Below are 285687 nucleotides of genomic sequence, written 5' to 3' on the forward strand. Positions count from 1 at the left end.
ACTAAATGCGATGCTGGGAAGATGTGTGCCTAGTATTCCCCCCATACAAATGAGATAAAAATAAATAACCTCAAGAGCACATACAATAGTAAAATGTAGTAAAAATAATTAGGTAGTTACAGTTTTTAGTATCTAATACTGTCACCGGCCAAGCCCATTAACAATTCCCGGGAAACAAAAATAGAATCTGGGTAATATGACAAAGTTTAACCTTTTTATTTTTCTTTGTGCTTAGCCCAGTTTCACTTGCTCACAGGGTGTTGCATGCAGAGATCTTACACCAGGCCCTTCAGACCAGAGTTCCTAGTGTGAAAATGCTGGGCCTGGCACCTCAGCTCTGGGCCCCTGTCCAGAAGTGCTGCACAGGCCCCTGCAATCCAAAAGAACCCTATAAAGCAGCCCCAGCCAAATGCCTTTGGGGAACAGCACGTACTTGAGAGCTTGAACTCCCATCTCTTCATTCTTTGACTTCCTTTGCGTTCGAACTAAACTTGGTCTCCTACTGACTCCAAGATACCGGTCAGAAGGACACTTGCTGGAGACTGACTGGGGAGTGTCATTACAATACCTTCATTTTTTTAATATTACTTAATTGTAAGTTTATATAATTTAAATTTTAGTAATGGCAGTGTTTAAGGATTGGCTAGCCGAATACTTACAATTTTAATGAGACTGTTCAAGTCACCTTCAACACACCACTGGTCTGGGGGTACTTTCTTTCTAAGGTGAATACAAGGTAACTTCAAGTAACTTCTAACTTCGGTGACTCCTACTGAAAGAGAAGATCCTGGCAACAAGTAAAACTTGATATATTCTTTTTAATACAACAATGAAGAAACAAGGGCCCAGGTACAATTAAAGAGCGTACAAGGTGTTAGGTGGTGGAGTGGGACTTGGAGCTCAGATATGTCTCCAAAGCTAAGAGATGAATACATCCGTCAGGTGTTGCTACAATTTCTAGCTGAAAAAGCCAGACTCGAGGACTTTTAGCTCTGCCCGGAGCCTTAAGGGTGTGTGTGGAGGGGCGGCGCAAGAGGTGGAGAACGTAGCTTTCTAAGCGTATGTCCTCTGCACCCAGAAGTCTCTCTACAGATCAATCCCAACCACGGATTTGTCCATGGCCTCCAAGAAAATATTCTATTCCTACAATCCGCTGTGTGCGCTCCTACCCACCTGACGGCTTAAGTCTTCTGCGGGAGGTAGAACTACTACGGAACAGACAGCACAGAATTCGGTCGGCCGGCGCGAGTCGGGAAAAAAGCCAGCGAATCCTCATTAGTAGCGCGTGGCCGCCTGGGCTGAGGGGCTGAGGGCCGTGAGCTGTAGCCGCGGACCCGCCCTCCCAGACCTCCTGGTCCTCCCCAGGCCGCCGAGCCGCCGGCGCCGCGCGCGCCTCTCCAGCCGCCCTCTCGAGGCTTGACATTTGCTCCGGAAGTGGCTCCGGCGCCTGAGGCGGGCCTAGGATTTTACCGGACGAAAAGACCGACGCCCACGCTGCCTTCACGCCCCGCCCTCCGCTCCCCTAAATTAAAGAGGAAGAGCGGGCCGTTGGGTGGCTGGTTGGGTGAGTCGGCCTCTGTCGCGCCCGGGAGCCAGCCGCCGCACTTCCGGCGGCCGGAGCCCCGCGCACGCTCGAAGCCATGTTGAGGAGCTGCACCGCGGCACTGCGCACGCTCCGGGCCCTGCGCGGCAGGCGGGAAGGCGCGTCCCCCGCTGCGAGGGACCCGGTACTCGTGCGGGTAAGTCCCGGGCGCTGGGCGGCGGAAATGGGCAGAGGGTGGGACTTTCCGTCAGGAACAACCCTGTGATATGGATATGTTCAGCTGTTTATCCATTTCCTCAGCCAGCTGACCTCAGAGTAAAAGCTAACATCAGCTCCAAGAGGCATCAATGTTAACGGGGTCAGCGGATCTTTCAGTCCTGAGATTCAAGCCGTAAGAAACTGCACAGGAGGGTGACGCCGTTTGTTGTTGTTGTTTTTTTTAAGATCTTTATTGGAGTATAATTGCTTTACAATGGTGTGTTAGTTTCTGCTGTATAACAAAGTGAATCAACTATACGTATACATATATCCCCATATCTCCTCCTTCTTGAGCCTCCCCTCCCACCCCCCCTTCTAGGTGGGGTGACCCGTTTTGAATAAGTGTGCAGGATGCTTGAGTCATGTTAGCAGGTCAAGGAATGCAGCTGCTACTAATATTAATAAAGAAAGGTTGTGCCTTAAGCAAGGTCACATAGAAAACACGTGGTACAGTTGGAATCTGAACCGAAGCAGTCTGCCTCGTAACCATTACATTATACCCTCAGGAGAAGAGTACGTCACTAACAAGGGTTTAATCCTAGTTCTCTACTACTAGTTTATCTACTACTTTACTTATCTACTAGAAAAACTGTTAAGATATTCTGTCTTACCATTTTTCAGTCAGCAATCAATACAGATATTTGCTGCCTCTCACCAGCTATATGCAAGGAATATCTAAAGATAGTAGTTTATAGGGATATTGGCTTAATTCTAGATAATTAAATTAAGTGGTACTGCTTAAATTGTCCTCTCTGAAGGAGATCAGTTCAATGAAAATAATCATTTTGGACTCGTAAAGGACACACACAAGTGGATCCCATTTAATGATAGTTAAAACCATTTTAACATCTCTGAAAATGTTAAGTTCAAGAACTTTCTTTTTTTAATATTGATTTATTTTATTTTTGGCTGCATCAGGTCTTAGTTGCGGCACGCGGGATCTTTGTTACGGCTTAGTTGTGGCATGCAGGATCTTTCGTTGTTGTGCACGGGCTTAGTTGCCCTGCCGCATGAGGGAGCTTAGTTCCCCAAGACCAGGGATCCAACCCGTGTTCCCTGCATTGGAGAGCAGATTCTTAACCACTGGACCACCAGGGAAGTCCCAAGTTCAAGAATGTTAAAACAATTTCTATACAGTCCTTATTATTAAGCAGTCTGCTTGAATGAATAATGAAATAATGTTCACTTTGGGAGAGTCAAGGTAACTAATAATAATTTATAATGAAATCAGCTTCCTTGATTGTTTTAATATTAGAAATAAAAAAGATAACCAGCTTATATTAAAATAAGTAATAGTAAATGTTAAAAAATTTTAAGGTGAAGTTTTTAGCAAAAAGAAAGGAGAGGCTGGCACTTCTAATAGAAACATTTAATAAATATTGTAATGGGATTCTAATGGTGTTAGCTTTAGGGAATAACTAATAATTGATGGAATGAGGATTTTTTTTTTTTTTTTTATTGCGGTATGCGGGCCTCTCACTGTTGTGGCCTCTCCCGTTGCGGAGCACAGGCTCCGGACGCGCAGGCTCAGCGGCCATGGCTCACGGGCCCAGTCGCTCCGCGGCATGTGGGATCTTCCCGGACCGGGGCACGAACCCGCGTCCCCTGCATCGGCAGGTGGACTCTCAACCACTGCGCCACCAGGGAAGCCCCGAAATGAGGATGTTTTTATTGGCAGTTATTTAAATTTTTCCACTTGAAGTCTAAAGACTTGTGGTTGAATATAAAAAAGAGCATTAAGTATGGGCCATTTATAAGAACAAAGACATCAAAAGAGAATTCTAAAGTTACAGTCTCACTTCCAGGCTCGTGGGGAATATACTTCTCTTTTCAACTTTGGGTTAAAGTTGGGAGCCTCCAGATAGGGCTATGCGGTAGTCATGTTTCTTTCTTCTGGGCCTTGTGTCTTCTACCAGTTCTTCTCAATCCTTTGGAGACAGGAGATGATACCTCATTCCACTTATCAGCATTTTAAGGCATTCAGGATTGTCTTGAATAAGTGGTTCAGCTTCTACTGTCTTTTTTTTTTTCTTTTTTGCGTTACGCGGGCCTCTCACTGTTGGGGCCTCTCCCGTTGCAGAGCACAGGCTCCGGACGCGCAGGCTCAGCGGCCATGGCTCACGGGCCTAGCCGCTCTGCGGCATGTGGGATCTTCCCGGACCGGGGCACGAACCCGCGTCCCCTGCATCGGCAGGCGGACTCTCAACCACTGCGCCACCAGGGAAGCCCCTCTACTGTCTTAATTAAGAAATTCTTCGATATAAGAGGAAACCTGACTTTAGCAAGGATGTCAACCATAAATGGCTGGCAATTAGGTTCATCATATTTCAACCACCTGACTGCAGCGTCGTAAACCTGATCCTCTGCTCTCACAGTTAGAGTGTCCTGATTGAGGAGACGTGTAACTCACCTGGCATCAAGTTGTAGAAATTCATTAGTTTTATAAAATTCAGTAAAATGCTGATGAATAAAGTCATCTGCAGTTGCGTTCAATTTAGGACAGTGTAGACACTCTGCTAGCCCACTTATACCAAGACAATTGGAAGCATCAACTTGTTCTTTGAAAAAAATCAACACACATTTCTTCACAGGTTCAATCTAGTACTGGTTTGCTGCATCTAACAAAGGCTGAACATTGTTGCTATTCACAGAAATTCTAATGCTATAAGTGAATTCCACAAGTTATTTAATAATGTCAGGTTCAGCATCTTTGAGTTCTACTTCAAAGAACTTTGATTCAAGTATGTTATTTGTGAACATTAAGTTTAAAAAATAACTGGCTGCAGCAAGGACAACACAGTGAACAGCTGTCTTTCGTTCCTGGACCATAAGGATCACATCACACAGTGTTTTCTTTGGATTTATGTAGCTTGTCAACAAGGTTCTGCAGTCAGTGCCTCCCAGCGTGATTTCAAGTTGACCCTGGGTATAAATCCCTGGTCCCCACGCCACATCCTTGGTCCCAATATCCTAAATATCTCTTAAATCTTTTTCATTCCTCTCTACCTAGTTCACCTTCTGACCACATTTCTCCTGGACCTTTACACAGTCTTTTAACTGGTTTCCTTACCATTGCTTCTCACCTTACAATTCATCCTTTACATCAGAGGGAGCTTTCTAAAACCTAATTTCATGTTACTGCTTTGCTTAAAACTCCTTAAGCCTCCCCATAATGGAAAAAGTACTTTGCCACTCAAGTACCACCTTCTTGATTCTTTAAAGACTCCTTTCTTGGGCTTCCCTGGTGGCGCAGTGGTTGGGAGTCCGCCTGCCGATGCAGGGGACACGGGTTCATGCCCCGGTCCAGGAAGATCCCACATGCCGCGGAGTGGCTGGGCCCGTGAGCCATGGCCGCTGAGCCTGCGTGTCCGGAGCCTGTGCTCCGCAACGGGAGAGGCCACAACAGAGAGGCCCGCGTACCGCCCAAAAAAAAAAAAAAAAGTTCATTGCGGGACTTCCCTGGTAGCCCAGTGGTTAAGGCTCCAGACTTCCACTGCAGGGGGAGTGGGTTTGATCCCTGGTCAGGGAACTAAGATCCCACATGCCATGAAGTGCCAAAAAAGGGGGGGGAAAAAAAGATTGTTGCATTTAGCTGAATCCCCCAGACTTTAAAAGTTACAATCAGGTAGGAGAGCCCAGGGTCAAGGGGAGTCATTCTAATTCCTAAAAGCCTTTATTATCTGTGTTGCACTGGTCCATGAAAGGATGCTAGAACTGATCAAACCTAGAGTTCCCTATTTAAGATGAGACCTATGGATGCGGTAAGCCCAAATTTACAACTCCAAAGCTTACACATCCTATTCTACCTCTTAATTGACAGGTATTAGTCAATACATATTAATTTATGACTAATTGTGTGTGTTAGGTTACTTCTAGAATTTATGTACTTTAAAAACTACATGATTGGGGTGAGTAGGGAGGGTGGGAGGGAGGCACAAGAGGGAGGGGTTATGGGGATATATGTATACATATAACTAATTCCCTTTGTTATACAGCAGAAACTAACACAACATTGTAAAGCAATTATACTCCAATAAAGATGTTAAAAAAAAAAAGCCATCAGTGCATACTGGAATTTGATGGCAAGAATAGGCACATGAGTAATAGCTTTGAAAAATAAATTAAATAAAAAGAGAAAAAAAAACTATATGATTGGGACTGGATTCTAAGGAAATAAACAAAAGTAGAGAAAAGACTATATTCATAGTGTTCCAATGATCCTTCTCATTTAAAGCAGCAAAAGATTGGAAACAATTTACATGTACAATTTAAATGTTTAAGTAAATTATAGTATATCATTTTAAAGGACTATTTTTCTGCTGTTGAAAATGGTGGTAACTGAGACTAAGGGCATGAGAAAGTGAACACTAAAGAATTTTAAGTGATGAAGCAAAAGAAAAATTATATTTCTTACTGAGATTACAAGTATATTAAGAAAAGCTGTAGTTAAAAAAACTTGGAGGAGGGATTTCTGTGGTGGTCCAGTGGTTAAGACTCCAAGCTCTCAATGCTGGGGGCCCGAGTTCAATTCCTGGTCGGGGAACTAGATCCCACCTGCTGCAACTAAGATCCCACATGCCACAACTAAAAGATCCCTCATGCTGCAACCCCACATGCCTCAACTGAAGATCCTGCACGTGGCAACAAAGATCTCACATGCCGCAACTAAGACCCAGCACGGCCAAATAAATAAATAAATAAATATTAAAAAAAATAACTTGGAGGAAATATATCAAAATTTTACCATTAGTTATATTAAGATGGAGAGATAATGAGTGGGTTAAAAATTTTTGTTTTTCTTTTCTTTCCTTCCCAGATTTTCTGAGCTGAAAGGCTGAAGGGATAAGCCAATCCAAAACCATAGGAAAAAACAAAGGTACAAATACTGAGCTAGGGAGTGGAGTGGTCTCAACCCTACTCATGTTTCCCCTCAGGAATTCAAGACTTCCTTTTGTTAGCCGGGAAGTTTTTAGTTCCATAGAGTTCTTGGGACGGGCTCCCTAAATTCTTACCATCAGGCCAGGATCAGAGCCAGCCCAGAGGTCAGCAGAAGGCTGGTTGGCTGGTTCCTCCATCACAATAACAGCACCTCCCTGTACCCTGGGGTGTAGTCCCAGTGTTGTAGGTACATTGAATCTGAATGAATTGATAAGGGTGCCTGGAAGTAGAATGCCACAGAGTTGATAGCTTCTGTGATCTTAATGTTCCAGGATTTCTGCAGAAGTCAAAATAACTGATTTTCCTTTCTGGTGCCGATGGGCATTTGCTTTGTCCAGCTCTTTTGTAGGTGACACTTTGTCCCCCAAGTCCTCCAGGGCCCATGTACCTTTCCACCTGCTGTGTGGGCACTGGAGTGGTAGCAGTGCTGAGTGCTACAGAGAAATAGCACTGGTGGAAGCTGTGGTTATTATGACACCAAGAACTTTCCCCGTCCAACCCCCTCCTCCTCTTTCTTTGTATTCTCTTTCTTGGCATCTGGGTCTGTCACCTACTCCGTTGAACAGTTCAGAAACCTGAGATTGGCTCTTGTATTTTTCCTCTTCCCTCACTCTCCTTATCCAAATAGTCACCAAGTTCTGCTTCATGCATTCATAATTTTTCACCTGAGTTATTCCAGTAGCCTCTAGACAGGGCCCTCTGATTCCAATCTTGAAATCACTCCCACTATCTTTTGTATTATGGCCAAATCTGATCTTGTCACTCCCCTATTTAAAATCCCTCCGAGAGCACTGCAGATGCAATTCAAACCAGTTAACTTAGTGTAGAAGCTTCTCACAGTCAGGCACTTGCCTACGTCTCTACAGCCATCTGCTCTTCCCCTTGTACTGAAACAATGCCAAGCTTCCTTGAGGCCTTAGTTTCATCATCTGTAAAATGGGGATAATAATTTGTACCTACTTCATATGGTTGTTGTAAGGCCCCTCAAAACTGTTTCATGCCTCCTTGCCTTTGCACACAGTGTTCCTTTGCCTACAATACCCTTTCTATCTGGCTAATTTCTGCTTGTCTAATGAAGATTCAAGTCAAAGAACCCCTACCTGAATACCCAATCTCAGATGAATACCTCTCCCCTGTGCTCTGGCTTCCTGTGTGTTTCCCACTGGTAACACTTTTTACCTGGAGGAAAACTGTCTGTCCTTCATCTCTCTTTATCACCAGTTCCTGGCTGCTGACTTTAAAAAATGCACCACATGAGAGTTGCGAATTAAGTTTTATTTGAGGCAAAATCAGGACTATAGCCCGGGAGACAGCATCTCAGATAGCTCTGAGAAACTGTTCCAAAGAGGCAGGGGGGAAAGTCACTATATATGTGATTTTGGTGAAGGGGGAGTACATGCAATCAAGCTAGTCTCTAGTGAAGGTTACTGCTAGTCACAAGGAACAGATGTCACCATGAAGGATTTTAGTGCTTTTCTAAATATGAGGACATACAAGAATTGGGCTCATAAAATCAGCTCCTGAGGGGCTTCCCTGGTGGCGCAGTGGTTGAGAGTCTGCCTGCCGATGCAGGTGACGCGGATTCGTGCCCCGGTCCGGGAAGATCCCACATGCCACGGAGCAGCTGGGCCTGTGAGCCATGGCCGCTGAGCCTGCGCGTCCGGAGCCTGTGCTCCGCAACGGGAGAGGCCACAACAGTGAGAGACCCACGTACCGCCAAAAAAAAAAAAAAAAAAAAAAAAAAAAAATCAGCTCCTGAAAATACCTAACTATCTGAAGACCTGTTCTGCCAGTTTTTCTCAGAGCACAGGATGCCTCATTTCTGTCCTCCACCCTGAACTCCTTTCAGGGGGTGTTGAAAATCAGCAGGTGCAGCAGCACATGATTTAATCCTTGTAGAGGTGGATGTCAAGTGCCGGTTTGTAGTTGACATGGCTGACCTGTGTTTGATTAAGGTTTAAAAAAAAGAAGGGGATCTGCAGACCTGGGCTTAATACCAACTCTGCTAATGGCTAGTTGGGTGACATTGAGCAAATCATTTATCCTCTCTCAATCTCCCAATTCTCCCAAGGAGAGAGGACCAGGTGATCCTAGAAATTTGTTTCCACTTCAAAACAACAAGCTTGGGGCTTCCCTGGTGGCGCAGTGGTTGAGGGTCCGCCTGCTGATGCAGGGGACATGGGTTCGTGCCCCGGTCCGGGAAGATCCCACATGCCGCGGAGCGGCTGGGCCCGTGAGCCGTGGCCACTGAGCCTGCGTGTCCGGAGCCTGTGCTCCGCAACGGGAGAGGCCACAACAGTGAGAGGCCCACCTACCGCAAACAAAACAAAAGAAAACAAACAAACAAAAAAAAAGCTTTTGGGAAGAGGAAAAGCAGCAAGATAGTCTTAGAAAATAAGAGAATATGTTATGAAATAGGATGTACCTACCATTATTCTCCTTTTTTTCCTTTCTTTTAGAGGTGGTTTTCTACAGAGAAAGTCATTCCTAAGGACTATGCTCTCCCCAACCCCAGCTGGAGCAAGGACTTAAGACTCCTCTTTGACCAGTTCATGAAGAAATGTGAAGACGGCTCCTGGGAACGTTTACCTTCATATAAAAGTAAATATACTCAAAAGAGTGAAGATTTCAAAACCTATTTTCTTGGTAGGAATAGGTACACTCCCATAAAGAATATTTAAATATCAAATATAAAACTAAGATCAGATTGAAGTACTTGTTACCACTTGAAAAAGGAAGGAGGATAGTGCAGGGGGTTTGCTATATTCTCCAGTTTTATAGGCCAGAAATCTCAATAAAATTCACAGATTGTGGGAGAGCATGAAGTCTGTTGCCATTAATAAGAATGCCCCCACCGTGGCATCATCATCACCATTATCAGGAAGGGGCCCCCAGAAAGACTCCACCCTACCACATTCTCATCACCTCTCTGTCTTGAGGCTGTCATCACTAACCTCAATTTGCTGTTTATCCCAATATATGGCTCTGTCACCCTAAGCAGCTCAGAGTACTCAAGTCATCCCCTCATCTCCCAGACTCTAAACTCCCAAGGCAAACTACCCCACCTCCAACACATACACATTGCACTTCCTGTCCTTTGTGTGTGTGTGTGTATGTGTTTTAATTAATAGACTTCTTTTTTTTAGTAGTTTCAGGTCTATAGAAAAAAGAGTGGAAAGAACAGAGTTCCCATATACCCCTTAATTCCTTCTGCCAGCTTTCCATTTATTAACATCTTGCGATAGTAAAGTACATTTGTTGTAATGGTGAGACTGTATTAATATATTAACTAAAGTCCATAGTTTACATTAGGGTTCACTGTGTAATCCTTGATGAGTTTTGACAAATGTATAATGACATATAACATACGGAATAGTTCCACCGCCTTAAAAATTCACTGTGTCCCCCGTTCATCTGTCCCTCCTTCTCCCGAACCCTTGGCAACCACTGATCTTTTTACTCTCTCCATGGTTTTGCCTTTTCCAGAATACATACAGTATGTAGCCTTTTCAGATTGTTTTCTTTCACTTAATAATATACATTTATTAAGGTACATTTATTTTTTCCACAGCAGTTAACACCATCTGGCATGCCTTGTGTTTATTTAACAGTGTGTCTCTCACCACTAGAGTGTTTGCTTCTGTCGACTTAAGAAAAAATGCACAATGTGAGAGTTGCGAGTTAAGTTTTATTTGGGGCAAAATGAGGACTGCAGCTCGGGAGACAGCATTTCCGATAGCTCTGAGAAACTGCTCCAGAGAGGTAGGGGGGAAGGTCAGTATATATGTGATTTTGGGGAAGGGGGAACGCATGCAATCAAGCATATATTTTTTTGCAGAAGGTTTCTGCTAGTCACGAGGAGCAGACATCACCGTGAAGGATTTTAGTGCTTTTCTAGATATGAGGAGATACAAGAATTGGGCTCATAAAATCGGTCCTGAAAATATCTGTCTGAAGACCTATTCTGCCAGTTTTTCCCAGAGCACAGAGCGCCTCATTTCTGCTCTCCACCCTGAACTCCTTTCCGGGGGTGTTGAAAATCAGTAGCTGCAGCAGCACATGATTTAATCCTTGTAAAGGGAGTTGGTAAGTGCCAATGGCAAGTGCCAATTTGTAGTTGACAGCGCCTCCTCATGGTCATAAATTTGACCATGATTTGGGAGGCATTTCATGACCATTTTGTCCCATGGTGCTAGGAAGGCTCATTCCTAGGTCTGGTGAAGATTTTGCTGATAGGCCACTCAGTGTGCTATTACTGGACTAGGTCTTTTAACAGTAACTAAAGACTCTGGACCACCTGTCTTACTAATCTGTTATGGTCCAGGAAAATTCCCTCTTGTCGTATCTTCCCATATCTAGAGTTACAGTATTACAATCATTGATCTCATATAAAACTATATATTTTTGTTGGAGGCTCAGTCACACATTTGGTAATGCAAGAAACAACAATCTTGTAAAACAGGAAAAATGCAAATAACATAGCTAGCAATATTATTAAAGTCATAAGTGAGAATTCAGCCAAGAACTTCCATTAGGTACAGCCCAGTATATCTTCAGCTCACCTGACTTAGTCTGTTCTGTACCAATCGTTATCTTTCAGGGAAATGGTGTATTGTCACTGTCCATAAGGCTCCCAGCCCAATTTCCTAGTTACTACGCTGGTTATCCTTAGTATAATTTGATTGTTCCCAAGGTAAAAGGGTGCCTTAAAACTTAAATGACCATAGCCTGGTGTTAACCACCTAAATCCATCCCATAATTGCGGGAGCTTTTATTCCTTGGCTGAAATTTTGCTGTTGCTCTGATTGAGCTTGAGTAACTTTAGAGGAAAATTCATTTTTTTATGGCCAGGGTCAGAGCAGGTATTATTAATTGTCTAGGTGAGGGGATCCCATCTAGTAATATCACGAGTAGCCTGAACAGGACTGAACTTTCTTTCTTCTGAAATAAATTTCCTAAGGACCATCCAATTAGAGGCTTGGAGTAGAGCAATCCACCAAGGTAATCCAGAAGTACTAGACAAAGGTGATTGGCCACAAACCCAACAATTGGATTGATTTTTTAAACTAGCATAGGATCGTGCCCATGATAGAAAACATTTGATTTATATGCAAAGGTCTGAGAAGTCAAGAAAACTTTATAAATGATAATACGAATCAGGTCCAGCATCTTGGGTAAGCTGTCTGCTTCTGATGTTGTCTTCTTCTCATCCTGGTGTGAGTGTAGTTTCCTCTGTTTGAGCGGTGTTTTAAGGTGAGTTTGAGGTCAGCAGTCCTCTCTATAGACCAGTCCGGTGCAGCAGCCCTTTTTAAGTGGCAAATATGAATCCAAGAGTGGATCCCTTTAGTTTTGCTGCACATGAGCTAGTTAAGGGTACCTGGTGAGGGCCTTTCCATCTGGGTTGGAGTGAGTCCTTTAAATGATGTCTTTTCCAATATACATAGTCCCCTGGTTGCAGGTCATAGGGCAAATGATCTTCATCCAAAGATAGATTACTGAGATAAGCTTCAAAAACAAACTTAGAGTGTGCTTTTAATAATACAATTTAACTTTATATCAATATAACATAGCAACAAGGAACTATCCTGGAAGTGAGTCTTAGTAAATACAGACCTCCATTAACAAAACTGGGATTTAACATCCATTGAAACATCTTTTTCTCTCTAAAATTACCCTCATTTCTACCAAATATAACCAAATTAAGACTAATTTGTTTGCAAAATAAATCTGGTCTCAATACACTTGGCCTGATGATATATAACTATAATTGATCATATAGGCTTTTTGCTTGCTGAAACTTTTATAAGGAGTCTCAGGCTGGACTTTTAAAATACCTCTCAGGGCTAAGAAAGTCACCAACGGCTTATCACAGATTTTACCTAACAGATCTAGGTGAATTCCTCCCTTTTCAAGGTCCCAAAATACCTTGAGTTTTCTGTACCTGTTAGTGAGGTAGCCTTCCTAATTTATCTGATAAAGCTACTGGCAACCTGAGAGTTTCCAGTGTCTGGAGCGGACAGATAGCAAAGATAAATGTTTCAATCCTGCTTACAAAGGTATAATTTACCAAATTACTATAAGTCATAATTAGTTTGAGGGGAAGGTTTTCCTTACACCTGGAAAACACAGATTTAAACCAGTAATTTTTCAGATAGAAACCATAAAATTTACAACCATATTCACCAGTTCACTCAGTCCTATGTAACTAATCCTTTTTGTTAACAGCCTTATGAAGCCATCAGGTTTCCCATTAGAATTCTTCAATTTCTTACCCAGTTCAGCATTATGGTCTGAAAGTCAGAAACTTGTATTTATCCAAAAGTCCTTTCTATAAGTTTTCTTGAAGAAGAAGCATTTTTGCAAAGGCATTAGAGTGAAACTGTAAGTGTCTATAATGACAGAAAACTTAAGGCACGTTTAAAATCTGATTACAATGCAATTAACAAAGAAACTTGGTTACTACTGTGACATACAACACTTTAAGATAATAACTAGAATTATGACTGATAACATTTTACCAGGACATATCAGAATTTTAGGAACTCCATATAATTTCTAGGATATCTTTATTAGTAACATTTACCATACAATATAACCTAAGAAGATTTATTACTCATTTGACATTACTTCCCATGTAATTTAACATACCAAATGAATCTAATTAGTTTAACATCTCTCTTTGGGATGTATCAGGGGCCCTTTGAAGCATCCCACAGTTAGCTAGAGGTCAAAAGGATGTCATTAAAATTTGATTTAGGAAGTTCTGTCAAAAAATATCAAAAAGGATTTAGAACACTCAGTCAGATAGGATCACAAGTCACTGTGAAACAATAGTTATTCACTTAGCCCAAGTAACAATAAAAGATTCCAAAGGCAAATACAGAACAGATCACTTATAAGGTAAAGAAACTTGAAATCTGTTATCAAAGGCATTTCAACATTATCAGAAATCTTGCCCTCTTGAGAGAGAAAAACAAATTCAAGTTTTGCACCCGCTTACTTTTGAAATTCATTTACAGGACTTCCCTGGTGTGCAGTGGTTAAGAATCCGCCTGCCAATGCAGGGGACATGGGTTTGAGCCCTGGTCTGGGAAGATCCCACGTGCCTCGGAGCAACTAAGCCCATGCACCACAACTACTTAGCCTGCGCTCTAGAGCCCGCGAGCCACAACTACTGAGCCCACATGCCTAGAGCCCCCGTGCTCCACAACAAGAGAAGCCACCACAATGAGAAGCCTGCACACCACAACAAAGAGTAGCCCCACCCGCTGCAACTAGAGAAAGCCCATGTGCAGCAACAAAGACCCAACACGGCCAAAAATAAATGAACAAATAATAAAAAATAAATAAATAACATTCATTTACTCAATTAAATTTATTTTAACCTTAGTCAATCCAGACCATGCACAAAACTCTTTTCTCAGGGTCCCCTTTCCACAAACCTTTTTATGACTTTCTGTATCCATCACTTTATTTCCCATTCAGAAACAGCCAGCTATAAGTCAGACCTACTTCCTTTTCCCTTAAAAAAATGCGATTCCATTCCTCATGACTTCTTTACTAGAAACATACATCCTACTTTCCTACTGTATACTGAAATGTTTCCTTTATTATTTCTATTAACTTTAGTTACATGTTTAAATTAGAATCCTCAGCTCTTAAAACCTTAATTTCTTTTGAAAACTAAGTAAGCAATTATGAACTGTCCTTTACATTAGCATTCCGTAGATTGGTGAACCTAAATACCAGTGATATTTTCTAAAAACATTTGCTTTCTTTAGAGAATGTGGCACGAAACATATTCATTTATAATCCTAAATACCTTTTGTTTCTCTGTAAAAGGAAGCCAATGTTCAGTAATTAATGTTTCAGTATCTTATTTTATTTGGGAATGACCTAGCTATTCAATAAGCTTCCATCACTTAACTTAATTTAGCACAACTCTACAATTTCAAGTTACCAGAACCTGGAGAGACTATTTTAGATAGACAGTCGTAAAGCATAATTATTCTTAATAGAGTTTATCTAAAAGCACCTATCTCATTTACATTTTCTTTCCTTAAGAGTTTCTTCACATCAAGCTACTTTCCCTGCTGACATATTTGTAACAAATATAACAAGGTTTTATTTAGCTTATATTACACCTAGGTACAATAAAAGTATTACACTTAATGTTGATGACTCTAAAAACATGTCTATATTAATTAGATCAACAAACTTAAAACATTAATACCAGATATTAATTTAATACTGAATATTTCCCAGTTCACATGAACCTGAAATTCATTTAGCTTAATTTCTCTTGTATTTAGAATTGTTTGATTTGTGCTTACTTTTTTTAAATTTAATTTTATTTATTTTTTTATACATCAGGTTCTTATTAGTTATCCATTTTATACATATTAGGGTATATATGTCAATCCCAATCTCCCAGTTCATCCCACCACCACCTCCCCACCCCTGCCACTCTTCCACCTTGGTGTCCATACGTTTGTTCTCTACATCTGTGTCTCAATTTCTGTCCTGCAAACCAGTTCATCTGTACCATTTTTCTAGGTTCCACATATGTGTTAATATATGATATTTATTTTTCTCTTTATGACTTACTTCACTCTGTATGACAGTCCCTAGATCCATCCACATCTCTACAAATAACCCAATTTCATTCCTTTTTATGGCAGAGTAATATTCCATTGTATATATGTACCACATCTTTATCCACTTGTCTGTCAGTGGGCATTTAGGTTGCTTCCATGTCCTGGCTATTGTAAATACTGCTGCAATGAACATTGGGGTGCATGTGTCTTTTTGAATTACGGTTTTCTCTGGGTATATGCCCAGTAGTGGGATTGCTGTGTCATTTGGTAATTCTATTTTTAGTTTTTTAAGGAACCTCCATACTGTTCTCCATAGTGGCTGTATCAATTTACATTCCCACCAACCGTGCAAGAGAATTCCCTTGTCTCCACACCCTCTCCAGCATTTGCTGTTTCTAGATTTTCTGATGATGCCCATTCTAACTGGTGTGAGGTGATACCTCATTGTAGTTTGGATTTGCATTTCTCTAATAATTAGTGATGTTGAGGAGCTTTTCATGTGCTTCTTGGCCATCTGTATGTCTTCTTTGGAGAAATGTCTTTAGGTCTTCTGCCCATTTCTTGATTGGGTTGTTTTTTTAATTTTGAGCTGCATGAGCTGTTTATATATTTTAGATATTAATCCTTTGTCTGTTGATTCATTTGCAAATATTTCTCCCATTCCGAGGGTTGTCTTTTCGTCTTGTTTGTGGTTTCCTTTGCTGCGTAAAAACTTTTAAGTTTCATTAGATCCCATTTGTTTATCTTTGTTTTTATTTCCATTATTCTAGGAGGTGGATCAAAAAAGATCTTGCCGTGATTTATGTCATAGTGTTCTTCCTACGCTTTCCTCTAAGAGTTTTATAGTGTCCGGTCTTACATTTAAGTCTCTAATCCATTCTGAGTTTACTTCTGTGTATGGTGTTAGGGAGTGTTCTAATTTCATTCTTTTACATGTAGCTGTGCAGTTTTCCCAGCACCACTTATTAAACACACTGTCTTTTCTCCATTGTATATCCTTGCCTCATTTGTCACAGATTAGTTGACCATAGTTGCATGGGTTTATCTCTGGGCTTTCTATCCTGTTCCATTGATCTATATTTCTGTTTTTGTGCTAGTACCATGTTGTCTTGATTACTATAGCTTTGTAGTATAGTCTGAAGTCAGGGAGTCTGATTCCTCCAGCTCCATTTTTTTCCCTCAAGACTGCTTTGGCCATTTGGGGTCTTTTGTGTCTCCATACAAAATTTAAGATTTTTTGTTCTAGTTCTGTAAAAAATGCCATTGGTAGTTTGATAGGGATTGCATTGAATCTGCAGATTGCTTTGGGTAGTAGAGTCATTTTCACAATATTGATTCTTCCAATCAAAAGAAAATGGTATATCTCTCCGTCTGTTTGTATCATCTTTAATTTCTTTCATCAGTGTCTTTTCTGCATACAGGTCTTTTGTCTCCCTTGGTAGGTTTATTCCTAGGTATTTTATTGTTTTTGTTGCAGTGGTAAATGGGAGTGTTTCCTTAATTTCTCTTTCAGATTTTTCATCTTTAGTGTATAGGAATGCAAGACATTTCTGTGCATTAATTTTTTATTCTGCAACTTTACCAAATTCATTGATTAGCTCTAGTAGTTTTCTGGTGGCATCTTTAGGATTCTCTATGTTTAGTATCATGTCATCTGCAAACAGTGACAGTTTTACTTCTTCTTTTCCAGTTTGTATTCCTTTTATTTCTTTTTCTTCTCTGATTGCCGTGACTAGGACTTCCAAAACTATGTTGAATAATAGTGGTGAGAGTGGACATCCTTGTCTTGTTTCTGATCTTAGAGGAAATGCTTTCAGTTTTTCACCATTGAGAATGATGTTTGCTGTGGGTTTGTCATATATGGTCTTTATTATGTTGAGGTAGGTTCCCTCTATGCCCACTTTCTGGAGAGTTTTTTCATAAATGGGTGTTGAATTTTGTCAAAAGCTTTTTCTGCCTCTATTGAGATGATCATATGGTTTTTATTCTTCAGTTTGTTAATATGGTGTATCACATTTATTGATTTGCATATATTGAAGAATCCTTGCATCCCTGGGATAAATCCCACTTGATCATGGTGTATGATCCTTTTAATGTGTTGTTGGATTCTGTTTGCTACTATTTTGTTGAGGATTTTTCCATCTATATTCATCAGTGATACTGGTCTGTAATTTTCTTTCTTTGTAGTATCTTTGTCTGGTTCTGGTATCAGGGTGATGGTGGCCTCATAGAATGAGTTTAGGAGCGTTCCTTCCTCTGCAGTTTTTTGGAAGAGTTTGAGAAGGATTGTTAGCTCTTCTCTAAATGTTTGATAGATTTCACCTGTGAAGCCATCTGGTCCTGGACTTTTGTTTGTTGGAAGATTTTTAATCACAGTTTCATTACTTGTGATTGGTCTGTTCATATTTTCTGTTTCTTCCTGGTTTAGTCTTGGAAGGTTATACCTTTCTAAGAATTTGTCCATTTCTTCCACGTTGTCCACTTTATTGGCATAGAGTTGCTTGTAGTAGTCTCTTAGGATGCTTTGTATTTCTGCAGTGTCTGTTGTAACTTCTCCTTTTTCATTTCTAATTTTATTGATTTGAGTCCCCTCCCTCTTTTTCTTGATGAGTCTGGCTAATGGTTTATCAATTTTGTTTATCTTCTCAAAAGAACCAGCTTTTAGTTGTATTGATCTTTGCTATTGTTTTCTTTGTTTCTATTTCATTTATTTCTTCTCTGATCTTTATGATTTCTTTCCTTCTACTAACTTTGGGTATTGTTTGTTCTTCTTTCTATAGTTCTTTTTGGTGTAAGATTAGATTGTTTATTTGAGATGTTTGTTGTTTCTTGTGGTAGGATTGTATTGTTATAAACTTCCCTCTTAGAACTGCTTTTGCTGCATCCCATAGGTTTTGGATCATCGTGTTTTCATTGTAATTTGTCTCTAGGTATCTTTGATTTCCTCTTTGATTTCCTCACTGATCTCTTGGTTATTTAGTAATGTATTGTTTAGCCTCCATGTGTTTGTGTTTTTTACCTTTTTTTCCATGTAACTGATTTCTAATCTCATAGTGTTGTGGTCGGAAAAGATGCTTGATATGATTTCAGTTTTCTTAAATTTACTGAGGCTTGATTTGTGACCCAAGATGTGATCTCTCCTGGAGAATGTTCCGTGCACACTTGAGAAGAAAGTGTAATCTGTTTTTGGATGGAAGTCCTATAAATATCAATTAAATCTATGTGGTCTATTGTGTCATTTAGAGCTTGTGTTTCCTTATTAATTTTCTGTCTGGAAGATCTGTCCATTGATGTAAGTGAGGTGTTAAAGTCCCCCACTATTATTGTGTTACTGTCGATTTCCTCTTTTATAGCTGTTAGCAGTTGCCTTATGTATTGAGGTGCCCCTATGTTGGGTGCATATATAATTGTTATATCTTCTTCTTGGTTTGATCCCTTGATCATGATGTAGTGCCCTTCCTTGTCTCTTGTAACATTCTTTATTTTAAAGTCTATTTTATCTGATATGAGTATTGCTACTCCAGCTTTCTTTTGATTTCCATTTGCATGAAATATCTTTTTCCATCCCCTCACTTTCAGTCTGTATGTGTCCCGAAGTCTGAAGTGGGTCTCTTATAGACAGCATGTATATGGGTCTTGTTTTTGTATCCATTCAGCAAGCCTGTGTCTTTTGGTTGGAGCATTTAATCCATTCACATTTAAGGTAATTATCGATATGTATGTTCCTGTTACCATTTTCTTAATTGTTTTGGGTTTGTTTTTGTGGGTCCTTTTCTTGTCTTGTGTTTCCCACTTAAGAGAAGTTCCTTTAGCATTTGTTGTAGAGCTGGTTTGGTGGTGCTGAATTCTTTTAGCTTTTGTTTTGTCTGTAAAGCTTTTGATTTCTCCATCGAATCTGAATGAGATCCTTGCCGGGTAGAGTAATCTTGGTTGTCAGTTCTTCCCTTTCATCACTTTAAATATGTCATGCCACTCCCTTCTGGCTTGTAGAGTTTCTGCTGAGAAATCAGCTGTTAATCTTATGGGAGTTCCCTTGTATGTTATTTGTCGTTTTTCCCTTGCTGCTTTCAATAATTTTTCTTTGTTTTTAATTTTTGCCAATTTGATTACTATGTGTCTCGGCATGTTTCTCCTTGGGTTTATTCTGTATGGGACTCTCTGCACTTCCTGGACTTGTGTGGCTATTTCCTTTCCCATGTTAGGGAAGTTTTTGACTATAATCTGTTCAAATATTTTCTTGGGTCCTTTCTCTCTCTGTTCTCCTTCTGTGACCCCTATAATGCGAATGTTGTTGCGTTTAATGTTGTCCCAGAGGTCTCTTAGGCTGTCTTCATTTCTTTTCATTCTTTTTTCTTTATTCTGCAGCAGTGAATTCCACCATTCTGTCTTCCAGGTCACTTATCCATTCTTCTGCCTCAGTTATTCTGCTATTGATTCCTTCTAGTGTAGTTTTCATTTCACTTATTGTATTGTTTATCTTTGTTTGTTTGTTCTTTAATTCTTCTAGGTCTTTGTCAAACATTTCTTACATCTTCTTGATCTTTGCCTCCATTCTTTTTCCGAGGTCCTGGATCATCTTCACTATCATTATTCTGAATTCTTTTTCTGGAAGGTTGCCTATCTCCGCTTCATTTAGTTGTTTTTCTGGGGTTTTATCTTGTTCCTTCATCTGGTTCATAGCCCTCTGCCTTTTCATCTTGTCTATCTTTCTGTGAATGTCAGTGCTTACTTTTTCTTAAGCCAGTTAAGTAGAGGTCATTTACAAATTAACCTCAGCAGCATTATCCGAAGGGACACACATACTGAGACATACATATATCTAGAGAGACACAACGAGAGATCTATATAGCGTCATTTTCTAAACTTAGTCATGAATCAGATATCAAAATGTAAAACTCACTAGTTTATAATTAACAGTTGGAATAAGAAAGAATTTTAAAGGCTTTGTTCTCTGTATTTTCCTCAGACTCAGGACTTAGAGCTGGTCTATATAAGATAATTGTTCCTGAGAGCCCTAGTTTCAAGGCACAGGGAGAGAAAATCAAGTTCTCCTAGTAGGACTTGTTCCTCAGGGTCAGAATTCTGAAGAGATATGTTTCTGTTTTTTGAGGTTCCTTTTTTCCTTCAAGCTAGCTTTCTCTACTAGTTGGGAATTAAATGGGGGTTGGTTAACCTTCGACTGGCATTGTGTACTTAACTGGCACAATTGAAGGTTCATAATTTTCATAGATACCCCCTTTTCTTTCTTTTTAATGGTTTTAAAAAGTTGGTCTGATATAGTTTCAAGTAATTAATTGTTGGTTTCCTGAAAAGAAGTTACTCTATCATTTCCTCTTTTAGAAGCTTCTAGATACCAATCAAAGTAACCATTCCATTCAGTCTGTTTGATCTCATGGCTGGCTTTTTTCTAACTGTGTGTGCAAAAATACTAATTTTAAAATATCAAAAGAACCCCAATTTGGTCATTTTAGGTTGAGATCTCCTTTGGTATATTTCCCCAATTAAGTAGGTATTTGCAAATATGAGTTTTGTACATACATAAACCTGCCTGGAGTGTTAATCAGAGGCTGGCTTTCTGATGCCCCTTGTTTCTGTGTTTGAAACTGAATGTTCTATCTCCCATTTTAAGTTGAATTTGTCAGGGATAAAATTGACTAGTGAAATTGTGTGGTGGGCCAGTGTGCTGCTTGTGAGCTTAGCTCCTCTAGGCATCACCCCGGAGTTGTTTCAGCCCTCTTAACATGTCTCAGTTTCTCCCTTCAGTGGTCTAACGCCACCGCGGGTGCTCAGATCACTGAATGGCCAATTCTTATGCATGCCCCTGGATGAGGAAGCCTTTTAATTAATGAGTAGGTTTCCCTATGGGATCACTGCATGGCATGAGGACCCTGCCTCCACCACTCTCGTAAATTTCTCAGGCGACTGAGAAAGCCAGAACAGGCTGGGAGGATTCTTGTGCCCTTTCTTCGGAGCAAAGCTCTCATGTAATATCTTCACTTTTATCTTGACAAATTCTATTAAGGCAGCTGAACTGAGGAAAAGCATCAGATCGGCCTCTTACCTAACTACTCAGTGCAGACCACTCAGTCTCCTACAACTGAGCAAACCCTGGTATCTTTCAACCAGCTCCCCCTCCACAGTATCTTTCAGCTGGGTGAGTATTCCCTGGTATCTTTCAACCGAGCCTCCCCCAGTATCTTTCAACTGGGTGGATATTTCCCTGGTATCTTTTAACCAGGGCCCCCACCCCATATCTTTCAACTGGGAGGAGGCAGGTACTTGCTACTCTACCAAATAAAACTCAGGATCATCAACCAACACGGGAGATCTGAGAACGAGGAGAGACTTACCCAAATTCATCTGGACTCTCCAAGGAGGCAGATGGGTGCAAGGGGCCTCTCTGCTGGTACCAAGGCTCCGGTTCCTCGTACAGTTTAGGCGAAGGAGAGAAGTCCACTCTGGGTCCCTTCGTGGTTGCCATAAAACTGTCAACTTGAAAAAAAAATGCACAACGTGAGAGTTGCGAGTTAAGTTTTATTTTGGGCAAAATGAGGACTGCAACCCAGGAGACAGCATTTCAGATAGCTCTGAAAAACTGCTCCAAAGAGATAGGGGAGGAAGATAAGTATATATGTGATTTTGGTGGAGGGGGAATGCATGCAATCGAGCAAGTCTCTAGTGAAGGTTACTGCCAGTCACAAGGAGCAGACGTCACCGTGAAGGATTTTAGTGCTTTTCTAGATATGAGGAGATACAAGAATTGGGCTCATAAAATTGGCTCCTGAAAATATCTAACTATCTGAAGACCTTTTCTGCCAGTTTTTCCCAGAGCACAGGATGCCTCATTTCTGCTCTCCACGCTGAACTCCTTTCAGGGGGTGTCGAAAATCAGCAGCTGCAGCAGCACATGATTTAATCCTTGCAGAGGTAGATGGCAAGTGCCAATGGAAAATACCAATTCATAGTTGACATTTCATAAGGGCAGAGATTTTTGTATGTTTTATTCCCCACTATATCTCCAGTGCTTAGAACAGTACCTGATACATAGTAAGTGCCTTATACATATTTGAAGGACGAAGAAAGATAAGAAGGAAGGGAAGAAACACACACAAGGGAACCTGCTTAAGATGCTCTACTTGGTTTTTTTTTTTACCTAAAATCTCTTCCCTCCTGTAGTGAACACTCTAGTGATGAGAGACAAACCACTAAAAAAAAAAACAAAGTAGGTCAGATGGTGATACATGTTGTGAAAAAACTAAATGCACTTTAATAACAACAAAAAAAAGGAGATCCCTCATATAGGAACTGGGAGGAACAGTGGACTGCCTTCTTTTCTGCCCGTTGCTTTCTTTAAAAAAGAAAAAAGAAAAACCAGAAGTTTATTAGCGCATATACCTCATGTATACCTGGGAGATGCCCAGGGAAAAGTGAGTAACTCCCCGAGGTAGCCTAAGCCACCAGTTTATTTTTTGTTATTAATTAATTAGTTAATTAATTTACTTTTGGCTGCGTTGTGTCTTTGTTGCTCACGCAGCCTTTCTCTAGTTGCAGCAAGCAGGGGCTACACTTCGTTGCAGTGCACGGGCTTCTCATTGCGGTGACTTCTCTCATTGTGGAGCATGGCCTCTAGGAGCACAGGCTTCAGTAGTTGCGGCACGTGGGCTCAGTAGTTGTGGCTCACAGATTCTAGAGCACAGGCTCAGTAGTTGTGGCACACGAGTTTAGTTGCTCTGCAACATGTGGGATCTTCCCGGACCAGGGATCGAACCCGTGTTCCCTGCATTGGCAGGCGGATTCTCAACCACTGTGCCACCGGGGAAGCCCAATGTTTTTTTTTTTTAATGACCTCAAGTAGGCCCTTAACATTGCCTGACAATCATATTTCATTTTTCCCTCGTCTACTCACTCTCCTGCTCTCCTAGATGACTATTTCCTACCTTCTTTTTCTGAAGCCTCACTCTCAGCTGACCTTGCCTCCTGTTTCACAGAAAACAAAAGCAATCAGAAGAGAATTTCCAAGCAACCCCTATCTCATTTACCCTCTTCCCTGCGTCTGTGCCCGATGTTCTGCTTTTTCCTGTTATGAATGAACTGACCGTACTCTTATGAGAGGCCAAGCCTTCTATTGGTGCACTGTATTCTATCCCTTTGGCCTACTTAAGGATATCCCTCTCTGCTAGATCTTTCTCATCAGTGTACAGACATGCCACAACTGGGTTTCTCTCTCCCTGGTCTCTCTTAAACCTCTCCAAGCAGACTCTCACTCCCACCACTCCATCAAAACTACTGTCACCAGTGACCTTCATGTCCCTAACCAATGACCTTGCTCAGCTTTTGGCACAGCTGATAACTCCTTTCTCCTTGAACTTGGCTTCCAGGACATCACAGTCTTCTACTTCACTGGTTCTTCCTTTTTAGTTTCTTTCGCCAGTTCCTCCTTGTCCTCAAACAATGTTAGGGTGCCCCATGTCTCAATCCTTAGTACTCCTTGCTTCACTAAACTCTCTTGGTAATCTCGTTCAGTCACACGCCTTTAGAGGCCATCCAAAAGCTGACAACTTAACTAATTTCATGGTTGAAATATAGTGAGTGGGTTCAAATTCTGGTTCTACAACTTAAAGCTGTGTGACCTTGAGCAAGTTACTTTACCTTTTTTTGCCTCAGTTTCCTCATGGTATTTGCTGAATACTTCAATATTTGCTGAAGAAATGAATGAAACAGGGGCTTCCCTGGTGACGCAGTGGTTGGGAATCCGCCTGCTGGTGCAGGGGATGGGTTCAGTCCCTGGTCCAGGAAGATCCCACATGCCACAGAGCAACTAGGCCCTTGCGCCACAACTGCTGAAGCTCACATGCTCTAGGACCCTCAAACCACAACTACTGAGCCCAAGCACCACAACTACTGAGCCCATGTGCTGCAGCTACTGAAGCTCACGCACCTAGAGCCCATGCCCTGCAACAAGAGCAGCCACCGAAATGAGAAATCCACACACCTCAACAAAGAGTAGCCCCTGCTCACCGCAACTAGAGAAAGCCCGTGCAGCAATGAAGACCCAACACAGCCAAAGAAATGAATGAAACAAAAATAAAACTACCTTAACCAAGAAAAATGGTAGAGTTCATAAGTTTCTTTATAGAACCACCAATATAGAGAGAAATAAGAATTAACTCTGTTTTACAAATGAAGGGCGAAATTAGTAATTTGTGTTACTAATTCCATTCTAACTATTTATCATATCACAAAATTAATTGAATGTCCTTAACCCAGTGCAATCTGGCTTCTACTCTAATAGCTCTACTGAAATTTCTTCACTTAAGCCACTAGCGACCTAATTGCCATATTTTGTGAGCATTTTTCAGCCCTTACTGTGCTGGACCTAACTGTTAATCTCATTCTCCTTGAAATGTTTTGTCTCTTGGCTTTCACAAATCTCTGACCAATTTTCCCTTTCTCCTTCTACCCACTCCTTAAATGTCAGTAGTTTCCAGGGTTCAGTTCCCACGTTTCTGCTCATCCCTTCATCCAAACTAACTATCGTCTCTTGTCGGAAACTTGACCCTCTCAGAAGAGGGAGGAGTTTGAGGTCCTCCTTGCTACCCATACTTGCTTTCAAATTATTATTTCCCCTCCTTCTTAGAAAACCCCCATTCCTTTTGAGGTTTATACCATCTCACTTTTTCCGACTTTATCACCCTCAACTTCCCCTTCTTGTAGCTATCATCTACCAACATTTCCCTATATGCTGAGTATTTCAGCACCTGGTTAACTGTTTTCCTCTCTACCCAACTCTATTCACCATTCTCAGCAACCCACCGTCCACACCATGGCTCCTCAGTTTATTTACCTTCTCATCACCTATGACCTTTCTTTTGCACAGCCCCAGCAATGCACTCCTGCGGACATCTTGAGCCTTATCATCTTCAGAAAGTGCACAACCTCGAAATCCACACATTTAGACATCCTTTTTCTGACCACAACCTTTTTCCTTCCAGCTTACTTGTTCAAAGGCCCCACAGAAAAAATTCTTTGGCCTCATTAATACCTTCAGTTCATTGAGTCCTCTACTTTCTCATTGTCCCCATAGCCTTCTTTTATCTGAACTTCTGTAGCGTACTTATCTAGGAAAACCCCAGCCCTGGATGAATCTAAACATCTGCCATCTCTTATTTGCACAGGCCCTCACGTAGCTGAACATAACTGGAGAAAATCACCCCACAAGCAGAAAAGTTGGGTGATTGTGATTTTATAGTGTTTCAGTGATCTTCTCACTCACCTTTCTTATCCCTCTCCTTTCGTCCAGCTAGCAGAGTGATTCAAAATTCAGATCTGATCATGTTACTCCTCTGCTACCTTCAGTGTTATCACATGTCTTAAAAGATCAGTTCCTCTCAGATTTTAACATGGATTTGAAGCACCTGGTAATCTTGTTAAAATGTAGGTTCAGCTTCAGTAGGTCAGGGGTAGAGCCCAATATTCTGCATTTCTAACAGACTTCCCCCATCATCTTTATTTTTCCCATTTTTATGAGGTAACCTCAAGGTTTAGTAATCTAAACCAGAAATTTTGAACTCCTAGCTAAAAAATTAGAAGGGTTTGATGCCTATCTTATCCTGAAGTCCCAGAGTGTTAGAGTTGGAACAGATCTTATAGGTCATTTAGGTTTATCTCCTCACTGTATGGATAAAGTATGGAGAAGGGAGCAAATTCTAGGCCAAAGCTAAGTCATGAAAAATTTCCCACCTTCCAAAACAAGGTTCTTTTCTACTGTACCACAAGACTGATTCTCAATTTTAAGTTTCTTTGTCTGGCCTTCCAAATCATTCAGTTTCTCAACCACTGCTAGAGCACATATAGTATGTGCCTATCTGTCAGTTGTTGAGCACACAAAGTCCAAGAGACAGGGTGCCTGCCCCCAGATGCTCAAGGCCTAAATAATATCCTCCCTTGTCCTCCCCACTTCTCCCAGATCTTCTCATCTCATATCCTTTTCCAAGTTTGTAAATGTAAATTTGGTATCAATAAAAGAATCACCGTTATACATGGCAAATCATGATGAGCTGTGAAAGAAAGCTAAGAGTTTGGGGAATTAAATCTTAAAACGGGTATTAAAGGACAAACATGCCCTTCCCTCAGCAGTAGCTTTCAGTCTTTATTTTGAAGTTACCTACATTTTGACTCACTACCCAGAACACACAACTTGTGCACAGTTGTATAATTGAAAAAAACATATCTAAATAAGCACACTGGTACTTATCCAGGATATATGTGAAGCATTCATTTTCTTTTTAAAGTCTGCCTACAACCCACTAATTTGATTTCATGAGCCCTAATGGTTCTAACCCTGAGTTGGAGACTCAGGAGTCATAATCACATTGAATACTGGACTGACCTGCCTCTGTTTCTGATTCAGTATGATAACTATCTTCTGCTCAGGCTAAACTCACGTCTGCAAGGAAAACCTCTCTACTGTTACATTACTCACTTTCTTTAAATTTCATTTAAATCACACTTATTCTAAGAAGGATTTCTGTCTATACCTTACTATTTTATTCCATATACCCTTTGTATTTATGTACTATATTTCATGATTGCCATGTGTTAGTACTTTGTTTTGATTTCATTTATTTTTACTATGTTCCCAGTTAGACTAATTCCACTGGAGCAAAGATCCTGTATTCTGTTTCTTTGGGACCCTCCCAGCCCCTTCAGTTTTGCACCTGGTTGGCATTTTAATCAATCATCCATTGACCTGTGATTCTTGCAGGGTACAGATATTTGTCTCTGTCATGGTATTTTTCTCATACCTGTTTCTCATGTGCCCATCCACTTCATTTGCTTACAGACTCAAAGCTTGTGAAAGAACAACTGTCACAGGCCCAGCTCTTCACCAGAGGCTATGAGGATGGCCTGGGCTTTGAATATGTGATATTCTATAATGATGATGAGAAAAGGACAGTTTGCTTGTTTCAAGGAGGTCCTTATCTGCAAGGGGTACCTGGGTAAGAATGATAGCCTAGAAATGTGGATCTAAGAGGTTGTTATCTTATAGTATCGCCCTGTATCCATGGACTACAATGAAGACATTAAAGTGGTAATGTAGATTTATGTTTATTGATATGGATAGATGTTTACTGTAAATTATTAAATGACAGAAGTATAGGACATAGGGCAAAAGAGTATAATTTTAGAGAGTATCATTAACATGTTAATATTGGTTTGTCACTAGATAGCCTTATAATTTTTAATTTCTTTTTCTTCTGTTTATCTTCATTTCCTAAATTTTTAAACAATGATGTGTATAGTTAGTTTAATAAAAACATAATATAAATTTTCTAAATTGGATTTTAGCTTTTTGCTTGCTTGTGACCTGGTTATCATTAGGTCCTGGCTTTGTTACAAATACTACAGTGTTATGCTATGAACAAAATGAAGGTGAGAACATGGATATAATTTGACATTCAGTACATTGAACATGAATTAAGTGGAACTTTCAGAAGTAGATTATATGGGAGGCTTGGATAATTTTTCTCTCTTAAGGGGCTGTTTTCAGAACTTGTGAACACATTTCTCTTTTCCTCTTGTAACTAGATTCCTTCATGGAGGTGCCATTGCAACAATGATTGATGCTACTGTTGGTATGTGTGCAGCTATACCTGGGGGAATTGTCATGACTGCCAATCTCAACATCAATTTTAAAAGGTAAAGTCATGGGTATTCTTTGCTTCTTAGATGTCGTAAGTCAGGTTCCCCAGCAGCAGACACTGAGAAAAGGATTTCTATGCAAGAAAGGAAGTACTCCCAGAGGAAACTATCTAGGGTGTAGGAGAAGAAGGACAAGGAAGGGGAAGAAGCCACCCAAGGTTAGGCGCTCAGTCCTGCAAAGGGTAGCTTCAGCCTGATCATGTAAGGAACTCTGGAGTGAAATGTGTGCCTCAGTATTTTCCCTGCCTCAGGCAAGGGAGCTGGAGTCCTCATATTCTCTCACACGTTTGTCATAGGATAAGGGCTATCCTGGGGACTATAAATTCCCAGGTACTTCTTGCTCACTGTGTTTGAGCAAAGCAGGCTGTAAGAAAAATATCCAAAAAACAAAGGTGAAAAAAGGATTGAAGGGGATCTGAGTGAAGCACCAACATCCACTACATAACAAAACGTAAGTTTTACATAACTTCGCACAAAGAAGTAAATGGGCAGCAAGAAAAGTTTGGTATCCATCAAAAACAAAGCTCAGCATGAGCTTATTTAATTCTTCAATTATGCAGCTATATCTCTAAGTCAAATAGTATGACTGGCATAGGCACAGAGAAAGAGAGCAATAGGGCAGAACAGAGTTTCAGAACAGAGTTCAGTAGAGATCTCCAAACGAGGTTCTGTGGGTTATTATTTCACATAGTAGGAGGCATGTAGGAACATCTCCATTTTATACCCGAGAGTTGTATGGCTTATGTGGCAGTCATCAGGGAGCCATGCTTCATAGATTGTGGGTTTACTTATTGAATATTTTAAGTAATACTTAGCCAGGCATATCCTACTCAGGGCTACTATCCTACTCTATAGAAAAGGACTCTTCCCCCTAGCAAATATCATTAGTTTATTTCAGGGGTCATCACAGCTTTTTCTATAAATGTTTTATGCTTTGCAGGCCATACAGTTTCTGGCACAACTAGTCAACTCGCCACTGTAGCACAAAAGCAGCCACAGACAATATATAAATAAATGGGTATAGCTGTGTTCCAGTAAAATTTTATTTACAAAACAGGCAGCTGGCCAGTGAAACATAGTTTGCCAACTCCTGGTCTATTTACCTGCAGGCCCAGTGAGAAAAAATTAGACAGGGTCATTTGCCTCCTTTTTTTTCCCAGGAGTGTTTGTCTTTGCTCCCCACCACACACACACACACACACACACACACACACACACACACACACAGTGAATAAATTGGAGGCCAGCTGCTTTAACTTCCTCCTCCCCAACTGCCAATATTAGTAACTTCAAAATAAAAATGACTTAAGATAGAAATTTATCATGTGAAAGAAATCTAGTATGGCAGCTCCCTGGTTCCCAGAGATGCAGGCTCTTTGTAGCTCATCTTTTTACAGTCCAGAGTGGCAACAAGAGCCATCATCACGTGTCCTACACAGCAGGATTGAGGAAGGGGGGAAGAGCTGTCTTCTCTCTTTCAAAGAGACTTCCTGGAAGTACTACACAGCACACCCATTTAATCTCATTAGCATTAAGGGAGATTGGGAAAGTGGTCCCTTAACTGCTATCACTATCACCTCAAATAAATTCATTGTCAGCAACTAACACAACCACAGACGTATTAATAAATCCATGCTTATAAATAATACAACATAAATTATTTTAAATACTAAAGCATTAATTAAAAACGTAATCAGATTTAACTAATTCAGTAAAGAAAATAACAAGCCTAGTATGGTAGTTTTTTCTAAGCAAAATTATCTCAGTGATTACAAAACTTATTATTTCAGCTACACTTAGCCTATTAAATGTTTTTCATTCTGGGTTTGATTAATTTCTTCAGGCTGTCAATACCTATATTTTCCTGAGGTTAGAATAACTCATTCTTATAAACTCCCCAGGCTTATGGCAATTGTGTCAGACTGTAAAGAAACCAACTCATATCAGCGAAATTTGTAGGTTCTAATCCATCAACCTGGTGATTCTTGATATGACAGGATTTTGCCTTTGAAGATGATTGGAACATGAGCCTGAATTCATGAGGCTGAGCTCCTCTTGGAGTTGAGGATTCCTTGCTGTGTCAGGGGACTTTCCAAATCTACACCTGTCCTTACAACCTAGTACTTCCCCTTGTTTAGTATCTAAATCTACTTGTCTTAGTCATATTTATTCTGCCTTGGTTTACTGATTACCTACAATTAAATGCATCTCATTTAATTGGCAGAGGTAACATCTCTCAGGAGATAGGACAAGTGTCTATGTAGTTTTCTTTCAGGGATATTCAACTAGGCAAGACATTCACCTTCTTTCTAGCTGGTTCTTTTCTGTAATCAGTCCTTTCTGTTAGGGGAATAATTCTTGCATTTTGTTAAGGGAATAATTCTTGCATTTTCCAGAATTGTTTGGCTTCCTCACAGTTCTCTGCCTATTGGTGTGGAGGAGGGGATTATTGGGGGTTCTTATGGAGATTATGCAGGACTTTGAACACCCAAATGGCATACATCCATGGATGTAAATCCACTGAATGTGCATAAATATTCTTTTCACCTGTCAGCTCACCTGCACCTCACACACTTTGGGGGAACATAAGAGGTAACAGTCCTGATGCAGATGCTAAGGGCTGTACAAGTCTTTGCCTTGTTCATGCAGACTCTCAAGCCTTTTTGACAAACACGTGAAAGACTCCTTGATGAACATAGGTATCCTCTATATACCTCTACCCACACTTTACCGCTAAGAAAACTATTGGTTTGCTTATGCCATGGTGTGTGTAAGCATAATTCTTTGAATACAGCCTCCCCAAACCTTACCTGTACACCCCTTACTCTGTGTCTACCATTTCCTACTTCTACAGAGTAAAATACATATAAGACAGATACATACTTCATAGAAGAAACACTTACTTGTCAATACTCTTCTCTATGTGTAAACTGCTTAAAAAATTAAACTTATCCTATCATAGTTGTCCTTGAATTATAGCTATGGTTTTATACTCCTTGAGCTAGCTTTTCCTTTTTTTGAGAATCATTAGGAACTTTCCATAATGTAGTTAACTACAATTATCACCCTCTTTTCTATGCTTACGTTACATTTGGCCAATAGAAGTCTCTTTAGACTGACTCCTTGTGCTATCTGACTCCTTGTGCTAGCTTTTAAGTACTCTTGTCTCCTGAGAGACAGTATAATCACTAGTTAAGAGGACAGACATTGGAACAGGTTCAAATGCCCATTTTGCCACTTATTAGCTGTGTGACCTTCAACAAGTTACTTAACCTCTCTGTGCTTCAATGTCCTCATCTTTAAAAAGAGGATAATAATACCTTCCTCATAGGGTCATTGTGAGCAATAAATGAATTAACCCATGCAAAGTATCTAGGACAGAATCTGGCCTCATAACAAGTACTAAGTAAGTGTTAGCTGCTTGTTATTTTTATCATTAACATTGTTGTTATTATCATTACTTTTACTTCTAACAACAGTAAGGTTCATCTGTGCCAAGACATAGAATAGCTAGTCTACAAAGATCCCTGATTCCTTTTAATGGAGAATAGTGCTAAAGACCAGAAAAATATTAGATTGTTCCACATGTATTCTCATGGTGGGCAGGATGACCTTACTGCTAGGCTATTACAGTGTCAGAGCTGGAAAGTTATTAATGTTTAATAAGGTCATGAGTTCACTTTGATACTTTAGATTTAACATCTTTCATGCCTTATATTTTTAAAATATTTTTTAAATTTCTAGCTATAGTTAAAAAAAAGGCATAACATAAAATTTAGTGGCCTAACCTTTTTTAAATGTACAGTTCAGTAGTATTAAGTATATATACACTGTTGTGAAACAGATCTCCAGAACTTTTTCATCTTGCAAAACTGCAACTCTATACCCATTAAACAATAATTTCCCATATCCCCCTTCCCTCAGCCCCTGACAGCCATAATTCTACTTTCTGTTTCTGTGAATCTGACTACTGTTGTTACATCATATAAGTGGAATCATACAGTATTTGTCTTTTTATGACTGGCTTATTTCACTTAGCATAATGTCTTGAAGATTCATCCATGTTGTAGCATATAACAGGATATCCTTCCTTTGTAAGGCTGAATAATATTCCATTGTATGTATATACCACATTTTGTTTATTCTTTCATCTGTTGATGGATATTTGGGTTGCTACCACCTCTTGGCTATTGTGAATAATGCTATAATGAACATGGGTGTGCAGATCTCTGTGAGATCTTGCTTTCAGTTCTTTTGGATGTATACCCAGAGTGGGATTGCTAGATTACATGGTAATTCTACTTTTAATTTTTTGAGGAACTACTATACTGTTTTCCATAGCTGCTGCACCACTTTACAGTCCCACCAGCAATGCATAAGGGTTCCAGTTTCTCCACATCTTCACCATGACTTGTTATTTGGGTTTGGTTTTGTTTTTTAATAGTAGCCAACGTAATAGATGTGAGGTGATAGCTCACTGTGCTTTGATTTGCATTTTTTGAATGATTAGTGACATTGAGCATCCTTTCGTATGCTTGTTGGCCATTTGTATATCATCTTTGGAGAAATGTCTATTCAAGTCCTTCACTTGAAGAAGCATTTTTTAAATCAGATTTTTGTGAGTTTTTTTGTTGTTGAATTGTAGGAGTTCTTTATATATTCTGGATATTAACCCCTTATCAGGTATATGATTTGCAACCGATTTTTTAGGTTGCTGTTTTACTCTGTTGATTGTGTCCTTTGATGCACAGAAGTTTTTAAGTTTGATGTAGTCCCATTTGTCTATTTTTTTTATTTTGTTGTCTGTACCTTTGATGTCATATCCAAGAAATCATTGCCAAACCCAATGTCATGAAGCTTTTCCCCAATGGAGGCCTTCAGTCCATTTCACATTATTTTTTGTATATGGTTTAAGGTAAGGGTCCAACATCATTCTTCTACATGTGGATATCCAGTTTTCCCAGCACCACTTTTGAAGAGACTGTCCTTTCCCTATTGAGTGGTATTGGTCACTTGTAGAAATTCATTTGACCATATATGAGAGGGTTTATTTCTACGCTGTCTGTTCTATTCCATTAATCTATATGTCTGTCTTTATGCCAGTACCACACTGTCTTGATTATTGTAGTTTTGTAATATGTTTTGAAATCAAGATGTGTGGGACTTCCAACTTTTTTCTTCTTTTTCAAGATTGCTTTGGCTATTCAGGGTCCCTTGAGATTCATGTGAACTTTAGAAAATTATACTCTATAAACAGTTATTATATTATTTTGTATTTTTCCTTTCTCTTATTATTCAAGGAATTTTTCATTGTAAGGGATAGATCTTTTTTTTTTAATGTATCGGTAGTGGTGATAATGTTTTTAATATTTTTAAAAATTTATTTATTTATTTTTTGCGGTACACAGGCCTCTCACTGTTGTGGCCTCTCCCATTGCGGAGCACAGGCTCCGGACGCACAGGCTCAGCGACCATGGCTCACGGGCCCAGCCGCTCCACGGCATGTGGGATCTTCCCTGACCTGGGCACGAACCCATGTCCCCTGCATCGGCAGGCGGACTCTCAACCACTCTGCCACCAGGGGAGCCCTTTAATATTTATTTTATTTATTTATTTATTTTATTTTTGGCTGCATCAGGTCTTAGTTGCAGCACATGGGATCTTTGTTGCGGCATGTGGGATCTTTCATTGCAGCACGCAGGCTCTCTAGTTGAGGCACGCGGGCTCAGTAGTTGTGGCACGCAGACTTAGTTGCCCCACAGCATGTGGGATCTTAGTTCCCCAACCGGGGATCAAACCTGTGTCCCCTGCGTTGGAAGGCAGATTCTTAACCACTGGACCACCAGGGAGGTTCCAGAGATAGATCTCTTAATTCACAATAGCTTAAGGAAAAAAGGAACATATTGGCTTACATGGTTGAGAAGACAGTTATGGCTGGGTGCAGGTATTCAAGGATGCCATTAGGAATCTGTGCCTGTGTCTCAGCCACACTTTTCCTTTAGGTCTTCTTCATCCTCGGGTAGCCTTTCCCAATGTAGTGCTACAGCTACCAGGCAGGCTTGTATCTTGCAAGCCTAGCAACTCCAGCAGAAAAAGAACCCAGCCCCAAGGGCTGCAGCACAAGCTCCAGGATTGACAGTTTCAACCCATGCCCACCTGCACAACCAGTCACTGGGGGGGCGGGGGGGGGCGGGGGGCATGGGGGGTAAGAATCAGCTGTCAACTCTAGTTAACCTACATGGGCTGAAAATTGAGGTGATTCCCCAAAGAAAGGGGAAGGTAGGTGTGTGAATGAGAGAGTGTGGTGAGGGGTAGGACAGATGGATAAATGAAAGACGCAACGTTAGTAGGAAAGGGAGATGCTGAGCAGGCAAGAACACCTAATGTCCCCCGGGTCTTAGCAAATCCTGGATTGGCAAAGCTCAGTTGTTCCATCGAGAAGTTCAGGAAAATCTACTGGGAGCAAAAACTGGACAGAGGGGTAATCAGAGTGTTAATTTCCTTTCCACATGGAGTAGTTCCTTCACCCACATGATGGTACTATAGGAACATAAAACACATCTCCCTACTCTACATTATGTTTCTACCAACTAAAATTATACCTTTAAAGAGATACCTTTTTCATTATAGTACTATATCTCTAAGATTCCCAGAGGTGACTGTAACCACTAGATACATATAGCTATATAAATTTAAATTTGAATTAATAGAAATTAAATAAATGTAAAGATTCGGTTTCTCATTCACAATAACCACATTTTGAGTGCTCAGTAGCCATCTGTGGCTACCATATTGGACAGCTCAGCTGTGGAGCATTTCTGTCATCACAAAGTTCTGTTGGACAGCACTGAATTAGCACATTAAGCTGTTACCAGGAGTTTGTTATTCAGTGTCTTTCTAGTGACAGTTACTCTAAAGGGGATTGGGTGAGAAATTGACAGAGATTGACAGAGAAAATGAGAGAAGCTGACTGGGACCATCCCATGGTCCTATTTTCATTTCTTTAAAGGATTTCAGCTCCCTTCAGATGGGACAGCCTCTGCCATCGCAGAGCTGGAATCATCTGGTGATTTCTTTGAACCTAACCCACAACAGCAGTCTCTGGACTGGGTGCCCAGGAGCCACCTGAGAGCAATGGTGCTTGGGAGGAAGGGGGTGTGAGCAACTGGTGGTGTCAGCATTTTATCTAAAACAGCACCCACTGATACCAGGTATCATAAATTTCCACCCCTGTCATGCACCTGATCATCTCTCAATGCTACATAAATCTGATAAAAGCTGGATTTTTTCATTTTTTTTTTCTGCAGACCTATCCCCCTCTGTTCTGTTGTTGTGATAAATAGCCAACTTGATAAAATTGAGGGGAGGAAATTCTTTCTTTCTTGTACTGTTCGAAGTGTTGATGAGAAGATCCTGTACTCAGAGGCAACAGGTAAGGAGCTGTCACTTTCTATTTTAGGTTTGGTTTAATTTATTTTGGGTTTTTTTTGTTTTGGGGGGTTTTCATTTTGTTTTGGTTTGGTTTTATAACCCATACATGCCAAGAAATTCTTAATTCCCTGCATGCAAAGAACAAGTTAAAGGTATTCTTACTCATTGCTGGTAGAGAGCTGGTATATCTCTCAAAGTTATAGTCATGTACCTTTTGACCCATTTTCAGGATTTTATCCCATAGGTATACTAACATGTGTGCAACGTTACAATGTGTAAGGTTGCTGGTAGAGAGCTGGTATATCTCTCAAAATTATAGTCATGTACCTTTTGACCCATTTTCAGGATTTTATCCCATAGGTATACTAACGTGTGCAACATTACAATGTGTAAGGTTGCTGGTAGAGAGCTGGTATATCTCTCAAAATTATAGTCATGTACCTTTTGACCCATTTTCAGGATTTTATCCCATAGGTATACTAACGTGTGCAACATTACAATGTGTAAGGTTGCTGGTAGAGAGCTGGTATATCTCTCAAATTTATAGTCATGTACCTTTTGACCCATTTTCAGGATTTTATCCCATAGGTATACTAACATGTGTGCAACGTTACAATGTGTAAGGTTGCTCTAGGGTTCCAGTAGTTGTGCTACTCATGCAATGTTATTTGCACTAGCAAAAGATTGGCAAAACATAAATATCTATCAATAGGAGACCAGGTAAAGAGACTACAGTTCATCCATAAACTATATTGTGTGTGCCATAAAAACTATTGTGGAATATTGTGGTGCCATAAATAAGAATAAGGAAACTCCTTTTTGTATGATATGCAGCTATATGTCATTACTATGTATTGAGTGAAAAACAGGCTACAGGACAGTGAGTGTGTTTATGTTATCATCAGTGTAGAAAAGGTAGAGAGGTTCTTCCCATTCTCTTGCCTTTTTCTTCTTCCTTCCATTTCACCCCTTCCTTCCTTCCTTCCTAAATATTTCTAAAGCTATTAGATAGAGTCGGGCATGGTGGGCTGGGGGATAAGGGGGAAGCCACAGGGAGGGGTGGCTACAGCAGCCCATCGCTGTCTGGGAGCCTGAGTGGAGTGGAGGGTGTCTGCACAGGGGAGTGGCCCAGCACAGGATGTCAGAGCCCAACTATGGGAAGGAAGGAGTCCCCATGGGGAGCAGCGTGGGTGTCAGAGCCCACAGGGAGAGGGTGGCGTCTGCACAGGCTGGCAGCCGTGACGGGAGCTAGGTTTCTCACATCAGAGGAGTTCCAGATATGGAAAAAGAGTTAACAAGAATGAGCACTGTTGTGTTGGATTGGAGTTGGAGATACTAGACATGGATATTTTCTCAGTCTTTTGCTCTTTCAAATACTGTGGTAATGAGTAACTTTGTATATCGTCAGCTGTCACAGGGCCTTTGCAAGTGAGGGGTCCTGGAAGCCTCACCTTCGGTAGCTTCGGACTTAGACAAGTTAATTTAGATATCCAATGCTTTTTGTTTTGTTTTATTTATTTATTTATTTATTTAATCTGGCTGCTCCAGATCTTAGTTGTAGCACGTGGGATCTAGTTCCCTGACCAGGGATCAAACCGGGCCCCCTGCTTTGGGAGCATGGAGTCTTAACCACTGGACCACCAGGGAAGTCCCTTTTTGTTGTTTTTATTTTTTATTTTAATGGACCTCAGATGCACATGTTTGGGTTACTCAGAATCCTTGATTTAGGATACAGAGCCATTATTGGTACGTGAATGGTCATCTTTTACTTACTCATTCACTAATGTATTTATTTTTCTAATTTAATAATAAACATCCTGAAACCTACAATCAAACAAGAACCAGAATCTTAATAATATTATATCCCTACCTAACTACTTTTCCCCACCTCATCCTCCTATTTTTCCTTCAGAGGTAACTCTGATCTAGAATTTTGTGATTTTCATTCCTTTATACCTTATTGGTTTTTTTTTAAAGTTTGATTAAGAATATATTTGTAAAAAAAAAAAAGAATATATTTGTGCCTAAGTAATATATTGTTTAGTTGTTTGTTTTTGAACTTTGTAGAAAAGAGATTGTGCTATATGTGCTTTTCTGGGACTTGATTTTTTTTTTTGTACCCAGCTTCATGTTACTGAAGTTCACCCATGTTGTTGGCTATGAAGTTTGCTCATTTACTGCAGTATAATATTCCATTGTGTGACTATACCACAATGGATTTATCTCTTCCTCTAATGGTGGGTCCCTGACTATTATGAATGACGCTACTATTAACATTCTTATTCATGTCTCCTGCTGGTGTATATGGGCAAGAGCTTGGCATATACTTAGGAGTGGAATTTCTGGGTTGGAGGGTATAAGAGTGTTCAGCCTTACAGGGAAATGTCAGACTGTTTTCTAAAGCTGTACCAAGTTACATTCCCCCCAGCAATATATGACATTCTGTTGATCCCTATCTTTTCTAGCAATTGGTAAAGTCAAATTTCTTGATTTTTGCCAATCAAATGGTTATAAAATGGTATTTCAGTTTGATCTAAAGTTGCATTTCCCTGATTACCTATGGAGCTGAGCATCTCTTCATATATTTATTGACCATATTTGTTTCCTATTCTGTGAAATTCCTGTTTTCTCAGCCTCTTTTATTGGTTTTTTTCCTCTTTTTTTTTTAACTGATTTATAGGAATTCTTTATCTATTTTTTATAAAACGAATCTTTTTGTTGGCTATATAAGTTGCACATATCTCCTTCTAGTATATAAGTTGTCTTTTATTTGCTTTAAGTTATCTTTTTTATGAACAGAAGTTTTTAATGTAAATATAGTCACATTTATTAAATTTTTTCCTTTATGGTTAATGCTTCTTGTATCTTGTTTAAGAAATTTATTTTTCCCTTAAGTGTCAGCTGTTTGCTGGAATGATAGATAAAAGAAGCAGGAGGAAGATCATGAATAATTTGAATCCACAGTCAATGTAAAAATCCTATTCCAGGCTGTGGTTTATACTTTCTGTCTCACTAAACCTTTCAGTATCATAAAGGTAACAGATGGCTCAGTTGTAATTTTACTTCCTTTCACTTCCTTGACTATCTCTAATGGAAGTGGTAATGAACCATGAAATGACCAAGTGGCAGAGGACCTGGTTACCCAGGAGAGCTAATACAGTATTGTGAGAATCAAAAGTTGATTCTTTTTTTTTTAATAAATTTTCTTAAGGTTCTTTCCTTTTTTTAAATTCTATTATTTTTATTTTATTTGTTTTTGGCTGTGTTGGTTCTTGGTTGGGGCACACAGGATCTCCATTGCAGCTTGCAGGATCCTCCACTGTGCTGCGCAGGCTCCTCATTGTGGAGCGGGGCTTCTCTCTAGTTGTGTCACACAGGCTCCAGAGCACGTGGGCCGTGTAGTTGCTGTACGTGGGCTCTCTAGTTGTGGCCTGCGTGCTCAATAGTTGCGGCACATGGGCTTAGTTGCCCTGCGGCATGTGGGATCTTAGTTCCCCAACCAGGGATCAAACCCGCATCCCCTGCATTGGAAGGCGGATTCTTAACCACTGGACCACCAGGGAAGTCCCCAAAAGTTGATTCTTAATTTGGCTGAAAAATGAGAGTGGGCAGATAGCCTGAAGGTACCAATATGAATCAAAGTGCTTTTGTGTGTGTATATATGTATTTCTACTTAGAGAAGTCCCATCAGATAGATTGAAGTCAGTTGACTTATAATCATCTTCTGTTATTTTGTTGTTTAGGCTTATTTATAAAGCTGGATCCTGAAAAAAGTTTGATATAAAAGAGCTTCTGGTGAATTCCATACCAATCTGCGTAAGGCTGTCCCTCCTCCAGAAGAAGCAGTTGTCTTCAGTCCTATTCTACTCACCCACTGTTGAATCCCCCATCGGGTGAAGTCTGCTAACACGGACCTTCCTAAACAAGTCTTTTGAATACAATTCCAGGAGCTCCATTTCCACCTTCCAAACTTTTTTACACAGAGACACTCCCTGTGAGAGTATCAGCAGTTCTTTCTGTCTCCTTAGGATAAGTGTCTGGTTCTCCTAAAATTTGAATGGGCTCCTTAAGTTTGCATAGGTGTGATGTCTGATCCATTGCATTCTGGAGAAAAAAATCATATTGAAACTTTTACCACAAACTTGGAAATGCCAGAAAACCAAAGGAAGGAATAAATATGTGGGTGCACGAATATGTGTGTATGTGTGTGTGTTGTGTGTGTGTGCATTATAAATTACAAAACCAGCTTTGTTGTATCTAAACAAATCTTTTTGGCTACAGTAGGAAACACAACTAGTTCCTATAGGATTGGATACCTCACATCTGTTGTCTTGGATTCTAAGGATTAAACTACTGTGCCATTTTAACATAGGCTGTGTTATTGTATCTTACCAATAGCATAGTATTGGTAATAGCATCACTGGAAGGAGCCTGTATTCATTTCCTAAGTGTTTTAATCCATTTGGACTTCTGTAACAAAATACCACAGACCAGGTAGCTTATAAAAAACAGAAATTTATTGCTCACAGTTAAAATGGAAAGTCCAGGATCAAGATGCCAACATGGTCACCTTCTGGTGAGGGCCCACTTACTGGTTCATATCTGGTACCTTCTCACCTGTCCTTATTTGGTGGAAGGAGCTAGAGATCTCTCTGGATCCTTTTTGATAAGGACACTAATCCCATTCATGAGGGCTCCACCTTAAGCACTTCCCCAAAGCCCCACCTACTAATACTATCACACTGGGCATTAGGATTTCAACATATGAATTGGGGTGGTGGGGCAGGGTCTATATGTAGATAATCCCAAAGAATCTACAAAAAAAACTAAAGCTAATAAACGAATTCAGCAAAGTTGCAGCATACAAGACCTCATAAAAATTTTAAACTTTTGTGCATCAAAGGACATTATCAAGAAAGTAGAAAGGCAACCTATAGAATGGGAGAAAATATTTGCAAATCATATATCTGATAAGGGTTTAATATCCAGAATATATTAAAAATTCTTAAAGCTCAACCCAAAAAAAGCCCACAATTTGAAAATGAGCAAAGGACTTGATTAGACATTTCTCCAAAGAAGGTATACAGATTGCCAACAAGCACATGAAAATATGTTCAACATCATTGGTCATTAAGGAAATGCATATCAAAACCACACTTCATATTCACTGAGATGACTATAATTTTTTAATGGAAAATAACAAGTGTCAACGAGAATATGAAGAAATGGGAACACTCCTACATTGTTGGTCAGAATATAAAATGGTGCAGCTGCTATGGAAGACAGTTTGGTGGTTCCTCAAAAGGTTAAACATAGAATTACTATATGGCCCAGGAATTCTACTCCTAGGTATATGTCCAAGAAAAATGAAAACATATGTCCACACAGAAACTTGTACACAAAAGTTTATAGCAGCATTATTCATAATAACCAAAAGGTGGAAACAACCCAAGTGGAAAATAACAAGTGTTGGCATAACCCTCAGACAATGCTAGTGGGAATATAAAATGGTGTGACCACTGTGGAAGACAGTTCGGCAGTTCCTCGAAAAGCTAAACATAAAATTACCATATGACCCAGCCATTCCAAAGGAATTGAAAAGAGGGACTCAAACAGGTACTTATATGCCAGTGTTCATTGCAGTATTATTCACAATGGCTAAAAGGTAGAAGCAATCCAAGTGTCCATCAGCAGATGAATGGGTAAGTAAAATCCATAAAATAGAATATTATTCAGCCATTAAAAGGAAGGAAATTCTGACACATGCTACAACATGGATGAACCTTGAAAACATGCTAAGCAAAATATGCCAGACAAAAGAGGACCAATATTGTATGATTCTACTTGCGTGAAGTCTCTTGAGTAGGCAAATTCATAGAGACAGAAAATAGAATAGAGGTTAAAAGGGTGCTGGGGAGAGGGAGGAATAGGGAGTTATTGTTTAATAGGTACAGAACTTTTCGGGATGATGAAAAAGTTTTGGAAATAGAGGTGATAGTTACACAATATTGTGGATGTAATTAATGCCACTGAGTTGTACACTTGAAGGTGGTTAAACTGGCTAGTTCTATGTTATATTTTTTTACCACAACTTTTAAAATTTAATGTAATATACAGAAAGCATTGAATTATATACTTTAACATGTGAATTGTATGTTAAATTTTATCTCAACAAAGCTGTTGAAAAAGGTAATACTTAAAATGCAAGTACAGGGACTTCCCTGGTGGCGCAGTGGTTAAGACTGTGTGCTCCCAATGCAGGGGGCATGGGTTCGATCCCTGGTCAGGGAACTAGATCCCACATGCATACCTCAACTAAGAGTTTGCATGCTGCAACTAAGGAGCCCGCCTGCCACAACTAAGACCCGTTGCAACCAAATAAATAATTTTTTTAAGTAATTGAGAAAACTGCAAGTACATGTTTCCCCCATTATCCCAAAGTACAGTGTTCCTATGAAACCTTTCATAAACTGAAATAGTGTAAAGCAAAGAAGCAATTACCTAAGGACACATCTTGCAAGTAAATTGAGATAAAGCACAGATGCTCACAGACACACTTCAAAGCTGTGGCTGCTTGTTGCTGGGATGTTGAGTGTAGTTCCCTGGGAAGGAGTTGGCAGTGCCACTCTTGCTGCTGCTTAGGGTACCCACTGCATCTAAAAGACTTGCTGTAGGGACTTCCCTGGCGGTCCAGTGGTTAAGACTCCGTGCTTCCAATGGAAGGGGTCGTGGGTTCAATCCCTGGCCAGGGAGCTAAGATCCCATATGCCATGCAGCACGGCAGCCAAGAAAATTTTTTAAAATAAAAAAAATAAAAGGCTGGCTGTAAAATGCTGAATGCTACTTTTGCTTTTCAACTTTTTTCATAAAAGCGAAAATCCTCTTCAGGTACCTTTCAGTTAGTGAAAACAGGTACTAATATAGGTCTTTTGTAAAATCAAATTTGAGTAAAACAAACTTTTGAAGAGCAAACACAAGAAAACAGCAGAGCTGTCACTTACATTCCAGGAGTCCTTTGTCAGTCACATTACAAGCATAAAACTGACTGACGTATTCTGTTTCATTGATCTCATTTAAAATACTATTATGATAAGGTGTTTCTAGTAAAAGCAAAACTATGATTTTATTTATTTATTGGCTGTGTTGGGTCTTCGTTGCTGTGCTCAGGCTTTTTCTAGCTGCGTCGAGCAGCTTGGTTGCAGTGCGCGAGCCTCTCATTGCTGTGGCTTCTCTGGTTGCAGAGCATGGGTCTAGGCAGGTGGGCTTCAGTAGCTGTGGGACACAGGCTCAGTAGTTGTGGCTCGCGGGCTCTAGAGCGCAGGCTCAGTAGTTGTGGCGCACAGGGTTTGTTGCTCCGTGGCATGTGGGATCTTCCCAGACCAGGGCTCGAACCCGTGTCCCCTGCATCGGCAGGCAGATTCTTAACCACTGTGCCACAAGGAGGTTAAGACTCTGTGCTCCCAATGCAGGGGACCCAGGTTCGATCCCTGGTCAGAAAAGTAGATCCTGCACGCCACAACTAAGAGTTCACATGCCACAACTAAAGGTCCCGCACGTGGCAACGAAGATCTCGCGGGCTGCAACTAAAACCTGGCGCAGCCAAATAAATAAATAAATGTTAAATAAATAAATAAATAAAATGAATGTGACCTTACTTTGTACCCCACGCTTGGAAAACAGATGTGACTGTCCCATTGGTTTTGAAGGTACCACCTCTCAAGTGATTGGGTATGAGAAAGGGGGAATTTCAGGTGCAGGCCTGGCCAGGCCTATGAGCGCGCGCGCGCACACACACACACACACCACACACACACACACACACACACACACACACACACACACACACACACACACACACACACACACACACACACACACACACACACACACACACACACACACACACACACACACACACACACACACACACCACCCCCCCCCCCCCCTTCAGGATTTGTCACTTTCTGAGCTTAGAGATCCTGCCTCTCTCTGCCTCTTAGCATTTCACAAACAGGAAATCAGTTACAGCTGAGCAGTTGGGCGAGCTCTTACGTTTCTGGGAGGAGCTCAGGCTTCCCTCAGTTGGCCTAGTTCCCTGACCCTGTACTCTGCCGGGGGGCCCCCTCCTTCAGCCCAGTGACCACACCAGGCAGCAGCACTTGGAGCCAGCAGCTGCCCATCAGCTCCCCAGCTCCCCTGGGCATGGGGTCTTCTGCCATAGCCCTGCCTTCCCTGTGTTATTCTTCTCCCAGGTGAGCATCCCAGCAGCCCACCCAGAGCCCCTCTGGGCAGAGTACTTAGCAACAACTGCTTTTAACTCCACCCGGTGTCCCAGGTTCGGTGAAGACAGCTTTTTCTCCTGTCTTGACCAGCCTGAGGCCGAGCCTCCCATTAGCACTTCCCACCCACAGCAAAGACCAAGAACCTTAGAAACTGGATAAAGCAAAAACCCTGAAGCACCGTAGAGCCAAATGATTAATCTGTTCCAACATATTTTCCTTTCCAAAGGGCCCACTGTGGGTACCAGAGTATAAAATGAATCTCAGGAAAGTCCCTCCCAGAGGGAACCAGGAAAAGACAGCTGACCTAGGAGGACTCAGAGAGGACAGATCTGGGGCAGACAAGCAAGAAACTTCTGGAAGAGCGATGTGAGAAAGGCCCAAGAATGAGCTTAGAACCAGGGGACATGATCAGCTGCGTGCAAGACAAGATCCAATTACAGTCTGGCTCATGCAAAATTTTTATACATTAGTTGCAACATTTAAACGTTAGAAGTTTTCACATAAAAATCTGGATTTGTGCTGGCTTTTTTGGGAAAATGAGAAGAGCTGGCAACTGGGCCTGGATTCTATGGTGGCAACTCCTGAATGGAACATGGCCAGCACAGCCCCCTCTTGGGGCCCTCAAGTTTGCCCATCGCTCTCTGAGTGCACAGCGGCTCAGGTCCAGCCTGCCCCCTGACGCTTAGCTCATAAGAAGGTCAAGAAACCAAGTGTCCCTGAGGGCAGGACCAGCCTGGGCGGGAGTCTGGAGATCAGCCATGAACTGATAGGGAGATGGGCAGTCGGGGAGCCCTCCAGAAATTGCCCTGTGTGAGCCTATAGGGCCGAGTCTTCAGGAGGGATTTCAGTTCACAGTGCACTAAATAGCAATGGTGTCTAGGAAGGCTACCAGGGAAGTTCCTTCCTCATCCAGAAAGGCCAGATGGGTGTCATCCCAGACAGAACCCCTCCAAAGTGCTGGGAATCCCCCATCACAGCAGGGAGCCAGCCAGCCCTGCTGGCCATCAGGGGAGATCCACCACATGTCCAGAATGATCTGAGAAGACTTCCAGCTCCCCCCAAGATGAGGAGGACTTTATAAGATTTCTGGAAATGTTATAATTTTCCTCTTTAAATGTCTTGAAACAACACAAAAATCTTTAAACAAAAAAATGTCCTATGAACTTGTTTGGCGGGCAGCAAGGGAGGAGGGAAGGCTGGGGAGACTAAGTGCTATTGCATAGTCAGTCTTGTGAGGGAAGGGAACTTGAAAAGAGAGAAGAGGGCACGAGTTTACATTTGGGAGGACCCGGGACCAAGAAGTGACCTGCCAAACCTACCACGGCCTTGGTTACCCGTGTTGCTTCGCTCCAAGCCAAAGAATTTTCCAGTTCAGTGGTGTGCCGGAGCCAGTGCCTACCAGCTTGCAAGAGCTGGTTGAGCACACCTCTTCCCAGCCTCATGGTCAGGGTCAGTGGCATCATATCGGTAGCCTGAAATCAGCCACCATGGGAATATTTACACAACAAAAGCTGGCAAATGCTACCAATTAGAGTTCTCCGCCCCACCAGGAGCTGTTAATCCCTTACCACTTACCAGCACACCACCGCTGGTTCTTCTGGGCACCACCTGCCAGGTCAGGCCCAGGATGTGCTTCTGAGGATTTGTCATGTCTCAGCCAGAGAAGCCCCAAACTCAACATTCCCCCACAAGGTCCCAAACAGGAAATGCACCAGGCAGACAACAAGCTAAATGAGAATCCAACAGGAGTTCTGAATTACGCTGAACCTTCACTGACTTCCCTGTTTTCTAATTGCTTATCCAGGTCTGGGGAGAAGCTTTTTCTCTGAGCCGAGTGTTCTTTGTTCTCTCTGAGCTGAGTTCACACAGAAGGAGAAGGGCTGTGGCCAAAGACCATGTTCGAGACACTAGCCAAGCACCTTTCCACCTCCCTGGGTAGGTGAATTCCCAGCCCACGTGTCGGAAGAGCTCTGCGTTGCAGAAAGAATCCACAAGATGTGTGAAATGGTGGGAAAGGAGTCCAAAAGGGGGAAAAGAGCGCTTTCCTCACAATCCTAATCTTTCTCTTCCTAGATGGCCTTGGACAACCAACTTCCTCCATCTTATGCCAGCCACCAGAATTCAGCACCCCACATACGATTTTGCCATCACCATAGACGTTCTCCTCAGATATCTTTCTCTCTAATTACCTTCCATCTGTCATACCCTTGATCCCATTATTCCTGCTCTTAAATATCACAGACATCGCCAGATCTTCATTTCTTTTATTTTCACTCTTCCCTGCTCCCAGCTGGGAAATGGAGGCTGGTCATCTCAACCACTGTCCTTTAATTTCCCTGTATTCTCCTGGACCACAGCATCCAGTTGAACCTTAGATATTATCAATTCAAGGAAAATAAAAGTTATACAAGAAATAAAAACTAACTATAGCATATGGCAAGGCTGAGAACAAAATTTTTGTAATCATGATGATGTAAGGATTTGAAAGTTGACTTAACCAAAAATTGCAAAACAACTAGTAAAGTAGGAGGGTGCCTACAGGAAAAGCTTCCTGTGTTTCCCCTTTACTTTCACACACACCTCTGATGTCAGATGTGTGCGGTTTTCCTCCACACCAAGCAATTCTCTGCAACACCAGTTGGATGCCCTATAATTCAATTCTTACACTAACCAAAGTTAGTGCAGACCCCACTGGTTAAAGGCTCAGTCCCACGAGACTGTGCCCCACTTCAAATGCCAGTCACAAGTAATAGGTCACCAAGGTACCCACAACTTCTGTCTGACTTGGCTACAAATCAGAGGTTCCATGAGCCCTCCTCTCCTTGGATTTGATTGTTGGCTAGAACAGTTCACCAAACTCAGAGAAACACTTACTTACGCTTACCAGCTTACGATTTAATGAAGGGTATGATAAAAGATACACATGAACAGTCAGATGAAGAGATACATAGGGCAAGGTCTGGGAGGATCCTGAGTGCAGGAATTTCTGTCCCCATGGAGGTGGGGTGTGCCAACCCAGAATTTTTTTAAATTTTGGGATTTTTATGGAGGCTTCATCACGTTGGGATGATGGATCATTAAGTCAGTCTCCAACCCCCTCCCCTTCCTGAAGGATGGGAGGTGAGATTGAAAATCCCAAGCTTCTAATCATGGCTTGGTCTTTCTGGTGACCACCCCCACTCCTGAGGCTATCTGGAGTCCACTCAGAGTCACCTCATTGGAACAGAAGATACTCCTGTCACCCAGGAAACTTCAAGGGATTTAGGAGCTCTGTGTCAGGAAGCAGACAATGAACTCAGGCGATGAAACAAGGATTTCCTTTCCCAGGTTCAGCTACTGATTCTTCTTGGGATGACAGCCCCTGCCTCCTCCTGGGACAACCTTCCTGGGATCAGCTTCCAGCCTCCGGGGCCCCCTGTGGATCCCTCTCCTTCTCCCTACTCCCTCTTCCTCAGCCTCCCCTTCAGTCCGTCTACCCTTTCTAAGATTCCTCTTTTCACTCCTGTCTCCTCCTCGAGTCCCATCTCCCAAATCAAGTATCACACATAGAGGCTGGCAGAGGGAATGAAGGAATGCTCAGTATCAGGGGAGGGTGGGGCAAGCCAGAGGACACGGGGCATCCTCATCCTCTCCACGCTACTGCAAAGGAATGAAGATCCTGTTGCCAGATTTTTCCACTTATCTGGAGGCCCTTGGCCTTCTGCTTTGTATGAAACTCCCTGTTTTATTTTATTTTATTTTTGGCTGCTTTGGGTCTCAGTTGCGGCATGTGGGATCTTTTGTTGTGGCACACAGGCTCCTCTCTAGTTGTGGTGCAAGGGCTTCTCTCTAGTTGCAGTGCACGGGCTTAGTTGCCCCATGGCATGTGGGATCTTAGTTCCCCAACCAGGGATGGAACCCGCGTCTCCCTCATTGGAAGGTGGATTCTTAACCACTGGACCACTAGGGAAGTCCCAACTCCCTGTTTTTAAATGTTGACAACTAACTCAAATATTTATGATTAGACCCAGAGACTAAATCAACCAAAAAACTGGGTTCCCTCAGTCCTTGAAGAAGTTTCCTTCAAACCTTGACAAGAGATGAGGAAAATATTTATATCCTAGTCTTCTAGGACAGCTAACTACAGGAGGTGGGATAAAGTCTTTAAATTTCCATATTAAATCAGTAAGATCTTTCAGAACCTACCAAACTCATCATCATCATCGTCATCATCATCATCATTATAATTTCATCTTTGCATAGTTCTGACCTTTAGAACACACTTTATTCTAGTGCATTAAAATCTGGGACTTTTCGTTGAAAACTGGCAGTTTTAATTCAGTACAAGAAATACCACGCACCCTTGCAGATGCTCACTGAACACTCCTCCCCACTCCCCCACTCAAAGCTGGCTCTTTTCCAGGCTCGTCATCAGCAAAGCCTCCTCTGCCCCGCTCCCTGCCTCACTCCCAGCATTGTCTGCTGCCATCACCCGCTCCCTGGGGTTCCCAAAGCACAGAATGCCCTTGCTAAGCGGCTCCCTCCCTGAATGCTTTTCTGGCCTCCCCTTCCAAGGCCTCCCCCTACCCCACCCCACGCCTCCCCACCCTGTCCTCACCAGGGACCAGCAGGCGGAGGCTTGCCTGGGCTGCCCTCTGCATGAGATAGAAGAAGGGAGTGGCTGAGGGCTGCGAGTTGGTTTTCTGAGTCCCAGGATCATACCAGAGGTTTCAGAGTCTTGCTGCAGAGCACCTGCCACAAACACTCCACCAACACACACAGACACTCCACCAGTAGCCTCCAATCAAGGATTAGACCTCCCTTATCTTTCTGGGAATATTACTGAGTTCTCCCCAGAAAAACTCCGGGGCGACTCTCCAAAGCTTCACATACGCTATACTATTTCATTATGTACTTTTTTGCTCCTTTAATAAATATTTCTTTCTGAACTCAGGCCAATCCTGCTATGCATTCATGCCCAAGCAGCATCTGCCCCTCCCCAAGTGCTGGGGTTGGGGGGTGACGCTGGACCAGGTAAAGTCCCCAAGCATCTATGGGTGTTGTATCAAACCAGCCCAGCCTTGCCTAATCATCTGCGGTGGCAGCTTGCTAATGAAAGCCTTGTGACAAAGAGTGAGGCTTCTCTCAGAGGTGGCGGCCCCGACAGCCCCAAGGTGCAGCCGAAAAAGTGCACTCACTCGCCTCGCTGCTGCAGCCCCGCCGACCCGATCCCAGCGCTCAGCCATGATGAGAAGAGGCCTCCAGGTGGCAGCAAGACTTAGCCACCACGGAGCCCTTCCTGGCGGCCCCTACATCCTGCCCACGTTCAGCCCTGCCTCAGCATTCGGATCCTCCATGGACTCCATGGTGAGTGAGTGCTCCGCTCAGCCAGATGGGCAGCCCTTCTCCTGGGGGCCGCGGGTGTAGGGAGCACCCCAAATCTCCTCTTCCCAGATTGTGGCCGGGGCAGGTGAGCAGTTTGTTGGGAGCTATTTGATTTGGCAAAGGAAACCAAGTAGCCCAGATCCACAACTAAGACTACCAGGTTACTTTCAACCTGATCTGAATCTTGTGTGACCACCACTCACTTTCCTCCTATGGCACTCAGACTGTTGCAGCTGAGTTGCGACACCCCCAGACAAAGGACCCTGCGTGCGGCCGACTGCCCATGGGTGCGTTTGGTGCGTGAGCATCCGGCATCACAGAGGACCCCTCCTCATCCCACCGAAGGTACCGCACCCAAAACAGGTTTCAAAGGAGCCCCCCTTCCCCGGGCAGGCCCACGGCTATGGACAGAGCTGGAGTAGCCCCTGAAGTGAGGGGGTGATAACAGTGGTCCTCACCTGTGGTCACACCCCCAGGGTAGACAGTGTCTCAGGATGAGCTCTAGTCTGACCATCAGCTCGCACACTCACAAGTTTGGCAAGCTTAGCTGTGTTTCTTCAGTTTCCCCATCTGCAAGGTGGGGCTAATACTAGCCGTTCTCAGCCTCAAAGAACAGCTCACAGGCTTTAAAAGAGGACAATTTTAATGCGCCACCACAGAGCAGCATGCCTCTGTCAGCCCCCATGCCTTTCCTTCCCTTCCTTTGCACATTAGTGTCCCCTTCCCTGGTCACCCACAGGAGTCCCCAAGGGCCATTTCCTTCAAGTCAACACTGGCAGAAGGGATTGAAGAGCCCAGGAACCCAGGAGCACACTACCTACAGGTCCCGAAGCCCAAGCAGCAGCCCACCTCCCAGGAAGCTGTCTAGTCTCCCTGATTTTTCCTGCCCAGGTCTCAAGATTCTGTCAGGAGAAGACAGATTTGAAGAATTATGCCCTCCCCAATGCCAGCTGGTGTCCAGACATGCTGAACCTGTACCACAAATTTCTGGAGAAAACTAAGGCCGATGGCTGGATCAGACTGCCCTCCTTCAAGTCCAACAGAAACCACATCCAGGAGCTCAAGCTCCCATTAGTGTTAACAGTTTCCTCAGGTAAGGCCTGGGCGCAGAGGGCCCATTGGCACACATGCACCCCAGCCCACCAGGGTCAGATCAGCCAGCCCCCTTCCCTGTGGTCAGAGTCACTCAAAAAGGAAATTCACAAGCTCTGTGCCAGTTCTCCGCCAGAAGTTTTTTCTGCTAACTCCGCCCCTCCCGCTGCAGCCCCAGGCAGGTGGATGAGAAAAGCGTCCTCTCAGGCCCCTGGCTCCCCTCCTCCCAGGGGAAGAGAGCACACCCTAGCAGCTACCTGTGCTCCCAGCCCAGAGTGCACCCACTGGAGAACTGCTGACTCAGCTCCCTGCCCCACTGCCTTCTCACCAGGGCTGCTTCCCTTACTCTCAAGCCTTATCCCAAGTCCTCCTGCCCACCCCACAAAGGTCTGAGGACTCTCCCTTGACCACTGCAGACCTCCGCACACCATCCCTGCTCTGCTAGGCCCAGAGGCTCTCCTGAAACACCCACGGATCCGAGTGATAGAGTTTTCCACTTTGATCTCTCTGCGTGTGCGTGTGTGTGAGCATGCGTGTGTGTTAACTTGTCTCTCTCATTCACATATGGGTTCTTCCAGCCCAGTGATGAATGGGTGGTACATTGGGTTTAGGGAAAAAACAAAGCAGGTGCACCAAAATTTTTTGAAGACTTTGGATTCCATCCAAAAAGGATATAGTTCTTATAGTCGCCTTGAGAAAAATAATCAGAACTTTGGGGGACTCTTCTGCACTTATTTTTCTGTTCAGTATTGTTATTTTGAATTATATGTGAATTAAATGCCATACACTTTAATTTTCAATGTTTAAGGTCTCTTAAAGTCTGACCTGCCCCGACCCTACATCTATTCTCAGCCAGGGAACTTCATGGGTGTTTCTTCCTCAAGACCCAGGGCCCCCTGAGGACAGAGCTGTGTCCCCATAGACCCAGGGCTCCCTGAGGACAGGGCTGTGTCCCCACACACCCAGGGCTCCCTGAGGACAGAGCTGTGTCCCCATAGACCCAGGGCTCCCTGAGGACAGGGCTGTGTCCCCACAGACTCAGGGCTCCCTGAGGACAGGGCTGTGTCCCCACACACCCAGGGCTCCCTGAGGACAGAACTGTGTCCCCATAGACCCAGGGCTCCCTGAGGACAGGGCTGTGTCCCCATAGACCCAGGGCTCCCTGAGGACAGAGCTGTGTCCCCACACACCCAGGGCTCCCTGAGGACAGGGCTGTGTCCCCCTCAGACCGAGGGCCCTGAGGACAGGTCCGTACCTTGCTCTCCAATTGAAGGTTCCCTGAGAGCAGAGCCTGTATGTCCTCTGGTTCTCTCCTCAGCCCTATACCTGAGGCCGGGCTCCATCCATGCTGCTGAACGACTGGCCCTTCATCCTGACTGGGCCCCCTGCCCTCACACACTCCTTTCTTCAGCTGTCACTCCCCATCTCTCCCCAGACAAAAGTGACTGTCACATCTTCACCAGGTGTACTGAAACGGAAGGACAAAGCTACGAGTATGTCATCTTTTTCCACCCATCCAAGAAGAAGTCTGTCTGTCTTTTCCAACCAGGCCCCTACCTGGAGGGGCCCCCAGGGTAAGGCCACAGGCAGGCCCAGCGGGGGACACCTTTGGCTGCTTCCTGGGCTTGGCTCAGGAGATGGATTGGGTGCAACCAGGCTCTGGGGTCTGTACCTCTCTCTAAGGAGCTGGGTTGGGAGTGGGAAGCTCTGGGCTCCAGTCTCACAGACTTGGAAGGATATTCTGTCATCTGGTTCAGTCCCCACTGTGCAGATAAAAAAGAGCCTCCTTATTCAGGTCTGGGAATTTTCCAGTAAGAAGGGGTCTTAGAAGCCACTTTGAGAAGGATGTGTTGGACTTGGAAGAAGACAGGATCTGGAATTAGGAGCCAGGCTCCCAGTCCTGCTCTGTCAGGCTTGCTTGGAGATCCCGAGCAAGCAATTTAACCTCCAGCCTTCAGTCTCCTTACCTAAATCTCGGTGCAATAATATCTACCTTCCAGAATAGCTGATAGATATGCTATTATGGGCCTATAGGTATGTGCTCATAAACCATAAAGCACAATATAGCTATCAGGCCATCTATCCAAACTTCACCTTCTATCCATGGGCAAACTGAGGCACACAGAGGTAAGTCATCTTGCCCAAGGTAGCACAGTCCATCAAGGTCAGGACCAGTCTCTAATCCAGGAGCTGGGACTCCAAGTCCATTGCTTCTCCCACTGTACTCCATTGCCTCCAAACTGGCAATAGACCCAGGAAAGAACTCACACTGGACATAAATACATTCACGAGGGAAATCAGGCTGGCCCTGAGCTTCTTGCCCGAGAATACTGGGTCACCGTGTCCATGGGTGTCTGCCTTCTCCATCCTTGTTCCTGCTTTAGACACTCACTGAATGCTATTGTTGGTTTCAGAATTCCTGCAAGGGAGAAGAGGGAGGAGGGGGAAGGAGAAGCTTTAGGGTCCCAAGGCCTGAGAGAGACTCAGTTGCAGTTAAACAGAACTCAAAGAGCTTAATAGATGTCAGCACCTCTACAGGCCATGGATTCAGACTGCAGCCCTTTGTCACCTTGGCCATCCTTAAGGTATCTTCCATGGGGACACTGATTTCCACACTAGTGCAGGCAGACACTGGGGGACTAGGTCAGAGCTCTACCCAGGCCATGGGTCCCCTCCCTTCTGAAGAGGAACACCCCCAAGAAGGCAGGGATAGGATGGAGTGTGGCTGACTTTATTTAGGGCCTCATGGAGGTGGGGCCGTGGAGTCAGAAGAGGACCACCCAACACTGAAGCCAGAGGACTGAGGGGGTCCAGAGAAGAAATGAGCGCCAAATTAGAAAAACCCAGTTCAGTCTATCTCCTGGGTAAGGAAAAACCCAGTTCTTCCCTGCTACGTCTGTCTTTCCTGTGAGTCTCCTTTACTCTCATATAGAACACTTCCCTTCCGACACTTCTGGTCACCAAATGTTCGCAGATTTTTCCCCACAACAAGCAATGCCCTGTGACGCCAGCTGGGTGTCCTACAATTTAACTCCATTCTGACACTGTCTACCTAGAGGTAGTGCCAGATCCCACAGGTTAAAGTCTCAGTCCCACAAGACTTCTCCCACCCTTCTTCAGATGCCGATGGCAAGTGTAGGTCCCCAGGTTACCCACAACTTCTGTCTGATTTGGCTACAGTTGGTGGTTCCCAGAACCCTCTCCTGTGGTTGGATTAATTTACTAGAACCACTCACAGAACTCAGAGAAACACTTATAGTTACCAGTTTATTAAAGATATGATAAAGGATGAACATCCAGGTGGAAGAAACCCGTAAGGTAAGGTCTGGGAGAATACCAAGCGCAGGAGCTCCCGTCCCTGCGGTGTTGGGGTGCGCCACTCTTCTAGTGTGGATGTGTTCGCCAACCTGGAAGCTCTCTGAGACCCATACTAATTGGAATTATTATGGAGGCTTCAACACATAGGTATGATCAATCATGAACTCCATTTTCAGCCCTTCTCTCTTCTCAAGAGAATTGGGGGAGGGGCGGGGGGCAGGGCTGAAAATTCCAAGCTTCCAATCATGGCTTGGTCTTTCTGGTGACCAGCTCTCAACCAGCCGGGAGTTGCCTCATTAGAAAAGACACTCCTATCACCCAGGAAATAGAGAGTTTCAGGAGCTCTGTGCCAGGAATCAAGGACAGAGACCAATATATGTATTTTCTATTATCTTGACAAGTACCCACCCAGCCCCTAGGCAATGAGGCCGGGTAGGCTTCTGGCTGACCAAGAGCTACCCTGAAGCACCTACACACTTGCGGATGGGTCTCCTGCCTGGCCAGTGAGGACAACGAGGGAAGAGCAGGCTTAGGGTTCTTCGGCAACAACTCTTCCCCTCCTTCAAGCAATAGGAGAAGGGAGGTGACTAGAAGCGTACATGAGGTTTTGTAAACATTACCTCATTTGATCTGATGAGATAGAAATTATTTTTACTCACAATTCACAGTGAGAAAACTAAAGCTCAGAAAGGTTTAGCAACTTACACAAGATCAAACATGTAGTGAACGTGGAGGCAAGGAGTCAAACCAGGTGGGTGTGGTTGCATGGCCCCCAGCTGGGTGCCTTTCTATTGTCCCCAGCTTAACCAGCAATGGAGCTTTGGCATGAAGGTCAGCTTACACAAGTGAGAATGAGAGTTTTATGTGCTGTACATAAAGCAAGTGTTGGCATCATCCTGCTGAAGCCGGCTCTCGGCTTTCCACCAGCAGCACTGCTCGGGGGTCTATCTCGTCAGCACTTTATAGGTCCTAAGTTAAGCTCCACGTTTACCCACCTTGAAAATGTGGGCTCAACACTGGCCATAGTGACTAGTGAGGTGAGAGCTGGCCCAAGGTCATGGTTTAGAGACTAAAGCCCAAAAGTTCAGGGGCTTTATCATTCCCTGTAGGAGTGCACCTTTCCAAATTATGGTAGTGGCCGCCGGTAATTAGCTGATGAATCTGAAAAAGGTTTTTCCATTAACTCTAACAACAAAAAAAGCTTTTTCCCGGTGAAATAAAATCATGGTATCAGTGGTTGCTAACACATGCTGTAGCGACATGGAAGACAAATCAGCTGATTTTGACTGGTTTGATCAGACGGGATCCAGATCTGTTTCCTTTCCATTCCTGGGGAAAGACGGAGGTGGGGTTGTTCCAGCCCTGGCCTTGCCCCCTGCCCCCACCATTAGGTTTGCCCACGGAGGGTCACTGGCAGCCATGATAGACGAGACCGTCTCTAAAACTGCTTACCTGGCTGGAGAGGGGCTGTTCACCCTAAATCTCAACATCAGGTTCAAAAAGTAAGTACGGATCCTTGGGGTGTTGGCCGTTGAGGGGACAGCCATGCGTGGCAGTTGAGGTGTAGAAGTCCTGCCTGTCACTCTCCTTCCCCAGCCACACAGTCCTCTGGTTCCCGGCCGGAATGCAACCTCTGCTGTCAGACTCTGGTTGCTGGCAGATGGGCCCTGAGCCCAGAACCGCTTTAGTCCTTGAGGCAGGGCGGGATGAAGAGAAGGATGGGGGGACAGAGAGGTAAAGGGATGGAGGCCAGGGGTTCATGTGAGGGAGGGGCTAAGCCGCCTCCTCTCCCAGCTTGATCCGTATGGGCTCTCTGGCTGTGCTGAACGTTGGCGTGGAAAAGGTTGAGGACCAGAAGCTTTACATACCCTGCGTCGCCCAGAGCACGGACCAGCAGACCATTTACACCAAAGCTTCAGGTAGAGAGCGCCTCAGCCCCAGGCCCTGTCCTGCCACCCCGACACCCAGAACAAACAGAAAGGGAATGTTAAGGATCCAGTCCCAAGCAGGGGTCCAGCTTTTTAGAGTGGGGTTGGATACTTGCAGGAGACACAGACAAAGTGAGGGAAAACCCAACTAGGGTTTTTTTTTCTATGTATGAGTGGCCCAACCTGTACCACAGGAGAGGACCCAGGTACTGAGTAACTGGGTGCACATGCTCTGAGCACCCCATCAAGCTCCTACCATCCGTGCTCTGGCTCCTGCCACGTGGCTCCCCCTTCTCTGGCAGGTACTTTCCTCCAGCTGCAGCTGGAAGAGGATTCATCTCAATACTATACACTATGCCTTCAGGAGAGCCTACTGCCAACCGCCTTGCCTACCTGGGACACACTCCAGAGCAGCGGGGGGTGTCCGGGAAGTAACCGGTGAAGTGAGGGAGAAGCCACTTTCCTTTGCATAAATAAAGTCTCACAGCCCTGTTCGCAGTCCAAGACCCTTCTGCAGCTGGAAATGAAAATCCTTCCAGGGCCTTCCACATACCCACCTTCCCATCCAGCACCAATAGAAGCGATGTACTGAGACCTGCCAGGGACCAGGCACTGGGTGAGGCACCAAGCACACAGCGATGAAAGACAGGGCCCCTGGCCTCGAGATGCACAACTGTGGTCCGGGAGCAGAGTGCCCCATCAGCTCTTCCCACCTCACCGTGGCTCTGGTTATGGGTGCAGTGCAGACACAAAGGGGGGGGGCGGTCAATTTTACTCTAGGAAAGCGATCAAAGAAGGCTTTCTAGAGGAAGCTGTGCTTGAACGGAGTCTCAGAAGTTAAGTGGTATCCACCAGGCAGGCAGGGGACTATTCCAAACAGAGGGACTATTGTGAGCAAAGGCACAAAGGGATGAAAGAGCACAGCGACTTTGGAGAACAGCAAGGTGTTGAGTGGGGCAGGAGTTTAGGGAAAGAGAAGGGGTCAGGGCAGGTGCAGGCCATGTAAGGCTCCTTAAACCCTGCAATGGAACTTGAACTGTGTCTTGTAGGCAACAGGGAGCCTTTAAAGTGTTTGGGAGTGACATAAAGTTTTGTTTTTTCAAAAGATGACTCTGGTGGCAATAAGAGGTCAGCAAGACTGAAGGTGGGAGCACTGGTTAGGAGACCCTTGCAGGGCTCCAAACTAGAGATAGGAAGGACCTGACATGGTTCAAAGCCATGAAGATGAGAGATATGGAATATGTTGCAAACAAAAGAGTACAGAACTTTGCCACTAATTGTATGTAGTGGATCTGTGAAGGGGAGCCTTCAAGGATGACTCCAAGTTTCCAGCTTGGTGGTTCCAGGTGGCATCATTGGGAATACAGGGGAGCAGGTTTGAGGTGGGGGAAGATAATGAGCTCAGTTTCACACGCATGGAACCCCATGGAACCCCCATCGCATGGTGATCCCCAGCAGGAGCCTGGATATTGTAATTTGGAACTCAGAACTGATGACATACTGACTCGATTTGTAAGTCATCAGTATCAAAACTGACATCGAATCCCTGGGAGTGGATTATGCAGAATGAAAGTGAAGAGGAGAGTGACAGGATGGGAGAGAAAGGAAGGACAGGGAAAAGGGTCAAAGACAGAACCTTTGGTCACACTAAGGCTTAAAGCTGGGGCAGAGAATCAAACACCCACTAAGGGGGCTTCCCTGGTGGTGCAGTGGTTGAGAGTCCGCCTGCCGATGCAGGGGACGCGGGTTCGTGCCCCGATACAGGAAGATCCCACATGCCGCGGAGCGGCTGGGCCTGTGAGCCATGGCCGCTGAGCCTGTGAGTCCAGAGCCTGTGCTCCGCAATGGGAGAGGCCACGACAGTGAGAGGCCCACGTACAACAAAAAAAAAAAAAAAAAAAAAAAAAACCCACTAAGGAAGCTAAGAATAGGACAGGATGGATCATCCTTAAGAAGGCGAAGTCAACAGTATCAAATGCTAACTAGAAGGCAAGGCAGATGGGAACTAAAAAGAGGCCTTTGGACTTGGCAGAGAGGAAGGTGGTGGTCTTCTTTGCCAGGAGGTGGGAACAAAATCCAGATTATGGTGGATGAAAAACTGAATGGGAATGACAGAGTGAAGCTAGATGACTCTTTCTAGGAATTTTGTTGTTGTTGTTGCTGTTATGTTATTTAAAGAAAGAGACTTGAGTATATTTATAAATTGTTTTGGAAGGAGCCAGTGGAGAGAGGCTGAAACCCTAGGAGAGAGAGAGGTGTCCTCCAACAGAACAGCTCTATGGTCTTAGAGATAAATCAAGAGCACAGTGGAGACAGGAGTCACGGGACAGCAACAACATGACTCTGAGACCAAAAGGAAGAAGTGGGGCGTGCAGAGCAGGATGGAAAGTTGCCGGGATCTATCCCAGAGCACCTCGACTTCCTCAGTGAAATAGGAGGCAAGGCCATCAGTGGGGAAAGAGGCCCGGAGGAAGGGGTGCCCATTTCTAAGGAGGAAAGGTTTGATGTGAGGGGGAAGAACAATGGACTGGAGGAGGCAATGGCCACCCAGGAGAAGACTGTACCTCCTCTGGGCCTGCAGAGGACAGGGGTGGGAAACTGAGCAGCTTCCACAGGGATAGGCAGGATTCCATCAAGCCCAGTAGGTGGAGGGGATGTCCAGGGAGAGGTCAAAGATTAGAGGAGTTTTACCAAAGAATGAGAGCTCCAAGTGACATGTCATAAAGGATTTTATTATTAGGTATGGTAATGCCAAGTGCTGACACAGATAAACCTTTACATCTCCATAATCTAACCTGTATCTTAAATAGACTGTACTTTTCACTCACACAAAGTCCAATTTTTGGTGTCTAGCAGTCATTCAGGAACCTGACTGACAAGCATGATTCAACACATGATTTCCAAAGTCATCCTGGGTGTTGACATCCAGTTGCCAGAAGAGAGAATAACAAGGGAGGTTTAGGGGGCCAAACTTCAAAGTGTTTCCTCTGTCACAAGACCGCACCAAACTGCAAGGGAGGTTGGCCGGAAAATATGATGTAACTCTATGTTGTAGAAGAAAGAGAAATAGGTTTGGTAAGTAGCTAGCAGCCACTGCCTCAGTTTGAAAGGAGGATAGGCAGAGGAGGGATGGGTCTGTGTCCAAACCCTCATCCTGACAAGTGAAGAGTTCAAGTTCAGGCCTCAGCTAAGATTCCAGGACCTGAGACTAGGGCTGGGGATTCAGGGGATCAGAGAGAAGGAAGTTTTTGTGGCATGGAACAGGGTCAGAGAGTTGGACCCAAATTCAGCAGTGGTGGAGAGGTGGGTGGATCAGGTTCTCTTTCTAGTAACTAGACCACACACTTCCTAAGCCATCTGTCTTCAATAACGAGCAAAAGATGGGTTGACGTGGATTTGAAGGCACTTGATCCAGTGCCCTCCAAAAACGGGAGACTTACTAGAGGCCATAACAAGAAATCTTGTGGCAGCCAACTGTGCCCTCCCCCATATACTCACATAAAAACTCTTCCTCCTGTGCTTTCACAGTTGCCTTTGATAACCTATTAAGTCCAGAGTCTAAATCAGTGTATACCAAAAACATATTGTCCTTTATTCACGGTCAAAAAGGACCTAATCTTCATTTAAACACTCCCAAGAGAAGAAGGGAAATATATTCTATCCTTCCTATGCAGTCAAGTAAACGAAGGAAACCGAAACAGTGGTACTTGGAAACTCAAGTACAGCTTGCTTCTCTCTTCTCTCATCTGGAAACTGGATGTCAACACCCAGGATGACTTTGGAAGTCATGTGTTGAGGATGGCAGAGGTTGGATGCACACTGTCACTTCTCTACTGGGGCCAGCTTCTAACAGAAACAGGCAAAAGCTGGAAATCTACAGAGGTAGGAGGCTCTCAGGCAAGGCCCCACAGCCAGGCTGGGAGTGTCAGCCTTGACTGGAGAAGGCCAAGTGGGCAGGCAGGGATCTTGGTAAGGGGAATGAGGTCATCAGCTGCTGGAATACTTCTCTAGTGTCGAGGGCTTTGACAGATGCCTCTCTTCTCCCAGGAGGCCAAGTATTGCAGCTTTCTAGGCAGAAACAAGGGGAGTTTCTGCCTCCACACTTTAAAAACCAATTCCATGTGTAGTGCATTCATTGGAATTACAGCTACTACATAGGCAGATGGGGTGGAATCCAACAGGCCATCCAGGCAAATGTGGCAGGTTATTCTGCTCGAATCAGCTTATTCTGCTTGAAGGATATGTGTTCTCCAAATGTCTGAATCAAGTGCCAAGAGAAACCAAAGAGTGAATAAGGCAATTGTAAGACCAACCAGTTCCAGACGGCAAGGGACACCAATAGTTCATACCAGCTCTTTAAAAAGGGGCCCCTAAGGTCTTCCTGAAACTAAGACCACAGAGTTAGGTCATTTATCACGGGTCCTGGGTGAGGAGCCAGAGCTGCAAGACACAGTATATCACCAACCCTATCACCTGCTAGCACCTACAGTGAGCATTGGTGGCCAAGTCATGCTGCCTGAGGCCACCGCTCAAGGACACAGGACAATTTAGCCGAAAAGCCCAGGGAGTCTTGTAGCAGTTGTCTGCTGACCTGGAGGAAAGGTCTGTCCCCTCTGTGTCTCTTCATCTGGCTTGAACCCAGGAAAGCACTCTGTACTGCCCAGTCCTCTAAGTGTCCCTCTACAGTGGCACTGACGAGAAAAAGGAGGTCAAGGCCCTGGGTCATCTACATAGTTCTTTTTCCTTTTCTTTTTTTTTAAATAAATTTATTTTATTTATTTATTTTTGGCTGCATTGGGTCTTCGTTGCTGCATGCAGGCTTTCTCTAGTTGCAGCGAGTGGGCGCTACTCTTCGTTTCAGTGCACGGGCTTCTCACTGCGGTGGCTTCTCTTGTTTGAGAGCACGGGCTCTAGGCGCGTGGGCTTCAGTAGTCGTGGCACGCGGGCTCAGTAGTTGTGGCTTGCGGCTGTAGAGCGCAGGCTCAGTAGTTGTGACGCTCGGGCTTAGTTGCTCTGTGGCACGTGGGATCTTCCCAGACCAGGGCTCAAACCCATGTCCCCTGCATTGGCAGGCAGATTCTTAAACCACTGCGCCACCAGGGAAGCCCACCTACATAGTTCTTGAGTGGCAGCAATGGTGCTGGAAGAGGTGCGGAGGCCACACCCTGGGCCCTCATTCAAGGGAGAAGCTCTGCTCAATTATGAAGACCCCTGGGGTACAAGAAAGAACCATGCTCTTTAAGATAGAAGATCTGGGTTCTAGTCTCAACTCTGCTACTGTTCGGCCATCATTTCTCTTTGGGTCTGTTTCCTGCTCTATAAAAATGAAAGGGTAGATGAGGTGATCTCCAAGTTCCTGGTCTGATGTCTTATTGTTTGGCTACCCAGTGTGTCAGTCATTTGCTTGATGGCTGTCAGATCCCCACCCTTCCCCTACTCTGCCTTAGACTGCAGAGGGCTAGTGCCTGCAATATACATTTCCCAGTCTCCTTTGTCATCTGGCTTTGGAAGGCTGGTGGAAGACTGGAAGGTGGGAAGTAAGGAGATGTCAGGGTATTTCTCCCCTTCTCTGTTTTGGGAGGCAACTCAAGTAGTGGCTGTGTCTCCATGGTTACAGATCCTGCTAGACAGCCCTCATCTTCCTATTTGCCTTTTTTGTTCTTCCACCACCTTGGTAACAAATTCCCTGTGTCAAACTCCCTCTGTTGAACCATCTAACAACTGCTGTTTTCCTCACCAGACCCCAACTAACACAGCCAGGTTGTGGATTATCTGCGGTCAGTTTTCAATCCCACTGCTGTACACCCTTGTGTGCATCCTTAATTTAATATCCACCAAGAGAAGGAAATGGAAGGCAAGAGAAAGGAGGACAATGAACTGTCAAAGATTGAGCATAACCCTGGCTAAATCCAAATCTCTGCCCATTTTCCCCAGAGCACTGCACAGCTGAACACAGCTGGAGAAAACCCACACAACCTTGCTGTCCGGTCTCACTTTAAAGCCTAGATCGTTATCCTAAAGTGGGCCCGTAATACTGCCCTGCAGTCATCCTGCAGATCATCCTGCCCTGCAGATCATTCACTCTCCTGCTTTCCTAGGCGACTGTTTCTTTCCTGGTCCTCTCTACTCAAATGCCTAGCACCACCTCCTCCCCCATCATCACTCTCAGCTAAAGACCTTGCTTCCTGTTTCACTGAGAAATCAGAAGTGTTCAGAAAGAGCAAGCTCCCACTACCACACCTCTCCACCTACTACCTCTACCAATTTATTCTACTTCCCCTCCAGTAACTGTGGGTGAACTGTTCACACAGCAGGCAGGGGGCCACCCTTAGCTCTGTTTCTTGTGCATGACACCTATTTCTTCTAGTCTACTTGGCAATATTGCTCCAAATATTCTCCTTTTTCTCTTCTGCATTATCAGTTTTCCTTTTCTATTTGATTTTTCCCATCAGCAAACATACCATATTTCTGTCATTTAAATTTTTTTCTCTTGATGCTACTCCCTCTCTGGCCACTGCCCCACTTCTCCCTACTCTTTTAGCGAACTCTTCCAGAGAGTTGTCTTTGCTCTCTTCCTTCTATTCTTTCTCAAGCCCACTCCAATCAGGCTTTTGCCTTCACCACTCCATTGAAACTGGTCTTGGCAAAGTCACTAATGACTCTGCAGGGCTAAATCTAATGGTCAACTCTCAGTCCTTATTTTATCGGACCTTCCCACAGCATCTGGCACAGCTGGTTCCTCCTCCTCTCCCACTCTAACTGTTGGGCACTCAGGACTCGGTCTTTGGATCCTTTTTCTTTTCTACCTTCAGTTCATCAAATCTGGTGACTTTAAATTCCATCTACATTTCTCTTGGTGCCCACATTTATACTTGCAGTCTGGGCTTCTCCTCTGAGCTCCGGATTCATATATCCAACTGCTTGCTCAACATCTCCATCTAGATGTCTAACAGACATCTCCTCGTTTAATAGATCTAAAACTGAGCCCCTGATATTTCCCCCTCTCAGTAAATGGCAACTCCATTCTTCCAGTTGCTTAGGCCAAGAACCTTGGATAATTCTTTCTCTTAAATGGGGATGGATCCATCAGGGAATCCTACTGACTCTATCTACAGAATATATCCAGAAACTGACTACCGCAACACAGATCCATGCCCCAATCATCTTGTGCCAAGATTATTTCAATATTCTCCTATATGAGTTCCCTACTTACAGCCTTACCCCTTTTATTCTATTATCAATGCAGCCACCACAGCAACCCTTTTAATGCATAAGTCAAGTCATATCACTCCTCAGCTCACCACAAGAGGAAGCTAAAATTGTTACAAATGCTACAAGCCCCCGAAGAGTCTGGCCCCGCTCTCTCTGACCTCACTTCCCCATCACTCCTTCTGTTCCAGCTACACTGGCCTCTTCGCCTCCTTGAACACTCCGGGCATACTTCTGCCTCAGGGCCTTTGCATTTCCATTGCTTCTGCCTAGAATGCTTTTCCCTCAGATATCCTTCCTCCTTCCTTCATATCGCTATTGAAATGTTACATTCTCAAGGTGGCCATCTTTGACCACACTATGTAAAATTGCATGCTCTCCTGACACCCTCTATGATCCCCCCCTAATTTAATTTTTTCCCCAACAGTGATTTCCATCTAATAAACTGTAGTTTTTACTCAGTTATTTTTGTCTGTGGTCTTTCTTCCCCCACTAAAGTATCTAGCCAGAAGATTTCTCTGTTTTCTCACTGCTATATCCCCAGAGTGCAGTATACAGTGCCTGGCACATAGTAGGTAGTCAATAACTATGGATGAATGAATGAAGCCACAGAATCAAACTTCCTTAAATCCTACCCTTCCTCTGGACTGCTTATCACAGAAGACAAAAATGTCCTTATTGTCAAGTCAGATTGAAGTGGGGTTTCTCTTTTCATGTACTTTTAGCAGAAGTCAGCCTAACTGATGCGCATGTGTGAGCTTATTTAATCTTCATGCCAACTCTGAGAGTTAGGTATTTTCTCTCCATTTTTCAGATGGGAAAGGTGAACCCCAGAGAGATTAAGTTACAGGCCAGAGGTCACACAGCTAGTAAGTCCCAGAGCTCAGATCCCCGACCCACCTGACTGATGCCACAGCTGTGAGTTCTCGGCTGCAGCACTCCACACAGACCACCCTCCCCAGAAATGACACCAGGGCTGAGCTGAGTCAGCAGCCACAGGACTGGAGGGTCTGCGTGCCACCAGGGATCTCCACAAAAGAAACATTTGCTCCCCCCAAACCCTCAAGTGTCAGATGTCAGAATAATCATCTTGTTTCCTGAGTTTCACAATTTGTCTTGTTGCTGTCGTTATTGCCTGTCTGCTTCCCCATTCTGTGTCTCCCCAGCACCTAGCACCATGAAGGGGTAAATGAACTAATTCAGACACAATTCTGCTTAATATCATTCATCCATTCAACAATCCTGCTTGAGCACCTGGCTTGTTCTAAGCACTGTCTTTGTGATGCTTACAGTCTGCTAAGGGAGGAGGACATTAAATAATCACAGAAATAAATCACAGAAAAGAACAAAACAAAACTGTGAACAGTACCATAAAGGAAAAGTATGGGATGCTGTGAAAGTAGACAAGAGAACCCCCTAATTTCAACGGGAGCATGTCAATGAGGGCCTCCAGATCTGAAGGGTGAAGGGGAAGTGGTCCTAGAAGAGAAAGTAGCTTATGCAAACATCCTAAGGAGTGAATGAAGGATAGTGAGTGTGCCTGGAATACAGTTGATGGTCTCATCTTGTCAGTGGTGGCCTGTGTCTCCTAGGATCTGCCTTCAAGGAGGGGAAGGAAGGGGGAGACATCCTCCATGTTTACAGTTTAACACACTTCTGACAAGGTTGGGGGGGTGGGTGGACACAGCCTGACCTTGACTCACTGATGGAAACAGCTCTGTCCTCAGTGTCTCTATGTCCAGAAATTTCAAGCTTGGTCCCTTTTCCCTGGTCCAGTGTAATTGAGAGAACCAGTCACTACAAATCACTCTGTCTGGGAGCAACTGGGATGTCTCCAGAACTGAACAACGGGGGCCAAGGCAGGATTCCAGCAAGGAGGGCTTTGCAGAAGTTACCATTTGTGTCGCAGTGCCTGTGGCTTTCACCTAGGAGGGCTGGGTGGGGCCAGCGTAGCATTAAGGGATGGAGGCCACTGCCCACTAATGGCTGTCTCCCTTTTCACTGCAGCCCTCCCCAACTCCCAAGCAGCCAGGGCCCAGCAGAGAAGGCCCCAGGGCACAGGGCTGGCCTGCTGCTAGCAACCTGAAGGGAGGAGTTAAGAAGGCCGGGCTGACGGCCGCAAAGACAGAGCTGTGTTTATCCAGGAAAAGAGGTTGTACGTAGGCAACGGAGGCCCCTGCCAGCTCCTCCCGGGACTGGGCTGGGGTAGCAAGCTGGAGAGGAAGCTGCTCCCCCACCCCGGGGCTCTGAACGCCTCCTGGCCAGAGGCCAGGACCCAGAGGCGGCCCACCAGTGAGGCCTGCACTCTGGGCGCCTGACCGAGCCTGCTGCCGTGGGCTCAGACTCCCAGGCAGAAAGTCGGAACCTCGCGCTCCCTGAGGTGCGGTGAGGGGGTGCGGTAAGCGCGCGCTGGCGGCGGGGCCTCCCGGAGTCAGCTCAGGGGGTGGCAGAGGATCAATGCTGTCTTTGTGCTCACTGGTTTCCTAGGGAGAAAGGGAGTGGGGAGTGGGAGGGGCGGCCCAACGGCTGGGCCCTCGCGGCAGAACTCGGGATGCGGTAGGGCTGGGACGCAGGGAGCGGGACAGTCAGGGCTTTAGGAGGGGTGGGATTCTGTGCTCCCGAGAGGTGCGTCTCCTTGAACCGGCCCTAAGTGCTCGCTCGCAGGGCAGCAGCAGCCAAGTGTGCAGCGAGTCTGCTTCTGGCCTGGAACGGCTCGGGAAGGCGAAGGAGGCGCGAGAGGAGGCAGGTGTGGCTAGGGCCGAAGGATGGCTCAGCCTGGAGAAGCTTGCGGTGCCGCCCGGGAATGCAGCCTGCGGGGATGGGGTGCTGGGGAAAGGGGGGTAGTCCCAAGGGGCGCCAGATCAGACACTGGAGGAGAGCCTTAGTCTTCTGGATTGGGCATGAGAGAAGGGGGTGAACCCTCCAAGGGCCGCGGTGTCTCTTCAGGGGGAGAGTGTATAGGAGCGGGGGTTCCGAACCCGGGTCGGTGTCTGCGGCTACAGACCTTTTGTTAATGAGGGTGTTACTCTATTCTCCTAGTGGGTGTGTAAGGCCTTCTAACTCTGAAGTGGGTGTACATCTTCAGTACCAGCGGGAGCAATGGGAGAGCCTGTGTACTCGGATGTCCGAGGCCTGATCCGAAAATGTTACTGTCTAGCCCTGGGCTCCCTCTATTTCTCCCTGGACCCCCCGACTTTGCCGCCCTTTGTCCCTCCCCATCCTCCCCCCACCCCGCTCAAACAGGGGCTTGTGCACCCCGTGGGCCCGTAAAGAAGGGCACGGCGGCAGACCAGATGCTCGTTTGCAGCATCACCCACCTTGGGCTTTCCTTCTTTCCTTGTACAGGCCTCCACCTGAGACGCTGGGTTTGGACCCTCTCGGCCTCGTGGAACTCGGACTTTCAGCCCCCCCATCCCACCGCATGTGGCTCTTGGAGAAAGCTGGCTGCTGGGTGGGGGCCGCGGAGCCCAGGGCCCGGTGGGCGCCCTCCGGCCTGTTTCCTAAGCGCCGCACCCCGTGCCCGCTGGCTCGCGCCTGCCCCAACGTCCTCACCCCCGATCGCATTCCGCAGTTCTTCATCCCGCCTCGGCTCCCCGACCCAGGCGGCGCCGAGCCCCTCAGCGGGCGCAACGTGGACGGGCGCGGCCTCCCCGAGGCCTGTTCGCTGCCGCACTTGGCAGGCCGCGAAGGTTGGGCCTTCCTGCCCGGGAGCCCACACACGCGCCGGCGCGAGTCCCTGTTCCACTCGCCGCCGCCCGCCCTGGCCGGGGGGCTGCCCCCTGCGCAGTTCAGGCTGCACGTCTCCTCCCCGGACCTGCGCCTCTGCCGGGCCCCCGACAGCGACACGGCCTCGTCGCCCGACTCGTCGCCCTTTGGCTCGCCGCGGCCAGGCCCCGGCCGGCCCCGGCCGCCCAGGCCGCGCTCGCTGTCCCCAGAGGAGGCGAGCTCGGCCGACACCAGCCCGTACGCGCCGCGCCGAGCGGGGCCGCCCACGCCGCCGCTCTTCCACCTCGACTTCTTGTGCCGCCAGCTGCGGCCGGCCAAGGAGAGCGTGCTGCGCCTCGAGCCCCTGGGCGGGCAGCTGCGGCTATCCGCCGAGTACCAGGCCTGGCCCGGGCGGCTGCGGCTGCGCCTGGTGAGCGCCGAGGGCCTGCCCGGGTCGCGGGCCGGCCCCGGGAGCGGCGGCGGCGGCTGCTGCGTGGTGCTGAGGCTGCGGCCGCGCGCCCGGGCGCGGGGCCAGCGGAGCCGCGTGGTCAAATGCAGCGCCAACCCCATCTTCAATGAGGACTTTTTCTTCGACGGGCTCGGCCCGCCTGACCTGGCCGCCCACAGTCTGAGGGCCAAGGTGCTGGACAGGAGAGCAGGCTTCCGCAGGGACGTGCTGCTGGGGGAGTGTGAGACGCCCCTGATTGCCCTGCTGCCCACCCTGCGTGGTGGGCTAGGTCCCAGAGCCTCCCTGGCGCCTGCCCATCTCAGCCTGTAGCCTGAGAGACTGCCTCTTCCTCAGGAGGTCTCCAGCGGGTCTGCAGTCCTCATTCTTTCCATCTGCCCGGCATGTATTTATTTTTGCTAATAAAATATCTGTTTGTCTCTGGCGGTATCTCTCCCACTTGTTGGCACCCTACGCTCTCAGATCTGCAGCCTACCCTCCTCCCTCTGCCCTGGCCGTACACGGGATGGAGGAAGCTCATTCAGTTGTCTGATTTGGAGCAGACCTTAAGCAGTGGTTCTCAAACTTGAATGAGCATCACAATAACAAGACATCAGGAATCCTGGATGAGCTTGGTAAACATGCAGAAAGAATCCTGGGCTCCATTCCTGAGAGACCCTGACACTAGTTCAGTAGGTCTGGCCTGAGTAGGTTCTAGGTTCCCTGTTCAACCAGGTCCCTACCCCCTCAGGGGGCCCTCCAATCACTGAGTCACTCCAGAAAAAAACTCTGTGACTGAAACCAACAAAAGCCACCTTCCGCTGGGGGTTCCTTGGGGCTGCACAGGGGAAAGCAGCACTACCCCACCCATCTACCCACCCCCCCATCTGTTCTGAAGAGACATGAAATTTCCGTGTCTTGGGAGTGAGTCAGTGGATGTAAGACCAGCACACTATGCCTTTAGGTGTCCTCTCTCTTGCCTGTCCCTCCCACACCTGTGCCACCCTTGGGGGTAAAGCTGGAGCCAGGAGCTAGAACAGTGCTTGGTAATGAAAGACCAAGATAGAATGTCCCAGGGATTGAGGTCCTGGGGGAAGAGGGGGTCCCACTGGACTGTGAGAACTGTTCTCAGGGGTGCCCAGAAAACGCTACCCCAGTGAGTAGGGGCAGAATGTGGAAAATGGATAAATGTAGGTCACATTGTGTTTACCTCCTACCTGAATGTCCCTGACGTCAGCAGTGACCTTCTTCTCTCTCCCCCACCTTCCCTGGAGCTGGTTCCTCTTGGCTCAGGCCAGGCTTGGAGGAGGAAAGAAGGGAGGGGGAGAGGGAGGGAGGAAGGGAGGCGCTGTGCCAACCCAACTTCTTTCTCCCTCCCCGCTTTCTCATTTTGCCCGGTGGCCCTAACCAGGGCCAAGCCTGCCTGCTGGATCTAGATAAACCTCAGCATGTGTAATGCTAACATCACACACACACACACACACACACACACACACACACACACACACACACACTTGCATTCAGAGCACCCCTCGGTTCCTTCTCCCTCCCCTGATTAGGTCCCTCCCCACCCCACCCTCAACCCCCCAGACCAGGGAAATCTTGCTCCAGATGTCCACTAGATGGTAGCATTGATCAAATAATATTAGGTGCTAACAGCTGCGCCAAGATAATCGCCATGCAAGGAACCGTTCCAACAACTTGCCACCAACCCCATTGAGGGTTAAGTACTATTGCTAATATTTTTATCCAGTGTGACCTTGGGTTTTACTCATCCAGTGAGGGGTAGAACTAGGATTCAAACCCAGACAGTCTGGCCTTAGACTCTGGGTTCTTAATCACCTCACTATAATATCCCTAAGTGCCAGCTGCCACTTCCCAGTCAGGTCACTTCCTTCCCCAGGATGACAGCTCTCCGATCTTTTCAGCCTGTGAAGTCCACCCATAGATCCAGCTCCATCCCTAGTACTGTCCTACTTCAGTCCCAAATCCTCCCCTAACAACCTTTGGTGAGTAACTGGATTTGACGCCCATTTGAAAGTAGCTGGAAAGAGAAGTAGAGGCCATTTACCCTTCATTCATGCAGTCCTTCAACAAATACTTAGGGAAGGCCAGGAGGTTCTGGGCATTGGATACAGCAGTGATCAAAACAGACACGGGGGGCTTCCCTGGTGGCTCAGTGGTTGAGAGTCCGCCTGCCGATGCAGGGGACACGGGTTCGTGCCCCGGTCCGGGAAGATCCCACATGCCACGGAGCGGCTGGGCCCGTGAGCTATGGCCGCTAAGCCTGCGCATCCAGAGCCTGTGCTCCGCAACGGGAGAGGCCACAACAGTGAGAGGCCCGCGTACCGCAAAAAACAAAACAAAACAAAACAAAAAACAGACACGGGTATCAGACAATTTACAAAATGAATAAGTAAAATGTAGAAACGTCACCTGGTAATATGTTCTAGAGAAAAATAAAGCAGGAGAGAGATTAGGAAGGGAGTCAGACAAAGAGAAGAAAGGAAGATTGTAAGAATGGAAAGAGGGCGGGAGGGACCGAAACATTGCTTTTTAACCACAGTACTTTGTACCAGTAGGTTCTGTACTTTATTGTTATGCCAGTTAATCATTGCAACCACTCAGTAAGGCGGCTACTGTTACCATTTTACGGAGAAGATAGATCAGAGAGGTTAAGTAAACTTGCCTGAGGATCAGCCCTGACTGCAGGGAAGTTTTAGGACTGTGGCTCCATCCAGACCTCCTACCTCACCTGCCATTCAGAGGAGGCTCGCAAGGTGAGAATTCAAGTCCACTCCAGTCAGGAGCAGTTCGCTCAGTATCCACAGCTGTGACCCTCCCCCTCCCCACCCCCCCATGGGGACCACAATGTCCCTGGAGGAACTTCCAGGCTAAACTAAAGCCACAGAAGCATGCCCTGGGGCAAATAAGGTTGTAAGAACCCCTCCTGTGTGCAGACTGCTCTGGCCTCAAAGCATGTTCACAGACACAAGTCTGGACAGATATTACTGTCCCCTTTTTAACAATGTGGTAATTGAGGACTAATAGTAGGCTACATTCTTACCCGTCTTTCGGCTCCAAAAATCAGAGCTCCTGCTTTTCAACCCTCCTTGCAACGTCCAAGTCTAAATGACCACAGATGTTAATTGACAGATGAGTGCCACAGGCAGGGTCACACGGAGAGTTCAGGGCCAGGAGCTGAGGTCAAACTCCCACTGGTCCCTCCACCCACAGTGGCCTTTGTAACAGGAAAGGGGAGGGGTGGTGACTGTGAGATCTACAGATGTTTATAGAGCCGGAGATGTCCTTTTTTTTAATGGCTGAGGGGACTGTGCCCCCTCCCTGAGTCCCTCCGGTGGGTTGAGGTCTCCCCCAGGCATGGACCTCTTAGAAAGGACACATAGGAAGGTACTCTTAACCACTGGATCAGGCCTCCCAGAGCGGGTGGCCCTCGAAGGATGGAGCTGAGGTGGTATGTAGCATGCAGTCAGCCCAGGCCCCACAAACTTTCCACCTTTACACCCCAGGCCCTCCCAGGAGGGGCAGGCTTGCACGAGCTTTAAGTGGTTTCTGTGGTCTAGGGGGTGGAAAGGAAGGGAAGAAGAAGTTGGTGACTGCTCCCCAGTTCCAAGCCACCATCACCACCCTCCACACCCCCAGGCTGCTTGCCCCTGGCGTTCAGATTCCCCTGATAAGGGAACTTGGGCACGTGGTGGGTGAATTGATTCTCTGATCCCTATCAGCCTCTTCCTTGCATAAGAATGTGAGAATGTATTTGGGGAGGAAATAACCACTGCCCTGCTCTGAAAGGACTGATTCCTCCAGAAAAGAATCTGTGATTAGAGCAGGAGGGAGGAAGTGTAGGCATGAGGGGGGGACTTCCCAAAAGGATGATCAGGGTACCTACTTGCCCCAGGGAGAAAGAACACCAGCCATCCATGCTTAGGGTAAGGAAGGCATAGAGATACGCTGGGAAGCATGAGACTAGCTTAGGCCTAGAGCCAGGACCCTGTCTTCCCAACCACCAGTCACTTCCTCCCCACCTTACACAGTGGCACGAAGTGGCACGGCTGAGAGAGGCAGCCAGACCTACCGTATCTGGGGTGGGCAGGGCTGCCTGGCACGATGCCAGGGCCAAGTGCCCATCCCCAGGCACTCTGCACGGCCTCTATTCCATGCCCATGCTTGGTAGGTCAAGAAGGATCCTGAGGGACCCAGAGTCACAGAGGAAGAGAGGCTGAAAGAGGAGAAAACAGAAAGAGGGATGAGCTACCGAGGCACAGAAAACAGAAGAGCCATAGGCACGGAGGGGTTGGCAGGCAGAGACACAGAGAGAGGATACCGAGAGGAAGCAAAGCCAATCGTGGGCAGGGAAGGGGACAGCAGAGCAACACTCTGCCCCGGCAGCCCCTGCACCCTGCCCCTCTGCCTCTTGCTGGCTCTACTTCTCTGCTGGGCACTGGCCTGGGTGGTGCTTTAGAGAGCTTTACTTCTTACTCCAAGCTTGCCCAAGGGGCTGAGCCCCAAAACAGACCAACATCCTGTTCTGTGCAGAGAAGTATACACAGACGCGTGGGCCATGCATTTACCAAAAGGACACGGGGATAATCAGAGTCTCAGAGGAACAGACACACGCCCTCAGACTCTCGGTACAGGAAGGTCCCCAAAAGTTTCCACTCCACTCTTCCTCACTCCCTGCACCCTTGTCAACCATCCTGGGAGCTGGAAAGTCCTTTTCTACTTCTAACCTTTGTCCCGTAAGCTGCAGCCCTCCGGAGTCTCTGGGAGCTACCCAGGAACGGAGGTGTTGATGGTAGCGGAGCGTGCGGTTCCAGGGTGGGGCACGAGCGCAGGATGGTGAGGTGGGAGGGCAGGTGAGGGAAGGGACAGCTGCCTGCCCTCTCCACGCCAGATGCCACGTGCACCGGGGAGGAGTGGGCTGCAGTCACGAGGCTGAGGCGTGGCTGGCTCCTGCTCTGCTGTTTACCAGCTGGGAGTGAGAGCCGGAGGAGGTGCCAGGGAGCCTCCCCACTGCAGCCTGGCCTCTGGCCAGCCGGCCTGTTGGGTAAGCAGGAGAGCCAGGCCCAGCTAATCAAACTCTGGGCCGAGTCTGTGCAGGAGATTAGTGGCATCCGGGTCCCGCGGAAGCAGTATCCTGTAGCTCTCCACAGAGCCCTTCCTCAGCGTGGGTCTGCCCAATCTGGGGGGGGTCTCCTTCCCGCAACTAGTGCGGTGCAACGTGGCTCCCCTCCTGTCCCATGGCTCCTCTGCCTCAGCACACTCCTCCAGGCCTGCCCACAGCCCCAGCAGACCAGGAGGATGTGGAGGCACCAGGGAGCCAGGGAATTCTAGGGAAGGGCAGCAAAGGGCAGCAAAGGGCAGAGGCTAAGCAGAGGCCTCAAGGAACCCAAGAACCACGGAGATGAGTCTGACCTCATCCTGTAGAAGAGGCACCATCCCCCGAATAAGCCATCCCGTCTTCATCTCTCCCCTCCCCACTTCCCCTGTTCCCGTCACCTGTCTTGGTCAAGTAGAAAGCCCATGATTCTAAACTCACAAAGACCTGGGTTCAAATCACAGCTCAGCCACTTATTGTCCTTGTGCAAGTCCTTGGGCAACTCATGACTATCTTTGAGCATCACTTACCTTATAAGCATCACATAGTTATCTGGAGCGACTATGCCGGCCTCATGGTGGATGTTGGGAGGATTGGAGAAAATCACGGATTTACATAAAGTGACCGGCAAAGGGCCCAGCACACAGAAGGTGATCGATAAATGCTAGCCCCCTTCCCATCACCTATCCTGTTTCTCCTCAAGCCTCCAAACTCTGTTCCTCCCGTCTCTCCCCTTGTCCCCTCCTGATGCCAGGATGCTCTGCCAGCCACTCCTTTCCCCTGCCTGATGCTGGGCCAGGTGCTCCCTCCCTCCTCCCTCTTCCCTCCCCTGGGCCCTGCTCCCTGCCCTCCTGGGCAGCCAGGGCAGCAAGGACGGCACCAAGGGAGTTGCCCCATGGACAGGGCCCCACAGAGACACCACCGAGCCTCGCAGGGTAAGAGGCCCTAGGGCCCTGCAGGCAGGTGGAAGGGGCTGCCAGGAGGTTTAGAGGAGAGGGAGAGATGGCAAGAGACTGGTCGGGAAGTGAGGAGGGAGGAGGGGCAAGCAAAGAGAGAAGGAGAGAAAGATGAGTCGGCAGGGGAAGACAGGCTGGTGAGAAAGGACAGGTCTCCATAGAGACTGAAGGAGAAATGGGAGGAGGGGCTGGGGACCTGACAGAGGAGGAGAAATAGGAAGGGGGAGAGACAGGAAGCACAGAGAGGAGAAAGAAGGGGAGAGCTGAAGAAGGAAGAGATGGCTGGGACGGGGGAGGAGAGGGGAGCAGAGTCAGGGAAGCTGGAGGGAGGAAGGGTCCACGTCCCAAGTGTGAGCGCCCCCTGGGAGAAAAGGCAGACACTGCTCATCTGGCTGGGACCCCAGGCAGCAGTGGGAGGCTGACCACTCCACCTTTTTCTGTTCATTCAGCAACGGAGGAAGCCGTCCTGCCTTTAGGGATGACAAAGGGTCGGCGAGAAAGCAATAGAACCCTGTCCACCGCCCTTGCCCACCAGCCCAGCACATTCCTCCCCACTGCCCTGGGGGATGGGGTCTCATTTCTGCAGAAAATGTGGGGCACTCAGCCGGGGCAGCGGGGGACGGAGAGTCAGGCGGTCCTTGGGCCCGCAGATGGTCTAACTCAGAGTCTCTCTCTGCAGGATCCCAGGGCCATGTGCTAGGTCAGGGTGTGAGCGCTGAGGGGGAGAGGCTGCAGGGCCACCTGGTGTAGGAAGAACTCCACTGCCGGGGCAAGCACGGGGACCACCCCTACCCCAGGCCTGCTCTGAGGCGCAAGGCTGGAGGCCAAAGAGACGGTGCCACGTCAGGGAGGAAGCTGGGTGGAGCCAGGCAGGATGGGTGGGGAGGCGGGAGGGGCCGGATGGAGCCACTCCCTCTCTGGGCAGTCCTCCCCCCCACCCCACCCCCAGCAGAACCCAGGCCTTCAAGTCCACTCGCCCGCCCCCACCCAGCCCAGTAGAGGAAGCCTGCTTGTAAGAAGCATCTCCTGGGCAGAGGGACAGTGTGTGTGTGTGTGTGTGTGTGTGTGTGTGTGTGTGCGCGGGGGGTGGGGGTGGGGGGCGCGGGTGGGTTGAACCGAAGCCGGGGGGGGGGGGGGGGTGGTGTCAAGGACTGGACAAGTAGAAGGAAAAAAACGACAAGACAGCAGAGTCAGAGGTTAGGGAAACTATAAGAGGCATAAGGCAGACCTGCAGGGTTTTCTGAAATGAAAGACTGGCCCTGTGCTCTGTGAGAAGCCGCTGTGTGGATGTAAGAAATGCACCAAGGCCTGGCAGGGGAAGCTTCTTCTCAGGGGCTCCCTTGGTAGGTGTTTAATAAAAGCTGACCATATGAATGAATGAACGACGCGCTCCTCCCCACTCCAACAATGCTCCAGGCTTTCCCCTCAGCAGCTGCCCCTCTGGAGGTCTGTGCCTCCCTGCCCACCCCCATCAACCCGCCTGTGCTCCCTACTGCCTGCCCTCCCCCTGGACCAGGCACACACAGCAGCGGGGTGGGGGGGATCCCGTCCTCTGTAGGCTGGGGAGCCAATGGAGCCAGAGCCTGCAGGAGGCATAGCAGGGGTCTGTGCTTGCAGCTCTCCCTTCCTCTTCCCCCTAACATCCTCACTCCCCTACCCTCAACCACCACGCCTCTGGAATTCCCAGCTGCTCTCAGGCACAAATGAGCAACCAAGAGATTGACCTCCGGCTGGGCTGCGAGTATTTATTGTGCACCTCTAAGGGGCAGGCACAACAGAATCACAAGATGAGCAAGGCAGACATGGTCCCTGCCTCCATGGGGCTCACTGTCTAGCAGGAAAGCCCCGGTTCACAGATTTCACAGTTACAGCAGTGAGATGATGTGGTGAGAACCAGGAACTCAAATGCTCGTGCTGAGTGTGTAAGCACAAAGGCAGGAGGAGCTCTCTCCAAGGAAAAGACATAATCAGGAACCTGGGGGATGAAAAGTTATCTAGATTGAGGAGGGGCAAGGGAAGGGCATTCCAGGCAGAAGGAATAGTGTGGAGCGGTCCCAGAGTAGTCAGGAGCCCGGCACTTCCGAGGACCTGGAAGAGGCCTCGTGTGACTGTAGGGCAGAGAGTGAAGAGAAGGGTGCACTGGAGGGTGGTCCTACCTTCTCCTCAGATGGCAGGTTCTGCTGGGAAGGAATGGGGTGGGGATGAGGGCCTGGGAATTGGGGAGTGTCTCTCGGTCCTCCGTGGTCCTCAACCATTGGCCCTGACCCCCTCTCTTCTCTTCACAGAGCTGCTGGCTGCAAAGAAGACCCACACCTGTGAGTAGAGAATTGGGGTAGGAACTGGTGCTGGGGCGTGGAGAGATGGCAAAGCATTTAGCAAGGGTTCCAGGGAGGTCCGTGTAAAAGAAAGGCACGTGCCTTGTGCAGAGATGGAGGAGCTGGGCAGAGATGTCCGGGCCTGAAGGGAGGTGGAGCCTAGAAAAACGGGGGAGATGGGGAGATGGGGAAAGGAGGGGCAGAGGTGAAGAAACCTCAAGATTAGGGCAATCGGAAGAGGTAAGAAAGAAGCCTGAAGAGTGAGAGGGAACATCGCGAAGAAACAAGGAGAGAACAGTGAAAGCGGGCCATGGTAGAAGGAGAGGAAGCTGCTGGACAGAGGCACAGGAGACGCAAGGGGGTGGGGCAGATCGCTGGGCCAGCGGGGAGACGGGGAGGCAGGGTGGCCTCAGGGACTCCGAGAGCCTGCACCAGGCTTTGTGGAGGCAGAGCCAGGTTTGGTGTTCATCTCGGTGGTTAACACATCCCGAGGTGTGAACAAGCCTGGGGCCAGCCTGTGCAGGGCTAGAGAGCAGGAAAGCCTTCATCTCTGTAGGAAACACATAGATAGGAACACTCTGGGTCCTGGGGCCCTGAAAGACTGAGGCTACAGCATGTGAGAAAGGGGTTAGAGCTCAGGAAAGACTTCCCAATGGATTCTAGCAAGTAACATCCTCTCTAGGGAACTCTCAGCACATCAGATCTATCCTCCTAGTTCATGGGAGAGGCTAGTCCCCCAGAAAATGCACCCACTGCACCTTGGTCTCAAAGCTCATGTCCCATCCACATGCCCTTACCAGCCTGAGGGCACTCTGAGGAAGGCCTTCTAAGCATCCTTGAATTGATGAGGACAACTCTGGGGTAGGAGAGGCCACCTGCATTTCTCTATGGCCCTCTCTTGGATTGCCTACCAGTTCCCCCTGAGAGCTCACTGTGACTCCTCCTGCTGTCAAAACTGCTAGAGCTCCCTGTTCCAAGCAGAGAGATCTCAGAGGGCAAAAGCCTCACCCTCCTCCCTGAGCTGGTCACACAGGGGCTGGGGGGCCACCGGGAGGCTACATCCTTCTGGTGGGGGGGTTGCTTTGCTCAGCACAATCCTGATCGGTGCCTCGCCTGCCCCTAGCCACAGGGCCCCACGGAAATGCTGAGCAGGGCCCTGGGAGGAAAGCGGGTCAAGGAGTGACGTGGGGGAGGTGGGGGAGGTGAGGACCAGGGACCATATGTGGGTGGGGGGAGATGGGGGACTTTCAGAGCATCTGGAACTGGAAGAGGCTCAGCTCCATTCCTACCCTTAACCCCTTACCGCAGAAACCTCGGCCAGGACCACACCCCCTTACCCCTTCGCAACCCACTGGCCCCGTGCAGCCACCCCCTCACCCCACCCCCACCGATGAGTGTCCTCCCCCAACCCACTGCCCAGCTCCTGAGAGCCCGAGGAAGGCCAGCGGGGAAAGGCTTGTGCCAGGCTGAGGAGTCGTGGAGTCCCGGCAACGTCAGAGACCTCTTAGGAGTGTTGGCCCAGAGAATCCAGGAGAGATGAACACCTCCCCCAGGCCCAGAGGCTCTGAAAAATGGACTCCAGGATTGAGACAGCCCCCCAAAGGGGGTCCGAGACAACCCCAAGGAGGGAGGAACCCGAGACGGACCCCCCAGACCAAGAGGGGGCCTGATTCCTAAGGGATCCTGAAGAGGGAACCCCGAGGCTGAGGTACCCCACGGAGCAGCTATGAGGCTCACAGAGCCTCTGAAGTTGACTGGCCTCCCCAAGGCCAAGCAACTCTACAGAGAGATTTGCACACCAGGAGACCCTCGTAAGCAGACCTGAACCAGAGAAAACTTCCCATTCCTCAAGTGGAGTCTGGGGCCAAACTGCCTGATTTTGAATCCGGACGCCACCACTTTACTAGCTGTGTGACCTTGGGCAAGATACCTAACCCCTCTGTGTCTCCTTTTCCTCATCTTTGAAATAGGTATAACGGTACCTACCACATAAAGTAGTTTTTGAGGATTAGCTAATCCACATAAAACGTTAAGAACCATTGCTGGCATACGGCTAAGCATTACCATCATCATCGTCATCATCATTCCAATTTCAGCAGTTTTGCTCCTGAGGAAATTTCTGATGGACTAACCCTTCCTACAGATAGTGGCATTTGTCTGATGATTATTACTGCTACTATTATCATTTATTCCCTAGCCCAGGGCATGCACCGTGTCTGCAGGGAGGGCATGAGCATGGTAGGTGGTGGGGCAGCCTCCCAGACTGCATCTCACTGAGCTCGGCTCTTGGCAGTCCACAGGGTCGCAGGTGGCCCCAGGCAGACATTCTGTGACTTACCTCTGGAAATATCCCTGTCCCTGGAGTCACCTGGCAAAGAGGGTCAGGCTCTGGGATCCTCGGGGGGAGGGGGAGTAGGGACCTGGCCCCAGGCTCGTGTGAGCTCCATTCCGGCTCCCCAGCCAGAACTACCCTGGCGGGTGGAAACAGCTTTTACCGCGTGTGTCTTTCGCCTGTGGTTTTGGAATTTTCCAACACCCCCTGCGATTGGCTGCCCCGCCCCTCACACTCTGCCCCAGGCCCAGATTGGCCACATGGGGCGCCTGTCATCCTACCCACTACACCCCAGAGGGGTGGGGGGGTGGAGCTGGGGGGGGTTGTCACTCGGCCACCTGTGGGGTGCAGATCTTAAACCCCCTGCCCAGCAGCATTGGGGGAGAGCTAGGTGCAGAGCCACGGCCCGCAGCCCCACTGCCATCTGCGCCCCATCCCTGGAACACCCCTGCTGAGAAGGACAGGGAGCCCAGGCGGCAAAGCCCACGACTCAGTCATGAGAAGTAAGTGAATGGGCCACCCGGGAGAGGGGAAGCCTGGGGCCCTCTGGAAAGGACGGGCACCTTGGGAACAGTGTGAGCAGAGCTGAGTGCTCTTCCCTGGCAGGGGGTGTCCCGGTCAAGGCCAAGTCTGTTGGGAGATGGGTGGAATAGTCGGGGAGTCTGGCTCCCCGAGCAGTTCTCTTAGAGCAGCCCCAGTAAAGGGCCTATTGAGGAACTCCTGTGTCATGGGCTCTGAAAAGGATCTCCAAGAGTATCTGAGGTACCCTGCCCCTCGTTTTACAAAAAGAGACTGAGACCCAGAGAGGCCCAGTGCTTCACCCCAGATCACACAGCTGTAGTAGGTGGAGGTTGGTAATTATAAGCCAGCCTGAACTCACTCCCCTGGCTCCCATTGCAGTGTTTCCCTCCGTGCCTCCAAACGGCCTGAGAGTAGGGTGAGAAAAGAGTCCGAAGGAGTTGCTGTACCCTGAAGCGGTGGGACAGTGAGGGTAAAGCCAGATCAGCAGGCAGAGGCGGTCAGAACCCCAGCATCCAGGCCTCTCCATCACTCTCTGCCCAATGCAGGAACATGATGACCAAGTGGAATCCGGCCAGGGTGCTGTGTGTGTGTGTGTGTGTGTGTGTGTGTGTGTGTGTGAGAGAGAGAGAGAGAGAGAGAGAGAGAGAGAGAGAGAGACCCCACCCCAGGTTCAGATGCCTGTTTGATGAGTAGGATCACACAGTGGAGATGGGAGCAAAAAGCCCTCAGCTTCACCCGTTTCCTGGCCCAGAGCCATGGGCCAACAGCTGGTGGGCAGATGTCTGGGGTCCCTGTGCCATCTAGCAGAGCAGGGGTGGGCAACTCGCCCTTGTAAGGGAAGCCAGAGGACCTCTCAGAGCACAGGGCGAAGGAGGAAAAGGGAAGTCCTATGCCCCTGTGGCCTGAGGCCTGAGGTACCCCCAGCCTCAACCTGGGGTCTTCCCACAACCCACAAAAGAGAGACCATATTAGATCCTGGAAAGACCCGTGGGCTGAGTCTAAAGACCATGTTCTGGTGCCGCCTCTCACAGACTAGCCTTGTAGCCTTAGGCAAGTCATTGGGCGCTTGTCTCCTTAAAACAAGTAAGTTGAATTTTAAAACAGAACCAACTTTGGGAAGCTCCCAGTTCTGAGGGCCCAGGACCAAAGAGAGAGCGCTGGTCTCTGAGTTAAGCACCTCCAAGGGTAGTGGAGGAAACTCAGCTCTCCCAGAGGGTACACAAAGGCGACCAAGGAAAGGAAAGAACTTCATTTCCACGTTTGGGACGGAGACTCCAGTGCATGTGTATGAGCTGGGGCAGGTCAGGAGGGGTGAGGAGAAGAGCCAGAATCTTCCACAAGAAGAAGGGCCTCTTGGGGCTTCAGTTTCCCTTCTAGCTTCTTCCCATTAGCAGCAAAGCTTAGCAAACCGGTCTTCCCAGAAATGGTCTCAAATCAGCAAATCCACCCTGGGAAGCAATGATCAGATGTGCTTCAGAGCCTGGCAGGAGGGCAGGAGCTCCTGGGACTAGACGGGGGAGACACTTGGTCAGCTCTACATGATATCCCCCTGCGCAGTAGGCAAGAGAGGGGTCTCCTCCAATCTGGGGGTTGGTACCACTGGTCCTTCTCACTAGGACATCCTCGGGTATCTCATAGCCCCAGATTATCTGACTGCCCTGACCCCCTAGTGAGTACCAGCCATCACCATGTTCTCTGACCTTAGCTGGGGCGGGCAGAGCACTGGGGTCTTGGGACTGTGACACACCCAAAGACCCAAGGGCCAGACACACAAGGAGCAGAAATAGATCAAGAAATAAAGAGCGATGCAGAGGCCAAACTCAAATGACGAAAGATCTATGAAACACATGGGGAGAGAGTGATGTCCAGATAGAGATATAACTAGAGAAATGCCAGGAGAGTCAAAACATTGCGGTGTCTAGCCTGAGACAGAACTGGAGTGCAAAGATGGAAGGGCACACAGACGCAGGGAGAGACAGAGAGGAAAGAAAGCTGGCAGGAGAGTGGAGACACTGAGTATTGATCGGGTCTAGGAAGGCAGAAAGTGGGAGGCATGGGATTTCTAGAAGTTCTGAAGGAATGATACAGGCTCTCTGCCATGGCAACATGCTGGTCAGTAGAGAGGAAATGTCCATTAGCCAGAAAGACTCCCCAGCCAGCCAGAGGGAGGATGGCCCCATCAGCTCACTCTGGGGTGCGGCCGGTGTGGAGCCAAGAGACATGAGGCCCCGGCATTCGGCCTGGATGGGGAGGTGGGAGGACGAGGGGTACGAAGTTGCATGCCTGTCTTTGCTGTGCCCTGATCTATCTCCAGTCTGGTCATGATAATGAGGAGCCGTGGGCCAGAAAGAAGTCCAAGTTCCCGGGTGCCACAGACCTCAGCCTGAGAGCCCTTTACAAAGGGCCCCCTCCTTCCTCGCATCACTGTTGCACCTTCGCCTTTTCCCCTCTTCCCATGCCTAACGGGACTCCCAAACACCCCCAGCCCAAGGCCCTAGATGTTGGGAGCATCCCAGCCCGTCCCACCACAATGAAATGTGGGTGTTGGCGTGGCTGCCCCTCCCAGGGGCTCCCTCTCCCTCCCCTGCCCCCAGGCCACTGCCTCAAACAGGGAACGGGGACTTTCCCATGCTAAGAGCTCTCCAAGAAAGGCAGCCCTGGGGTCTCCTCCCCTCCTCCAGTGACTAGTCCTTTCTGAGATCTAATCTCCACTCCTTCTGCTGCTGCAATGCTGCCCCTCCCTGGGACTCTGGGCTCAGGAAGGATGGAGATGTCTATCTGGGAGGAGGGACGGCAACAGAGCAGGGCCTCGGGGCCAGAGCCAGGGTCCTCCTGGGTCCACTGGTGTCTGCACCAGCAGAGGCACTCTGGAGAGGAGATGCAGCCCGGAGGCCGGGAAGGCCAATGATTGTGGCGTCTGGGCTCCCACCCCTCACAGCTTCCTCCTGGTGATTCATGTCCTCCCCCCAGCCACTGGTTGTTTTCACTCGTTTTTTTTGTTTCCCCTCCTTTCTCCTGTCCCAGACTGCGGGGGTGGCAGGGCACCAAGGGGGGGATTTCAGGTGGCTGGCTGTCTTTCGTGGCTTTTCAAAACCCCAGACTCTCCCTCGCCCACCTGAGTTTTAGCTTCACTACTTTCTCAGCCTGGGATCTGGGTGTATCAGCAGAAAATTCTCACCATGGGCAGGGAGGAGCGTTCACCAGGTACAACTGCTTGTCTCCTGACCCCCAACCCAACCCTCCCCCTCCTGCTCTTTGTGGCGGAGCCCACCGCCGTGGTTTCCAGCTTTGCAGAAGCTGTGGGAACTGAGAGCTGAGAAAGGAGGGAAGCTGGTGACAGGCTGGGGTACACAGGGGTTCCCTGGCCGGAGCTGTGGTCTCCGTGGGAGGAGAGGGACTAGTTTGGGCTGTGGGGTGAGGGGGCCCTAAGCTAAGAAAAGAGATCCATTCCTCTTGCTCACTCACTCATTCGTTCCTGCAGAGAGACCTACCAAGATGTGTGAAAGCCAGTCCACACCCCAAGGGAGCTGTGGTCTCCCGAGGAGTCCCAAGTCAGGAGCTCTGGTGGGATGGGCGAGCCCTGCCTCCCTGGCCTTAGAAGCCAAGGGTAAAAGCAGGAGGGGGCTGGTACCACAGAAGGTGTGGGACAGAGGGAATAACGTCTCTCTGGATCTTTAGACTAGACGTGAATCTTGGCATGAATCTTCCATGGGTGTCCCCCCTGAATTCCGTTCCTAGCCCACCCCCTCACTTCACACTCTCCCCTGCAGCCGGTAACCTTGTCCCCCATCCCATTCCGCCCCATGCATTTGGGCGTCTCATCCTTGTAGAGTATATGGCTCAATGGTTGGGGACACTGGCTCTCAGGTTACAGAGACCTGGGTTCACATGCCAGATCTGCTACTTCTGCTACTTAGTCAAGCCGCTTACTCTCCCCTGGACTCAGTTTTCTCATTTGTAAAATGGGGGCAATACAAATAGTACCTACTGCACAGGATTGCTGTGATCATTAAATGAAAAATGTATGTAACGCCTGGCACAGAATAAGAATTCAGCCAGTGCTGATGTCTATCTTTATTACTCGTCCCCCTTAATCGATGTCCATTGGAGAAAAGGAGAGAGAAAGAGAAAAGAGGAAAAGCCTAGCTTTAGACTGCTGGGGCACCAGGAGAAGATGAGGACCCCAGCCAATCTGGGTCCTCTGGCTGCATCCTTTCTCTACCAGAGCTGGGGGGTGGTTCCGGGGTTTGAGGGGAGAGATCCCCCTGGGTTGCAGCCCCTCCTTTGCTCCCACCACTTCCTCTCTGTGGTGTAGGGCACCTGGACAGGGCCCAGGGCTGGCTTCCTAAGGTGGCACAGGGCCAAGCTCTGGATGCATTCAAAGGGCGCTATCAATGAATCTCGCAGCTGCGAGAACAGTGAGATTAGAGGAGGCTGGAGGGAGGGGGGACAGCCTACTTTGTCTCTACCATATTTCCCCACATAGGAGGTGCTCAGAGGAAGCTCCCTGGGGATCCTTCAATCCCCGAAGCAGTCCAGAAGAGATTCATTTTCTTTACCTAGTACTATGTCAGAATAAAGTTTTAGAGGTCACACTGGATGGCAGGGAAGATACAAGAATGAGCTGGGGAAGAGACCACCAACCCCACCCTTATGCCCCAGAGAGAGGCATAAACAGGAAGAGGGACTAAATTCTTGCTACTCAGAAAGGTAGGGTGAGGACCAGCAAGCTTGGGCACCGACCAAGAGCTTGTTCAAATGGGAGAGCCTGGACCCCCCTCAGACCTGCCATGTGGGGACCTGCATTTTAACAAGCTCGCTAGGTGATCTTGTTTAAGACTCAGAGGTCTAGAGTCACGCAGTCACTAGGTGGTTTCAGGAGGTATCGTGTGCACAGGGGCCTTTCTCCCTCCTTGGAACTGGAGGGTTTCCTTTGGTGGGCCCTGGGAGAGAGCTACCGTGTGAGCTACAAAGATCTTCCCGAAGCGGCAGGTGAGGCTGGGCAGAGTGAGGGCTGCTGCGGGAGCCGTGCTGCAGGGGCTGGCCTAGACGTTCCTGACCTCGGCTTGGTTCTAGTTCCTGGCACTGTCAGGCCCTTAGATGGTAAGTTCCTGGCAGGCCAGGCTCCCGGGAAACAGCTTGAGTAATCCTGTGATTACTCAGCTCCCCTCCCCAATTTGCGTTCCCACCACCTGCTGCTTCAGGGACAGGGCTCAAGGGGGAGGTTTTGAAGGTGAGGTATCCGAGGTGTTTTTCAGCTCCGGCTCACCCCACCTCCACCTCTGCCAGTCCTCTTCCCGTTCTCTCCCCTCCCCTCCTCCACAAGTCACACTCATGTGCACCGGTACTTTCTCTTTGAGGTTTTGGGTAGATGGCATTGCGGGGGGACAGGTGGCAGGGCCAGGAGGGAGGAGTAGGATAAGAGGGCCTGACAGTGCTGAGAGGGCCAGGGGCTGGGCATGGGCCCAGGGCACGAGTGTGGGTTTTTCTGTGTTTCTGCGGCTCTCTCTCTCTCTGGGTCTGTCTCTGTTGTCTCCGGGTCCCAAAACGCTTGGTCTTTCTAGCTCAGAGGCTAGAGGGTCTGACCCTCTAGCCTGAAACCCCTGATCCTATGTGCCTGTCTCATTCCCTGTGTGCCTGCCTCACTGTGTGCCTCTGTCTCTGACTATGGTTGGGGAGCATGGGGGAGTGGCTGGCCTGGTGGCTGGGGTCTAAACTCTGGTGTCCCCCAAGCATGGGTATTTGTGAAGGTGGTTTGTGGCTGGCCACATCATCCTATGAGAAGGGCGAGGTCTTGGTGACACTGTTGTGAGGTTCCTAGGGCCAGGACCAGCAGTGAGTCAGGCTGTGGGGCAGAGAGATGTGTCTGAGTTACCCGTGTGGTCAGCTCACACACGCACACGGATGTGGCTCTTGGAGAAGGGAAGAGGCAGGGAGGCCTGTGGTTGAGGACTGGGCTGGAGCCCGAGTTCCCACTGTGGCTTGGCCTAGTCTCCCTCCCGCTTACTTTTTTGGGTGACCCATGTTGGTTTCTGCCCTCTCTGGGCTTAAGGCCACCGAGGAGGGAGATCCCACGGTGTTGGAGAGGAAACGCGTTGGGGAGAGGCAAGAGCAGACTCCACAGGGCACAAGCACTTCTCTTGGGCCTCAAATGCCTTCTGGGTTCTGCGCCCACTGCCGTGCATGGTGGTAGCCCGCACACACAGTGCTCGCGGCCACGCAGCGCTTTCCACAGGTGATACCACATACCCACGGTGCTACCGCCCGTCACCCCCTGGACAGGCGGTGAAGGCTATGCTTACCTTTTACTGGCAAGGGAACTGAGACCCAGAGAATCCAGTGGCCAGATGTGCATGTGCCCCCACGTTCTCTGCCCCTTTTCCAGGCACCCAATCCCCCCCGCTTGTTCTCTCTTCCCTCCATTCATTCCAATCTGCTCTTAATTTACTGGAAAGAAGCTCAAAGCTCCCTTGCTGTCTGTCCTGGATGATCACAGCCTATTGTGTGGGTGCTGGCAGACTAGTGGGGCTGGGGATGAGGAGAAGCCTCGAGCTCTAACGGAGGGACTTTAGACACCTATGCACCCCGTCCCCCGTGAGAAGGCAGCTGCTTACTCTGACCCAGCTCAAGGCTAGCCTGAGGGGATGACGGTTTAAGGATGATGGAAACAAGATTTCAGGGAGTGCCACGGAGCCATGGTCACCCTCCCCACCTCACATCAGCAGGTCCTACACGCAACCAGGGTCCAGGCCTGGACCAGAGGAGAGTTCACAGGACTGTGGATTTGCCCTATAGGCAGGCTGCTGCTTCCTCTGACCCTTGGGATCAGAGATGAGAAGGGGCTACGGTCCTAGACGAATTTATGACGTGCTCCACCCCAGGCATGCCCCCTCGGAGAGGAGGCAGCAGGTCAGCAATGGCAGAGGAGAGACCCACATGCCCTTAGGAGTGATGAAAGGGACACCAGCTCTGCCCAGTGTCTTCAAAAATTGGCTGGGGGGAGGCCAATGCCTGGTCCCTGAAACTCAGCAGAGACCTGTGGGCATTGACAAGGATGGGGCAAACCTGGGGCCAGTAACCAACCACAGTGAAGGGAGCGGGGAGGTAGGTTATAGTGAGCTCAGTGGGAGAGAGGGGGGTCCTGGCAGCCAGTGAACAAACACTAACAAATACGCACGTGTGCACACTAGCTCAAGCAGACGTGCCTATTGGCTCACGAACCACGTGTACCTTTCATGTGTACACACACACACACACATATGAGCACCCCTTCAAACATGCAACATGCCCACTGATGTGTGTGCCCCAAAAGTCATATACACAGAACAGCCGAATGGAAAGCTATGGGGAACTGGGATATAGACCCAGCTCATGGGTAACCTAGCGGTATGAACCTGGGCCAACCACCTGATCTCATTTGGCCTATTCCTTCATCTGTGAAGGAAAAAAAGAGGTTGAATTTGATGGTCCGTAGTCCCAGCCAGTGTTAACCTTCATGATTTGTGCGCACACAGTTGGACGCAGAGGCCCTCGTACACACATTAGCATGCACACTCTCATACGTGGAGACACGCACAGCCACCCTCTGCTCTGGGGCCAGGAACCTAGGAGGACTGTTTGATCCGCTCCCTGGCTCTCAGACATCCAGCAGAGCTGGTTTTTCGACCCCACTTTCCTGGGCTCCATCTCGGCTTCTCCTTACCCTCTCTGGGGCCCACCCAGTGGACCCTGCCCCCTTCGGCCCCTGGTCTCTGCACAGCCCCTCCCTGAGCCTTCACTGCCCAGCCGAGGATGGCTGGCATCTCTACCTGTCCCCCAGGTGCCTCCTGCCTGGTGGACCACATCTTCCCACCATGCCCCACACTCTGCCCCTGTGGGCCGAGCCCCAGTGGGGGAGGGCGGCACAGAGGAAGCCCCCTGGGCGGGAAGCAGGTGTTGTGAAGCCGTGAGGACTCCTAGGTCCCCAGGCAAGAGGGAGGCAACTAGAGCTTTTCATCTTGAGGGGCTGAACAGGTGGCCTCTGCAGCTGTTTTCTCTGCCCCTGTAGAACTGATACAACCCCCGGCCAGCCCGGGAAACTAAAACAGCCTCCACAGACACTTTGCTGAATGGCATTTGGCATTCACTCCTTCATCCGTCTTGCAAGAGGGAAACAGCAAGCTGGAGCGGGGGAGGGAAGCAAGGGAAGCCCCATGTCCCTGTATCTGCCCCCCAGGTACAGGCGGTAGGATACACCAAAGGCTCCTGGGCTGACCTCTGCTCTTTCCCTCTTCTAGCACAAATTGAAGTGATCCCTTGCAAAATCTGTGGGGACAAATCATCTGGGATCCATTACGGGGTTATCACCTGTGAGGGGTGCAAGGTGAGTATACACACATACACAGTCTCTTCAGAGATGGGGAGAGGGGGCTCAGTGGCCTTTGTTCTGCCTGCGGGGCTGGTCTCCTGAGACAGCTAGGGAGCTGCCCGGGTGGCACCTTGCCTGGAGAGCCCTGCACAGGAGGGCCTTGTCTTCAACTAGGGAAGTGATTGCAGGACAGATTACAATGGAGGAGAGAAAACTGAGGCGTCGTGTAAGATCTGGAAAAGGTGGGGCTAGAGCTTGCGGGCTGCAGGCACTTGGGACTGAGCTGGGCCTGGCCCAGATCAGCAGTCCTGGTCTCCACCTGCCTTCCCCAGGGTTTCTTCCGCCGGAGCCAGCAGTGTAACGTGGCTTACTCCTGCACCCGTCAGCAGAACTGCCCCATTGACCGCACTAGCCGAAACCGATGCCAGCACTGCCGCCTGCAGAAATGCCTGGCCCTGGGCATGTCCCGAGACGGTGAGGCCAAGTGCGCAGCCCCCGGGGCTTCAGTCTCCAGAGGGGCAGCCTGACCTGCTGTGCCAGACAGGGGTTAGAACGCCCTTCGGGGGCTCCGTCCCTTCCTCTGGCAGGCCCTTGTCTCTTCCACTGTTCACCGAGGCAGTGGGCAGGCTACCCTCATCAGAGGTCTTCACAGTCCCCAGCTTCAGGCTCTGCTACAACAACCCTCCTTTCCCCAAGGTCCCAGACTCTTCATTGGCTCCTTCCTCCGGATGGAGTTTCCTCACCCGACTCCCCTGTGACCCAGATCCCATCCGCATTCCACATCTTTCCCTCCTGCCCCATGGCTCCAGTTCCAGCTCCGTCTCCCTCCGTAGTGCCCCATCCCCAGCCTGGGCCAGGGGGCGAGGGCTGCGAATGGGACCACAGTTGGCCTGAGAACAGCCCAGAAGGCTGAGGCTGGGGAGGCCGGCTGTTCCTGGCGGCTTTTCTCCACCTTCCTCAGCCACTGCCCCCTCGCAGCCCCCAAACCGCTCCCACGGCAACACCGCGGAAGGAGCCCAGGCCGGGGCCGGGGGAGACCTGAGGTGATGAGGAGCCAGAAGAAGCCTGTCAGCACTTTTCAGCGCCCAAAATAACAAAGTGAAAGGAAATACGCAGGCTTGCAGAGGGGCAGGCGGGGCGACCAGGGGCTGTGTCCCCACACCTGGGAGGGGTGGCAGGGCAAATGAAAAGGCAGGAAAGAGAGAGCAGAAGAGGATGTTCAGAAACAAGCCGCGGAGCCTGGGTTGGGCTGTGGTGAGTATCTAGGTCACCAGGGAGCCTGCAGGCCTGACCACAGGGAGACCTGTGTTCTCGGCTCTCCTCTTCCTCCGACCCTCCTAGACAGGCGCGGTGACCCCAATATAGCTCGAGGCCCCCCACTCAGCCACCCCCAGCCCCATATCAGGAGGCCAGGGCCCTCAGTCAGGACTCATTTCTCTGAATTCTGTAGAAGGTGGATTCGAGCCAGGAGCGTTTGCCCGGGAGACTGAAATGTCTGGGTTGCACTGAGCCCCGAAGCAAACCAGAGTGAGAGGTGGGAGGGGTCTTGAACAAAAGTGCCCTGAAGGGAGGCTCTCAGGCAGGACTGGAGAAGCTCTGCTTGGAGTCAGCTATTCAGGGAGCAGCAAGTTCACCCTGTGATGATGCAGATGCCTACTCACTCTGCCCTGTACCCTGTCCTCCCCCCTCAAAAACTCCTGATCCCCGAACCTCTTTCAGCTGTCAAGTTTGGCCGCATGTCCAAGAAGCAAAGGGACAGCCTGCATGCTGAGGTGCAGAAACAACTGCAACAGCGGCAACAGCAGCAAAGGGAACAAGCGGCCAAGACCCCTCCTGCAGGAGCCCAAGGAGCAGACCCCCTCGCCTGCACCTTGGGGCTCCCAGATGGGCAGCTGCCCCTGGGCTCCTCGCCTGACCTGCCGGAGGCCTCAGCCTGTCCCCCCAGTCTCCTGAGAGCCCCAGGCTGCGGGCCCTCCTACTCCAACAGCTTGGCCAAGGCCGGGCTCAACGGGGCCTCGTACCACCTGGAATACAGCCCTGAGCGGGGCAAGACCGACGGCAGAGAGAACTGCTATGGCTCAGGCAGCCAGCCGACCCCTGACAGGTGTGGACTCCACTTCGAGGACCCCAGGCACCCTGGGCTTGGGGAACCAGGACGGGGCCCGGACAGCTACTTCAGCCCCAGTTTCCGCAGCACCCTGGAGGCGCCTTATGCCTCCCTGACAGAGATTGGTGAGCCCCTGGGGAGGTAGCTGGAGAGAAGGGAGGGGGAGGAAGAGAAGGGAGGGGCTTCCAAGAAGGGGGCCCTAGTCAGCACCCCGTGTAAACCAGACGTGCACAGGGGCCTCGGGGGGAGGCAGAGCAGCGCTAGGCCAGGCAGTGGAGTGCCCCTTGTATGGGAAGGATAGGAGCTGGCTGAGATCGAGCCCCTGTTTTCCTCCTCCTTCTCCGGCCCCAGAGCATCTGGTGCAGAACGTTTGTAAGTCCTACCGAGAGACGTGTCAGCTGCGGCTGGAGGACCTGCTCGGACAGCGCTCCACCGTCTTCTCCCGAGAGGAGGTGGCCGGCTACCAGAGGAAGGTGAGGCCAGGAGACTGCGCAAGGAAGGGAGGACCTCCCACCACCACTGGGGGGTCCAGAGACAGCCACCTGCACACACAAGTGGGCTGGGGCGAGGCAGGGTATCCCAGAAAGACACAGTGGGTACTGCTGTTAAGTACGCACCCTAGTAGATGGATGAGAGCTTCTCCTCAGCTCCTGCCTATGGTCATTTTACGCGTCCTTCATCCTACCTCCCCCATCACCCCGACATTGGCGAACAGACCTCGGCCTAAGCTCCTTCCTCCTCTATCGACGACGACAAGAGTCAGAATCCTGAGCAGCATTTGTTAAGCGCTCCTTCTCTGCCAGGCACTGTGCTGAGCGCTTTACATAAATTATCCTTGACCCTAAGGACAACCAACCTATGAGGCTGGCATCTATCTCTGTTCTTAATGGACCGAGAAACTGAGCTCAGAGGAGTTTGTAGACTTACTCCTCGTCGCAAAGTAGTGGATCTGAAGGCAAATTCAGATCCATCTGGCTCCAAAGCTTGTTCTCTCCCTCCTGTCACTCTGACAACAGCTCCTGCGCTAAACGCACCTGTTTGGTACTGAACTTGGGTATGTCTTAGTCACCTCAACAAGATGCACACTCTTTGAGGGCAAAAGCTGTATCTCAGACGTTTGTTAAGTCCCCACAACAGCTAACTCTGCGCCAGTGGCTGGTGGGCGCTAAGCGCGTCCAAGTGACAGGAATTAACCTGGAGTGCACATTTGTGCTAAGAATAGGCTAAAAACACGGGTGCTGAGAATGTGGCGGTTCAGAATCTACCCCCTGCAGTTTATCTGTCTGGGTTCCCAGAGCCTTGGGGGGGGGGTCCCGGGGTCATAAAGAGGGCTACAGTGGGACCCCCTCCTTCCCTGCAGTCAATGTGGGAGATGTGGGAACGCTGTGCCCACCGCCTCACCGAGGCCATTCAGTACGTGGTGGAGTTCGCTAAGAGGCTCTCGGGCTTTATGGAGCTCTGCCAGAATGACCAGATCGTGCTACTCAAAGCAGGTGCCCAGGGAGAGGGGGCGGGCCTGGGGGCAGTGGGGACAGACGAGGAAACGGGCAGGGCTGAGTGGAGGGAGGTGCCTTAAGGGAACTGGGACACTGAGGGAGACAGAGACAGATTCCTGGCCATGTTTGATGGTGTACCTGCCTTTCTCCCCACTCCCCAGGAGCCATGGAAGTAGTGCTGGTCAGGATGTGCCGGGCCTACAATGCTGACAACCATACAGTCTTTTTTGAAGGCAAATACGGTGGCATGGAGCTCTTCCGAGCCTTGGGTGAGGGGCAGGGGGAAATGAGAGAGAGGAGTCGGATGCCAATCCCATCCTGGAGACCCAGGGCGCCCTCTTTTCAGGACAGATTGCCCGCTCTGCTCCAAACACCAAGGGGCGGGTGTCCTCGGGCACTGTGGCCTCACCCACCTTGCTCACTCTTTCGTTTCCACCCCACCAGGCTGCAGCGAGCTCATCAGCTCCATCTTTGACTTCTCCCACTCCCTGAGTGCCTTGCATTTTTCCGAGGACGAGATTGCCCTCTACACGGCCCTCGTCCTCATCAACGCCAGTGAGTGTCACTGGGCTTGGGTAAAGGACATTCAGGCAGTGGGAGGGCGCAACAGATACTGAAGAGTCTGGACCTTCGCTTGTGGTTAAATCTGGGAAGTCACTTTAAAGAGCAGAATGAGCCCCCCCCCACCGCCCCGAATATTGCTGTAAAAATATGAGTTAAAATAAAGATCCAGGGGAGCCTGACAGAGGGAAAAGAGCAGCGCAGGCAGGGTTGGAGAAGTGGGGAGACGTGAGGAAGAGCGGAAGTGAGCCATTTCCCTGGGAGAAATTAGTCTGCTTGTGAGTCCCTGTCAGTGACTCCATTGCGGCCGCACGTTGGAATCGCCTGGGGAGCTTTAAAAACGATTGCTGCGACTCTGAGGTCATTGATCTGGGGTGCTGCCGGAACACCAGAAGTTTTAACAGCCTCTCACAAGGGATTGTAATGTGCCACCAAGCTTGAGAATCACTGCTCTGTGTGAACTCATTTCAAGACTACACGCCATCGGGAACTCCCTGGCGGTCCAGTAGTTAGGATTCCACGCTTTGACTGCCGAGGGCATGGGTTCCATCCCTGGTTGGGGCACTAAGATCCCACAAGCCCCGCAGCGCAGCCAGAAACAGAAACGAAAACCAAACCAAAACAAAAGACAACATGCCATCATGGCAGGACTCTGGATGTCCGCTCCGCTGGAATGGAGTGGGGCTGGTGAGCCAGCTGAATGCTGAGGATTCAGAGAACCTGGGGAAGTGGCTTGAGCTGCTAACCTGAGTTTGCAGACCAAGATTATCAGTCTTCTGGCTCTGCCAATGAGTAGAGACCTAAACATTCCCCTTGAACTAGAAATAAAGACTTAAGAGATGACTTCTGGGTATTTTATGGAGTCAGGGCAAAAGGCGGTTTGTCTCTTGAAGTTGGCCACAGACTGCTGCAGAGGCCTTGTTGCTGACCTAGGTGGCTTTACAAAGTCCATCTCCTATCTGGAGCCGTCCCTGCCAGGTGGCGGGGAAGAAGAGAGAACTTTTTTTTCCTTCCCCACAGCAGAGTTTTAGTGCCTAGCTTTGAATTAGCTATGTGAAATATCAGGGTACCAGGGATAGAGCAGCTTGGAACTGGGAGATTGGAATGTCTCATCCCTTTCTTCTCTCTCCAGTTTTCCTTGTAGAAAGCTAGCCCAGCCCAAGGCCCCATAGCTTACCATTATCAAACCAAGACACACACATTCACACACACACACACACACACACACACACACACACACACACACTTACACTCTCTCTCACTCAGCTAGGAAGATCTATATTCAGCACAGATGTCCAGAATGACACACCCTTTTGGGGAAGTTAACGTCCATGTTCTTTCTTTTTCTTGCTATGGTCCCATCCCCTCCTTCAGACCGGCCAGGGCTCCAAGAGAAAAGGAAAGTAGAACAGCTGCAGTACAGTCTGGAGCTGGCCTTTCATCATCATCTCTGCAAGACTCATCGCCACAGCATCCTGGCAAAGGTAGGAGCAGTCCCTGGGACAGAGGAGGTCAGGCCCAGTGCCAGATCTGTGACATCAGGGCTTGCGAGGGCCATGGTCTGAGGGTCCAGAGGAGGAAGTGCTTGAGTGCTAAGTTGTGTGAGAGAGCTTGCAACAGCCTGGGGGCAAGGGGACTGATCAGTCACTTCCATGTGGGTAAAGATGGGAAGTTAGGGAGCCTGGAATTGGGAGGGACCTCCAGGGAACAATTCAGTTTAATAGAGCCACCACTTACCCAGCATCTGCTTGTACTGTGGAATGGAAAGATACAGAGATGCCGTCCTTACCCCCACCAAGAGCTTTTAATCTGCTGTGAAGAAGAGACTCGTGTACCAATGACCCTAAGAGGAGAATGTGTTATGGGATATAATAATAATGGGATTAACAAAGTGCTTTCACAGATATGCTCATCTTTATGACAACTCAGTAAGATAGGTGTTAAAATCTCCCTGTCGTGATAAGGAAACTTAAATGACTTGTCGAAGTTTATGCAATTATAAGTGATAAATGTAAGGTTTAATCCCAGGGCTTTTTCTACCGTATCCCTGTGCCCCTAATATAGTACTACAATAAGAGATATTGGGGAAATGTGAGAGCATGGAAGAGAGATTAAAAATAACTTGAGGGTAAAAGGAGTGGGTCATAAATGCTTCCCAGAGAAGATGGCATTTAAACTAGGCCATGAAATATGTAAGATTTTAACAGGCCTTCAGGGGGTGGGGCAGGCATTCCAGGCTTAGGGAACAATATGGAGAAAAATAAGGAGGCAAGATAATGCATATACAGAGAATAGTTCATGGAACATTTTGACTAAAGTGTAAGGTCAGGAGCTGGGATTGATTGATGGGGGCAAGGAAGTAGCAGAAGACAAGCTTGAAAATTAGGTCAAGGAGCAAATCAGAGAGGACTTTCAAGGCCATATTAAAGAGTTACGACTTTATTTCCAGGCAATGGAGAGCACCAAAGGCTAGACGAATGATATCATCAGAGCTATTATTTAGGCAATTTAATTTGGAACCAGTGTAAAGGAACCATTTATGTAACGGTTCAGGCAATGGGCACTTGCTATGTGCCAGGCAGAGTGCTAGGTGCCGAGAATACAGAAGTGACTTAAACGACAGGCTCTGACCTAAATAAACTTCAAGTCTGGTAGAATAGATTAGGGGGAGGAGAACCTGAGAGAGCAGTTGGAAAGCAAATCTCTGTTGGATCCACCTTCAGAATACATCACCTCCCACTGTTACCCCCTAGCTGTCAGTTCTCACTTGGGCCATTAAAGAGGCCTCCTTAACTGGACCCCTGCTCCATCCCTGTCTGTCCCACGGCAGCCACACAGTACTGTTCTCAGCGCTCCCAGAGCTGCCCATCATGCTGAAAATCAAATCTAGAGTCTGTGTCGTGGCCGACTGGCCTCATGATGTGTCTGGCCCCCCGACTTCTTTTCTCACCTCATCTCCTTCCACTGCCCTCTCAGTCACCCATTCCAGCAACACTGGCCTCCTTGCTATTCCTTGAACACATCAAGCCCGGTTGCTTCTCGGGACTTTGCTGTTCCAGCTGCCTGGAAGGTTCTTCCCCTAGTTTTCCAAATGGCCTGCTCCAGCCCTTCATTCTGGAGAGGTTTTCCCAGACCACCCCATACAAAAAGCCCTCTACCCATCACTCTGCTTTATTGTTTTTCTTTTGTTTTTTGGGGTTTTTTTTTGGTTTGTTTTTTTGTTTTTTGTTTTTTGCGGTATGCAGGCCTCTCACTGTTGTGGCCTCTCCCGTTGCGGAGCACAGGCTCCGGACGCGCAGGCTCAGCGGCCATGGCTCACGGGCCCAGCCGCTCCGCGGCATGTGGGATCTTCCCGGACCGGGGCACGAACCCGTGTCCCCTGCATCGGCAGGCGGACCCTCAACCACTGCGCCACCAGGGAAGCCCTGCTTTATTGTTTTTTAAAGACGTTTTCTAACATATGTTTATCTTCTGGCTCCCTCACTAGAATATACACTTAATAAAGGTAGAGATTTTATTTTCTTCACTGATGTATCACCACAGCCCATCACAGTTCCTAGCCAAAAGGGTCTCAACAAATATTTGAGAATGAATGAAAGAATGAATGAATGAAGCTATTGCAATAGCCCAGACAAATGCAAAATAAAGCAGGAGGAATGAAAAGAGGATGAATTCAAGAGATTTCAAGGGATCCCATGCTTCCTGCTCTTCCCTGACTGGCCCTTTCCTAGGCAACTAAGCTGGGGAAAAGGGGGTGGCTGGTGAGAGGTGTTTTTAAGGCTCACTTGCTTGTACAGGAAACTGCAGACGATAAATGGTTTTCTCAGCCTTTCTCCAGTGAGGTCTCCCTGCCTCTATCTCCTCATGGCTCTCTGGGCCTTTTTCATTCCCCTCCACCGGCTGAGTGCTGGCAGTGTTGGTTTACTGTTTGCAGTGTTGGGTACCTGCTTGGAAATTGCTTAGTCCAAACAAACAGTTACTGAGCATTTGCCATGTGCAAGCAGTTTGATAGGTACAGAGGATACAGAGAGAGGGAGGGAGGGAAGGGAGAGAGAGAGACCCTACCTAAGGAGTTTAAATCTAGGGTAGGGAGACGGACAAATTGGATCATTTTCCTAAAATGGGATTTCAGTGCTGCACAGAGGGAAGCCCAAAGGAAGGGCCCTTAACCCAGGGAAATAGTCCTAGAGGAGGTAACAGTGAAGGTGAGTAAGAATTAGCCAAGCACAGAAGAATTGGATAGACATCCCAGGGGAGGGGAACAGTATCAACAAAGGCAAAGAGGCACATAACATTACATAACAGAGAGTGACAGAATTTCACTATTATAAAAGCATAAAGTGTGAGTTAGAGAGTCTTTAACAGGGCTCATCTTAGGAGTAGCAGGAACACCATTTGGGGGTTTCAGCCAGAAAACATGTACCTGTCCCACAGCAGCTCTCGCTAGCCTCCAGTTGCCTGAACACAGACCTACCCCTACCAATGGGATCTGGCTGTTCCACAAGTGCCAAGTGTGCAGGGAGAAAGCAAGGAGGGTTATCCAAGCCCAGGAAGGATGGGGGTACTTCTCTGCTCTGGGGACAGAGCTGTAGTACTGACCTTCCTTCCCCATGAACCCATGTCCAGCTGCCACCCAAGGGGAAGCTTCGGAGCCTGTGTAGCCAGCATGTGGAAAAGCTGCAAACCTTCCAGCATCTCCACCCCATCGTGGTCCAAGCTGCTTTCCCTCCACTCTACAAGGAACTCTTCAGCACTGAAATCGAGTCACCTGAGGGGCTGTCCAAGTGACCTGGAGGAGGGACTCCGTTCCCTTCCCTAGAGCCTCGTGGCTCACCTTCCTCTTGGCCTTTTCCTTTCTTGTGCGCCCTGGAGGGTGGTCTCTGCCTGTTTTGGGGGGGGGTGAGCAAATGCGGAGACTGGCTTTCTGCCCACCAGCCTGCCTGGCGGCAGGCCAAGAGCTGGGGGAGCGGGGATGGAGGAACACCATCTCCAGCCTCAGCTTTGTCCTGGCTTCTCTCAGCTTCTGGGAGACCTGGGGTGGGATACAAGGACCTCTAGGAGGACCTAGGTGTCCTCAGGACAACAGGGGGATCCAGGACACCCTGGACAAACAGAACTCAACTCTGGGCTCAGAAGCTAAGAATAGGCCTTTGAAATACCTCATTGCATTTCCCTGGGGGCTTTGGCTGGGGAGACGCATCAAGCTCAGAGACTGGCATCTGGAGCCCAGGAGGACCTGTACATAACATGAACCTGGATTGTTAGATTGTCTGCCTTCCCCCTTCCTCCCAGCTCAGCAAGGAAACCGTTGGGTACCCTGGGGTCTAAAAGAGACTAGATATGTGGAGGGTAAGGATGGGATGGGGATAAGGGAGGGGCTGGGGATAATATTTTTATGGGATTTGGGTATAAGGATAGGGTATGATGAAGGCCAAGAGCGTCACAGATGGACAGACAGACAGAGTTAGAACTCAAACTTCTTATGTGCACTTTAAAAATAGACTTTAGTGGTTACACAAATGTGATCAGAGACACATGTCCACATACATGTGAAACACATAGTCACACACTTAACCTGTAGTCATGCAGCTCTATAGATGCATTTGATCTGACACAATCTCTGTCTTCCTTGAGGTCACAGATCAGAGGAACTTCGTGGCCTCAGGGAAGATCCCAATCCTGAGGGACCCCAGAACATTTTCACCTGGTGCCCCAGTTCACCAATCTTAGACGTGGGGTGGCCCAAACTCTATCCCAGCCCCAGCTGTCTTCTGTCAAAGGAAACCCTAAAAGAAGAGATGGCTGGACACAGTCAGAAGGCCAAGGGCAGACCCTCGGAGGACTGTCTGGGCCCCATCCTCCAGCCCTGCTCTCCTTATGGCGAAACGCAGCAGATGCGATTCCACCACTCTGTGCCTGGGTACCACCAAGTCTGGCAGGGTGAAGGAGACCTGTTTCTCCAGCCGTGATCTTGCCCGAGAACTTCTCTTGCCTTTATAAATAGCTGTGAGCCCTCCTCTGAGGGATAAACAGCAGGTGGTCAGGAGGGTTTTTTTTTTTTTTTTCCTCTCAGGGGAGGGTGAACATAAACCCTAACCTGTGCTATTCTTTATAAAACGACTTCAAAGGCAAGAGGTGTTGCTGCTCTGCAATCTCATTCCTGTGTGAGGACCCAGGTTCCCAGCCCTGCCAGCCGTCCGCACTGTGAGGATTCTACACCCACCCTGAGAGGTCCCCCACGGGGGCGTGGGGGCTGGTCCTTAGGAGCCCTCCACCGAAGCCATCTCAGACTAAGCTCCGCAGTGGGTGTTCTGGGCTGAGAACTTGCCCCACAAATGATACCCACAGGGAACATTTAGAATGAGAGGCTGCACAGAACTGCCCCGCATCTGGGAGACTGAAAGACAACCCTACGGAAAGTGCCTGACCCCAGAGCTCCGCAGGGGGGAATCAGGATGCCCGAGAGACCCTGCGGAGCTGCCCAGCAGCTTCCACCACCGAGCCCTCCACCCCTTGGGGCTCCGGAGCCTCCCTCTGCGCTCCCTCCCCTCCTCTGCCATCCTGAGGTGGCGCCTGCTGCAGCCCTCCCTGGTTGCTTTATTTATTTATTTTGCACCAACAGGGTTGCTGCAGACTCATTCTTGCCTGGTTTAAAAAGAGAGAGAGGAAAAAAAAAAAAAAAGGAGAAATGCTTTCTGGCTCTTCTCTCTACCTCGGTCTTGGCAGCAGCCGCTGCAGCAGCAACAGCAGCAGCGGCAGGCAGGGGGGCAGCGGGGAGAGAGGCGCAAGGGGAGGTGCGGGGCAGAGGTGCAGCTCGAGTGGGACGGGCCCCCAGCCCCGCACAGATGCAGTGCCCAACTTGATGCCACCCTCCAGCTTCTCTGGTAAGTGCACCTACCTCCTGTCCCAGAGCTGCAGCTGCCCTTCTCCATAACGTTCTCAGAGACAAGGCCAGACCCGTCAAGGCTAGAGGGTCTGTGCCCACCCCAGGCCCAGCCAACCATCGATCCTGGCCCCATAGGACTTTGATGGGAAAACTAAGATGGCCCAGGTTCTCCGGAGGGAAGGACTCCAAGCAGACCTCCCTCCATTTCCGGGGTGCTCTCTCTACCTCTGGGAAGGGTTTTCCTGCAATCCGTGTGGATATTCCAGAAATCTTACCTCCAAGAGAGAGCCCCCTCCCGGTGTAGGTCCCCATGCCTCACTCAGGTCTGCTTTAAAGAGGATATCCAGGATCAGATGTGTCTCTGGAGTGCCACATAGAGACAAGAGGAAAGCTCCCTGTTCCTTGAGGGTGATGCCCCAGACCCCAGCCCATACAAGGAGAGAAAGGAACTGTCCTGACACCTATCTCTTCCTGCAAAGTGGCCGGAAGCCAGTCCTGTAGCCGTGGAGATTGGCAAGGGAAGTTTATGATTACATTAGCGACCTTTAAAGAGAAGGGGCCAGATCTCCAGCCCCTGGCCCAGCGGGCTTCGGAGACTAAGAGGACATTCACAGGAGTGGCAAGGAGGGAAGCTAGGTTACACGCTTCACTGCACTTTTGCTGAATGCAGGAAAGAAGGATGAGCAGGAACTGCAGCAGTAGTGATAAAGAGCTAGCCGTCAGGTGGACTTACCAGGGGGATGAGGGTGGCTGGGACATTTCTCTGCCTGGAGAACTCTTAGCGTGCCATCCATACCTGTTAGGTTGGGATTGGGAACAGAGGAGTCTGCTCAGCAGCTTCTGCCATGCCATTCCTTCTCATGCCCAAGCCTCAGTACGGTGTCCTACGTCCCTCTGCTCTTTGGGCCTCTTTCTTCAGTTTCTGAACTACTACAGTCCTCTGAATTAGCTATAGGGTAGCCACCAGAACGATCCTTCTAGGAGAGGGTATAGAATGGGAAATAAAGGGGAAGAAATCACACCATCTCTTAAACTGCTTCTCCTAAGTTCCACCTGGGAGAAAACGGGCCGTGGGATAGAAAGCTGACCCTGTAGGGCCCAGAAAGCCTGAGGCCTGAAAGGTCAAAGGTGATTGGGATCTGCAGCTAGAAAGAAACCGTGGCCTCCTGCCTCAGTTGGCTCAGTTGGTCCTATCTCTGTAGCATCCCTTGCCCATTCCAATACCTCCCCTCCCTTGGGGTCCCGGTTGTCACTAAACAGGGTGAGTCTATGGGACCTCTTCTCCTCCAGCACCTCAGTCAGGCTCCAGTGGTCATCTGCCTGATTTTGCCCAGGCCCCTGGCACCCAGAAACCACTTTAAGTTGACAGGCTGTGCACACAGACTGTGCCCAGAGATCTGCTGTGCCCGCCAAGGGCTCCCTTGGTCCCCACCATAGCGTCTGGCCAGGCGCTGTCTCTCCTCACTTGTCTATGCCTACCTGGCTCTCAGTCTGTCTCTTGTGTTTTTCTCAGGCAGCAGAGGCCAAAGGGGACAAGAGATCTCCCTCAGACTCACACACTAGGCTTGAATCAAAACACCACGAAGGAGGGGTATGAGAGAAGCCTAAGTCTGAGGACCAAGCAACAAAACTGGGGCATCTCTTGGGTCCCTCACACCCTAATGTCATATATAGGGGAGGCGGGGTTGCCCTTGGGGTTCTTGTGAGGGATTCACGTACCCCCTGCATCCTGTGCTATATCTAATGTGCAGCTTGGCTGTCGTCCACAAGGTGTTCTGGGGAGATTGGATCTTGTTAGTCTGGGGCCTCAGGCCCTGGGCCAGGCTGGAGGAGGGCAGAGGGGCAGTAAGTGGAGCCTGGGGGGCAGAGCTGAGGCCCACATGTTTCCCAGCCTTGGATGACTTAGTCAAGGCGATGCCTGTCTCCAATCAGGATCCAGGGATATGATCCCCCTTAAGCCGTAGACAAAGCTGTGGGTAGATAACCTGGGAGAAGGGTGGGCAGAGAGGGACATAGCAGAGATTGGGAGAGCAGCTATCAGGGAGAAGGGACCTGAGGTATTTCTGGATCTCACAGATGTAGGGAAACTCAAAAGTTACTTCCCTGCTGCTTCCTGTCTCCCTCCCCTAAAACTTTCCCCACTTGACTCGGGTTCCATGAGCTAGTAAGCACTTGGCCTGTTACCCAGGTTGGGAGGGGGAGGAAAGTACAGAGTCCCCTTAGAGGAGCTCCAGAAGGCTCCAGGGAGGTGTGCACCAGAATTCCTCCCAGATCTGCACCCTAGTTGCTGGCCATGCTGAGATGGGTAGCTCAATATCTCTCTCTCCTCTAAGGAGGCCCAGGGAAGTCCAGGGTCCCCATCATCTGAAGCCACTTTCCAATAAGGGCCATGTCATCGTCTATTCCAGGATGGAAGAGGGGATGGCTGCGGCCACTACTCCAAAGCAAGCCTGGCCCCCCATCTTTTTCCTGCTCCTCCTGTCTGGGGGGAGTAGCGGCGGCTGCCCTGCTGTGTGTGACTGCACCTCCCAACCCCGGGCAGTGCTCTGTGCCCACCGGCGACTGGAGGCTGTACCAGGGGGACTCCCGCTGGACACCGAGCTCCTGGACCTGAGTGGGAACCGCCTATGGGGGCTTCAGCGGGGAATGCTCTCCCGCCTGGGCCTGCTCCGGGAACTGGACCTCAGCTACAACCAGCTGTCCACCCTCGAGCCAGGGGCCTTCCATGGTCTGCAGAGACTGCTCACCCTGAGGCTGCAGGGCAACCGTCTGCGAATCGTGGGCCCCAGGGTCTTCTCAGGCCTGTCTTCCCTCACGCTGCTGGACATTCGCCTCAACCAGATTGTCCTCTTCCTCGATGGAGCTTTTGGGGAGCTAGGCAGCCTCCAGCAGCTGGAGGTTGGGGACAACCACCTGGTGTTTGTGGCTCCGGGAGCCTTTGCGGGACTGGCCAAGCTGAGCACCTTCACCCTGGAGCGCTGCAACCTCAGCACCGTGCCTGGCCCGGCCCTGGCCCGCCTTCCAGCGCTAGGGGTCCTGAGGCTCCGGGAATTAGATATTGGGAGGCTGCCGGGAGGGGCGCTGCAAGGGCTGGGGCAGTTAAAGGAGCTGGAGATCCATCACTGGCCGCCTCTGGAGGCTCTGGAGCCTGGGAGCCTGACTGGGCTCAATCTCAGCAGTCTGGCCATCACCCGCTGCAATCTGAGCTCGGTGCCCTTCCAAGCGCTGCACCACCTGAGCTTCCTCAGGGTCCTGGATCTGTCTCAGAACCCCATCTCTGCCATCCCAGCCCGGAGGCTCAGCCCCCTGGTGCGGCTCCAGGAGCTCCGACTGTCAGGGGCGTGCCTCACCTCCATCGCTGCCCACGCCTTCCATGGTTTGACTGCCTTCCACCTCCTAGACGTGGCGGATAACGCCCTTCAGACACTGGAGGAAACAGCCTTCTCTTCTCCAGACAAACTGGTCACCCTGAGGCTGTCTGGTAACCCCCTGACCTGTGACTGCCGCCTCGTCTGGCTGCTCCGGCTCCGCCGCCGCCTGGACTTTGGCACGTCCCCCCCTGCCTGTGCCGGCCCCCAGAACGTCCAGGGGAAGAGCCTGAGGGAGTTTTCAGACATCCTACCTCCAGGGCACTTCACTTGCCAACCGGCCCTGATCCGAAAGTCCGGGCCACGATGGGTCATTGCAGAGGAGGGGGGGCATGCTGTTTTCTCCTGCTCTGGAGATGGAGACCCAGCCCCCATCGTCTCCTGGATGAGGCCTCAGGGGGCTTGGCTGGGAAGGGCCGGGAGAGTAAGGGTCCTGGAGGATGGGACGCTGGAGATCCGCTCTGTGCAGCTACGGGATAGAGGGGCCTATGTCTGTGTGGTCAGCAATGTAGCTGGGAATGACTCCCTGAGGACCTGGCTGGAAGTAATCCAAGTTGAACCTCCAAACAGCACTCTCTCTGACCCCAACATCACCATGCCAGGGATCCCAGGGCCTTTCTTCCTGGATAGCAGAGGCATAGCTATGGTGCTGGCAGTCGGCTTCCTCCCCTTCCTCACCTCGGTAACCCTGTGCTTTGGCCTCATTGCCCTCTGGAGCAAAGGCAAAGGCCGGGTCAAACATCACATGACCTTTGACTTTGTGGCACCCCGAGCCTCTGGGGATAAGAACTCTGGGGGTAACCGGGTCACTGCCAAGCTCTTCTGACCTTTTCTTCCACACTGGGGACCCATCCAAGTCAGCTTCAGATACCAAAGGGGAAGAGAACCAAGGCTGCTTGGACCAGAAGCTAGTCCCAAACAGCATAGATCTCCCACGCCTCCTGCCTGCACCATGCCAGCAGCTAATGCCGCCTCCTGATAGCCGGCCTCCTTGTGCTTTTGCAGTTTGAGGATAGCATTGTCATCTCTTCCCTGAGGGTCCCAGGAAGCTGAAGATATAGACCCTGTAGTCAGCCCAGTCCTTCCCCCACCACATACAAAGCAGGAAATATAACCCTCCAGTCTGCTAGTCTAAGCTCCAGGCTTCCTTCACACCCACCTACACATACCTTAATAACCAATACCAGTCGCCAACCACAGCCATAGATTACTTCAGAGATGGGGCTGGGAAGTGCCACTTGCTTCTTGGAGTCTCTGCTCCTCAACCAGGTGGTCTCTCTCTCTCTTTTCTGCTCTGTCCCCTCTCTAGGGGCAAACAACTAGGGCCAATGACCTCAAGCTAGGGAGAAGAGGATGTGACAGGGGGTGTGGGACGGGAAGGAGGACAGACTACACACTGGCACTGAGTGTGCATGAGCCCTGCCACCTGCCTCTGTCTGTCACAGCATTAAACCTGTTGCCAAAAGGCCATGACAGTAGCAGCCCCAACTAAATGTGATCTCTGGAGATTTCTTCAGTCTTTTCCACCCCTTATTTCTGTCAGATCTCCCCCTTCCTACGCTTTCTGCCTGCCCATTGAGCCTGTATCCTAATGGCCTTGCCTGAATCTAACGAGCCTGACAACCAGGGGTTTACGCAAAAGGTTGCCCACCATGCCTGGAGAGATCAGCACACCCAGCCCATTTCAGTGTCAACCCTTTCCCCTGTACTCTCCCTCTCCGGAGTTGGAGGAGAGATCCTCTGCCTTCCAAAGGATCCCTCTGCAAAAATTTCAACCCAGGGCACCCAGCTCCTTCCCTTCTTTCTCACTCTGGTTGGAATCTCCCTAACATTCCTGTATTGCAGATCCCTAGTGCCCTTGATGGAGAAAGCAAGAGCACTCCTAGAAAATGACTAACAAAAGCAAGAATCTGCAGCTGTCAAAGGAGAGAGACCCAGAACACAGCAGGACTAGGTTTGAAGGAACAAGGTGGGAGGGGCACTGCAAGCTGTAGTGAAAAGTGGAGGGAAGAAGCAGCAGCAGGAAGCACCTGCCTTTCCACCGTCCTTCAGCAGTTTCCCCTGGTTCCGTGTTCAGTGCAGCCCCGGTGGGAAGCTGTCTTTGGATAGAGGTCGCTGTCTTATGGAGACCCCAGATGCAGAGGCAGAGTGGGAGGAGGAGATGCTGACTGCCTCTGAGTGTACTCCAAAGAAAGGCCAAAGCAGAGCTAGAAAAAGTAGAGATGCTGAGAGCTCAAGGGACAGGGCAGCAGCGTCAGCATCACCGGAAGGGGAGGAGTGAAGGGAGAGGAAAGGAGCAGGGAGGAGGGGCCGAGAAGTGGAGAGTCACGAGGTCCCTAGGAGTCAGTCTCTCTCTCTCTCTCTCCATCTCCCTCTCCCTCTCCCTCTCTCCCCCTCTCCCCCTCTCCCCCTCTCCCCCTCTCCCCCTCTCCCCCTCTCCCCCTCTCCCCCTCTCCCCCTCTCCCCCTCTCCCCCTCTCCCCCTCTCCCCCTCTCCCCCTCTCCCTCTCTCTCTCTCTCTCTCTCTCTCTCTCTCTCTCTCTCTCCCCTCACCCAACAATATGCAAAGGGTCATCAGCTTCCTAGCCATTCCTGCTGCCCTTGTCCTTGCCCTGAGGAGACTCATTAGGAGATTCCCAGCCCAAACTGTCCCTGACAGGTGAGAGAAGCTGGCACCATATGGGGGCAGCCAGACTTCACCAGCAGGCAAGCTCTTCGGTGGGGCAGAGGTGGGAATCTGGGGGCAGGGGGCTGTGGGCAGAGGTGAATGTGAGAGAGAACCCGGCAGTTTGGAGAGCGAGGCTGGAGAATCACACAATCTTGAGCATCCGGAGCCTCCAACCTTGCTCCTGGCACCGTGCACACACAATTCCCTTAGCATTGCAGCAACCTCCCCTCTCCAGTTTATTAGACAGCCCAAAGGTTGTCTAATAACCTTGGGGCACAGCCCTCTCCCTCATTTCTAAAATCTTCCACCAGTAGCTTGTGAGATTGGGACTTGTGGGGGTCAGGTGCTAGAGGTTCTCATACTAGTTGCCCACACTGCAATTCAGAAAAGGGCAGAAGCAGCGTTGCTGTTCAGAGAAATCTACTCTGGGAAGCCCCCGGGGCAGTGGGGAATGGATGACATGTGTCTGGATTGGGAGATGCTGCTGCCTGAGTCCCACAGCCGCCAGAGCAGCCCAACAGAAACAGAATGTGAGTTGCTTATGTGATTTCAAGTTTTCTAGTATCACATTAAAAAAGCAAAAGAAACAGATACAATTAAGTTTAATACTCTATTTTATTTAACCCAGTGTACCCAAACTATGATCATTTCAACATGTTATCTATATAAAAATGAGTAATGAAATATTTTACATTATTTTTTCATATTAGGTCTTTGAAATCTAGTGTATATTTTACACTTACAACACATTCCAATTTGATAACTAAATTCTCACCAGAAATATCTGATCTGTAGTTAGGTTTCATAAAATTCACTGTTGAGAAAGTCAATTCACACATCCAAGTTGCTCCATATTAAAAGTTTTCCAATAACTAAATCAAGTATTGGTTTTAACATTTAAATTAATTGAAATTAAATAAATTTTAAATTCTACTCCTCAGTCACACTAGCCATCTTTCAAGTACTCAGTAGTCACATGTGGCCAGTGGCTACAATATTGGACAGCAGAGCTCCAGACACTGTAACTCTGGGTGTAGACTAGGGCCTCCTCAGCAGAGGTGGGCAAAGTGTCCCTCGAGAAGCACATTCAACGTAGAGGAAATGCCTGTGGGGTTCCCCTACTACCACCCCTTGCTCTCCTGACATGGCCTTTCCAGAACACCTTCAGAGAGGGACGCTAGTTACCGTAACAAGGTTACTGCAATGAGCACTTCCACAGCTTGTCCAATCATCAGAAAGCCAGCCCCTTACCCCATGTGCCCGGAAAGGCTGCCCTTAGCTCAAGGGTGTGTGTGTGTGTGTGTGTGTGTGTGTGTGTGTGTGTGTGTGTGTGTGTGTGTGTGTGTGTGTGTGTGTGTGTGTGTGTATGTGTGTGGACAAGTGTGTGACGGCAACCAGGGACGCAGGCGGGTGGTGTGTGCACATGTGCAGGGATGTTATGGTCCACATCAGAGGCAATCCAATGGCAGCTCTCCCCTGGAGGGACAGTCGTGGAGATAGAAGAAAAATAACATTTATTCTGTGTTAGTTGGTTACATGTATGTTTTCTTATTTAATCCTCACATCAACCCTATTAAGACAGGGAATCTTGGCTGATGGAACTAAAGGTCAAATAGATTAACTTGCTCGGGTACACAGAGCTAGTTAGTAAGGGAGCTGCTTCTGGACTCAGGGCTAACTCAAAATCCAAATGCTTTCCACCACACTGCCATACTGCTCAGTCACTGTCTGCTCTTATAACCCCCTTCCCCAGGGTCTCTCAGCTGCAGGAACTGACCTGTGAGAAAGGTAGAATCCAGGGGTCATCCCCAGCCCCACCCACTCTGAACAACTCTTTTAAGGGGAATAGGGTCAGTTGTTGGTCCTCACCTTCCTTCAGTAACTCTAATGCACCTGATTCAGGAAGCTGAGGATTGGTTGTTAGTTTTTAATCTTTCTTCTCAGTCTCCCCCAGCATCCGTCTCTCAGAGAGAGGCAGGAGACTCTGGGTAGGACTTTTGCTCTTAGCAGTGAGTGTGGTGATGATTCAGGCCGGCGAGCACGTGAGATCAGAGGACTCCTGCGTCCTCTTCCTCCAAACTGCTTTGTAAAGGGGAGTTAAGGAAGGAGACTTAGAGCTGGATGTTGGTGGCCAGAGAAGCTGAGGAGAATGTCTCTCTCCTAGGACACCCTGCCACAATTCATCAATCTGATCGAAAGACGAAAGAGTAGCACCAGTATAATTTCTGATACTAAGGCCCACATTCCCAGCTGCTGGTTTCTGGTGAAGAGACTTGAGTGACGGGGGAAGAAGGGGTGATTCCTACAATGGACAAAGGGAGTGTGCTGTTTTCCAAAACCTCAGATAGCTGAATATCATTTGAATAGTTTACACGTTATCCAGGAAGGGAACTCTGTAAGCAGCCAAGGCTCTAAACAAGGCTACTGCGTTTGAGAACCCCTCCCTGCCCAGCCCTTTAGCTAAAGTCTACTTTCCTGCTTTGGCTTACCGAGTGGAAACACCTGCCCACTGCACTCTCCGGACAACCCACACTCCATGTCAATTAGTTTCACCTACTGCCACCTGCACCTTGTTCAGAACACCCTTCAGGGAAACAGAACTGGACTCTTCAGAGCGGGAGATGAGAATAAAGAAATCACAATTCACCCAATCCTAGTCTCTCACAACTCAATCTTTGAATCCTGGTTTGGGCTCTTAGAGGGGGAATGAGATGACAAATCCCAAATACACAGTGACTTGAGAGTGATCATCTCACCTAAAGTTATCCTTTCTACTCCCCAGTCTCCCTACCCAACCAATTAAAAGTCCACCCTCCTTCAGAAAATTTCCAGGAAAAGTGATTACACCTGGCTTTTCACTGCTCTGATTAAGAAATTAATCCTGTGGTTTAATTTTTAATTTTAATCCCTCTTTTTGGACTTCCACTTCATTTCCTCTTCTTTGCTCACCAGCTCCCATTGGAGCTGGAAGATGATGAGCCCATAAAGTAGGCCTGTGCTTTTTATTTATTTATTTATTTTTGCGGTACGCGGGCCTCTCACTGTTGTGGCCTCTCCCGTTGCGGAGCACAGGCTCCGGACGCGCAGGCTCAGCGGCCATGGCTCACGGGCCCAGCTGCTCCACGGCATGTGGGATCTTCCTGGACCGGGGCACGAACCCTTGTCCCCTGACATCGGCAGGCGGACTCTCAACCACTGCGCCACCAGGGAAGCCCGGGCCTGTGCTTTTTATAGCAACAATGGACACTCTTCCTTAGGTCTGAACTACTCTTTACCTTTTTAAAAGTAAAAATAGCTATAGCAATCAAGGCACTCAAATACCTAGAAATAATCTTAGAAACTATATATGTAAATTTTACATGACAAAAACTTTAAAACGCTACTGATGGGACATTAATGACTTACACATGTTTATAGGAAGATTCTATATCATAAATATAAAAATTCTCCCTTATGTAATCTAAAAATATGTGATTCCACAAAATAACATTAACAGTATACTCAGAAAGGAAATTGTGGTATATTCCCAAAATATAATACTACACGGTGATGAGAATGAATGGACTAAAACTATACACAATAATATAGCTGAATGTCACAAAAATAATGTTGAACAAAAGAAACCAGACACAAAAGAGTACTTACTGTGTGATTCTCTTTGTATAAAAAACAAAACAAGCAAAACTAGTTTCTGCTACTAGGAGTCAGAAGCAAGTTTACCCTTGAGGAGAGTAGTGACTGGGAAGGGATAATGTTCTGCTTTTTTGATCTGGGTGTTGGTTACACAAATGTGTTCCATTTTTTAAAATTCATCAACATGTATGCTTTTCATCTGTGCACTTTTCTGTGTATATATTGTACATCAAATTTTTAAATTGTGGTAAAAATAACACATAATGTACATCAATTTTAAAAAACAGTATGGTACTAGAACATGAATAGAGAGATCAATGGAACATGAAAAACCCAGAAATAGACCCAAATACATGACAATTTGGATCTTAAGGGTTGGACAAGACAAAACTGGATCACTATTTCACACCTTAACACCAAAATAAATTCCAGGTGAATCAAATATTTACATATGCAAAAAGACACTATAAAAATATTTAAAGAAAACATAGGATAATTTCTTAATAATCTTAGGTCATAGGACGCTTTTCTAAATATGATATGAAACCCAGAAGTTATCAAAGAAAATGCTGACAAATTCAGCTACATAAAAATAAAAAATACTTGCATAACAAAAAAGTCACCATGAAAGTAAAAAGACATACGACAAACTGGGAAAGGGGAAAAATATTTTCAACTTACATATGAACAAAAGGCAAATATTAAAAGTCCTGACAACCAAATAGAAATATGAACAAAGTGTATGAACAATTTACAGAAAAATAGAAAGCAATTGTCACTTAAGCATATTAAAAGATGCTCAACCTTATAAGAGAAATGAAAATTTAAATTGCAGTGAGATGCCATTTACACTATCAGACTGTCAAAAATCAAAAGGTTTGATAACAGGCTGTATAAGCTTGCTGATGGGAGAGAAGATTGGTAAAACTTGCATGGAAGGCAATTTGGCAATACTAACCAAAATCCTTTTCAACCATTGTTGGTGGAATGAAAATGAGAAAAATCTTTGTGGGAGAAAGAGAATTTGTGAAATTGTATCTATCCAACTGAAGAAACAATACAAACACTTCTCAGTGTTTGCAGCCCTAAGTATTTATTGTACTGATATACAAGAGCCAAACAAAATATACTTGGGTATCAGTATAATGTTAAAGGGACTGATTGAATATATCTTAATACATCCCTCAGGCTTACTATGAAACTTAACTATTAGGCAGTTACCTACGTGCTGCTATGGACAGATATCTAGACCATATAAAAAGAAACTGCAAAATAGTAATGTATAACATGTTACCGACTGGGTAATATATATAAATATATTTAATGTATACATGTTTACTATAGAATATCCTGTGAAAAATCCACAAGAATCTGGTAAAACCGGTTGTTTCTTAGGGAAGACAGACCTTTTATTCCTTTGTAGAATGTGCATGTACTACTTACTCAAAACACATATATATTTTTCAAATTAACACAAAACGAGAAACTGAGGCCCACTGGCATGTCCTTAGCTGACCAGAGATATAATCTTGCATTCACTCAACAAACATTTACTGCGTGCGTATCATGCGCCAGGCATTGTGACAGAAGCTGGTGCGAAAGATCCCCGCATTACAAGGAGCGCTCAACCCCTGTCAAGGGTCAGCCCCTAGTGCGTAGCGGGGCCTGGAGGCCGGGAGGGGCCAAGGGCCAGCTCGCGAGGCTCCCGGCGGCTCGGAGTCCGTAGCAGGGTCCAACCGTCTCTAACGGTCCAAGGACCCAGACAGCGGCTGGAATGCACTCTTCCAAAGCAAACCGCCGTCTGCAGAAACCCTCCCCTTTTCTCGCCCCCACAGAAACGGCCCGGTGGCTTGTGCCTTCGCGCCTGTTGCCCCGACCCGTCTCCCTGTAATCCCCAGGAAAGGGGGGGCCCCTGATGACCGCCCTACCCACAGCTCCCTTACCACGGGGTGCTCCGAACTCGGGTCCCTCTCCTGCTGCAGTGTCGGTGCTCCTCGTCTGTTCATTCCTCGACAGAGAAGTAGAGTGAGCCCCTCACTCTCTGCCGCGCAATTCCTTCCCCTTGGCTTTCTCTCCATCTCTACGAAGCCTATTTAATGTTTTCCCGCAAAAAAAAAAAAAAATGTTTTCTGTGTCTCCTGAGTCCCTGTCACAGTATGGGGACCGATCGAGGCAAAAGATCGCAGAAGAAACAAGTGGCGGATCATCGCCCATCAGGAGGCGGCTGCCCCAATGGTCAATGGGTTGTGGGGTCGCACTGGCTTTGTACAAAGGCACTAATTTTGTGCGAACGGTGATGCGGCTAAGTGATGCCACCCCCTCGCACCTTGGGAGCGCGATTTTTCCCCACAGGCTTAGGAGATGGAAGCCTCCTCGGTAATTGGCCTAGAGATTGGCAGGGAGTACTACGCGAGCCTCTAATTGGCTGTTTAATACTCAGCAGGTGCAATCTCAATTAACGATGTCGGCTTTCCCTGGAGCCTATTGGCTGACCTGGTGGGCCGGCTTTGAATTCCATCCGGGTAATTGGGTAGCAGCACGCAGCAGCGCCGTCGCTCAGGGGCAGCCCCCGCGAGGATTGGTTATGGGGGGGAAGACTGATTGGTCAGGCTGCGAGCCGGGCATTGATTGGTGCGGACGGGCTGCGGGGGCGGGGAAGTGGCGGCTGAAGCTAGGACCGCGGGGTTCCGAGTGGCGGTGCGAGTGAGAGGAGGCGACGGCGTCTGGCTTGAGGTGTGAGGCGAAGCGCGCGACGGCTGACTCGAGGAGCAGTAAAGGCGGGGACCGGGAGCGGAGGTTTGGGGAGTGAGGGAGGCTGGGCCAGGGGCGCCAGTGGCAACAAGGAGGCGGAAATGTGGGGCTTGGGGAAGGGAGGCGACCCCGGACGAGGCGAGGGTGTGGGGAAAGCTTTACCCCACCCCGAGGCTAGTAACCGTATCCAGGGGAAATGCGCTCGTCCTGGGATTAAGCCAAGACGGACCCTTGCACCAGTGCGGGAGGGTTTGCCCCAAGCCAATCACCGTCAGTTTATCAGTTTGCCTTTTATTTTCCACAGATTTTTCTTTAATTATCTCTGATAGGATGACTATTTACAGTCATCAGAGTAAGGGGGTTTTGTTTGTTTTTCCAACTTCCCTCTTTAGTTCTTAATACAGATAGAATCGTGGGTTTTGGCTCAAGACTCCCATGTCAGAGCTACTCTTTTCTCAGCTTGCGAGAAGTGGGTGGAGGCTTTTTTCACGCACTGCTTTAAAAATAAATGTGGCAAGGATGAGAAAATCGAATGAGCTGCTTCAGTTCAACAAGCCGATCACCATGTTTTAGGTACTTTGTAAGTTCTGGTTGTTAGGAGATACTGGAGTGATAGATCCTTACCCCCATGGAGCTCACTTTGTGTTTTGAAATGCATATCAGATAGTTGTTAGCAACTGTTTAATACAAATGTCAGGAAACTTCAAAGTTAGCTTTTTCTGAAAAGCGTTGTCTAGCCATATTTCTCAACCTTGAAATGACCCACATGTCTTCTCTTTACCTGGTTTCCCCTAGGAGCTGTGCTCTTAAGTTCTAGTCTCTTCTTCACATTCAATTTGCAGTAATAAAATCAAACATAAGCTAGCATTTGGTACTATACAGTTATTCCCATTTTCATCATATTTCCCACTTTTATTTTTCTTAAGAGAAACTTAACAATATGAAAGGATATGTAAATTGTAAACAAAACTATACTTGATTAATATTAATCAAGTAGATTTTTTGTGAGACATCAGCTGATAACAAAATTAGCACAGAGTTCATTTGTAATATTTGAAGAGATGTTAGTAAAATTTAGGTTTTGGTTCAAATAGAAGTCACCCGATAAATTCATCCTTGTCATGGACATTCATCTTCCTGCCACCCACACTCCCTCCACCACCAAAACATCAGTATTCTATCTCAAATGCTACCATCTACTCAAATGAGAAACCTGGTAGCCAGCTCCTTGGCTCACCCTCTAACCTTTCCATAAATCAATTGCTGGGTCTTGTGTGTTCTACCTTTGAAAACTCTCTGAACTGTCTGTCTACTTCTTTCCATCTCTATCACTGACACCTGGACTAGCCTCTGAATTGGTCTCCCTACACCTGCTGTTGCTGCTTTCAGTTCATTCTCACTACAGACATAGCCATTAATCAAGAATTACAAGCAATGCATGTGTTATGAAGGGATGGTTGGTGTACTATGGAAACCAGTAGCAATGAAACCCAATTCAGTATAGCGGGTCATACTAGGGTCATTCTGTCCTCTCTCTGAGATGGAGAGAAATACATTTTGAGGTGTTCCAGGGACCCTTTGGAAAACCTCAAAGTTAGCTAGAGGTCAGACGAACTTTCTTTAGAATTTGATCTTCTGCGAAGTTTGTCAGAAATATCAAAAAGTTTTAAAACACTTGGTCAAGTAGGATCATAGGTCACTGTGGAACAATACTTATTCACTGAATCAAAGTGACAAAGATCTCAAAGGCAAATACAGGAATGTATTTCCATTCCTCATACCTTCTTTTTCCTGGAAACACGCCTCTTTCCTTGTATACTGAAATGTTTCGCTTATTCTAGTAGCTTAAATTACGTATATTAATTAGAAATCTCAGCTCTTTAAACCCTAATTTTTAATGAAAACTAAGAAGTAAGCAATTATTAACTGTCTTTTACATTAGCATTCTGTAGATTAGCAAGCTTATAAATAGTATTTATGGTTTCCAGAAAACACGTGCTTTTTTTTATAGTAAGTGTCTTAGTGTGGCACCAAACATATTAAATAGTTTCAGATATCTTTAGTTTCTTTGTAAAAGGAAGTCTGTGTTCAGTAACTAATGCTTCAGTATCTCATTTTATTTGGGAGTTATCTATTCAGTAGACTTACATCATTTAACTTAATTTAGCAAAACTCTAAAGTTTCAAATTATCGAAATCTAGAGAGTATTTTAAATAGACATTCCCAAAGATAATTATTCCTAAAGAGTTTACCTAAAAGTTCTTATCTCATTTACGTCTGTTTTATTTACTTAAAAGTTTCATCATATCAAGTTATATTCTTGCCAGCAAACTTTGCAACAGATATAATAAGGTCTTGTTTGATTTCCAGTAAACCTAGGTACAATAAAGGTATTATACTTAATGTTGATGATTCTAAAGGTATATATTGTTAATTAAACCAACAAGCTTAAGCTAACTTTAATACCTGATATTAATTCAATACTGAATATTTCCCAGATTGTTACCGGAAAACTGAGTTCACCTCTTGGTGGCTGTCAAGCCAAAAAACACAACCAAGCCAAAGATCGGGAGAAGGAAGGATTTATTTCTTGCAGCAAGTGAGGAGAACACTGAGGATCTTTTCTAAAGCAGTGTCTCCCCAAATAGCAAAATAGGGGAAGTTTTAAGTAAGGGTACATGCATATTCATGAAGGGGTTTGGGTGGTTGAGAGTCCAAGCTTTAGTTGATTGAAGTCGGGAGGGTCAGAAAAAGTCAACATCATCATCCCTTAGGTGCCAGTTGATCTGGTGGTTCAGTGCTTCAGGCTAATCTTTACCACTGAAACAGAACCAGGAGTCTTTACAACTGATATGTTATCTTTGCCATCATTACTTCTCTTGCCTGAAAAGTCATTGTTTCTGCATTCTTTTGTTCCCTTAAAATCATTAATTACTGAGACCTGTTCAATGACAAGCATTGTGGCCAGGCTTGGATCACATAATGACTTGGGCCAAAAATGGCTTCTCTACTGTCCAGAAAACCATGCCTGGGGACCTCTTACCCTATCTGCTTACAAGATCATGTGAATCCGAAATTCCTTCCGGCCAGTTTCTTTTTTATTTCTAAGTATTTATATAAGTGCTTAATTTTCTTTAAGCCAGTTAAATAGAGTTCTTGTACAAATTAATTTTGGCAATACAACACATCTACAACACACATAGATAGATAGAAACAGATACCCCATAGTTTTCATTCCAAAATTTCAACCATGAATCAGCGACAAAAATATTAAACCCATCAGTAACAAGCTGTTGGATTCAAATTGGGTTTCTGGCACATGGAACAAATCAAAGTCACCTGTTTAGATGGCTAAACCTTTTTACTAATACTTATGGAGACACAGTTAAGATTTTGTCATTGACAAGTTCCAAATTACCTACACCCTTCCTGAAACTTGCATTTTATCTTTTTTTTTTTAATTGAAGTATAGTTGATTTACAATGTTGTGTTAGTTTCTGGTGTACAGCAAAGTGATTCAGCTATACATATGTACACATATTCTTTTTTCATATTTTCCATTATAGTTTATTATAGGATATTGAATATAGTTCCCTGTGCTATACAGTAGGACCTTGTTTATCTATTTTACATATAGTAGCTTGTATCTGCTAATCCCAAACTCCCAATTTATCCCTCCACTATCTGCTTTCCCCCTTGGTAACCATAAGTTTGTTTTCGAAGTCTGAGTCTGTTTCTGTTTTGTACATAAGCTCGTGCCATATTTTGGATTCCACATTTAAGTGATATCATATGTTATTTGTCTTTCTCTTTCTGACTGTCTTTACTTAGTATGATGATCTCTAGGTCCATCTATGTTGCTGCAAATGGCATTATTTCATTCTTTTTTATGGCTGAGCAGTATTCCATTGTGTATATGTACCACATCTTCACTCATCTGTCGATGGACATTTAGGTTGTTTCTGTGTCTTGGCTATTGTGAATAGTGCTGCCTGTATCTTTTTGAAGTATGGTTTTCTCCTGATATATGTCCAGGAGTGGGATTGCTGGGTCATATAGTAGTTCTGTTTTTAGTTTTTTAGGAACCCCCATACTGTTCTCCATAGTGGTTATACCAATTTACATTTCCAATAGCAGTGTAGGAGGGTTCCCTTTTCTCCACACCCTCTCCAGCATTTATTGTTTGTAGACTTTGTGATGATAGCCATTCTGACCAGTGTGAGGTGATACCTCATTGTAGTTTTGATTTGCATTTCTCTAATAATTAACAATGTTGAGCATCTTTTCATGTGCCTTTTGGCCATCTGTATGTCTTTGGAGAAATGCCTATTTAGATCTTCTGCCCATTTTTTGATTGGGATGTTTGTTTTTTTGATATTGAGCTGCATGAGCTGTTTGTAGTATAGTCTGAAGTCAGGGGTCCTGATTCCTCCAGCTCCTTTTTCTTTCTTAGGATTGCTTTGGCTATTCGGGGTCTTTTGTGTTTCCATACAAATTTAAAATTTTTTTGCTCTAGTGAAAAATGCCATTGGTAATTTGATAGGGATTACATTGAATCTGTAGATTGCTTTAGGCAGTATAGTCATTTTGACAATATTGATTTTTCCAATCCAAGAACATGGTATATTTTTCCATCTGTTTGTGTCATCCTTGATTTCTTTCATCAGCATCTTATAGTTTTCAGACTACAGGTCTTTTGCCTCCTTAGGTTTATTCCTAAGTATTTTATTCTTTTTGATGTGATGGTAAATGGGATTGTTTCCTTAATTTCTCTTTCTGATCTTTCATTACTAGTATATAGAAATGCAAGAGATTTCTGTGTATTAATTTTGTATCCTGCAACTTTACCGAATTCATTGATGAGCTCTAGTAGTTTTTGGGTAGCATCTTTAGGATTTTCTATGTATAGTATCATGGCATCTGCAAACAGTGACAGTTTTACTTCTTTTCCAACTTGGATTTCTTTTTTTTTTAATGTTTTATTTATTTATTTTTTACTTATTTTTGGCTGCATTGGGTCTTCATTGCTGCATACGGACTTTCTCTAGTTGAGACGAGCAGGGGCTGCTCTGCAGTGTAGCGCGCAGGCTTCTCATTGCGGTGGCGTATCCTGTTGCAGAGCATGGGCTCTAGGCTCGCGGGCTTCAGTAGTTGTGGCACACGGGCTGAGTAGTTTTGGCTTTCGGGCTCTAGAGCACAGGCTCAGTAGTTGTGATGCATGGGCTTAGTTGCTCCACGGCATGTGGGATCCTCCTGGACAAGGGATCAAACCCGTGTCCCCTGCATTGGCAGTGGGTTCTTAACCACTGCGCCACCAGGGAAGTCCCAAATTTGGATTTCTTTTATTTCTTTTTTTTCTCTGATTGCCATGGCTAGGACTTCCAGAACTATGTTGAATAAAAGTGACAAGAGCGGACATCCCTTGTCTTGTTCCTGATCTTAGAGGAAATGCTTTCAGCTTTTCACCATTTATTACGATGTTAGCTATGGGTTTGTCACATATGGCCTTTATTATGTTGAGGTAGTTTCCCTCTATGCCCAGTTTCTGGAGAGTTTTTATCATAAATGGGTGTTTAATTTTATCAGAAGCGTTTTGTGCTTCTTTTTGAGATGATCATATGTTGGGTTTTTTTTTAACATCTTTACTGGAGTATAATTGCTTTACAATGGTGTTAGTTTCTGCTTTATAACAAAGTGAATCAGCTATACATATACATATATCCCCATATCCCCTCCCTCTTTCGTCTCCCTCCCACCCTCCCTATCCCACCCCTCTAGGTGGATCATATGGTTTTTAGTCTTCCATTTGTTAATGTGGTGTATCACACTGAACAATTTGCAGATATTGAAAAATCCTTGCATCCTTGGAATAAATCCCACTTGATCATGGTGTATGGTCCTTTTAATGTATTGTTGGATTCAGTTTGCTAGTATTTTGTTGAGGATTTTTGCATCTATGTTCATCAGTGATACTGGTCTGTCATTTTCTTTTTTTGTGGTAGCTATGTCTGGCTTTGGTATCAGGGTGATGGTGGCCTCATAGAATGAGTTTGGAGTGTTCCTTCCTCTGCATTTTTTGGAATAGTTTCAGAAGGATAGGTCTTAACTCTAAATGTTTGATAGAATTTGCCTGTGAAGCCATGTGGTCCTGGACTTTGTTCATTGGAAGTTTTTAAATTACTGATTCAATTTCAGTACTGGTAATTGGTCTGTTCATATTTTCTATTTCTTCCTGGTTCATACTTGGAAGACTATACCTTTCTAAGAATTTGTCCATTTCTTCTAGGTTGTCCGTGTGTTGGCATATGGTTGCTTGTAGTAGTCTCTTATGATACTTTGTATTTCTGTGGTGTCAGTTGTAACTTTTTTCATTTCTAATTTTATTGATTTGAGCTCTCTACCTTTTTTTCTTGATGAGTCTGGCTAAAGGTTTATCAATTTTGTTTATCTTTTCAAAGAACCAGCTTTTAGTTTCATTGATCTTTTCTGCTGTTCATCTCTCTTTCATTTATTTCTGCCCTGATTTTTATGATTTCTTTCCTTCTACTAACTTTGGGTTTTGTTCTTCTTTCTCTAGTTGCTAGGTGTAAGGTTAGGTTGTTTGAGATTTTTCTTGTTTCCTGAGGTAGGATTGTATTGCTATAAACTTCTGTCTTAGAACTGCTTTTGCTGTGTCCCGATTTTGGAGCATCGTGTTTTCATTTTCATTTGTCTCTAGGTATTTTTTGATTACCTCTTTGATTTCTTCAGTGATCCATTGGTTGTTTAGTAACATATTGTTTAGCCTCCACTTGTTTGTTATTTACAGTTTTTTTTTTCTTGTAGCTGATTTCTAATCTCATAGCGTTGTGATTGTTGTGGTTGGAAAAGATGCTTGATACGATTTCAGTTTTCTTAAATTTACTGGGGCTTGCTTTGTGGCCCAGTATGTGATCTATCCTGGAGAATGTTCCATGTACACTTGAGAAGAATGTGTATTCTGCTGCTTTCAGATGGAATGTTCTATAAATATCAATTAAGTCCATCTGATCTAATGTATCATTTAAGGCCTGTGTTTCCTTATTGATTTTTTGTCTGGATGATCTGTCTATTGATATAAGTGAGTTGTTAAAGTCCCCTACTATTAGAGTATTACTGTCGATTTCTCCTTTTATGTCTCTTAACATTTGCTTCATATATTGAAGGGCTCTTATGTTGGGTGCATATATATTTACAATTGTTATATCTTCTCCTTGGATTGATTCCTTGATCATTATGTACTGTCCTTCTTTGTCTCTTTAAGTCTTTATTTTAAAGTCAATTTTGTCTGATATGCATATTGGCTACTCCAGCTTTCTTTTGATTTCCATTTACATGGAATACCCTTTTTCATTCCCTCACTTTCAGTCTGTACATGTCCCGAGATCTGAAGTGGGTCTATCGTAGACAGCACATATACGGGTCTTGTTTTTGTATCCATTCAGCCAGTCTATGTCTTTTGGTTGGAGCATTTCATCCATTTACATTTAAAGTAATTATTGATATGTTTGTTCTTATTCCCATTTTGTTAATTGTTTTGGATTTGTTTTTGTAGGTCTTTTTTCTTTCTTTCCTCTTTTGTTCTCCTCTCTTGTAATTTAATGACTATCGTTAGTGTTGTGTTTTGATTGCTTTCTTTTGTGTGTGTGTGTGTGTGTGTGTGTGTGTGTGTGTCTATTGTAGATTATTGGTTTGTGGTTACCATAAGATTTTGATATAGCAGTCTATATATATATATATATACAAGATTGTTGTAAGTTGCTGGTTTCTTAATTTCAAATGCATTTCCAATATCCTGCTTTTGTACTTTCCTCTTCTCACGATTGCTGGTTTTGGTATCATATTTGTGTGTGGATGATTTCCTACATTTACTGTATGTTTGCCTTTACCAGTGAGCTTTCCCATTCATAATTTTCTTGTTTCTAGTTATGGCCTTTTCTTTTCCGCCTAGAGAAGTTCCTTTAGCATATGTTGTAAAGCTGGTTTGGTGGTGCTGAATTCTTTTAGCTTTTGCTTGTCCATAAAGCTTTTGATTTCTCCAAATCTGAAAAGAGCCTTGCTGGGTGGAGTATTCTTGGTTGTAGGTTTTTCCTTTTATCACATTAAATATATCGTGCCACTCCCTTCTGGCCTGCAGGGTTTCTGCTGAAAAATCAGCTGATAACCTTATGGGGATTCCCTTGTATGTTATTTGTTGCTTTTTTCTTGTTGGTTTTAATATTTTCTCTTTGTCTTTAATTTTTGTCAGTCTGGTTACTATGTGCCTTGGTGTGTTCCTCCTTGGGTTTATCCTATATGGGACTGTCTAGGCTTCCTGGACTTGTGTGTTTCCTTTCCCATGTTAGGGGAGTTTTTGGTTATTATCTCTTCAGATATTTTCTCAGGCCCTCTCTCTCTTTTTTTCTCCTTCTGGGACCCCTGTAATGTCAATGTTGGTGCATTTAACGTTGTCCCAGAGGTCTCTTAGACTGTCCTCATTTCTTTTCACTTTTTTTCTTTTTTCTGTTCTGTGGCAGTGATTTCCACCAATCTGTCTTCCAGCTCACTTATTCATTCTTCTGCCTCATTTATTCTGCTATTGATTCCTTCTAGTGTATTTTTCATTTCAGTAATTGTTCATCTCTGTTTGTTCTTTAAATTTTCTAGCTCTTTGTTAAATGTTTTATGTATCTTCTTGGTCTCTGCCTCCCTTCTTTTTCCAAGATTGTGGATCATCTTTACTATCATTACTCTCTTTTGTCTAACTTTCTGTGTTTGGCCTCTGTTCCTCAGGCTGCAGGATTATAGCTCCTCTTGCTTCTGGTGTCTGTCCCCCGGTGGGTGAGGTTGGTCCAGGGGCTTTTGTAGGCTTCCTGGTGGGAGGGACTGGTGCCTGCCCATTGGTGGATGGAGCTGGGTCTTGTCCCTTTGGTGAGCAGGGCCATGTCAAGGAGTGTGTTTAGAGGTGGCTGTGGGATCAGGACGACTTCAGGCAGCCTATCTGCTGATGGGTGGGGCTGTGCTCCCATCCTGTTAGTGTTTTGGCCTGAGGCGTCCTAGCACTGGAGCCTGCAGGCTATGGGATGGGGCCAGGTTTCAATGCCAAAATGGTGACCTCTGGGAGAGTTCACAATGATGAATATTCACTGGGGCCTCTGCCAACAGTGTCCTTGCCCCCATAGTCAGCCACAGCCAACCACTGCCTCCCCAGGAGACCCTCCAAGACCCACAGGTAGGTCTGGCCCAGGCTCCTGTGGAGTCACTGCTTTGCCCTGGGTCCCAGTGCATGTGAAACCTTGTGTGTGCCCTCCAAGAGTATTGTCTCTGCTTCCCCCAGTCCTGTGGAGCTCCCGCACTCAAGCCCCACTGACATAGCCAAATGCACTAGGGGCTCCTCTTGATGCCATGCCCACAGGCTGGGGAACCTGACATGGGGCTCAGAACTCTCACTCCTGTGGGAGAACCTGTACGATATAATTATCTTCCAGTTTGTGGGTTGCCCACCTGGTGGGTATGGGATTTGATTCTATCGCGAAAGCATCCCTTCTACCATCTCATTGTGGCTTCTTCTTTGTCTTTGGATGTAGAATATCTTTTTGGTAGGTTTGAATCTTTTTTGTAGATGGTTGTTCAGCAGTTAGTTGTGATTTTGGTGTTCTTGTGAGATGAGGTAAGCTCAAGTCCCTTTGTTCCACCATCTTGTCTCCCCAACACCCTTTAGACTTTTTAATGATGGCCATTCTGCACAGTGTGAGGTAGTACATAATTGCAGTTTTGATTTGCGTGAAATTTGTGTTTTAAAAAGATGGTCCGGGGAATTCCCTGGCGGTCTGCGCTTCCATTGCAGGGGACCCCATTCGATCCCTGGTCAGGGAACTAAGATCCCACAAGCCACAGCAGCCCAGCCAAAAAAAGAAGAAAAAAAAAAAAAAAAAAGATGGTCCAGGTAAGAGTTCCTGGAGAAGATCAAATAGAATATTTGCATCTCAAAGGCATAGGAGGAGAAAGGCAAGTTCCTCCTAGGAGGACTTTGTTCCTTAAAGGCTAGAATTTTGTTTTTCAATACTTACAAGCCTCGGGAATTCCCTGGTGGTGCAGTGGTTAAGAATCCACCTGCCAGTGCAGGGGACACAGGTTCGAGCCCTGGTCCGGGAAGATCCAACATGCCGCGGAGCAACTAAGCCTGTGCGCCACAGCTACTGAGCCTGCGCTCTAGAGCCCACAAGCCACAACTGTTGAAGCCCGCAAACCACAACTACTGAAGCTCACGTGCCTAGAGCCTGTGCTCCGCAGCAAGAGAAGCCACTGCAATGAGAAGCCCATGCACCACAATGAAGAGTAGCCCTCACTTGCTGCAACTAGAGAAAGCCCATGCACAGCAATGAAGACCCAATGCAGTCAAAAATAAATAAAAAATTAATTTAAAAAGAAACAAGCCTCTTAATAGGTGAGGTTGGGGAGTGGTGAAAGGTTTGGTGGGTTTTGTATTGTTTCTGGAGCCACATCTCTGTTCCTGTAAAGAGTAGAATTTTAAAACAAGGACAGTTGTTTTTAATTCCTCAAAGAATTGGGTGGCTACCTCAATGAAAGGACTGACATACCCATTCACCTCTGTTGGAATTTTACGTTCCCTCATTTAGCTTAGGGGACAAGGACCCCCCCAGTAAAATTCCTATCAGGCTCTGAATATCAGCTATGGTCAGTTTAGTCAGACCGGTGGCCTCCCATCTTGGTAATCCATTTACAAACACTTTTGAGGATCCTTCCTGGGTTTAAGAAATTCTTTAACTATGGCCTGCAGCCTCAGATGGTCCCATTTCTTTTTCTTTTTTTTTTTGAAGTATAGTTGATTTACAGTGTTGTGCCTATCTCTACTGTACAGCAAAGTGGCTCAGCTTTACACATATATATTCTTTTTTTTAATATTCTTTTCCATTATGGTTTATCCCAGAAGACATTGTTTATCCATTCTAAATGTAATAGTTTGCATCTACCAGCCCCAAATTCCCAGCCCATCCCTTTCCCTCCCTCTCTCTCCTGGCCTTGGCAACTGTGAGTCTGATCTCTATGTCTGTGAGTCTGTTTCTGTTTTGTAGGTATGTTCATTTGTGCCATATTTTAGATTCCACATATAAGTGATATCATATGGTATTTGTCTTTGTGTTTCTGACTTACTTCACTTAGTATGATAATCTCTCGCTCTGTCCATGTTGCTGCAGATAGCATTATTTCGTTCTTTTTTACGGCTGAGTAGTATTCCATTGTATATATGTACCATATCTTCTTTATCCATTCATCTGTCGACGGACATTTAGGTTATTTCCATGTCCTGGGTATTGTGAATAGTGCTGCTATGAACATAGGGATGATGCAAGTATCTTTTTGAATTATAGTTTTGTCCGGGTACATGCCCAGGAGTGGGATTGCTGGATCATATGGTAATTCTATTTTTAGTTTTCTGAGGAACCTCCATACTGTTTTCCATAGTGGCTGCACCAACTTACATTCCTCAGGTGGTCCCGTTTCTAAAGGTAACCATTTAATAGTGTCTTCAGAGTAGAAAGGCAATTCAGATAGAGGATTACTAGAATGAGTACTCAAAAGGAGGATAGAGGGGAGCAGTAGTTAAAGTTTTAGGTACCATTAATCTTTCATTAGCCTTCTACAACAATTCTTTCAATGAGGCTATTTTGAAATTTTGGAGCTTTTGGGGGCTTCTGCATATCAATTAAAATGGGTACAATAGTTGAAGATGAAAGCTCTCTAAAATTTTAACAATTTAGAAGTTTTTCCAATTCAGAGGATCCAAAGCTTCAAAAAGCTAGCCCTATACAAATATTTCTCCCTGCTAACCTAATTTGTAAAAGAGAAACTCTTACCACTGTTTCCAGTAGACCCTGCAGGCAGACATACAGAAGACTGCCAGCTTTAACTGCATGCAAAAAAATCAGTTTGGGAATGCAAAAAGAGAACCCAATCTTGGCCATTTCCTGGTGGGGTTTCCTCTAATTTCCAATTAAGTACTTGCAAGCATACATAAACCCAGCTGGTATTCCCATAGGTGGCTGTCTGTCTGCACAGGAGCTGTTTGGCCTTTGAGACACGATTTGCCATTATTAATTTGTTAACCTAATTCAGATATGAGATATGATCTGAACAGCATTATGGGGACAGTGTGGTGGATCAAATGTGTGCTGCTTCTGAGTCTAGCTCCCCAAGAATGTTATGCTTTATGGTTGGGCAGGTACTTCTGCCAGTGGGGAGGTTTGGTCAATGCATGGTGCAGATACACAATGCACAGTAGAGAGAGGAAACCAAAGGGCAGAGAAAATTTTTTATGTTTAAATTATCCTTGACTTGCCTTAGAATATGAAATTTTATTTCATCACATGTGATTTATTTTTTTATTTTTCTCCTTTTTTTTTTTTTGCGGTACGCGGGCCTCTCACTGTTGTGGCCTCTCCCGTTGCGGAGCACAGGCTCCGGACGCGCAGGCCCAGCGGCCATGGCTCACGGGCCCAGCCACTCCGCGGCATATGGGATCCTCCCGGACCAGGGCACGAACCCACGTCCCCTGCATCGGCAGGCGGCCCCTCAACCACTGTGCCACCAGGGAAGCCCACGTGTGATTTATTAAAGTGAAAAACAGAATGGTTGTAAGTGTATTGATGGACTAGGGAGTAAGACTATGAAGACGGAAGTGACGTGTCAGAGTGAGGATACTTAAGAGGGTACATCCTGTTCCCCTCGTAGGGGGTAGGTTTAGAATATAAGGCTGTGAAGATGGTAGGCAGAGATGAGATTATAAAGAAACTTTCATGCCACTGAGCTTACATATAGGCAGCAGAATTGCTGAAGAATAAGAGGATGTGTATTCATTCAACAAATTATTATTGACCAAATATTTATTGAGTGGCTACTGTGTGCTAAGTACTGAGGAACAAAACAAAACAAAAAAATTCCTGCCTTTGGGGAGTTAACTTTCTAATGGGGAGGCAATCAAAGTGAACACCTTCCAGATTATTATAATGAATGACTTTTAATCATAGTGAAATGGAAAACTGTGGAAGGATTTGAGCAGATGAATAGCCTTATTTGACTTACTCCAGCTGTTGTGTTGGGAATAAACTGGAGAACGGCAAAAGCAGGGACGTAATTAAGAAGCAGTTGCAATAATCTAGACAAGAGATAATGGTGGTTTAGAGCATATGGTGGTCATAGCAGTGGAGAGGTTAAAAAGTGGTCAGATTCTGGATCATTTGAAAGTAGAACAAATAGGATTTGCTGACAGGATGGATGTGCTGTTTGAGGGGAAGAAGAGTAAGATTTTTAGCCTGAGGAGCTGAAAGAATGGAGTTGCCATTAACTGAGATGGCAAAGACTACAGGAAGAGGGTGAGATCAGGAGCTAGGTGTTGCATCTGTTAGGTTTGAGATGCCTATTAAACATCAAATGGAGACATCTCATAGGCAGTTGGATATACAGACCTGGAGTTCATGGGAATGGTTCTAACTAGATCTGTGAATTTGGGGATTAAATCAGCATATAGATGAGGTTTAAAGCCAAGACTGACTGAGACTTGATGTAATCCCCAGAGAAGTGAGGTAGAACAAAGAGGGCAAAGGACAGAGCCCTGGGGCACTCCAGTGTTTAGAGGTTAGAAAAAGGAGCGGGAACCAGCAAAACAGACTGATGGAGCAGCCAGAAAGGGAGAAGGAAAACCAGGAGAGAGTGATGTGAAGCCAAGGGAAGAAAGTGTCAGAAGAGGGAGTCACCAGCTGTGCCAGACCCTGGGAGGGGTGGGGGCTAAAGGGAGGACTGAGAATTGATCATTGGATTCAGCAAGTCCAAGTCACTGGTGACCTTGACAAGAGCAGTAAGAGTGGATTCGAGAAGAGAAATCGAACACAGAAGTATTGACGCTCTTTGAGTTTTCTTATAAAAGGAAGGGAAGAAATGCATTGTATTTAGAGGAGTAAGTGGAATTGAGAAAGGATTTTCTTTAAGAAAGGAGAAATAATAGCATGTTTGTCTGCTGATAGAAAGATTCAGTAGAGAGGAAAACATTAATGATGCAGGATAAGGAAGGAGAGCAACATTTATATGGAGCAGAGATAGTTCATCAATGACTACAGGAAAGAAGATAGAATATTTAGGCACAGATGGAGATAGGTGGGTCAGTTTGGAAGTTTGTTAATATTTTCTCTTTCTTAGTGAAATAGGAAGCAAAGACATCAGTTGAGAGGGAGGATGGAGAAGGAAGCACTAGAGGTTTGAGAAGAGGCAGTATGAAATAATTGGGAGGGTGAGAAAGTACATGGAATAAGGAAGTAGAGTGAGGGACATATTGAAATATGCTAGGCAGGGCTCCCCTGGTGGCGCAGTGGTTGAGAACCCGCCTGCCAATGCAGGGGATACGGGTTCGAGCCCTGGTCCCGGAGGATCCCACATGCCGTGGAGCAACTGGGCCCGTGCACCACGACTGCTGAGCCTGCGCTCTAGAGCCCGCGAGCCACAACTACTGAGCCCACACGCCACAACTACTGAAGCCTGTGTGCCGTAACTACTGAAGCCTTCGCGCCTAGAGCCTGTGCTCCGCAACAGGAGAGGCCACCGCAATGGGAGGCCCGCATACTGCAACGAGGGGAGGCCTGCGTACCGCAACGAGGCGTGGCCCCCGCTCACTGCCACTAGAGAGAGCCCATGCGCAGCAACGAAGACGCAACACAGCCAAAAATAAATAAATAAAATTAATTTAATAAATAAATTAAAAAAATATATATGCTAGGCAGCAAAATGAAGACACAGCGTCAGAGAGAGACTAACAGCAAGAAGGCCATTGCAGTGGTCTAAATGAGATTTGATGAGCTTCTGAATCAATTCAGGTACAATATTGGGCTCATTAGCATATAGGTAGTAGTTCAAGCTTCAAGTATGAATAAAATTGCCCAAAGAGAGCAGACTGACAATAGCAATGGATAGAGGCCACTGGAAGACAAGCTCAAAACTCAGAAGACTCCTCCAGGTAAACAGGAAGAACCATGGGAAAGAGGGCACAGAGGTAAGATTAGTTAAGGCTTATATGTGCCATCTAGGTTGATTACCTGGGAAGTTGTAGTTTTGATGAAGGAACAGGAGAGAACCCCATTTCACTGTTAGATGAGGAGTAAGTAGAAATACGGAGTACAGATAGTAAATAGACCACACTTGCAAGAAAGAAAAGTAGAAGTAGCAAAGCCTGAAACTAGGCCTGGAAAGCCATTCCTTGCAGAGAGAACAGCTTCTGGAAAGACCAGGAGGTATAGAAGTGCACATATAAGGAATTTTAAATAGTTTGATATGAAAACTAAATTTTTAAAAATATTTGATTCATTTCATTTTTTGTTCCTTTGTCTTTTAAAACTGATCAGTGTATAGTTCTCTTTGGGGGAATTGGGGAGGAAGAAGTAACCTTCTATTTAGTTGTATGTATATGTGTCCCTTAGCTAACTTTAAAAAAAAAATACCAAGACTTTCACATGAAGTAGACTTTGAGACTGCTCAAGCTCTTGAAATGGGAAATTAGGCAGTAATATTCTTCTTAATATTGTAATGTGTTCCCATTCTCTACCTGTCATAAAATTTGTATGAAAGCTCCTTTTCCTTCATTTGCTTATTTTAGGAGGCAGCAGAAAATGTCCACTGAACGGACTTCTTGGACAAGTTTGTCCACTATTCAGAAAATAGCACTGGGCCTCGGGATCCCAGCCAGTGCAGTGGTTGCCTATATCCTATACCGCAGATATAGGGAAAGCAGAGGTATGTGAATCCATGACTGTACATACGGAAATGTTTAAACTATGTTCTGGCCTTGTTAAATTGAAATGAAAACTTTCCTTCCAGACTGGGTATCATTTGTTGGGATGTAATTGGCTTTCTCTGAGGGATCTTTTTTTTTTTTTAATAAATTCATTTATTTTTTATTTTTGGCTGCATTGGGTCTTCGTTGCTGCGCGCGGGCTTTCTCTAGTTGCGGCGAGCGGGGGCTACTCTTCGTTGTGGTGCACGGGCTTCTCATTGTGGTGGCTTCTCTTGTTACAGAGCATGGGCTCTAGGTGCGTGGGCTCCAGTAGTTGTGACACATGGGCTTAGTTACTCCGCAGCGTGTGGGATCTTCCCGGACCAGGGCTCGAACCCGCATCCCCTGCATTGGCAGGTGGATTCTTAACCACTGCACCACCAGGGAAGTCCCTGTGAGGGATCTTTGGAACAAAGTTTTTTCTCTTCTATGTTAATGTGAAGCTAGTCTGTGAAATAAAGAACTCATTTTATCATTCTTTTGATCTCTTCCCTTCAGCAACACCAGCACTACAATGGGTTCTTTCTTTCTCCTTCTTTTATACCCATACACTTGTTTATATTTTCCTTCTATTGTTAGAAGGCTAACTGTCCAGTCCAGTTTCCCCACAGGTTGGACCTAGGGAGTAGGACCTAGAGAAATGATTTACATACAGACGAGAGAAATTCTGAACCTAGTGGGCTCCTCAGGCAACTTCTAGCCTTCATTCTTCTCCAGGAGTCGTGTCTTGGGGGAAGTAGTTTGCCCAGAATCCATCACTCCTTCCTTGCAGAACCAAATGACTTTCCGTGTTTTAGCATATGAAAACAGTAGCCCAGAGAGAATGCCCATCTTCTGGTCTTTCAGGACCTTTTAATTCCCACTCAGATGCTACTTCTCCTTCTCTTTATGGTTGAAATCCTCAGTTTATCTCTTGCATCCACATCTCTTTGATAGCTAGATTCAGGGGAGGGCAGGTAGTAGCTTTGGGTATTATCTAAGTATGATCTGACGATCTATGCAGAAGAGCGGCTGACATTTGTTGGGGAGGATGACATCGAGATAGAGATGCGAGTCCCCCAGGAGGCTGTGAAGCTCATCATTGGCCGGCAAGGAGCCAATATTAAACAGGTAACTGTGTGAGCAGGCAACGGCTTTCCCAGGGATTGATTCTGCTTTCCCTTCTTTGCCCCCATTCCATAAAACCCACTCACACCATGTATATTTTAAACAGAAAAAATACAGGAACTTATTAGGTAACTGCTATTTTCCTTCTAGAGATGAGTACTTCTCCCTAGAGAATGGGTGACTTAACTTGAAATGGGGATTTTTAATTGGATGATTCTCAGCCTGGTATAGCTTGAATCATTCCTTTCTACTATGGAATTATGAACTCTCATTAATTGACAGTAACTAATTAATTGCTCCCTGATTCTTTTTACCATCTCCTGTTGTTCAGTTGGAACGTCAGTGAAATAAAATAATTGATTCTCTAATCCAAATTAGGGGGAAAGAGTGTTCTAAACACAGAGAAACTGTTTTGGATTAACTGCTATTTGGGCTTACCTTTGTCTCTAATCTCCTTCCATAAGTACACGTAATTGAGGACTGCTTATAGCACCCTGATTTCACTGATTACTGTGTCCAGTTCCGTCTACCTCCAGGGTTAGGTTTAGAGTATCCTTAGCTGACCCAGATGAGAGCTCATCCAGAGTGTACTACCACATATCCTTTTCTCTGCAGCTACGAAAACAGACAGGTGCTCGGATCGATGTGGACACGGAGGATGTAGGAGATGAGCGGGTGCTGCTTATCAGTGGTTTTCCTGTTCAGGTGTGCAAGGCCAAAGCAGCAATTCATCAGATCCTGACTGAGAGTACCCCAGTGTCTGAGCAGCTCTCAGTTCCCCAGAGATCTGTGGGCAGAATCATAGGTACCACTGGACAGCTTCCTCTGCTGTTTCCTTTTTTGTTTACCTTTGCCTTTCTTTCACACCTTCCCAAGGGTTTCTCCTGACCTACTTCACTTCACCTTGCTGAGAAAAAAAGGCAGGGACATTGAGACCAGAGCTTTACTTTTTTACAGAAGTAAAATCAGTGGTAAAGCAAAACTCATTATCTCAAGAGGTTGTATGATCTGAACCTTACAAATAGGTTCCAGAAGGGTTCAGGTAAATGTATTTACCTCAGATTTTTAAAGGGAAGCTAAGGATGCTCATTTTATCCCAAATCTTTCAAGACAGTGCTCTAGAAAGCACCTATTATGCCTTCCCATGGAGCATTCCTTACGCTGCTGGAAGAGGCAGAGAAATGTCCTGTTCCTGGTCCAGTGTTTCACACACCGTGTAGGGTATCTTCTAATGAAGTGGGGATGTAAAGTATGCCGAGTGGCCAAAAAATGCAAGTGACATGACCACATTAACCTAGCCAATGTGTAGAATTTAAATAAAATGGATAGAGCAAATAATCCAGTATTCCCCTTAGTATAGTACAGATTTCAGTAGCTCCTGCTTTCCATTCACTATCTTCCATTCTGTTTAGTTTGAAAATGAGAACTGACTCTCCCCTCCTAGTATGTACAAAACAGTGGTGTCTCTAGTAGTTCAGGTTACTGAGGAGGGAAGGACAGGTTTTTATGTATTATTCAATGCAGGGAGAGGCGGCGAGACAATTCGTTCTATCTGTAAGGCCTCGGGAGCCAAAATAAACTGTGACAAAGAATCAGAGGGGACATTGCTACTATCAAGACTTATAAAAATCTCAGGAACACAGAAGGAGGTGGCAGCAGCTAAGGCAAGTAGCTGATAGATTTGAATTGTATCTAAGAGTGAGAAGAACACTTTACTCCATCCCAGGTCAATATCTGGCCACGTAGATATCATCCCTTGTCTTATTTTCCACAGCATTTGATACTGGAGAAAGTTTCAGAAGATGAAGAACTTAGGAAGAGAATTGCTCATTCTGCAGAAACCAGAGTCCCACGGAAGCAGCCAATCAGCGTAAGAAGAGAGGAAGTGACAGAGCCAGCTGGGGCTGGAAAGCCAGCTTTATGGAAAAACACTGGCACTAGCTTGGAGCAGGCTGCACCTCTGGCAGTTCCTCCCCGCAGAGGAGGTGGCGACACGTCTGTTGTAGGACCAGAAGAGCGTTCCTGCAGGAAACCTAATGATGACAACCTTCAGAAGTTTGGAGCCCAGACCAGTCCAGAGACATCCATGTTTGAAAGTATGTAAGAAAGAGGGAACCCATGAGCCATATGGAAGATAGAAAAAGTGGCTTAGATAACCCAAAATAGGAAACAATAAAAAAAAAATTCTATTTTCTCGACTACACTTACAAGTCTTTAATCACAGATAGGACTTTCTGGCAATATTTTACTTGGGATTAGTACTAAGCACAAATACTTTTTTTCTGAATACAAACCAGCTAATAATTTTAGAAAACAATATAGAAATATGCTAGTTCACAGGAAACTAGTCTGTGAGTAATAGATCAAATAATTGAATTACATGGTATTCTTCCTCCAGACCTATTTATTTAAATAAGTAAAATACTGAGTCCAGTTTTTTTCCTGAATCATTACTGTTTTAAAAAATCTACCTCATTCAAGAAGAATAAAAAGGCTGTGGGCTGTTTCTTCTATGTATAGGTACTAGGATGGGCAGGGAAGACCAGGGCCCCTAAGAGGTTCGTAGACTTGTCCAGGGTCACATAATGAGTCAGTGGTAGAAAGGGATCTGGAACAGGCCCACATCTGTCCATGTATCTTCTCCCTGGTCCATGCTGCAGCTAGCATATGGGGATTTCCCTTCATTATAACTGGTGGCTGATTTGAATATGTGGCAGATGACTAAGAATGTGACCGAACTCTTATTACTCAGATACATAGAAAGGAACAGAACATAGCTTAGTATTTTTCTTCAGGATGTTCTTGTATGATGCATCTAGTTGTCACTCTAGCCATTTTTAAATGGTGGTAGCCACTGGGTATTTGTACCTCTCACCCTCCTGATGCAGTCTTCCCATTTCAACCAGAGATGATTCTAGTCATGGTCACCGTATTAGGTAATAATGATTCTGCAGCTTAACTTGCTTATCCCTGTGGTTAGTCCCCAGTCCAGACTTCAGTTTCCATGCTGATGAATTCCTAGAAGTCTATGTCTCTGCCTCTGAACATCCTAACCACTTCTGGATCCAAATCATTGGCTCCCGCAGCCTGCAACTGGATAAGCTTGTCAGGGAGATGACCCAGCACTATGAAAATAGTCTGGTGAGTTGCCATAGGGACAGGGCAGGGGTTTGATGGAAAGCGGGCATATCTTTTTCATTGTGACATATTCTCTTCCCTTTTCTGTGGAGCAGCGGCTTGTTCTTCCTTCCTTCTGGTATCCACGGTTTACTTTTTGGCCTACCCCTTCCTAACTCTGCCCTCTCCTGCCTCCTCATCCCCTTGTGTAGCCTGAAGACTTGACTGTGCATGTAGGAGACATTGTCGCAGCACCTTTACCTACAAATGGTTCCTGGTATCGAGCCCGAGTCCTTGGCACCTTGGAGAATGGGAACCTGGACCTCTACTTCGTTGACTTTGGAGATAATGGATATTGTCCACTGAGGGACCTCAGGGTGCTCAGGTCAGCGTGGGGGACAGGCTGGAGTCAGGCTGGAGTCTCACTTACTGACTCAGTCCTGGCCGTAGGGTGGTGAGCTGTTGGCACTTATCACCAGGGGGCGTTGGAAGAGAACCTCTTTACAGTGCTCAGATGATTATCATCTTCTGCAGGGCTAACTGCTGTCTAGAAGCCAGGAATATAAGAAGGCCCTTCTGGCACTAGGATTCTAATTTGAATTTCTTTCATTTTAGGAGTGACTTCCTAAGCCTTCCATTTCAAGCAATAGAGTGTAGTCTGGCACGGATAGCCCCCTCAGGTAAATTAGTCCTATTACCTATTGACTTTGCCTCCATATAGAATAACTTTCATAGAGCACGTGGGAGGGAGTCTCACATTCCCAGGCTTTTTGAGTTCTGGGGGCTCAGGTGCCTTTTCATCACCAGTGCTAGAAAGCAACGGTCAGAAACGTGCCTGGCAGTCAGACATAGGTGCCTTTTGAAGTAGACAAAGGTAGTTCCGGTTTTCCTCCAGGACATAATCCCACCCCCGTCAGCACTGACCCCTTCTTAGGCTCTCTCTACAATTTTTTATGAGGTGAACAATGGGAAGAGGAAGCTTTGGATGAGTTTGACAGACTCACTCACTGTGCTGGGTGGAAGCCCCTGGTGGCCAAGATCTCTAGCTACGTCCAGTCTGGGATCTCAACTTGGCCCAAGATCCACTTATACGACACTAGCAATGGGAAGGTAAGACTGGGGTTCACACGTTGCTCACTGTCTCTTCAGTGTATTTATAGCCTCATTTACTTTTTCTCTCCCAGAAACCCTTATTTGATGATATTCCTAACTCATAAGATCCTGCATACTGAACCACCAAAGGAATTTTTTAAAGTATCAATCCTAGCTCTTCTGCCCTATTTCCTCTGATTTGCCCTTCCTTCAGAGAGAACATCGTTCCCTTTTCATCTTTCTTCTCAGAAACTTGATATTGGGTTAGAATTAGTTCGTAAAGGATACGCAATTGAGCTTCCTGAAGACATGGAAGAAAACAGAGCTGTCCCAGTAACGTCGCCCAATGTGGTGAGTGAGCATTGTAGTCATTCAGGGTGCTGCTTGGGGGCAAATCTGGTGCCTTGAGACAAGAGGGCTTCTAGTCGTGCATGAGAGTTTGTAGAGCGTTCTCTTCTCTTAAGGACTCTGAGTTGCTCCACTAGTTGGTCAGAGAAGACCTTGTGTGCCTCAGCAGCCAAACCGGATTCTGTGAGCAAAATGATGGGGCGGCTTCTCCTTTCCCACCAGCCAAACACATTCTTCCTTTTTCTCTTGTTTTCATCCCTTCAGGCCACAGAAACAGATGTCTCTCTCCGCAGCACAGTCACTGAGACCAAGAAGAGTCCTGGAGAGATGGCGCATACCCTGTCCTGCCTCAGTTTATTAGGTACAAACAGCATTTTCTCCCTAGAGCATCTCTGGACGTTACCATTTCTTAATCAGCCTCTCCAACTAGGGAGGTTGTTAAGACTTACCTCTTAACCCAGGTGGTCATCGAGCACCAAGAAGCCCATTTTTTCCCCTGAGCCTCAGTGGCAGTGCCTGCTAAATTAGGGCAGTGTCTGACTTTATCCTCATTTCCCCTACATAGAAGCTGCCTCTGTGTCTGGTGATGATAACCTTGAAGATGACTACTTAGTCTGAAATCACCTTCAGTTGCCTCAGCCATCCACTTTGCGGTAAGTAGAGCTATCATCTATCTGTAGCAACAGGAAAGTAATGAGGGTGACAACAGGGGCCTTGCCTCTTCCCCATAGCCCATCTTACCACTACTTCTCTGCAGCTGCTTTCCTGTAGCTTTACTTTCAGACTGAGCCCTTTCAAGCTTTTTGTGTCTTTGTGTCTTTGGCAGGATTTGGCATAAGATTTGGTGCCTGGAGAGAGGAGCCTGTGATAGAGATCAGTGCAGTTCTTCCTTCATTATATACACGATCTGGCTTGCTGTGGACCAAATGCATTTGCTCCTTCCACTGAACTACCGGAAAGTGTGAGGGGTGGAGGGAGACAAACACATGCCCCTACTCCCCTGCCACCCCTATGCCACTTCCAGTGTTTGAGTCCTGCTGTGCTACTTCCAGCCTGCTCAGTGTGCAGCTAGCTCCCCTCGACCACTCACAAAGCACACTACTGCTAGGCTGTGTCCTTTGGAGGCTGGGAAACAGCCAGGGTTTGGTTATTGGAAATGATGATTCTGCAGACTCCTGACTCACCTCATCAGGTGACTGGTTAAGGAGAGTTTTTTAAGTGGTGAACTCAAAGACTGCAGTTGAGTCGGGAGGCAAAGGCAAAACTCAGCCTAATTGTATTGAAAAGCCTCGGGAAGTGGGAAGAGGATACGCCTCCCAGCCTCAACTGCTGATATGTTATTGGAGACAAGGTTTTTGAAACAGTGCTCCAACTATTTCCCAGTAAACTTTGGTTAAAATACAAGTAGACAAGGAGAGAGGTGACTCAGGAAATATTCTAAATTGCTGGTATAGTGTCTATAATATATATGTATACACACGCAGCCATGGAGCTCATGGAGCTGTTCAAATCATTTGGGGTTCCTTTGCTGAATAAAGTTCTCAAGAAAATTATTTAAAACTAAATGCTGGTTGAATCACAAGGTGGAAACGAGTCTGTGGGTATCTTGTGAACTGAAATCTGGTGAAAATTGCCAAACACCTCACACAGAGGGGCCCATCTATGAAACATCTGTCCCTCTCACGCACAGATCATATTCTTGCCGTAAAGCAACTTCAGAATTAATCATTCACTAAGACCCCACCTAAAAGGAGTAGACTAGGATTCTAGAAACATGGGTTCTAGGGATAGATCTTTGCTGTGAACTTATGGGGCCTGTTTCCTTATAGCATCTCTCCGTTTCTGACAGTATTTTGAGGATCCAGTGAGAACTGTGAAGGTATTTGGAAGTAATGTGGGTGGTAGAATGATGACAAATGAACTTTTTTTTTTAAAGATCAGCAAGGTAAAGTAGAAGACTTAAAACTAGTATGTAAGGCTATCATATGCAGGATTTTTTAAATCTAGGAATTAGTGACGTCCACCCCTATACACATGGTAACTATATTTTCCCATAGACACAATTTTCAAATTTTATTGTCTTAGAAAAGTCTCAGTACCAAGTAGCAGAAAGGCTTCCTTGAAGGAGCATCTCTGAGTAGCTTGGGTAGTCCCACAGGAATCAGTGAAGGGCTGCCATTGATATGACATTTCAGACCTTGGCTGCACTCACTCAGTGAAGCAGGCTCGGCCCTGGAATTGGAGCTGCTGTACAACAGGGTCATGAGGCCAGTTAGTCCCCAGTTTCCTCAGCCTTTACGCCTTTTTTTTTTTTGGAATATTTATTTTTTTAATTGAAGTGTAGTTGATTTACACTGTTGTGCCAATCTCTGCTGTACAGCAGAGTGACTCAGTTATACACATATAGACATTCTTTTTTTATATATTCTTTGCTATTATGGTTTATCACAGGATATTGAATATAGTTCCCTGTGCTATCAGTAGGACCTTCTTATCAGCCTTTACTCTTGAGGGGTCCCCTGATAGAAATCATTCATAGGACTTCTTGCTCTGGAAAATGAGTAGTGTCTCATTCTTTTTTTTTTTTTTTTTTTTTTTTTTCTTGCGGTACGCGGGCCTCTCACTGTTGTGGCCTCTCCCGTTGCAGAGCACAGGCTCCGGACGCGCAGGCTCAGTGGCCATGGCTCACGGGCCCAGCCGCTCCGCGGCATGTGGGATCTTCCCAGACCGGGGCACGAACCCATGTCCCCTGCATCGGCAGGCGGACTCGCAACCACTGCGCCACGAGGGAAGCCCGTGTCTCATTCTTAACTGTAGTTTGTTACTGTGTATGAAAGCCTGTTCCTTTAATATGGCCTTTAAGCCTTGTCAGTTTACATTGCATTCTGATGGGTTCCCTATTCCAGTATAACTCTCTACGTTTTCTGCTTCCTGCGATGCTCCTCCCCTTGAGCCAATGCCACAGGAACCATGTACCTTCTCTGATTTCCTCCACATCAAAGGAAAGGAAATAGCACTTGTCTCCAATTTGAACCAAAATATATGGGTGAAAGTCTCCCAGTAAGGCTTAAGTCTTCCTGAATTCCCTAGTGCTTGGTTTTGCTCCTGGCAGGTGCTCAGATGGTTAGAATAAATGGGGAAAGGCAAAAACTGAAAATCCTTGGGTCCTTTCTCTCTCTGGCTCAGGCCCCTTTGATCTTTTCAGTCATCAAATGTTTATCTATCTATCCTACAATGAATTCAGCTCTGTGAGACTCAAAGAAACAGTGAACATTTGAGGATTGCACTACCCTTTATTCCTAAGATGGAAGGTGTTCTGAATCACATCCTGGGCCCCTGGTTCTCATTTATCAAGGCTCCGAGCCCTTCACAGAGTAAGAATAAGCATGTTCAGGGAGTTTCACTGGGCAGGTGGCCTAGGTCCCTTTCAAGGGGATACACCATAAAGATGACATTGTTCCAGGGAGGAAGGGCCGGGTGATCTGGTCTGACCACTTCAAAGCCCATGTAGCTGAAGGCCCGTAGCAGGGCACCTGTGAAAAGAGAGAGGAAATTAGAACACTCTGAAACTCAGTACAGCTGTTCCCCCAGCCTTGGCTTCTTCCAGTAGGGAATGACTTGGGGGGTGTGGGAAACAGTGTAGTGCAGGCAGTGGGATGATGTGCTTTGGAGTCAAACAAACCTAGACTCTAACCTGGCTGGAGTTTACTATACCAGGAAGGTATAGTAAACTCTTGACCACCTTTGTCTTTCATCCAATGAAGTATAAACTCCTTGAGGGAGGAGGTGTAGTTTCTGTAATGTGTGCCTAGCATCTGGTTAATTATATTCCTATCCTCCTGGCCTAATGCCTGACCCTTTCACTCTATAGGTGTTTAATACACTTGAGATCCTTTCTGTTCTACCAGCCAGATCCCTTGAATGGCTTCTTTGTAATTTCACCAGTGCTCCTTCAGTCTAGATTCTGAAATCTACGTGCAGGGCCTTCCTGATAGTCTAGTTGTGACTTGAATGAACGGAATGCTAGATGCCTTAATTTCCTTGGCGTGGAGTAGGGGGTGGGTGTTGAATCCCTGAACTGCCTGAGCATGCCCTTTTTTAAAGAGTGAGGGGAAGAAGGTCTACCAAGGAAAAGTCACTTGTCAGCTGCTTCAGCACAAAGGGCCAGGAAGGACAGAGCAGATCCCCACCTCTGTCATTCCGGTTGTTTTGGAAGTTTACAAGCACAGAATCCACATTGGTCTTCTCCTCCACATACTCCAGTGTTGCAGTCAAACTAGGGACCAGAGGGAAAATGGTCAATGTAATGTTCAGCAAACTCAAAATCCAGAAAGATGCCTACTTGCAGCAGAAGAGATCTTATTAGTTTTTCCTGACCCAAACCAGGAAATGAAAGTTGCTAAACTCGTTTTGATAGATTTTTTTCTCTGAAGCCAAGGGATTATACACTACTGGACTGACACCATGCCATGGAAGGGGCTTGGGGTGAAGGGGCCACTCTATAAAGACAAACAGCTAGAGAGCACTTCCTTTCAACTATTTATGCATTCCCACTTGTGTTTCTGAATCAGTTTAGCAACCTCCCATGGGCTGTTATCCTTTGAACCCCAGATCCTGGCTCAGCTCACAGGCTTGTTCAGTGGTTTGAATGTATCCAGCTCCTGAATAAGCCCTCACTGGTTAGCATGCCCACTACCTGATTATGACATAAGAGTGAAATCCCCTAACCTCTTTGCTCCCCTCTCCCCCATACAGGCTCAGTCACCTTTCCCGGCTGCCTTGATCCAAGGCCCGGTATGGGATATCTAGGAAGAGTCTGTGGTCACAAAGAAGGCCGTGCCAATGGGCAGAGGTCTGGGGGGTGAGGCGGAAGTGGAAGTCTAACTGCACCGGGTCCTGGTGAAGCAGGGGGTCAGTAGCCAGCACCGTCAGGTTCCCAGCCTAGAAAAGGAGTAAAAATGAGAGTAATATTCTCCTATTTCTGTGCTCACCTAACCCTCAAATCATATCTCAGGCCAGTTTGGGTGTGTCTGTGGAAGCAAGGCAGGGGCTGATGGAGAGCCTGGGAAAAGTGGAGCCAAGGTCTTACTCAATATCCCTCAGTCCTGGGACCTAACTCTGTTCCTATCATGGAGTTCTCTTCGATACAAATAATTTGGAATCTGGAGTCAATGGAGTATTACTGCCTGCTGACCTCGCTCAGTGTGCTCTAACGATTCAGAAACGTATTTACATCAGAGAGCTTAAAGCTGGGCCATCTATTTACTGTCTCACTGATAATACTCTTCTACTTTTCTCCATCATATGTTTTCTCTAAATTCTCCCATTTCTTATTTAAAATGCATAGCTCATACCTAGGCATGTTATTGAGATATGATACAAAGGCAAGGGCAGGAGTTCTGGGTTCTAGTCCCAGAACTTAGCATCTAAACAGCTTTATGTCTTAATACAGTCTATCTTTGTTTCCACTTTCTCTTTTCCCATCCTGCTTTTCACCACCAGCCCTAAGACCTTGCCTTAAGATCTCTGGACCAGAGAATCCTTGTCTATAAAGTAGCTTTTACACATGAGCTCCGAGGTCTCATCTAGCTCTAACTTCTTATGATTTATTTTCCAACTAGCTAATGTCCCTTTGCAAGATATCATTACCGCAAGGGGCTGCCATGTCACAGCACCAACTCCCAGTCCACTTACCGAATACAGTTCTTTAAGCTTGTCTTGATCACCCTGCTCGCTGCTTCTGCCCCTGTGAAGGCCTACTAGGGACTCAGGAGCACTGAAGACAGTAACGGGGTCGGAGTGTCAAGTGCTCCTGTTCCTTATAAGTGATGCTGATTGGGAAAAAGAGGTCCAAATTAGTTTATTTCTGAGTCTGAGATGGGGAAAGACTCTTAACTTCCAGGTACACAGGGTCAGGCTCTGGCACCATCTTCTGTATCTTATGTGAACCAACCCATCTGTTTCCATTTTCCCAAGCCAGCCAGATAGAAAACGTTTATGAAGCGCCATGCAGGCCTTCTACCCTATTTTGCTATTATCATCTTTTGCCACTTGGGAAGTTCTTTCGAATTCTTTTTTCTTTACAGTGTATATAAACAACTACAAGTAGAGATGAAAACAAGTACCTTTTATAACAAGGCAGCATCTTCTCCCGGAGGGTGATCCGGTATTTGTAACGGTAAAGGTAATAGGCGTATGGTGACCAGATCGGGTAGAGGTAGTTCCGTGTTTTTCCCCTCTTGATATAAGAAAGGGAGTAGATAAAGGGGCGCGACCTGTTACGAGGCAGTTTCTTAGTTCAGTGCCTCCCCGAGGCAAAGTGAGGTTCAGGGATGGGTGGCAGAGGTTTAGGCAACTGGTGCCATTGTGACACGGTGAGCACTATGACATGGACAAAGCGTTAGCCCTTACACCGCCTCAGGACTCCTCTCTGCTGCTCCCTACCCCGTCACCCTCTTAGGTAGCCCCAAGCCTCCTGTTCAACTAGTATGCACTTCACAGCTACACCAGAAGTTAAAATACTTTGGCTTCTGTAGTGGTTGGTAAACAGCCCTGGCTGACCACTTGTGCCCACACAATGTGGGCTCCTCTCTGGCATGTGCATGTGCAAACACACACTTCAGCAACTAAAGGGTTGGGGTCTGATACTGCAGGAAGCTTCTAAGGCCCTGATCCAGCATCTGACCTGACTGGTTGGTTCCTGGTTCCTATCAGTTAAATATTTTATCATCCCTACCTTTAATAAGCCAGTGGTGCTACCCATTGTTGAACTTTCTCATTGCCTTATAGGGTAGGAATTGCAAACTAAATGCCTGCAGGGACCTGGACAACTAATGGAAATTAGTGGAGCTGCTGGGTGGGACTGAAGCCAAATGAAAAGCTCACACCCTGGGCTTCCCTGGTGGCGCAGTGGTTGAGAGTCCGCCTGCCGATGCAGGGGACACGGGTTTGTGCCCCGGTCCGGGAGGATCCCACATGCCGCGGAGCGGCTGGGCCCGTGAGCCTGCGCGTCCGGAGCCTGTGCTCCGCAATGGGAGAGGCCACAACAGTGAGAGGCCTGCGTACCGGAAAAAAACAAAACAAAACAAAAAGCTCACACCCTAAAAAAAAGTGACACAATAGCTCCAAACAGCTGCCATGCAGGAATGCAGACTCAGTGGTACCAGATCATATGATTTTTCAACAGAAACTGGAAAGATTGATTTTTGTGATAAATTTCTCAAATTTTAAAAAAATATTGGCTACTAACTTAAAAAATAAAAATTGTTGATTAAAAAAAATCAACATGGTGTGTAAAATTTGGTTCTGCGGCCACCAGTTTGAGACTTCTGCATATTCATTTATTCATCCATTTAACAAATATCTATTGAGGGCCTACTATGAGCTTAGGATACACAGTAAACAAAACAAAGATCCCCTGCCCCATGGAACTTCTAACAGTGAAAGAACAAACCTAAACACTAAGCACAAGAAAATGATTTCATATGTTAGATGATAGCTGCTATGGAGGAAAATAGAGTAGAATAAAGAAGGATCAGGAGTGTGAAGGAGGTGGCGCAGTTGCAGTAATAAATAGGGTGATCTAAATAGGCCTCATTGAAAAGGTGACATTTAATCAAAGACCTGAAGGGGGTGAGGGATTTAGGCCAAGCGAGCATCTGAGGGTAAAAGCATTCTGTGTCAAAGCAACAGCCAGTGGAAAAGCCCTAAAGAGAATGTGTCAAATGTTTTCCACAAACAGCCAGGAGTCCACTGTAGGTGGAGTAGTATAAGCTATAGGGAGAGTAGAAAAAGAAGAGAGCTAATGGGGCCAGGTCATTGTAGGGCCTTATAGACCATTGTCTGGTCTTTTTCTTTTACTCTGAGTAAAGGGAGAAGTCATTGCAGGTTTTGGGTAGAAGAGACATGATCTGACCTGTGTTTTTAGAAAGATTCTGACTGTTGTATTGTAAATAAACTGTAGAGCTTTAAACGATGTTTGTTAGGAGACTATTGCAGTAATCCAGGAGAAAGATAGTGTCTTATTCCAGGGTGGAGCATTGGAGGTGATGGGATGTGGCTGGATTCTGGAAATAGTATAAAGGTAGCACCTACAGGATTTCCTGGCGTAGGAGAGAAGTTGAGTCCAAGAACTGAAAGAATGGAGTTACCATCAACTGAGAGGGGAAAGGCTGCAGGTGAGGCACTATGGGGCAGGGTATAGAGATGGATTTAGTTTGGAGCATGTTAACTTTGAATTGTCCATTAGACATGCAAGGGGAAGATGACAGGCAGTTGGATATTCATGTCTGGAGTTTAGAAGACTAGGGTGAAGACAGAAATTTGAAGTCATTGGCGTATAAATGGTACGTTAAGCCATGAGACTGAATGGGATCACCAAGAGTGTGTACATTGAGAAGAGTAAAGATCCAAAAACTGAGTCCTGGGGGCCCTCTGAGAAGTGGGGAATAAAAGAGAAATCAGCAAAGGAGACTGTGAAGGAAAATAGTGAAGTAGGATGGAAATAAAAACAAATTGGTGTCCTGGAAGCTAAGAAAGTGTAATTAGGAGGAGGGACTAATGGTCAAAGGCTGTTTATGTGTCAAATAACAGGATGTATAGAGCATCTTTCCATAAATCTCTTCTGCCAAACAGACCCTATTCACTCCATTTATATGGTTTACTCCCCAGTACTGAGACCCTCCACGGAGGGAACCGTCTCCCTTTTGATTTAGAATTCTTTAAACATGAGCCTAAATACTGCAGTGTCACGATTAAGGATTAGACGACTTCCTGGGGCTTGCAAGTTTTCCAGAGGATCCGATCCTTCCACCACTTTTAGGCAGGTTTGAAGTAAGGAAAAATGAGAGCAGCACCCTCTCCCCTCAGCATCCAGCTATCACAGAATGTCAGAATTGGAAGTGCCCTCAGAGAGCTATTAGAGCTCAGTCGAAGCCCCCATCTTAAAGACAAAGTGAAGCCAAGAGGGAAAGGGTGTCTTTCCCGGTGTCAGTGCACCTAACAGTCACTCCACTATGTGTCAGTGGCTATGGGTGTCCCTCCCCCGAAAAGAAATTGGGAGAAGGGAGTAGAGGCATGCTGAATCGTGGAGCATTCATCCCAGATCTCCGGTCTCGAGGCAGCCTAGTCGCAGCCCAATCCGGGCCCGGGCTTCCCCTGGGCTCAGCTCGGACAGAGCCGCGCCGGCTCAGGCGCGCCGCGGGCACCCGGTGGGGGCCTTTCCTGCCGCCGGCGCCGGGGGCCTTCTACGCCTCCATCCGCGCCCGAGAACATGGCGGCGGCTACAGGCAGGTCTCTGCTGCGGGCGGGCACTGAGCGGCTGGTGCGAGGAGGGGTTTGGGAGCTCCTCCGGCCGCGACTTGAAGGGGGCACCTCCGGCTCGGAGCGCGACTTCAGCCTGTCTCACAGTCGGGTGAGGGCCGGGTGTGCGTTCTGGGGCTCCTTGACTGGGGCGCGTTGAGACCTGGTGGGGCCCCGGCCTGCGGGTGGTGGGCTCTCCTTGAGGGGCCGGCGGCCAGAGGAGGAGGCTTCTCCGTGGAGACTCGCTCACCCTCGCTCCCCCGGCCGCCAGGGCACGGTCATTGTGGAGCGCTGGTGGAAGGTGCCGCTAGCGGGAGAGGGCCGGAAGCCGCGCCTGCACCGGCGGCACCGCGTCTACAAGCTGGCGGAGGACACGAAACACCGGCCCAAAGACAACCTGGAGCTCATCCTCACGCAGTCGGTGGAGGGTAAGGCCCAGGCAGAGGTGCTTCCTGTCTCAGGCTGGTCCTGTTTGGCATCAGCTTTTTTCTGCCCTTTTATTAATTTGGGGGAATGACCAGTTCATATTTGAGAAGAGGAAGCCATAAAAAGTACTGTGATGGTGACATAGGGCTCCTACATAGAAAATCAGAACATGAATGCAGCAGCATCATTAACAGTGTGTGGGGAGAAAGAGACCTGACAGTATGTGCCACAGGTACTGAAATCCTGTGATGGGACAGTGCTTCACTTTGTACAGGGAATATTAAGTTTCTAAATCAGGTCCTAAAGAAATGAATTAGAAATCTCTTAAGTGTAGTCCTAGCGAATACTAATATTTCTTCTAGGAAGAATAAGCACTGTGAGAGAATAAGAGGTCTTTTTTCCTTTGATCATCTCCTTTTTTAGGGACTGCTCGATAATTCTGATCCAGTGTCTCTGTTCTCTGTTGGCAGAACTTGGAGTCCGAGGTGACCTGGTCTCAGTGAAAAAATCTGTAGGCCGTAATCGACTACTTCCTCAAGGACTGGCTGTATATGCGTCTCCTGAAAACAGGAAGCTGTTTGAAGAGGAGAAATTGGTGAGCCCGGAAGACGGCAGAGGGACTTGGAGGAATTAAAACCTTAAGATTATCTCTAGCAACTTCTTCTAGCCCCTACTTCATTTTCAGATGAAGTAGGGGCTAGAACAGGAATTCAGAAGCCCAGCCTATGCCAAGCATAGCAAGAGTTTGTTATTAGTTACCACAAACTCATTTTTCTTTCATCTGTAACTTTCTTTTCTAGCTGAGACAGGAAGGAAAATTAGAGAAGATCCAGACCAAGGAAGGTGAGACGGTGAGTAGAAACATAGAAAATCTTTATTTATGGGTCACCTACAAAGTCACCAACCTCTTCCTGAAAGACTTCTTGATTTCCTTGAAGTCTCCTGATTTTAAGCACAAGGTAGGGGCAAGGGAAGTGTTGTGGTTACCATAACTGGTATTGAGATATCCTAGGATATCCTGACCTGTTGGGTGAAGTGCTCTAGTTTATTGAGGGAGGCCCCAACCTGGGTACCAGGGGACCCATGGAAAAGTGAGATGAGGACTTTGCCTTCGGGGTTGTTTACAGACAAGTTGGAGAGAAAATAGACACGTGAGAAAGTGATAAACTCAAGGCAGTAAATTATGAGTGACATGGACCAAAATGGATTAGGGTGATTGGGAAAGGATTTTTTTCAGATGGGATTGAATTAGGCCTTATGGGATTAGTAGGCTTTGGATAGACCAGGAGGGTGGGAAAGGTATTCTTAAGGGAGAAAAAGTAGATAGTTAAGGCACGTGTTATTGTTGTTTAATTTAAAAAAAAGTTTATGCAACTTTTAAAGGTTACACTTCATTTACAGTTATTATAAAATATTGGCTATAGTCTCCATGTCGTAGAATACATCCTTGTAGCCTGTCTTACACTCTATATCTGTGCATCTGTTTCTTTTTTGTTATATTCACTGGTTTGTTGTATTTTTTAGATTCCACATATAAGTTATCATACAATATTTGTCTTTCTCTGACTTATTTCACTTAGCATAATGCCCTCCAAGTCCATCCTTGTTGTTGCAGATGGCAAGATTTTGTTCTTCTTTATGGCTTAGTATTCCATTGTGTGTGTATGTGTATGCACATACATATTTTTTTGTGTGTGTGTATATACACATATATACTACACCTTCTTTATCAGTTCATCTGTTGATGGACACTTAGGTTGCTTCCATATCTTGGCAATTGTAAATAATGCGGCTGTGAACATTGGGGTGCACGTATCTTTTCAAATTAGTGTTTTTGGTTTTTTCAGACATATACCCAGGAGTGGAATTGCTAGGTCATATTTTTAGTTTTTTGAGAAACCGCTATACTGTTTTCCACAGTGGCTGCACAAACTTACATTCCCACCAACAGTATATGAGAGTTCCCTTTCTTCCACATCCTCTCCAACATTTGTTATTTGTGTTCTTTTTGATGATAGCCATTCTGACAGGTGTGAGGTGATATCTCAGTTCAAGCATGTTTTAAAATAGAAAGTAGACCAGTCTAGCTAAAACAGAGGACTTCTATTAGGAAATATATGACTGGAAAGAGGGTTGGGGCATAATTTACAAAACATCTTTAATCCTCAGCTAATGAATTTATACTTTGTTCTGTAAGCAGGGAGGAATTGTTATGGTGTAGGGGTGGGATTGAAGGGCCAGAATATTGTGTTAAAACAGTCTGTGAAAATCATTCCATCCTGAGATACACCAGCAGCCCCCATTGGTGAGCCTAACCTTGGTTTGGGGGGCGGTGTTTAAAAAGTTTTAAAATTTAAAAAAAATTTTTCTTTCTTTCGGCTGTGCCAGGTCTTAGTTGCAGCATGCAGACTTCTTAGTTGCAGCGTGCATGTGGGATCTAGTTCCCCGACCAGGGATTGAACCCGGGCCCCCTGCATTGGGAGCACGGAGTCTTACCCACTGGACCACTAGGGAAGTCCCTGATGAGCCTAACTTTGACATGGCCTGTTTCTCCTTGCTTAGGAATAGCCACGTATAGGCAGCATTTCCTTTCAGAGCATCACTAAAACATCTTTCCATAATATCAGCCTTGAGACAATGAGAATTTTTATCTTTCGTATTCATCATCTCACCCATCTTGGCTATGAGGCAGAAATTGTGCATAGCCTCTCAGACTGTGTGCCTCTTGGCCTCTTGCTAACATGTTCCCTCTCCTTTGATTACAACTCTAACCTATCTTCTGTGTATAATTCCTCTCAGACAGTGAAATTTCTGAGAAGATGCCACCTGCAGGTAGGGATGAAGAACAATGTCAAATGGGAGCTAAACCCTGAAATAGTTGCCCGCCACTTCCTCAGAAATGTGAGTATTCCCAAACACTGCTGTACCCCTGAGGGTGGAAACTACCCTTGGGAAGAAGAAGCTACCCCAGGATTGATCCCTCTGTTAGGAAAGGGTATGATCATCCAGCTGGAGTTATGGAAAGCATTTTTTTTTTTAATTGAAGTATAGTTGATTTACAATGTTGTGTTAATTTTCTGCTGTACAGCAAAGTGATTCAGTTATACATATATATACATCCTTTTTCATATTTTTTTATTATGGTTTTTTACAGGATATTGAATATAGTTCCCTGTGCTGTACAGTAGGACTTCGTTTTTTATCCATTCTATACATAATAGTTTGCATCTGCTAATCCCAAACTCCCAATCCATCCCTCCCCCACCTGGCAACCACAAGTCATTTCCCTCCCACGCCCGTGTAAACCAATCAAGAACGCTTTCCCTAAGTTGGATAGCCTCATGTAAATCAATGCAACCTGCCCCTTGGCAACCACAAGCCTGTCCTCTACGTTTCTGAGTCTGTTTCTGTTTCATAGATCTTTTTTCTAATATAAATTTATTTATTTATTTTTGGCTGCGTTGGGTCTTCGTTGCTGCACGTAGGCTTTCTCTAGTTGCGGTACGCAGGCTTCTGATTGCGGTGGCTTCTCTTGTTGTGGAGCACGGGCTCTAGGCACGCAGGCTTCAGTAGTTGTGGCACGCAGGCTCAGCTGTGGCTTATGGGCTCTAGAGTGCAGGCTCAGTAGTTGTGGCGCATGGACTTAGTTGCTCCGTGGCATGTGGGATCTTCCCGCACCAGGGCTCAAACCCATGTCCCCTGCATTGGCAGGTGGGTTCTTAACCACTGTGCCACCAGGGAAGTTCTGTTTCATACATCATTTATGTCATATTTTAGATTCCACATATAAGTGATATCATATGGCATTTGTCTTTTTTTATTTTTTTTGCGGTACACGGGCCTCTCACTGTTGTGGCCTCTCCCGTTGCGGAGCACAGCCTCTGGATGCGCAGGCTTAGCGGCCATGGCTCACGGGCCCAGCCGCTCCGTGGCATGTGGGATCCTCTCAGACCAGGGCATGAACCCGCGTCCTCCCCCATCAGCAGGTGGACTCTCAACCACTGCGCCACCAGGGAAGCCCTGGCGTTTGTCTCAGTTCACTTAGTATGATAATCTCTAGGTCCATCTGTGTTGTTGCAAATGGCATTATTTCATTCTTTTTTATGGCTGAGTAAGTATTCCATTGTATATACGTACCACATCTTCTCTTTCCATTCATGTGTTGATGGGCATTTAGGTTGTTTCGATGTCTTGGCTATTGTGAATAGATCTGCCGTGAACAGAGGTGCATGTATCTTTTTGAATTATAGTTTTGTCCAGATACATGCCCAGGAGTGGGATTGCTGGATCATATGGTAGCTCTATTTTTAGTTTTTTAAGGAACCTCCGTACTGTTTTCCATAGTGGCTGTACCAATTTACATTCCCACCAACAGTGTAGAAAGGTTCCCTTTTCTCCACACCCTCTCCAGCATTTGTTATCTGTAGACTTTTTAATGATGGCCATTCTGACCAGTATGAGGTGGTAGTTCATTGTACTTTTGATTTGCGTTTCTCTAATAATTAGCGATGATGAGCATCTTTTCATGTGCCTGTCAGCCATTAGTATGTCTCCTTTGAAGAAATGTCTATTTAGGTCTTCTGCCCATTTTTCTGATTAGGTTGTTTTTTTGTTGAGTTGTTTGAGCTGATAGTATATTTTGGAAATTAAGCCCTTGTCAGTAGCTTCATTTGCAAGTATTTTCTCCCAGTCCATAGGTTGTCTTTTCGTTTTGTTTATGGTTTCCTTTGCTGTGCAAAAGCTTGTAAACGGTCTCAATTGTTTACTTTTGCTTTTATTTCTATTGCTTTGGGATACTGACCTAGGAAAACACTGGTACGATTTATGTCAGAATGTTTTGCCTACATTCTCTTCCAGGAGTTTTATGTTGTCCTGTCTTAACATTTTAAGTCTTTAAGCCATTTTGAGTTTATTTTTGTGTATGGTGTGAGGAAGTGTTCTAACTTCGCTGATTTACATGTGGCTGTCCAACTTAGGGAAAGCGTTCTTGGTTTGCAGGGGTGTGGGAGGGAAATAACTAAGGATGGTCACATAGATTCTGAAGACTGATAGGAGAAGATGGTGGGATCATTTATTTTCTCTAGCTAGGGAAAACCTGGGGAAATGTGACTCACTGGAGAATTTTTACTTTTGTGGGTGAAGTGAGTTTGATCTCAAGCCCTGTGTCTCTTTGTGAATCCACCTCCCTTTCTGAGAAATTAGGACTGAGTTATTCTGCCACTATTTATGGCGGTTTGTGCCTTTCCATGGGATCAGCCAGGGTAAACCTCCCCGTTTTATTCACCCCTGTACAGGAAAATCTAGAGGTTGCCTGGAGTGGCAGCCATGTAAACAGAGTTCCCTTTGGCTGTGATTGATTTTTTTTGCAGCTTGGTGTTGTGGTTGCCCCACATGCATTAAAGTTACCAGAAGAGCCTATCACACAGAGGGGCGAGTACTGGTGTGAGGTGACGGTGAGTGTTTCACATCCTGTCTCCTTTTTCTCACTGGGTAGAAAGCTGGGATTGGATGGTGTTAGTTCGTATCTGCCCCACTGATCTGAAGATTACTGTTATTTTGTGTACAGGTAAATGGGCTTGACACTGTGAGGGTACCTATGTCTGTGGTGAACTTTGAGAGGCCCAAGACCAAAAGATATAAGTACTGGTTAGCCCAGCAAGCTGCCAGCTCCACAGGCTCCCAGACCATCTGAACCTGTTCTACCTCGAAAGCAGCAAAGCAGAATCAGAGAGGTGGAGCGAAGATGATGGGCCAGCACCGTGATATCACTCCCAGCTCTGACCAAACACGGAATTTTAGAAAGCATATGGAGACAGCGACAGCAGACTAGACTGAATATACGTTGAATTGTCCATATTTGCCATCTTCAGCGGTTATCACACCTAGCGTTATTGGGGCAGGCCTACTCCAGAAGTACCAGGCTGTAGATTTGATAAGCTAAATATTAATAATAGACCAAAAGAGTCTAGATCTATTTAGCCTCGTCCTACATTGGAATTCATTGGAATAAATGATAGCGATAGCTCATTCTCATCATCCAAACTAAATGTTTGTATCTGAAAAAAAAAATAAAGAGGTTGTGTTCTTTTTAGGTGTTGTTTACTGGACTGAGTAGACTGGGGACAGGACCTCTATGTGGGATGTCCTCTTGAGCCACTGGGGTTTACTGCTGAAAAGGAAAAAAGAGAATACACTTGCAGGCTACAGCCCACAGTTGCTGTGGACAAATTACTCAACAAGTTGATACGCCTTACGGTCTTAAAACTTATTAGGTACGCTAATACAGCCCTCAGTACAAGCGCAGTGGAGTCTGAATAAGGCCTAAGGGAAATTGTCGGAGAAAATGATGCTGGGATGAAAGAAGTTTAAAAAGGGAACTTCTGTTTTATTTCTTCAGCCACTTCCTGAAATTTTGAAAAAGAAAATACCTTGGTTTCCAGACCAAGGTTAAGATATGGGGCTAGTTCGTAGGTAATTACGGAATAGGAGATGAGGCAAGTAGATAGTTCAAGGTCCATTCCTGGAAAAAAGACCAACTGTTGACAAGTGGATTGTGCCAGAGTCACTCAAATAAATATGAGATTTTGCAGTTTAGGAAGGATAAAGACGAGACCATTGACTCTACTGCTACCCTTACCAGAGAAATTGGTTTCTATCAATCATCCTATTTGAGCTCACCTGCCTTGCCAAGCCAACTAACTACTTTCATCTGCAGAAAGCCATCCCTGCTATTGAGCGTTCTGTCGTCAGTAGTTGCACTAATATCTGTATCCAACCTCACACTTGCCAGAACTCTGTGACAGGTCGAGCACTAGTATTGTTTGCAGTTGCCATTTGATTGTCAGATTTGCCATCAATCCCTGCTGTCCTTGAAATGGAAAGCTCACTTAACACTGCATCTTTCCACACCACCACCACCATGATGACACTCTCTGAAACTGAGCACAGGAGCAACATTCCACATAGCGAATCTCAAAAAGTGTTCAGATACTTGTCATGAGGTGAGTTCCTGGTAAAACAGACTGAGTTGGAGATTTAGGTGCAGGAAGTTTACTGGGGTGTCCTCTAGATTAACACCTGTTGGGGCGTGAAGGAAGCAAAATTCGGTAGAGGGAGAAGTTGAGCTGACGCAGTCTCAACAAAGGCCTTAGTCCCCCAGGGAGCTCAAGCTAGGGTGGCTTGAGCCATCTAGATGTGTACCATGTTGAGGCAAGTGGCCAGACCTATAGAACCCCATGCTGACCAGGAAAGGGTCTTGGGTGAGGTGACTGATTTCAGACACAGGCAGTACCCAGAGGGGAACTCAGATGAGAGCTGTGCGCATTCTCAGCAGCTTGGGAAGTGAGGGCTTCGGTGCTGAAGGGAGCAATCTGGGCAGCACACCATAGTCTCCACTACAGTCCACTTCTTGTGCTGTCAGGTCAGTTTGTTCATAAGTTCTAAAACGATCCCTTCAGGATCCTGATGGGCTTCCTTTCCTGGGAAAAGAGGAAGATCTGGGACAGACTACAGCCCCTGCTGCTGTAGCTTAAGTCTACAACTGGTACTTACCTCCTACTACCCATTCTAGATTCTCCTACCCTCCCCCCAATTTATACTTCTGTTAGTCCACATGGGTTACCTGATTAAGTCCTCAGAGCCCAGAGTTGGGATAGGAGGTATAGTTTTCCCCAGTTGGGTCACTGAGAGTGATGATAATGGAGGGCTGCTCCTACATCCAGCCCCTGTTTCCCAGACCCATATATTTTACTTGGGGATAGCACTCTAGGTTGTCTGTTGATCCAGGGTATATACTGCATCCTGGAGGACAGTGTCTCATCTTTACAGGGTGTCATCTCCAAGCTGGTGTCTCAGCTGTGCCTTTAACAAGAAGTTCCATTATTGTATCAGGTGGGTTGCTTCTGGATGGTGTGGTATATGACCATGGATCCTATGATCATGTACCCAGTGCTGTACCTCCTTGCTATAACATGGTCTCTTGTTCCAGTGCACTGTTATGCAAGATCTCATGCCAATGGATCAAATATTCTGTAAGCCCTTGGATGATGGTGGCAGGAAAGGTAAACCCATACCCATAATACACATCAATTTAGGTCAAGATGGAACAATGCCCCTTCCAGGGTAGCAGGGAGTCAATGTAATCAACTTACCACCAAGTGGCTGGATGGTTTCCTTGACGAATGGTGACATGTCAGGGACTTAGTGTTGGTGTCTGTTGCTGATGAGTTGGACAGTCAGTCACAGTAGCTGTAGCTAGATCAGCCTTGGTGAGGCCATGATGTTGGGCCCATGCATAGCTTCCATCATGGCTTCTCCATTCACAGGCCCATTTTGCCATCATTGGGATGCCAATGACCGAGACTGGCTAACATCAACTGGCTAAGTCATTCAATCTACTTGGTTGTTTGGTGACTTTTCTGTGGTGGGTGTTCTCTGATGGGAATTAACATGCAGTACAAAGATCATCATACACTATACCCATTCCCAAGTAAACTACATACCTTTTCCTCAGGCTTCCCTGTCTTCAGCCTTCACATTTTTCTTCTAGGCTCCTGATCCACCAGCCAAGCCATTCACCATTGTCTGTGAGTCTATGTTCTTTCCTCAGGTAGGTGTACTGCCTGAAGCCCTGCCCATTGGGAAGATTTCCCCTCACTGTCTTTCAAGCCTACCCCAAAGTGGGGCCATAGTACCTCCACAGTATTTTCAGCTTACTTCCACCTACAGAGACAACCCATATATTAGCCGAGCCCAGCCTTTTGTCATATGGTCATGAGGGATTCCTCCACTCCATGTGGCTATAGATGTGAACTGAAAAAGCAGCAGCAGTGCAATAGTGGTGGGTAACAGGGGTCTGGCCACCTGCTTATGCAGCTTACTTTGACCTTCCAGCCCAGCTTATGCCCAGTGCTATGCATATCACTTTCATCTTATGAAGCGCTGCTGATGGACCCATCCAATCTTATGACTTGGGTCTGACAGAACCCAGGTCATAACAGGCATTTTTGGCTACATGATCACTTGAAGCACTTTGTTTCAACTAGGACTCAGTAGCACAACAGGAGCTATCTTTTCAAAGGTATATAATACCCTTTCAGAAGGCATGGCCTTGCTCAAGCACGGTAGGGGTCTATGTGTGACTTGCTGTTGCGGCTTGCCGTAAACAGCATGTGGCATCTTTTCCCATCACTGACGCCTTTAATAGGGTGTCTTGTGGACCAAGCAACAGGAACATGTGCACCACGGTCTGGACCTGCTGCAGAGTCCTCCTGCTCTAGGCCTCACTATCTTTTGTGGCACCCAATATATGAGTCAGAGCAGTATTCCCAAGTGGGGAATAAGCTATCTGTAGACCTTGAAGATGTTACCCAGGCACTGTGCCCCCTCTTAGTGGTGAGATGTATGAGATATAAAATTTCTCCTTTACTTTGGAGGAAATGTCCTAGCATTGTCCAAACTACTGAATCTCTAAAAACTTCCCTGAACATTTGCAGGGTTTATGTACCACCACTTGAGAATGTTTATCCTATCAAGGCCTCCAGTGGACTTGCTATTTCTTGCTCATCCTGTACAATTACCATGATGTCATCAATAGAGTAATGTGGTATTCTGTGGAACGTCCAGATGGTCCAAGTCTCTTCAGATTATATTACGACAGACGTGGGAGCGTTCACATGTTTCAGGTGCAAGACTGTAAATTGTATTTTATTGCTCATCTCAATAGTGAAAGCAAACTTTGCTCCTCGTTTCTTATAGAGATGGAAAAGAATATATTGCTCAGATTAACGGTCACCTACTGCCTACCTGAGGCTGTTAATCTGCTCCAGCAAAGAAACCACATTTGGCACGGCAGATAAAATTGAAATTACTTGACTGAGATTACCATAATCCACTGTCATTCTCCAGGAACTGTCTGGTTTTAGCAGAGGCCAGACTGGTGAACTAAATGGCATTATGGTGGGGACCACCGTCCCTGCATCCTTTAGGTCTTCAAGAGGGGCACTAATGGGATATTTTTTAATTCATTATTTTAGCCTGAGATGGTGGAGGCAATTTCAGGAACTTCATATGCTGGCCTTTCTCACTATGATAGCTCTTAACCTGTCATGGTTAATGTAGGTCTACCAACTATTAACTATCCATCTCAATTGTCCAATTAAGGACAGGTGAAATGACCACTAGGTGGATCTGTGAACCCAGTGGACTTACTAAGAGCCAGACCTGGGCCTGGAATACATTTGTTACCTAGCCCCATACACTGCCACTCTAACAGGGGGCCATGATGATGTTTCAGATACTTGGTTTCAAAGTCAAATAGGACCCTGTATCCAACAGTCTTGAAATAGTTGGATATTCCTCTTTCTCCAAAGTGTATTATGCAAATAAATGGTCATAAGTCCCTACAGGATAGGACTGGGGGAATTATTACCTTATACTCTTGACATGATGTTTCATGGTCCTTTCTCCTGGGGACCTAACATCTTTCATTAGTTGTTTCCAGCTGAAAAACTGACTTAGAAAGATTTCCACTTCTACCCATAAAGGAATTACCACTACCTAAATCGCTCTCCCACTATAAATAACTGTAAAGCCAGAAAAAAAATTTAAAAAGAAATGTTTATAGGGAATTGCCTGTCTGTCCAGTGGTTAGGACAACACGCTTTCACTGCTGTGGGCCAAGGTTCAATCCCTGGTCGGGGAACTAAGATCCCGCAGGCTGCACGGTGCAGCCAAAAAAAAAAAAAAAAAAGAAATGTTTATAGGTATTGGAAAGCAGGTAGGGCAGAACACTGTTAACTGAGAAAAAGGAAACAAATGAGGTGAGCCCTTTGACTGCCTGAGTTTACAGCCTAGAGGTAGTTTCCTGCACTGTACTGTTGTGCGCAGTGCAGAAGGGGGAACCCAAGTAAAGCCAGCAGTCTCAGTGAGTGGAGAAGACAGATTAGAGTTGATGGAGGATAAGTTGGCGAGAAATTGAGAAGCAGAACACTGTAGATGAGGGAATGATACAGAGAGCTTTGAAGATCTGCGGCGGGGTCCCCTCAAATCTTTGTCTGAATACTGATCTGTGCATGCATCAGGTGAAACTCTATGAGGCCGGGCGTGGGGGAAACACCAGAAAGAAGTAAGCCAAACAATTCCCAGAGCTCACACAATATTGGAAATGTTTTGTGTTCCTGACAGCCAGTGTGGGTAGAGCTCCAGGTGGAGTCCTCAAAAGGACATTAGAATAAAGGCTACTCTGGACCATCATGCAAAGCTTGAAAGCAAGCCTTGAAAGGATCAAACTAATACCAAGTATGCCAGAACCAAGACCAACACTCAGGAAAGAAATGCAACAAACATAAAATCTAACACTAGGGACTTCCCTGATGGTCCAACGGTTAAGACTCTACACTCCCAATGCAAAGGGCCTGGGTTCGACCCCTGGTCAGGGAACTAGATCCTGCATGCCGCAACTAAAGATCCCACACGCCACAACAAAAATCCTGCACGCAGCAACTAAAAACCCAGTGCAGCCAAATAAATATTTGTTTAAAAATCTGGGACTTACTTCGTGGTCCAGTGGTAAAGAATCCACCTTCCAATGCAGGGGACGCGAGTTCAATCCCTGGTCAGGGAACTAAGATCCCACATACCGCAGGGCAACTAAGCCCACGCACCGCAACTACCGAGCCTGTGTGCCGCAAACTACAGAGCCCACGCGCTCTGGAGCCCATGCGCCACAACTAGAGAGAGAAAACCCGCACACCACAACTAAAGAGACACCCTCGCACCCCAATGAAGAGCCCATGCACCGCCACAAAGATCCCGCATGCCACAACTAAGACCTGATGCAGCCTAAAAATAAAAATAAACAGCTATATCTTTAAAAGAAATAAACACTAAACAACATAAAATTCCCAATGTCTGACACCCATTTAAATATTACCATAAAAAAGAGACATAAAGAGAGACAGGAAAATGTTACCCCAAACCAAGAGAAATCTTCCTAGAAATGACAGTGATGGTGGAATTAAAACAGTTATAAATATGCTTCATACATTTAAAACTAAAGGCAAATAAAATATAATGAGAGAAATGGAATATAAGAAAGACCCAAATGGAACTTCTAGAGATGAAAAATACAATACCTGACATGAAAAATACACTGATGGAATTTTACTTCTAGGAAGGTAGAGCAGATATACTTTCACCATTCCTAGTACAACTATAAACCCTAGAAATTATACATAAAACAAACATAAGATAACTTTGAGAGGTGGAAAGAAGAAAACAAACTGCCTAGGAATGGCAGGACCCAACAACACTGCAGTGAGTCCCTTGGGTTTTCTTTTTGCCTCATTTATCCCGGACTTTGAGCTGAAGAACCAGCAATTTGGAAATGCCAAATTGGGCCACAAATAAAATAAAAATAATAATAAGCCTCAATAAAAGCCTGCTCCTGCTAGCCAAAGGAAAGGGGCAGCCTAGCAAGAAAACTTTTAGACAATAACTGCTCCACTCTAGCCAAACACCACAGACAACACTGTGGTCCTACTGCCCACCATGCCAAGGCTGAGTGGGGAACCTAGACTTCCATCCTCACAAGGTTATAACACAAGGTTATATGTGGCCCAAACACCCCTGCCAGGTGGTGTCACAGAAGATCAAATAGGGAACTATGACTTTCTTCCCCACCAGCCAGTAATGAGTCCTCCTACCCCTCCCTGGTGTCAGTAAAGACCATGGTGTCAGCGGGGAACCTGGAATTCACTCTCACCCGGCAGAAAAGAGGCACACTTCTCCGCTCCTACATGGTTAAGTCAGAGGAGGCCTAGTATAGAGTCAGCACTTTCACCATTACCCAGCAGTAATGAGGCCACATCCACCATAGTATCAGTGGAGACCATGCAGGGAGCTGGAACTCACACCCCCACCTAACAGTAAAGAGAAGCTCTATGTCCCTTGGTTGTCAATGGAGGTGAAGCGTGAAATCTGAAATTCTACCTGGCAGCAATGAAGACCTACTTCTCCCTTCTATGCCAAAGCAGTGTAAGAGAAAGTCAGTTAAAGCAGAAGTCAGTTAAAACAGAAGTTTCAAATTAAGATTCAGAGTCTCGGATCTTCCGGGAAGATGGCGGAAGAGTAAGACGCGGAGATCACCTTCCTCCCCACAGATACACCAGAAATACATCTACACGTGGAACAACTCCTACAGAACACCTACTGAACGCTGGCAGAAGACCTCAGACCTCCACAAAGGCAAGAAACCCCCCACGTACCTGGTTAGGGCAAAAGAAAAAAATAAACAGATACAAAAGGATAGGGACGGGTCCTGCACCAGCGGGAGGGAGCTGTGAAGGAGGAAAAGTGTCCACACACTAGGAAGCCCCTTCGCGGGCGGAGACTGCGGGTGGCGGAGTCGGGGAGCTTCGGAGCCGCGGAGAAGAGCACAGCAACAGGGGTGCGGAGGGAAAAGCGGAGAGATTCCAGCACAGAGGATCAGGGCCGACTGGCACTCACCAGCCAAGAGGCTTGTCTGCTCACCCGCCAGGGCGGGCAGGTCTGGGAGCTGAGGCTCGGGCTTCAGTCGGAGCGCTGGGAGCGGACTGGGGTTGGTGGCAACACAGCCTGCAGGGCGTTAGTGCACCGCGGCTAGCCGGGAGGGAGTCCGGGGAAAAGTCTGGACCTGCCGAAGAAGCAAGAGACCTTTTCTTCCCTCTTTATTTCCTGGTGCGCGAGGAGAGGGGATTAAGAACGCTGCTTAAAGGAGCGCCAGAGACGGGCGCGAGCTGTGGCTAAAAGTGCGGACCCCAGAGACAGACATGAGATGCTAAGGCCGCTGCTGCCACCACCAAGAAGCCTGTGTGCGAACACAGGTCACTATCCACACCCCCCTTCCGGGGAGCCTGTGCAGCCCGCCACTGCCAGGGTCCCGGGATCCAGGGACAACTGCCCCAGGGGAACGCACGGCGCGACTCAGGCTGGCGCAACATCATGCCGGCCTCTGCCGCCGCAGGCCCGCCCCACACTCCGTGACCCTCCCTACCCCCCCACCCCCCCACCCCCCCACCCCCCCCACCCCCCCCACCCCCCCCACCCCCGGCCTGAGTGAGCCAGAGCCTCCGAATCAGCGGCTCCTTTAACCCCGTCCTGTCTGAACAAAGAACAGACGCCCTCCGGCGACCTACACGCACAGGCGGGGCCAAATCCAAAGCTGAGCCCCTGGGAGCTGTGAGAACAAAGAAGAGAAAGGGAAATCTCTCCCAGCAGCCTCAGGAGCAGCGGATTAAAGCTGCACAGTCTACTTGATGTACCTGCATCTGTGGAATACATGAATAGACAACGAATCATCCCAAATTAAGGAGCCGTGTGGAAGAAAGGCTCTTGGTGCTGCAGCCAGGAGTTAGTGCTGTGCCTCTGAGGTGGGAGAGCCAACTTCAGGACACTGGTCCACAAGAGGCCTCCCAGCTGCACATAATATCAACCGGCGAAAATCTCCCAGAGATCTCCATCTCAACGCCAGCACCCAGCTTCACTCAACGACCAGCAAGCTACAGTGCTGGACATCCTATGCCAAACAACTAGCAAGACAGGAACACAACCCCACCCATTAGCAGAGAGGCTGCCCAAAATCATAATAAGTCTACAGACACCCCAAAACACACCACCAGACGTGGACCTGCCCAGCAGAAAGACAAGATCCAGCCTCATCCACCAGAACACAGGCACTAGTACCCTCCACCAGGAAGCCTACACAACCCACTGAACCAACCTTAGCCACTGGGGACAGACACTAAAAACAACAGGAACTACGAACCTGCAGCCTGCAAAAAGGAGACCCCAAACACAGTAAGATAAGCAAAATGAGAAGACAGAAAAACACACAGCAGATGAAGGAGCAAGATAAAAACCCACCAGACCTAACAAATGAAGAGGAAATAGGCAGTCTACCTGAAAAAGAATTCAGAATAATGATAGTAAAGATGATCCAAAATCTTGGAAATAGAATAGACAAAATGCAAGAAACATTTAACAAGGACCTAGAAGAACTAAAAATGAAACAAGCAAAGATGAACAACACAATAAATGAAATGAAAAATACTCTAGATGGGATCAATAGCAGAATAACTGAGGCAGAAGAATGGATAAGTGACCTGGAAGATAAAATAGTGGAAATAACTAATGCAGAGCAGAATAAAGAAAAAAGAATGAAAAGAACTGAGGACAGTCTCAGAGACCTCTGGGACAACATTAAACGCACCAACATTCGAATTATAGGGATTCCAGAAGAAGAAGAGAAAAAGAAAGGGACTGAGAAAATATTTGAAGAGATTATAGTTGAAAACTTCCCTAATATGGGAAAGGAAATAGTTAATCAAGTCCAGGAAGCACAGAGAGTCCCATATGGGATAAATCCAAGGAGAAATACGCCAAGACACATATTAATCAAACTCTCAAAAATTAAATACAAAGAAAGCATATTAAAAGCAGCAAGGGAAAAACAACAAATAACACACAAGGGAATCTCCATAAGGTTAACAGCTGATCATTCAGCAGAAACTCTGCAAGCCAGAAGGGAGTGGCAGGACATATTGAAAGTGATGAAGGAGAAAAACCTGCAACCAAGATTACTCTACCCAGCAAGGATCTCATTCAGATTTGATGGAGAAATTAAAACCTTTACAGAAAAGCAAAAGCTGAGAGAGTTCAGCACCACCAAACCAGCTCTACAACAACTGCTAAAGGAACTTCTCTAGGCAAGAAACACAAAAGAAGGAAAAGACCTAAAATAACGAACCCAAAACAATTAAGAAAATGGGAATAGGAACATACATATTGATAATTACCTTAAATGTAAATGGACTAAATGCTCCCACCAAAAGACACAGATTGGCTGAATGGATACAAAAACAAGACGCATATATTTGCTGTCTACAAGAGACCCACTTCAGACCTAGAGACACATACAGACTGAAAGTAAGGGGACGGAAAAAGGTATTTCATGCAAATGGAAACCAAAAGAAAGCTGGAGTAGCAATTCTCATATCAGACAAAATAGACTTTAAAATAAAGACTATTAGAAGAGACAAAGAAGGACACTACATAATGATCAAGGGATCGATCCAAGAAGAAGATATAACAATTGTAAATATTTATGCACCCAACATAGGAGCACCTCAATACATAAGGCAAGGGGCGAGAGAGAGTCATGGACATATACACACTAACAAACGTAGTAAGGTAGATAGCTAGTGGGAAGCAGCCGCATGGCACAGGGATATTGGCTCGGTGCTTTGTGACAGCCTGGAGGGGTGGGATAGGGAGGGTGGGAGGGAGGGAGACGCAAGAGGGAAGAGATATGGGAACATATGTATATGTATAACTGATTCACTTTGTTATAAAGCAGAAACTAACACACCATTGTAAAGTAATTATACCCCAATAAAGATGTTAAAAAAAATAAAATAAAATAAAAAATAAAATAAAATTAACCATCAAAAAAAAAATACATAAGGCAAATACTAACAGCCATAAAAGGGGAAATCGACAGTAACACATTCATAGTAGGGGACTTAAACACCCCACTTTCACCCATGGACAGATCATCCAAAATGAAAATAAATAAGGAAACACAAGCTTTAAATGATACATTAAACAAGATGGACTTAATTGATATTTATAGGACACTCCATCCAAAAACAACAGAATACACATTTTTCTCAAGTGCTCATGGAACATTCTCCAGGATAGATCATATCTTAGGTCACAAATCAAGCCTTGGTAAATTTAAGAAAACTGAAATTGTATCAAGTATCTTTTCCGACCAAAAGGCTATGAGACTAGATATCAATTACAGGAAAAGACCTGTAAGAAATATGGAGGCTAAAAAATAAACTACTTAATAACGAAGTGATCACTGAAGAAATCAAAGAGGAAATAAAAAATACCTAGAAACAAATGACAATGGAGACACGATGACCCAAAACCTATGGGATGCAGCACAAGCCGTTCTAATTGGGAAGTTTATAGCAATACAATCCTACCTTCAGAAACAGGAAACATCTCGAATAAACAACCTAATCTTGCACCAAAAGCAATTAGAGAATGAAGAACAAAAAAATCCCAAAGTTAGCAGAAGGAAAGAAATCATAAAAATCAGATCAGAAATAAATGAAAAAGAAATGAAGGAAATGATAGCAAAGATCAATAAAAGTAAAAGCTGGTTCTTTGAGAAGATAAACAAAATTGATAAACCATTAGCCAGACTCATCAAGAAAAAAAGGGAGAAGACTCAAATCAATAGAATTAGTAATGAAAAAGGAGAACAACTGACACTGCAGAAATACAAAAGATCATGAGAGATTACTACAAGCTACTCTATGCCAATAATATGGACAACCTGGAAGAAATGGACAAATTCTTAGAAATGCACAACCTGCCAAGACTGAATCACGAAGAAATAGAAAATATGAACAGACCAATCACAAGCACTGACATTGAAACTGTGATTAAAAATCTTCCAACAAACAAAAGCCTAGGACCAGATGGCTTTACAGGCTAATTCTATCAAACATTTAGAGAAGAGCTAACACCTATCCTTCTCAAACTTTTCCAAAATAGAGCAGAGGGAGGAACACACCCAAACTCATTCTATGAGGCCACCATCACCCTGATACCAAAACCAGACAAGGATGTCACAAAGAAAGAAAACTACAGGCCAATATCACTGATGAACATAGATGCAAAAATCCTCAACAAAATACTAGCAAAGAGAATCCAACAATACATTAAAAGGATCATACACCATGATTAAATGGGATTTATCCCAGGATTGCAAGGATTATTCAATATATGCAAATCAATCAATGTGATACACCATATTAACAAATTGAAGAATAAAACCATATGGTCATCTCAAGAGATGCAGAAAAAGCTTTCGACAAAATTCAACACCCATTTATGATGAAAACCCTCCAGAAAGTAGGCATAGAGGGAACTTTCCTCAACATAATAAAGGCCATACATGACAAACCCACAACCAACATCATCCTCAATGGTGAAAAACTGAAACCATATCCACTAAGATCAGGAACAAGACAAGGTTGCCCACTCTCACCACTCTTATTCAACATAGTTTTGGAAGTTTTAGCCACAGCAATCAGAGAAGAAAAGGAAATAAAAGGAATCCAACTCGGAAAAGAAGAAGTAAAGCTGTCACTGTTCGCAGATGACATGATACTATACATAGAGAATCCTAAAGATGCTACCAGAAAACTACTAGAGCTAATAAATGAATCTGGTAAAGTTGCAAGATAGAAAAATAATGCACAGAAATCTCTGGCATTCCTATACACTAAGGATGAAAAATCTGAAAGTGAAATCAAGAAACCCCTCCCATTTACCACTGCAACAAAAAGAATAAAATATCTAGGAATAAACCTAAGGAGACAAAAGACCTGTATGCAGAAAATTATAAGACACTGATGAAAGAAATTAAAGATGATACAAATAGATGGAGAGATATACCATGTTCTTGGATTCGGAGAATCAACATTGTGAAAATGACTCTACTACCCAAAGCAATCTACAGATTCAATGCAATCCCTATCAAACTACCACTGCCATTTTTCACAGAACTAGAACAAAAAATTTCACAATTTGTATGGAAACACAAAAGACCCCGAATAGCCAAAGCAATCTTGAGAACGAAAAACGGAGCTAGAGGAATCAGTCTTCCTGACTTCAGACTATACTACAAAGCTGCAGTAATCAAGACAGTATGGTACTGGCACAAAAACAGAAATATAGATCAATGGAACAGGATAGAAAGCACAGAGATAAACCCACACACATATGGCCACCTTATCTTTGATAAAGGAGGCAGGAATGTACAGTGGAGAAAGGACAGCCTCTTCAATAACTGGTGCTGGGAAAACTGGACAGCTACATGTAAAAGTATGAGATTAGATCACTCCCTAACACCATACACAAAAATAAGCTCAAAATGGATTAAAGACCTAAATGTAAGGCCAGACACTAGCAAACTCTTAGAGGAAAACATAGGCAGGACACTCTATGACATAAATCACAGCAAGGTCCTTTTTGACCCACCTCCTAGAGAAATGGAAATAAAAACAAAAATGAACAAATGGGACCTAATGAAACTTAAAAGCTTTTGCACAGCAAAGGAAACCATAAACAAGTCCAAAAGACAACCCTCAGAATGGGAGAAAATATTTGCAAATGAAGCAACTGACAAAGGATTAATCTCCAAAATTTACAAGCAGCTCGTGCAGCTCAATAACAAAAAAACAAACAACCCAATCCAAAAATGGGCAGAAGACCTAAATAGACATTTCTTCAAAGAAGATATACAGATTGCCAACAAACACATGAAAGAATGCTCAACATCATTAATCATTAGAGAAATGCAAGTCAAAACTACAATGAGATATCATCTCACACCAGTCAGAATGGCCATCATCAAAAAATCTACAAACAATAAATGCTGGAGAGGGTGTGGAGAAAAGGGAACCCTCTTGCACTGTGGGTGGGAATGTAAATTGATACAGCCACTGTGGAGAACAGTATGGAGGTTCCTTAAAAAACTACAAATAGAACTACCATATGACCCAGCAATCCCACTACTGGGCATATACCCTGAGAAAACCATAATTCAAAAAGAGACATGTACCACAATGTTCATTGCAGCTCTATTTACAATAGCCAGAACATGGAAGCAACCTAAGTGCCCATCGACAGATGAATGGACAAAGAAGATGTGGCACCTATATTCAATGGAATATTACTCAGCCATAAAAAGAAATGAAATTCAGTTATTTGTAGTGAGGTGGATCGACCTAGAGTCTGTCATACTGAGTGAAGTAAGTCAGAAAGAGAAAAACAAATACCGTATGCTAACACATATATATGGAATCTAAAAAAAAAAAAGGTCATGAAGAACCTAGGGGCAAGACGGGAATAAAGATGCAGACCTACTAGAGAATGGACTTGAGGACACGGGGAGGGGGAAGCGTAAGCTGGGACAAAGTGAGAGAGTGTAATGGACATATATACACTACCAAATGTAAAATAGATAGCTAGTGGGAAGCAGCCACACAGCACAGGGAGATTAGCTTAGTGCTTTGTGACCACCTAGAGGGGTGGGATAGGGAGGGTGGGAGGGAGACGTAAGAGGGAAGAGATATGGGGATATATGTATATGTATAGCTGATTGACTTTGTTATAAAGCAGAAACTAACACACCATTGTAAAGTAATTATACTCCAATAAAGATGTTAAAAAAATTTAAAAATGAAAAAAATTTTTTTTCAAGAAATCCTCAGGAAGTCAGGAAAAAGAAAACAAACAAAAATAAAAAATAAAATGGCAGACTTAAGCTCTACCATACCAATAAATACATTAAATGTAAATGGTCTAAATACACCAAGTAGAGACAGAGATCAACAGTGTGGATGAAAAAATATGTGACCCAACTATATACTGTCTACAGGAAACTCACTTTAAATATAATGATACAATGGGAGGAAGGGGAACTGGATTAAAACAGTCAATAAGTACAAACTTCCAGTTTTAAGATAAATAAGTACTAGGGATGTAATGTACATGATAAATATAATTAACACTGGTGTATGTTATATATAAAAGTTAAGAGAGCAAATCCTAAGAGTTCTCATCACAAGGAAAAATATTTTTTTCTATTTCTTTAATTTTGTATATGAGATAATGGATGGTCACTAAGCTTACTGTGATAATCACTTCATGATATATGTGAGTCAAATCATTATGTTGTACACCTTAAACTTATACAGTGCTGTATGTCAATTATATCTCAATAAAACTGGAAGATAGATATATATATAATGATATAGGCAAGTTGAAAGTAAAAGGATGGGAAAAGTTATACCATGCAAATATTAAGCAATGGGAAGCAGGCATCACTGTATCAATATCAGATAAAGCAAACTTCAGAACAAAGAATTACCAGACACCAAGAAGATCAATAATAATAATAAAGGGACCAATCCACCAAGAAAACATAACAATCCTAAATGTATACGCCCCAAACAAAAGAGCTGAAAAACAAGTGAAGCAAAAATGAACTGAACTAAAAAGAAAAGTAGACAAATCCGCAGTTATATTTGGAGACTTCAATACCCATCTCTCAACAAGTGAAAGAACAACTAGATAGAAAATTAGCAAAGATACAGAAGAATTCAACAACACCATCAACCAACAGGACCTTATCAACATTTATAGAACACTCTAACCAACAACAGCAGAATACACATTTTTTAATTCTCCCACAGAATATATACCAATATAGGCCATATCCTGGACCATAAAACCAATCTCAACTAATTTAAAAGAATTGAATCAAACAATGTGTCCTCTGACTACCACGAATCAAACTAGAAATCAATAATAGAAGGATAAGAGGAAAATCTCCAAATACTTAGACACTGAACAATACACTTCTGAATAACCTATGGGTCAATGAAGAAGTTTCAAGGAAAAAATTTAATACATTGAACTGAATAAAAATGAAAACAACATATCAAAATTTGTGGCACACAGCTAAAGCAATGCTAAGGGGAAATTATAGCACTAAACACATACATTAGCAAAGAAGAAAGGTCTAAAAATCAGTCATCTAAACTCCCACTTCAAGAACCTAGAAAAAGAACAAACTAAACCCATAACAATCATGAGCAAGGAAATTAAAAAAAGATAAGAAAAAGAACAGAAATCAATGAAACTTATAAAAGAAAAGTAGAGAATATCCATGAAACAAAGAGTTGGTTCTTTGAGGAAAAAAATCAATAAAATTGACAAACCACTAGGAAGAGTGACAAGAAAAAGACACAAATTACAAATATAGGAATGAAACATGGCATATCACTAAAGACCTCACAAATATCAAAAAGATAAGGGAGGGCTTCCCTGGTGGCGCAGTGGTTAAGAACCTGCCTGCCAATGCAGGGGACACGGGTTCGAGCCCTAGTCCAGGAAGATCCCACATGCCACGGAGCAACTGAGCCTGCGCTCTAGAGCCCGCGAGCCACAACTACTGAGCCCGTGTGCCACAACTACTGAAGCCTGCACGCCCTAGAGTCCATGCTCCACAACAAGAGAAGCCACCGTAATAAGAAGGCCGCGCACCGCAATGAATAGTAGTCCCCGCTCTGCAACTAGAAAAAGCCCGCCTGTAGTAATGAAGATTCAATGCAGCCAGAAATAAATAAATTTATTTATTTTTTAAAAAAAGAAGGGAATACTATGAACGCTATACACATAAATTTGATAACTTAGACAAAACAGATTAAATCCTTGGCAAAAAACTATCACAATTAACCCAATAGGAAATACATCATTTGAATAGACCTGTAACAATTAAGAAAATTAATAATTTTAAACTGCCCCCTTCTCGTCCCCACCAAAAAGAAAAAAACCTCTCCAGGGCCAGATAGTTTCTCTGGAGAATTCTGCCAAATGTTTAAAGAAAAATTAACACCAATTCTATATAATTTCTTTCACAAAATAGAAGAATTGCCTACCAATTCATTTTATGAAACTATATTACCCGGGGCGGGGGAGGGTAGGGGAAGGGGACAGACAACAACAGTACAAAAAAAAAGATAAGTACAGACCAATATCTCTCATGAATATAAATCAAAAAATCCTTAACAAATTATCAGCAAATAGATTTTAGCGATGTATAAAAAGATTTATACATCATGCCCAAGTGGAGTTTATTCCAGGGAGGCAAGTCTGGTTCAGTATTCAAAAATCAACCCATGGGGCTTTCCTGGTGGCGCAGTGGTTGAGGGTCCGCCTGCCGATGCAGGGGACACGGGTTCATGCCCCGGTCCGGGAGGATCCCACATGCCGCGGGAGCGGCTGGGCCCGTGAGCCATGGCCGCTGGGCCTGCACGTCCGGAGCCTGTGCTCCGCAATGGGAGAGGCCACAACAGTGAGAGGCCCGCGTAAGGAAAAAAAAAAAAAAAAAAAAAAAATCAACCCATGTAATCCACCATTAAGACTCTGAAGAAAATCACATGATTATATCAATTGATTCAGAAGGATTATTTGACACAATTCAACACCCACTCATGATTAAAAAAAAAAAAAAGACTCTCAGGAAAACCGGGAAACCTCTTCAACTTGACAAGAGTACCTACAAGGCCTACAGCTAACATTATACTTAATGGTGAAAAGTATGAGTGAGTGCTTTCCTCCTAAAATCAGTAACAAGGCAAGTATATTTGCTCTCATCCCTCTTGTTCAAAACAGTGCTAGCAGTTCTAGACAGTGCAATAAGACAAGAAAGGGAAGTAAAAAGGCATACGGATTCGAAAAGAAAAAATAAAACTGTCCCCATTTGCAGATGCTGTAATTTTCTATGTAGAAAATCTTAATGAATCTAACCAAAAAACTCCTAGGAACAAATTAACATGGTACACATACACACACACCCCATGTGGACACCAAAATTAAAAATACTATTTACAATTGCTCAAAAAACTGCTTAGGCATAAATAACAAAACAAATACAAATTTATATTCTAAAAACTATACAATGTTGATGAAATAAAGATCTAAATAAATGGAGAGACATTCTGTGTTCATGGGTCAAAAGACTCAACTTAGTAAAGATGTCAATTTTTCCCCAAACTGATATGCAGGTTTAATGAAATTTACTATCAAAATTCCAACATTTTTTGTTGACATAAACAATACTGTTCCAAATTTATTTGGAAGGCAAAGGAACTAGAATCGCTAAAATAATTTTGAAAAAGAACAATAAAGTGTAAGGAATCAGTCTACCCAATTTTAAGACTTATTATATAGCAACAATAATTAATGCTGTGTATTATAGGTGGAGGGATAGACACATCAATCAGTGGAACAGAATAGAGATCCCAGAAATAGACCCACACAAATATGCCCAACTTTTTTTTTTTTTGACAAAGATACCAAAGCCATTCAATGGAGGAAAGATAGCTTTCTCAACAAATGATGCTGAAGCAATTAGACAGCCATAGGCAAAAAATGAAACTCAACCTAAGTCTAATGCCTTATTCAAAATTTAATTCAGGACTTCCCTGGTGGTGCAGTGGTTAAGAATCTGCCTGCCAATGCAAGGGACACGGGTTCGAGCCCTCGTCTGGGAAGATCCCACATGCCACGGAGCAACAAAGCCCAGGCACCACAACTACTGAGCCTGCGCTCTAGAGCCCGTGCACCACAACTACTGAGCCTGCGCTATTGAGCCCGCAAGCCGTAACTACTGAGCCCACGTGCCACAACTACTGAAGCCCACGCACCTAGAGCCCGTGCTCCACAACAAGAGAAGCCACTGCAATAAGTCCATGCACCACAATGAAGAGTAGCCCCCACTCGCTGCAACTGGAGAAAGCTGGCACACAGCAACAAAGACCCAACGCAGCCATAAATTCATTTATTTTAAAAAATTCAAAATGGCCACAGACTTAAATGTAAACTGTAAAATTAAAAAACTTTCAAAAAGGAGAAAATCTTCAAGACGTGGAATTAGAGTTCTTAAATTTGACACCAAAAGCATGCTCTATAAAAGGAAAAACCAAGAATTCAGACCTCATCAAAATTAAAAACTTGTGCTCCTGGAAAGCCCACGTGAAGGGGATGAAAAGACAAGCTACTGGGGAACAATATTTGCAAACCATATGTCTAACATATCTAAATAAATACTCAAAGTAAAAAAATCCACAAACAGTCCAATCAGAAAACGGGCAAAAGACATGAACATATATTTCACCAAAAAGGATATTATCAAGGGAAAGGAAGCACATGAAAAGATGTTCAAGATAATTATCCAGAAAAATACAAATTAAAAACACAATGAAATATTACTATATACCTATCAGAATGGCTAAAATAAAAAATTGTGACACCACCAAATCCTGGTGAGGATACAGAGAAACTGGTTATACACTGCTGGTAGGAATGCAAAATGGGGTAGCCACTTTGAAAAAAAATTTGGTGGACTTCCCTGGTGGCAGAGTAGTTAAGAATCTGCCTGCCAATGCAGGGGACATGGGTTCGATTCCTGGTCCGGGAAGATTCCACATGCCGCGGAGCAGCTAAGCCCGTGCACCACAACTACTGAGCCTGCACTCTAGAGCCCATGAGTCACAACTACTGAAGCCTGGGCGCCTAGAGCCCGTGCTCCGCAAGAAGAGAAGCCACCGCAGTGAGAAGCCCGCACACTGCAATGAAGAGTAGCCCCCACTCGCCGCAACTAGAGAAAGCCCATGCACAAGCAACGAAGACCCAATGCAGCCAAAAATAAATAAAATTAATTAAAAAAAGAAAAAGAATTTGGCAATTCCTTACAAAGTTAAATATACACTTACCATTTAACTCAGCAGTCCCAATCCCATGTATTTACTAAAGAGAAATAAAAAGTTACTAATAATATATTTAATGTTCGTAGAAGCTTTATTTCCTCAAATGGAATAACCCACATGACCATCAACTGCTGCATAGATAAAGAATGGAACGCTACTCAGCAGATAAAGGAACAAACTAATGATACATACAACATTGATAAAACTAAACATATGCTACATGAAAGAAGTTGGATACAAAACACTACATGCTGTATGATTCCGTTTATGTGAAATTATTAAAAAGGCAAAATCTAGTGACAAAATATCAGTAGTAGCTAGGAGCCAGAGTTTTGGATGGGGATTGGCTGCAAAGGGGCACGAGCAGTGATGGGCTGGTAAGTGTTTAACCACCAGCTTTCAGTGAGGAGGGAGCCCTGGTTTGTGGCATTTGCCAGTGTCTATGGTGTAAATACCTCTTTCATTGTCAATTTCACATGACCAATATGACATCACTAAACACTGAGCAGGGGAGAGAATGCTAGCTAACAATTGGATCCCACAATTGGTGTAAGTTGGCTCCAGCACACCACTGGGCACAGGGGAATGTTGTGGGGTGGCAGAAATGTTACCTATCTTGTAGTGATGGTTAAACAACCGTATATATTTGAAAAACTTATTAAAGGTATTTTTTAAAATAAATTTATTTTACTTATTTATTTTTGGCTGCATTGGGTCTTCGTTGCTGCGCGCAGGCTTTCTCTAGTTGCAGCGAGTGGGGGCTACTCTTCATTGCGGTGCACGGGCTTTTCATTGCGGTGGCTTCTCTTATTGCAGAACACGGGCTCTAGGTGCACGGGCTTCAGTAGTTGTGGCACGTGGGCTCTAGAGCGCAGGCTCAGTAGTTGTGGCGCACGGGCTTAGTTGCTCCGTGGCATGTGGGATCTTCCCGGACCAGGGCTCGAACCCGTGTCCCCTGTCTTGGCAGGCAGATTCTTAACCACTGCGCCACCAGGGAAGCCCAAGGTATGTTTTAAATTGGTGAACTTTAATGTAAATAAATACTTCAATAAAGATTTATTTTTTAAGCTGGCTCAGGTATAGAAACAGCAAGGAATTACAACTTTTTATCGGGGGGGCTGCCCTCAGTCTTCTGATCATCCATCCTCAGTTACTCTTTTTTTTTTTTTTTGCTGTACGCGGGCCTCTCACTGTTGTGGCCTCTCCCATTGCGGAGCACAGGCTCCGGACGTGCAGGCTCAGCGGCCATGGCTCACGGACCCAGCCGCTCCGCGGCATGTGGGATCCTCCCGGACTGGGGCACGAACCTGTGTCCCCTGCATCGGCAGGCGGACTCTCAACCACTGCGCCACCAGGGAAGCCCCATCCATCCTCAGTTACTCTTAATTGTACAGATTGGGCGATATCCTTGTTGAGTGCCACCTATCTTGTTCCCAAGAGAGCTGTATTCCATTAATGATCTCCAAAGCCCTCTGCCAGTCAGACCCTAGCAGTCTCTCCAACATTTCTGCTCAGTACAGTAATTCAGCCACTCTGATGCCAATGGCTAGGCACCCACCACTTGCCCGTTTCAGCGTCCTATGGTTCCCATTACTATCAGTGAGCCTGGTTCTGTGACAGTCCAGTCCTGCCTACGGAGCAAGGCCATCCCTGAGCTTCTCAATGAAACTGGTGCTCATCTCACCAGCATATTCTTTCTCACTTCAGTAAATAAAATATCCTTTGGGCCCTCTGATAGAACATAATCATTTGGTGACTTTTCTCACTTGATGTAGTATATAAAACTGGCATATTCACTCTAACTTGCCAACTTTTTTGACCCCTTTGATACCTTCTTCCATCATATACCAAGTGACCCCCACTCACTGCAACTAAAGAAAGCCTGCACGCGGCAATGAAGACCCAACATGGCCAAAAATAAAAACAAATAAAATAAATTTAAAAAACGAAAAACTTATCTAGAGTTCTGCTACTCTTATAATTAAATCCTAGACTTTATTCACAGCTTTCTGGGTCCTCTAGATGCAGGAAATAAAAGTCTCTCAAGCTGCCAAGGAGGGCCTCTGGCTTTCACAGGCTTCAATTAGTGACTATCACCCGCAGCCTTTCACTGTCTTTCTCCAGTGCACTGAGGGCCTCCAGCAGCAGCCACCCAATTCCACTGTCTTTCTAACTTCTCAAACCTGATATATTTCCCCCACTAATGCATTCCCTCCCACCAGGATCCCATCCCAGTGCACCGCTAGTGAAAGTTTTGACAGTTGCACCCATCCAGTGTGCCAGGGGCCATCCATGCTCTACCCACCACCAGCGACTGGGTCCTCATTGCCAGCCGGCCAGCAGGTGATTTGGCTTTAAAGTCACATTTTGGAATCTGCTTCCTCAGTACTCTTGGCACCAACTGTTGCCAGGCTGGGTTCCCTGGGAAATATACTTTGAGATGGAGATTTGAGTAAAGGAAGTTTATTAGGGTGTGCTGTCAGGATCAACAACACCTGTTAGAAGTGAAGGCCACAGGACTGGACAGAAGGAGCCATGGAGCTGTGGTGACCCTTCAGTGCTGTCCCCCATAGAGGCAAGGGAATCAGGCCTTTGAACTCCCATAATGACCAGTGAATACAGGCGGTCTAAGGATGGGGCAGTACCTTGGATGATTTTTCAGTTGAGGGCAATTTCTAGAGGGGTCTCAGCTTAGAAATGTTAGCCACCAAAACTACCCACACCTTGCGCAGGAAGGAAGGCCACAGGGTTGAGTGTTTCAGTCCTAAGGAGGGGTATCTGGATGGCACACCATGGCATCCACTATAGGACCTTTAAATACGAGAAGTAGAATATATATATATTTTTTGATACTTCTCACCTGGGACAGCTATAGACAACTTCTCTCCCCTCTTAGATGGTTTGGTGTGTGCAGTCTTACAATCAGTTACTTTACTACTGGAAGGGTCATCAGCCGAGGGGAGAAAAACAGTGTATTCCAAAACCAAACAGACATTGTATTAAGATTTTACTATATATTAGTCCTAACATCTCTATGAACTATTGAATACATGTGACCAAGCATACAGTGTGCCTCTTACCTTCCTCTCTAAGGGGCGGACTACTTTTCTTTACACTCAATAGATCGTCCCATAACATCTAGTGCAAGTCGATATACAGAACAGCAAACTGAAAAATGAAAATCATGGAGACGGAAATGACCTTGAATGAGAGATAGTTGGCACTCAAAATGTTTGTCGATAAACGAATGGATTTTGACCTCACCTACAGTTAGAATGATAGATTAATTGCCCAGAGGCGTACTAACTACATCCATGTTCCTGAACTGTCATCCAGTCATTTTTTGTTCTCCAAGCTAAAGGAGTCTAGGTATTTTTTTTCCTAGCGTGAAATACTGGAATCACATTAGATTGGAAATCAGGAGAGTGTCAGCCCCCTGTGCCACTCTGTCATCTGTGGATAAGTTTCTTCATCTGTAAAATAAGACTGGACTGGCTGATCTCTAAGGCAATTTCTACTTGAACAAATTCTACAATTCAGTCCTCCCCTTTGGCATCTGGTTTTCATTTCTCTAATCATAAAGTGTGGAAACAAAACGCAGTAATCCATTTAGCCTTTTTCCATCAGATTTAGTTTGCAGATACATCTTAATTGAACAATTAACCTATCCTACAGCTACCAGACAGCCACTAGGAGTTTGTTCTTCCAGTCTCCTGAGATGCGCTTATCGCTGCAATTCTTTGAGGGTTCTGTGCTGTCACTTATCCAGCCCAGTGACTGAAGAATAGGATACTTTGTGCAGTCCTGCTCCTGAAGGACCCGCCTCAGATTCCAGGCCACTTGGGGCCTGTGAGAGACGGGTCAGGAGTGTGACTAGTGAACTGTTGTGTTGGGCCTTGAAGAAGCTTTCTGGAGAAAGTGCTAAGTCTTCAGTCTCACACAAAATAGCCCTAAACTCCAACATATCAACTTGCATTTAATTTTAGTGTACTCCCTCTTCTCCTTGTGACTCTCCTCAGTGACTGTCCCCTGTGCCAGGTTAAATTACTACCTCACTGAAACAATAGCTGCTATCTACGAAGGCCTACCATAGGCCAGACATGGGAATGGTGCCTGCATGTGTAATGACACCCCGCACAAGTCCACAAGGGACATGTTATCCCCCTCATAGATGAAGAAACTCAGCAACCCAAGGGGACAACAGGAATGCTTTAACAGTGCCAAGAGCCTGTTCTTTTGCAACAAGCATTTAGTGAAAAGCTACTGTATGCAAAGCACATTTGATTCTTTTGGATTAAAGCCGAATTTTCCCATGGATGCTGAAAAATTTCTGGGTTTGTATGTCCATATGCATGTGCCAGCCTGCTCCCAGGGAGCTGTTTTTACAAAGCAAATGTTAGCATTCGTGGATTTCAGATTCACGATGACAACAAAGCTCAAAGATAAAATCTAGTAGCGTGCCCCACTTTTTTTTTTTTTTTTTTTTTTACAGATATGAAAACCAAGGCCCTACGAGACTGTTAGATAACAGTGATATCTAAGATAACAGTGAGGAAAGGCTTCGGGAAGAAGTTTCCTTGGAAGAAGCAAGACTTGCCCTTCAGATTTAATAACGGGGAGATATGATATTAGACAGTAACTTGGTGCCTGTAATTCCTAATCATCTGTTAGCATTTAGCTCCCACGCTGGGAAACATTTTCTGGCCAAGCCCCCATCATGCCCACCTGCCACTACAGCGCCAGTTAGGTATCCCTCCTCTGTGCCCCTGCCGTGGCTTGCCCTTTTCTCTTATCATTTCACTTTTGAAACTGATTATAATTATCTATTAATCCATCTCCACTCACTAGACTACGAGTTCCTCGAGGAAAATGTATCTGACTTCCAAAAGTTTGCAGCCTGAATATATAATGTACCCTAATGTTTGCTGAATAAACGAGTGAATAAGTGATGAAACAAGTGAATGAATAATCAACCTTGCAAGGTTTCTTTCTTCTGACACTTCTAAGAAGGAAACATCTAAGGAGCTCATGAAACAGCACTGCCAGAGATTAGGCCCTGGATTTTGCAACTTCTGAGGAAACTTTCTATTATAGGAATCTGGAAATTTGTGACCATTCTCCCACTCCCAGCCCTGTCTCTCTCCCTCCTGCTCACTCCACTCAGGCGTGGCACGGGCATTCTCCGAGCAGAGCGGTGTCTTGCCCAGGAGAGGGCAGCAGAGGCCCATCCAGGGAGATGAGAGCAATGAGCTTTCCAGCTCTGGCCCTGCCTTCCCATCCAGTGAGAGCCAGCCGGAGGCCATCCTTGCTGCAAGCCTGTGACAGCTTCTGCTCCAACTGTGAGGACAGGAACCTGACACAGAGGTCACTCTAGGTCACGTGGTGGCAAAGTTAGGCCTGCCCATTAGTTCCCATTACTTCTGGACATCAGGACCAATCTGCACAACACTTCCAAGAAGCCCCTAATGTCTTTTAGCCTAAAAGTAAAATAGACCCGAAGATATAGAAAATGTCAAACCCCTGGATGCTCAAGCATCTCCCATTACAAAAGCCCGTCCTCAACACTGCCTCCCCTTCTAGCTACTATGCTTCCTCCGTCTGCCTCACAGCCTTGCTCCTAGAAGGTCATCTCCACGGGCAGCATGCATCCACTTCCACAACCTCATCTCACAATTGCTGCTAAGCCCACTGCAGTCTCACTTCTGTCAACCCCACTGAAGCTAATCATATTAATTCTACGCACGACCCAATTGCAAATCAGCGGAAACCTTCTGGCCTAAATTCATCCCCCGGGGAGTTCCCTGGTGGTCTAGTGGTTAGAATTTGGCACTTTCACTGCCATAGCTCAGCTTCAATCCCTGGTTGGGGAACTGAGATCGCACAAGCCACACAGTACGGGCCAAAAAATAAGTTAAAATTTTTTTAACATTTTTAAAATTAAAAAAATAAATTCATCTCCCCATTTCCCCTGCCCGTGTCGACTTCCTTTCTGCATCAGCAGATGATCCTATCTTCCCTCTCCTTGTCCACACAAGAAACCTGGAAGTCAGTCTAGAATCTACATCCCCCCTTATAACCTCGCCCCATTCAAATCACAAGCCCTGCCAATTCCTCCTCCTAAAAACAACTAAGATTCATCTCCTGTTTTCATGCCACTGCCTCGATCAAGCCTTCATCGTGCAGTCAGGCTTCTAACCACCACCCACCCATCCTTGCAACCATTCAGCAAGTGTGCACTGAGTAGCTACACGTGCTAGGCACAGCTGTAGGTGCTGGCCTCGGAGTGACGAGCACGACTGACAAGGCTTGCTCTCACGGGGGCTCACATTCCTGGGGCCACAGACAGTAACAGGAAAATAAGCAGACAAGACAATATCAGACAGTGATAGGTGTTGTAAAGAAAACCAGACAGAGGGATGTGACAGAACAGCTAGCGGGAATACCTTTCTAATTAAATATGTTTAAATGCCTGGGGGAAGCAACTTCAGTCTGCTCCCTAGAAAAGGACTCTCTGAGGAAGTGACAAGAAGCTATCTAGGGCACTGTTCAATGGCTAAATCCTCAACTTCCCAGCCTCCCTTCAAGAGGGGGCCACGTACACAGTTCTGGCCAGTGAGATGGTAGTGGAAGCTGGGGGGCGGAAGTGGGTGTCCTGAGGAAGCTTTTGCTTTCCTGAGAAAACAGACAAGTACCACTGGCACAGTCCCTTCCTGGTCCTCCTGCGTCTCCTCTGACCATGAGGGAGGGAAGGAACGGCAGAGAGGCGGCCCCTGAAACAACGCCAGTAGCCGCCACCTGCGGGTCTGCCACGTGAGGAAAGCATGGCCTGCTCGCTTAGCAGAGTCTTCTCCTTGCTTCCAGCACACAGCATCCTAACTTGGACCATTAGCTCTGTGAGGTTCTGGGGAAGAGAAATGCAGGCAGAGTTCGAAGGCCCTCAAGTGGGAACTACCTTGGCATGGTCGGGGAGGAGAGAAAAGATTGGTGTGGCCGGAGCCCTGTGAGGCGGGAGGAAAAGAGCAGCCGACGACCGAGAGGTGGAGGGGCTCGTGAAGCTTTGCAGTCCCTGGAAGGCCATCCGGACTTTAAGCGCACAGAAGACCACTAAAAGGGTTTAGGCAGGAAAGTAACATACAGATTTAGTTTCTTAAAAGATCATTCGAGCTACCACGTGGAGAATGAGTCAGGGAGGGAGGGTACGGCAGACACTGCTTCGGGACTGACCCAACAGCTGCTCCCCCTCCTTTTCTCTTGCCCCCTTCAGCTCTGGAAGCAAGGAAGAAAGGAGTAATAAGAATCAGCAGGCCAGGACTTCCCTGGTGGCGCAGTGGTAAAGAATCCGCCTGCCAATGCAGGGCACATGGGTTCGAGCCCTGCTCCGGGAAGATTCCCACATGCCGCGGAGCAACTAAGCCTGTGCGCCACAACTACTGAGCCTGCGCTCTAGGGCCCACGAACCACAACTATACTGAGCCCACGTGCCACAGCTACTAAAGCCCCCACGCCTAGAGCCTGTGCTCTGCAACAAAGAGAAGCCACCGCAATGAGAAGCCCGCGCACCGCAACGAAGAGTAGCCCCTGCTCGCCGCAACTAGAGAAAGCCCGCGCACAGCAATGAAGACCCAACAGTCAATAAATAATTTACTAAAAAAAAAAAAATCAGCAGGCCACCAGCATCCTGCTCAGCAGAATGTAAGCACCGCGACACCCTGACTACCCCATGCCTCTTGCCATGTCTGCCTAGCAAATCCCTTCTTACACATCACATGCCAGTTTCCGTGAAGCCTCCCTCACTCCCTCACTTCGCAAGAAGACCAGGTGTTCCTTCTTCCACCGCCTCCCGTATCATGTCCCTACTTCCATCATAGGTATACGACAGTCTTGATAGCAGTCGACATAATGGGACTGCTCATTCAACTATACAAGCATTCGTTCTCTCCACAAATGCATACCAAGCACTTGCTATATTCAGACACTGTGCTAGGGCTCCGGAACTCAACAGTGACCAAGTTCGATTTTTAGGTTTGGTCCCTGCCCTGGTGGAGCTTTCAGTCTAAAAAGTGAGATATTCAGACAGTTAAGGTTTGGGGAGAAAAGCAGCCCATCTCCCAGACCATGAACCGCTGCACGGGAGGGACGATCGCTCTGCCTTACCCCCAGGACCGAGCACACTGTCTCACACAGAGAAGGTGCACTATGACCTAAAAATGCATTTCTTATCTCTACCAGGAAACTCCCCAAGCATGAGCCGCTGTACTCTCATGTATTAAATCACGCACTCAAGCATCTTGAAAAACACTCTGCTCTCTCCCCACACTGTTGCAGGTCTCTTCCCCTACAAAAGGTTCCAAGAGTGTCTAACATAACACTTCACATCAGAGATCCTTAGTAGATGTGTGTTTGGCTGAAGGCTTCGTTTGTATTTTCTAAACAGGGATACCTCATTGTCAGAGCCATGGCTGCTGAAGTGTGATTCTGAAAGCACTTAAAATAACTCCTCAGGTTCCTACCCCATAGCTTATTATGTGTAGCTTTAATAGTTCTCTAAATGCCCCATTTTGCTGCCCTTTCTACTACTGCAGATGATGGTAGCTGGGAACAAGACAGCAGAGACAAGGGAAATAAAAATAATACAGCCCCCACTTCGGTCTGTATTATTTGTTGCTTCTGTTGCCATAGTGAAGTTGACAAGTGACACACAGGTGAGAGGTCCTTCCTACAGTGGAACCAGTGAGTTTTGGAGGCCAGAGAGGTAGGACACACACACATGCAAGACTTCCACGCCTCCTAGGCCTGGAAAGGACTTACCAGGCCAACCGGCCCACTCTCCTGCCTCTAAGCTAAAAATCAAATGGATGGGCAGCTTGTTCCTAAAAATCCTCAAGAACAAAGTCCACCACCTCTGAGTCACCCATGGGGCTCTTATTTCACAATATTCATGGCCCTGAATGGGTTTTCTGTGTCTAATCTCATTCGCTCTTCCGTCCACCCAACCCAATTCCTCTGACTATTGCTTCTATGGAAATAAAAGTTAATCATCACCTGTACACTTTGTACAGTAACCCCGGAGGTAAGATAAAAAACAAAAGCCACCTTGGAAGCGTGGACTCTGCTTGAGTACAACCACAACCAGCTGTGTTCCTCTCAGGATTCCCCATCCCTGCTCTTTTGTCCGGTCTTGGCTCTGGGAGTGAGTGGCCTGAAGGGGCAGGGAGTACACGGGGTTGAGGCACATGTGGAAACACCCACTGACCTAGCTCAGAGGCCTCTGCCACGAACAGAGAAACAGGCCTACTACCTACCCGGTCAGAGTGGGGGCAGAGCAGCCTCCCGTGAAGGATGTCTTCTTCCTTCTAAGTGAAATAAAGCAGAGAGAACAGGGAGGTCTGTTTTTAATGAGCATCTTTAAAAGCCTTTGCAACAGCAGACACAGCCCGGAAACCCACACTGATGGCAACAGGGCTCTCTCGCTTCCAGATGACCCTGCAGAACAGAAATGGTGCTGCTAAATCAGGAGTGTGGCTTTTTCCCACCTCACATTTAAAACTCCCAACCTTCAAAATCATTTCAGAAATCCTGCCTGAAAAATGTGTGATGGCCCTCACGGCGTAGCCTGGTTTGACGATGAAGGGGGCAGGAAAGCGCCCAATCCAAATGCAACGAGGGAAACTGCCCCCACCCTTTCCAGAGCAGTGGGAAAGCCCTTCTACTCCCGCCACCAAAGACACAAGGAAAAGGCCACCTGCAGAAGCACACAGGAATTCTGCAGCCTGAGAGCAGGCTCTTGACACTAACGGATCCCACCCCATTTCCCTGGCTCTCTCTTTCCTCCAGAACTACTCAACTTCCATTCTCTTGATCCATGTCACTAGATTAAGAAGACGGATGTCTCTCCCTGCCACGGACATGCCAGACAAACCCTGGGCCTCTCTTCACCTTCCCTAAAGTAGTGTCAGGAAAATGAAACACTTGCACGGAACTTCTCTGCAGCGTCTCTGTTTGGTTTCTTTCACACCCTGGGCCGAGGAACCAGTGCTTATTTTCACAGGAGTAAAGAAGCCTCTGACTGTAAGTGAGGTTAACACCCACCCCGAGGCTGGATGCTTTCTGTTCTCTCTCAACAGCTGAGCATCATGATTTTGCTAATTAAGCCGCTTTCTTCTCCTTAATTAGCTGCATGTGAATCTTGTTGGGAAGTCTTGGATCCGTGAAATAGTCTGGGATAAGAATTAAAAAGAAGAAATCATCTAAACCCAAGGGAAAAAGACTAGGCGAGAGACAGCTCACTCTGCTAAAAAGCCAGGAAGGCTCTGTCTTAGCAGGACTGTTACTGGTGGTCCTGCTTTACAAGGTAATATGAGATGCCACAGCAAATCCCAAGGTCACTGTCTTCCCCGCCCCCGCGCCCCCCCCCCCCAGAAGTTCTGAGCCTCCAGCTCCAGCGTTCCCAGCAAGGGCTGACAGGGCGGCCCCTGTCCCCTCCACACTGCCCTGCCGCTGGCCTGTCAGCTTGCTGACGCACAGGGAGCCATGAGAGGGCTGAGGGAGTTTCTGGCTTTCTGCTCCAGGCCCATCTTGGGGCCCAAATAAATACCAAGTGTTATTCTTGTCTCAGCTCGGCCTGCTGGCTCCTGTCTCTGAGACATCACGCCCTCTCTGAGAATATCCTCTCAGAGGAGAGCCAGGCTCTTGCAGGATGACGACAGAAGAGGATTTTTATATACCCAGCATAACGTGAATCAGAGGCAGCATCTGCTGTGACAGCAAAGACATACTTAGATTCAGTCAGAAACGGTTTGAGGCTGTAATCCCAGGGCTAAAAGGACCCAAGAAATCATCGAGCCCAGCCCCTTCCCTTTAAACACCATTGACCTCAAGCCATCTCAGGGCAGCGGAGCCCATTAGAATCACCTGGGGAGCCTTTAAAACTGTGGATGCCCGGCCCCACCCCAGACTAATTAAATAAAAACCTCTGGGGGTGGGCCCGGACATCAGTATTTTTTTAAAATTCCCCAGATTATTTTAATGTGCAACCAGGGTTGAGAACCCTGCTTTAAGATTCCCAGGGAAAGAGCTGCCAGTCTGTTCCTTAGGGAATCTCAAAATTCTTAACAATCTTTACCACGAGGAAGTTCTGCCTCGTTTCTTATCTGTCCTCATTTTGAGGAAATGACATTGAGGAAAGAGCCTTTTGAAAAAAGCTCCCTTGGGAGACACTGGATAAAGAAGCACCCCAGACTCTGCAGGGAGAATCCTGGGCTTGTCCGAGTCTAAATTCACAGTAACACTCCTGGTGCTCGTTTATCAAACGCCCAAAATGGACGCTGCCTTACTCACCTGCAGCAAATTCTTGAATGTTGTCTGGTCTTTTCAAAAGCATTTCTCTGGAAAACATCAAGGGATAAGGGGAGGAGGTAAAGCAGGTCCTGCACTGTCGGGGCAGATGACCCGAGACACACCTGTCCTGGCAGGCGGAAAGCCAGAGGACTCCTGCCAAGGACCCTTTCCTCCGTGATTTTCCTTCTAGTCAGGATCTGAGGCCAGGAGCAAGACATTCTAAATGGCAAGAAGCCTAGGGAATGCTCACCTCACGAGACAGCAAGTGCTGCAGCCAAGTGAAGCTTGTCATTCACTCCACAAACATTTCACAGAACCAGAGACCAGGCCCAGGCCAGGCGGCAAGTTGAAGAGCTCGCTGCCTCCTCCTCGAGGGACTCAGGTGTGGTGGGACAGATGTGCAACCCACAACCTTCCAAGGAAGTGTAACCAGGAATTGCCACGGGTGGGGGGGAGGGCACAGTAAACCACGCTGAGAGGACGGACTTGAGATGGTTGTTGGCCCTGCATACAGTGGACACTGGGACAAAACCCAGGGCGCCGGTGCCACTGGGAAGCTGAAACTGCCTTATAGCCCACCGACTTTTATAGCTCATAAAGCTCGTTCATAAACGTTATCTCACTCTACACTCTGTGAAACAGCAATGACTGTGCCCATTTTACATATGAAGAAAGCAAGCTTTCAAAAGGTTGACCATTTGCCCAAGTTCATAAAGCAAGTAAATAAAGGAGAGGAAGCCCAGGTCTTGTGGTTCCAAGGCCAGTGCTCTACAACATGGGCTTGTGGCCGTGGCTGCCCTGCCCCACCAGCATGGAAGGCTGTCCCTGCCCAGGAGGCCCCTGCCTCCCAAGCTTCAGGAATTTTGCTTCCCCTCTTCTCCTTCAATTCAATTTGAGAACTGTTGAGCACAAATTCTGTGTAAGTCACTATATAAGATATGGGGGATTGATTTTAAAAAGATAAAATATAGCCCCACCTCAAAGGAATTACTGTCAAGTGAAAGGAAATGGGTAAGTTCCCAAATGTCCAAAAGGCCAAGTAACCTCCAGGTAGTGCTACGGGAGGTTACGAAATAGTGTGCTGGGAGATCATAGGAGAGAGAGTGATTCCTTACGGCAAGACCCCCAAATCCTCACAGAGCAGCTGGCGTCTGAGAGCGCCCTTGAGGCACACATGGGACGAGGGCTGAGGGACAAGAGCCTTCCAGACCAAGGAGCAGCAGGAATAAAGGCCCAAAAATTAAAGGGAACTGCCCATGTCCTATTGACAGTGAACTCCAGAGGGTAGGAACTGGGTCATATCCACCTTTGTTTCCCCAGGGTCTAGAAGAGCACTCAGGGAGTGTCACTGCCCCTGCAGAGGGCGGTGGAATGATCAGAGAGGTCCAGTCTGGCTGGAGTGGGGGCACGTGCAGGGAGTAGTGGGAAGCGAAGGAGGCCCTAGTATGGAGGGCCTTGAAGACCAGGGAGAGACATTCATACTCAGTTCAAGAGACAATGGTGGGGGGACTTCCCTGGTGGCACAGTGGATAAGAATCCGCCAGCCAATGCAGGGGACACGGGTTTGAGCCCTGGTCCGGGAAGATCCTACATGCCGTGGAGCAACTAAGCCTGTGCGCCACAACTACTGAGCCTGCGCTCTAGAGCCCGCGAGCCACAGCTACTGAGCCAGTGTGCCACAACTACGGAGGCCTGCGCGCCTAGAGCCCGTGTTCCGCAACAAGAGAAGCCACCGCAATGAGAAGCCCATGCACCGCAACAAGAGAAAGCCCATGCGCAGCAAGGAAAACCCATCGCAGCCAAAAATAAATAAATAAATAAATTTTTTAAAAAAGAGAGAGACAATGGGGGGACTTCCCTGGTGGCGCGGTGGTTAAGAATCTGCCTGCCAATGCAGGGAACATGGGTTCGAGCCCTGGTCTGGGAAGATCTCACATGCCACGGAGCAACTAAGCCCATGTGCCACAACTACTGAGCCTGCGCTCTAGAGCCTGCGAGCCACAATTACTGAGCCCGAGTGCCACAACTACTGAAGCCCATGGGCCTAGAGCCCGTGCTCCGCAACAAGACAAGCCACCGCAATGAGAAGCCCACGCACCGCAATGAAGACCCAACGCGGCCAAAAATAAATAAACATATTTATATTTTAAAAAAAGAGAGAGACGGGCTTCCCTGGTAGCACAGCGGTTGAGAGTCCGCCTGCCAGTGCAGGGGACATGGGTTCAAGCCCTGGTCCGGGAAGGTCCCACATGCCACGGAGCAACTAAGCCCATGCGCCACCGCAATGAAGAGTAGCCCCCGCTCGCCGCAACTGGAGAAAGCCCGCCTGCAGCAACAAAGACCCAATGCAGCCAAAAATAAATAAAAATAAAATTTAAAAAAAAAAAGAAGAAAAAAGAGACAATGGGAATGGATAAACAAAGCGTGGTAGAGTCACACAGTGGAATACTACACAGCAATGAGAATGGAGGATCTAAGATACTGCTGGGGCTTCCCTGGTGGCGCAGTGGTTGAGAGTCCACCTGCTGATGCAGGGGACGCAGGTTCGGGCCCCGGTCCGGGAAGATCCCACGTGCTGCGGAGCGGTTGGGCCCATGAGCCATGGCCGCTAAGCCTGCACGTCCGGAGCCTGTGCTCCGCAACAGGAGAGGCCACAACAGTGAGAGGCTCGCATACCGCAAAAAAAAAAAAAGATACTGCTGAGCAAAAGAAGCCAGGCACAAAAGAGCACATATTGTGGAATTCCATTTGTATAAAGTACACAAAAAGGCAAAATGAATCTGTGTGATTAGAAGTCAGGATACTGGCTAACTTTTTGGAGGAAGTGACTGAAAGGGGCCACAAAGGGTCTGAGGTGCTAGTCAGGTTCTAGTTCTTGATCTGGACGCTAGTATCATGTGTGTTCTCAGCTTGTGAAAGTTCATCCAGTTTAGGATATGCCACTTGTCTGTACTTTATGTTTCAATAGAATGTTTTTTTTAAAAAAAAGGCAATATTGTGGATCCACTGAAGATTTTTCCAGCCAAGGAATGATATGATCTGTGCTATGGTTTGGGAAGATTCATCTGCCTGGCTGTTTACAAAAACACCTAATAAAGCCTGTCTACAATTTCACACTTTGTTATCATATCTCCAGCCTAAAACCTGAGATCTCTGGATGCCTAAAATAAGTTAGATCCCTATTTCTAACATTTTTCAGTTCTAAAATTCAAGGCATTAAGAGTTCCATATACTGTATATATGAGTATAGGCTGGAGAGTTGTAGCTGAATGGCCATAAATCATTAGGATCTGCAAAACCCAAGTGGTGAGCTTGCCTCCCAACAAAAACAGAGTGGGGCTTCTCATGGCTTGCAGTGAGTGTACGGCAGAGACCTGCAGACAGGTGAGGACAGGCATGCTGCCCAGGATTCTGTCCCCTCTTCTCCCTTCCTCTTTTCTCACAGGAAGGACCATCTGAAGCATCCAATGCAGACGAGGGGCTGATTCTGGTTCACTCTGGTATTATCCAAAGGAAATAACAATCACACCAAAAAGAAAACCAAAAGCAAACCCTCGAAGTTCAAACACTTCCTCTCCCCTCTCCCCTCCCCCTCAGAAAGAGAAAGGCCTAAAAGGGGCCAGGAGGATTTCAGGAGAGGAGCTTCCAGGATAGCAAAAGGAGAAGCCTGATGGCCTACCTGGCCCAGGGAGGGGGATGATAAGGAAGGAAAGGGAAGATGCCTAGAGCTGTCCTTGCAGACACCCAGCTCCTCCTGGAAACTGTTCCTGGGCAGAGAAGCAGGGCCACCCCTGCCATGTGACTAAAACAACACCCTCTTTATTCACCACCCCCAAGGGTTCTAATCCTTTTGTTTGTGAACATTGCAAATGGTGAGTTAATTCAGGTTTTAGCATCTATCCCCAATCTCGCTGCTGGAATCATTCTTAACTTGGATTGCAAGCTCCCCAGGATAGGAAAGATGTCATCCTTTATCTCCCTTTAGAAGAAAAGGTACAGAAAGTGATGGCCTGATCTCCAGGGCTGACACTGACAGAGGATCCCTAAACTATCTTTTGCCCAAGCTTTAAGCCTGGCCCCAAAAAACCAAACCTCACAGACAGGTTTCCATTTTCCCTTTCCCCTTCCCCTATCTGCCCTCTGAGAATCGGCTGCCACTTTGAAGAACAATGAAGCATGGAAAAAAGACACCCCTCCAGGCCTACTTTTAAAAAGACAAAGGAGAGCCCTACGTCTGGCTCCCCAGCTCCTGTGTGCTTACAGTGCAACACAGTGGAAAAACCAGGGGTTTGGATCCTGGTTCAGCAATCTGGGGAAGGTATTTCACCTGTAAAATGGAAGTGATAATAAACTATCTTTGTAGACTTGCTAGGAGGATCAGCAAAAATGTACCAAAATGTCATACACTGTGGGCCCTGGGGACACACACATGGCTCCACCAGCTTAGAGCTTTGGTCCAGGGAGAGAAAGAAAATGCAATTATACAATGTGATAACTGCTAATGTAGGAAACCAACAGCAGTGCCTGGAAATGGAAGCCATTATTATTTAAATCGTGCCTATCTGTTTGTAGCCAAACAGTATTCGACATAGCTCTATTGTTTTCATCCATTGATGCTCCATGATTTTTTTTTTCCCTCAGTTCTTTGCTTTTCATCCTATTAGGAACATTTTCATTCAAGCAAATGCCATGCTGAAAGGCAGTGTGGGGGAAGGAAAAAGGTGCTCCAAGACATGGTGGAAAATGGTTTTCTTTTCCCCATGACTTACAAGGGAGTGGCTTCCAACACTTGGGAGTCTTTCCACACCAATGTTCTCAGGTAGAGAAAGGCCAGACGTCTGAATTTTTTTCAAGTTCTAGTGACCTTGTTAAAGGCCTCTGATAGAGAATAGGGTTCTACACCCAATGGCTGCCTGCTGAGTTTCTCAATGCCAAATTCCCTCTTCCAAGTGTTGGAAGGTATGTATTTATCCTTAGAGCTAAAGTGAATGCATATTAATATTTTTGAGAATTTTGAGGTAACTGAAGGAAACCTCTAGAGATAACAAGAAAACCCTGGGTGCCACAGACCCCGGCGCTAGAAAATATTCAATCCCAGGATATTTTCTAAACTTCAGACCCTAAAGGAAGCAACAAGTAGTGTTTAAAGAAAGAAGAGGTCACTCACACTCATCTATCCCCAACGAGATTTCCACTATTTGCTCAAGGCCAGTCTGAAAACCACCTACCTGAAGAAACCACTTATGAGCAACTCCACTTCTTTGTGGGTCCTTAGGTACTTTTCATTAGTAATCCGAGTCTGAATCTGGAGGGCAAGAGAAAAAGGTCATGCTTCATGAGGAGAAAGATTTCAGGGTTCAAGCCCTGGAGGTGTGGGGGGCTTGGGGAAACAACGTGCGCACTTAACCCGGGTCTCTTCCCAGGACGTTTGAACATTGAAGCCATCTGTCTTCTTACAGATCAACATCTTCAAAGCTGCCTCCGGCTCAGGCTTAGGGGCCTTAACTAAGGTCGGGTCTCTACCGTTGGGAAGTTCTTGTTTGTATCTAAGTTAAAGTATCCGGCAGTCATTTCGGTCCATTTCTCTGGCCCATCCCTGTTTAAGTTTTTTTCTGGACTTTCAGGAGCCTGTCGGGCTCTGTTCAGGGCTCCAGAAGCCTAGGGTCCGCCGGGTGTGTCCCCACCCACCGAGCCTTCCGCCCCTTTATCTGGGAACAGGCTCCACGTCCCTTTTCTCTGGGGCCCTTACCCATGGGGAGCTGCAGTCTAATGGAGGCGGAGGTCGGGGGCCGCACCCACCTTGAAGCCGCGCAGCTTCTCCAGCTGCTCGGGGCTCAGCGCCTCGGGGTACAGCCCTTGAATCCCGCCCGGCAGGGTCGCCATCTTGTCGCGGTCGTCAAGACGACGGGAGGCGCGGCTGGTGAGGACCCGCCCCTGGCCTGGCCCCGCCCTCTCCAGAAGGGGGCGGGGCTGAAAGAAGCAATAAGGGGGCCACTCTGAAGCCGAGGAGTAAGCTCTAGAAGGTGTCAAAAGGATCCCCTTCCCCAGATTTGGGGACTGAATTCCCATCTTGACTGCATATGAAAATGAGCCCTCCTTGACCCCACCCAACCTCAAATAGTTTTTTCTTTAGCTCTAGAGCATAACTGGAAAAGGGATTCCTAAGTCAGAGTCTCCCAGAATCTGGTTCCTGACTCTCTCATTTAAAGCCTAGTAGTAGGGAAGGAAAATCTAGGCTTCTTCCCTTTCCACCGGCCCGGGAGCCAAACCCTTCCATCCTTCAAGTGCAGACACTTGACCCTGAAGTCTTGGATTCTTAACACAACATGAAAGCACCCCCATAGGATGGAATGAACCGAGTTCTACAAAGGAAGGAATGTTCTCAGACTAAAAATGCTGGAAAGGACCTGGGGACATGCTGCCAGAAGTTTCCCCTCTTGGACTGACTTTCTTGTGTAGATTAACTGCTCCTTATAAATTCTAAATCATGTTTCCCACTCCCAATGGAGTAGGGGAGGGGAAAGGCAGTTGGTCTTCAAGATGTGTTCTTCTGCTATCTAATTAAGAAGAGAACGTGAGACAGAAAGCCAGAGAGCTGAAAATAGCACCTAGAAAGGGCAGGAGGCTGTCTGACAATACACGCAAGTGCTGAATTTCTACACCCCCTCGGAGATCATGAGCAGCAGAGACCTTGTGAGAGGCAGAGAAGAGCCCAAAAGGAGGCAGTCTTTCCAGATTTGAGAAAACTGCCCAAGGAGCAAGGAAAGAGCTTAACAAGCCCAGCATTAGGCCATGGCCTGGGAGGCGGTCTCTCTGCCATCTGCCTCTCAGAAAAGACTGAGGAGGGAATTCGCCGGCGGTCCAGTGATTAGCACTCCGTGCTTTCACTGCTGGGGCTGGGTTCAATCCCTGGTCAGGGAAGTAAGATCCCTCAAGCCGCACAACATGGCCAAAAAAAAAAAGACTGAGGAAAAGAAGGGAAAATGTTGGCAGTTCCCAAGCCAGGAAAAACACCTCAAGAGGTAAATTAAATAGTGGGCTACAAACCTCTTCTCAGAAACCCCATCTGGGTAGTAATCATTTTGATTGTTTTTTAGGAGCGAGAGTTATAGTGAGAGGTAGATAAGCTGCCATCTGTCAGAAGTGATTTTTTTAGGCAGGAGCAGAGGTTAATCAGACGTGATAGTTCCTGTTGGCTAAGACCTGTCTTTTCCCACCCCTCCACCCCCCAGAGAAGCTAGTGTTGGAACCTCTAAGTTGCACCATCCAATGTGGTCACCACGAGCCACCTGTGGCTATTAAGCGCTTGAAATTTGCTGAAAGTGTCAGATGAGCTGTAAGTATAAATCACTCACTGGATTTTGAAGACTTGGTATTTTAAAATGTAAATATCTCTAATAATCCTTACATTGATTACATGTTGAATATTTTGGATATATCATATAAACTTGTTGAATAATACATTGAATATACTGGTTAAATAAAATATATTATTAAAAGTCATTTCACTTTTTCTTTTCACTTTTTTAATGTGGCTACTAGAAATTTTTAAATTATATATACAGCTTGCATTACAGTAAATGGTGCTGGTCTGGACTGTCAAATCTACACACACATACACACACACACACACACACACACACACACACACACAGGCATATACATGCACAACTCCCTCCATCCCCCACCCCCATGCATAAAATAATTAACGTCTTCCTTCTGCTAAACTATGATCTTCTTGTGCTTTGAGAATCAGTCAAGCCTTTCTTGACTGACCACATCCCATGGCCCAAACCCCAAATACACATATGTGTAAATGAGAGAGGCTACTTTTCTTTTTTTAACAGCACCTCAGTTCTCACTATTGTAAATTGTGTTGGCCTTTCTTACCTCTCCACTTGAGGTAGAAGCCACTCGAGGGAAGGAAGATTATATAATCAATTCTTTGTACACTCTCACAGATTCTGCTACAGAAGTCTTCACTCTGTTTTCAATTAGTGAGGCCAGCAAGTATTTGATGACTAGCCATTCTGCCCACACATACCATCACTACATTTTGACCTTTCTGAAAAGTACCCCAATTATTTAGCATGTCTCGTTTCCTAAGAATCTAAAACCAGGAGTGAGCTCTCTCTTTATAAAGTCAATAATCTTTTAATGTAGGGCATCTTAACGTTGAGTGCAGAGAATAAGAAAGAGGGTGAGCTTGGGGATGGTGGGCAGAGAAAGTACCTTGGAGGAACCTAGTTGGAAGCCTCACCTCCTCCTGGAGAGCAATTCCCTGGTATGCGCCTCTGGGTCATTTTTCCCCCCAGTCTTCACCCCACAGGGCTTCCCTCCCCTACAGCCTGAAGGACAACAGAGAGGTGCCCACAGTCGCCCAGCAAGGAGGGCCTGAAGAGAGCTCCCACATCTTCTCTCCTAAACCCCACCTCTCCTCTCAGACTGAAGCCTTCCGTCTGGGGACCACAAACTAAACGAAGGATTGGAGGCGTTTTGCTGCCTGCAGCTGTCTCCTCAATTGCTGACTGGGAGGAGGAGTGAGGGGAGTTCATTATAATTCATTTTTGTGAATGTTTAATATTTCAATTAATATGATCAGCCCCAAGCCTGAATGAGCAGCAGGGCGGCAGATCTGCTGACAAGACACAGAGTAATGAGATCAACAGGGCCATGGGGTCTTCCTAGGCTCCATCCTCAGAGGGCGTGATCTGTTTAGCATCTCCATAAATACCAAGATCAGATTAGGAGGCAAGGGAAGGAGCAGTGGGGGTGGGGAGATGGGTGGAAAGTTACTTTCCAGATGTATTTACACTCTTGACTCCCTGGCACTGCCATCGCATATTCTGACCACCCTGCACTGGGCCCTCTCCCATCTCCCCCTACCCACCCATTTGAGAGGACCCTATTGGGAGCACCTGGACATCGTACCATGAAGTGTAATCACGTCTACACATACACACACACACACACACACACACACACACACTCACACTCACACTCAAACATACATACCTGTCAGAATGTGGCTTCAGGCCACAGAAATGATGCTAGGGAAGGATGGATGGTGGTGAATGGAGAATCAAGCAGTAGAAGGAAGGATAGCTCTCACCCAGGGCTCAGATGAAGACACAAGAGGAAGAAAGGCTAGGCTCAACCACTCCCCCCATTCCCAAGAGGAGATTTGACAGGGAAGTTAAACGCATGGACTTGGAACCACACTGTCCGGGCTCCACTCTCAGCTATACCTCTTTCCAGTGTGTGACCTTCAGCAAGTCATTTAATCTCTCTGTGCCTCAGTTTCCTCATCTTTACTCGAAGATAACAATAGAACCTACATCATAGGGTGGTGCTGAGGGTTAAACAAGTTAGTAAATCTAAAGCACTTAAACAATGCCTATGACACGGACCAACACCGTAAGAGCCATCTAAGTGATAGTACTATTAATTCCCTTCCAGAAGAAAAGCCTGCCTGTCCAGAGAGCTGAGGCAGGGCTGCTGGGATTCAGGCGGGACAGATTTCAGAGACACCAGCACCACTGTGGAGACATCAGCCCCATTCTGGGGTGAAGAAGGGGTGACAGGAGGCAAGGAGTTCCACAAAAGCTGTGAGCCCAGGTCGGTGAGCACCTGATGGCAGGCAAGGGCTGCCCCGTCCAAGAGGTTTGATGCCAGCAGACACTCCCTGCATTGAGAGGGAGCTGTGAGTGAGCCCAGTGTACAGAGGGGCCAAGCTCCCTCGACATCACAGGGCAAACTGATCATCTGTAGAAGTTTAACTGTTTAGGGGAGTAATGGCCCCCAAATATGCTTCCCTCATCCCTCTTTGTTACCTGACTCAATTAGAGAGTCCCAGTCAGGGAACATAACTGGGGTGGGGGGGGGAGGGGAGAAGCAGAAGGAAGGAATTTGGGGGTTTCCTCTGCCCTAAAGGGGAACTTGCCAGCTGTGATTCTGCCCATTGAAGGAATCAGGAATCTACTCTCATCAGAGGTTCTTGGCATTGACTACTTATTCGAGAAATATTTGTTAAGCTCCTACTACGTGTGAACAAGACACTGTGCTGGACACTGTGAACAGTAAAAGCTGAATTAAACAGTGTCCTGGTCTTCAAACAGCTTCCAAGTGCGAGCTCCCGCTGTCACCACTGCTGCCTCCCTGCCCACGCACTTATACACACAAACGCCCCAGAGGGCGAGAAGGGGGCGTCGGCAAATGCCAGCAAGATCGAGTTTTTCTTGGTTCCCTTTCTGGAAAACACAGTTCCCTCTCTGCACTCATCTCACCCTGCTCTCTCTTCCACAGGCCCCTTTCCATCTTTCTCTCTGGGTCCCTTCTGCCCTTTCCCCCAGGCTCTGCGACCTGCTTCCCTCCCCAGCTACACCCTTCTCCCCACCCGCCCCTAATCTGCCCAGCCATCTCTATGCCATCTTCTTTTCCCTGTTTTCTTCCCTTGGCTCCCCACTCTCAGTCTCCCCAGATGCCAGCTCCTCTCTCTTCCTCCCCCCTGCTCCCCTCTCCTGGGTCTTCTCTTCCAGCACCGGGGACAGCTCCAGCCCCCGGAACAATGGACCCCACCTTAGGGCTCCTCTATAAATTCTCCATCTTAGTGCCTTGCCCAACTCGTGATTAGGGAGTAAGATGGGGGAAGGGTTATTATCAACAGGACCAGCTGCTCTTCTGGGGGTGGGAAGGGAGTCAGGGAGGAAGGAGATAGGAAGAGGGCGTGGCTCTTGTCTGGATTGTGCGTCCCTCTCCAGGGTAGAGAATTTGTCTTCCACCCCTGAGACTGACATCACTGATGTCAGGGGAAAGGAGGTGGGAGTGGGGAGGGGGGTGTGGAGGGGGGAGGTTTTTGTTGAGGAGAGCGCGGCCGGAGAGCAGAGCTCCGGGACCCAGGTGACCGGGAAAGCAGGCAGCCCCAGCGGCGGGAGCAGCCAGCAGCAGCCCAGGCCCGGGGACCGGGGTGGGGGTGGGAGGGGGGCTGAGGGGAGGACCTGAAGGGAGGCGGCAGGGCCAAAGGGACCCCCGGCGCCCTGCCGCCATCAGAGATCAAGCATCTGGCATCAGGGATCTTCGGACCCAGCAGAAGGATCAGCCACAGGGGAGGTGTCCTCCCAGGGAAGCCAACGAGAGCTCCACCTGCCCCACATCAGGAGTGCCCCCCCCAACGCTGCTGGCAACCATACCAGGACCCTAACCCCTCAGCCTGCAACCCCATCACCCTCCTCAGGCCCTTTCCTCCACCTCCAGCTCTAATCTCAACCCCTAGTTCCCAGCGCCCCTGCTACCACCCTAACCCTCCAGGTCTTGGCCACACTGCCCCCCATCCTGGGATATCTGCCAGATCTCTGGGAGGGAGATCGTTTGCTTGGGCTATGCCCCCTGGTGGCATGACAGTGTCTGCCTAGACCCCTGACCCCGAGCCCTCAACTCCCTGGGCCTCCTTTGTGTGAAGAGCGGCCCCTCCGCTCAGCACTGTGGTTGAGGCCAAAGGGAAAGCCAGCCCCAGCCACTTGCCTCCTTGCTGGGCAGCTCCCCCTGGCCTTCGGGCCTCTCCCTGCTCCCCTCGGCCCCTTCTCCTGGGCCGCCCCAATGAAGGAACCGGATGCCATCAAGCTGTTTGTGGGGCAGATACCGAGGCATCTGGAGGAAAAGGACCTGAAACCCATCTTCGAACAGTTTGGTCGGATCTTCGAGCTGACTGTCATCAAGGACAAGTACACCGGGCTGCACAAGGGTGAGGGGTCAGGCCAGGCTGGAGAGGCTTCAGGGAGTGGGCTGGAAGGTTGGGAGGCTGGGAGGAGGTGGGGAAGCCAGGCTGGAGGGATGGAGTGGCTGGAGAAGGCTGATCTGGAAGGAAAAGAGTTCATGGGCTGGGGAGTGTGGATGGAGGAGCTAGAAGAGAACTCAGCTAGGGTGACCAGGGGACCTCAGGTGGAGGACCAAGGAGAGCCTCTCTGGGGGAAGAGTTGTCCAGGTGGCTGCAGAGATGTGGACCCCAAAGTTGAGGGGGATGATGTGGATGAACTCAAGGAAGGATGGAGGAACGAGAGAGCTGGTTTGAAAGATAAGGAGCTGGGCAGCGGTGTGTGTGTGGAGGGGGGCAGCACGCACAAGACTGAGAGTCTTAGTAGCCTCAGATACTATTGGGATGGGGGTCGGGACACAGGGTCAGGTGCTCAACCTGGAAAGAGTGGATGTTCGTGGAGTGGGCAGGGCAGCCCCAGAACTAAAGAGGGGGACCTGGGAAACAGTGTAGGACACAGATTGGTAAAGATCTGGGAAGCGTAGGGACTCGAAAGTTAAGGGAGCTGGGGGTGAAAGAGGATGTGCCTCAGGCCAAAGGGCTGTGCAGCTAAGCAGGGTCAGGCCTGGGGTCAGGCCTTGGAGAGCCCCAGACACTGGGAGTCAGAGGGGCCACGCTGCCTCCCCCTCCACCGGCCCAGGGACTCCGGCTCCCCACTCTTCCCTTTCCTTCTCTAGTCAGCTCTCCACCCTCCACCTGCCTCCCATGGAGCTGGAGAGAGAGGAGGAAATAGAGAAAATGGGAGAGGAGAGGGCTGATGATGACCAAGATGGAGGGAGGTGGAGGCAAAGGAGAAAGGGGAAAGGAGACCAGCTAAGGAAGAGAGAAAACCACACCACACGTACTTGTCTGGAGATCACATGCCCCTTCTCCTCCCCCCACACAAAGCCCCAGCTCCCACAGCCCAGGCGTTCTCCCTCTTCCATCACCCCACCATGTAAGCCTCCTGGTCTCGGGGTCTCTGCCCTGTGCTCATCAGCCCAGAGACTCCAGGGACGAATGTGCACCCCCTCTCAGACACCTCCCCACCCCAGCAGGCAGAAGGTGGCAAGAAGGGACAAGCTTCCCAGTCCTCAGTTTCGTGGGGGGTAGGGGGCCTTTTAGGGAGGGGAGACCGGGGACTTACCCCCGACCCGGTCTCTCTGCCCCTGCCCCTCCTCAGGATGTGCCTTCCTGACATACTGTGCCCGCGATTCAGCCCTGAAGGCCCAGAGCGCCCTGCACGAACAGAAGACGCTTCCAGGGGTGAGTCCCGGCCTTTTCAAGGCCAGGGGGCTGAGAAGGGCCTTAGAAGGGGCACCACCTTCCCAAGACACTGAGTGTATTTTCCACCTCCTCTCATCACCGGGAAGCCCCTGCCTCCTTGTAGCACCCCGCCTCCTTGCTGAAGATGCACGCATTTCTTCTCACCAAGAGAGAAGGAAAACAGCGATGAGCAGAGTAGATATAACCCTTGCAAAGAGCAGAGGTAGCCCTTTCCCCACTTCCCAACCTGCCCCTGGGGCAGCACTTAGAGGAGGGACTTAGCTGGTTGGGAGGCATGGGGAGAAGACTTTGGACACCAAGTGCAGGGCCGAGTGAGCAGGAGGCACTCAGGCACTCTTTCTGGCTCTGGGGAGGAAATCTGCCTGTGAAATGGGGGAGGGGTGCCTGCGGCCCGAGATGGGCAGCTGGTGCCTGCCCGCCTGGCATCTCTGTGCTGACTTCTGAGGTCGAACAGGCTCACCTCGCGTCTCCCAGGAAAAGCCGCGGGAACAGTGCCACAGGGAATCAGGGTGGTCAGGGCCTGGTGGGCCTGGGCTGGGAGTAAGCCCTGTGGAGGGGGGCTGCAGGCAGCAGACAAGGGCAGGGGCAGCCATCAGTGTGGAAGATCAGGCCTGACCCCACCAAGTGTGCCCAGGGAGGCAGGGGGTGCCTCTGACGTGGCCTCCCTCCTGCAAGGTCAGAGCTCTTTGTCTTCTTCCCAGGCAGCCTTGCAGCTCATCCCAGGCCTGGGCTGGCACGGACAGGAATAAAGAATCTCAGACTGCCCCCCAGTTACCCATCCTGTGGGGAAAGGATGTGCCGTTCCCTTTCTGTATCTATCGGCTTCTGTTGTCTTCCCTGGAAAGTACCTCTTGAGAGCTAACTCCACCCTTCCCTCCAGCCAACATTTGCTAAACACAGTCTGAGTGCTGGAGACACACCTGTCACATCTTCTCCTTCCCTCGTGTGGGAATGGAGATGGAGCCCGATCCTCTAGCTCTTCCTGGGAGAGAAATAGACAAAACAGATGGGAAGGGCGGCGGGGGGGATCTAGGAAAATTAGAACTGTCTCCACCACTCCCAACTTCACCCCCTCCATGGCTCTGTGACCCTCTGTGGCCCTCAACCCTAAATACCACTATAGGAAAGCAGATCTGCTGCCAGCTCCCCACCTTCACCCCACTATCTTATCCAGTCGGGGGCAAGGTAGCCCAGAACAGCCATCGCCCACAGAGTTAAGGACCTGTGTATGTGTGAGCAGGCTCGGGCTCTAAGCAGCATGTGTGTGTGTGTGTGTGTGTGTGTGTGTGTGTGTGTGTGTGTGTTTGGGCACATGAAGCCCTGTTCCCATCACATGACCTCACAACTCTCCTCTCTCTTTCCTCTGGGGAGGCCCCCCACAAATCAGCAGTTTTCATTTCCATTGCCGTTTCTCTGTCTTTTTCTGTTGTCTCCTATCTCTCAGAGCCCCTGCGGAAACCAGAGAGGGACAAGGGAGAAGGTAGAAAGCAGGCGTACTGGAGTGGGGACATGGGTGAGAGAGACGGCGCCGGGTGCACAGGAGCCCCAGGGCCATCTGTGCCAGCTGGGGGCTTCTGCCCTGGCTCTGTCCCCCTCCAGCTGCCTGTGTGGCTCAGGCAGGGCTACGCCCTGGGTGTGGAAAGGCGCTGCCTCCTCTTCCTGAGGTAATAAGACCCAGGGTGGGAGGCGAGTGAGAAGGGAGCCCCAGTTAATAATTGTCGAGCCTTGCCCCAAGCTCCCAGGTGAGGTTGAGTCCTCCACTTTGGCCCTTGCCCCAGGGGACAGAATCCAGAGGCACCTGACAGAGGCTTTAGTAGGAAATGAGGGGTTCTATCCTCCAAGGGGCCCCCCGTGCTGGGGGTTTGGGGGAGCAGATGTCTATAACCAAGCTCTGCCTGACCCTTTGTGCCCCCAGATCTTTCCTCAGCCACCTGCCTTTCTGGCAGCAGTGTTTCCCCTCAGACAGTCATTGAGTGTGTGTGTGTGTGTGTGTGTGTGTGTGTGTGTGTGTGTGTCCAGCGTGCCAGCTCTTGCACAACTGTGTTGGGAAGTTCCTCCTACTGTCTAATCTCCGTGCCCTCAGACTGCAGGTTCTTTCTCTAATGGGGGCATTTACCCGCTCTCCTTTCTCCCCATCTTTGTCAGCTCAGAATCCGGAAGATGCCACCATATTTGAGTGACGCTTCAGGCTGCAGAGAGAAAGAATGGGAGCTGGGCCTATGGCCATGGAACCGCATTTCCTTCTCTCTCCCCTAAGAGTTCCCAGGAGAGGCTCTGTCACAGGTCCCTGGATTCTTCCTAGGAGCAGGGTGTGACCTCCTGGAGGTGGTGGTGGGAAGGACCCCTGTCTGGCCTGCGCTTCCCCCTCTACTTGGGCCAAAATCCCACTCTGGGGACATGGGTCCTCCCCGTCATCTTGCCGTTGGGCAGGTGGATTCTGGCTCCATGGAGAGGACCTGTGTGTGGTCTGGGACACCGGGCGCAAGTCTGGAGTCGGGAGTGGCAGGGCATCAGGCCTGTGCCCTCAGGAAAATTAGATCTGTGGGCATGGGGAGCTCTTCTTGGAAGTGGAGTCTTAGCTATTGGTGAGAGGGACTTACTTACAAGTGACCATGTTGGTAGGGGCCTCAGGGATACTTGGTAGGAGTATAAATAGCCCCTTCTTCTTTGGGAGGCCCTGGGGAGGGCTTATCACCTGACGGGTGGTAGCTAGGGAAGAGAGGCGCCCGGCGCCAGGTTGCCCGGTAAACAGGGCCCAGCTGGACTCAGGGGAGGAGGCAGGTGTGCCCGAGCTGAGCTAACAAAGGCCGAGCTTCCCACAGGAAGTGCCAGGCCAAGGAGGAGAGGCTGGGAACGGGGCACTGGGGGCCACTGAGGGAGGAGTCTGTCTGTGAGGGAGTGGGGAGAGCCTTCCGTCAACGTGGTCTGTGCTGTGGTCTGCGCACTTGTGTGTGTGTTTGTGCGAATCCATGTCAGCTGTGGATACTTATTGATATGCTATTTTTGTGCCTGGGAGCCTTGCAGGGAGGGAACACCATCCTTTCTCCCTGGATCCCAGGTTCCCCATCCCCAGCTAGAGCAACAAATCCCCAGGGGCCTGTTGGGAAGGGGTTAGTGCCGAGCATAAGAATTCCTCGAAGCTGTGACTCCAATCCTACCTCTCCTGTAGTGGGAGCTGGGGGGCTGGCTGCTGACCTGCCTGTAAGAGGACTTCCTGATGGCTTTGACTGGAGAACGGGAGAGAAGGGGAGTGAAGGACCAAGAGTCCTGAGTGTCTGGCCCCCACCCCTTGCTACACACACACAAACTCACACACACAAACTCACACGCGCTCCTGAGGAGATTGAACCTCCGATGGGATAATCCCAGATTGGTGGAGGATAAAGCTGGGGCAGATTGGCCGGAGGATTTGTGTGACTGTTCCCCCTCCACCACCCCCACCCCCACCCCCAGCTGCTCTCAGATCCAGAGATTGGGGGGGAGGGGTGGACAGGGAGGAAGTAGTGGTTGAGGCGGGGCCTAGATTTGATCCGGGCTGGAAATACCTCACCTGCAGAGTCCAGCCAGACTGACTAGCATGGCGTGACACCTGGGAACAGGGTGCAGTGTGAGAAGGGGCAGGGGCAACTATCATTTCTGCACTTCTCTGTGTTAAGTGCTGACACACAAGACCTCAAGGCTAGAATACTAGAGCTGAGGGGAACCTGACTCTAGATCGCCTGATCCAGCCCATTTTACAGATGAGGAAGCTGAGGCCTAGAGGAGAGAAATGACTTGTCCAAGGTCACCCAGCCAGTGAGTGGCAGAGCCAGTCCTCGAAGTCCAGTGCCTTTCCTGAGGGTAACTTTGGCCCCACCCTCAGAATTTGGATGAATGTTTTCTTCTGTTTACTTATTTTTTTGGTCACTAGAACTAAGGCTGCCCCACCATCAGATGAGTGGGGTGGCCAGGTGTGGCCCCAGCGGTCAAAGCCTTCAACAGCAAAATATTTTCAGATGTGAGATACTGAGTCCTTTCCTCCCTCTCCAGTTCCTAAGATGCTCCCCACACTGGTTAAGGAAATCAACCTGCGGGAGTCATTCCCAAGTCCTCTTACCAGACAGGAACATGGAGTGGGGAACTGTCTGCATTTCCACTGGAGGCTGAACAAAGGGAGATGCTGCAGGAGTAGGGAGAGGGTAGAGCTCAGGAGGACTTCCGGGTACCCGGAGAATCGCGAAAGAGCACAGGACAGCATTTCCTCCTTTAGAGCTGTCTTGGCGGTGAGACATCAAGGATTTGATCTGGAGGAGGAAGGCAGGAGCTTGGACAGTATGGCCCCTGCAGGGCCTGCTCAGCGCCTCCCTCCAGAATCAGGAAGCTCTCCTGGGCCCCTCACCCACCTCCCAGCCCCCACCAAATCCTCCACCCCCAGCATACCCTGTTCCCACCCCCCCTCCCCACTCCTTCTCCGGGTGTGTGGAGCAGCACAAGTGATGACGTCACCATGGTCGCCTGGGCGACGGGGACGGATAAATCAGGCTGAGTGGGCGGTTGCCATGGCGCGCATTCTCCCGTTGCCACGGAGACTGGGCATCTGCTCCCTTTGTGCTGCCCGAGTGCCTTCCCCCAGGGGTCAAGGGGTGTAGGGGGGCAGAAAGAGAGGCAAACACACCTCTAGGGGTCAGAAGGAAGTCGGGGCATCTGTGGGGTCTCCCTCAGTCTAGAGTCTTCTTTGGGGCTGCTTGAGGGGGTGGCCTCTGTTGCTCCTACTTTGTAGAACTGAGGCAGCTTTTGCTGAACAGCCCTTAGTTGGGCTCTAACTCAGGACCCGGGTCCTATGGGCAGCCCCACTCTCCCCCTAAGGAGGGCAGCACCTCTCCCCGGCCAAATCATCTGGGGCCCTACCTGAGCTTAGAGTCGTGCCCCAGGAGCATCCTCCTCTACATCCTCTCCTTCCACTACCTCTAATCCCCTCAGGTCCAATCCTAAACAAGATTAATCCCCAACCCTCCCTTCCCATCAGCACTTTAGAGGGCTGGGCCTGGGGCTTACTCCCTCTAGCCTCTCCACAGGTCCTGGCCTGGGGAGGCCTCCTGGGGTGGTCAGAGGAGGTCCCCAGAAGTTGCTTTCTCTTCTTTCCTTTAGATGAACAGGCCGATCCAGGTCAAGCCAGCCGACAGCGAGAGCCGAGGAGGTAGGTTCTGTACCTTGGGACTCAATCCTTCTCCCTCAATCCGCAGGCCTAGGACTTGGAGTAGCTGAGGGGCAGGCTTTCTGAGGAAGAAAGTCTGAGAATTCTGAAGGGTTCCCAGTCAAGATGGGCATAGGAGTCAGGGTGGCCAGAGGGGATGTAATCCAGCCCATTGCAGAGACGGCAAGACTGAGGCCCAGAGTGGAGTGCAAGTCAGTCCTTCAGAACTGGTATGCACAGTCTATGTATCTGCAGCCCATCCCCCAACCATCCCTTCTTTCACGCCCTAGAGCCATCGGTCAGGGGTGAGGGGAGTTCCAGGGAAGAGCTGAAGGCGAAGGGGAGGGGTCTCTCTGCCTGTCCCAAGCTGGAGCAGGGCTGGGAAAGCAGCCTGGAGGCCCTGAACCTGCCCCTCCTCCTGTGCCCTACCCGCCAGAAGACCGGAAGCTCTTTGTGGGGATGCTAGGGAAGCAGCAGACAGATGAGGACGTCCGGAAGATGTTCGAGCCTTTCGGGACCATAGACGAGTGCACTGTGCTCCGGGGCCCAGACGGCACCAGCAAAGGTAGCCCACAGATACCCCTTCCCCGCCGGGCATTCCGCCTTCCTGCCCCTCCCCCACTGGTTCCGTGGGCTATGGGGACTGTCGGGGCCCTCAAGGGTGGGCACTCACCCCTTCCTCCTCCCTCTTGAACTCTCCAGGCTGCGCCTTCGTGAAGTTCCAGACTCACGCCGAGGCCCAGGCCGCCATCAACACCCTTCACAGCAGCCGGACCCTGCCGGTAAGTCCCGTTGCCCCAGCCCTCAGGCCTCTTCCAGCCTGGCTGGGCCCACGCCAGACCCTGGCTCAGAGGGCGCAGTCCGTGTTGGATAGGGTCTTTACTATCCAGAATGGACTGCCTATTATTGAATGACTATTATTCAAAAAGAATTTTCTGGCAGAAGAATCAAACCTCTTAGGGACAGCTTCCCCTTTCCAATAACATCTCCCAGCCCCTCCTCTCCTGCCTCCTCCAGTCCTCAGCCCTGGTCACCTCTCACCTCTTCTCCTTCCTTCCCATATCGCATCCCCCCCTCCCCCCAACCCCGCCTCACTGGCTGGGCATCGGGACACTTGCTTAGAGGCCCCGTGTGCCCTCTGCACATTCATCCTGCTGCCCCACACATTAGCAGTGGGTCAGCTGACTGATCTCGCAGAGGGCTCCCCCAGCAGAACAAGCCTCTCAGAAGGAACTAGCTAGCTCCCAAGGAGGTGAGCTTCCTATAACTTGAGGTTCTCCAGCAGAGGCTGGGCAAACACTTAGCAGGGACCTAGGCAGCATCAGATAGAGAACTGCGTTCCAGACCCTAGGATTCTACAACAGTCCTTGCAAATGTTCCAGGCTGGTTTTTATTTGGCATAGGCTGGTATGAAACTTTGAGGCTGCATCCCTGAGCACACCGTGAGGACTGGGATGTGGGAACATGGGGTGAGGTAAGGGGGTGGGGTAGCTACCAGGCAAGACGAGCTTGAGGTTAAACGTTTGCTGTGGCTTCATCCACCCTGGGGAGGATTTCCGGCTCAGAATCTTCATGGAGAAGCCAGGACTGCCCTTTGCATTCTGGGAGCACTTTCCCTTTCCCAGCACATTCCTCTACGTTTTTTAGTCTCTTGCACAGTCTGGCACAGGGGGAGGATGGGATGAAAGTCTCCCCGCTTTGACATAGGCACAATGATGGCTGCCCTCCCAAAGAGGCCAAGCCACGCGTGGTGGAACTGAGGCCAGGTCGTGAGGGCTCTGGGGAAGAAAGACCCCGACTCTGTCCCTCTGACCACATGGGGGGCCGGTGCCCAGGGTGCCTCGTCCAGCCTGGTGGTGAAGTTTGCTGACACGGAGAAGGAGCGAGGTCTCCGCCGAATGCAGCAGGTGGCCACCCAGCTGGGCATGTTCAGCCCCATCGCCCTCCAGTTCGGAGCCTACAGCGCCTACACCCAGGCCGTGAGCACTGCCCGCCGCCCCCCGCCCTGCCCTCACGCCCCCCAACCCCTCCTCCCCGTGCTGGGCCGGGCCCATCCCCACGCTCTCCAGCGTCCTGCCCCCCCCCCCGCCCCCACCACCAATGCCCAGGACCAGGGTTGGGAGGGGAGCCAGGCCAGGGTGCAGGGGGGCTGGCCCCACTCTCCTCTCTTCCCCTGTCCCCAGCTGATGCAGCAGCAGGCGGCCCTGGTAGCGGCTCACAGTGCCTACCTCAGCCCCATGGCCACCATGGCTGCCGTGCAGATGCAGCACATGGCCGCCATCAATGCCAATGGCCTCATCGCCACCCCCATCACCCCATCCTCAGGTAAGGCAGGGCTGGGCTGGGTGTGAGTGGGGCAGGTCAGGGGAGCTACCACGTGGGGAGGGGGGCACAGGGCATCACTCAGGGAAGCCATGGGGGCTGGGAGGGGTTCAGGGGTCAGAGAGTAGCCTGCTTCCTCCCCTCTGCCCTCAGACTTGTTGACTGCTTCTCTGCATTTGTGTGTATGTGTGTGTCTGCTTCTCTGTTCTGTCTCTGCCGCTTTCTCTTCCCCAGGAACCAGCACCCCTCCTGCCATCGCTGCCACGCCCGTCTCTGCAATCCCTGCTGCCCTGGGCGTCAACGGCTACAGCCCGGTGCCCACCCAGCCCACTGGGCAGCCTGCCCCTGATGCTCTGTATCCCAACGGGGTTCACCCCTACCCAGGTGGGGTTCTCTGCCTACCCACCCCTCTCCCCAGCAACCGCCCCAGCTATCGCTCTCACTGCCGGCAGGCATGACACACCTTCCCTCTCCAGGCTGTGGGGTGATAACGGCGCTTTTTCCTGCTCTGTCACCCTGGGCAGGGATGTTCCTTCCTGGTCTCAGCCAGGGAAGCTGAGGCACAGAGAGGCAAAGTGAGTTCGTCCAGGGTTGCACAGCCAGTCACAGACTCAAGTCTTGCTAACGCCAGGCTCTCCCCTCTCCCTACGGCTCTGTGCATTTCCACCCTCTCATTTCACATCCCATGCTCTCCCATGAGGCTCTCCTCCCCACCTGCCTGACCTCTGCTCCAAGAGGCACTGGTGGGGCTCCCAGCAGCATCCCAGCCCCACCCTCACGGTCAGTGCTGCTCTCCCCAGCCCAGAGCCCCGCGGCCCCCGTGGACCCCCTGCAGCAGGCCTACGCGGGGATGCAGCACTATACAGGTGAGGAGCCCCAGCGCAGGCCCCAGCCTGGGTGGAAGGGTTGGTAAGAGCAAAAGAGGCCCAGAAGTTGGGCCTGGGCTTCGTGCTGTCTGCCAGCCACCCCGTCAGACTTCCCAGCAGGCCATACCTGTGAGGACACGCCTTTACGGGCACGGTCTGAGGCAGCTCCCCCTCTGACACCTCTCGGCCCTGTCCACTCCATCGGCCTGGGCGAGGGAGAGGGGGACTGGGGTGGCTGGGAGGGCCAGGTGGGGCAGGGGCCTCTCAGGAACCCCATTAGCTCTCTCTGTCCTCCCCCCGCAGCAGCCTACCCGGCAGCCTACAGCCTGGTGGCGCCCGCGTTCCCACAGCCTCCCGCCCTGGTGGCCCAGCAGCCTCCGCCTCCCCCCCAGCAGCAGCAGCAGCAGCAGCAGCAGCAGCAGCAGCAGCAGCAACGGGAAGGTGCGGCCTGGGCGGGGAGTCCCAGCCAAGAGCCTTCAGGGCTGTGGTGCCCTTGCCGTGGGCTCCAAGGCCAGCTCTGGCCCCATGTGTGGGGATGAAACTGGGGGGAGGGGGGCAGGTGAGGTGGCTGGCGCCCTGGCCCACATGTTGGGGGCTGCCTTCCCCGGCCCCCTGCACCTTGACTCTGTCTCCCAGTCACTGAGCTCTTCCTTCTGTCTCCACTGCCACCCAGGCCCTGATGGCTGCAACATCTTCATCTACCACCTGCCCCAGGAGTTCACTGACTCAGAGATCCTCCAGATGTTTGTCCCCTTTGGCCACGTCATCTCAGCCAAAGTCTTTGTTGACCGGGCCACCAATCAGAGCAAGTGTTTTGGTAAGAATATGATGATCTAAAAGATAAAATATAGCACATTTTGGCCAAACTCCAGATGAGGTCAAGATCTGATGCATTTGCAGGCACTTATGGTTGCAATGGACCCAGTAGTTGAAATCCAGATTGTCCAAGAGTCTGAAAGGACCAGTTTTTACACTCCTGACATCCCATACCAGCTGCTGCCCAGGCCCATCTCTTCCTCCAGAAAACCACATCTTTTCTCCTTAAGAACTGGTCAGATCCATGCTCTGTGAGGATTGGAAGAGGCTCGGGAACTGGGGAAGTTCAGTTGTCAAAAGGAAGGCTTAGGGAGCAGGGTTTAGCTGCCCTCACTCTTTGAAAGCCTGCTTCAGGGGAGAGAGGGGACGTGCTTGTCCTCTGGGCTTCAGAAGTCATTTAGGGTCCGGAGTGGAGGTTTCAAAAGGCAGGTTCTGAGCTACCCAGGCCAAGGAAGGGGCTGCCGCCCCTCAAAGAATGCTGAAAGGAATGTCCCAGGGTGTGTGAGAGGCTGGACTGGACTCATTCACTCAGCCTGTCAACCAACAACTACTTACCGAAAGCCTCCTGTGTGCTGGGCAGTTTTCCGGGCATTTGGGAGACCTGGAGGAAGTAGGGTGGTGACGGGAAAGCAAAGAGCAGGCCTCGGCCTAAGCACAGGACAGTGGGGCAGGGCAGGGGGGGCGGGGGGGTTGGCGCTGGGCCAGGCCTTATGCCCCTCTCACCTCAGGCTTTGTGAGTTTCGACAATCCGGCCAGTGCCCAGGCTGCCATCCAGGCCATGAACGGTTTCCAGATTGGCATGAAGCGCCTCAAAGTCCAGCTAAAGCGGCCTAAGGATGCCAACCGGCCCTACTGAGGGCCCCAGGTGGGTCCCGCTCCCGTCCTGTGACCTCTCCAGCCCCTTCACATGGCAGCCAGGGCCCTCACTTGGACTGCCCCACCCCCCTTTCCCACCACCCTCAGGGATGCCCACCCCTGACTCTGGGCACTGGAGGCAGGGATCTGCAGCAGCTTCCTCAGCTGTTTTTCAATCACCCAAGTCTCTCTTTCACTTTCTCTCTCTCGCTCTCTCTCACACATACACACACGCACACACACACGCGTGCACGTGTGCACACACACTCACACTGTGACCCCAGAGAGAGCCAGGTCTGTATATGTCTGTGTCCACTCCCTAGAACCTCCCCAATATCTGGTCTCGTTTGTCTGGTCAGTGTCCATGTGTCTTGTGTGTCTCTTTTTCTGGTTTTCCTTTAGGTTGGAGTAGAATTAGGGGAGTAGGGTTTGGGGAATAGGGGGCTGGTTTAGGGTACTGGAGGGTCCTAGAATCACTGGCTCCTAGAATATCTGTTGTCCTGAGAAGTGGGGACATCAGGTCCCGGTGCCCTGGACCCCAGGTGATTTCCCTCATGTGGCAGCAGACCCACGGGACAGGGGAGAGTACACAGAACAGACTGGGGGGAGTCCGAGTGTCAGGGCTCTGGGGAGCAGCTTTGGTTCAGGTGGAGGCAGCTGGAATGCTGGACTGCCTGTGAATTTCACCTAACAGGTCCCCTCCTCCCCACTGCCCGCCAGCCGCCAACCTCATGGCCACAGAGCTGTGAGCTTTCATTACTTTTGTGTTGTTTAATCTCCTTTGGACCAAACCCCTGAAAAAAAAACAACCCAAGAACAATACCCACATTTTCTGTTTTTCCCCCTTTCCCCCCAATCCTGGCTGCTTAACTCCTCCCACCCTGGGGGCCCCCCAGCCCAGGGCCCGTGTCCATTGTCGGCCGAAGCCCCCATCCCCGGACCCCTGCTCCGGGCCCCTGTAAGTTGCATGGAACGAGCGTGTTGTCTTTGGAGCCGATTGTTTGTTATTTGGGGAGGGGTCCGCGGAGGGAAGCGCCCCCCAGCCCAGAGTCAGGGCCGGGGGCAGCTCGCGGGATGTGCTTGGTCAACAGTGGTTGGTGACTGTGGTCTGTGTTCCGTGCATTTCTCTCTCGCTTTCTTTGTTCCTTTCCAAAAAGGAATGAGAGCGCCCCCTAGGGGCTGGGGGGTCTCGCTCGCCCCCACTAGACTCCAGCCCTAAGTCCAGCCCTGGTTCCACCCTGGCCTGCTCTGCCGCCCTTTTGCGGATGCCCCCTTGCTCTTTTTCCAGGTGTCTGTCCCGACACTGCACCATCCTCCTTTCTCTGAGTCACCTCTGCCTGCCTGTTTGTTGTCTCATTTCTTTGCCCCTCCTCCTCTAGTCCCTGTCTCCGTTATCTTCCATGTTCCTTCCCTCACGGGCTGTTTGAGTATTTCCTTCCTAATATCCTTTGGTTTCTTGTGTCATTCGCCCCTCCCTCCCGTCTCCTCCATCCCTGCCCCTTGTCGAATGGCTGGGGGGCCGGATGGTTCAGTTTGGACGGAGGCCTTTCTGATGACCTGCCTTCCTCAGCCGCCCCAGCTCCCTCTCCTCACCCAGGGCCTGGGACCTGCCTCAGCTGCCATCTTCTCCACAGCTTCACCCACGTTTCCTTCCTTCACAGGCCTGGAGACACCAGAGGAAGGGGCGCCTCACCCCCTCGCCCCACGACTGGCCCCAGCCCTCTCTGCACATCCGCCCTGGGCCTTGATTGGGCTCTGGGGCAAACGCTGCTTCATGGCCCTGGGGGCACAGGATACCGGCCCACTCCCACCACCCCGCCTCCCCGAAGGGCCTGTTTCCTCCCAGGTGCCCTTTTGGCCTTTGTGAGGGAGCAAGGAACAGGCTCGAAGGCTCTGGGGTATCTGCCTTCTGCTGGGGCTCCTGTGACGGGCCTTCTGCGCCCAGCCTTCGCACTTGCCTCCCCCAGCAGCGGGCCTCTTCTACCTGTGCGGCCCGGGAGGGCAGCAGGGGCCTCCCACATGCTCCCTGCCCACCCTCGCCCCAGCCTCGCCCCCATATTCGGGGTTTCTCAGAAGCTGGTTGTCACACTCCCTGTGGCCACCCTCAGCTCGAGGTAGGATATCCCTGAACCCTGGGCTCCCAGCCCTAAAACTCACTGCCTCCCCCAAGGGCCCCCTCCAAGGAGAACGTGGAGGAGCCCTGAGGGCTGCCTCTCCGCCAGTCAGCCACAGAGACCCTCCTCCTTTCACGAGGAAAAGACCTCCCCCAAACCCCTAAAAATGTTTACAGTCTCTGCTGGCCCCTCCGTGTAAATAGCACTACCACCCGTGCGTTATCCAGCCCGGCCCAGCCCGGACGCTGCCATTTCTCTTTCTGGGGGTTTAGACAATGTTTCCCTTGGATTTTCTCTCTCTCTTGAGTTCTCCCTTTGCTTTGGGGGGTAATTGGGTATTTGGGAGGAGGGGTGTGGGGCGGGCTAAAGGGGTTTATTACATGATCATTTTCTCTAGAAAGAGGTTTTAGGGAAGAGAAATGGGGTGGGGGTGGGAGTGGTCCGGGGAGAGTGGGGAGTCCGTTTCAGACACTTCTCTATGCTTAACTTATTTATTTATTGCATTTTACTTTTAAAGAGTTGGTCTTTTCTGTCTAAATAAAGAAAAAGTTTAAAAGCATCAAATAAGTGTCTTGGGAGGTTGAAGGTAGGGGATGGATCGGGGACGGGGTGGGAGGGACGTGAGAGTGAAGTTTGGGAGAGAAAACTCTATCAGGAAGGCCCAGCCCTTGCCTTTGAGCAGTGTCCAGGCACTGATCACGGCTTCATGATCCTATTCTTCTGCCCTTCTTTTGGACTTAATTCTGGAATGCTCTGTAGAGCTGGGCACAGAGGGAAGAAAGCAGGTCAGCAGGCCTCTCTCCCGCATCCAGCCCTGTCCTTCTGAAGGCTGAGGACGTGCAGCCTCACACTCCAGACCTCCACTTCTCCCTTGTTCGTGTGAGGGAGCTGTCCCAGCACCCGGCCAGTGGGGCTACTGGGAGCTGACTATACCACCACCGTTTATGAAGCAGTTGCTCTGCACGTGATTCTGTTCTAGGCCCGTAATGTGCATTTTCTCATTTAACCTCCCAACAGCCCTATGAGGCAGGACAGAATTTTACAGACAGGGAAACGGAGGATTTGGAGGTTAGTTAACTTACCCAGTGTCACAGAGCGACTAAGGGATGGCTGCAGGAATAGAACCCAGGCCCCAAAGCCCATGAGGTGCTTGTCTCATAGCTTCAACTACCTGTTCTGTGACCTGAGGCAAAGATCCCAAGGAGTATCTAGCAGGCTGGAGCAGTGAAGGTGGACGCATTAGCCCTAAGGTCCCTGCAGTTTCTAGATTCCTCTCTGTGAATTGCTTTCAGGCTGGGCTTCACACAGGTATCGTCTTTAACTTCACAACATATGGGCCGTTTGCTTCTAGGCAGCTACCTGCTACCCCACCCTCATTACGTCCTGCTTATAAAGTTGCTCACTTTCCAGCCCAGATCTGGCCTGAGGCCAGGATGAGTAAATCCCCACAACTCACCCCTCACTCTGCCCCATACTTCTGCCTTCTCTTAAACTGCCCCAAACTAAGAAGAGTTAAAAACAGAAGTAACATGTGCAGCACTATAGGGACTATCTGTGGACATTGTTTCAGGAAAAAACGTCTCTCGGATTGGAAAGACATCAAGGATGGGACTTACTCAGAAGAAAGAGAATCCAGTCAGGATTCTGAGCCAAGTACGCAGCATCTGAAATCTCAGTTAAATAGAGATTGTGTGTGTGTGTGTGTGTGTGTGTGTGTGCGCGTATGCGCGCAGTCAGAGATGGGAAGAGGTGTGCAAGGAGGAAGGTAACAGGAGTTGGTATTAACACTATGAATTTTCCCCTGAGCTGCTCACCGTGGCTTTGCAACAGTTTCTGGTCAGGACAGAGAGCTGGAAGGTTGGGTTTAAACCAAAGGGCATCTCCCAGAGTGATTTACTGACTGGTGGGTTCTCCTGAGATGTGGGAGCTGGGGGGACTCGGAAGGCTCCTCCTTCCTGGCATCTTTCCAGATCTCAGGCAGCCCCTCAGTGTGGTAGCCCTTCACAAAAACATTGAAGACTACACTTATTGTCTGTCACTGCTCACTGCTGTCCCCTCTCCCTGCAAGGCTGCAGCCAGATTTTCTCCAGAGGAGCAGTAGATAAGTCAGGCTGAATGATGGGGATGAAGAAGACACAAAGGGTTCTTCTGGGGAGTCAAAACAACATCTGGGCAGGGATTCTCCAGGCCCTTTGACAGCAAAACATAGGAGGCCATCTGAGACGGAAAAGGAAGCTCCTAACTTGTTTCTTGTATGAACACAGACTTTTTCAGACATCATACTGGCTTCAAATGTAGTAGGAAGGGTATAAAGGAGGGATAGTTCTGCTAACTACCAAAGTTCACTAACATCTCTTCTGAGAAGAGGCCCCAGTAATAAAATGCAGAAGAAACAGAAAATGATGACAATAGGATCTCCTAACTTCAGACCAAACAAGATGAAACTCAGCACGTTTCTTCTAAAATAATCAAGTTACTGTTCAAATGTTAATGGCAGAATAAAGAGAAGGGAGAAGGAAAATAACTTCTCGAGGCAGAAGAGTGGAGCTGACAGGTTAGTAGCAGGGATTGGGAGAAGCCTTCTAGTTTTAGAAACAAAAACAGACATTTAGAAAAACATCCTCACTTAGGGGGGACTGTGGTGATGAGAATGTGGCAGGGGAAGCCCTGGATCGTTCCTTCAATGCATTCTTATCCCGTCTGTATTTTCTGAGCTTTAAAATGTATGAATGTAATGCAAAGTGTCTTGCTTCCTTAGGGTTGGACCCTTCAGTAGCTTGACACCCTCTCTGACTTTCAGCGTTGCCTTTGTCTTTTCATCCTCCTGCTGAAATTTCAAAGGCTGTCACAGCCTTGGCTGCTTGTATTTGTGATTGAAGGAATTGCCACTCATGGCCAAGCCTCATTCTCGTCTCCAAATCTGAGAACTTGAGCAGCCCTGGCTCAAGCTCCCGGCTCTTAGATTCTCCCTTCTCTGGCCCCTCTTTCGGTCTATCTCCCTGAGTAGTCAGCTCCCTCTTGCTCCCCATAAATGGGGTTGCATCTTCCCATCTGCTCAGTGAAAACGACTCCCAGCTATGTGTTTCTAACCTAACGTTTCTCCTGAACTCAGTTTCAGTAGTGCCTTTCCTCGCTCAGTCCTCCTTGCTTGTAAAGATCACCAGTGTGTATCCACCCAGGCCAAAACTCTGATCACACCCTTTCTCTCACATTTCATATCCAAACCCACTGCAAAGCCCTACTGGTTCTCTAAAATGCATTGGTGATGTACTCACGTCTGTCTCTCCATCTCCACCGCCATCAACACTGTCCAGGTCACCCTCGCCCACTGGAGGCCTGCAGTATCCTCCTTACCTGTCTCTGCATTTCCCCTCCTCCTCTCCTACAACGTGCTCTCCAGAGAAGACACCTGTCTTCTACGAATTCATTCACAGGTATTTACTCTGCCTTACCACCACTGTATCCCCACCATCCTCATCAGTGCCCAGAACATTAGAAGGTGCTCAGCAAATAATTAAGAAATAACTGCTGGACACCTGTATCTAGATTTCTCACACATGCCTGAATTATAATCGGTCCAAAGCTAAAATATTTTCTTCCCCAAGGTTCACCTAGCCGTGAAACCTTGGGAGTCTTTGACTCCTCTCACATCAACTCAGTGTTTAATGCTAAATCATAAATGATTGTACTTCCACAGTTTTTTCATACCCATTTCCCTCGTTTCAAGTTATCACTGCCTCCACTTACTAACTAATCACGGCAGTCTCCTAATTGATCCCTCTGTACGTATTCTGAAATATCAGTGTTTCTAAAGCGGAGCTGATGAAAAACAAAACTTCTCTGGTTCTTTTTTCTGGCTGTGCCGTGGCTTGTGGGATCTTAGTTCCCCAACCAGGGATTGAACCTGGGCCATCGGGAGTGACAGCGAAGAGTCCTAACCACTGGGCCGCCAGGGAATCCCCCCTCCCTTTTCTTTTTTTTTTTTTTTTTTTTTTTTTTTGCGGTACGCGGGCCTCTCACTGTTGTGGCCTCTCCCGTTGCGGAGCACAGTCTCCGGACGCGCAGGCTCAGCGGCCATGGCTCACGGGCCCAGCCGCTCCGTGGCATGTGGGATCTTCGCGGACCGGGGCACGAACTTGTGTCCCCTGCATCGGCAGGCGGACTCCCAACCACTGCGCCACCAGGGAAGCCCTCCCTTTTCTTTTTTTTAACGTAGAGCACTTCACCTGGCATTTAAGGCTCTTCGAAGGCTTATCTTCTGTTTTATTCCTACACACACCTTCAGTTCTAATCAAACAGGACTATTTGTTGTTCATCTGGCCAAGTTTGATCCCCACCACACCCATGTCTTTTCATTCCCAATTACTAGTGTCTGGCACATAATGGCTCAGTAAAGCTTGCTGAATGCCTTCTTGTTGAAATTCTGCTCATTCTAAACAGTTCACTTTCTTCATCAAGATTTCCTTCACTGGGCTTCCCTGGTGGCGCAGTGGTTGAGAGTCCGCCTGCCGATGCAGGGGACACGGGTTCGTGCCCGGGTCCGGGAAGATCCCACATGCCGCAGAGCGGCTGGGCCCGTGAGCCATGGCCGCTGAGCCTGCGCGTCCAGAGCCTGTGCTCCACAACGGGAGAGGCCACAACAGTGAGAGGCCCGCGTACCTCAAAAAAAAAAAAAAAAAGATTTCCTTCATTGCCTTCACCCAGAGATCTTTCTCCCCTCCTTTTCTAGTCCTTCCGGCACTTAACCCTTCCACAGCTAGGTCATATGGTCATTCCTCTGAGAGGCTGCAAGTTAGCACAGTGTCTCTTACTTCGCTTCTGTATCTATTGCAGTATCTAACACAATACCCTGCACACAGTAGATGTTCAATAAATGTTTGACTTTAACTTCTATAATTCTAACTCTGGAGTTCCACTTTCTACTTCTCTGTGGATTCTTCCCTTGTTAAAGAAAAAAAAATTTTTTTCCCCATTAGCACAGTAATATTTACCAGATTTCAATTATTGAATGCTGACGGCTCAGTGAGAGACCCACAGCAATGTCTCTCCCTGAACTGCCAAACCAAATGTCAAACTACACCTTGCTCTTATGGTCTCCAATCAAGGAGCAAAAGCACATGGCTAGGGATTAGAAAAACAAAACAGGAAGGTTTATAAAAAATAATTTTAAATATCTGACCTAACACAAATGCTGAGCTTTTCAGAATAGATTCAGCCCATAAACTAACACACAGACAGAGTAGGGTAGGCATCCTTAAGAGTAGTACTCAGGCTGCAACACCTGAGATTCCTCCGCAAAAGCAAAGAACATGCAAGACCACGCTTATTCTCAGGAGTGTGGGCAGAGGGGAGAATATAATCACCCAGAGGACACGGTATTGAGCTGGCATTCGTTAGGGGTAATAGGTACCATTTAGTTCAGATTCCAGAGAGAAGTTTCCTAAGTAACTTGAAAAATGAAAAAGTATATACATGTGGCTGGGGGCAGGCGGACAGTGCTAAGATCTGTCCCAAGGGCTCTGCCAGGCTCTATCTGCATAAGGCTGAGGAACAGAAGTCCTGTGAGTCTTAACGTGGAGTTTGTGCAAGCTGGCACAACCAACCCTGAGGGTTGAGGGGGAAGAAGGAATTTTCAAAGGAGGAATTTTCTGGAAATAGAACTTTGGACCAGGGGCCTCCCAGCTTCTCCTTTTCCCACCCTTCCCCATCTCCTGCTCTCAAACAACCGCCTCACTAGCTAGTTGGTCAGGAGAACTAGTCAGATGTTCCTTCCCATTTTCAGACTGATCATTCAAACTCAAATCTCAAACGTCTTTCTTCACCTCTTCCCACACAACCCGAAGGATTTGTAAGTCTAGGAAACCAAAGAATAGTTTCATCAATAAATCAATTTATTTAAAAGAATATGTTACAATTAATTACACTAAGTGACATTACCAAACAATTTTAGAGTGGTTAGCTCTAGAACAAGGAATGAAAGAAACACTGTTAGCCATTATGTGTCTGTGTATTTTCTCTTCACATTTCTTAAATCACAAATAAAAAATACAAGATACTGCAGTGAAAATACAATTAGAGTTTCTCTCAAATAAATTAAAAGTGTGCATGGTCTGGGGAAAACTGAAGCCCTGCTCACTGGCTTACAAAGGGGGATGTGATATAAAACTGGTGTCCAAGTTTAGCAGTTAGTTGGCCAGTGCCTCCACCCACATCATCCCCTCTTCGATTCTGTTCTTCCCCAGAGCCTTAAGCTTCCCACACACCCTAGATTACTGCTGAGGAGTGAGCTGACACCATCCTGTATGAGTGAGGCCTGGCATGATGTGCTCAGGTTTAGGGCAAGAGGAGGGCAGGAGGTGAAACCGGAAGATGGGGAACTGAAGATGCGCACCCACTGCCTCTGCTATCTGAGTATTTAACCACGTCACCCTCCCTCCAAAAGGAAGCTAATGTGACACAGTGACTCTGGAAGGAACCTAGCGGTATGCTGGGGTGCAAAAGACCAAATGGTTTCTACCGCTGAATCAATCCAGCCAGAGAACATGAAGCAGAGAAGGGAGGGCACAGTTGTCCCTCTAGGTCTGGAGAGTTCGGGTCACCCAGGATGCAGTCCCCTTTAAGAAAACTGCCTTCAAGAGCCAGGCCCCTAAGCTGGCAAATTCTGAAATGAAAGAGAGAGGTATCACCTCCTGTTAGAGCTGCTGCTCCAAGCATTGGGTTTGCAGATATAAGAGGGGATAACCCGAAGCTACTGGCCTGCGTAACTAAAGGATGAAACTGGATGGGCCAGGCACGGGGATGCTGAACATTTCTCTAATTCCTCCCTGAGAGCTGTCCAGGCCTAGGAGCTGCCCCGAGCACTCGCCTGTGCTGAGCTTAGACCTAGGGCAAGGGGAGGGCAGAAAAATGGAGAGTAAAATAAAAATATAAGGAGCAGAAAACCCAAAGCATGGCCCAAGGGAACCCTTTCTGCAGGGATAGGTGTCTCAGGGCCTGCATTTTCTCCTGATCCATAAAAACTCTGAGTTTTTATGGATAGAAACTCTCCGTTGGGAAGGGAGGACAACAAGAGATCAGAGAGATCCTGCTGGCTCTGCTGGGGCAAGTAGGGGGAAAGGGGAGCCTCTCTATTTCCCGGAGACAAACTGCAAAAAGAGACTGAGCAGAAGACTCCCTGGGCAGAACCCTGGACTGAGAAAGGTGGTAGGGATTCAAGAAAGGAAGTGCAGAGCAAGGGGGAAAGGGTATCACACTAACACTGCTTCGTGCAAAGAAGAGCTTGACTGGATGGAGCTGTACAGCCACAGCGACCTCTGCCTCCATTGCAGGACGCTGCTGTGGGTGGGAGAGAAGGCGGCGCTGTCCTCCAGGGCTTCCCTGCTTTCCCCTTCTCACTGTAGCTGGGGCTTTGTTAGTGGTACAGCCTCAAGCAGGGGCCAAACAGGCTAACTACCTACAGGGCCCTCACCCAATCTCCAAGCACCAAGTGAGTGCCAGGTCAGAACGACACAGGAGCAGCGTCTATGCACGCTAAAGGCATCCCCGCTACTCTCACATCACAGGTCAGCATCTGGGCTTCCCACGGACTCCCGGATTTCTTCATTCCTCTCCCACTCTGAAGGAATAGGGGCAAACTGCTATTTTTAAAGTTTGAACGAAGCTGGTGCCAAAAGCGTCTTCAGCATCTTGGAGTGGGCAATCAACATACCTTCTTTCCAGGGTCCCTTGGCTCATTATTAAATTCATTTAAGCCAGAAGAAGTTAATTCTGTGCCAAAGCCTCCAAATCAGGGATCACGCCCTGCAATTTTAAACATTCAGCTTTCTTACATTTTGCACTCTGTGATTCCACCTGGGTTTGGAGAAGGTGAGGAAAGATAGGATGTCCTATATGATCCCACACCCCCTGGGGCAAGCGCCTGCCAAGACAACAGAGTGAGAGAGAAAGCAAAGTGGCCTCACAACAATCTGCAAAAACAAGTTACAAAAACAGAAACTTCAAACCACCCCAACACTGCTCAGTGGAGTCGACTACAACCAACTATGGTTGCCTCCCAGTTAGACAAAGCAAAAGATGCCATCCTATGGAGGTTTCTGCTTAGAAGGTAGAGAAGGAAAAAAGTAAAGAAGGCTCAAAAATGTTTCAGGTGCATCGGAGCCTGACTGCATCAGAGCTCCCAATGCAGTACCTTTGGAGGCTGGGGGTTGAGAATGTTGCTCTACCCCAGTCAGCCCTGGCCCCAGATCCTGGCATGTAGCTCTCAGGTCTCAAAAGGTCTAACTGCAAGATCAGATGAGGAGCTCTTTGAGGGACAAAAAGATTTTCCTTCAGGTTCCTTTTAATTCAAAGCTGAGATCCAACCCAAATCAACCATATTACTACTGCTCCTTCCTGGGTCCTCAGCTGGCTTGGACGGGGTATGGTTTGCCCGGCATGGGCCACCGACCCTTCCAAGTTTCCCCAAGGCCTTGGGGATGCTGTCAGATCCTTCCCCAACATGGGCGTTTAAGGAAGTCACAGAGAATGTAATAGTTATGGGTGGTTATTGGTCAGCAATGGAGTAGGGAAAAGCTTATATTCATAGGGACTTTCTTCTTTCCCTCCCCCTACTTAAGTCCAATCTTTGTGCCTAAAGGTATCAGCTTTAACTCTGGTCCCGAGTACCATCCCTGCTTCAGAACGAGCGGGGAAATGGGAAATCATGACCACTAAGTGTTTCAGGTGTCTGTGGCGTCAACCTCCTGAGCCCGCCCTCCCCTTCATTCTAGGCCTGTTGAGGGAAACCATACAGGGGGCCCTCGGGAAGCAGGAAGATGTGGAATGTGGCTAAAAGCCATGAGTGGAAGAGACAGAGATGGACCAGGAAAGTTGTCTTGGAATCAAGAGAGACCACACCAAGTCTTTAGACTCTCGCTGCAGATCTGCAGCCTTGCTGCCCTTGAGAAACACACCTCTTTCTCCTCCCCAGCAGCCTCTTGGAAGATAAAGAAACTATGCTCCTTGCTCCTCAGACTCTATGGCAACCCATGATCCAGAATCTTCATTCAATACAAAAAAGGGGGGAAAAACCCAAGCAGGTTGTAAACTTTTCAAGTCCTTCATGAGGAGAGGTATTTTTCCCTGTAAATTTTTTTTTTCCTTTTTAAAGTTTGTTTCAAAATAAAGAGAGCAAGAGAGAAGTCATGAATTCTAGTGAAAGGTGTGTAAAAACACAAGCTAAAAAAGGTACTGCCATCAATATGAAATTTAAAAAGAAATATATATATGTATATACGTGCAGCTAATTTGTGTATATATAATTTTTACATACATACATATATATGCCTGAACAGTGCAAATGGATGGAGTTCATAGTTCCAGTTCTAAAAATATAGTACAAGGAGAGTCTGTTGGTATGAGGCCCAGTTGAAAAGACAAAGATACCTTTGGCGAGTCGGTTGGGCTTATTTCTTTTCCTGTCTTAACTCAGTTGACTCCTGGTGCTGACCCATCTGTTGTTCTCTACCAGCTCAATTCCAGAGATATGAAATTCAGAGGGATTATTAATAATATTTAGTTTAGGGCTTTTGAATATAATGACTTTTTTCCTTTTTCTCTTCTTTCGTGTTAATGGTTACTCTGTCTGACATGGGAGACGAAAGGGATAAGAGGATGAGGGTGAAGAGAAGGGAAGAGGGTAACGAAAGGCTAGGTGGCCACATCCCTCTGCTGTGACCTCGCCATCTGGAAAATGTTCTGAAAGGAAAAAAAGAAAAGAGTTACTGGGAAGCCTTAGGTGTCCTCATCTCCTCCCATCTAGAGACAACCCCTCACACAGAAAACGTATGACTGGATGGATGACTTGATCTGATTGGCCTCTTCACTTGATATAACTTTCCATCAAGAATCATAGCCTTTTAGAGTTGGAAGGGACCTAGGATATTAACTATCTGGTTCAGCCTTCCTGTCTCACAGATGAGGAAAGATGAGAAGACTGAGATCCAGGGAGGCTGATTTGTCCAAGATCACAGAGAGAAAAAAAGCTGGGAGAGAATCCAGATCTGATTCCCAGAGCCCAATGTTCTTTCTACTATACCAAGAATATAAATTTTCTTATTCCTGACTTTACCCTCTGAACCTTGGAAACATCTTCTCTGAGAGTAAGTAGCTAATTATTCTGAATGTTTTAAATTCTGTTCCAGCACTGGCATATACAGACAGCAGGAAAGCAGCAGCAAAAACCTTCTCATGCACACGCACTCCTGGTTAGCCTAGACAGACTCTTTCACGTCTCACCCAGTCAGAATGGCTAAAACTGAGGACAGCTGCCCTTCTGGGTCAGGAAGAACACGGAGGGCGACTGACAAAAAACAAGCAGAGGAGGGTGCATGAAGTCATGAGAGATGGAATAGCCTGTAGCCAATGGCCAATCTCTAGACGATGGAAGAAGGGCTTTTTGGCATAGTCCGTTTAGCGTCCAAGGCTAATAACCTCTCTGGAAGAATATCCTGGCTCACATGGGATAACCAGTCTCTAACTAATACTCCTAGACAGATGGAGATGAGGGCCCCAGGTATTTGGCCACAGGACTATACATTTTAAACAAACAAACAAAAAAAGATAAAAAGGTCAATTCAAGATTGTTTAGAATTACCTCTTTTCTCCACTTGAGCTCGCAGAACACCCTCTCGAAGCATTCATGCATGTAATTGAACTGAAAAAAAAAACAGAGCAACACTCACTGGCTTCTCAAGACCAGGCACCAAAGGACCATGCCTTTGAACTCCTGCCCAGAGTCACCTTCCAAACTTGCTCAGCCTAGAGAAAAACCTTAACAAGCTCCATAAAACCCAGGCCTGGCTCATCTGCTATTCTCTGGCTCCTTCTAGTGGTTAACTGTGAGTCAAGTGGGATATGAAATTGCCAATCCTACTCAGGCCTAAAGGAAAGTCAGGAAGAACCTGGGGCTCTAGGATTCAAACAGATTCAGATCTCAAAACAACAGCTCTACAGCTCTCTCCATTTACGCATTTAGCTTAAGGAGAACTTTAAGCCCAATCTACTTTCCCCGTGCATGCTTCCCCAACTACCACTCACATATGGTGTGAAGATTTTAACCCATCGAGGCTTCTTCTCTCCTCGAGCATATTCAAAACAGAAGGCCATTCCTTCTTCATCTGTATCCCATCGTTGCATCTCATCCCATTCAAATGCTATTACCTGGTTCTAAACAACCGAGAACAAGAGCATAAGTTTGAGAATGCTGGGGAGCTTAGGTAAGATGGTTCTGAACCAGACAGCAGAAAATAAATCAGTAGAGATGTCTACATCATTTCAGGGAAAAGACTGTGACAGAAGAATAAAAGTCAGTGTAAGCAGCCAGTGAAGGTGAGGAGCAGTGTAGATCCAGAGCCTATTTACCCCAGTCAAAACAGTCTTGGTATCATTTCCCCCACAAGGAGGAATTAAAACATAGCAAGTGAGTATCAAAGTATTCCCGGTGTTCCTGGACCATGCCCCCTGACTTCCCAGCTACATGCTAAATGAACTCTCACCTCCAGCTGTCCTTCTTCAGTGCAGGCATGCAGTTTAAAGTGCGTGATGCTGATGGCTGTGATAACATGCCCCTTTCTCCTGGAGTCGCAGGCACAGTGGGGGAAGATGATTTCATTGTAGCCCTCACAAGTCCTTAGCATGTTGAGGTACTAGAGAAAAAAGGAAAGAGAAACAGTGTTACTATGGAACTACACCGTCATCAGGAGCTGCTGCGATGGCACAAAAAGAACCGAGAGAAGCCTCGCAACCTGGAGACCTTGCCTCTGGTCTCACGTCCATTGCCAAGCTGGGACAGGGCTCCTAGATGATCCACTATCCTTCTAACTTCCAACTCCATACTTCCAACCCTGCTCTCTTTCTCTACTTATATATATAAATGAAGCCAGAAGAGATACCGCAACCAAGAGCCCTAGGACTAGAGGGAACTCACAATGCCATTTAGTCCAGCCCTCTATTTTCACTGTACCTAAGGGATGGAATCAAATCTATCCTTATAATTAAGGTAAGAGAGCTAATGTTTCTCATCTCTTCTCCAATCAAAAGTTAGAATGATCTCAGTGATGAGGATTAAGCTATCCCAAATCTCATATTCATAAAAAGTTTAAGCTGAAGGAAACTTTAAAAGTTAGTCATTTTACAGAAACTCAGAATAATAATGAGACTTGCTTAATGTCACAGGTAATAGTAAGTGGCACAACCAGGATTAGAAGCCAGGTTTAATTTCTAGGCCTCTGATCCTTTCTCTATTACCAACTAGTCCCATTTAGCCCCACTGCCCCTGGGTCTCCCGCATATATGTCTCCTTAAAAAGCATCTAGACCCAGAATAAGTGACATACGTGACCCTCACAGGTACAATGCGCCAAGACTGACCCAGAGAGGCCTCTGAACTCTTTGTCCCTTCTCCTCTACAGTTAAGGCTGGCCTCTCTCTTACTTAACTCACTATGTTGAGTTGAGAGGGGAGAGAGTAAAAGATAATGAATGGGAAGGAGAGAAGAGAAATAGGGAAAGATGATAAGGAAAAAAGAAGATGCAGGGACTCTGACCTGGTTTCCTCAGTGATTGCCGGGGAAACAAGCAAATAGTCTCAAGTCTGTGTGACACCCCCATCTGCATGTCACACAGGAAGAACAAGGCATAGTGGTGATGTGCGCAGAGAGTTAGAGAGAAGACAAAGGTCTAGCACCCTAGTTGATTTCACCTAGATGGGTACGGAGGTTAGAATACACTGGAGAGCTGCCTTCCGCCTCACCAAGAGAAAAGAAGAGACAGGCACAAAAAGGACCCTAGGCAACCTATGGTTCTGGTACCAAGGAATGGCACCTAAGACTGTCTCTACTGCCACCAGGGACTTTCCGGGAAGACCTAAGGGCCCAGGGGGAAAAAAAATTACACCACAGGCTCCCTTCCCTACTTTGTATTTACTTCTGCTTGGGTAAAATAATAGCAACTTTAAAGGTGAAAACTTATAAAGGGGTAGCAAGAACACAGGGACAGGGTCAATACAGAAGTGCCAAAATACTTCATTTGCATCATTTTTCTTCTCTGTCTCCCTCCATTACCCCATCCATCCCCCTTGACCATCACCCATCCTGAACCAGTGATAAACTGCTTAGGCCTTCTACTGGCACTATGAACAAAAATAAATCGCTGGCTACTATCTATACTTTGGTAAATATGACAGGCAGTGGATGATAGGAGAGAACTCTTCTGGGGTTATAACAAGCAGCAAACAGCACAGAGTAGTGATCAAGAGCCTGGGCCCAGAACGCCCCAGGCTTGAATCCTGCACCCATAACTTCCTAACTCTGTAACCTTGGGCAAGTTATTTGAACTCTAGCAAATTATTAAATCCTAGGAGCCTTTGTTTCCTCTTCCATAAAAAGGGAAATAATAGGGCTTCCCTGGTGGCGCAGTGGTTGACAGTCCGCCTGCCAATGCAGGGGACGCGAGTTCGTGCCCCGGTCCGGGAGGATCCCACGTGCTGCGGGGCGGCTGGGCCCGTGAGGCATGGCCGCTGAGCCTGCGCGTCCAGAGCCCGTGCCCCGCAATGGGAGAGGCCACAACAGTGAGAGGCCCGCGTACCGCAAAAAAAATAATAAATAAATAAAATAAATTTTTTTAAAAAAAGGGAAATAATAATAGCATCTATACCATACAGTTATTTGTGACCTTGAAAACTATTTAGCATAGTACTTAGTACATAATTAGGTATTCAATACATGACAGCTTTAAAAAAAAATTTTAAAGGCTCCATTAAGGTAAGGTGTCATTGGGGAAATTTAAGGTTTTCCCGAGATTATCAGGTCAGGTAGTATTTCTCAGTTTTAAGTGGGCAATCTCTACATTCCTCGATTTGCAGAAAACATAGAGAAGAAATATTTAAAATTTTACATACATCCAAATTTCCAAAGGAAAGTTAATTTTTGTTTTCAAACATGTTTACATAAGGGTGTAGCTATGTACTTCAAACAAAAAATTATCCTGTCTATTCTCCTTTCATATTAAATTCTGAGTAGCTAAATATGTATCCCAAATTACCTTCCTTGACTTGTATACCACTTAGATGATGGTGCACATCAGGCAAGAGAAGAGGACAGGTATGGCATGGGACATTTTATAAATGTTCAATGTTCAGCAAGATAGGTAAATACTGAAACAGGACGGTTATTAAAGCAGAGACAGTACTTAACAGAGCAAAACACTTTAGGTGAGGGATGGAGGTCCATTCTGGAGAACTCTCTGTTCTCCCAAACAACCTGCCAAGGGTCAAACCAGATCTAAAATTGAAATAAAGGCCTGAGAGGAAACTTGGAAGCCAACTCTCCCAAATTCCAAGGGTAGTGTTTCTCAAGCACCTAAAGTTGCAGACTCACTAGGGTGCTTCTGTAAAAATCTTCACAAATATTTCTAGGTCATACCCGTAGAGGTTCTGGTTTAGTAAATGTGAGGTGGGCTCCAGAAATCTGCATTTTGAGCAGGCTTGACAAGTGATTCCCATGTAACTGGGCTGGCAACTACACTTTGAGAAACACTGACTTCCACATAATACTGCCTTTTGTGAAATCATTAAAAATTATGTTGACAAACACAAACCCAGAAACTTTTTTTCTTTTTTAATAAGTTTATTTATTTTATTTATTTATCTATGGCTGTGTTGGGTCTTCGTTGCTGCATGCAGGCTTTCTCTATTTGCGGCGAGTGGAGGCTACTCTTCGTTGCAGTGCGCGGGCTTCTCATTGCAGTGGCTTCTCTTGTTGTGGAGCACGGGCTCTAGGCATGCAGCTTCAGTAGTTGTGGCGCACAGGTTTATTTGCTCCGCGGCGTGTGGGATCTTCCTGGACCAGGGCTCGAACCCACGTCCCCTGCATCGGCAGGCGGATTCTTAACCACTGCGCCACCAGGGAACCCCAAACCCAGAAACTTCTTATTTGTCAGTTCAACAATGGCAAGATATAAGTTACACATGTTCACTGCTTGTGTGAGAGTTGAAAAAAAAGAGAGAGGGACTTCCCTGGTGGTGCAGTTGTTATGAATCCGCCTGCCAATGCAGGGGACACGGGTTCAAGCTCTGGTCCGGGAAGATCCCACATGCCACAGAGCAACTAAGCCTGTGTGCAACAGCTACTGAGCCTGCACTCTAGAGCCTGCAAGCTACAACTACGGAGCCCGCGAGCCACAACTACTGAAGCCTGCGCGCCCAGAGCCCGTGCTCCGCAACAAGAGAAGCCACTGTAATGAGAAGCCCGTGCACCGCAACGAAGAGTAGCCCCCGCTCGCTGCAACTAGAGAAAGCCCACGTGCAGCAACGAAGACCCAACGCAGCCAAAAATAAGATAAATAAATATTAAAGACTTAAAAAAAAGAGAGAGAGAGAAAAAAGAAAAAACAAGTCTTATGTACACTATATTCTCAACCATCCTAATTTGAGATTCAATCTAACTTTGCAAACCGGTAAAAAACAAAAACATTTTGATCACACTGGGTATTACAAACTACGGCAAAGGTATGAGCTGTCCTCTGTATTTGGAGAGCAAGGGAACTTACACAAAGCTTATTTATCTGTTAACTTTGGAATATTTTGTCAAGATTCTACTTGAGAGCTAACAACCTGAACATCCCCAATTTACAGAAAAGAAACTGAAAGTGACAAGTTTGTGAATTGCTGAAGGTCTCACAGTGATCTGGCAACTAATCGTAGTGATACGGCCTAATCTCAGGCCTATCAACTGTGCTAAGTTGTTATAATGGTATCAAGACCTACGGGCTCTGAAGGGTCCATCTGAGGTGGTAGTTTCAATGTATTGACCATTGACTAGGCTAATGTCTTTGAACACTGATACCTGAATAAAACCCAAACTTTTGTCAGGGGGGAGGTCTTTAAAATAGGACTGCAGTATTATGGGGCCGGTACACACTTGTACACCGGCACTAGGTTTTCAAGAGAAGCATATTTTATACTCAGTTCAGATGACCCACGGGGAAACCTATCAATGTACTAACTGCACTTGTGTTCTTAACTGAGGATTACAAGATACAAACTTGAGTCTAAAAAATAATTTCATAATAGATTACTATGCTTGTTAAACTCAGATTTTCTATATTTTGCCACAGAACAACCCAAACCTATTTATTTCTCTAGCACTTTGCACTGTGCCTGGCACACACTTGGTGCTCAACAAATATTTTTTGTTAAATGTATAAATGGAAGCTAGTGTGTTTAGAGTGCTATATGTGCAAAGAAACAATCTGTATTCCATATTCAGAAGGCCTTATGAAATTACTTTGATTCTGCTGGCTTTGACAAAGGCAAAGAACTATTGCAGAGGTGGATAGCCCTTTTCGTAGAAGATGCAGATGTGTTGGTCAGAATCATGCATTAATATATAGAAGACAATACCATTATCTTAAAGAAGAGGTGGAAGTTGAGTTTTAAAATCCTGTCTCCCACATAGCAAAATTCCCTTTACCAAAATTCTGCCAAGACTTTATTCTATTTTTTAAAAAACATTTTTATTTATTTTCAAATATTTATTTATTTGGCTGCCCCGCAGCATGCGGGATCTTCGTTGCCGTGTGCGGGATCTTTTTAGTTGAGGCTCGTAGCTGTGGCATGTGGGATCTAGTTCCCTGACCAGGGATTGAACCCAGGCCCCCTGCATTGGGAGCGTGGAGTCTTAACCACTGGACCACCAGGGAAGTACCAAAACTTAATTCTATTTAAAAGATTTTTGTGTTGTCTATTTCAGCCTGTTGGTATGCAGAACATTGGTGGATGGTTCCCTTTTTGTTACATGAGTGATAAAATAACTATTCCACCTAGATATAAGACTATGGGCTTAAGTTCAGTGGCTAACTTGTTTCCATTCTTATTCCAATACAATTAATTAATTTAAAAAATAAATAAATAAAATTATTTATTTATTTTTGGCTGCATTGGGTGTTCGTTGCAGTGCGCGGGTTTCTCATTGTGGTGGCTTCTCTTGTTTCCGAGTACAGGTTCTAGGCGCACAGGCTTCAGTAGTTGTGGCACACCAGCTCAGTAGTTGTGGTGCATGTAACATGCTTACACTGTTGGTGGAAATGTAAGCTGATGCAGCCACTGTGGAAAACAGTATGGCGGTTCCTCATAAAACTAAAAATAGAACTGCCATATGACTCAGCAACCCCACTCCTGGGCATATATCTATACAAAACCGTAATTCAAAAAGATATATGCGGGCTTCCCTGGTGGTGCAGTGGTTAAGAATCCACCTGCCAATGCAGGGGACATGGGTTAGAGCCCTGGTCTGGGAAGATCCCACATGCAGCGGAACAACTAAGCCCGTGCGTCACAGCTTCTGAGCCTGTGCTCTAGAGCCCGTGAGCCACAACTACTGAGCTGGAGTGCCACAACTACTAAAGCCCGTGCCCCTAGAGCCTGTGCTCGGCAACAAGAGAAGCCACTGCAATGAGAAGCCCGCGCACCTCAATGAAGAGTAGCCCCTACTCATCACAACAAGAGAAAGCCCGCACACAGCAACAGAGACCCAACACAGCCAAAAATGAAAATAAATAAAATAAATAAATTTATTTTAAAAAATGCACCCCTATGTTCATAGCAGCACTATTCACAATAGCCAACACATAGAAACAACCTAAATGTCCACCTACAGATGAATGGATAAAGATGTGTTACATATATACAATAGAATACTACTCAGTGCTATAAAAAAGAACAAAATAATGCCATTTGCAGCAACATGGATGCAACTAGAGATTATCATACTAAATGAAGTCAGAAGGAGAAAGACAAATACCATATAATATCACTTATATGTGGAATCTAAATTATGACACAAATGAACCTATCTACGAAACAGAAACACAGACACAGAGACCAGACTGGTGGTTGCCAAGGGGGAGGAGGTTGAAGGAAAAATGGAGTGGAAGGTTGGTGTTAGCAGATGTAAGCTTTTATATACAGAATGGATGAACAACAAGGTCCTACTGTACAGCACAGAGAACAATATTCAATATCCTATGATAAACCATAATGAAAAAGAATATTAAAATGAAGTATGTGTATATGTGTGTGTGTGTATATATATATATATATATATATATATATATACACACATATATATATATATATAGCTGAATCACTTTGCTGTGCAGCAGGAATTAACACAACATTGTAAATCAACTATACTTCATTAAAAATACTGAAAAATAAAATCTATAAAACAATAAATACTGGAGAGGGTATGGAGAAAAGGGAACCCTCCTGCACTGTTGGTGGGAATGTAAATTAGTATAGCCACTATGGAGAACAGTATGAAGGTTCCTTAAAAAACTAAAAATAGAGCTACCATATGACCCAGCAATCCCACTCCTTGGCATATACCCTGAGAAAGCCATAATTCAAAAAGAGACATGTACCACAATGTTCATGCAGCTCTATTTACAATAGCCAGGACATGGAAGCAACCTAAATGTCCATCGACAGACAAATGGATAAAGAAGATGTGGCACATGTATACAATGGAATATTACTCAGCCATAAAAAGGAACAAAATTGAGTTATTTGTAATGAGGTGGATGGACCTAGAGTCTGTCATACAGAGTGAAGTCAGAAAAAGAAAAACAAATACTGTATGCCAACGCACATATATGGAATCTAAAAAAACGGTACTGATGAACCTAGTGGCAAGGCAGGAATAAAGACGCAAACATAAAGAACGGACTTGAGGAGGGAAGAGGAAGCTGGGACGAAGTAAGAGAGTAGCATTGACATATATACACTACTAAATGTAAAAAGGATGGCTAGTGGGAAGCTGCTGCAGAGCACAGGAGATCAGCTCAATGCTTTGTGACAACCTAGAGGGGTGGGATAGGGAGGGTAGGAGGGAGGCTCAACAAGGAGGGGATATGGGGATATATGTATATATGTATACACATAGCTGATTCACTTTGTTGTACAGCAGAAACTAACACAACATTGTAAAGCAATTATATTCCAATAAAGATGTAAAAAAAAAACCTAAGGAAATTAATAATTGTTGGACTTTAGTTAATATATAACAAGTGTACCATATTAAGATAGGAACTCTGTACTATCTCCTTAGTTTTTTCTGTAATATGAAACTGCTATAAATTCTGTCAATAAAAAAGTAAAAAAAACAAAAAACCAAAGAAAACTAAAAATAGAACTACCATATGATACAGCAATCCCACTCCTGGGCATGTATCTGGAGAAACCCAAAATTCGGAAAGATACATGCACCCCAATGTTTACTGCAGCACTATTCACAATAGCCAAGACATGGAAACAACTAAATGTCCATCAACAGAGGAATGGATAAAGAAGATGTGGTACATATATACAATGGAATATTACTCAGCCATAAAAAAGAATGAAATAATGCCATTTGCAGCAACATGGATGGACCTAGAGATTATCATACTAAATGAAGGAAGTCAGGAGGCGAAAGACAAATACCATATGATATCACTCATATGTGAAATCTAAAAAATAATACAAATGAATGTATATACAAAACAGAAACTGACTCACAGACTTCGAAAACAAACTCATGGTTACCAAAGGGGAATGGTGGGGGGGAGGGATAAATTAGGAGGTTGGGATTAACATATACACACTATATGTATTAAAGTAGGAGGTTTGGGATTAACACATACACATTAACATATACACTCTATATTTTACTATATGTAAAATAGGGATAAATAGATAATCAACAAGGACGTACTGTATAGCACAGGGAACTCTACTCAATATTCTGTAATAACCTATATGGGAAAAGAATCTGAAAAAGAATGGATATATGTATAACTGAGTCACTTTGTTGTATATCTGAAACTAACACAACTTTGTAAATCAACTATACTCCAATATAAAATTAAATTACATTAAAAAAAGAGATAAAAAGGGGCATTTTATAAAGAGATTATGGAGACATAAACCTACCATGACCATTTTCCTTTGTTCATACAGCTTCTGTAATTGGTAGGATTTTTCCTCTGCTTTGATGTAACCTTTTTTCACATCATCAACAGCCTGTCACCAAAACAAGGCAGGGAAGAAAGAAATGTAAAAATTAGTATCAAGTACATTCTTGATAAAAATAAAGAGACATAGATTCATTTTCACAATAACTCTTATCCATCTGTTATCACCAGTAAACTCTGCCACATGGGTATATTTACTGGAATAAGTAGTATTTAATGAGTGTCTGGTATGTGCTCAAGGATTGTTCTAGGCACGTGAGGGATCTGGTTTCTCCTGTTAAGAGATTTAAATTCTGGTTAATTTATACATGAGAAAGAATTACAGAACACTGCAAGATAGTATACAATACTGTATTAAAGATAATAGTGAAGTAGCAAAAAATGTGTGACATAAATAGTAAGTGATACATGCAGCCAGAACAGGAGAGCTTATTGCTAACCATAGTTATCAAGGAAGTCTCAGTTGGACCTCAAAGGAGAGTTTGAATAGAAGAAACTACAAGCTAAAGTCAGGAAACAGGAATGGGTTTGACCTTAAATACATTCAGGAGACAGACTTGCCTGATTTGAATAAAGGGTACATGTTAGGGGACAATGAAAAATAATTCTGAATGGGTAGGTTAATAGGGTATGAAGGATCCTAAAGAGCAGGCACAGGAATTTAGACTTAAGGAGAGTAGAGAGCTAAAATAAATAATAAAAAAACTGTTGTTACTGTTGTTTTTTAAGAAAGATTGATCTGTATATGACTGCCCAAATGATTTAAGCCAAGGAGAGAATGAAACAAGGGAGATCAACGATGTTGTGGTACTTTAAGCATGAAATGAAACAAGACCTTAATCTAGGGTGGTAACAACTGGAAGAGAGGAAGTGATAAATCTGAGACCATGAACCGAAAAACTTTCAGAGAGGACTTGATACAGGCATGAAGGTACCCAGATATAATATTCTAATATGCTAATTCTAAACTATTCCTGGTTCAGCCATATGAAACATACACCCCCTTTCCAACCTTACCCTACTCCTCCTCCACTCCAAGAAAAACGTAAAAAATCTAATGGAAGGGAAAACTGATCTTTGGGAGGAAAAAAAAGAAAAAGAACAAATAGAACCATTTGTCTAGGGCATTCAGGATCTAACCTCAGTGAGTTACTGAAAGGACAACTCTACACAGACACCAGGCAGGGGCCCACTTGAATCTTTATCAGAAAACTGCTGATTTCCTTAAGGCAGAAATCATTCCCCATAGTCTTTTAAGGGAAAATAGTTGCATAACAGAATGAATTCAGGACTGAAGTTAAGAGACTAGTTCAAACTCTAGCTGTCACCTACCAATATGCACTTGAATAAGTCACTTAAACCCTCTCAGTCTGTAAAACAGGAATAACATTCATCTTGTAGGTGGACAACAAAATGAGATAAAAGATGTTAATAGTTTTGTAAAGTATATATAAATAGTTACTATTACTATCATTTATATTAGCATCATTTAGCTGTTAAATTCCTCTAAGAAGGAATTTAATATCCTTCTTAATTAATATCCTGCCTGGGACTGCCTAATGGAAAGATTATGCCAGTGTCTCCCCAGCCCTAGCCGTATAAGCAAGGATTCACTTAGAGAGGATCATATTCACAGAGGCGATGCTCAACAAGAACTGCCACCAATGTCCTGAAGAACCTGAACATTCTGTTGTTTATCGCCAAAAGACTCAGCTGCTCCAGGTCAAATTTAAATCAGTTACTGAAAAGCTGGGAGAGAAGTAAAGAGGGAAAACAAACAAATGAATACTGGTTTATCTATTCAGTTTCCCCAATACCTAGAACTGTGTCTGACTAGTAATAGCACTTAAATATTGATGAATGTTTCCCCAGGGCAGAGGTGGGTCATCTACCCAGAGTGAACATCTACTCCAGCAGCTCTAAGTGACCTATTTTCACATGGGGCAGTAAAAATGTTCTCTCCTCACTCATTTCTAATCAGGATTATACTGCTTGACTAGCCCTGAGTGAAAAACATAAATATTACCACACTAGATTCCTTTTTCCCTTAATTAAAAATTTTTTATTAAGGTAAAAGACATACATAATTTTTTTAAATGTGTATTACTAAGAGGTGTCTAATAAAAATAAGTCTCCAAAAAATAAAAATAAAAAATAAGTCTCCTGATTCAACAGCCTCATTACACAGATACTTTAAAGCACTGTAAACAGTTTTTTGTGATATTCCTTTCATAATTCTAAATGTCATGCCTATGCTGCTAATTCCTAACTTATCAATTTTTTTTTTAACTTATCAATTTTAGACAATGTTGACTTGCTGTTAAAAATAATAAGTTTTAGGGACTTCCCTGGAGGTCCAGTGGTTGAGAATCCATGCTTCCACTGCAGAGGGCATGGGTTCGATCCCTAGTCAGGGAACTAGGATCCCACAGGTCACACAGTGCGGCCAAAAATAATAATAATAATAAAATAAATAAATAAGTTTTAGCTTTCTTATACCACTCCTACACTCTCACTTCTTCTTCCTTCAACACCTCAATAAAAATTAAATCAAGGGCTTCCCTGGTGGCGCAGTGGTTGAGAGTCCGCCTGCCAATGCAGGGGACACGGGTTCATGCCCCGGTCTGGGAAGATCCCACATGCCGTGGAGCGGCTGGGCCCGTGAGCCATGGCCGCTAAGCCTGCACGTCCGGAGCCTGTGCTCCGCAATGGGAGAGGTCACAACAGTGAGAGGCCCACGTACCGCCAAAAAAAAAAATTAATTAATTAATTAAATCAATAATGAGTATTGATTATTGTAAGCATGTAAACATTGTTCACAACTAAATCATGTACTGTACCAGGGCTTCCTCTCTTGTACATTTTTTTTTTCCTCTTAGGTTAACTGCCTGTTTGTCTGTAACCTTCCACATGCCTCTCACCAATTCTTCCATGATAACCAAAGTCATGTTGATTCATTCAAACATTCATTTTCTAAAAACTGTTGACTGTTCTCATCTGCTGTGTCTCATCCTCTTCTCTTTGCAGGTTTATGCCTCTTAAAATCCATAATGTTACTTTAGTGAGCTTTCAGGAAGAAGTAGTTTAAAAGTATGTTTAGTCTGTCAGGCTTAGCCAGAAATTAAATATATCCTACTATGGATTTTGACCTTATCAATTTTTTAAGGAAAAGGCACATTACTATCATTATTATCCAGTATTTCATCAATTCTAAGGTGCACATTTTTTCACATTTTATTGTTCCTAAAATTGGGATGCATCTTATAATCAACGTGTGTTGTTTAATTGGTAGCTTTTTTCTCTTGGCAGTACATAAAATACTAGTGCATCTTACAACTGATGGCATCTTAGAATTGATGAGATGCATGAGATATTCCCAACATCAACATATGATACAAAAAAATAACTAAAATTAAGTGAGGGAAAAAATTTAGTATTATTTTCCAAAAGGCACAACTGTTTACCTAGTCAATCAAAAAAATCATTTGAGCTGTTGTGCACTGCTGGGAATGTAAAATGGTACAGCTGCTATGGAAAACAGTGTGGCGATTTCCTCAAAAATTTAAAAATAGAATTACCATATGATCCAGCAATCCCAATTCTGGGTATATTAAAAGCAGAAGTTTGAAGAGATATTTACATAACCATGTTCATGACAGCATTATTCATAACAGCCAAGAGGTGGAAGCAACCTAAATGTCCATCCACAGATGAATAAACAAAATGTGATATACATGTACAATGAAATATAATTATTCAGCCTTAATAAGGAAGGAAATCCTGTCATATGCTACAACATGAAAAAGCCTTAAGGACATTATGCTAAATGAAATAAGCAAGTCACAAAAAGAAAAATAACGTATGATTCTACTTACATGAGATACCTAAAGTAGTCAAATTCACAGAGTGTAGAATGGTAGTTGCCAGAGGTAGGGGAGGGGGAAATGAGTTGTTTAATGGGTAGAGTTTTAGTTTTGCAAGATGAAAAATTTCTGAGATTCAACTGACAATAATGTGAATATATTTAACACTACTGAACTGTACATTTTAAAATGGTTAAGGGGGTAAAAAAAAAGTATTAAATTATAAATTTTAAATATGTTCAGTTTATTGTATGTCAATTATACCTCAATAAAGCTGTTTAAAAAATTGTTTGAAGAAACAGAAGAGTTCAGAAAAGTTGTTGCATATGAGATACTGCTACAAAAATAACAGCTTTTCTTTCTATATACCTAAATATTTTATTTTTGCTTTACAGTTTTATAATTCAAAAAGTAATTTCACAAGCTCTGCTTTGTTTAAATTTTGATGCTGATTAAAAAAATGTGAGGTACTACTATTACCCTTTAATAGATCATAAAACAGATCTCAGCAAAGCTATGTTAAGGATTTACCCAATGGAGAGCTTGTACTTGAACCAGATATTCTGACTCCTGGTAAATAATTACTCCGTTCCAACAATACAAAGAAAAAATATCCCATTCATAATTGTAATAAAAATATAAAATACTTGGGAATAATTTAAAGGGGCATATGTGAAACATAAAAAGACAGAACTTTATTTGGGGAAACAAGATGAGATGAATAAAACAGAAACTTTATTTGGGGAAACAAAAGATGAGATGAATAAAACAGAAACATCACACATTTAGTTGGGAATACCACATTTAATAAAAATAGTGACTCTTCTTCAGTTAAACTATAAATTTAACAAAAACCCAATCAGCATTGTAATGGGATACTTTATGAAGTGTTATGAAATGGGTTAATTATTTTCAAAATAATTTTAAAATGTTTAAAAGAAAGTAAAAAGTAAGGATAGTATTCTCTATATGGCTCTGCTGAATTCATTATTTACAGTCACAGCAGTATAAACACTGAATATTAATCTAACAAATATTGTAATTTGACTATAGTAAGAAAATAGGACAGATGAAAAGGTACGAATATGTAGTGGAGTGGGGGAGGAAATGGAGCTAAAGTCCCATCTTCAATAGCAGGTAATTAAGCAATATTGCTTGAATAGGAAACATCAAGTAGGAGCAATATAATCAAATTATAATAGAGGTATGGAAGTAAATATAAAATGAAATAGATATCCCATATTCTTGGATTGGAAGAATTAATATTGTTAAAAAGGCCATACTACCCAAAGCTATCCACAGATTTAATGTGATCCTTATCAAATTACCCATGACATTTTTCACAGAACTAGAATAAATAATCCTAAAATTTATATGGAACCATAAAAGACCCAGAATTGCCAAAGAAACCCAAAAGGAAAAATGACAAAGCTGGAGGCATAATCTTCCTAGACTTTGGACAATACTACAAAGCTACGGTAATCAAAACAGTGTGGTACTGGCACAAAAACAGATATATGGATCAATGGAACAGAATAGAGAGTCCAGAAATAAACCCACACACCTATGGTCACTTAATCTTTGAAAAGGAGGCAAGAATATACAGTGGAGAAAAGATAGTCTCTTTAGCAAGTGGTGTTGGGATAGCTGGACAGCTGTGTGCAAATCAATGAAGCTAGAACACTCCCTTACGCCATGCACAAAAATAAACTCAAAATGGCTTAAAGACTTAAATATAAGACATGACACAATAAAACTCCTAGAAGAGAACATAGTCAAAACATTCTCAGACATAAATTGTAGCAATGTGTTCTTAGGTCAGTCTCCCCAAGGCAATAGAAATAAAAGCAAAAATAAACAAATGGGAGCTAATCAAACTTTTAAGCTTTTGCACAGCAAAGGAAGCCATAAACAAAACAAAAAGACAACCTACATACTGGGAGAAAATATCTGCAAACCATGCTACTGACAAGGGCTTAATTTCCAAAATATACAAGCAGCTCATACAACTCAATAACAAAAAAATAAACAACCCAATCAAAAAATGGGCAGAAGATCTAAACAGCCATTTCTCCCAAGAAGACATACAGATGGCCAATAGGCACATGGAAAGATGCTCAACATCGCTAATTATTAGAGAAATACAAATCAAAACTACAATAAGATACCACTTAACACCAATCAGAATGGCCATCGTTAAAAAAATCTACAAATAACAAATGCTGGAGAGGATGTGGAGAAAAGGGAACCCTCCTATACCTGTTTGTGGGAATGTAAGTTGGGGTAGCCACTATGGAAAACAGTATGGCAGTTCCTCAGAAAACTAAAAATAGAATTACCATAATACCCAGCAATCCCACTCTCGGGCATACATCTGAAGAAAACTCTAATTTGAAAAGATACATGTGCCCCAATGATCATAGCAGCACTATTTACAATAGCCAAGTCATGGAAGCAACCTAAATGTCCGTGGACAGATGAATGGATAAAGAAGATGTGGTATGTGTGTGTGTATACACACACTCACACACACACACACACACACACACACACACACACAATGGAATATCACTCAACCATAAAAAAGAATGAAACAATGCCACTTGCAGCAACATGGATGGAGCTAGAGATTATCATACTGAGTGAAGTCAGACAGAGAAAGACAAATATCATATGATATCATTTATATGTGGGATCTAAAATATGACACAAATGAACTTCTTTACAAAACAGAAACAGACTCACAGACATAAAAACCAAACTTCATGGTTACCAAAGGGGAAACAGGCTGGGGGAGGGATAAACTAAGAGTTTAGGATTAGCAGGTACACACTACTATATATAAAATAGATAACCAACAAGGACCTACTATATAGCACAGGGAACTATATTCAGTATCTTGTAATAAACCGTAATGGAAAAGACTATGAAAAAGAATATATATGTATAACTGAATCACTCTGCTGTACACCAGAAATTAACACAACATTATGAATAAACTATACTTCAATAAAATTTTTTAAAAAGATGAAATAAAACAAAAAACAAGCTAAAAGAGATGAAATGGTTACCTATGAGAGGAAAAGAAGTGGGAATAACTAATATTTTTCATAATAACCTGTGTAGAACTATTTGATACTTTAAGCTCTATGTATGTATAATTGTGATGAAAAATTTTTTGAAAAAGAACATAGCCCCATAATGTTCATTTGTTATTGTTTTAAAAAATAATAAGAAATACATTTTGAACTCCAGGATATCCCCTTATTAAACTTTTTTTTTTTTTTAATGGCTTTATTTATTTTTGGCTGCGTTGGTTCTTCATTGCTGTGCACGAGCTTTCTTTAGTTGCAGTGAGTGGGCGCTACTCTTCAATGCAGTGTGAGGGCTTCTCATCACGATGGCCTCTCTTGTTGCAGAGCACAGGCTCTAGGCGTGTGGGCTTCAGTAGTTGTGGCACACAGGCTCAGTAGTTGTGGCTTGTGGGCGCTAGAGCACAGGCTCAGTAGTTGTGGTGCACTGGCTTAGCTGCTCTGCAGCACGTGGGATCTTCTTGGACCAGGGCTCGGACCCGTGTCCCCTGCACTGGCAGGCGGATTCTTAACCAGTGCACCACCAGGGAAGTCCCCCCACCTTCTTAAACTTATCTTTTGTCAAAATGGGACAGAACATTTTACAAATTTAACTAAGATCCAGGAGACAAAACAGCTTACTCAAGGATTCACACTGTATTGGCAAATGACCACTACATACAAACAGAAAAAGAAATCAGGCCTTTCCAGGGAGATCAGTTCACCCACCTGATGAAAGAAGTAGGTAACAGCAAGGTCATTGTCATTTAAGAGGATTTCTTCTTCTGTCGTAAAAAGCCACTTTCGAATGGTTAGGCAGGTGCCTGGCACAGCTGATGTGTAATTCTGGACGTAGAGTTTATGAGGAAATTCATTAGGTGCCAGCTTACGTACTAAAGAGAAGACAAAGCAAAGAAAGCTAGAGTGAGAAGATATACAAGGCATCTCCCTAGTATGAACTGTGTAAAGCAGACAAGAATGGAGGTTATCATTAACCAGCACATCAGCTTAGTTCCATCCAGGAGCTCTGCCTTGGGACCACAAAATATCAATTTGCCTAGCCAAATCTACGCCTTCTAATATGACTGGCCAACTGAGCCTCAAGCTAACTGAAATCTTTCACCTGAATGACATGCCTTTCAGTTAACATGCTGACTTTGCAGACATCACCTACTCCAAAGTCAGTTAAAAAAATCTGATCCATAATTGAGTTAAGTTACAGCAATGTCCACTGAACATCTTTACAGCAAGCCTCCCCCTCTTACCCAGTTATGGTGCATTCAGAGTCTCTCATGTGGCAGTTCTCAATGAACAGCTTTTATTGTTAAGAGCTGAAAGGCTCTCCACATCCCCCCACAAGTCTAAGACATTTACCAAAGAAAAGTGACTTCTGGGTAGCCTTACTTCCTCTTCCTAACAATGCTCAAGCAGTATAAAACACTACCACTTTTAATTTCTATATTGTTTTTCTTTAAAAAGGCGGAGTTTTCTTCTCTTGATGTTTACTTGGCTTTATAACAGAGCAAAAGACAGATTTAATATTTCCCATTTTATTTGTTAACTAAAGCTTAGAGAAGAAGGTAAGATTAGAATCCAAGTGTCCTGGATCCTTAGCAATCCTTTGTAATATTTATATCTGCCTAGTTAGACTGTAGAGATTTGGGAAGACAATAAACAATCGGGAGATAGCTGCTTTAGGGGGAATCAAAGTTGTTCTACCTTGACCTGGGATGGCAAGGCGACTCAAATCTACCAAACTCTCTCCCTTTCCGGGATGAGGAAGTTCTGATCAGTCAATATTATCTGTTGTTTCTGGCCTCAGCCCTGTACATATATGATGTGGAAAAGACCCATAAACCGTAGGAAATCTGTCATTTAAAGCAAGCCTTCCAACTTCCTCCCCTTTGTGGTCTCAGTGCAACTATCCCTAGCTTTTATAAAAGAATATATAAGAGAAAATCTCTGTCACAGTGCAATAAAACTTCCTAGGAAGAGGATATCTGTTTACACAAACTTAAACACCGGGTTGGCCAAAAAGTTCGTTCGGTCTTTTCCATAAAATGGCTCCAGTAGCGCTTAGTTGTCTTTAACTTCATTCGAAACGGATTGTATTGTGACAGCTATCATATCAGCATGCGTTTAAAAAAACTTATCAAAATTGGTGAATTTTTGTGTAGCCATTTTAATATTGAAGATGGAAGAAAAAAAGCAACATTTTCGGCATATCATGCTTTATTATTTCAAGAAAGGTAAAAGTGCAACTGAAACGCAAAAAAAGATTTGTGCAACGTATGGAGAAGGTGCTGTGACTGATCAAACGTGTCAAAAGTGGTTTGCAGGACTTCTCTGGTGGAGCGGTGGTTAAGAATCCACCTGCCAATGCAGGGGACATGGGTTCGAGCCCTGGTCCAGGAAGATCCCACATGCCACGGAGTAACTGAGTCCGCGCACCACAACTACTGAGCGTGCACTCTAGAGCCCAAGAGCCACAAGTACTGAGCCCGCGTGCCACAACTACTGAAGCCCGCCCACCTAGAGCTCGTGCTCCACAACGAGAAGCCACCGCAATGAGAAGCCCACGCACTGCAACGAAGAGTAGCCCCCACTCGCCGCAACTAGAGAAAGCCCGCACGCAGCAACGAAGACCCAACACAGCCAAAAATAAATAAACTAATTAATTTTTTTAAAAAGCAAAGGCTTTTAATCAACATATTTCTTTCTAACTCCTGAAAACAAAAAGCTATTCTTAAAAATCTACAAAAACCATAAAGTACGCTAAAACAAACTGTGGCTAAGTAGAAAATCCCCTCTTTTTAAGGCTGTTTCATTGGAATATATTAATTTTGAACTCTGATTTTTAAAAATCTCATGAAAGTATCTGATTCAGTGCTGGGTGTAAGTAACTGATACTGCCAACAGAGGAAAAAGGGGTGATCAGGTATCTAGCCTTAGTGGGATTATGCTTAATGGGATTTGTCCTGTCTGCTTGTTAGAAACAGTCCCAATTAGTGGGATTGCCCCTTGTCTTCAAGATCTTCTTCTCTAGGCAAACAGTTTCAATTTGACAGCTTTTGGGAGCTTCAGTTTCTTAGTATTAGGATAAAATATCCTCAAACAAAACGTAATATTAGTTACTGGCACTTACCAAAGGAATGATTGATCACTTCAAATAAGGCAAAGTAATTCACTGTCGTACTATCCATGCCAACCTTTGCTGCAATAGCCTAAAGTGTAAACAGGATAGATTAGTTTCAGGAAAACAAAATCAGACAGTGCTGTGGGAAAAGACAGGTATATGCATGAGGAGTGGGGAGAAGAGAAGGGTTTTGCCATCTTGGTTTCATAGAAACTAAATTCATGGTCCACAGCTACTCTTTTTTGTATGTATGAATACATATGCATGAAATAAAAGAGAAAAATACCTTTATTTGATCCAAACAGCTATGATCTCTAAATATGAGTTTCTCCCCTCCAATTAAAGCTAATAACAGTCTCTCCTTAAATATCAGCTTTGCTCTCTGAAATAGGACTTCATACATGAGGATCTTTTAGAATAGCACTTACAAAAAATGTGCTACATAAGGACAGATTTTAAAAAGAAAATAAATTCTTAAATATCTAGTCTCACACATTCAGCCTACATTTAATATACAGGCTGTTAACATACAAGATCTATATCTTTGGTTCTTGAGCTTAAAACATTGTTTATCAATTTTGCTCATACTTCACAAATTATTCTTGTTTACTTTTCAGATGATCCACGTCTCATGCTGGGGACCTCTATATCCTAAGAATTATCATCATCCTTATCCATGTGAAAATAGCAAAATGTTGGGACAACAGAGACATTTTAAACAAGTATCAGTCCTTCTCTCTAGGAACTAAGGTCCCAACATGATAAATAAAAAGAAATTGAAAGACTCCATATGCAAATAAAGGAAAATTGAAATTACATACAAATAACAAGAAAACACAAAGCAAAAAACACAAACTAGTAGTACCAAAATTCATTTTCAAGATCAATCCCAAAATGTATAAATAAAGTGTTAATTAAACAAGAGAAAATTATTGAGTATTTGTGTCTCAGTAAACCAAATATGATATCCTTCTTCCTGTATCTACTCACGTATCAGACCTAGGTTCATCCCTGATGTGAGGCAGAAACTGGAGACTGTAAGTGTTCTAAGTTACCATTCTATACTGCACTAGATAGAAACTGAAATCTTCTCAAGGTTTGGAAAATGGCTTATAGCTAGAAGTCTCAGTAACAGGGTGAGGAGAGAAGTGAAAGAAAAAGTTAGGCCTTGCTAGAGAAGTATTGAAAATGAAATAAAACATCAATAAGCTACATAAAATTAATGTTTTCCTTGCAATCAATCCACCATTTTATAATTTCTGAAATACCTCAGATCCTGTACATATCCTTTGCCATGGTATACAGTAAATATTTGGGGGGTAAAGTTTTTGTTTGCCACAAAGGAGAAATAAGTACTAATATCCAGAAACCCACTAGTCTCCCTGAAAATCTTGATCAAATCAGGATTAAAGACCAATGAAAAGGCCTAAAAGAAACAATTATACCCAGCACCCGGATCATGATCTTTCCTCACTGAAAGGAAAGACTCCTTGGGGAAATGACTGATTCAATCTAGTATAGGAAATATACAAAGATGAGCCCAGAGCATCTTGTTCTACCAAAAAGCAAGGATGCTATCATAAACAAATGGGTTGCACCACAAAAATACAGGAGCAGACATGAAGGAGATTCCACTGACCAAAGACAGAACAATGTGAGCACCAAAAAGAATATATGTTCTTGATTAAATCATACTGAGTATCTAAAAAGCCACATGACACTAAAATAATAATTATCTCATTGGACATCACTGGAATCAGCTAGGGCGTTGATCCTTTATGCCAAAAACTGGCAATAAAAGGGAAGAATTAAATATTTATCCCCCTTTTCCTATAAACTGTATTTCAGGATACTAAATAGCCTCAGTTGATAAGGGGAAGTTCTTTACAGAAGAATTCTAGTTAATAAATGTGAAGAAATGAGAAAATTGGAAAATCAGCATTTTGCAACCCTTAATGAAATCACTGGTTAGGACAGTAATCATCAGTGATACACTTATTGGATAAAAGATCAGTGAAGAACTTAACAATGGAGACATCAGGTTATTACCATGTAAACCTACTGATTAATCACTAAAAGTGGATAACCAGATATTGTGTTCCTCCGGTTGAGAAGCAATATGAAGTATATAGCACCGATTATGAAGTACTCTCATCAAAAAGCTGAACCTGAATCTAATCAAGCCTCTAGAGAAAAATTCCATTTATAGAAAATATAAGTAGACAGAAAGACATATTAAATGACACAAATAGACAAAAGAAGCAAACAAATAAATTCAGAATGTGGGACATTCCACAGGACACAGACCCAATTTCTGCAATAAAACAATAACATAAGGGAAAAAAGTTGGGGAAGGGAAGGGAAGGCAGACTGCTCTATATTAAAACAAACATAAAAACCAAATGTTTTTTAAGGACATAAGGACCTTGTTTAGATCCAAATTATAACAAATCAACTGTTAAAAATCATTTTTAGACAATTGGGAAAACTTGACTATGGATTTATTATTAGTTAATACCATGGAAGTAGTTAATTTTTTAGGTTTGATAATGGCTTTGTGATTATGTAAGAGGAACATCCATATTTTTTAGAGATGTATACTGAAATATACACAGGTCGAAAAACATGGAATTTGCTTTAAAATATTTAAACAAAGGAAAAGGAAAAAAGGATATATAACACAAATGTGGCAAAATCTTGAGGATTATTAAATATGAGTGATGAGTACATGGAGTTTCACTGTACTATTCTATTTTCACATACATTAGAAAGTCTTTTACAATTAAAAAGAGGGGGTGCTAATCACAACCATTACAACCTGGGGATATTTATTGTATCTTTCTTTCAAGGAGGACGAAGTACTTCCACGTTAATAATCATAACATCAACAGCAGCAGCTAACATTTAACAAATTTATTACATGCCAGATACTCCAAGCTCCTTATATGTATTAATTCATTTAATCTATCTTTCTTAGTTTTAAACCAACCAATGTCAAGCTACTTGTTCAAGTTTAATTTACCTGATATACTTGGTCTGTAGTACTGTTCTTTTTAACCCTGACTGTAACTGTTGTTCCATCTGGTAATGCTACTCTCAGCTCTACGTCAGACACACCATTGTAGTTCTGGGGAAAAGGCAGAAAAAGAATTAATTAAAAAAAAAAAAAAGAATTTATGACCCAGTATATCCTCATTCTCCTTGCAACATGCTAGCTAAACAACCTAAACTTGTGATAGAAAGAAAGTGAGTTCCAATGAAAAGGGGAAAAAAGACATAAGTCAATACATTTCAAGTCATAAAGCTGACTTTAGGCTGCAGCAGAAGTTAACCTTTAAGATGAACAGGGAGGAAAGAAATATGTTGAACCCAACGTGTTCATATCTCAAAACAGAAAACTTGTGTGAATCAGTCTAGGTCAAACACAGATAAGATTTTTGGCTTACTTTCAAACATTCAGAACTCACAAATGAGAAAAGAAAACAACCAAAAGCAGTAGTTTCAACAAATATTCTCTGGTTTTAAATGGTTAGGCATGCTAGATTGGCTCAAGAGGTATCCTAAGTTCCTTTCTGAACCCTGAAATAATCATGACACCTTTGAAAGGAAAAATTGATGAAACTCAGGAATCTGAGTTAGTCTGATGTCCAATTTTCTTCTAGCAAAGAGTAAACAATTCTTTTCCTCCTTAATTTGAAAGAAGTCTTTCTCTCTTACTGCTTTTGAAAATTAACACATTCTTCTAACAAATTTGTGACCTTGTAATTTTTATTACAGAGAAACAACTATTTAGAAACAAGTCCATCTTCATTTACCACTTTAAAAAAACTACTATTCATTGCCTAAAACCATCCTAAGCATTACTTTGTTATAAAAGCCCTTGTCTGCAAGAAACTTATAATCTACCTGGGGAAATAAAACATATACATATAAAATAATTAGTGGATGACACACTATTTAATACAGCAGCATTACATAGTCATTCTTCTATTTAATTAATATTTATTAAGCACCTACAAAATGCCTGACATTGTGGTAAGGCACTGGGAATATAAAGATGTTCAAGATTTAGCTCTTGTTCTGAAGATCTAATGTACAGCGTGGTGATCATAGTTAACAATACTATATTCTATATTTGAAATTTGCTAAGGGGGTAGATCTGAAGTGAAGAAAGGAAGGAAGGAAAGAAGAGAAAAGGGAGGAGGAAATGGTAATGAGATGATGGATAGGTTAGTTAACTTGATTATGGTGATCATTTCACAATGTATACAGATATCAAAACATCAAGTTGTACACCTTAATATATACAATTCATATTTGACAATTATATTCAAAAAGCTGAAAAAAAAAAGATTTAGCTCTTACCTACAGGTAGCTCATGATCTAGTAAAGTAAAATTATAAAGGGATCATCTGACTATATGTATAAAAAATTAGAGGGCTTCCCTGGTGGCGCAGTGGTTGAGAGTCCGCCTGCCGATGCAGGGGACACAGGTTCGTGCCCCGGTCCGGGAAGATCCCACATGCCGCGGAGCGGCTAGGCCCGTGAGACACGGCCACTGAGCCTGCACATCCGGAGCCTGTGCTCCGCAACGGGAGAGGCCACAACAGTGAGAGGCCCGCGTATCGCAAAAAAAAAAATTAGAGACTGAGATAGCAACAAGGTGATAATTATGTGTACTGACTGCGGAAGTTCTTGGTGGAATGAAAAATCAATGTGTATCCCCTGAATATCAGGGGAGGCTTCAAAGAGAAGGTGGACCTAGCACTAGGTCTTGAAGGATAAGCAGGACACATAACAAAAGGAAGTTGAAAAAACAGTCATTTTGAGAATTTATGGCAATTCAATCCATCATCGATATCTTTATTTTCCCCCACAAGGAGCCAAGAGGTAAACAGTCACTATAGTGTGTATTCACCTACCTCATCTGATTCTGATAAGAATTCCTGCATGATGTCACTCTCACCAATGACTCGTATTGAGCACACTATAGAAAACAAAGACAGAATCTGGCATGAGGCCCTAAAATCAAGAATATAAAGTCAAGAACATATCAAGGTTTAAGTATAAATCATCATTAGCAGGCAGTGCTGAGGTAGTATGCCATCCCTGACACATGATATTTTACGGCACAACAAACATTTATATAAATATGAACCAGAACAGAGGAATAATAGACGTACAAAGATGTAGCTTATTAAAAACATTAAACATAGACAAAGGAAGTTACCTGTAAAAGAGAAATAAAAGTTCAGTAAATCTAACTTTGCTGTCTTGTGTTAACTATTAATAAGCTAGACAATAGAGCAAGGGTAAGGTCAATTAGGAATAAACACAAAATTAAAATACAAAGAAAAATATCTATTTGGCCTAGGAGCAGGCCAGTAAGAGAATCATAAGCATTTAAAGCCACTTTGGAAAAAAATGGGTAGGTAATCAAGTATTAAGCTGAGCACATCTTCTCATCTTCTCACCTCACTAACTTTAACTTCAAAACAACTACAACTAAAAAAAAGAGAGAGAGAGAAAGGGAGAAGGAAGGAAAAGAAAACAGGCAGGTAGGTAGGTAATCATCTAAATCTAAGAGAGTTAATTTCCTAACATTCTCCTGAGGATAATAAATTACACTGCTGATTTTACTTCATTTTATTAAAAAAAAATTGTACTCTTTCTCATTTCCCAAAGGCTGTGTTAGGAGGCCATTCCATGTTAGAGAAAAGCTAAAAATAGATGAAGTTTAACTACCTTCTATGGGGGAAATGGTTTTTCTTCAGGGATAAAGCTCTCTACCAAAGTTTAAAAAAAATTCAACTAGGTCAATTAGTTCTTCTACAAGGACACAGAATTATTAAATACCACATAAGACCATTATTCTGTTAAATTAGTATTTTAAAGAAAAGCCTATTGCATGCCTAGCAAATTATGTAACTATAACGTAGCAAAACAAGGTCTCTTCTCTGAGCCACAAACTGAACCATCTTATTCAGGAGATCTGTGTCATTTCTCCCTGCCTTTCTAGACAAACGTTTCAGCATCCACATCCAAAGACTCCTAATGTATTGTTTGGAGGTCCTGAGATAACAAATAAGTTTTAATATTTCTACCTATAACCTACTTAGAAAAAGGGAACATTAGCTTACCTACAACTCATCAAACCTATCCATGGACACGTGTAAGAGGAATAAGGAATTTTCAAGTAGGACATGCCAGTGAACCAAAATCACTTTCATAAAAATGTCTTAAATACTGCCCATCTAGTTCCCAAATCAATTTAGCATGTTGCTGAGTCTGTATATGTTTGCTGTGTGCAAAAATATAACCCTACAAATAAATAAAGGTCCTTAATGCATCAAAAAATAATTATGCATTTTTCTGTTGTTGTTAAGTGTTTGGCGAGTCAATAAAATAGGCTATTAATTGCTGTACTGAACATTTTACTCTTGGCTTCAAAGCTCAGATCATTCAACACCTAAGTCAAAAACCTGATTTACTTTCACTGTTGAGTTTCAGGAAACTTAGCTATGCAGTTTAGGAGCTGCAATATATACCTAGACCCTATTTTTACTCAAGATAGTAGAGTTTAATAGCCTGGCTTACCTTTTTCTAGATATTCTTCCAACCCCCGACGTCGGGCATCTAATTGCTGTTCTGATAAAGAGAATGGCCACTTCCCTGGAAGTCGGGGAAATGTAAAGTTGGCAAACTCTCTCTTCAGGTTCTGGTGTAGGATGGCAAACTCCCGGTACCGCTTAGAACACAACTGCCTCCCTGCCATGTAAACATTGTATACCTGGTGAGGGTGAAGAACAAAAAAAAGCCTACTTACTGCAAATTAAATCACAGAATCACCTACAGTCAGGCTCAGATTGATACCGGTTAGGTATATTCTGATACACACTTAACAGAGAATATATGTTCAAGGTCACTGTAAAACAAGATTTACTTTTAATAAAGATGCCTGAAATTATATGTACAAAAGAGGGCTACTGCCTTCAGGGGGCCCATGATCTTATTTTTGATATTACAATTACCTCCAACACATTGTTTTAAATATCTTCAGAGGCAATTACCAGATTTTAAGGGTAGACTTTATTTTCAGAAAGTGAAAGATCATTCAAAGCCAATGTGGTAAGTAAAGTGAATGAACAAGCAGGCAAATTTGGAGAGAGATGTAAAAAATTAGAATTGATTATAAAGCAATGTGACTAATATTTGTGTGTGAACCACACTTCCAAAGACAAGCTCTAAAATTGATGTAAGCAATAGTGACATTTTTGTTACCAAATAGATCATTTTTGCAAAAACTCCTTTCCTGAAGTCAGATATCCCTAGTTTTGTTCTTCTCCCTTCCATCATTAAAACAGGGTTAACAAAAAGTTGAAGAATAAATGTACTCTAAGGACCTCCTCATATAAACAGTTAATAATCCTCATAAAGAAATAGGTAGAGGGACTTCCCTGGTGGTCCAGTGGGTAAGACTCCGAGCTCCCAATGCAGGGGCCCTGGATTCAATCCCTGGTCGGGGAACTAGATCCTGCATGCATGCCACAACTAAGAGTTCACATGCCATGACTAAGAGTCCACATGCCACAAATAAGGAGTCCGCATGCCACAACTAAGGAGTCCGCACACCATAACTAAGAAGCCCACATGCCGCAACTATGAGCCTGCATGCCGCAACTTACAGATCCCGCATGCCACAACTTAAAAGATCCCGCATGCCACAACAAAGATCCCACGTGCCACAACTAAGACCCAGCACAGCCTAAATAAATAAATAAATATTTTAAAAATAAAAAAGAAATAGGTAGAGATTTCTGTCTACTGTTCACAGATGCATGCCAAACTTCTAGAACAGGGCCTGGCACACAGTAGGCACTCAGTAAATATTTGATGAAGAAATGAATGTATGTATGTGTAATTCTTAAATATGTGTCCTCATAAAGGAAAGTGGTGGGATGCATAATCCAAAAACATCAAATAATCTAAGTTACTTTGTATTCTCAGAACATATCAAATTATGCAGAGATGGGAAAATTAGCCCCAAATCACATTTACTGGCTTAGCAAAAATCATTCAAAAATTTAAATGTGCACAAAATAGGTCATCTACTCATGTAATCAAGACTTAGTCACTGAGCATAGAGAACAGACTGGTGGTTGCCAAGGGAGAGGGGGTTGCGGGAGGGATAGAGTGGGAGGTGGGTGTTAGCAGATGTAAGCTTTTATACACAGAATGGATAAACAACAAGGTCCTACTGTACAGCACAGAGAACTATATTCAATATCCTATGATAAACTATAATGGAAAAGAATACCAAAAAAAGTATATTTATGTATAACTGAATCACTTTGCTGTGCAGCAGTAATTAGCACAATACGGTAAATCAACGATACTTCAATTTAATAAATAAATCAATAAAGACTTCGTCACTGAGAATGTATACACCAAAGCCCTTCCTTCAATCTCAGGAAGAATCTTTTCCATGCTTCTGTGATTTAGGAAGTATAAATTAAATGCAACAATAATTTAAAAACTCCTCTCTCACAACTCTCCTCCTATGATCCCTCCCCTACTTGAAAGCAAAGCCTCTAACCACTATCAAATAGTGTCCAGGGATGAGTATGATCCTGATCAATGAGTTTTCTTCTTATAATTATTGCTTAAATTTATAACTGATTGTAATGAATCACACATATTACCAAGTATTCCTTCTTAAGTACAAAAGCATTAAAAGGAAAACAGTCTTTCCCTCAGACAAGACCACACATTCTCTTAAGGGCAGGCAGTCTCAAGAAAGTCTTATTCAGTCAACCTGGTCTTATATACTTACTTCTCAAACTAAACTTCCCAAATTTCTCAAGAACATCATCATTCCTTTGCTTAAAAAGCAAGTCTACAACCCTACTGGTGTTAAAAATCAGTCTGAGTTCCTCACACAAGGAAGGAAGGAAGGGAGTAAAGCTAGCTTAGTGGCATTGGTGAATTAGGTATTCCCCAATGTCTTTTTCCAGGGAAGAGTAGACTAGGTCTTTGATAACACACAGAAAGACTATGACTGGATTTCCTCAATGATGATGACTTGAGTGATCGCAAGTCTAGAAAAACATTTCCTAGGGTAGAAAGAACCCTACAATTTGAGAGGCCTTTGTGACAATTTCAATCCTAAAATTTCAGTTTCTTATAAGGTGAGAAGAGTAACATCAAATAGCCTCTCACCACCCACCTCTTTCCACTTAAATGTGAAGTCAAAGGGAACAGAACTATAAATAGGATGCCTGACAGTTCAGTAATACTTTAATGCAGGTAGGAATGGCTTCCAAAAGAGCCAAACCGTTGTTGTTTTTTTAATAGACCTTTATTGGAGGATAACTGCTTCATAATACTGTTAGTTTCTGTTGTACAACAAAGTGAATCAGTCATATGCATACATATATCCCCATATCCCCTCCCTCTTGAGCCTCCCTCCCATCCTCCCTATCCCACATTTCTAGGTCATCTCAAAGCACTGAACTGATCTCCCTGTGCTATGCTGCTGCTTCCCATAACTATTTTACATTCAGTAGTGTATATATGTCGATGCTAATCTCACTTCGCCCCAGCTTCCCCCTCCGCCCTGTGTCCTCAAGTCCATTCTCTATGTCTACATCTTTATTCCTGCCCTGTCACTAGGTTCATCAGTACCATTCTTTTTTTTTTGAATTCCATATATAAATATATATATGTGTTAGCATACGGTATTTGTTTTTCTCTTTCTTACTTCACTCTGTATGAGACTCTAGGTCCATCCACCTCACTAAAAATAATTCAATTTCATTTCTTTTTATGGCTGAGTAATATTCCATTGTATATATATGCCATATCTTCTTTAACCATTCATCTGTCGATGGACACTTAGGTTGCTTCCATGTCCTGGCTATTATAAATAGTGCTGCAATGAACATTGTGGTACATGTCTCTTTTTGAATTATGGTTTTCTCAGGCTAAAACACTGATGAAAGAAATCAAAGATGACATAAACAGATGGAGAAATATACCATGTTCTTGGATTGGAAGAATCAATATTGTGAAAATGACTGTACTACCCAAATCAACCTACAGATTCAATGCAATCCCTATCAAACTACCAATGGCACTCTTCACAGAATTAGAACAAAAAATTTTACAATTCGTATGGAAACACAAACTGTTTGTAAGTTAACTGTGCTTATTAGCAAATGAGAAACATACAAAAAGAGATCACAACAGACTACTTTGTTCTTCACTTGCCCTTAAAATTAACCAAGATCCATTAGCATCCATTTCCCTGGTTTGGACACACTCATTTGCAAAGTAAATGACTGACTCCCTGCTGAATCAACTCATGAATGTCCATGATCCATGAGAAACGACCATAGTCTCATTACAAATGAAAATATCCATCAAAAAATATATTCTCTGGACTTGAAGGAAGATAATCAAATAGGAACTAAAGATATACACAGGCTGACAGTGCTTCTAGAATTTTTCCACCTTAATGTAAACCCTCAGACTGGCTGGCTCATACATGGAATTAGATTATGTTTGTCAAGCTTGCGATAGCACGCTGAATTTAATGATCACTGGTCACTGTCTTCTCCAACTGACCATATCCTACAAAACTTCAAAAGTTAGAATATTCATACAGATGGGCAAGAGGCACATGAAAAGATGCTCAACATCACTAATTATTAGAGAAATGCAAATCAAAACTACAATGAGAGTGTGGGGCTCGCTGTGGGGCCGAGGCAGGCCAGCAGTCAGGCGGGCGGGCGATGGCGGGGGCCGCAGTGGGCGGCAGAGGCGGAGGTGCCTGGGGGCCAGGGCACGGAGGGGCAGGGGGCCTCCGGCGGGGCTGCTCTCCCCCAGCCCCCGCCGGCTTTCCCTGGGCGGGGCTGCAGCCGCTCAGGGCCACCGTCCCTTTCCAGCTGCAGCAGCCGCACCAGCGCCGGGACGGGAGTGGCCGCGCAGCCAGCGTCCCGTGTTCCGTGGCCCCAGAAAAGCCAGTGTGTAGGCCTTAGCCACCCCAGGTCCGGCGTACATTCTCCCTGGACACCATCCTCAGCTCCTACCTTCTGGGCCAGTGGCCACGAGATGCTGATGGGGCCTTCACCTGTTGTACCAATGACAAGGCCACCCAGACCCCCCTGTCCTGGCAAGAGCTTGAAGGTGAGCGGGCCAGCTCGTGTACACACAAGCGCTCAGCGTCCTGGGACAGCACAGACCACCGAAAAGAGATTACCAAGTTGAAGCAACAGCTGCAGAGGACAAAGCTTAGCCGCAGCGGGAAAGAGAAGGAGCGGGGCTCCCCCTCCAAGGGGACCATGCTGTGCGGGGAGCACTGAGGGCGTCCCCTCCCAGCTTCCCCTCAGGGTCCTCTGTCCTGCGACTGAGCCCCTGCCTGCACCGGAGCCTGGAAGGGCTCAACCAAGAGCTGGAGGAGGTGTTTGTGAAAGAGCAGGGTGAGGAGGAGCTGCTGCGGATCCTTGAAATCCCTGACGGACACCGAGCCCCAGCTCACCTCCAGAGCGGCAGCTGTGATCATCCCCTCCTCCTCCTGGAGCCTGGAAACCTTGCCAGCTCTCCCTCCATGCCCCTGGCATCCCCCCAGCCTTCTGGCCAGACTGGCCGTGAGGAACACCAGGGTGCAGCCGAGGAGCTGACGTCCATCCCCAGTGACAAAGCTTCCCCTCCAGGCCACCCAGCCTTCCTTGAAGAGGGCAGCCCATCTCCAGTCCTTGCCTTTGCCGCCTCCCCTCGGCCCAATCACAGCTACATCTTCAAACGGGAACCCCCGGAAGGCTGTGAGAGACTGCGGGTGTTTGAAGAGGCCACGTCCCCAGGTCCTGACCTGGCCTTCCTGACTTCCTGTCCTGACAAGAACAAAGTCCATTTCAACCCAACCGGCTCGGCTTTCTGCCCCGTCAGCTTAATGAAGCCCCTCTTCCCCAGCATGGGCTTCATCTTCCGTAACTGCCCCTCAAGCCCGGGGTCCCCCCTTCCCCCGGCCAGCCCCAGGCCACCGCCTCAGAAGGATCCAGAGGCCCCCCCAAGGCCTCCTCGCTGCCATTTGAGTCTTGGCAGCGCCCCCACCGTCAGAAGAGCCTGCGCTTTTCCAGAGCTCCCTGGTGGTCTGAGGGCCCCACTCCCACTTCACCATGGAGACCAGAGCCTTGGTGGCAGGCCCCTCCCGAGCTCCCCTGAGATGGGGGATGAAGGAGCCCTTCCCTCCTGGCCTTTGAGCACTTTCATTTATTGTGTCAAAGCCCTGGGTCCTCTTTCCGATGGACCCCTGCCCCTTCGAATGTGAGGGGACCTGCCTCCTCCACTAGAAGCTGGGCAGCTCACAAGTCACACCCGTGTTCTTGTCACCCCCTCACTTGGTGGAAAACTCAACCAGAAGGTCTTGGGTCCCCCACCCCTGGGTGTGAGTCCGAAGGACAGTGTATGGGGCCCATGTCTTTACCATGGAGCAAGCTAGCCATGATTAAAGGAGAGGGGACACCACAGATTTCCTTACCTCTCCTCCCCAGACACAGATGAGGAGACCCGAATAGATTCCCCGATCCTCTCAGTCCCATCCCCCTACCTCCCTCTCATTGGAGGAGCTGACCAAAGCAGCTCGAAAGGGCCATAACACTTGACCAATCCAGCTGCTGGCAGAGGGGGAACCAAGCGTTTTCCTAAGTGGCATTTTCATCTCGCTTTCACCCTAAGATTGTCTTAAGCAGCAGCCCAGCCTGCCCAGCCCCAGGTGGGTAGTAGGGGAGAGGGAGAACTGGCATTCCTCCGGGTGGCAAGTGGTGACTCTCCACCCTCCACCTGCCCCAGGACTGGGCTGGATTAGAAAAATGCCTATTTTTCTTGTATCGATGTAGAAACTCTATTTTCTCCCAAAGACACTATTTTTGCAGCTGTTTGAAGTCTGTATATTTTCCATACTGCAGAGCTTACACAAAATCGAAGAAGAATGTTAATGTTCAAGTTTTATTATCCTGTGTTTAGAAGTTGTGTTTTTTTGTTTGTTTTTTGCAGATCTTGGTGTTAATAGACCAAATAAATAAGTATTCCCAGGGGAAAAAAAAAAAAAAAACTACAATGAGGTATCACCTCATGCCAGTCAGAATGGCTATCATCAAAAAATCTAGAAACAATAAATGCTGGAAAGGGTGTGGTGAAAAGGGAACCCTCCTGCACTGTCGGTGAGAATGTAAATTGATACAACCACTATGGAAAACAGTATGGAGGTTCCTTAAAAAACTAAAAATAGAACTACCATATGACCCAGCAATCCCACTACTGGACATATACCCAGAGAAAACCATAATTCAAAAAGAGACATGTACCACAATGTTCACTGCAGCACTATTTACAATAGCCAGGACATGGAAGCAACCTAAATGTCCATCGACAGATGAATGGATAAAGAAGATGTGGCACATATATACAATGTAATATTACTTAGCCATAAAAAGAAACGAAATTGAGTTATTTGTAGTGAGGTGGATGGACCCAGAGTCTGTCATACAGAGTGAAGTAAGTCAGAAAGAGAAAAACAAATACCATATTCTAACACATATATATGGAATCTAAAAAAAAAAAAAAAAAGGTACTGATGAACCTAGTTGCAGGGCAGGAATAAAGATGTAGACATAGAAAATGGACTTGAGGACACAGGGTGGGAGGGGGAAGCTGGGGCGCAGTGAGATTAGCATCAACATATATACACTACCAAATGTAAAACAGTTATGGGAAGCAGCAGCATAGCACAGGGAGATCAGCTCGGTGATTTGCGATGACCTAGAAGGGTGGGATAGGGAAGATGGGAGGGAGGCTCAAGAGGGAGGGCATATGGGGACATATGTATGCATATGGCTGATTCACTTTGGTGTGCAACAGAAACTAACACAGTATTGTGAAGTAATTATACTCCAATAAAGAGCTCTTAAAAAAAAAGTTAGAATGTTCAGATTGCAAAGCCAGCTTCCAAGGGTAACAAGTTACAGCCCTCCTGAGATACTCTTTGCTGAGTTAGACCCCAGTAAGGGAAAAGGAATGAATTACGAGTGGGCAAAGTGTACAACTTATCTCTGATCAGTGATCTAATTTTGTCTCTCTGGATTCTGCAAGTCAAAGTTTCAAACTTCAGCTTTGAAATAATTTCCAAATTTCTCAATATGTAAATGTTGAAAATCCACACCATGCCATTTCTCTCTTTATCCTCATGAATTAATTCTATGGAATGAATGCCAGAAGACAGTAACTGATAAATTCTCACAATAGCACAAACCACTGGAGGGAAAGCAATTCTAGTAATATCTGGGCTCTGTATTCAATAGCAAAACCCAAAATTCCAGATATCAGAGATCTTTATTTTGTTGCTTCCTTAATCCCCACCTACAGATTTCTTAAGGCTTTTAAATGGTAACATCTCATTCTATGTAGGATCTGAATATTAAAATGTTCTCACTTTCTCAAACCTCTAGTAACCAACAGGAATTGTGCTACTGAACACACAGAAGAGACTCTCCTTATACAATGCAAAAGTGATTAGAAGAAAAGAATGATGACAATTTGGCCATGACAACATCACCCAAGTTCTGCTTACATATGTCAAATAGACCCTGATCTAGTCCATGCTATTGATCTGAATGAATCTTCAATGTACATTATGATCAACAAATTGTTTCCAATGCTCCCTTGCCATTTAATCTTGTTTTTAGCTGAAAATTCATCTTCAAAGGACACATTATTTGCTATTCATAAGCTGCTTATAATAGCAAAAGGAGATACAGCACTCTTAGCTGATTTCTGGGTGAAAGGTGTGAGATCCTTAACTAAGGGATTCTTCCCAAATACTGAAGTATTTAGGCTTCTTCTTGGAAAGAAAAAAAGCAAAAGGAAACAACATGATCCTAAAGAACTTAGGTTTAGTGTGTATGTGTGTGTGTGTGTGTGTGTATGTGTTTTCCCTAATGTAGGTCATAAATGGTATCTATTTTCTTTATTTGGACCTCAGGTGTACAGAACTGGATTAATCACAATCCTTGGTTCATAACACAGTCTCATTTTGGCAAACTCTTTGTTTGGATATTTAATTTGGTTATTTTTATTTTACTTTTATTTTTTTGACCATGCCATACATCATGTGGGATCTTAGTTCCCCAACCAGGGATTGAACCTGTGCCACCTACAGTGGAAGCGCAGTCTTAACCACTGGACCACCACGAAAGTCCCTATTTAGTTATTTTTAACATTGTGAAAAGCAAACTAAAAGCTAAGACCTTGACAAAAACATTTCTAACCATATAGTCTCTGCCTCCTTCACCCTATCTCCCTGTTTCTCTAACTCCCAAAATTATTATGCTCAACCATGTTTCGTTACTCCCTTGTTTTTCTTTTTATAGTTTTTTCCTGCATTTATATGTAATCCTTATATTTTTTATTTTAATTTTTGAAGGGTATTTTAGTTTTATGAAAAGGCTATCATGCAGAATGAGACCTTTTGGGACTTATTTTTTCACTTAGTCTCATCCACAACGTTATATATCTTTGTTGTTTATTCTGTTGTATACGACACTTCGTTGTTTCGCTTTTCAAAAATCTGTTCTTTTGATGGGTATTCAGGTTGTTTCTGGGTTTTACTACTTCTTAGTTTTGGCTATTATGAACAATGCTGCTATGAACATTTGTGCATATGTCCCCTGTAGTACATATATAAGAGATTCTCCTGGGTATACCCTAGAAGAGGAACTGCAGAGTTATAAGGTATGTGAATATTCAACCTAAGGAGATAATGCCAAACTGTAAGCTAAAGCAGTTACATCAATTTTTACTCCTTTCAGTAATAATATAAAAAGATCCTCTTAATTTTTACCAGTGGAATGGGTATGAAAAGATTTCTCACTATGGTCCTAATTTACATTTCCATGATTAGTAATGATGCTGATCATCACCTCTCCATATATTTATTGGCCAGCTGCCCAGGGATCCAGCCCCACCTACCAGTGGGTCAATATCAACTCTGGGAAACCCTGGGCCCCACAGCCAGCGAAGTCAGGAACTGGCCCCACTCACCAGCAGGCTGACACCAGCCCCAGAACCTTCCCAGGACATGGCCCCACCCACCAGTCACTGGCAACTTCTGCACTAGGCAAGGCCTGGCAACCAACCTGATCAGGGGCCACCCATGCTTACCAAGGCACCCACAGTAGTCAGCCTGACACAACAGAAGGGCCCATGCAGCCCACATAGATGGCACCCCTAAAGCATAGAGGTCTGGTGACCAGAGGGGAGTATGCTGCTGGCCCATAGGCATTTCCTACATAAGGCCACTTCTCCACGATCAGGAAACATACCAACCTACCAAATACATAGAAATAAGAACACAGAATTTGGCAAAATGAGGCGATAGAGGAATATGTTCCAAACAAAGAAACAAGACAAAACCCTAGAAGAAGAACTAAGTGAAATGGAGATAAGCAATTTATGCAATAGAGTTCAAGGTAATGATCATAAAAATGTTCAAAGAACTTTGGAGAAGACTGGATGAACACAGTGAGAAGTTAGAAGTTTCTAACAAAGAGTTAGAAAATATAAAGAAGAACCAAGCCGAGATGAAAAATACAATAACTAAAATTAAAAATACACTAGAAGGATTCAACAGGAGATTAGATGATACAGAGGAATGGATCAGAAAACTGGAAGACAGAGTGGAGGAAATCACTCAAGCTGAACAGAAAAAAGGACAAATAATTTTCAAAAATGAGGACAGTTTAAGACACCTCTAGGACAACATCAAGCTTATAACATTCACATAACAGGGGTCCCAGAAGGAGAAGAGAGAGAAAAAGGTGCAGAGGACGTATTAGAAGACATAATAGCTAAAAACTTCCCTAACTTGGGAAAGAAAGCAGACATCCATATCCAGGAAGCACAGAGAGTCCCAAACAAGATCAACCCAAAGAGGACCACACCAAGACACATTGTAATTAAAATAGCAAAAATTAAAGATAAAGAGAGAATATTAAAAGCAGCAAGGGAAAAGCAACTAGTTATGCACAAGGGAACTCCCATAAGGCTATCAGTTGACTTTTCAGCAGAAACTCTGCAGGCCAGAAGGGAGTGGCACAATATATTTACAGTGATGAAAAGAAAAAACCTGCAACCAAGAATACTCTACCTGGCAAATTATTCAATAATTTGAATAATTATTCAAATCATTCAGATTTGAAGGAGAAATCAAAAGTTTTACAGACAGGAAAAAGCTGAAAGAGTTTAGCACCATGAAACCAACTTTACAAGAAATGTTAAAGGGATGTCTCTATGCAGAAAAGACCACAACTAGAAAGAAGAAATTATGAAAGGAAAAATCTCGTTGGTAAAGGCAAACATACAATGAAGGTAGTTGATCAGCTACTTATAAAGATAGTAGGAAGGTTAAAAGACAAAAGTATCGTAATCATCAATATCACAATAAGCAGTTAATGGATATACACACCAAAAAAGGATGTACAAGATGATGTTAAAAACAGTAAACGTGGGCTTCCCTGGTGGCGCAGTGGTTGGGAGTCCGCCTGCCGATGCAGGGGACGCGGGTTCGTGCCCCAGTCCGGGAGGATCCCACATGCCGCGGAGTGGCTGGGCCCGTGAGCCATGGCCGCTGAGCCTGCGCGTCCGGAGCCTGTGCTCCGCAATGGGAGAGGCCACAACGGTGAGAGGCCCACGTACCGCAAAAAAAAAAAACCAGTAAATGTGGCGAGGAGTAAAAACGCAGGATTGTTAAAATGCATTCGAAATTAAGAGATCAGCAACTTAAAATAATCATATAAATAGATGGACAGATAGATTGCTATATATATACTTCATGGTAATCACAAACCAAAAGTCTATAAAAGATATACACACAAAGAAGAGAAAGGAATCCAAACATAACACTAGGGATATGGAAAGAGAGCCAAAAAACAAAAGAAGAAAAGAACAATAAGAGCCATAAAAGCAACCCCAAAACAATAAAATGGCAATAAGTACAAACCTATCAATAATTACTTCAAATGTAAATGGGCTAAATGCTCCAATCAAAAGACATATGGGCTTCCCTGGTGGCGCAGTGGTTGAGAGTCCGCCTGCCAACGCAGGGGACACGGGTTTGTGCTCCGGTCCGGGAAGATCCCACATGCCGCGGAGCGGCTGGGCCTGTCAGCCATGGCTGCTGAGCCTGGGCGTCCGGAGCCTGTGCTCCACAACGGGAGAGGCCACAACAGTGAGAGGCCCGCATACAGCAAAAAAAAAAAAAAAAAAAAAAAAAAAAGACATAGAGTTGGGCTTCCCTGGTGGCGCAGTGGTTGAGGGTCCACCTGCTGATGCAGGAGACGCAGGTTCGTGCCCCGGTCCGGGAGGATCCCACATGCTGCGGAGCTGCTGGGCCTGTGAGCCATGGCCGCTGAGCCTGCGCGTCCGGAGCCTGTGCTCCGCAACAGGAGAGCACACAACAGTGAGAGGCCCACGTACCGCAAAAAAAAAAAAAAAAAAAGACATAGAGTTGCTGAATGGATACAAAAACAAGAACCATATATATGTTGCCTAAAAGAGACTTACTTCAGATATAAAGACACACACAGGCAGAAAGTGAGGGAATAGAAAAAGGTACTCCATGCAAATGAAAATGTAAAGAAAGCCAGAATAGCAATACTTATATCAGACCAAATAGACTATAAAACAAGGACTGTAATAAGAGATAAAGAAGGACATTACATAACGATCAATGAATAAATCCAAGAAGAAGATATAACAACTGTAAATATATATGCACCCAACATAGGAGCACTGAATACATAAAGCAAACATTAACAGACACAGAGGAGGAGAAACTGACAGTAACACAATGACAGTAGGGGACTTTAACACCCCACCTACAACAATGGACAGATGATCCAAACAGATGATCAATAACAGAACACTAGCCTTAAATGACCCATTAGATTAGATAGACTTAACAGATATATATATAGAACATTCCATCCAAAAGCAGCAAATTGCTCATTCTTTTCAAGTGCACATGGAACATTCTCCAGAATAGGTAACATGCTAGGTCACAAAACAAGTCTCAGTAAATTTAAAACTGAAACCATATCAAGCATCTTTTCTGACCACAATGCTATGAGACTAGAAATGAACTACAAGAAAAACCTGCAAAAAACACAAACACATGGAGGCTAAACAATGTGCTACTCAACACCCAATGGGTCACTGAAGAAATCAAAGAAATTTAAAAATACCTGGAGACAAATGAAAATGAAAACACAACGATCCAAAATCTATGTGACACAGGAAAAGCAGTTCTAAGAGGGAAGTTTATAGCGATACAAGCCTACCACAGGAGAAAAGAAATATCTCAAATAAGCTAATTTTACACCTAAAGTAACTAGAAAAAGAGCAAACAAAACAAAGTTAGTAGAAGAAATCATACAGATCAGAGCAGAAATAAATGAAATAGAGACTAAATAACAACAATGACAACAACAAAACAATAGAAAAAATTGACGAAACTAAGAGTGGTTCCTTGGTGTGACATTTTTAAAGTACTGAAAGAAAATACCATCACCCCAGAATACTATGCCCTGTAAAAATATCTTTAAAACATAAGGGTGGACCAGAGGGCAGAGAGTAGAAGCAAGAAGAACTACAATCCTGCAGCCTGTGGAACAAAAACCACATTCACAGAAAGATAGACAAGATGAAAAGGCAGAGGGCTATGTATCAGATTAAGGAAAAAGATAAAACCCCAGAAAAACAATTAAATGAAGTGGAGATAGGCAACCTTCCAGAAAAAGAATTCAGAATATGATAGTGAAAATGATCCAGGACCTCGGAAAAAGAATGGAGGCAAAAATCGAGAAGATGCAAGAAATGTTTAACAAAGACTTAGAAGAAGTAAAGAACAAACAAACAGAGATGAACGATACAATAACTGAAATGAAAACTACACTAGAAGGAATCAATAGCAGAATAACTGAGGCAGAAGCATGGATAAGTGACCTAGAAGACAGAATGGTGGAATTCACTGCTGCAGAACAGAATAAAGAAAAAAGAATGAAAAGCAATGAAGACAGCCTAAGAGACCTCTGGGACAACATTAAACGCAACAACATTTGCATTATAGGGGTCCCAGAAGAAGAAGGGAGAGAGAAAGGACCAGAGAAAATATTTGAAGTGATTATAATCGAAAACTTCCTTAACATGGGAAAGGAAATAGCCAGCCAAGTTCAGGAAGCGCAGAGTCCCATACAGGATAAACCCAAGGAGAAACATGCTGACACATAGTAATCAAACTGGCAAAAATTAAAGACAAAGAAAAATTATTGAAAGCAGCAAGGGAAAAATGACATATAACATACAAGGGAACTCCCATAAGGTTAACAGCTGATTTCTCAGCAGAAACTCTACAAGCCAGAAGGGAGTGGCATGATATACTTAATGTGATGAAAAGGAAGAACCTACAACCAAGATTACTCTACCCGGCAAGGATCTCATTCAGATTCGCTGGAGAAATCAAAAGCTTTACAGAGAAGTGAGAGCTAAGAGAATTCAGCACCACCAAACCAGCTCTACAACAAATGCTAAAGGAACTTCTCTAAGTGAGAAACATAAGAGAAGAAAAGGACCTACAAAAACAAACCCAAAACAATTAAGACAATGGTCACAGGAATATACATATCGATAATTACCTTAAACGTGAATGGATTAAATGCTCCAACCAAAAGACACAGGCTTGCTGAATGGATACAAAAATAAGACCCATATATATGCTGTCTACAAGAGACCCACGTCAGACGTAGGGACACATACAGACTGAAAGTGACAGGATGGAAAAAGATATTCCATGCAAATGGAAATCAAAAGAAAGCTGGAGTAACAATATTCATATCAGATAAAATACACTTTAAAATAAAGAATGTTACAAGAGACAAGGACGGACAGTACATAATGATCAAGGGATCAATTCAAGAAGAAGATATAACAATTATAAATATATATGCACCCAACACAGGAGCACCTCAATCCATACGGCAACTGCTAACAGCTCTAAAAGAGGAAATCGACAGTAACACAATAATAGTGGGGGACTTTAACACCTCATTTACACCAATGGACAGATCATCCAAAATGAAAATAAATAAGGAAACAGAAGCTTTAAATGACACAATAGACCGACAGATTTAATTGATATTTTTAGGACATTCCATCCAAAAACAGCAGATTATACTTTCTTCTCAAGTGCGCATGGAACATTCTCCAGGAGAGATCACATCTTGGGTCACAAATCAAGCCTCAGTAAGTTTACGAAAACTAAAATCATATCAAGCATCTTTTTGACCACAATGCTATGAGATTAGAAATGAATTACAGGGAAAAAAAGTAAAAAACACAAACACATGAAGGCTAAACAATACGTTACTAAATAACCAAGAGATCACTGAAGAAATCAAAGAGAAAATAAAAAAATACCTAGAGACAAATGACAATTAAAACACAATGATCCAAAACCTATGGGATACAGCAAAAGCAGTTCTAAGAGGGAAGTTTATAGCTATACAAGCCTACATCAAGAAACAGGAAAAATCTCAAATAAACAATCTAACCTTACACCTAAAGGAACTAGAGAAAGAAGAAAAAACAAAACCCAAAGTTAGCAGTAGGAAAGAAATCATAAAGATCAGAGCAAAAATAAATGAAATAGAAACAAATAAAACAATAACAAAGATCAATAAAACTAAAAGCTGATTCTTTAAGAAGATAAACAAAATTGATAAACCACTAGCCAGACTCATCAAGAAAAAGAGGGAGAGGACTCAAATCAATAAAATTAGAAATGAAAAAGGAGAAGTTACAAGAGACACCACAGAAATCCAGAACATCCTAAGAGACTACTACAAGCAACTCTACGCCAATAAAATGGACAACCTGGAAGAAATGGACAAATTCTTAGAAAGGTATAACCTTCCAAGACTAAACCAGGAAGAAATAGAAAATATGAACAGACCAATCACAAGTAATGAAATTGAAACTGTGATTAAAAATTTTCCAACAAACAAAAGTCCAGGACCAGACAGCTTTCCAGGTGAATTCTATTAAACATTTAGAGAAAAGCTAATACCCATCCTTCTCAAACTCTTCCAAAAAATTGCAGAGGAAGGAACACTCCCAAACTCATTCTATGAGACCACCATCACCCTGATACCAAAACCAGACAAAGATACTACAAAAAAAGAAAATTACAGACCAATATCACTGATGAATATAGATGCAAAAATCCTCAACAAAATACTAGCAAAGAGAATCCAATAACACATTAAAAAGATCATACACCATGATCAAGTGGGATTTATCCCAGGGATGCAAGGATTCTTCAATATACACAAATCAATCAATGTGATACAGCATATTAACAAAGTGAAAAGTAAAAACCATATGATCATCTCAATAGATGCAGAAAAAGCTTTGACAAAATTCAACACCCATTTATGATAACGCTTCAGAAAGTGGGCATAGAGAGAACCTATCTCAACATAATAAAGGCCATATACGACAAACCACAGCAAACATCGTTGTCAATGGTGAAAAACTGAAAGCATTTCCTCTAAAATCAGGAAGAAGACAAGGATGTCCACTCTCACCACTATTATTCAATATAGTTTTGGAAGTCCTAGCCACAGCAATCAGAGAAGAAAAAGAAATAAAAGGAATACAAATTGGAAAAGAAGAAGTAAAACTGTCACTGTTTGCAGATGACATGATACTGTACATAGAGAATCCTAAAGATGCCACCAGAAAACTACTAGAGCTAATCAATTAATTTGGTAAAGTTGCAGGATACAAAATTAATGCACAGAAATCTCTTGCATTCCTATACACTAATGATGAAAAAGCCAAAAGAGAAATTTAGGAAACACTCCCATTTACCATTGTAACAAAAAGAATAAAATACCTAGGAATAAACCTACCAAGGGAGACAAAAGACCTGTATGCAGAGAACTATAAGACAGTGATGAAAGAAATTAAAGATGATACCAACAGATGAAGAGATATACCATGTTCTTGGACTGGAAGAATCAATATTGAGAAAATGACTATACTACCCAAAGCAATCTACAGATTCAATGCAATCCCTATCAAATTACCAATGGCATTTTTTACGGAACTAGAACAAAAAATCTTAAAATTTGTATGGAGACACAAAAGACCCAGAACAGCCAAAGCAGTCTTGAGGGAAAAAAACGGAGCTGGAGGAATTCAACTCCCTGACTTCAGACTATACTACAAAGCTACAGTAATCAAGACAATATGGTACTGGCACAAAAAACAGAAACACAGATCAATGGAACAAGATAGAAAGCCCAGAGATAAACCCATGCACCTATGGTCAACTAATCTATGACAAAGGAGGCAAGGATATACAATGGAGAAAAGACATTCTCTTCAATAAGTGGTGCTGGGAAAACTGGACAGGTACATGTAAAAGAATGAAATTAGAACACTCCCTAACACCATACACGAAAATAAACTCAAAATGGATGAGAGACCTAAACATAAGACCGGACACTATAAAACTCTTCGAGGAAAACATAGGAAGAACACTCTTTGACATAACTCACAGCAAGACCTTTTTTGATCCACTTCCTAGAGTAATGGAGATAAAAACAAAAATAAACAAATGGGACCTAATGAAACTTCAAAGCTTTTGCACAGCAAAGGAAACCATAGGGTTTCCCTGGTGGCGCAGTGGTTGAGAATCTGCCTGCCAATGCAGGGGACACGGGTTCCAGCCCTGGTCTGGGAAGACCCCACATGCCACGGAGTAACTAGGCCCGTGAGCCACAGTTAATGAGCCTGCGCATCTGGAGCCTGTGCTCCACAACAAGAGAGGCCTCGACAGTGAGAGGCCTGCGCACCGCCATGAAGAGTGGCCCCCACTTGCTGCAACTAGAGAAAGCCCTCACACAGAAACGAAGACCCAACACAGCCATAAATAAATAAATAAAATTTTTTTAAAAAAAGGAAACCATTAACAAGACGAAAAGACAACCCTCAGAATGGGAGAAAATATTTGCAAATGAATCGACAAAGGATTAATCTCCAAAATATATAAACAGCTCATGCAGCTCAATATTAAAAAAACAAACAACCCAATCCAAAAACGGGCAGAAGACCTAAACAGACATTTCTCCAAAGAAGACATACAGATAGCCAAGAAGCACATGAAAAGCTCCTCAACATCACTAATTATTAGAGAAATGCAAATCAAAACTACAATGAGGTATCACCTCACACCAGTTAGAATGGGCATCATCAGAAAATCTACAAACAATAAATGCTGGAAAGGGTGTGGAGAAAAGGGAATCCTCTTGCACTGTTGGTGGGAATGTAAATTGATACAGCCACTATGGAGAACAGCATGGAGGTTCCTTAAAAAACTAAAAATAGAATTACCATATGACCCAGCAATCCCACTACTGGGCATATACCCATAGAAAACCATAATTCAAAAAGACACATGCACCCCAATGTTCATTGCAGCACTGTTTAAAATAGCCAGGTCATGGAAGCAACCTAAATGCCCATTGACAGACGAATGGATAAAAAAGATGTGGTACATATATACAATGGAATATTACTCAGCTCTAAAAAGGAATGATATTGGGTCATTTGTTGAGACGTGGATGGATCTAGAGACTGTCATACAGAGTGAAGTAAGTCAGAAAGAAAAAAACAAATATCGTATATTAACGCATGTATGTGGAACCTAGAAAAATGGTACAGATGAACCAGTTTGCAGGGCAGAAATTGAGACACAGATGTAGAGAACAAACGTATGGACACCAAGGGGGGAAAGCGGCGGGGGGGGTGGGGGGTGGGGATGGTGGTGTGATGAATTGGGCGATTGGGATTGAAATGTATACAATGATGTGTATAAAATTGATGACTAATAAAAATCTGCCGTATAAAAAAATAAAAATTCAAAAATTTTAAAAGAAAAAGGAATATGAAAAAGAGTATATATAGATATATATATAGATATATGTATGTATAACTGTGTCACTTTGCTGTACAGCAGAAACTGGCACACCATTGTAAATCAACTACACTTCAATAATTTTTTTTTTTTTTTTTGCGGTACGCGGGCCTCTCACTGTTGTGGCCTCTCCTGTTGCGGAGCACAGGCTCTGGACGTGCAGGCTCAGCTGTCATGGCTCACAGGCCCAGCCGCTCCGCAGCATGTGGGATCTTCCCGGACCGGGGCACGAACCCGTGTCCCCTGCATCAGCAGGCGGACTCTCAACCACTGCGCCACCAGGGAAGCCCCAGTAAAAATTTTAAAATAAATAAAAATCTCCTAAGGGAAAATGAAACTAGACCCTTTTAAACCCAGCTCTTACCACAGGTTTAGTTTGGGTCAAGTTATGTCCCTGACATAACTGCACATTTTAAAAAGGTGTCAGAACACAACTTACAAACTCCGAAAAAAAATAAAATAAAATAAGGGTGAAATAAAGCCTTTTTCAGATCAACAAAAGCTGAGAGAATTCATTGCCAGCAGATCTACACTACAAGAATATTAATGGAAATTCTTCAGGCAGAATCAATATGATACCAGATGGAAACTGCAGTTACACAAAGGAATGAAGTACACCAGGAATGGTAAATATGTGCTTGAATATAAAGAAACTCTTCTCATTTTCAATCTCTTTAATTATTTTTTTAATATTTATTTACTTAGGCTGTGCCAGGTCTTAGCTGCGGCACACGGGATCTTCGTTGTGGCGTGTTTAGTTGCCACATGCGGGATCTTTAGCTGCAGTATGCAGGCTTCTTAGTTACAGCATGCAGACTCTTAGTTGCCACACGTGGACTCTTAGTTGCAGCACGTGGACTCTTAGTTGCAGCACGTGGACTCTTAGTTGCAGCATGCGGACTCTTAGTTGCAGCATGCAGACTCCTTGTTGTGGCATGCATGTGGGATCTAGTTCCCAGACCAGGGATCGAACCCAGGCCCCCTGCACTGGGAGTGCAGATTCTTACCCAGTGGACCACCAGGGAAGTCCCCTCTTTAATTATTTAAAGCAAAGACAACAACAAAATATCATGGACTTTATAGTACATATAGAAGTAAAATGTATAACAACAGCACAAAGGATAGAAGGTGGAAATGAAATGTACTGCTATAAAATTCTTATACTAAATGATAAGTAATATTGTATTATTTGAAGATAATACTTAAAAAGATGTATCCTGTAAATGTAGAACAACCACTAACAAAATAAAACAACAATTATATGGAGATAATATGGGATCATTAAAAATACTCTATTAATCGAAAAGAAGGCAAGAAAGGAGGAAAAAGGAATAAAGAACACATGAGATATAGATAATAAAGAATATGGTAGATTTAAACCTAACTACATCAATAATTATACTGGGACTTCCCTGGTGGCACAGTGGTTAAGAATCCGCCTACCAACGCAGGGGACACAGCTTCGAGCCCTGGTCCAGGAAGATCCCACATGCCGCGGAGCAACTAAGCCCATGCGCCACAACTATTGAGCCTGCACTCTAGAGCCCGCGAGCCACAACTACTGAACCCATGTGCCACAACTACTGAGCCTGCACTCTAGAGTCTGCGAGCCACAACTACTGAAGCCTGCGCGCCTAGAGCCTGTGCTCCGCAACAAGAGAAGCCACCACAATGAGAAGCCCGCGCACCACAACGAAGAGTAGCCCCTGCTCACCACAACTAGAGAAAGCCTGTGCACAGCAAAGAAGACCCCATGCAGCCAAAAATAAATTGATTAATTTAAAAATAAATAAATAAAATAATTATACTAAGTATGCAGACTATACACTCCAAGTAAAAGACCAAGATTGCCAGACTGCACAAAAAAAGCAAGATACAACTATATGGTGTCTACAAGAAACCCATTTTAAGTATAATTATACAGATCGGTTAAAAGTAAAAGAATGGAAAAGATATCCAATGAAAACAATAACCAAAAGAAAGCTGAAGCGGCTATTAGTGGCTATATGTTAATATTAGAGACAGACTTCAGAACAAAGAACAATGCAAGAGATGTTTAAGGTGTCAATTCACTTTAAGACATAATGACTTCATTATACATAAAGAAAACATGGATAGAACTGAAGATTCTGCTTCAGGTAAACTCTCTATAGACCAACCCTCCCAGTGAACAACTACAAGCTCTGGAAAAAATACAAAAACCAATAACCTGAGGATTCTGAATGGTACACTAAAATTGTAAAGGGGAGTCAAAACATGAAGCAATTGACAGAGTTGGGGAGTTTCCTGCTTTTAGGGGATTTTGCCCTGAGAGGGAGCATCAGTCACAAATTAGCATAACTTAAGCAACTAAAACTCCAAGAAAAACTGTGACATCTTTCTGGCCAGAGGAAAGAGAGAAAGGTTCTGGGCAATCATGGATGCCACCAAAATGAGTAGAGAATCCCAAAAGAGACAGAACCAGAAAAGGGGATGCCTTAATTCTGTGAACGAACATCACATACATCTCAGGCTGATCCCTCCCTAAATGATATATACACAAGACAGACTCAAAAGTAGCACAGCAAAAGCTGAAAGAATTGAAATGAGACTTGAAGTGCAACTCACAGAAGCTGACACAGCTTACAGTTAACTGCCAAGTAAAACAAATACATCAATATTCCTCAGAGGAATATCACAGAATACAGAGTCTACACAATGTAACATTCACAATACCCAGGATACAATCCAAAATTACTCACTGTACAAAGAACCAAGAAGATATGACCCATTCCCAATGAAAAAGACACTAAAAAGAGAACATCAAAATGACATAAATATTAAAATGTTCAGACATACACTCAATGGAACAGAACAGTATACAGAAATAAAACCACACATATATGTTCAACTGATCTTCAACAATAATGTCAAGGTATTTCAGTGCGGAAAGAATATTCTTTTCAACACAAGTTGCTAAAACTGGATACCCATATGGGGGAAAAAATAACCTTGACCCTTAAATCATACAATATACAACAATCAACTCAGAATGGATCACAGACCTAAACATAAGAATAAAACTATGATGCGGCCACTTTGGAAAACAGTTTGGCATTTCCTCAAAAGGTTAAACATAGGAGTTACCATATGACCCAGCAATTCTACTCCTAAGTATTTCTTTCCAAGAGAAATGAAAACAGGTATCCACACAAAAACTCGTACACACATGCTCATACCAGCAATATACACAAGAGGCAAAAAATATAAAGAACCCCAAATGTCCATCAATAGAAGAAGAGATAAATTAAATGTGCTATATTCATACAATGGAGTGTCATTTGGCTGATACATGCTCCAACATGGATAAACCTTGAAAATACATATGGCTTCACTTATATGAAACATCCAGAATAGGCAAATCTATAGAGATGGAAAGTAGATTAGTGGTTGCCTAGGACTACAGGGGATAGGAGGTTTGGAGAATGATGGCTAAAGGGTATAGAGTTTCTTTTTTTTTTTTTTAAAATAAATTTATTTATTTATTTATGGCTATGTTGGGTCTTCGTTTCTGTGAGAGGGCTTTCTCCAGTTGCGGTAAGCGGGGGCCACTCTTCATGGCGGTGCGCGGGACTCTCACTGTCGCGGCCTCTCGTTGCGGAGCACAGGCTCCAGACGCACAGGCTCAGTAGCTGTGGCTCACGGACCTAGTTGCTCCACGGCATGTGGGATTCTCCAAGACCAGGGCTCGAACCTGTGTCCCCTGCATTGGCAGGCAGATTCTCAACCACTGCGCCACCAGGGAAGCCCCTAGAGTTTCTTTTTGAGATGATGAAAATGTTCTAAAATTGTGGTGATAGTTGCACAATTCTGTGAGCATATTAAGAACCACTGAATTGTACACTTTAAATGGGTGAATTTATGGTATGTGAATCATACTTCGAAATAAAGTTATTACAAAATCAGAAAGCTAAAACTATAAAACTTTTAGAAGAAAACATAAAAATTTGTGTTCTTGAGGTAGGCAGATTTCTTAGAACACAAAAAGCATTATTCATAAAAGAAAGAAATTGACAAACTACACTTCATCAGAGTTTAAAACTTGTTTTTTTGAAAGACACTGTTAAAAATAAAATAAAAAGGCAAGCCTCAGACTGGGAGAAATATTTTACAAAGCATTTATCTGATAAAAGACTTATATACAGTATACATAAATAACACTTAAAACAAAATAAGACAAACAGCCCTTTTTTTTTTTTTGGTACACGGGCCTCTCACTGTTGTGGCCTCTCCCATTGCGGAGCACAGGATCCAGACATGCAGGCTCAGCGGCCATGGCTCACAGGCCCAGCCGCTCCGCGGCATGTGGGATCTTCCCGGACCGGGGCACGAACCCGTGTCCCCTGCATCGGCAGGTGGACTCTCAACCACTGCACCACCAGGGAAGCCCCAGCCCAATTTTTTAAATGGGCAAGAGCAGAACAGATACTTTAACAATGAAGATATAAGAAAAGCCATTAAGCACATGAAAATACACTCATCATGAGTCATTAGGCAAATGCAAAATTAAAATCAGAATGAAACACCACTATACTCACTAGAATGGCTAGAATTTAAAAAACTGAAAATACCAAGTATTCAAGAGGTTACGGAGCAACTGGAACGCTCCACTACAGATGAGAATACAAAAACAGTACAGCCTCTTTGGAAAACAGTTTGACATTTTCTCATTTGACCCTGCAATTCCACTTCTAGCTGTGTATGTACTCAAGAGAAATGAAAACATAAATCTACATAAAGACCTGTACATTAATGTTATTTCATGGCAGCGTCATTAATAATAGCCCCAAACTGGAAACAACACAAATGGGCAACAACAAGCGAACAGATAAATAAACTGTAGTAAATCCATCCAATGGAATACTATCAGTAATTAAAAAGGAATAAACTATTGATATATGCAACAACACGTATCAATCTTTTTTTTTTTTTTCAGTACGCGGGCCTCTCACTCTTGTGGCCTCTCCCGTTGCAGAGCACAGGCTCCGGAAGTGCAGGCTCAGCGGCCATGGCGCACGGGCCCAGCCACTCTGCAGCATGTGGGATCTTCCCAGACCGGGGCACGAACCTGTGTCCCCTGCATCGGCAGGCGGACTCTCAACCACTGCGCCACCAGGGAAGCCCTCATGTATCAATCTTAAAGGACTATACTAAGTGAACAAAGCTAGACATGAAAGACTACATATTGTATGCTTCCATTTATTTGACATTCTAAAAAAGGCAGAATACAGTAACAGAAAGGTGATCAGTGGTTGACAGAGGCAGTGGAAGGGAAAGAGGACTGACTACAAAGGGGCATGAGGGAACTTCCTGGGACAATGAAAATGTTCTATATCTTGATTGTGGTGATTATAAAACTATGTGCTTTAATTAAAACTCATGAAACTAGACATTTAACATGGGTGAATGTTAATGTTAGTAAATTATGCTCAATAAAGTTGATTTTTTAAAAAAGGACAATTAGTAGTTTCATTCCTTTTCTAAGTCTACAGAGGTTCTCGAGGTCTCAGGTAATTCCCCAAAGGTCTCAATATCCAATCTGCTCCATTTTTAGGGCCCAATCTTGATTTCTACTTCTTACATGTCTTATGATTAAAAGTATAGCACCTCTACAAAGGATCATGAGAGACTACTACGAGAAACTATACATCCATAAAATGGACAACCTAGAAGAAATGGACATATTCTTAGAATGGTACAATCTCCCAAGACTGAAGCAGGAAGAAATAGAAAATATAAAGAGACCAATTACCAGTACTGAAATTGAATCAGTAATTTAAAAACTCCCAACAAACAAAAGTCCAAGACCAGATGGCTTCACAGGTGAATTCTACTAACATCTACAGAAGAGTTAACACCTATCCTTCTGAAACTATTCTAAAAAATTGCAGAGGAACGAACACTTACTAACTCATTCTATGAGGCCACCATCACCCTGATACCAAAACAAAACAAAGATATCACAAAAAAGGAAAATTACAGGCCAGTATCACTGATGAACACAAAAATCCTCAACAAAATACTAGCAAACTGGGACTTTCCTGGTGGCAAAGTGGTTAAGGAACTGCCTGCCAACGCAGAGGACACGGGTTCAAGCCCTGGTGCGGGAAGATCCACATGCCTCAAAGCAACTAAGCCTGTGCACCACACCTACTGAGCCTGTGCTCTAGAGCCCGCGAGCCACAACTACTGAGCCCGCATGCCACAACTACTGAAGCCCACACGCCCACAGCCCATGCTCCGCAACAAGAGAAGCCACTGCAATGAGAAGTCCGCACACCGCAATGAAGAGTAGCCCCCGCTCGCCACAACTAGAGAAAAGCCCTTGCGCAGCAACGAAGATCCAATGCAGCCAAAAATAAATAATAAATTAATTTTTAAAAAATACTAGCAAACCGACTCCAACAATACATTAAAAGGGTCATACACCATGACCAAGTGGGACTTATTCCAGGGATCCAAGTATTCTTCAACATCTGCAAATCAATGTGATACACCACACTAACAAACTGAAGAATAAAACCATATGATCATCTCAATAGATGCAGAAAAAGCTTTTGATAAAATTCAACATCCATTTATGATAAAATCTCTTCAGAAAGTGGACACAGAGGAAACATACTTCAACATAATAAAGGCCATATAGGGACTTCCCTGGTGGCGCAGTGGTTAAGAATCTGCCTGCCAATGCAGGAGACACGGGTTCTATCCGTGGTCCAGGAAGATCCCACATGCCGTGGAGCAACTAAGCCCATGCACCACAACTACTGAGCCTGCACTCTACAGCCCTCGAGCCACGACTACTGAGCCCGCGTGCCACAACTACTGAAGCCCATGGTCCCATGCTCGGCAACAAGAAAGAAGAGAAGCCACCACGATGAGAAGCGCACACACCGCAATGAACAGTAGCCCCCACTCACCGCAACTAGAGAAAAGCCTGCGCGTAGCAACGAAGCCCCAATGTAGCCCAAAATAAATAAATTAAATAAATAAATTTTAAAATAAAATAAATAAAGGTCATATATGACAAACCCACAGCTAACATCATACTCAATGATGAAAAGCTGAAAGCATTTCCTCTAAGATCAGGAACAAGACAAGGATGCCCACTCTCATCACTTTTATTCAACACAGTTTTGGAAGCCCTAGCCACAGCAATCAGAGACAAAAAGAAATAAAAGGAATCCAAATTGGAAAAGAAGAAACAGAACTGTCACTGTTTGCAATTGACATGATGCTACACATAGAAAATCCTAAAGATGCTACCAGAAAACTACTAGAGCTCATCAATGAATTCAGTAAAGTTGCTGGATACAAAATTAATATACAGAAATCTGTTGCATTTCTATACACTAAAAATGAAATATCAGAAAGAGAAATTAAGGAAACAATCCCATTTACCATCATATCAAAAAGAATAAAATACTTAGGAATAAACCTAGCTAAGGAGGCAAAAGATTTGTATTACAAAAACTATAAGACACTGATAACAGAAACTGAAGATGACACAAACAGATGGAAAAATATACCATGTTCTTGGATTGGAATAATCAATATTGTTAAAATTACCGTGACTACCCAAGGCAATATACAGATTCAACACAATCCCTATCAAATTACCAGTGGCATTTTTCACAAAACTAGAACAAAAAAATTTTTTATTTGTATGGAAACACAAAACACCTTAAATAGCCAAAACAATCTTGAGAAAGAAGAATGGAGCTAGAGGAATCATGCTCCCTGGCTTCAGACTGTACTACAAAGCTACAGTAATCAAAACAGTGTAGTATTGGCACAAAAACAGACATATAGATCAATGGAACAGGATAGAAAGCGCAGGAAAAAACCCACACACTTATGATCAATTAATCTATGACAAATGAGGCAAAAATATACAATGGAGAAAAGGCAGTCTCTTCAATAAGTGGTGCTGGGGAAACTGGATAGCTACGTGTAAAAGAATGAATTAGAACATTCTCTAACACCAGATACAAAAATAAACTCAAAATGGATTAAAGACCTAAATGTAAGACCAGATACTATAAAACTCCTAGAGGAAAACATAGGCAGAACACTCTTTGACAAAACAAAATCACAGCAATATTTTTTTGGATGCATCTTCTAGAGTAATGGAAGTAAAAACAAAAATAAACAAATGGGACCTAATTAAACTTAAAAGCTTTTGCACAGCAAAGGAAATCATAAACAAAATGAAAAGACAACCTACGGACTGGGAGAAAATATTTGCAAATGATGCTACCGATGAGGGATTAACTTCCAAAATATACAAACAGTTCATACAGCTTAATATCAAAAAAAACCCAAACAACCCAATCAAAAAATGGGCAGAAGACTTAAAAAGACATTTCTCCAAAGAAGACACAGAGGCACATGAAAAGATGCTCAACATTGCTAATTATGAGAGAAATGCAAATCAAAACTATAATGAGGTATGACCTCACACCAGTCAAAAAGGCCACCATTAAAAAAAATCTACAAATAATAAACGCTGGAGAGGGTGTGGAGAAAAAGGAACCTTCCTACACTGTTGGTGGGAATGTAAACTGGTGCCTCCGCTATGAAAAACAGTATGGAGGTTCCTTAAAAAATTAAAAATAGAGTTATCATATGACACAGCAATCCACTCGTGGGCATATATCGGGAGAAAAACTCTAATTTGAAAGGATACATGCACACCAATGTTCATAGAAGCACTATGTACAACAGCCAAGACATGGAAGCAACCTAAGTGTCCATTGACAGATGAATGGATAAAGAAGATGTGCTACATATACAGAATGGAATATTACTCAGCCATAAAAAAGAATGAAATAATGCCATTTGCAGCAACGTGGATGGACCTATAGATTATCATACTAAGTGAAGTAAGTCAGACAGAAAAAGACAAATATTATATGATACCACTTATATGCAGAATCTAAAAAAAAATGATACAAATGAATTTATTTACAAAACAGAAATAGACTCACAGACACAGAAAACAGACTTATGGTTAACAAAGGGGATAGTGGGGCATGAGGTTGGGGTGGGGGAGATAAATCAGGAGTTTGGGATTAACATATATACACTACTATATATAGAATAGATAAATAACAAGGACCTACTTGGGAAACACAGGGAACTATCCTGTAATAACCTATAATGGAAAAGAATCTGAAAAAGAATAGATATATATGTGTATGTATAACTGAATCACTTTGCTGTACACCTGAAACTAACACAACATTGTAAATTAACTATACTTCAATTTAAAAAATGGTTAAAAAAAAGTATAGCACCTCTGAAACACAAAACTCTAAATTTTGTGTGTATAGTTCGGAGAATACATAGACCAGACTGACATAAAGCCTACATGCTATCATCTCCAGCTAAATTACAGATGCAGTCAAACATTATTTGATCCTTCTGGAACTTTTCAGGCTTCCTTGCTTGCTTTTCTCATGTCCCCATTAAAAAGAATTTACCATAAATATCTAGTAGCTCATTCCTATACAGGGGACAAATCTCAGTTTCAGAGACTGCAACATTAAACAGCAGATCAGCTTTAAACACATGTCGTCTGTTTGCCAATACCTACAGAATGCACTGCATTTTCCACAAAGATTAATGAATTTCTCATTATACCATCACTCCCAAAATAATCAAAGGCAAATAAAGAATACTGCAACCAAGGGAAAAATTAAGCAGATTGGGCTATCAGTTGTAATTAGGTTTTAAAGAACAAACAAAGGCATTTGGGAAAGGGGCTGGCACACATCATCCAGAATTCAAGATGGGCTTTCCTGCATATCTACAACAGCAAGAAACTGGAAATGTATAAAATAGCCCATATGAATTGCATGCAGAATATAATGAGGACCTTGGAGAAAACCAGAATTAATCATTCACACAGATATCTCCAAAGAAAATGAAAAAGAACAAGATATGAAGTGGGGTATAGGGCACTTGTAGGTTCTGACATGGACAAACTCTGTATTACCCAAATGTTTTGGAAGACACACCACACTTTAAAATTAATCTTGCTCTATAACTCTACAGAGTCAACAGTGAGAGACTGCTATTAGCAAAGAGATATGACAACCAATAAAAGAACAAACAAAATAAACTCACACATGATTGCAAAAGGCCCAAATCCAAACTTAAAACTGTCTAGAATAAAATGGAGTTATACTTAAGCAGAAATATGCCTCTTCTTCCATTACTGTAGTTCACTCCCTGCAATAAATCAGGGCCAGTGTCTTTTATTTATGTGTAAACCCATATTCCTGGTAGGCAAACTGACCTAGGTGGCAGTCATTTATCCTAGTGCTCTAATATATATCATAAATGATAAGATTGGGAGAAACAAAAGCTAGGTGTTTGAGGATGGAGTTGGGCTGACACTCACCACAAACTTCTCACCATTCTGCTCCACATGTTTGTATGTGGGGACCGATATGGGCACTGCTTGCTTTTCTGTGTAATCATAAAATGACTGTCCCAACGAGTCGTCACTGGGATCTAGGTTATCTGCCTCATGAGGAGGTACAGATAACACTGTCAAGATCAATTCCTTCTCGCCTGCTCGGATCAGGTCCACCACCTGCTTGTGTGTCGCCCCCTCAACATTCACGCCGTTCCTAAGGGGAAAAAGGGAAAAAGACAATCCCATAAACCAGAAGGGTCCAAACACCTTATAGCTCCACCCTCCTGCCCCCACTCCAGTGTCATGAAGTATGAACCACAAAATAAAAAGATCAGTTTGGTTCCAGAAAAGCTGTTTATGTTTTTACAAATCATAATGTGAAAAAGTGTGTGTGAACTTATGGCAGGGGGAAAAATGGCAACAGGTGAAAGGACCTACCCTTCCTCTATGCTAAAACCTCGCACACAGCCTCAGGAAAACACAAGGGAAGGAGGGTGAAGCTGATGAGGGAACAAAGCTTTTAAAGCCAATTCCCTCATCCCAACTAAGCACGTATACAATACAATAAAGTGGCTTTTAACAATCCTGCCATTTGAACTGTTCTTTGTCCTTTTTAAATTTCTTAGAATTCGGAATTCTGTCAAAAGAAATTTTTCACAAAATATGCTCCCTTAATTTGTAAAGACCCAAAAAGTATGACTTAAGATAGTTCTTTTACATTTGTATCTGATTTCTCCCCATATCTTAAAATCGGTCAACTTAATTTTCCTTTATACCAAGTTTCATCACCTTGGGAATTAAATGATATATATCTTCATACACACTAGTTTCCTCTATCACTCAGTTTTTAAAAAGGCAAGGAGATAAACTCTCTAAAATTTTATTATCTGACCCAACTTCCTTTGTTCTCCCAATCACTTCAATTAGTATCTACTTTTTTTTCTGTTCTGTGCTATCTCACTTAAAGCCCTGTGTAATCAGTTCAAACTAAAAAATGTATCGCTAAGTTTACATAGTAAATCAACCTACGCATTCTCCTTCCTGTTCCACTGTGTATAAAAAGGCTGAAACTAGGAAAAGTACAAGGTTTGGAAGAACAATAATTTTGTCAAGAAAGATGCTGAGTCTCACAAAACTCACTCAGCAAACTGAACTACCCTTCCAGAATGCTGACCCCGCCCCTTATCTCAGCAAAAACCACTAGGCAGCTAGCTGACCTGGAGGGAATCCCCCCATGGCTATCCCAAGAGGGTTAGGAAATACACACCTGGCCTTTAGTCAATTTCATAAAAGCTTATCTACCCTTTAAACTCTTTTTCACTCTTGTTCCAAACCATTAGGGTTTTTCCTTCCTGCAAATGATGCTAGGTTTAGGTTTAACAAGCCTTCCACAAACTTTTCAATCACTGGAATTGTCTGTCAGAGTATGGTATCTGAAACATCCATTTATATAAACAGAACAGGCAGGAGATCATCCAGCTAAGCCTCCTTCCTTATTCTAGGTTTAACAATCTAGCCAGTAAATTCAGTGCTCTTGACATTTCACAACCTAAAATCTAACTTAAATACACACACACACACACACACACACACACACACACACACACTACAGCAATTTTACAACTGGCTAGCTATAGAAGAAAATAAAGAGCTCCCTCCGCTGATGGAAATTTGAGCTTTTAAAATTCAGATCAGGTCAGACCAGTGGCCAGAAAAAGTGGTCAGTTCTTTGATCATAGAGCAGGATGGTAAAATAGAAGAAAATGGGCTTTGGAGCTAGATCTACGTGGGTTCAAATCCTGGCCCTGCCAGAACTGGTCTTAAGTCATTTAACCTTTCTTAGCATTGCTTTCCACGTCTATAAAAGAGAGACAATAATAAGTCCCTAACAGAGTCGTTGTGAAGATTAATGTAATAAAACATGTAACTTGCCAAGATCAATGCCTGAACACTCATACCAGAAAGTATATTAAGGAAAGAAGTACTATGTATCTATGGGTTATGAAGAGATTTTGGTTGAAGAATAAATGTAAACCTAAAGTTGGGGATTGGTGAAGCATTTCATCTGAATCTTTGACCTAATTACTAGTTCTGGGAAAATATTTTGATGGTAGAAGAAATAAAATGGAAAAGGCAAAAGTTAAAAATCAACAGAGAGAATTTGATCTATCCCTAGGAATCTTAACTCACGAATATCCTTGTTAATTTTTTTTTTTTAACAAAGTGAGGAAAACTAATACTGTAGAGACTGAAGTAAATATCTTGGATACTAAAACATGATTTTTATGTTAGTATAATCAATTTTATGAGATCAGCATTTGTGAAAAAAGTTTAAGAACTGATGCTCAAATCTTATTTTTCAGCTCCCTAATTTTTCCTAATTTTAAAGGATTTTTAATCTGGACTACTCTGTCGATAGGCTTGGGGGCGGGCGGCGGTCAGTGAACCCCTACAGACTTTGTATGTAAAATTATATTTGTCTACATATATGCATTGTTTTCTGGGAAGAGGGCCCACAGCTTTCATCAGCTTCAAAAAAGGAGTATGTAATCTCCAGAAAGGTTAAAAACTATTGTTTTCAATGCATACCTCCACCCGTTCAGTTTTCAAGTTAGAATACACTGTTCCTTGGGTCACTCACAGAAATAAGCCCTGAAAATTGGCAAACTTAAGTGACGCTTACTCCAAAAGCAGGCAGGGAGCAAGGAAGCTTGCTTAGGTTTCACTTCTTTAATAGTAAGACCAAGCTTCAAATTGGCTATCATCCCCAAAACTCTCTTAAAAAAACCCAAAATAACAACAAAAACAAAAAAAACAGGAAAGAACTACCAGTGTCATATTCTAAACACACTTGCTAATACTTATCTGGTTCAACTGTAGAAGGAATTCTATACATTCCACAATTTAATACAAGCTGGAAATTCCTTAATTCTTCAGAGAATGAAATAGGTCAGTAAAAACCCCAGGATGCCTGATTTCAAAAAGGGCCCTCCCTCAAGAATTAAGAGCCCTTCATAGTCATAAAAATGTTTATATGATATCCCCTTTTCCACAAGAATGCTACTATACCAGACTCATATTAGGTGTGGCCCAATTTGGCCGATTCTGAAGACAAAAATGAATGTAAACTATAAATTCTGCAGAAAGGGAACTTTCAGCACTAAAGACTTCTGGTTCAAAGCATGGGTTCTGGAGTCAGAGAGACTTCCGTCTGAATACCAGTTGTGCCATTTAAGAGATGAGACATTTGGCAAATGATTCAATCTCATTAAGCCTCAATTTCTTAACTCATAGAATGGGGCTAATAAGATAACAGAGTTATTGTAAGACCCCAAATGAGATAAAGCTCTAGAATACAGTAATCACTCAATAAAAGGTAGTTATTCATGTGACAGCATTTCTATCAGCTGGGCAAGCAGGTTGGCAGTATTTTGGCCTCCTGATGATACAAACAAACCCTTTCTATGACCAATTTCCCTTGCTTTTCTTTTGTCTTTGTAACATAATCTAGATGGAATTCATTTGAAAATAAATGACTGAGCTCTCAACCAATGATAATAGGAAACACAAGACAGTCAACTTCAAAAGAGAACTACCGCATCAGAGAACCACTAAGTCCTATACCACACAAAAGTAACTACTGCCCAGTAAGTTCTACCCATCAATGCTTTTTCTACAAAGAAAGGCTTAAACACACCATCAAATATTTTCAACAGATATGTGATTAAACAAATACAGTAAAATGTTAATTATAGCATCTAGGTGGTAAACGGGTATTCTCGTGCAATTCCTTCAACTTTTCTGTATGTTTGAAATTTTTCAAAATAAAATGTGGAGAGGGTTTCCCTGGTGGCGCAGTGGTTAAGAATCCGCCTGCCAACGCAGGGGACAAGGGTTCAAGCCCTGGTCCGGGAAGTTCTCACATGCCCTGGAGCAATGAAGCCCATGCGCCACAACTACTGAGCCTGCACTCCAGAGCCCGCGAGCCACAACTACGGAAGCCCGCGTGCCTAGAGTCCATACTCCGCAACAAGAAAAGCCAACGCAATGAGAAGTGCACGCACCGCAACGAAGAGTAGCCCGCGCTCGCCACACCTAGAGAAAGCACGCACGCAGCAAGGAAGACCCAACACAGCCAAAAATAAATAAATAAAATTAATTAATTTTAAAAATAAATTAAATGTTGAGGGAAAAAAGAAGGCAACCAAAAAATCCAACCATCCACAACTAAGACCAAAATTTAGTTTCCTTACGCATCTAGATGATACCCAATTACTTTGTGTCTTCAGCATTGTAAAGATACACTTGATAATTTTAATAAAATGCCCCTCATTTTTTACATAAGACCAAAATTTGACCCCACTGGAGAGGCCTTTAGCTAGCTAACAGGAATGGCTTTAAGTAAGACTTTTATTCAACTAAAGTTAGCCAGCTGAGGAAACTGCAAAGCTAATATAAACACTCCCAAAAAAGCAGGGAAAAAAAGTTCTAAATAGTCAGGATTTGTATACTGTTTATGAAGGAACCTGTATATAATGAAACTAGGTATGGATGGAAGTATGACACAGCCGATCACTATACGTGCCACAGGAAGGAGCCATTCTATGTGGTAAGCAGAATATTATTTTGACCCCCTGTGACACGCAGGAAAGTAATTAAAGTGTAGTTAGTCCCCCAGAGGCAGCCTGTAAAAAACAGACAATAAAGTCCTATAACTGCAAGCAGTAGGAGACACTTCTCAATTCTGTAGGTTAAAACACAACGGCTACATGTTCACAGAAAGGTTAAAATAAAAAAAGTTTTGCCAAGGATGTGGAAGAGATGGAATTCTCATGCATTGCTGATGGGAGCATAAAGCAAAAACAATCCGGCAGTTTCTTATAATGTGAAACATAAACACATTTACTATATGACCTACCAATTCCACTCCTACGTATCTACCCAAGAGAAATGAAAACATGTCCATACAGACAATTATAGTTGAATGTTCACTGAAGCTTTATTCATCATAGTCCAAAACTGAAAACAGCCAAATGTCTATCAAGAGGTAAACAGATAAACTGTGGCACATTCATGCCACAGAGTATTACTCAGCAATAAAAAGGACCAAACTACTGATGCCCACAATATGGATGAATCTCAAAAATACACTGAGCAAAGAAGACAGAAAAGAGTCTGTTTGATTTGATTTCATTTATTTGAAGTTCCGAATAGACAAAACTATTCTATAGTGATAATTATCAGATCAGTGGTTGTCTGTCAGGGAGGGGGCAGGGGTAGGGGGTACAACAGACACAAGGAAGCTTTCTGAAGTAATGTGTGTGCTCTATATCTTGATTGGGGTGGTAGTTAAACGGATCTATACTTTTCTCAGATTTAAAACTCTCAAAATGTGTGCATTTGACTGTATGTAAATTAAACCTCAATAAAGTTGATTTTAAAATAAAATTATATAATATCCTCATTTAGAAATGTAAAATAGTCCATCATCAGAGTGAAACAGCCCCTATTCTACTTTTAGATTACTCTGAATTTTTTTTTTGCTGTTATTGACAATGTTGTTATGAAGATCCCAATAGATGAATCTCTACACATATCTGCAGTACAAAATTGTTTAATGGATAAAACACACCCTTTTTCCTTCACCTCCCGTATCTTTGTGGAAAATAAGCTAAGCCTTCAATACTTTCACGTCTTACAAGCCTATTTCAACAAAATAATGAAGAGAAAATTAAGCCAGAGCTAGTTTTACCCCTACTACTGCTTTGGCCTTTTGTCTTAACCTCCTAAAAACAACAGGACACGTATTTCAAGCCTAGTGTAGTTAAGAATGTCAGCAACAGATGATTATAAAATTAAGCCAGAGAGCAACAGCATCTCTGTCTAGTTTATTAAAGCCATAATGTGAGAAACATCAAACTCACTCAACACTTGATTAATACTATTGTATTACATTATAAATATAATTGATCTTTTTTAGGAGTCCTAGAATCCCCTTTTTAGATTTTTAAGCATTCAAGGCTGTAAAGCATTTTCTTCTCACAGAGTATTTGAAAAAGAATTTGTCCAGCCAAATAGCTAACATTAGAAAAACTTCTAATAACATTGAAGTACATCAAGCAAATGAACTTACAACTCAAAAAATATTTAAGAAGACTATATGCAAACATGGAAAAGTCCTTATAATATGTAAAATGCAAAAAACAAAGACTATAAATATTGTTTGAGGTTTTTTGCATTTAAAATATAAAAATATCGTCCATTGTGATCTTATGAGCACATAAGATATTTCTGCCCCCAAATAGACACAGTATGTAAACTATGAAAATAGCTAAGTTAGGGTAACTATGGGTAATTTTAAAAATTTAACATAGCTTTTCTATCTTTTCAATTACACAAAGCTTTTTAAACAAACTCCCTATCTTCTCTGCAATATATTTTCTTGGAAATTGGGTGAAGATCTTACAATTTGGAGAAAAACAGTCCCCTAACTCATCAAAAGAACAACCCTTCCTTTGACTTTTCTCGGTTCATTGCCCAGTTGTTGAGTACATCTATACTAGACACTAGACTTTAAAAACAAGGAACTACTCTACTGAAATGTAAAGACATGTCCTTTTAAATTTTGCAATTAAATCATCTGGCTGGCTTAGGTTGACTCCTTTTCATCCACCTCTGCCTCTTTGATATCTAACTTAGGCAAACAATCAAATCACATAACTGACTAATTGTATTAGCAATCATGCTGTACTTTGCCCTTACACTCTGGAGATAAGGGATTCAGACATGCATAAGCAATAAAAATAGCCAAAGGAAGTCAAGCTTGATCGTGTCTGTACCAAAGTACAATGCCAGACCACTAAATACCAAGAACTTTTTGGAATTTTGTTTCAGAAATAATAACATTTTAGAACACCTAATTTACTGACAGGACAAGAGAAGTACAACTAGAGAAAGTAAATGGTCAAAGGTTTCTAAAACGCTTGCATTTTTTCTAATAAACAATCTGGTTAACAATTTTAAAAGCACAAAACTATTATCTCAATTACTCTTAATGTTAACTTATGTGGAAAATGAGACGATGACTACATAAACAGGTAGAAAATGGAAAGCCATTTCACTGGTAATATGCATCTAAAGTCATAAAAATGTTCATGTTCCTTCAACCCAAAATGGCCTTACTGAGAATTTATCCTAAGGAAATCATCATAATATGAGCTCCATGAGGGCAAGAACTTTACAGTGGCATTTGGACCATTCTCAAGTATTTGTTGAAAGAAATGAAATAATCCTGAACACAGAAAAAGCAAGGTACAAGTATGTTCATTATTTAGGTTGTTTCCAAATTTCTGTTCTTATAAAAAGTCAGCAATAGGGGGAAATGAATGATAAAGAAAATTATAGCAAAACAATTTAACTATAAAGCAACCATTTAAAATTGTAAATATGAAGAACAAAATAATCTGTAAATATGTTTGGGCCACTGTTATGTTAAGAAGTGGATTATAAAAATGCAACTTCTAAAAGATAACACAGGAGAAAATCTAGTGATGGGTATGACAATGAGATTTTAGACAACAGAAATGTGATCCATGAAAGACAAAATTGCTAAGATGAATTTTATAAAAATTAAAAACTTCTGCTCTGTGAAAGACACTGTTAAGAAAAACAAGTCACAGACTGGGAAAATATATTTGGAAACCACATATTTGATAAAGGACTTGTATCCAAAATATAAAAGAACCTTAAAACTCAACAATAAGAAAACAAGCCAGTTAAAAATAGGCAGGGACTTCCCTGGTGGTCCAGTGGTTAAGACTCTGCACTCCCAATGCAGGGGGCCCGGGTTCTAACCCTGGTCGGGGAACTAAGATCCCGCATACCACAACTAAGCCCGAGTTCTGCAACTACTGAGCCTGTGCACTCTAGAGCCCATGAGCCTCAACTAGAGAAGCCCGTGGGCCACAAGACCCAGCACAGCCAAATTAAATAAATAAATAGATAAATTTTTTTAATGTATTAAAAAATGGGCAAAACATCTGAACAGACACCTCACTAAAGAAGAAATACAGATGGTAAATAAACATATAAAAGTTACTCGACATCACTCATCATTGGAGAACTGCAAATACCATTAAATACCTATTTGGTTAAAAGAAACACAATAATATCAAATGCTGGTGAAGATGTGGAGCAACAGCAATTCATTCAATGGTAGAACCACTTTGGAAGACAGTTTGACAGTTTCTTAAAAAGCTAAACATAGTCTTACCATAAGATCCAGCAATCACACTCCTAGGTATTTACCCAATTGAGTTGACAACTTACATTCACACAAAAACCTGCACACAGATGTTTATAGCAGCTTTATTCATAATTGCCAAAAACTGGAAGCAACCAAGATGTCCTTTATAAGTGAATGGATAAACAGAAGTGGTACATCTAGACAATGGAATATCATTCAGCTATAAAAAGAAATGAGCTCTCAAGCCACAAAAAGACATGCGGGAGGCTTAAATGCATATTGCTAAGGGAAAGAAGCCAATCTGAAAAGGCTACATATTGTATGATTCCAATTAATTATATGACATTCCAGAAAAGGCAAAGATCAGTGTGCTGCCAGGGGCTTGGAGGGAGGAGAGGGATGAATAAGTGAAGCACAGGGGATTTTTAGGGCAGAGAAACTATTCCCTATGATACTGTAACACTGCATACATGAGAGGATGCACTTGTCAAAACCTACAGAACTTTACCACACAAAGAGTAAACCTTAATGTATGCAACTTTTTCTTAAATCATAGGTTCAGAGAATTCCAGGCTATAACAAGAGACTCTAACTGTATTTCAAATCTTTTTTTTTTTTTTTTTGCAGTACGCGGGCCTCTATTTCAAAAAACCTCATGGAAGCGGGTAGGAGGGAAAAGGTACAGACCTAAGTAACTGGAAATGAATGAATTCTGTAAGATTAAAGGCCAAAGGGACTGTACATAAGTACTGTATTCTAGTTAGTAAAGTTGTTTCCTGCAGGGGTACAGGTTAACAATTCTGGTATTACTACACATGTATACTGGAATTGAAAAATTAAGTAAATAAATGGTGGATGTAGGGAGCCAAGTTTCTCATTGTTGGAGTGGAAATGTACAAATCAGCAAGGGGAAGGGGATAAAACATCTATATGGTAATGAAGAAAAGCTATAGACATCAGTAAGAACTCATGTTTAACTTAATATAGATACAGATGGTTACATATAGAAATATTTATAGATATGTGTATATACAGGGGTTAATAAACACTCATATATTTCTTTGCTCTGACAGCTGAGAGGGCCTGAAAGTAGACCCTCTTAGCAAGAACCATACCTAATGCCTAGATCTTGGTTTCTAATAACATTCTCCAGTAAAAAGAACCAGTGCCTCTTGGAGAAATGGCTGATTCTAGGACTGGGGCAGGAAACACACAAGATGAGCCTGGAGCACTGTGTAGTACCAGAAAGTAAGGAAGTGCTCAAAAACAAAACAAAACAAAAAAACACACATTGATGAGAGTATGGTAGAAGGGCACAGAAGCCAACTGAAAGAGCTACCAATGGCTGATTCTGGAACAACTGGAGCAACAAAATAAAGTAGCAGTCTCAGATTATACAACCCGAAGTATAAAATTATTATCCACGAGCCCATACTGATATAAATAAATGACAGAATAAATACACAGGGGAGAAGAGACATTCTTCTCCTATGGAGAATTCCAAATAAATTATACAGTTACTACATACTAAAGGAGAAAAGCATAACTTCCCACTCCTTAAGTGTGGGCTGCATATAGTGACTCCTATCCAAAGGGTACAGTATGAAGAGGGGGGAGAGGAGGAGGAGAATAACTTTAAAGTCGAGAAACCTGGCAAACTACTTTAGCCAGATGATCAAGGTCAATATCAACAGTCATAAATCATGATGATAGTATGTACAGTTGATAGGAACTGATGAAAATGATACTTTACCTCTGTGACTGTCCTCCCCAAATCACCAAAACTCCAATCTAATCATGAAAAAAAATCAGACAAATTCTAATAGTCAGGCATACAATACCTGACCAGTACTCCTCAAAACTGTCAAGGTAGGGGCTTCCCTGGTGGCGCAGTGGTTGAGAGTCCGCCTGCCGATGCAGGGGACACGGGTTCGTGCCCCGGTCCGGGAGGATCCCACATGCCGCGGAGCGGCTGGGCCCGTGAGCCATGGCCGCTGAGCCTGCGCATCCGGAGCCTGTGCTCCGTGACGGGAGAGGCCACAGCAGTGAGAGGCCCGCGTACCACCAAAAAAAAAAAAAAAAAAAAAGTCAAGGTCATCAAAAACAAGGAAAGACTAAGAAAATGTCACAGCCAATATGCGCCTAAGGAGACATGACAACTAAATGTAATGTGGTATCTTGGATGGGATCCCGGAATAGAAAGACATTAGGTAAAAACTAATGAAATCAGAATAAACTATGGGCTTCAGCTGGTAATAATGTATCAACATTGGTTCATTTATTTTAACAAATGTTAAACATGTAACAAATAACCATATATAAGAGAAAAACTGTATGGTGGGAGTGGGGGATGTATATATGGAAACTCTACACTATCTGTTCAATTTTTCCATAAATCTAAAACTATTCTAGAAAATGGTCTATTAATTCTAAAAATTAGATCACAAATTATATGTAACAGTATGACTTCATAACAAATACATTAAAAAAGGACAGCCAAAATACAAAAAGTAGTTGTGTTAGGATGATAAGATAGGTGATTTTTTTCCTTAGTCTCCAAATTTTCTAACATTACTAATACATTACTTTTATAATTTAAAAAATGAATTTTATACCACTAAACACCTACTAGAATGACCAAAATCCAAAACATTGACAATACCAAATGCTGATGAGGAAATGGCTTAACAGGAACTCTCATTCATTGCTGGTGGAAATGCAAAAGGGTATACTTTGGAAGACAGTTTGGTGGCTTCTTATAAAAATAACATACTCTTGGGCTTCCCTGGTGGCGCAGTGGCTGAGAGTCCGCCTGCCGATGCAGGGGACACGGGTTCGTGCCCTGGTCCAGGAGGATCCCACATGCCGCGGAGCGGCTAGGCCCGTGAGCCATGGCCGCTGAGCCTGCGCATCCAGAGCCTGTGCTCCTCAACAGGAGAGGCCACAACTGTGACAGGCCCGTGTACCGCAAAAAAAAAACAAACAAACATACTCTTACCACCTGGATCCAGCAATTACGCTCTTTGGAGTCAAAAACTTTTGTCCACACAAAAACCTGTACACAGATGTTTATAAGCAGCTTTATTCATAATTACCAAAACTTGGAAGCAACCAAGATGTCCTTCAGTTGAGGAATGGATAAACTGTGGTAGATCCAGCAGACAATGGAATATTATTCATCACTAGAAAGAAATGAGCTATCAAGCCATAAAAAGACATGAAGGACACTTAAATGTATATTACTAGGTGAAAGAAGACAAGGCTACATACTATATGATTCCAACTGTATGATAATCTGGAAGAGGCAAAAATATGGAGACAGTAAAAAGATCAGTAGTTGCCAGGGCTTAGGGGGAGAGAGGAATGAATTGGCAGAGCATAGAGGATTTTTAGGGCAGTGAAACTACTCTGTATACTACAATGGCAGATACTGTTATTACAAATTTGTCCAAACCCATAGAATATACATCACCAAGAGTGAACCCTAAAGTAAACTATGGACTCTAAGTGACAATGATGTGTCAATGTAGGCTCATCAATTCTAACAAATGTACCTCTCTGGTGGGGGAAGTTTATAATGGTGGAGGCTGTGCATTCTATGGAGAGCCCTAATTCACAAACCCTTACTGAAGCCTTTTTTAAGTATCAAAAGCAAAATTCAACATTTATACCAATATTTTAAAGCACCTACATCCAAAAATTTAATGCTGGGCAAAAGAGAGTACTAATAACGATAAAGTATGGCCCTGGCAGGGTTGAGAAACTGAGAGGTATGTCAATCAGCATCTAGTCTTCCCAAAGAGGGAAAAAAGAATAAATAACGTGTCAAATAAGCTGCTCACCATTACCTTTGGCTGGGTGTTCTATTCACAAAGAATGCTGCCTGAGGCAGGAAAAGTACAAATAAGCATCATCTGTCTTTCGACCATAATACCTCCAGCCACAAGTAACAAGGGTTTACTACTTGGGAAGGAGTAATAGATTCCTCAAAACTTCTAGTTCCAAGGCAATCAGGAAACAAATATAATCTACACAGGTAGACTTATTTCTAAATAAACGAATCTTGTCATTCAATAAAAAAAAGTATAATAAGGCTTAAGGTTTTAAGGTATTTTAAAAATCAATATAAAATTATAATCAAGCTATTCAGAAGTTCATTTGTTATCTGATAATTATCTGTAAAGCCAATGTAACAACTTGACACCAAGAGTAAAACAAACTTGTTCATTTCCCTCCTAATAAAATACAAAATTCTAGTCTTAGGATTTTAAAACAGCCTCCTATATTAAAATTACTAAGGCTTTGGATCTGTGCTCCACATGGCCAGGACACAACTAGTTTACACCTTTTATCCTAGCATAATTAATGGGCCCCTTTCAAGTGTCTTGGTCTGGACAATAAACTATACAGTCCTCCTAGTTTTAGTACATTTTGTGTCTGGAAGACTCCTGTGAATATGCACATAGTCTCTAGGCACTTGCATTACTAGTTTAGATAACTAAGGGCAGAAGAGTACTTATGGCGGCTTGGAGGAATTGCTCTAAACTTGTTCATCCCATTGTGGTGAGGCAGGACGGGGGGGAGGTTAGGGAGGAGGAATAAGAATCAGGTCAACTATGCTTAAGAAATAACCTAAGGCTGCCGCTTTCTCCACCAAACCTAAAATTCCTTAGTGCAAAGACTACATGTCATTCAGCTTCCTATCCCCAGTGTCTAATATTGTATGTGTCATGTAGTAAGCACTCATTAAAAGTTTTCCCTGAGTGAATGAAAAAAATTATTAAGATTAGCACATAAACTCAATACTGGTTTTCCTTCATGCACTTCCATAATTTAATTCCTTATTTTTAACTTTTATACTGGTTTCACTATTTAGAGGGAAGTACTAAAAATATTATGCAAGCTCTACATTTTTCAAGCCTTAGTATTAGTGATCATTTTGTTTTCTATTGTGGGTAGCAATAAAAATAATGGTTAAGAGTAAAATATGACATTCAATTATGTAAGCAATTCCAAAGTGAGGCTATGTTTTCTTTTACTGAAATATACTGAAAATAAAAGTAAATTGTTTTTATTAATTTTTTAAAAAATAAACACTGATTCCAAGGATAGCAAAATGAGGTAAGAAGAAGGAATAAGAAATAAACATGTTGACATTTAAAAAGCAGCCTGTATTTTATGTTAATTCTGGGAATAATCTATTATAATTATATTGTTTCATCTCATAAAAACTAAATGTACCACATTTAGTTAAAAAATTTAAGCACAGGGGCTTCCCTGGTAGCGCAGTGGTTGAGAGTCCGCCTGCCAATGAAGGGGACACAGGTTCGTGCCCCAGTCCGGGAAGATCCCACATACTGCGGAGCGGCTAGGCCTGTGAGCCATGGCCGCTGAGCCTGCGCGTCCGGAGCCTGTGCTCCACAACGGGAGAGGCCACAACAGTGAGAGGCCCGCGTACCACAAAAAAAAAAAAAAATTTAAGCACAATGGGTTTCCTCACACGACAGAGGCTAAAGTATTACCAGTAAAGTCTTAAAGAAATTTCCCGATACTAAAGCTATAAAAGTATACATTTATCTTGTTTGGATAAGATTTTTTTGTTTGCTCACTTTTCAACTTTGGTCTTTAAAAACTTGATCAGCATATAACAACTCTATGGTTCAATTTAAATGTAAAGCTAGATGTGAAAATAGGTTACTTCTTCACACTGCGGGGATAATGAATGCTAGATAAAGGTAAGAAAGTTGCTAATAGCCATAAATGGTTTCCCTAACCTGACTAACTCATTCTCCTCCTATCTACCCTATTTCTCAGGCCCCCTCAATCAATTATTCACCAGCAAAACAAACATAATCAGTCCTAAAGCATTTCTCAACACCAACTCAGTCTCTGAGATCTGCTATAATTTGAACCATTGCCTAAATGGCCAATTTAAATGCAACTCCCCAATGTTTTTAGTTTGGTGTACAGTGAAAGTTAATTAAAGAATAAAATCTACTTGCTTTATCAACAACCTTAGTTTGCAAGTCAGGTAAGTTACCAAAGGAGGAATCTTAATATTTTAAAGTTCTATTTCACTACTATTTCTGAATTATTCACATAATGCAATTAAAAACATGATTCTTCATGTGATCTGATAAGTCTGTTCTGCGGTGACAAACTGCACCCTGAATCCCAACACCCATTTCCTAAATATTCAATTCGTCTCCAGAGGTACTGTATTTGAGTGTGAGGAAAAGTGTAAATCTATCACTACTACTGAAAAAACAGTTCAAAATACCTTCATCTATGTAACAAGCCCTTAGAAATGAATAACAAGATAGATACTTTTTAAGTCATATGGCCCTTCAGCAATCAAATACCATCTTTTAACCCAAATTAAGTTTGCACAATTTTTTGGAAGCTGAGGAACACAGACTACAGTACAGTTTTTGTTAAGTTGTAGTCTATTTCAGCATATTGAATAAGAAGAAAGTTACAGTAAGACCTTTTCCAAATCAGAAACATAAAGGATAATTTGGTAGGCCAGGGAAATCTAAAATAATCTATTAGCACACAATTCAGAAAGGGAAACTTTAGTGTCACATTTCCTTGGATTCAAAACACCAGGTAAAGAGAACAAAACTCACTGTCGTTTCTAAGAAAAGAGATGCAAGTTACCTACCTTGAGAAAACAGATCCAAAAAATAGTTTTTAACCCTACCAGAATCAAAATGATCATAATTTTGGGTAAAAAGAATTAAGTAACCTGCATGATACATTCAGTAGACAAACTGCACACTAAATTACAAACTTTATCATGATTAAACTGATCAGCAAAAGAAGAAGAAGAAGTTTCCAAAACTTTCACAGAGGTCATCACATCTCCAAATATTAAGTTAATCAATTTTCAAAACATACTAAATAAATATAACTAGATAGGCCCACAGATATAAAAGTACTGTCGGGGCAGGGGGTTGGAGGGGAGAGAGAGAGCTTCCTGGTTAATCACACTGAATAGTTCTGTAAGAGTAATCAGCCTCTTCAAAGCAGCTGGGAGAAAATCCACACAAGCAGCTGACTCTGCAGACTGCTCTGTACTTTTCCAAAGAGAAGTAAACTAATTACTTGTGTTTCAAGTCCACAGAATACACAGACCTGTCATTCTAGTCTTGCTCTGAGGTCTCACATACGAATCTGCAATTTCAGATAGCTTAAGCAAAAACCATTTTTTTAAAAGATGTTTTCATAACAACGGAAGTTCATTAAAGGAAGTACACATAAGAGTACTCAAATGCAGTACCTTACTCTGCAACTTTAATACCTTGCAGATAGGTGTATTTCCTCAACTATATGAAAACCTTATTAGTTAGCAGGGAGCAATAAATAATAAACAAAAAAGACTACACACATACTACCTAGCATTTGACTGATACCATATCACAAAATCTAATTCTGAAGTACCCCTCACAATACTGACAGGAGAAATTCACTGTACGGTCACCAGCAATTCTTAAACTTATCTGGGGCTTCCCTGGTGGCGCAGTGGTTAAGAATCTACCTGCCAATGCAGGGGACGTGGGTTCGAGCCCTGGTCCGGAAAGATCCCACATGCCGCGGAGCAACTAAGCCAGTGCGCCACAACTACTAAGCCTGCACTCTAGAGCCCACGATCCACAACTACTGAGCCGGCGTGCTGCAACTACAGAAGCCCGCGTGCCTAGGGCACGTGCTCCGAAACAAGAGAAGCCACCGCAATGAGAAGCCCGTGCACCACAACGAAGACCAGCCCCCCACTTGCCACAACTAAAGAAAGTCTGCGCGCAGCAACGAAGACCCAACACATACAAATAAATAAATAAACAAACTTATTTGAAGGATCTTTGTAAGAATTTTCATTTTGAATGTAGACTTCAGGTATAAATCTTAGTACTATACATATTAAGTTCCCTGTCTGTCTTCCGTCCCACTCAACTCCCAGCAACATGCTGTCTGCCAAAATAAAAGATTTAAATTAAAGGAGGCATCTTCAAATCAGAGGAGTACAGCTAAAACAGAACATCTGTAGGGCAGAGCACAAGTGGACCTACGGCATATAGGATCAAACTTACCAACTGTAAACACAATAGTAAGTACAGTCATATAAAACATAAGAGAAAGAGAAACAGATATTTGAGAAGCTGAACTGTGCTGTGAGTAAAATACATATACAAATTAAAGGCAACCAGCTCCTCACCAGCTGCTCCCAGCTCTGGGCATTAGAGCTTAGTTGTCTTTAGTTCCCTTCTTTATATAGTACAAAACAGCCCAAGAGAGTAGATGCTCTGAAATTCTTCTAACAGTGATTTTCCTCTTTGGCCTTGGAAATGTTATTCAACCTCTTCAGGTAAATAATTAAATAAAAACTAAATTCTCAGGGAGTCCTGGGTATTAATGCACATATAACGATATTCTGACCTCAAAAACAGAATAAAATCCAAACTTTTTAGCACGGCAATCAAAACCCCATTTGATCTAACCTGAAGCACAGGTGTCTATAAACAAACAGCAACTTTCGATTCCTTGTTATCCTAAGATCCTCCCTTTGGTCACACAGTTACTTCAGCCTATAAAATCTTTCCCCCTCTTCCGCCTACTAAAATTATACCTGTCCTTCAATCGCAGTTTAAAAGCCTTCTATGACCCATCCACCCACCAATCTTCCAATCTTCTCAAGCATATTCACTCTTCTTACCTCTA

General features: G+C 45.1%; 11 protein-coding genes, 2 long non-coding RNA genes and 1 pseudogene across 29 annotated transcripts in view; 9 read left to right on the top strand and 5 right to left on the bottom strand.

Moving 5' to 3' along the window:
* The first annotated feature begins 1607 nt into the window (after positions 1-1607).
* Positions 1608-39661, top strand: THEM4 (thioesterase superfamily member 4). 2 transcript variants are annotated; one of them, XR_002173098.3, is made up of 6 exons: positions 1608-1739; positions 9199-9340; positions 27179-27335; positions 27925-28035; positions 35048-35249; positions 35346-35471. XR_002173098.3 is itself a non-coding variant. In XM_019919542.3 (6 exons), the coding sequence occupies exons 1-6, from the start codon at positions 1641-1643 to the stop codon at positions 39251-39253; spliced, it is 675 nt and encodes a 224-aa protein (XP_019775101.2). In that variant the 5' UTR covers positions 1608-1640; the 3' UTR covers positions 39254-39661. The 2 variants fall into 2 exon arrangements, 1 of the variants encoding a protein (XP_019775101.2); XM_019919542.3 differs by lacking the exon at positions 35048-35249 and adding an exon at positions 39213-39661 and having other exon boundaries at positions 35346-35470.
* Positions 39662-43487: 3826 nt separating this feature from the next.
* Positions 43488-57311, top strand: THEM5 (thioesterase superfamily member 5). 2 transcript variants are annotated; one of them, XM_004320157.4, is made up of 8 exons: positions 43488-43721; positions 45556-45686; positions 45825-49097; positions 50007-50208; positions 51643-51781; positions 54917-55027; positions 55320-55444; positions 55756-57311. In XM_004320157.4, exons 3-8 carry the CDS (start codon positions 48975-48977, stop codon positions 55893-55895), a joined length of 840 nt encoding a protein of 279 aa, XP_004320205.3. In that variant the 5' UTR covers positions 43488-43721; positions 45556-45686; positions 45825-48974; the 3' UTR covers positions 55896-57311. The 2 variants fall into 2 exon arrangements, with proteins under 2 accessions (XP_004320205.3, XP_019775686.2); XM_019920127.3 differs by lacking the exons at positions 43488-43721; positions 45556-45686; positions 55756-57311 and having other exon boundaries at positions 48966-49097; positions 55320-55605.
* A 3246-nt stretch (positions 57312-60557) lies between these two features.
* LOC141279186 (uncharacterized) lies at positions 60558-72782 on the bottom strand. Its single transcript, XR_012333106.1, has 3 exons — positions 72462-72782; positions 68030-68111; positions 60558-60664 (listed from the first exon to the last, which is right to left on the bottom strand). It is a non-coding gene; the product is annotated as an uncharacterized lncRNA (long non-coding RNA).
* On the top strand, positions 64718-67256 carry C2CD4D (C2 calcium dependent domain containing 4D). Its single transcript, XM_019920075.3, has 2 exons — positions 64718-65042; positions 66008-67256. Exon 2 carries the CDS (start codon positions 66084-66086, stop codon positions 67143-67145), a length of 1062 nt encoding a protein of 353 aa, XP_019775634.1. The 5' UTR covers positions 64718-65042; positions 66008-66083; the 3' UTR covers positions 67146-67256.
* Positions 72766-96699, top strand: RORC (RAR related orphan receptor C). 2 transcript variants are annotated; one of them, XM_033859132.2, is made up of 11 exons: positions 72766-72866; positions 75173-75202; positions 86333-86418; positions 86736-86877; positions 88123-88635; positions 88862-88983; positions 89871-90003; positions 90168-90275; positions 90451-90561; positions 91942-92051; positions 95194-96699. In XM_033859132.2, the coding sequence occupies exons 1-11, from the start codon at positions 72827-72829 to the stop codon at positions 95353-95355; spliced, it is 1557 nt and encodes a 518-aa protein (XP_033715023.1). In that variant the 5' UTR covers positions 72766-72826; the 3' UTR covers positions 95356-96699. The 2 variants fall into 2 exon arrangements, with proteins under 2 accessions (XP_033715023.1, XP_033715030.1); XM_033859139.2 differs by having other exon boundaries at positions 90168-90239.
* LOC117312753 (uncharacterized) lies at positions 74620-77664 on the bottom strand. Its single transcript, XR_004527216.2, has 3 exons — positions 77541-77664; positions 75044-75181; positions 74620-74862 (listed from the first exon to the last, which is right to left on the bottom strand). It is a non-coding gene; the product is annotated as an uncharacterized lncRNA (long non-coding RNA).
* A 154-nt stretch (positions 96700-96853) lies between the features above and the next one.
* On the top strand, positions 96854-103234 carry LINGO4 (leucine rich repeat and Ig domain containing 4). Its single transcript, XM_019919101.3, has one exon. It carries the CDS (start codon positions 99755-99757, stop codon positions 101645-101647), a length of 1893 nt encoding a protein of 630 aa, XP_019774660.2. The 5' UTR covers positions 96854-99754; the 3' UTR covers positions 101648-103234.
* Positions 103235-109809: 6575 nt separating this feature from the next.
* On the top strand, positions 109810-134691 carry TDRKH (tudor and KH domain containing). 4 transcript variants are annotated; one of them, XM_073807670.1, is made up of 14 exons: positions 109810-109917; positions 125531-125667; positions 126711-126817; positions 127430-127619; positions 128339-128478; positions 128589-128910; positions 129795-129955; positions 130144-130316; positions 130547-130611; positions 130890-131041; positions 131273-131374; positions 131636-131732; positions 131937-132024; positions 132198-134691. In XM_073807670.1, the coding sequence occupies exons 2-13, from the start codon at positions 125544-125546 to the stop codon at positions 131987-131989; spliced, it is 1686 nt and encodes a 561-aa protein (XP_073663771.1). In that variant the 5' UTR covers positions 109810-109917; positions 125531-125543; the 3' UTR covers positions 131990-132024; positions 132198-134691. The 4 variants fall into 4 exon arrangements, with proteins under 4 accessions (XP_073663771.1, XP_073663776.1, XP_019775704.1 ...); XM_073807675.1 differs by having other exon boundaries at positions 109811-109854; XM_004320153.4 differs by lacking the exon at positions 109810-109917 and having other exon boundaries at positions 122446-125667.
* OAZ3 (ornithine decarboxylase antizyme 3) lies at positions 134645-137727 on the bottom strand. Its single transcript, NM_001290382.1, is given in 5 exon segments — positions 134645-134904; positions 135562-135647; positions 136137-136312; positions 137066-137202; positions 137497-137727. Coding segments are annotated over 5 exon segments (705 nt in total). The 5' UTR covers positions 137661-137727; the 3' UTR covers positions 134645-134761.
* A 2704-nt stretch (positions 137728-140431) lies between these two features.
* Positions 140432-147184, top strand: MRPL9 (mitochondrial ribosomal protein L9). 2 transcript variants are annotated; one of them, XM_033859249.2, is made up of 7 exons: positions 140432-140662; positions 140943-141099; positions 141568-141692; positions 141898-141948; positions 143897-143998; positions 146467-146550; positions 146664-147184. In XM_033859249.2, exons 1-7 carry the CDS (start codon positions 140447-140449, stop codon positions 146787-146789), a joined length of 861 nt encoding a protein of 286 aa, XP_033715140.1. In that variant the 5' UTR covers positions 140432-140446; the 3' UTR covers positions 146790-147184. The 2 variants fall into 2 exon arrangements, with proteins under 2 accessions (XP_033715140.1, XP_004320206.2); XM_004320158.3 differs by having other exon boundaries at positions 140620-140783.
* A 28684-nt stretch (positions 147185-175868) lies between these two features.
* RIIAD1 (regulatory subunit of type II PKA R-subunit domain containing 1) lies at positions 175869-195280 on the bottom strand. 5 transcript variants are annotated; one of them, XM_073807729.1, is made up of 7 exons: positions 195003-195280; positions 183631-183801; positions 183060-183136; positions 177832-177878; positions 177219-177249; positions 176584-176711; positions 175869-175977 (listed from the first exon to the last, which is right to left on the bottom strand). In XM_073807729.1, exons 1-6 carry the CDS (start codon positions 195141-195143, stop codon positions 176660-176662), a joined length of 519 nt encoding a protein of 172 aa, XP_073663830.1. In that variant the 5' UTR covers positions 195144-195280; the 3' UTR covers positions 175869-175977; positions 176584-176659. The 5 variants fall into 5 exon arrangements, with proteins under 5 accessions (XP_073663830.1, XP_073663835.1, XP_033715151.2 ...); XM_073807734.1 differs by having other exon boundaries at positions 177219-177246; positions 195003-195279; XM_033859260.2 differs by lacking the exon at positions 177219-177249 and having other exon boundaries at positions 195003-195257.
* Positions 188722-202694, top strand: LOC117312777 (CUGBP Elav-like family member 3). Its single transcript, XM_033859265.2, has 13 exons — positions 188722-189571; positions 190803-190885; positions 196034-196082; positions 196516-196644; positions 196782-196861; positions 197915-198058; positions 198263-198404; positions 198636-198785; positions 199202-199267; positions 199571-199708; positions 199941-200084; positions 200812-200948; positions 202600-202694. Exons 1-12 carry the CDS (start codon positions 189427-189429, stop codon positions 200937-200939), a joined length of 1398 nt encoding a protein of 465 aa, XP_033715156.1. The 5' UTR covers positions 188722-189426; the 3' UTR covers positions 200940-200948; positions 202600-202694.
* A 6228-nt stretch (positions 202695-208922) lies between these two features.
* SNX27 (sorting nexin 27) overlaps positions 208923-285687 on the bottom strand; it is an 83681-nt gene continuing 6916 nt past the window's right edge. For 2 of the 6 annotated variants that reach the window (XM_019919892.3, XM_019919895.3), the window contains exons 2-12: positions 268707-268938; positions 239767-239959; positions 238092-238156; positions 236192-236296; positions 233179-233257; positions 230763-230926; positions 223059-223148; positions 214587-214736; positions 214129-214257; positions 213686-213745; positions 208923-212787 (exon numbers count right to left, since the gene is read on the bottom strand). In XM_019919892.3, the coding sequence (XP_019775451.1) occupies positions 212740-212787; positions 213686-213745; positions 214129-214257; positions 214587-214736; positions 223059-223148; positions 230763-230926; positions 233179-233257; positions 236192-236296; positions 238092-238156; positions 239767-239959; positions 268707-268938 (1315 nt within the window). In that variant the 3' untranslated portion in view covers positions 208923-212739. Of the gene's footprint in view, positions 212788-213685; positions 213746-214128; positions 214258-214586; positions 214737-223058; positions 223149-230762; positions 230927-233178; positions 233258-236191; positions 236297-238091; positions 238157-239766; positions 239960-268706; positions 268939-278810; positions 279005-285687 lie in introns of those variants that run through there. The other 4 variants (XM_019919894.3, XM_073807701.1, XM_073807697.1 and 1 more) reach the window with 3 other exon arrangements.
* On the top strand, positions 243963-245324 carry LOC117312920 (protein FAM117A pseudogene; annotated as a pseudogene).

The sequence above is a fragment of the Tursiops truncatus genome, chromosome 1 (genome assembly GCF_011762595.2).
Source record: "Tursiops truncatus isolate mTurTru1 chromosome 1, mTurTru1.mat.Y, whole genome shotgun sequence".
NCBI classification, from domain to species: Eukaryota; Metazoa; Chordata; class Mammalia; order Artiodactyla; family Delphinidae; genus Tursiops; species Tursiops truncatus.

Coding starts and splice junctions, on each gene's coding strand:
- RIIAD1 (XM_073807722.1), bottom strand. CDS start 195,143: ATGCTGTCCTGTGCTCTTTCGCGATTCTCCGGGTACCCGGAAGTCCTC. Junction 183,137..183,630: donor AGAAGCTGCGCGGCTTCAAG/GTGGGTGCGGCC, acceptor CTTGCCCTCCAG/ATTCAGACTCGGATTACTAA. Junction 177,250..177,831: donor CATTCAAGAATTTGCTGCAG/GTGAGTAAGGCA, acceptor TTGCTGTCACAG/CAGATGCTGCCTCTGATTCA.
- C2CD4D (XM_019920075.3), top strand. CDS start 66,084: ATGTGGCTCTTGGAGAAAGCTGGCTGCTGGGTGGGGGCCGCGGAGCCC.
- MRPL9 (XM_033859249.2), top strand. CDS start 140,447: ATGCTGAATCGTGGAGCATTCATCCCAGATCTCCGGTCTCGAGGCAGC. Junction 140,663..140,942: donor ATGGCGGCGGCTACAGGCAG/GTCTCTGCTGCG, acceptor CCCGGCCGCCAG/GGCACGGTCATTGTGGAGCG. Junction 141,949..143,896: donor AGACCAAGGAAGGTGAGACG/GTGAGTAGAAAC, acceptor AATTCCTCTCAG/ACAGTGAAATTTCTGAGAAG.
- RORC (XM_033859132.2), top strand. CDS start 72,827: ATGGACAGGGCCCCACAGAGACACCACCGAGCCTCGCAGG. Junction 88,636..88,861: donor TGCCTCCCTGACAGAGATTG/GTGAGCCCCTGG, acceptor CTCCGGCCCCAG/AGCATCTGGTGCAGAACGTT. Junction 90,562..91,941: donor CCTCGTCCTCATCAACGCCA/GTGAGTGTCACT, acceptor CCCCTCCTTCAG/ACCGGCCAGGGCTCCAAGAG.
- LINGO4 (XM_019919101.3), top strand. CDS start 99,755: ATGGGTAGCTCAATATCTCTCTCTCCTCTAAGGAGGCCCAGGGAAGTC.
- LOC117312777 (XM_033859265.2), top strand. CDS start 189,427: ATGAAGGAACCGGATGCCATCAAGCTGTTTGTGGGGCAGATACCGAGG. Junction 189,572..190,802: donor GTACACCGGGCTGCACAAGG/GTGAGGGGTCAG, acceptor GCCCCTCCTCAG/GATGTGCCTTCCTGACATAC. Junction 196,645..196,781: donor CCCAGACGGCACCAGCAAAG/GTAGCCCACAGA, acceptor TGAACTCTCCAG/GCTGCGCCTTCGTGAAGTTC.
- TDRKH (XM_004320153.4), top strand. CDS start 125,496: ATGAAAGCTCCTTTTCCTTCATTTGCTTATTTTAGGAGGCAGCAGAAA. Junction 128,479..128,588: donor AGGAGGTGGCAGCAGCTAAG/GCAAGTAGCTGA, acceptor TATTTTCCACAG/CATTTGATACTGGAGAAAGT. Junction 131,733..131,936: donor GTCCTGCCTCAGTTTATTAG/GTACAAACAGCA, acceptor TCCCCTACATAG/AAGCTGCCTCTGTGTCTGGT.
- THEM4 (XM_019919542.3), top strand. CDS start 1,641: ATGTTGAGGAGCTGCACCGCGGCACTGCGCACGCTCCGGGCCCTGCGC. Junction 9,341..27,178: donor ACGTTTACCTTCATATAAAA/GTAAATATACTC, acceptor ATTTGCTTACAG/ACTCAAAGCTTGTGAAAGAA. Junction 27,336..27,924: donor TATCTGCAAGGGGTACCTGG/GTAAGAATGATA, acceptor TCTTGTAACTAG/ATTCCTTCATGGAGGTGCCA.
- THEM5 (XM_019920127.3), top strand. CDS start 48,975: ATGATGAGAAGAGGCCTCCAGGTGGCAGCAAGACTTAGCCACCACGGA. Junction 50,209..51,642: donor AGTGTTAACAGTTTCCTCAG/GTAAGGCCTGGG, acceptor ATCTCTCCCCAG/ACAAAAGTGACTGTCACATC. Junction 51,782..54,916: donor TACCTGGAGGGGCCCCCAGG/GTAAGGCCACAG, acceptor CCCCACCATTAG/GTTTGCCCACGGAGGGTCAC.